Here is a 262361-nt window from a genome sequence, read left to right on the forward strand (position 1 = left end):
CTGGGGGGAAAAATTGAATGACAAAGTATTCCCTGCTGTTGGAATTTGCCTTGTCCCACACTTATAATTGCAATGCAGTATTTTGTTCCGTACACAAATGTTGACAACTTTGTTTTTCTCTAATCTGAATAATTTCATATTGAACTGAAGCAGTAATATCCTCACGGGAATTGGCTTAAAGCAATGAAGGGAGCTTTTACCAAATGTTCTCCAAGAAAAGCTGATGTTTTGAATAGAACTGGGAGACAGGCACAGCACTGAACCAGATATTCTGGGTTCCACGTGGTGCAGTCCACAGAGACAAACCAGATGTTTAGCACTACTGCTGATACACTTGTGTCCATGGGGAATTTTGCCATTTATTTAGAAAACATTTTATTAAAAAAGTCAAAAACCCCAGCACATCAGCAGCATGTGGTTTGTTATAGCAAATGTACAACCCAAGGTGTTGGAGAATATCAGATTTCTCTTTTAAAAAGAAGGGCTTAAAAAGCATTCAAACAGTTCAGCTTTAAAAAGCACAGTCTTTGTTATCTCAAATAGGCCAGGCTGCTGCAGCCCAACTATTTCTGAATAAAAGCAGGTCACTGGTAAAAAGAGGAGATTTGTAACATTGCAAAAGAGATTGTCAGATACAAGCAGCCATGGGAATAATGTGTGGGGTCTTGCAATAGCTCCCACAGGATAAGATGAGGAATATGGGGTTGGACTTTTTATGCTTTTATGCTTTTTGTTCTGTGTGAAGACAACAGCTCTGAATTTTGAAAGAATGAACTTTTTTTCAGCAGGCTAAAGATACCTACAGTTTTCAAAAGTCACTGGAATTGGGTGTTCCTGGGTCTTCAGCCATCTTTTAAACAGACCAAAGCAAATCACTGGCACTGCAAATGGGTCTCAGTGCCACCAGAACAGAAGGACAAAAGCAGAGGCTCTGGCACTGGCTGCCACCACCCAGCAGTGACACTGGCTCCACTGCCACCAGCCAAAGCCATGCTCTGTTACTCACCTCCCACCTGCTGCCTTTCTCTCCTTGCTCTGGAAGCTCACTGCTGTTTGCCAAAATCCCTCAGCCCAACCCACTCCATGGAGCACCAGGCTGGGAGGGAAGCTCCAAGAATTGCCCCTGTGGAAGAGAGGAGGAACAAGGACTTTGCTGCTGGTCCCTGCTGTGCTGCTCTGAGCCCAAACTGAGCTACCCTGGGTACCTGTGGTGCCTCTCAGCCCCTGACAGCCTGAGCAGCCCTGGGTGCTGTGGCTGGCACCTGTCTCTGCATGGGCTGGACACCACTGCACTGCTTTAACCACGGTACGCTGGAAAATGGAGCAGGGATCTCAAGGGCCTTCAGCTGCTAACCTCAGGAAGCAGCTTGAAAAATATTATTATTGCAGCTGTTAATAGCTTCCAAAAGGATCACTCCCAGGGCTGCAAGGGCTCATTGACTTCACACAGGCACATCCTTCTCCGAGGTTAAATAGGAATGGTTTGTGACCACACAGTTGAGAGCAGAATTACCTAATGAAGTGCACTTGCCTGAGCACAGCCAGCTCACACAAAGCTTTCATGCAAAGGTAAAAAGGTGCTTTTAATGTGAAAACCTGCTTTTGTTCCCAGCTTGGGAATGTTGATGGGAAATTGTGCTTCTAGGCTCCGGCACACGTGTATGCATAAATACACAGAGCTTTGCTAGCATTTGCACCATTGTGGTCTCAAAGGGGAAGAGGTCTGAAAAACAAACTTGGTTTTGCAAAAGGACAGAAATGAAATTACCCAAGTTTGAGCACGTTAGTAACAGTGACAGCCAGACTTACCACGTTAAATCCACTCTGTTGAGAGGCTCCCCATGAAACAAGGCACAAAAGCCAGAAGGAGACACCTCCAAGGCAATACTGCAGAGCTGGGCATTGAACCTCTCCACCCTAGGGATGAGAAAAGAGGGCATTAGGCTCCAGCATTTCAGGGGGAGCTGGAGGGAAAAGGTGATGATGAAGTGATGGACAGCACGTCCATGGTAGCTAACATGATGATAAACTCATTTATTCTCACACCATAATTCCACATCATATGGAGACATTAAAAAATAATTACTCTGAAAATCTCAACTGAAATTCCAGGCGTGATTCTTTTGACTTTGCCAGCAATTTCTCAAACCAGCTCTAAGAGCAAGGCAGACAATATTTTTATACTTTCATTAGATCTGTGGAGTATCTTTCTGTGCATAGTGCAAGCTCCCTTTACTCTCTTCCTTTCTCTTCTTCTCACAGGTGATACTTCACTGGAATATCAGTCATGGATAGAAGTTACTTTCCTTCCTAAGAAACACTGGTGGCTCAATGTGCTCACCTTGTACACAAAAGAGCTCCCAAGTGTATAGAAGAGAAAACTGAAGAGAGACAATCACAGCTGCCCTGGAGAATAAGATTCATGGTCTGCAACAGAGCTTTCACATGATGCTCAACTGCACATTATGAGAAGAAAGAATAAAAAAAAGACAAATATTTATGTGCTTCTCACCCTCTGGGAGCCTGACTCCCAGTCTGACTGACAAATCCCCAAAAATTCATCTCAAGAGCTTAGTGAACCCCTAAGACCTGCTCTCCTGCCTTCCTCCATGACATGAGCCATGGAATTTCACCCAGGCATTGCTGTCTCCATACAGAACGTGGTCTGACTAACAAAATCCAGCATTTCTGACTGGATAACTGCCAGCCCCCACCTTGACAGTGTAATCAGATTGGATTGCCTACCAACAGCCAGAACATTAGCCAGGAAAGATCCTGCTAAGCAATGCTTACCATTTTAGATTTGTATTTCTGGAGTTTTTTCATCTCTTATTGAGCTCTTGAGAACAAGTAAGACATGAGCATTATCTTCTGCATCTTTTCCCACTATGCAACAAGAAAAAAAAGTACTAGCAACACTCTAATGAACTGGTACAAAACAGAAGATTCACACGATTGTCTATGCTCAAAACACTAAGCAATGAAATACAAAGACAAAAGAGACATCAAGTCAGTATTATCATTGGATTAAAAAAAAAACAAGCAAACCCTTCAAACCTGTTTGTTAAGCAATGCTGCTTGGGAATACTCTCCTTGCTGTTCTAATTGCTTCCCCACTGGGAGGAAGGTGGAATGCATGTGTTGATTAGACTACAATTTCCTTCTAGAAGGGCTGTTTGACTTCCAAGTAACACTGAAACACAAAAACCTCTCTTGATTTACATACAAACTACTCTGATGAGCAAACGTCTTTCCCTGGCAATAGCTGAACAAGGCAGGCTGTGACTGAAGCTCCTCAGCTTCCTGCTCCTTCCCCTGCTCACACACTTCACATTCTGCAGGGAATGTGGGAATGGCTACTCACCATCCAGTTGGGCAGAAAATTCAGTAACTTTTAAGTCTTCAAATGTCCAGTCTCAGCTTCTTAACATTTTGCTTCAGCAAAGTACTTCAGTGTTGATGACAGTGAGGGGAACTGGCAGTGTTTGTTATCTGCCTTCTTTTAGTTATTCTGTGAAGTTAAAAAAGGAAAAATGCTTATTGGTTCATAGTCAGTTTCCACCTAACAGCTGAATGTGATTGAATTTTGGTTTTACTTGGAATAGATCTCTGACAGAAAATGCATCGTTGTTTTTAATTAATCCATTCAGGGACCCTAACTCTGCACAGAAGCTCACACTTTTAATGTAATTACTTCTAAAGGCTTTTTTCAGCACAGCATGGCTGTCTCTTCAGATTACTTATTATGTTTCTTTTCCTCTTTAGTCTTTGTTGGTGGAACGTCAGCTTTAAGTAGTGAATTCCACAGGCATGGGAATCCCCTCTGCAGAGGGAACTCAGCAGCTTCCCTCTCTCCTCAGAGTGGATCTGTCCAGCCCAGAAAGGGCTGCCAGCTCGGGGCACAGGCACAGAGCCTCTCCATCCCTCGTCCTATTGCTGAAGCTCTGTGTTTGCAGCCACCAGAGGCAAAGATGTGTCAAGAGCATTCTCTCAACACTACAAGTGTAAAAAGAAAAAGCACAACTCTCTGGTGCATCATCTGTGACACTCACCCAGGAACCATTCTGTTCAATATTTAATCCTGAGCTTCCTTTAGCAGCTTGCTCAACTGTGGGATGAAAGAAAGAGAAAAAAAGGGAAGGGGAATAAAAGAGATACAATTAGCCCAGAGTTCCCATCACCACCCTTGAGAAATCAAAGCTCTTTATTCTCTCCCACTCATTCCACTCATGTTTAAGCACTCCTATGTCAAATACAGCAGATTGAAAAGGAGTTACTGAGAAATACTTTTCCTCAAGTAGCCCAACAATTCGAGTGCTGTTGTGAATGGAAGGAGCTCTCTTGGCCTTAGCTAAGCTACACACAAGAACTAAAGCAACACACTCAGCGAGGCAGGAAAAAAGCCTCCCTCATTCCCTGCAGATGGTGACAAAAAGGGTACAAGGAAAGGGCTCAGCTCCACACTCCAGGAAAGGCTGCTGGTGTCACGAAGGGGACAGGACATGTCTGTGCTGCTCTCAGGAGACAGTGGCATTGCCAGCCTTTCCCTTTCTGCAGGGAAGGCTCTTGCACAGGTCAGTGACTCAGGTGTTAGGGGTGAGTGGTGCCACCGAGCTGTTTGTCACCCACAGGCTGGATCAGCCTGGAGCTGGGAATGGAGCACCTGGGCAGGGACACACAGGCACAGCTCCCTCTGAGCGCCGTGCAAAGGAGCAGCTCCATGGCTCAGTGCCCATCACCCGCTGGGCAGACACAGGAACCACTGCCAGGGTGAATCCCTCTCTGCCTGCTGAACATGCTCCTTCAGCAGCTTCTGCTGCTCATCTCCATCTTTTGCCACAGAAGCTGTGGCTGCCAGAGTGAATGGGCTCAGGTTAGTGCAGATCACATCCCACAACCCTTCCCAGCTCCTTCTGGGCTGCCACACCCTATTAGTCTCCCAGTGTCACAGAAAGGGATTTAAACCAACACTGAAGAGAGCAGGGATGAACAGGCAGGGAAGCACACGGCTACCAGAGCAGCCACTGCCATCATGGCACACATACCCACTGTGTGTCTCCACTGGGCCTCCCCTAACAGTGGCTGGGAGTTGCACAGACTCCATCCCATTTGGGATGGGAGCTGGAGATGCCAACTGAGCCTGCCCTGCCCACTGTGGACAGCCTTGAAGCCACTGACACCCACAGGACCTTGAGGCCTCAGCTCCAAGGCCACCAGTGCAGCCTCTGCTCCACCAGGCTCAGATGGAATTGCTCATGCTGGGACAAACCAGCCTCAAAGCTCCTCCATTCCCTGGCCACTCTTTGTACCTCTGCCATGTCCTCCTTGGCCCTGGATGCCCTCTCAGGGATGTCTGTGCCTTCTTCCTGATCCTGCTGGGGCTGCTTCAACTCTGGCTCAACAGGAAAGCCCCACGGCCACAGCAACTCTGCAGTTCAGGCCCTGCCTGCCCACCTCTCCTCCCTCCAACCCAGCAGCGCTGCCCCAGCTCAGCCTCCGCAGCTGAGCCCACGTGGCTCTGGGCTCTCCCTCCATGGGTGGGAGCCCTGGAGTCTGCAGGGGCAGCTGCTGGTTCCAGGCTGTTCCTGCTGGATCAGGACTGCTTCCCTGTGTGCTTCCCTGCTGTGCTGGCACTTCTGCTGTCACACAGCTCTGCTGCTCTGCCTCGCTCCCCACAAATCCCCACTGCTGGCTACACCATCAGCTTAGCCCAGGGCTTTCTTCCAGCTTTACAATATTTAGAAAAAAGCTTTCCCAAAGAACACAAAAACGTAAAGCAATGTTACAAATGCAGGCTTGTAGCAATATTTACAGATTTACAGAGTTCAAGGCTGCTGTGCCTCTGGGTTAAAATGCTGTGTTCCCACTGACCCATCCAAACCCTGCCAGCAGGGATAGAAGGGAACAGCCCAAGGGGTGGTAAAAGCTCATTGCAGTGGGTGAAGGGGCAGCTGCTGGGCACCTCCCACCACCATCCTGCCCCAGCCAAAGCAGGAGCACTCCCATTTGATCTCCAGGCACCAGGCTTGCAGCTGTTAACTGCTGCCACAAACTGAATAGACACGGAGCAGCTCCAGAAGTACCAGTCTGGGGTGACAATTTTCTGTCCATATGAAACCTGACATCTTGGGGAATAAATGGTGCCTGGACACATGCAGGCATTTCATAGCTTTTGGATATTATCACCAACAATTATTTCTGCTTCACTTGCACTTTTTGCAGGTTTTAAATATTTAGAGGTCAGCTTGTTCAACAATTATTTTACTTGATTTTTGATATTTGCTTTTTAACTGTCATACCTTCTTTGTCACTGCTTCAGCAGTCTGAGACCTCACATTTCTAACTTACTAAGAATCCATAAAGGGGTTTGGTGCTGGTTCTGATACACAGATTCACTCACCACACAGTCATTTTCTCACCTTCAAGTCCCATTGACATGCCCTGGCTACAGTGCTCTCCTCAACAACTGCTCAGGTATCCTGACTCTGGTTTTCTAGAATAAAACCCCAAACAAGCCACACCTAAAACCTAATTATTTTTGCACATTTTTTCACACCAAAGGGACTTTGGGTGTACAGAATTGGTGGCACACGGCTCCTGAGCTCCCTTTCCATTTTAGGCATGCTGCATTTCTGCTTATTTCCTAGTAAAGCATGCACTAGTAGCAGATTTCCTGGCTGCAACCCAACAATTGCACTGATCTGTGTGCTATACTGCAGTCTGAGAGAAGTCAGCATTTCAGCCCCACCCCTCTTACACCCTCCTGGTACTGAAATATGGAGGGGAGAGGCTCCAGCCTCAAGGGCTGGCTGCTCTCCTGCAGGTGCATAAATCAGCTCCCAGCCCTGAGGCTCTGTGCCAGCAGGGCCCTGGGATTTAGGGGCTGCAGACACGGCTCAGGTGCAGGGCCAGTCTGAGAGCAGAGACAGCTGTGCCCAGACACAGCAGTGCTGCAGAATGGAGCTGTGCCCAGACACAGCAGTGCTGCAGGATGGAGCTGTGCCCAGACACAGCAGTGCTGCAGGATGGAGCTGTGCACAGACACAGCAGTGCTGCAGGATGGAGCTGTCACAGACACAGCAGTGCTGCAGGATGGAGCTGTGCCCAGACACAGCAGTGCTGCAGGATGGAGCTGTGCACAGACACAGCAGTGCTGCAGGATGGAGCTGTCACAGACACAGCAGTGCTGCAGGATGGAGCTGTGCACAGACACAGCAGTGCTGCAGGATGGAGCTGTGCCCAGACACAGCAGTGCTGCAGGATGGAGCTGTGCCCAGACACAGCACTGCTGCAGGATGGAGCTGTGCCCAGACACAGCACTGCTGCAGGATGGAGCTGTGCCCAGACACAGCACTGCTGCAGGATGGAGCTGTGCCCAGACACAGCAGTGCTGCAGGATGGAGCTGTGCACAGACACAGCAGTGCTGCAGGATGGAGCTGTCACAGACACAGCACTGCTGCAGGATGGAGCTGTGCCCAGACACAGCAGTGCTGCAGGATGGAGCTGTCACAGACACAGCAGTGCTGCAGGATGGAGCTGTGCACAGACACAGCAGTGCTGCAGGATGGAGCTGTGCCCAGACACAGCAGTGCTGCAGGATGGAGCTGTCACAGACACAGCAGTGCTGCAGGATGGAGCTGTGCACAGACACAGCAGTGCTGCAGGATGGAGCTGTCACAGACACAGCAGTGCTGCAGGATGGAGCTGTCACAGACACAGCAGTGCTGCAGGATGGAGCTGCTGCAGAGGCCCTGGGCACTCAGGGACTGCAGCCCAGCTTTTAGTCAGGTGCCAGAGCACTGACTGAGAGCTGCTCACTTTGGCCAGTGCTTTGTTGCAGCTCCTTGGCCACCACCACCACCCACACAGCAGCTGCCCCTCACACACCTCCCCAAATTGCTGCTGGGCTCTAAAGCAGCAAAGGGCAGAGGGCTCTCACAAACAGCTTTTGATTAAAATAGAAAATAACATCAACTTACATGAAAATATATTTCAGTGCTTGTTTGAAATTTTGTTTTTACTCTAATAAAAAGGCAATCATAATCTCTCACAGATTGTTGCTCCCCCCAAAAAAAGCATATCACAATATGCACTGACTGCAAATGCCACATTTAAATATTCAACACAGCCATACTTGTGGAGAGCTGAGAGAAAATTCTCCTGCTTTCTCTTCCTCCTCATTCAGCAAATCAGGCAGAGGATTTTGAACATAAATTCAGAAAGTATTTCCATAAACAGATATTTCAGCAGTTAAGACTGAGGTTTTAAGCAGTTCTGTCTCTCCATAAATGAAAATCTTAAGATGCTGCAATAATCTCTAAGAGACAAAACAGATGGAAAAAATAAAGGAATAAAGTATCTTATGACTAAGATTTTGGCAACACAAACCCAATGCTTCTGTTCTTTACCTAAATGTTTAGACTTGCAGCAGGCAAAACCAAAATAATTTTGTTTTAAATATGTGGCATGTTTTATGTAGAGCACACTTTTCATATAAAGAAAAAAAAATTACATGGGAAAAGTGACTCAAATAAAAGAAAATACTTCAATATTATTCACTGGGTTTTGCCAAGAACCCCCAGAAAGAAAGCAGGGCTTACATACCCGTGCAGACATGGCAGTGCCCCAGGGCCTGCAGCCACAGAGCCCCAGCCTCACCCAGAGGGTCCTGAAGGGCACCTGGGGGAGGGCTGTCCCCAAGGACTGCCACCATGGGCTGTCCCCAAGGACTGCCACCATAGCCAGGAACAGCACCAGTTTTTATTCCTTTTGCTACCTTGTGTCCCCATTACACAGCTTACCTGTGTTCTCTTGCCCAGTGGCCCTGGTTTTGCCATCCTGATTCCCCCTTTTTGGTATTGGACATTTTCTCCATCACCCGCCACAGCAGCTGCCTGAGCCCTCATTTTTTTATTTACAAGATTTCTCCACTTCTCACACTGTTATTTTGTTATTGCAGCCACAAGTGAGCGTTGGCCTGGACAGCTTGGGCATGACTTGCTCTTTGATTTCTGGGTGGTTCCTGCAGCTCCCTGTGTCTCCACTCTGTTTGTGCCACTTGGTGGCCACGTGCCTGGCACTGTTTGGGTCTCAGCAGCCTCTCCCACTGCTGTCCCCAAGCTCACAGCCAGGGCAGGTCGGGCATGTGCCTCTAATGGGTACCAGGAAATTGCACTGAGATGGATCCACTTGCTGAAGGAAATAAGACTAAAAAATAGCAAAGCACCTACCCAAGGATCCCTGTGTGACCTCAGACCTACAGACTGAAATTCCTGCAGGATGTTTAAAGAGATGCAGCCAATACCTTGAAATAAATGCATTTTAGGGAACCTGTTTTGACTAAGAAGTGGGGAAAAAAAATTAGCATTAGGGCCATGAAAGCCCATACTGATATATAAGTAAAAATGTGTACATGTTTGCATGTAAAATCATGCAGCTTAAAAGCACACACACCTTTGGGGATCTTTGGTTACTGGTTTTAATCTGTTTCAAGTTATGATCCTCAAATTGCGTTTTCCACAATTGGTTTTAGCTGAGCTATGATGCATTGAATTTAGAAACCTTAAATCTTCTTCATCTTATGTTATTTTTTGGAGATGAATATTATAATACATTTCATTTCACACTGGTAACAAGTGTAAGACTTGAGCTAAATATTTACTGTTAGAAAAATGTAATGCTTTTATTTTTGAAGCAGAGCAGCTACAAGGTGGTCTGTAAATGTTTGTCCTTTCTACTTCAGTGTTAATAACCACGATTGTATGACCTCATCCAAGAAACCCACAAGAAGCTGGCTGTTCTTTTTCTATCGTGTTTGTGCCCTTTACATCATTTCCTACCTCTAATAACTAATGATGATAGGTAATTACTTAACAGATGGCAAAAGCTCTTGAACTGCTTTTAAGGACTACTGAGCTCTGCTGCATTTTGGGAGCATTAACTTCTGTCACTTTCCATCTTCCTCGGGTCATTCCAGGTTTGTTCAGCCATCACTAAGTATTCAAGGGCTTGAGAGTTTTGTGGTTTTTAAAATCAGAACTGGGGGTTAGTAACGTGCTCCTTCACACTATTGTTATTTCAAATTCTTCTCTTTTGTGAGGCCAATCTTAACCCTGAGAAACCAGGAGCCCTCTCTTCCCCCCGTGGGATGAGCACAGCAGCCCAGGCAGCCCAGGGCACCCGACCTTCAGCTCCCACAGATGCAGATTCTCTCTCCTGCAGCCAAAACTGTCACATCATTAACAGGAGGCTGGGGAAAAGTCAAACCTTAAAACTTAGAGGGGTTGGTCTTATTCATGTCCTTAGGCTGCATTTACATTTTGTCCCGAGTTTCACAGGCAGGAGAAATTCTACATCAGAGAGGGCAGAAGTGAGGGATGAAGTTCACAGCTGAACACACACAAGAGTCAGTGACTCCCTCCACACTTCCCCTGCACTTTGAGTAAGTTGCACTTTAACCACAATAAGTGATGGCCTAATAACTCAAGCTCCACTGTACAGCACCAGCAACTCTGCTGCTGCTTTTCCAGTTCGAGCAGCTGTTTGTCTGGCTCTGGTAGAAATGCTTATGAGGAGCTGTAGCTGAAGACACAAAATTAACTCAAAAAAATTTACTGCGGCACAAATTAGCAAACACTATGTCTAGAAACAAATAAGTCATTTTTATGAGTGCTGCTAAAATAAACTCTTGCATTTTGCATGAGACTGTTAAGTTGGAAATAATACACAAATAAAGTCAGTGTGATTTCTTCAGCTTTAGGATCAAACAGCCCTCCTGGTATACGGCTGTAGTTACGAGTGATTAGGTTGTACATTTCTCATCTGATGCAAAGAGCTGCACATAGATCACTGGACACACCACAGATGAGCTCTGGTTGAGTGTGCCCAGAAGTGTGATTCACTGCTAAAAATAAATGTTCATAACTGATTTGGTACTTAAAATGAAATGGATAGGTAATATAACGAATGGGTTCCAAAGCAGAGGTTGTGAAACCTCTGTTTGAAGTGAATATTGTAAATGCCCCTCTGTTTCTCACCCTCCAGTGTCAGTGTGAGCTCACCCTGCTGCACTGCCCATCCCTGAGTGGCACTCAGTGGCACTGCCACCTCCTGGGTGCTGGTCAGTGATCACTGCTGAACAAACAGCTCTGAGCTCAAGTGACACACTTGTTCCACAGCTCAGAGAAGCACATCAGGACTTGCTGATTTTCCTTGGCACAGCTCTGCAGTGCCTGAGCACAGGCATCAGCCTCCCATTGGTGTGCCCTGAACCCCAGTGCCTCCTGCAATTCTGCAGTTTTAGTTGGGATTGAGAGGAAAATGATCCTGATTTGCCCAGTGAGAACCCAAACATGCCCTCAACTTGTACTTGGTTCAATAATCTCCAGCACATGTAGCAAACTACTGTTTGGAGGAGATTATGTTCACACACAGAGTGATACCTATAATCATCACCATACAAAAATGGACCCCCTAGGTATTCATTCTTGATGTACTAAACACTTCCTTTGCAATTCCATTGGCATCTGACATCACTGTTCCATAAATTTAGAGTGTTGCTGAGTTGTTTTGTACCATGGTTCCTTATGGTTTAGCAAGTCTAGGTGGATACAGCTGATTGTATGAGCCATTTGCATTTTCTGCTTTTCTACAAGATAACAGATACTGCCTAAAAACTTTTAAAACAACACTATCTTTGCACAGCTTAAGAAATTGTTATGAATAAGCAAAATCCTTGGTTATGTTACACTCTAAATTAGCCTGGGCTTTACAAGAGTTTGCAACAGATAAGGGAAAAGAATGAACAAAATTCACAACAAACCAAACACAAGTCTGGGAAGATTCCATGTGAGGGGAAGCTCCAGAAGTGTCCATGCCTGAAATACAAGGGAGAGAACTTGTGCTCCAAAAATTCTTCCAAGATGCATTTTTTTACAAAAAATCTCAGAAATAATTATTTTTATATTTTATATATGGTAGTGAATCAGGCAAAATCATGAAACTGCATAAACAGTAGTTAGATGTAATGTACATTATTCACTCCTGCAGTCTGAGAAAAGAATTGTAGTCTCTCTTACATATCAGATTTTTAAAACAGAAGACAGATCCTTTCCCTGCCTGAAAAAATGTACAAGGCGTGTTGTGTGGAAACAGAATTCTCCTCGTGCTCCTTGAGCCCTCCAAAGTGCACTAAAAGCCAGCACTTTGCAGAAGGCTCCCTGAAGCTGACAGGACCAAACCCAGGAATGGTCAATCACCTCAGTTCCAGGTTGTGATTCCCAGTCCCAGCAGGAGCCCTGAGCTCATTCCCAGCAAAGCCCTGCTTCCCATCAGCCCCAGAGGGCCAGGCCACAGCACAGCCCTGCAGCATTCCAGCCTTGCCATCCTGGAGAAAAGCCAAACATAGGGAGGAGGGGAAACAAAGAAGCACCTCTGGTTTAATTAAGGGCTGAAAAGCCACAGGTTTCTGCTGATATTTGAACTAATCACAGTGTAAAATTATCATTTGGTAGGATTTTTTAGATTTGCTGCAGTGTCATGGCTCTAGCAGAAAGCATGTACAGGAATGTGTTCTCAAGGTTCTTGGCTAATGGGTTTCTCCCTGTCTTTACCTTATTTATTTGGATTGAAACAATAATATTAGAATTGCTTCCACAGCCTCTGGGAACTCCAGCACACAACTTGCACTACAGCAAAACTCTCTTACTACTAAAACAGGACCTCTGGCAATTTGTAGTTATAAAATTGTATTTTCAAAAGGCAAAATAAGTGAGTTGGTGTTACCAAACATGACAGCAGGTCATTCAGGGGACAGGGCAAAAACACTGAGCTGGAGAAAGCATTAGTAAACAATCCATATTCCCATCACCTGTGCTGCTAAAATTGGTTAAAGCACTGATGGAATTCACCTCTGAGCCAGAGGTTTAATTTATTCTAGAGAAGCTAAGGGAGACACCAACACCTGACTGGCAGAGCCCCCACCACGTGTTCCAGGACCCTCTCCCCACACCAGGCGTGAAGCAGACATGGATTTGCTGTCTCCTTTCCAAGGACTCCTGGGAAGGGAGAGCAGAGGAGATCTCACCTTACAAAGAGCTGGCTGCACTCCACATCTCTGAGCTCAGGGGCCTCTGGAGTTTGCTGGTGTAGAAGTACCCAGGGAGAGCTGGGACAGGTCCTGGGGGCCATTTCATCCTGAGAAGGGAGGTGGAGATCAAGTCAGGATTTAACAGAAATGAGAGTACAAGGATGGCTCTTTTTCATCCTCTGGTTGGAGCCAAATAATGCAGCAAGTGGATCAGGCCAAACTCAATAGACCCTGTTAAGGTTTTTGTCCTAATGACCACTCACAAGTGAGTCTAAGGAAATACTTAAATAGTGCTGCTGTGGAAAGGCATCTGAGAAAAATATCAAGCACTGCACCCAAAGTACAGTGAAAGTCTGCAAATCTAAATGAGTTTGATAGAAAACTGCAAGACTGAAATAAACTTTACAGCATTTATTCTTCATCCCAATAATCTTCACCAAACAGAGGTTGTCAATCTTCTGCAGATTGGGAGATTAAGGAGAATAATAAAATGTTGGTAGTAATAATATCTGTTTCTTATATATTTTTATACTCTTTTAAATTATTTTTTTAAACTTGACTCCACTCTAGTGGAAGGAAAAATAATTAGGAAAAGGAAAAAATCAGCTTAGGTAAAATGAAGCCTTGCTGGTTAGGCAGCAGCTGGGATTCTGATGGTCTGGTGCACAAACCTACACGGTGCCTTCAGGAGCTCCACAGAGGAGCCAACCATCTGTAGCTGTGGAGATCAGGGAATAGCAGGATGGGAAATAAAGGATGGGAAGCAAAGAGAACTCATGGTATTAGGAGTTTACCCCCTTTCCTTTCTCTGTTTAATTTTCTAGGAAAAAAAATGAAAAAAAAAAAAAGATAGGTATAGATTGTCATTTTTCTGGATGGGATTTTTCACAGCTAAAAGGAAATGTTTATAAAAGGTACATTATTGTTGCTGTGTCTGCACCAGCACCACAGTCATCTCACTGAACTGCCAACAAGTGCATTTACATTTAAAGAAGCCATCTTTCTTATCCTGCTGGTGTGAAATAACAAGCATTTTGGAATAAAATGGCAGTGTTTTATTTCTGAGCACCTGCATGTAACATTACATCCTTAACTCTTAGTCTGTACAGTTAATACTGTCCATCTGATGAAAAGGAAACTCTGATTTTACTGGCAGTAACGAAGAAATTTAGACCAGGATAGTACAATATGCATCTTTGAGAAAGGTCCCAACTATGGATGAGAATTTCTTACTATAGGAAAAGGTTTCTAAAACCTGTTACTGAAAAGAAGTTATCTTGGAAAAAAGGATCAGACAATTTTCTTTAAAGCTCAGCCATTATGAAGTTTTTTAATCCTCAGAAATCCACAGTCTCCTCTAGCAGCTTGGAGCTTTCCTCTCTTCATATTAAGTAAGGACAGATTTTCTTACTTACATAAAAAGCCCGTGGAAAGAAAAATCCTGCTTAATTCTTCACAGCAGATCTCTGAGCACAGAGCAACCCTACATTGCTCTTAAAAACAGGAATGGAGTTCTGGGCACAGCTTACAGACTTGGGCTCTGCTCTAGAGAGATACCTTAAGCAGATGAAGATGAATTTTATTAAGCTAAATCCTTTGACTTCTGCCCTTGGACTTTGGAGCAGGTTGAATGTGATTTCAGGAAAGATCATATCCGAGCTTTGGACTTTCAAAGAACTGAGAAAAACACACGTGCCCACTTCAAACCTCTCATTTTGACCTGGGAATACAAACCATGGCCTGTGCCACCTTGTGAGCAGAGGAGGGGCACAGGGACACACCTCTGGAAACAGCTGGAGAATTTTCAGACTTTTGTGCTGCTGAAAATAGCAATACTATTTGCCCAGTGGGTGCTTCATTTTCCTTGGGCAATGCTGTTGTTCTTTAGCTGTCTCTAGCATCTGATTCAGGAACAGGAACTGCTGTGTGGCTGACAGGTGTTTGAGGGAAATCATGGATGGTGATTTGGGGAAAACGATGGATAACATTCTTCACCCATCTACTTAAGGTGGTTTTTCCTCATTAAACATCTATCTCAGGCAAACTGAGTGCTCCTGCTTCCAGAGCCTGAATGAGTAACACCAACACGTTTTTAGCTGACCATTGGAGGAGGACACAGCAGCAAGGCAGCCATTCCACAACAGCACACAGAAATAATGACCCTGCCACGTTTCTAGCCAGGGAAAGTGCACTTGAAATCTCATGGGAAAATGGGCTCTCTGGGGCTGCAACACCCTTTTGCTAATTCAAGGCTCACAGGACTTTGATCATACTGAGTGAGAGCTTCCAGCATTTGCCATCCTCTGAACTCAGCCAGAGAAGTGACAATACTGGCTTGCCCATTAGCAGGCAGGGCATTTCCCCTGACTGCTCACAGACCTCCGCCACAAAAATAGATCAGTTCTGTTTCTCACTGGAGCATCACATAAACACTTGCAGAAAGGGAGAAGCAGGAAAACTTCGAATTATAAAGAAAAGAATTTGAATAATCACAATCAACATTTTAAAAACTGTGCTTGCAAATAAGCACAAAGTATTTCCATAGACCTAGGAATTCAGATGATAAAGTGCTCAGAAATGTTCTGCCAGAGGGCTCTGTTTTCCCTTCAAGAAGTTTTGATACATCAGCAGCCACATGCCTTAATTTACTGGCTTATGCTAATTTCAGTGACATTTTGCTTCCGATGAGAAAAATCTAAGTGATCTAAAAATCTATGTGATGTTTCAAAATGAGTTTTCACTTCAAATGTATAATACATGCACACAAACAGATTTTGGTTTTGTCAAAACATCTCCAGCAATACAATAACAACAGGAAAATAAGAAGGAGCCATTAAAGGAGAAAAATAAATTGCCACTAAAGGAGGCTGGGGCTTGGGGCCATGGAAAACCTTCCCTGTTGTTAGATACTGACCTTCTCCACTGGCCAGGCAGCATCATTGCTTTTGGTCAGCATGTGGGGATCAGATATGCACTTCTTGATTCTGCCTCACTGAAAGGAAACTGAAGGATTAAATGATCCCTTAAATAGCTTCCAATTACAAATTTCTTCATTTTAACACTTTCTAGAGGAAATAACCAAATTCTTGAGTTTCTGATTTCATGGACCAGCTCTTTGAACCTACTGCATTCAAACAATGGTGATTACAGAGTATTCTGAAATTTTGTTTCCATATGAGCTGGAGATATTAAAATAGACATGATCAAATTAAATTAGATTGTATTTACAAGACTGCAGTAAAATATTATTACTGGCATTAGGAAAACTTCTTGGGAAACCCCCGGCCAAGCAGGGATGCAGGACTCCCTGACTCTAAATTATAGTGCAGATTTTGATAGTCTGTTTGTAGGTGAGTATCACTGTCAGGTCATCAGGAGCAAGTCTCCAACCAGGTTCCAATGAAAGATTCATAAGCTTGAACTGATCCTGGCTTCTGATCCCAGTTTTGAACCATGGAGTCTTTCAATGTATGGCTTCAAGCAAACTTGGTGCTGCTCTAAGCAACTTTGGATATCAATACTTTTCAGAATGAAAAAGGGAAATTGTCCTTTGACCCTGATTTATGAAATAACTTGCACTCTTTTTAACCCATAAAGAGGGCATTCATTTTTGTCTTTTGGAAAAAGCCAATTATGACATTTTTCCAGGGATGCTCTTTCCAAGGAGATTCAGCTACTGCCATCTATTGATACACACTGTGAAGGGTTCACTGTCAAAGTGCACATCTTCCCTGCACCTTTTCTAAGAGAACTGTAGAATATCAGGGGTGAGAAAAGGACACTGAAAGAATGCTTCTCCTTCCCAGCAGGGAAAAGCAGGGATTTGTAATAGGAAGAAAATACCAGGAGGAGTTTGAGGGTGGGGTAAAGGCACACACAGGTTTTATTTTACAGGTAAAGTCTCCAACAAGAAGGTCAATATCCACATGTATGGGGTGATCTGTCACTGACTTCTCTGAAAACCAGTCTGAGATGTGCAGCTGTGTTTTCCTCATTAGCTCATATTTAGATGAGTTGGTCAACATTCAGCTCTTTAACATCAGCCCAACCTCACTGGACATGCAAATCATCCCAGCCTTTGGACAAGAACTGATTTCCAACCATCTGTGGAAGGAAGGCACTGACCTGAACTAATTAATTGAAATGAAGCCAGTTTTTAAGGGATGAGACCAAAGCAGGAGAGGCATTGACTCGGAATAAGAAGTGAGCTGTGACCTCCAGCAAAGCCCTGCCTACGTGCCAGGGAGCAAACTGTGGGCTGAGGAAAGCAGCTTGGGCAGAGGGAGTCCATGGGAGTGGAGGAGAAAACAGGGAAGCAGCCAAGGTGGAATTTAGTCATTTCCTGTTGTGTATCCCAGCAAAATACTGCCATCCCTCAATCCTTCTTTTGCTTTTCCTTGTGCTAAGCAGCAGCCTTTATCTCCTCCAGTCTGAGTCCCAGGGTCTGACAGCTGTATAACAGACCTAAGGGCTTTTCCAATGCTATGGCTTTCCCCTTCTCAAATAACAACTTTCATGAACATTTCTTCCTCACTGCCTCTTTTACATTTGATCTTTCAAAAATAAGAATTTCTCCCTTCTGAAAATGAACTTATATTGCCTAAACAGAAATCTGCTTTATTAATTTGTTTTCAGCTGAAATACAAAAATTTCCACTGCACACTTCCTGCACTATGTCAGCATCTTGCTAATGACTTAAACAACACAGTTTTTGTTTTGTTTTTTTTTTTTTTAATGATGCATACTGGGGAGAGGCAGAGTCTATCTTCAGTTACTAATTTCATTTATTCAAATTACCAATACTTTCTAACCCAATACTACAAAAAATGTGCTCAGGGAAATTTGGAAGTCTGTTGTGTTAGGATCCCCTAAACAAAATGCCATTAGAGCCATGCCAGGACTGAATAACACTTGAGAAGCAATTGTTCCACAACAAAGTGAATTTCCACCTCACAACAACTATTTCTCAGCTTTTTGTGTGCTGGTGCTAAGAAGATTAGAGAGAGCAAGTAAGCATTTATAATCATGGAGGGAAACCAGAGCACTCTCACTCCTGTCTGAGGTGCTGGCTGGGATGTCGGGGCTGGAAGGTGACGGAGGCCTGAGGGCTCCCTGTGTCCCTGGACCGGCTCCTCAGAGCTCCTTGGTCCCCTTGGCCATGGCCAGGCTCTCCTGGGTGAGAAGACCACTGCAATGCAGGGAGGCACAGCCATGATGGACACTGAGAAAATGAAGGGAATTAGCACTGACAAGCCAGTCAGCTGCTCTGTTAGAGAGTGCTGGAGTCATGGACATCCCACCTGATGTCAAGATGTTCCTCAGGGAATTACAACCACCTATTGCCTACTAGAAATACACAAGTCATAGGCATTGTTACCCAGCTTTTTACCCTGGTTTTTATTTCTACTATTGCAGTGCTTTGACCTTGAGTCAACACCTGAATCAAAGCTCCCCAAGCTCCTGGGTTTCCTTGTGTGAAATACATAAATAAAAAGAAATAGTTCTTTGTTGCTGGTTGCATCTTCACTAAAATGCATGCAGGAACAATAGGTCTTTTCCACTTGAAAACAGAGCTCCACACTTCTGGGGTGCCATTTCCTTTCCAAAGACTGCAGGCTCACCACAGGCCCCTTCCTCCTCTCATTCCTACCCTGTTTCCTTCCAAACATAAATTACACTCCTTACTATTGTAACAGCCTGCACACGATCTGCTGAGAATAAATACCCATGTAATGAGCTGAAATGATGTGGTAATTTCTTAATTCAAAATAATTACATGGCTATTTGGGCCCTCCAAAGTAAGGTATTACTTATTCAGCCCAAACAAATTGCTGTTTGCCCAGGCTTTGAACTCTGGTAAACAGCAGTGCAGCAGCCATCTGCATACTGAATCCTGAGACTATTTTGTGTTCAATGTTTACATACACAGAATTGGAAACAAATATTTGTCAAGGCAACAAGCAGCTTTTAGCACAACCAAGGGGAAAAAATCAAACCAGAAAGCCCTTGGAAACAGGAGTGAAAACACGGCCAAGTCAGAGTGCTGCAAGGGCACCAGCTGGCTCCAAGTCACCAAATGCCCTCTAAAACATCCCACAAGTTTGAAAATGTCAGATAAGGGCATGGGAATTGTTTAGTTTATCTTGGCTTGTCATTTGTGTCTGAGTTGAGTGCCAATCTCCTTGTGTCACCTGGAGACACAGATGGGAAAGCCACCACAAAAATGAAGATGGAAGGAAGAAAGGAAAGAAGAGTGAGTGAGGGTAGACAGACCTTCAAGCCCTTGATTTCAGCCAGCTCTCCCCGAGTCAATAAAACATCTTCCACTGCCTTTGGTGAGGGCTGAGCAGGCCTGGATTTCAGAGCAGCAATGAAAGATTTAAAAATCACCTTGTGAGCACCAGCAGAAGGCTCTCCATGAATGTGAATAAGGCAAGCTGGAGTCATGACTCTTGGCTTCTCAGAGGTAATTCCCTGCTCCCTGACACTGCCAAAAGCACTGATAACCAAGGACTTGGAACTGGACTGGTGCTGCTTGGTGGAGGAAGGCAGAGCCCTTCAACAGCCAGGGTGGGATTGAGTACCTCACAGACCCCACTGAGGGAAGCACCAATGGACTGCATTGAGGGGCTCCTTTGCTTCTGAGACGATTAAATATTTGGGCCTGGAATGGAAATTAAATCCACACTTGACTTTCTACTCCTCTATTACACACCTACACTTCAAACACACAACATTGAGTTTCATACCTGTATTTCTATTTCTAGAGTTGCTGATTTAAAGAAGTGGACCTAGATGAAAGATCTGCATGCCATTTCCTACTTCCAGAGGGAAAAAATAATGAAATAAACTGAAACATGGTTTTTTCTGGTTAAGTACAACTTGGGCGAGAAATAAAACTCAGCAGCCAATGTTTCCACTTAAAAAAACAGGCAGACTAGAAAAGCAAGATAATTCAGAGGCTCTCAGATTACAACAAAATAATACATACCCTGTTTTAACAAGGATTTGCAACTTACAAGAGAGTGGTCCAAAGGGCATGAACAGAACCACTGTTTGGCTTCTAGAAGCATTTCACATCTGCTAGGAGTCATCTGATGTTCTAAACCTTCAAGAAAGCAGAAAACACAGAATTTTCTAACATATATGCAAAGATACTAAAGCTTCATATGACTTCAGTGGTAGCGTTCATTCTTATGCATACTTTGAAATTTTTGTTTCAGCATCAAGTATCTCTTAATCTATTTATATATTATAGATGGACTATTCCAGTACTTTCACTTAGCATTCTTGCTGCTGAAGAATCAGCATTATACTCTCTGCTTCATTTGCTGATGCTGTTCAAGGAGTAATTTGGAACACTTGACCTTACCAGAAATGGCAGTTCTCTATGGCATCAGTAAAGTTACCATTAAAATCCCCCAACACTGCTTTGCATTGTTTGGAAACAAGCTGCATGTAAGAGTACCACACAACACTGTGTGCTCTGCTATTTATGCAATTGTTTTCCCAGAAACCACTTTTTTTTCTCTCATTATTTGCATTTCCCATGGCTCAGGAAGCAGGTGGGTGCAGTGCAAGGCTGCCTCCCTGGAAGCAGTTTTCTGCTTGCTTGCTCTGAGGCTGTGGCAGAGGCTGCAGAGTCCTGCAGCCCTTCCCATGAGCGAGAGCCCCCAGGCTGCTTTCTGCTCTTTGGGCCAGCCAGCTCCATCCAGCCTTGCTTTGGGCTGGGGCTACCCTGCCCTTCTGACACCAGCTCTGTTGGAGCTGCTCCTGACACTAAATCAGCTGCACATTTTCGGGAGAACACTGTGAAGCTCTCCACAGCTCTCTCTATGGATTATTTAAAGCACCACAAGAGGAGAGACACCCCAGCACAGGGTCCAACATCCAAAATTCTGGTACAAGCAGCAGGGCATGCAGGTGCTGTTGTCCATTTGGAGCAATGATCTCCAGATGATTTTAAACACATCAGCTAAAACGCTGGTTTTTATTCTAATGTGTCATTAGATCCACTTGGATAAATTCATTTATCCATCTCAATGCTATTGCTTGTTTCAGCTTGCTTGGATTTAATTCAGGCCTGAGCTCTCTGCAATCATTTGTTCAAGTTTATGACATTGCACATTGTTGACTAATAGCTTCATTTTGCTGAATCTCCATTTATTACTGTCACTATTACAGCAGGATTTAAATTTTTGTAACTTGACTATCCTAGCATGAATGTGACTTCATTGATGTTTGACACTGATCCTGAAGACTCCTCTTTGACTGTTTGTCACCTAAGGACCAAATACTTCTGCTGCTGACTTTTAAAATCAATTATAATCTTGCAGGATTTGGCTCAGAGGATAACCCAAAGTGAAAGGCAGGGAGTCTTAAGAGAGAGAGTTTCCCAGTGCATTACATGAGACTGATTTTCCATGTGCAGAAAAAAGAGGTCTGCTAAAGGGAAAAAAGCCAAACAAATCCAAACTCCCCAACCAAACGAAAAATCTTCAACTCAGAGTCAAGTCTTTTCTACGATACTTAAAAAATATGTGTAGATCTGTTTTTCAGCCACTAAAATTTTAGAACCTGGTGTAAAAAATTAAATACCCATCAATAAATCCCTTTATTTGATACTATGAAAACATATAAAATATTTAAACTAGAATTTATCATTTTTAAAAGTAATATTCCTCTCTCTGCTTTCCAAAATACATAGTTTCATGAACTGAATCTCCAAGCTCAATAAAAACATTGAGGCAAAATGAAGTGCTGTGCTGGGTGATTTTCCATCAATAAATAACCAGATAAAAGCTTTCACTTTCAGAGTCATTCCCTGTCTGTATAAATGACAAATGCAGATCAATGGAATCCTCAGACAAAGAACAATACAGTATCTTAATGGAATGAGCAAATTTTTCCCTGAAAATATCCTTTCACACTATGAACCATAATTGTTCTTTAAATTCCCAGCAAGAGCATCCATTGGCCTCACACTCTGAATTAGGCAGAAAAACATGAATTTGAAAACTGTTGGGGGAATTATTGACATGTGGGTAAGCAGGAGGGTCTCTCAAGCAGATTAAAAGTAAATCTATTCTGAAGGCAGACTTTACCAGCATCCCGAGTGATCCCATAAAACAGCCCTGCCCTGCAGGATCGGGCAGGATCTCGTGAGCTGCTGCCTGAGCCATCCCTGGAGGCTGTGCCAAGGCAGGGCAGGACAGAACCTGAGGCCCTGGGGCTGGGCAGGGGAGCAGCTGCACACACAGAACTGCCCAGGGACGGCGAGGCCAGCGGGGCTGGCAGAGAGGCCAGGTACAGAACTGCTCACCTGGGATCAGCTGTGGGAGCCAGGCTCCAGGGCTGCCCTCTCCTTGTCTTTCCTGCTGCACAGAGCTCCAGGTGTCCTCTCCTCAGCCCTTCTGCTCTTCAGCCTCTCCTGCCCACGCTGGGAACCCCTGCTGATGAGAACAGAGCCATGGCAGGAGCCAGCCAGCCTTCCTGGGGGACAGGGGTGACCTTGCCAGGTGCATGTACTGACAGGAATTCCATCTCTGAGCTATTAACACACAGGTTCACCTAAAACTGGCATCTCAAAGCATCTTCCTAATGCCAAAGTTTTCTTCAGAAAACAGTAGTGGGGTCTGCTTTAACCACAATGGAACCATTTATTACATTAAACAGGATAATATATTTTGTTTTAAAAACAATGATTGCCAATCGCATTTTCTTTGAATATTTCCATCTGGGAATTCAGATGTTTTTAGCACAAGAACTTCAACTTGCTGCAGAGCTGAGCATGCCTTTACCTAGTTACACACATCCCAGTTATTCATCATGGGAGAGGTGTTTCCCAGCCCCACAAAGAAAATTGGAGGCCAGGCAATACTAATGATAGGAAAAGAAGGAACCAGTTCCCCCTTGCAGGAGTGCAGTGCTTAAGTGCAATCAAAATGTCATAACAAAATATGTCAAAATATGTTTCCATATCAATGTTCTTGGAAATCTCCATTTGCCAAAGGCAGATGCTAAAATTTTTGTCTCTCTGGAAATAAAAACAAGCATTGAAATATCCAAGGGGAGGAAAATGTGCAATTTTCTCTCATCTGCTTCTGTCTACTCCCCATTTTAGAACACAGCCAAAGTAATGGAAGCCCTTTATCAGTGAGGCTAAGGGTAAAATGGTTAAAAACTCATAATTTGAGCTCCACAGGAAAAGTTAGCGTGACAGACCTCAATCTGGAGAACCCTATCAGTGCAATGGAAGTTTTACCTGGGGTAGAAGCTTTGTAATTGAAATCTAAATACAGATAAACAGATGTATAATGTAACTGTTCATGCACATACCAGACACTAAAAGCCCAATCACAAAGATGCTCTGTTGTCAGAGCTCAGCATTCATTTACTTTCCAATTCCAGCCAATTTGTTGTCACAAAGGCTCTCAATTAAAATGTTTTATTTGATACAGGGGGAGTTAAAACAATCTTTTTATTCTGATTATAGAGATGCACTTAGCAGAATATAAAATAGTGATTTAATGGTCACTTAGTGGTCTGAAGCTTTAAATGAACAAACCATAAATTAAGGGTTTGTAGCCTTTCATGCTTTCCCATTTGGATCCTAAAACCACAATTTGCATTCATCATGTAGGTCCGATACAGAACACCTTGCTCCCCAGTGACATTCAGCTGCATTCCAGTGTTTGTCACAAGGGTGAGCTTGGCACTGCTGCCTTTGGAAGAGCTTCTGGTTTCAGGTGTGGGACACAGCCCCTCCTTGGACAGAACGAGCTCACACTTCTCCAGGTGACTGAGTCTGCCTCAACAGCCAGACTGCATCACACTGAATCCATTTCTGCAGCTCACTGCCTCATTTCAGAGCAGGAAGGGGGGATGAAACCCCCTAGGAAAACTGAGCACAAAGCCTGGGTAAGTAAATGAATGGTAAGATTGCAGTGAGGCTGTATGAAATAAATTCCTTCCCAAAAGTATGGCAAACACTTGAGTCAGACCCATGAGTCAATCTCCCTTTCTTCCTGAGTCACTGTTGATTACAACATATCAGTAATTTACCAGTTAGAGAAAAAAACATTAAAAATAACACACACTCATACATATATTTATGCATTTAAAGATTCATCTTGGGTTAAAAATATAATTTTTTGATTAAAGTATTTTGAGTGGAAAAAAAATCTGAAAAATAAATAGTCAAAGATAAGAAAAGAGAAAATTCCTACGTGTTTCCTCTCTGAATATAGTCTGAACTTCTAAAACAGAATTTCTTGTATTTTTCTTTCAAGATACGTAATTCAGTGCATTATACAAGCAGAAAGTTTTAAAATACTGTTGCCAAAAGGAAAAATGACTGTTCTAACAGTTTGATCCCGTTCCCTGGGGCTTTTCCCCCTCTTTGGGCATTCTGTGCCCATCCCTCTCCCTTGAGGAACCTGCCAGGAGGGCGTGTCCAGCCCCAGCGGTGCCCAGCGGGCTCTGCCTGGCTGTGATCCCATCCCTCGGGGCTCTGCAGTGCCCTGGGCTGCATGGGCAGGGCTCCCCCTGCTCTCCCAGGCTCTGGCACCTCCAGGGCTCCCATCCAGCTCTGCCTCCTGTGCACTTCACTCCCATCAGGGAGCTGCCTTTGCAATCATTCTCCCCTGACCAATTACTCTGGGAGCACCGCTGTGCCTTTCCTCTTGTTCCCACCACTCTCAGATCCATTTTCAGCTTTTTCCATGTCTAAAGCCTACCAGGATTACATAATGACAATGTTAGCATCTCAGATGGCACCTGAGAGCTTACAGCCTCCTATTTCAAAACCCCATTATATTTTAAAAAATAATAAATAGCCCCAGTTTAATGTCACAGAAATTTGTATGTGAATCCTCTGTCACAAAAACCTGGTTCAGCTGCCTCTGGAACTGTCAGCACAGCAAATTGATGGCATCAACAAAATAAGTTCCACCAAACAACATAATTCTCCACTTTTCCCTTTTTTTTTTCCAGGGGGAAAAAAAGCTGCAGCAGCAGCATCTCCTGCAGTCTGATTTTTGATTAAAGAATCAAAACAAACCAGTGAAAAACAACAAAACTTATTATTAGGCCTTCAGAAATCCATCTGCTTACACTCTTCACATCTCTGTCACCTGTTAGGTACTCCGATATTTTAAATGAATTGGTCTATGGTAGCCCACATAAAAAGAAATTTCCATAAAAATCAAGTGCTATTAAATGTTCTGACAAGCATTCACTCACTTTTGCTGAATTCACAGACCACAAATTGTGGAACAGACTAAATTAGAGCTGTGACAGCTGAACTCCTGTTGGGGTGTTAATGCACACAGCCCTGTAAATGAGCTTTCTGGAGAGCTTAAAGCTTAACTAACTTTTTACACCCAGAAAGGCCAAATGCACATTTTGTGACTTCCAGATCACCTCCATGGGCTGTGCTTTAGGCATGCAATCTTTGCTTCTCCCAGTGATCTAGCCAAGCAAATGGTGTATCCAGACACTGAATGTATCCTCAGACAGCTACTCCATTTACTACTGAGTAAAAGCAAGTACAATATTTCTAAATTAAAGTAATGGCACCCTAGCACACAAGATTTCTTCCAGTCAGGAGGAAATTTCATATAATGATACTCTGTAGATACGATACAATATAGACTGTATTATAAATGTTCCATGAGAATTCAAAATTACAGGGCTCCTCACCATTAAGCATCTTAGGAGAATTGTGTTCTCAAAACACAGAGAGTTAACCCTAAAAGACCCCAAAGTTCTCTCTAGCAAGTTGTGCTTTAACAGGGAGTTTCTCCCAGAGCTGCTGCTTTCTTTGTGACTTTCTTCTTCTCATTTCCATCTACCTACTCTGCCCCAATCCCTTCTACCTTCATCACTCTCCTTCCTCTGGGTTATCCCAGAATCCACATTCTACAGAGACTTGTGAAGCACTGGGATGTGTCAGAGGGTTCAGATATTCTCACATGTGGGTTTTCTGCATGGAAGTGCTGCAGTGACCACAGGAACTGATCCCTCACGGGACAGTGACTGAGGAGAGCCAAAGTGCAGCCCTGCAAACAGTTCCTTTACTGATTTACCCCAAAGTGACTGGGATTCTTCCTGCACACTGAATGTCACTGTGCTTTGCAGAGTTTAAAGGACCATGGCTACCTCCCAGGTTGCTCACGAGCCAACACAAAAGACCATTTGAGCAGGTCCTACCTTAGCTTCAGACCAGGTTTTTTTTTCATTCCAGTTTCAGGGGAACATGACTTCCCCACCTTGATGTTGTTCCAGCATGGAGTCAGACCATGCCTGGGAACTCCTGCCTGCTTCCACAGGGCAAACACAAGCTGCAAAATTCTGGCCCCAGCAGCAGCTTGGCAGGAAATTCTAGAAATCAAGAGAGCTTTGTAAAAGCAAGCTTTTCCACCTCAATTTTCAATATTGCTATTTAATTTGCAAATTCTCTGCCAAACACTCTTTCATGCAAATCCATTTGCATTTCTCTGCTAAAGACTGACTCAACAGAGGAATAAGAATATTCTAAGAAGTCACCAGACACAAGAATGGTAGAAAGCCAATGAATAGTTTCACAACTGCCAAGGAGTGATATAAACATAAGGAAGAAACAACAAAGTGCTCCAGTGAAAAGTTCTTTCAACCATGAGGTGGATTTGCAAGGAGATGTTGAACAGCCAGGAATACTAAAGGCATTTCAGCTCCTATCCAGCTGCACAGAAAGTGTTTGCTCACTTTTTAATCCTTAATCTTTTCAATATTTCCTATTTCTGAAATATGGATGTTTGTAACAGAGAGCACCAAGATGTTATTTTGATAAGGGAACATGAAGTCTCCACTAATCAGTGAAAAAATGAACCATCAGTGATAAAGATACTCATTCCTTGAGGTACTGAGGCAATCACTGAGAACAGATTACAGCATCAGCGTGAAAACATTTTACTAGCACACATTTCTACAATACCAGGCAAATTTATGAACAAGATAATTTTTACAGGCTGTATTTAGCATTTATTTTGCCAGTGATATTGTACAATGTGGTTATTTCACTAAATGTAAAGCAAAAACTGTGGGCACAGACTATACGAGTATAAATACAGATGTACCTAAATCCTTATCAGTGTTTTAGAGTTTTATATTGTCAATTTTAAGACTTTTATATTATCCATGTTTTACAATAACTGCACAAGGGAGAACCATTCTAGCAGCTCTACATCAAAAGCTTTAAATTGGTTAAAACCATTCTGGTTTAGCTTGTGTTTTATGATTAATATTAACATTACTGTTTTCCAAGGGATAACATCTGGGCAAACAATCAGTAGTTCACAAAAAGTAGATGAAAGTCACCAGTTTTCCAGTTTTCACAAATGTCAGCATATAAATTACCAGCCACTTAAAGCAAAAAGCTACTGATACAACAAAAGAAACCATAGCACTATCTAAAATATTCTGTGAGCAGTTGCAAATGATTGCTGCCAAAAAAGGGATCAGTGCAAATATTCTTCACACACACACACAGAAAAGACAACACATAAGATTACCCTTCACAGTCCTGTACGTGTTTCAGCTGGTGAAACGCGTACAACACCAAAAGTTTTGCTATAAAAATTATTTTTAAAAAATAGAAACTGACATACATACTGGAAATTCTTATGAAGGATGCAGGATTTTGACTGACACAGCTTTTGACACTGATTTTAGGATTAATATCAATATTAATGGCTTCTTACTCTGAATCAAGTACATAGAAATTGAAGCATCTTTAAAAACATATTATATGGTCCATCATAATCCATTATTTAATTGGAGGCTGTTAGGCTGCTTTATTGCACAACCCACTAAATAAGACAAGACTCTAAGTAAAAAAACTAGTTCCAAAAAATCTTTGTTTACATTAACTTAACTGGAATGTCAATTTTGAGAGTGCTCAAGTTGAATAACTCAGGACATGACAGAAAAAGCTGAAATTGTAGATAACGGGAAAGAATATTTCACAAACATGTCCATATCCCTCTTGAGATATTTAAATAAACAAGGCATTATCCACTTTTAAAAACTATTATTATTTGCTTGAGAGAGTTCTGAGTTTGTATCAAGGACTTAGGTCAAAAGTTTAAAGATTAGTCAGAAAAAAATGGGCGTTTTTTATCCAATATAAATGTTTGCAAGAATTTTGTAAGGCAAATAGATGGGTTTCTGTCCCTGAATTCCTTTAAGTATTGATTCTAATCCACCTCCACAAAGCCCTGCATTACTCAAGGCATAACATACTTATCACAAACACAGTTTTTAGACTTGAGAAATACACATTTTCAAATTGATCTTCCATGATCAAATAACAATCTAAAAAAAGCTTTCCAAATTGATTTCTGCTGTTCTAACCTTTTGCAAATCAGTTGTTTGGTACCTTTTGGTTTCACCTCAGAATATCTGCCAGGCTTGGAGAGACAGCGCACAACTGCATCATCAGGATACAGCTGGTCACTCTGAGGCCTCAGTCCTGAGCCATTAACAGCAGTGAAAGGTTTTTATTGATTGCAGTGGATGGCAGAACAAGCTGTACCCACGACATGTAGCAAATTGCACTTGATGTGTTCTGGCTTTTTCCCTTTAGATACCTGTGTGATCATAGTGAAAGACAGCTCAGCTTAATTTCTAATTGATTTTTAGAAGAGGGGCTTTTTTCCCAAACAATTGCTCAAATTGAGTTTCTTCTGATAGCCAGTTGGTTCCAAGAATGAACATTTTCTCTAATTCAGTTTCTTTTGCAGTTCATCAGCTCTCTCTCTCTCGGGGCCTTGCACATTGATGCTCAGGAGAGCCTGGAGAGACTCTGAAGATGCTGCCCTGCTGAGGGTGAAGGTGAGGTCAGTGAGGGAATGCACTCCTGACCTTTCTTGTTCCAATTCCCAAGCAATAAGCTGCTTGCAGGAAATGACTTTGCAGCTTCCCCGCTGAATCAGGGAATTGCCTTCCCACAGTAACAATTAATGGGGTGTGTGAGGGAGTGGTGGTCCTGCTGCTGCCACACAGACGTGGTGCCATCCCTCGGGACACAGCTAACAGCACATTTACACGGTGCTGTCAAGGCTTTGCAGTGACAGCAACTCCACATTCTGCCCACTTTCCACTTGAGTCAGTGCCACTTCCAGGGCTATAAACAGGCATCTGTGCCCAGAGGGAGTCCTGCCTGCTTGGATCTGCCAGATGAGAGGCAGAGTCTTTACTGCTTTCCTCACTGGGACACTGAGATCCTGAGGAGGTGCTTTTCTCACTCGTGCCTCACCACAAGTGTTCTCAAGTTCAACTCAGTGAGGCTTTACTGGCCTGAAAATACTATCACTGAAGATGCCAAAATGAATTTCTCATGTCCAGATTCTCAAAGACATAAAAGGTGAGAGACACACATGAACAGACAACACACTTCTTGGGTTAGTCTACAGAGGACTGGCTTGCAATTTCCCACACTTTCATTCAAATAAAAAGAAGAGTTTATGACTGGTATAATGTTGCTTTCCTTTCTCTTCACCTGGAAGTTTTGGGAAGGGATGGTCAAGCTTACTTTGTAAACTTTCCTCTGGATTTCCCAGTCCTGTTCTTCTCTTGTTTGAATTTCCCTGTTCTGGGTTTTAATTTCAGGATATGATGCCTGAAAGGTCTCCTCCTGCAGTACTGAACACTCCTGCAGGGACAGAGCCATGCCCAGACATTTTGGGCCAAAGCCAGAAATTAACAGCATGTCCTCATGGGGGTCGTGCCCCCTCCTCCCATCTCCACCTCTGGGTTTTTGCTGATTTTTCTGATTTGCTCACCCAAGCATTTTCTTCACCTTAAGTGGAGCTGCTCTGCAACTTCATTGTCGTTCCTATTTGCAGCTATCATTACAGCACTCTATTTGCTAATTCAGGACAAATTCCTCAATCCTTTCTGTTTTGAAAAACTTTCCAAAGCAGAGGTAAAAACTGGAATGCTGTGGCTGTTGCTTGCAATTCTGCTCTGCGATGCCAAACCCACCAAAAACCTGAGCTGCAGCTCTCAGCCTGCATTTCCACCTTCCATCCTTCTTCCACCTGACTCTCAAGTGTCCCCCCTCAGACCTGGGCTCTTCTCAGGCACCAAACTAGAGCACTTTTACTTCTGCTGCCCAGCTTTAATATCCACTGAACACACACCAGTGACCCGAAGCTCTCACCTCAAGAGCAACAGCAATACCAGCTGGTTCCTGCAAAACTCTGGGAAGTTTTCCATTTCATTTATTAAACTGTTTTGTTTGGTAGAACATTTCAGTCAGATCAAAACCAGTAACATGCTAGATTGTAAAAGAATTTTAGGGAAGGTTTGTGTTTTAATTTAGTGAAACAAAAACCAAAGAAAACCAGGAAAAAAGTAATAAGCTTTATCTTCCTTCATTGTAACTGAAAATAATATCTAAAACAACTCTCTCTCAGTCATCCTCAATTAAAATACCTTAAGTTTTTAATTCAGCAGCCACAGAGAAATCACTTCTGAGGAGCACTGAACAGCAGCAAAAGAAATGTTATGTTACCCTTAATTCTCCAATGACAACCATCCTGATTATTTTCTTTTTGTATTTCCTTTAAAATTCAAGTAGAGAAATTCTGTTTAAAAAAACCCCATTGTATATATATATATATATTTAAATCATACCTGGTGAGCTGTAAGAACACACAAATAAAGTGCAAATTTTGAGAAGCAGAGTATTTTGGCATATCTCTTCATTCCATCTTTTACATTTTGCCTGACATAAACATAATGACTGTTGCTTTCACGGGTAAAACCTGTAGGCATATGTGACTCCAAACACACAGAGCTGGGATTTTCTGTTTTCAAGGTCTATACAAAACAGATAAAGACATTTGCCAAAGGCTAAATATTTCTTATTGGCTTCAACCTCTGTTATTGATCCAGAGATTTATGGCTAAAACTGAGTAAATGATGTGACCTTGCTGTAACTTTACTCAGCCCCATTTTATATTTTATTTCATTAGACATGTATTTTGATTTCTTACCACATGACTGTGTTGTGAGGGAGAGGGTAAAAGGGACACGTTAGGATTAAAGCTGAAAACTCGCAGCACTTGGTGTCATCCAGGTCGAGGTGGGCCCCAGACATTCTGGCCTGATTTTTCCTTTAATGCTTTCACAATTCCACAGAGATCCATCCCTGCATCCACTTAGGGTATTCAAAGGCTCTTACACCATGCAGTGGGAGTCTGACAACTCTGCTGACGTGTTTACTCCATAAAGTGGTGAGCCACTCTAAGAAACCTCAGTGGCCCATGGCTGCATTTTTAAGGAGATGCATTGCTCTGACTGAAGATGGTTCAGTTTTAGCACAGCAACAGCTACAAAATGCTGAGGTGCCATGCAAGTCCCTTTGCACCCAGCCAAGTGTGCAGGAGGCACAGCTGCGTGTGAGGGGAGAGACCAGGAAATGTCAGGTTTGCTCCCACTGCCCTGGAGTCACAGCTCTTCCCAGCTGAGGCAGCCACGGCTTCAGCACAGCTGGGATCAAGGGGAAAGCTCTGCTTGGCCCCTGGAGCCACCCAATCCTCCCGCCCAGGGCTGCTCTGGAACAAGGGAACATGCCATTACAACTCCTGTGCAAATGGAACGTGCTTGCCTGGAAAACTAACTATGTGTGATGCTGCACTCTCCACAAGAGCTGGAAATAAAGTGTTGCAATAATGAAATATTAATAATTAAAGTAGAGAAGTTCAGCCTCAGAACACAATATATCACAATGCAGTTTAGTAACCAGCAAGAACTGCTCTGCACTGGTGAACTAAATGTGCTGATGTAAAGAAGGGAAACAGGTAAGGACTCTATTTTTACTTCCACATATCTAAAATAAAATTAATTTTAATTAAAGTTTGATTTGTCTGTGACAATGGCTGTTGCTTTAATGGCTACTGCTCACTTTGAGTGCAAAATCTGCTTATTGTTGAAACCAAGCTCAGTCAGACTCAGAGAAACTTCCAAAATTAAGTTAAGAAAGGACAGAAGGAGGCCTGGATGCTTCAGGAAGATATCCAGGTGCTGTTGTATTTATCCTGCCATTCCTGGGATTTCAAGGGATACCCTGTCAGTGCACCCATCCCCTCTCAGCTCAGGATACCCTGGTCCCCGTGGCACAGCCCCGGCAGCAGCAGCAGCCCCAGAGCTCCGGTTCCAGCAGTGCAGCCAGAGGCGTTTCCCGGCTTTGCTGGGCACAGCCGCTGCCTCTGCTCCTGCAGGGAGAGGAATGAGCCCAGCACAGCCTCAGCAGTAGCACCAAGGCTTGCTTTGCACACGGGGAAGGATTATTATTATTATCATCATCATCAATTTAAACAATTTTCTGTGTCAGGCTTATCTCAGCAGCAGGACTCCTCACAAGTTGCCACCTCTCAGCACCAGGGAATGATGAGATCAGCCAAGGGCAACTGTTGTGGCCACCCAAAAAATGGGTGACTAAAATCCAGGAGGGGGATGGCAAGCAGGGTAACTGAGGGAAGGAGAGGTTCTGGCTCCAACTTCTTGCCTAACGTGAACTGAGTGGGTAAGAAGAAACAGCCTCCTGCTACCTCTGTAGTGCAGCCACCAGATGTGACAACAATCACACAGAAACTTCCCAGGAAGCTGAGATGAGAGCAACTGGAGCCTGGTGTGGCCCCCAGTAACAGCTCAGGATCAGACACACCCAACACTGCTGCTGAGTCAGCAGGTTTAGCTGTTCTCCTCTGGGCTTCCAGGGACTTTGTGTGCCACAGGAGATTAAAATCGCAGCACTGAGGGAGCCACGCCTACAGAGACAGAAAGGGGTAGAAGTGATAAAGCTAAAGCAGGACAGCAACAGGATCAGACAAAAGACCAGGATTAACTCTGGAGTGAGAGGCAGATACAGCTGGACTCAGCACACCAGTGACAAAATCATCACCATCACCGTAGAAGAAGTTTCTGGATTTAAGAAACACAATCAAGAAATGTCAGCAACAGGCCCTCTGAAAAACAGAGAAAATCAGGAAGGGGAACATGGAGAACGCTGAATGCAGCCTTTGGAAGGCAATAGCTGTTGTTAGAGCTGTCAGCTATAAACCACTCACAAGGCAGATGCACTTGAAATGTCTTGTCCAATACAGATCCCAACTGTCACTCAAAATGATCAGACTGTTTATTACAGGCTGCAATGGGAACATGAAAGAAGACATGGGATGACAGAGCAGAGACAGATGGACTCTTTGCTACATGTCATTTAATATCAATCAGTGACAAGAATTTATTAACACAGTTGCTGCTTTAATGCATTGAACAGGCTTAAAAACATTCAAGGCACTGGATGGTAAGTGATCATTAAAATGCACGTCACAAGGCTTCAAAAGCTCTAATAGTCCCTGAAAATATCCAGTATCATTTATCAAAATAACCCCAAAACGTTAAGGACATACCTCACTTGGTTTTTGAAGAATGAAGGTTGCTTCTCTACCAGTAGTCTCTGGAAGATGAGCTGAACATCTCCATTAAACTGGTGATACTGGTTTCTACTTTGCCTTCACCTCACTCTTCTTGCTCCCTTTTAAGCTTGACCCTTGCAAGGACCTAATGGAAGCAGGACAGAATGACAACCAACAGAACAGACTGAGCAGAGCTCTTAGGGAGCCAACACCAAGCTGCTGATATTCCGAATATACATGTTTTCCCAAGCACAAACACCTTTCCCCTCATGTACCCTCATTTCTCAAAGCAGTTCTAACCCATCAGCACCGTGCATTATCCCATATTGCTTCCAGGAGAAATTCACCCAACAACAAATACTTCTTATACTGAAAAAGACTGCAGACCTTTTCTCATCCTGGCCACTGACAGAGTTCTTCCCCCAGTTTAGAGCTGCCAGGTCTGGGGAGCTCTTCTTTTTGGCATTTCCAAACAGCTGTAAGCCAAGCTCTTGCTGTAAAAGTATTTTCTAGGGAAAAAAAAATATGAAAAACATTAAAAAAAAAAGAATACAAGGACCTCACTGTATACATTTAATTTCTAAACTGTTCTAAAATACAGGAATCTAAACAGCAATTTCCATTTTTATCATAAATTATGAATAAAAGTATATTAATAAATTATATACTTTTGTAATGGTTTAAATTATTTTATATAATTATGAAAATCCTAAATTTCTCTGAAACAATCATCTTTTTCTGGAAGTCCAATAGCAGAAATTCTATCTATTCAGTAGTGATCCCAAATATACTTTGGTGTCAAAAGAATATTTCCAGAAAAAAAGAAACCAGAAAAAGAGGAAAAGAGCCCTTTTCCCACCCTGCTCCTTCTCCCAGAAGAATTCACACCCTTCTAATGAAGCCTTTCAGCAATGTTTATACACTAAGACACTTAAAAATGAAAAGGTAAAAATCTCAAACACTTATTCCAGTGGGATGCTTGAGATGGAAAATTTAAACCCCTTGCAATTTCCACAAGGAGATATTTTTGTTATCGTACTGGCACTGACAGAAGATTTGATGTTTGTCATCTCTGTAAAAACCTTTAATCAGCTGAATTCTCTGTACACAACACCAAATCTGCCTGAGGACACCACCCTGACCCCAGCTATGAAGAACGGGGGAGATCTTATATTCAAACACACGCCCAGAAATACAGGAACTGAGGCTCTGGCCTTTTTGGCCAAACCCAGTTGCTTGGCAACTCATGGAGGCTTTTTAAAGAACATTTTTGGAAAACAAGGCCCTGTTGTTTAACAACAGAGTTTTGAGGTTGGAAATTGTGGAGTGTTGAATAGCCGAGAGTCAGTAACGTCATTCTTGAGGAGAAAATCACTCTCCCGCTGACAACGCTTCCCTCACTTCAGAAGGCCCCGGTTGCTGCCTTTCCCGTTCCTTTTGTTATGTGTAGTAAATAAAATTCCTGTCATTCCTTGTATGAAATATGTAATATTGGATACTTGTCAGATTATGCCCGTTTGTATTAGTCCCCCCCGCCCCTTTGCAGGCGAGACTGGGTGTTTATTGGAAATTGATTTACAAGTAGAAGGATGTGGCTCGGCCAGGAGATGGGCTATGTCTGGACTCCCATTGGGACTCCAGGTGTTGATCATCACATAAACCGTCCAAGATGGATAGCATGGAAATCCTCAGACAGATCCATGTGAATGCAGCCTTCCCATAAATCTCATCAGGGATTCACCTACTCCAGACATCAAATTATTTCTCCTCATCACCAAAAAAAAAAAAAAAAAACCCACAAAAAAAAAAAAAAACAAAAACAAAAAAAAAAAAAAAAAAAAACCAAAAAAAAACCAAAAAAACCCCAAAAACTTATTAACCTATGGACTCTGAATAGAAGAAAAGACTGATTGCCGAAATCTTGGCCTCAGGCGGAATTTTCCCTATAAAACCCGCTTGTGCCAGGATGGAGGTGTGTGGGCCTCTGCTGAGGCTGACTCCTTGTGGCACACCCAGGGCCGATTCCCGGGCTCGGCAGTCTTTTTCCGTGGCTGGCTAGATAGAATTTGACCGCTAATAATTTTTTTGTCATTTGTAATCTGTCTGAATAAATTCTCATTTACAACGCTTTTCATTTCAAAGCCAGTAGTGACCGTGGTCTCCCGGCGTTTGGCCGCTCCTGCCGAGCCGGGCAGGCTCGGCCGCGCTCCGCCCGCCGCAGCCCGGAGCGGCGCGGCTCGCTGCCCTGCTGCACAAGCGGCTCTCCGTGCGCTGGCTCCCAGCACAATTCCAGCCGAGCTCGGCTCCCGGCCCCCGAAAGGCTCTGCCAGCTCCAGCCAGCGCCCGGGAGCGGCAGGGGCGGGCCTTCGCCTGGCTGAAACGCGGAGCTCCATTGGCAAACCCCACAAACAGACGCAGCCATCCGTTAGAGGAGGCTCGGAGAGCCATTCTGCAGCGTACCGGGTTAATTGTGGGCCAGGAGCTCGGCGATGTGCCGACTCTGTGTGTTCGTTCACACAGCACAGTGTGCCTTGCCTTGGGGTTGATTTCCTCCTGTGAGCAATGAGAGGCAAAACGCGAGCAGAGGTTGTTGTTGCACGCGAAAAGGCTTGTGCCCAAGCGCGTACAAAATTGCAATTCAAAAGCCAGGAGAGAAAGCAGGCTGAGATGTACATCATTTGCTGCTTGATTAAAACACTTATAGAAGTCTTGAACCGTTAAGAATAATAAGTAGTTCTCAGTGCATGATTTCTAATCCAATTATTTTTAAGAACTGCTAGAAATATGGCTAAGCATTATCACCTTTGCCCCAGAATCATGGCAGCAACACAGCAAATGAATAATTCAGGCGACCAGTAGTAGAAATTAGTTTATAACTATTCCATGAGACTGTACTGTAATGTATCACACAATAAACAGAAATAAAAAGCCAAGTCTCACAGCTGTCTCACCAGGGATGCAGTTTTAGATGGAAGGGATAAATATGCTAATATAAGACTTGAGTATTTGAAACTTGGTGGAGAGAAAATTTATTATGTCTTCTAAACAATATTTCTGCTGTGCCGTCGGAAAGAACATTTCATAAATTTCGATGTTTCTGTAAACATTAAAAAATTTTAGCCTCCATCTGTTAGATTTCATTCCTGATGCCTAATGAGTCTTGTGTTTCACCTTTACGATTCCTGTTTTAGAGCAGGGCCAGGCTGGATCTGATACAAAGCATCCCAGCAGATCCCTCACCCACATATTTGGGTTAATTTAAGTACCTTTAGCTCAAGGAAATGCTTTGGTTTAAATTATGTGACGATATTTCTCAATATTCTGTATTGAATGACATACCCTCAATTTGGCTACACATTTTCACCAAAAAGAATGGAGAAAAGGAATGAAAAGCAGAGTCCAATGTTCTGAGCAAAACTGATATTCTCAGGGCTATATGAGGTTTCATCATTTGCATCCAGTGGAACATGGAACAGTTAAGCAACACCAAGGTCACCTGTGCCCAAAGGCCACACCAGTGAAAGGAGTCACAGATCAATTGAAAATCCTACCTGTGCTGGCAATGCCAGGGCCTCCAGGCCCTTAGGAACAGAGGCATCAGAGCAAGGACGTCAGAGATTAAAAATGCAAAGTAATCTTCAACAGAATTAAAAGCTGTAATTAAATGAAGTTGCTCAGTAGTGTAAATGCTGCCCCTCAGTGATCTTTTGGGAATGTGCTGAGTTATGGTTCCATTTTTCATTCAGAAACAATGTCAGACACTCACTCAGCTGGCACCAGTTAAAAGCTAAATGCAGTGAGTTACAGCATCCAGCGGCTGTGGTTCCAAACCCCTGGCTGCTTCTAGAATTCTGCCAGAAACTCGTGTGATAGTGTGCAGAGATCTGAGGCACAGAAATCAGGGGATGCCTGTGTCCAGCTGGCACTGAAGCCATCCTTTAGACATCCCTCATTCCACATGTTATTCATGTCTCAGCCTTAGCCTCTGTCCTGCCAACTTTCAGAAACCAATTGCACAAAAAAAGGCTTCATTTACTTCTTACCAAAGGGTTGGAGACTCACCCTGGAGGGAAATAAAACCCCTCAATGACATTTCCACATTTTGACAATTGTGTCTACCCAGGGTTAGCAGTTGGACCTCCAGAAATCACACTGGAGGTCCATACAATCCTTACAATTGTGAGGAAAAGCTGCATCATCCTCCCTGTTTTAGGCACAGATCAACCAAGAGGCAATAGGAGCACAGCAAGACCACAGAAATATTTACAAATTGCTAATACATATTCCCATTTTAAACCATAATTTCTTGGGAAGATGGCCTGTGTCACACAGATGAAGCCTACATGGATACTTTAAATCCACTTAACCCTGATGATGTTTAACAAGTGAAAACTAGAATGCCAAGCAAGCTGAATAAATGCTGTTTGCATTAGTTCTTTCAGATATTTTATATGAATACACAGACAAAATTTACACATGACCCAAATTTTTTCAGGTAGCTCAAGAGTGGAGAAAATTTGAAATAAATCCATAGTAATCTAACCAGGCAGAAAAAAACAATCAATCAAACAATATGAATATTGCATATGAGCCACTGCTTATGAACAATCAATAAGCAATTATTAAACTGAACCCATTTAAGAAGGAAATAAAAATATCAACTCCAAAAAAATTAAAAATACTTCAAAGCCAAGTCTTATTTTACATGTAAAAAAGATTGCCCATTCTCTGTAGAGGAGAAAACAACTGTACCCTGAAATTGTTTCATAAACCAGTGCATCTCCCATTTAGCTATTTTATTCACTTCTCAATTCCCTATTATTTATGTCAACATTTAGCTGTGCAACTTGGAGATTGTGCTGGCTGATCATCAGCAATTTCAAATATCTGATTCCAGGCAAGGATTAATTCTATAATCGTGGCAGTTCTTTCAATACCAGTTCATGTCTAGACTTTTTTTAGGGAGCAAATCTAGAATCAAATTAATGGCTGTTTAAACTTACTCATTCTGCTCCCTGGCTCCATTTTCTTATTAAAGATGCCAGCTACTATTTCAGCATTGTCTGAGCAATGGCCTCTCTTGGGAACTCTATGGAAGTCTCTGTGTGTCTCAGGCTGCCGAGGTGCCAGCAAGGCAACAAGCTGTAGGAGAACTTCACCATTCCCAGACTTCTGATTCTTCATCAAATATGACAGTAAAAAAAGTTAAATATCAGCATAATTCCAAAGGATCAGAAAATACCTACAACTTAAAAAGGAAGAAAGGATTTTACAGTCTTCTCCTGAGATGTCAAGATTGGAAGCTCTATTTCCAGTGCTGCTGCAGGAGCTCTTCAGATGACATTGTGCCCACACTGCCATGTGCTCACCAAAAATCAAATCAATATGCTTTGGCACATGGCAAACACTTAATGCAAAAATAGGCTGAACAGTTTTTAAATTTACAAAAAAACTATACTCCTCAGTTTAATGCCCACTCTAAAGAAATCTGTCTTTGTTTGGGGTTTTGTTTTGTTTGTTTTCCATTTACCTTGGAATCTGTATACAGATCAATGGTTCACAGAACAATTTCCTGGGCAAGGACAGTTCTCAGCATCAGCAGATTTATGTCAAAGGCTGCCAACAGATGAAGTCATGGAAGGAACAAATTTATATTTATCAGAAAATGAAACAATCTTGCAAACCTCTTTCCATTTAATCACACAAGTCCTGCTCTCCTGCCTATGATCCAAGCACCCACGGGGATTAAGAGCATTACAAGAAGAAACACTTTGCCCAAACAAATTATTCTGTTACAAGCACAGAAGAACACCAGATGTTCAAAAAGAATTTGGTGCAGGTTTAAGAATCAAAAAGGATGATGAATATGGACCATGAAATAGAGCATTAAGCAATGTGATAAGCATCTGTTGAGTAATAAACCCAGTCTTTGTGCAGTTCTTTCTTCAAAGTGAATTTAATGGGAAAGTTTTTCAGTCATAAAACATTGGCCCTTTAAAGAATGCTATTTTATGTGTTAATAATCACCCACCACCAAATAAAACACTATTTATCTATGAAATAGAAGCCTTGCACTTTTATCAATTGATAAATAAAGGACTGCTTTTAAGGATACAAAATTCAGATGGGAAGCCACAAGTGACCCACCTTGTGAGAAAACACAAGCAGAGACAGAATCCTTGGAAAACATGTGCACAGTGCATTTTCATCTTTCACCTTCTCACCTTTGGATGTTCATGCATTATTTAATTTCCCACTTTCTTACTTATTTTCATCTGTGTTCTGCAGGTGACTAGAGCAGCTTTGTTCATCTCTCAGCGAACTGCAGATCAGCAGCTGCTGCACTGCTGTAACAGATCAGTAAAATAATTTTTCATTATTTCTCAGCTTTTGGAAAAAACCCATGTCACATGAATGCCTCAGTGTCTAGACATAAAAACCATCATCTCCACAAACACAGAATTAAGCTGCAGAATTGTTCCAGGTCAGGCCTCTCATTTTTTTTGTATCAATTGGCAACACAGACCCATGTGCCTGCTACACCACAGCACAAGGGTTCCCTCTTCCAGCCCATCCAGGGGAAAGATCCAGCCTGCCCTGGGCAGCAGCAGGAGAGGTGTCCCAGGCCCTGCAGGTATAACAGCATTTAAAAATCACCTCCTGCAACCCACCCTCATCAGGCTTGGGGGGATTCTGCACAGGCCTGAAAGAGGGAACTGAGCAATGAAACCACACTTGGGTACAACCATTCTCTGCCATGACAGTGTAACAGGACACACCATTTTAAACAGAGGTAGGACTGATTTTCACTCCTCTCATTCCTCAGAAATCCCAACTCAGACTCTCCCTTTCTCCATCTTTCCTTCACAAGCTGCATCCAGCTCAGTCATGGTAACAAGAGCAGAAGTGTTTCTGGCAGACACAAACATTTAAACTTGCATCCTTCTAGGAATGTTAGAGCTCAGTTACAGGCCTGCTGGCACCAATTACCAACTTGCCAGTCTCAGAGAATTCTCACACGTAAACAGGGTACTGCAAAAAATGGCACTGCCTCCTCCAATAATCAATTATCTAAATAAACAGATCAAAATACATTTTACTCTAAAAATACCTTATTATTCTATATGTAGCCACAATATTATACAGCATTTCTCAGGGGGGTGGAATTAATCCATAACAAAGCAGAAAATCATCCAAGATACTGTGCACAGTGAGGAGGACATGTACTTGTTTGAACTTGAAGCCATGATCTCCAGAGGCTCAGGAACAGTTGTTCAGTGCTGTGACAGTCACACTTACCCCAGTGACAACTTCCTGCCTTTATTCCTACTCCAGAGTCACTGAGGGAGTGATTGCAAAGCCTTTGGTGTCAATTTGCTGTGATACAATTAGCAAAGAGAGTAAGTGAATTCCCTTTGTTCATCCCACTGCAACAATGAAGTCTAAAGAACAGAAATTGGTCTAAAGCATGACTTACCTGAATGATTACAGAAAATAAAAATGCTCAGCCAAATGCTGAAATGCAGCAGCACATGGAGACAGGTGGAAATCCAGCAGAATCTCACTTTTCTGTAGAACTCTTGTACAACCAAGCACAACCAAGTGGATCCCTCTTGAAGGACAATGTGCAATTTTGAACTAAAAGCTGCTCTTGGAGAATGGCACAGAGAACACAAAACTGCAGTGAACATTTAGATTTGAGTGCAAACTCTCTCAGCTACCTTTTCCCTTTCCTTATGAGAACCATTTCAAATCCAGCTTCAGATACCTTCATGCCTTTTGAGGGCACTTTGAAGCAAAATAAAAATAACTGATTTTAATTTTTTTACAAAGTACATTACAAGTGAAGGGAGGAAAACGCTGGTCAATGAATACTTGATCTCTTCACATTTCCAGGAAACACTGAATTAAGTCTCAAAAAGCTAATGAAATCTTGCTTGAGGGATTTGCCTTTTATAAGGGTCACATGAGTGCCCCATCTTTTTCTGGTATTTATGAAGGTGATTTGAACAGAATTAATTAATTTTAAAAAACTATTAAGAGTGCACAAGCACCACATTTTTTGCTTTTGTATTTCCTGTAATTCCTGCTAGATGCCAAGGTGTAAATCTCACACAGAAATGGCAAATGGTTTGTGTGGGCAGAGGCTGGGTCCAGCTTCAGTGTCCAGCCCCCCATGGGAGCTGAGGCTGTCTCAGATTTAGGAATTCTGTGTGTCACAAGGGAGCCCCTGAAGGGCTGAAATGTGGGAGACAGATTTATTTATTTAATGATTTGCTCCTGTTAATGCAGCCTGCATGAAAAGATAAAGGTTGGTTCATTCTGATCTTTTAGAGGAAAAGGCTTTTTACATTATTTTGATAGTGAAATTGGATTCTGTTCACACAGGAACCTAAAAGCTGTGCTTCTATTTATGTATCTTAGCATAATTAGACCATTTCAAATGTCAGGTGCTGTAAATGTTAATTCTCAAATCACACATGCAGACACACAGTGGAGTTCTCCAAGTGCAGCTCAGGGCAGGCATGGCCCACACTCATTAATGCTTTTCTCCCTTAAATGAGAGTTCTACCACAATTCTGTTGTTGAGATTTTGTATAAATTAAATGCAGGAAAGCAAGAGTCTTTGTTGACAAGAACACAGCTACAGAAATAACTTCTGGTAACTGTTAGGGCTGGAGCTCTGAATGTTCATTTATAGTATTCATGAACCAAAGAATAACTTTATTAGATATTAATATTCATAAGAATGGAGCTAAACATCAAATTCTCCCTACTGACTACTGCCTTCATCTAAAAGATGAATTAAATTAGGTGCTATAAGGGCAGTGATTTTTGTTTCAGAAGCCATTTGTACAGGAATGGTCTCGTTATCCCAATGTTCTCTTGGGCAATAAATTCAGCAGCGTCACTGCAGGCGACACTGCTCACATTCAATTAATGCACTGCAGAGGCTGATGCTTCCTAATGAGCCCAATGCACAGGGAAATGATTAACTCAAGAGTTTTGTTTAACATTAAAATATGCTGATTTCTCCTGCAAAAAGAAGAGGGTAACCTCCATGAACTAGAAAAAATTATAGGTTCCCTGCACCATGTTCCACAATGAGAAAAAGGCTGATAAGTAATGTTTCATAGAAAAAATACAATTTTTTTAAATTAGATACTTCATCATGATTTGAGCAAGTTCCTGGGCAGGACTCAAATGCCCTCAGGCTGATGGAGGAATTAAGCCCAAGTTTCCTATTCTTAAGCAAGTTGGCCTTAAAGCTAACAACAGTGCAGGGGCACTGCCATCCTATTTGAGTTTGTTAAGCAACAACCTAACTTATCTGAGTTAAAGAATGAGTGGTTTTAACCATGCAGCAAATATCTTGGAACTCTTTTTTTTTTTTTTTTTTTACTTCATTTGTGCATTTGCTTCATTCTACTTCATTTTCATCCAAAACATGTTTAAAACACTTTCTCAAATTAATATTTTCCATAGTTTTTCTTTAGTTGAAATGAGACTTTTTGCATTTTCCTCCTAAATGCTGATCCAGTCCTTGCTCCCCTCCTCTCCTCTAGTTACTTGTTTATCCCTGCTCAGGACAGGGCAACTGTCAGGGTCCAGGAACCAAACTTAGGTCAATTCAGTGCCCAAATTATCAGGGCATAAACTTCAGAAAAGCTTCATTTCATCCTCAGACAAGTTGAGAAACTTTTAATGCCTCCAAAAATGAATATTACCTGGGAAAATAATTCCTTGTCCTCTTTTCTATTTATGCAGAGATGAAATCTTCCTGTCAAGTGAGGAAATCACCTACACACAGCGAGGCTGACACATGTAAATGCCTCCCAAATGTTGCTTCTCTGTCACCTGGAATTCCTGCAGCTGCACTTTTATTCCTCCTCCCTGCAAAGGCCAAACAAGTTGATGTGCCTGGGCCTTAGAAGAGACTCATGTAGCATTTAATCCCTGTTAGCACACAAGGAAGCACAATCCATAACATGCTCCATTCCAGATTAAACAGTTTGCCAAGTCTTTAAGCAACCCAGACACACAGGTCTGGACCCAGTAAGTGCCTCCAACCCATGGTCCTGTTCCATGCACACCCAAGGAACATGGAATGGTTTTTCCTCACACCACAACTCCATCTCAGCAAGAATCTAGGCCAGCAGGCAAAGGGCTGAATGTAAAAGGACTCTTTTTTTAATACAAAAAACATTCCCAAGTTAGGTCCAGCTATGACTGTTCTCAACGGCTACTCTTCTAAAATTTTCCCAATGCTAATTCCATCTGGAATTTTTTTGGTGTGCAATGAGATAAAAAACCCCAAATTAAAAACAGTGCTAAAACATATACATAGATGTATCAGCAATTACTTCTATTTAAAAAGCAGCTTCCACTATTTATCATTCTCCCAGGCAGAACTGATTTTTCAGCACTGTGTACAAATCAACCTTTCTTAATGCCTTTCTTAATCGTGCTGGTATCAAAGATTACAAATATGAAACTACTTTCTTTGAGGCATTACATTTTCATTTTGGTTAGTGGGGAGAGAGATGGAGAGCTAAAGCTGAAATCCTACTTAATTCTTGGAAATGTCAGCATTTGTGTTCATTTCTCTGACATGATGATATACCATTTGTAGTTGAAATAAATTATTTTTTCAAATTGTTATCTCTGTGCTCACAGAACAGCCTATTGAAAATATACACTGGTTGTATTTTGTTTCCTAATGTATCCTAACATATGTCTACCTAATTAAAATAAAGCTTTATGTATCTAACCATGAAGATATTGGAAACATTTATAAAATCTCAACATCTGCCTATACAGGGAAAAGATATTCCACTTTTCTTTCATATTCTCCCATTCCCCTGGTGTGACTTCAATGCTCAGACTTCAGATGAACTGAATTCCAGGCTTAAGTGTCCCTTTAAAATCAAATTGACACAGCTAAATTAACTGATATAAATATATCATATTTTTCCTGGGAGAATTTCTGTCAGACTAATGTTGTGTTCTATTATGGATAATTAAAGTGGCTTTAAAATATCATGTATATGAAGGGAAAAGTTAATTTACTGTGAATTTTTAACTAAGGGTCGCTCTCAATATTACTTTTATAAATATGCTAATGGCCTGAAAACTAATTTCTGTTAAAAAAATTAGGAAAACATATATTCATCTTATTAAAATTCAAAGTCTAATTAAAAAAACTACAAACCCAAGACAATAAGCCAAGATAGAAGATTCCTTGTGGAACTGTGAAATTTGACAGCTGGAATGTTTTGATGTATTGGCTTTTAAACATTACTTTTACTTTCTTTTTTTTTTTTTTTTAGGATTTCCATTTCAGAATTTCTAATCTTCTCAGTATTAACAAAATCTAGGTGCTGACTGTTCAGAATCAGCCTTGGCAGACTGCACAATGGCATTTAGCAATAACCTGACCAAATCTCAACATCATCACTTCCCAAAATAGCTGTAACATTCCCATGGGTTTTGGATCCTGGAAGAAGCCACCTGAAGCTTCCCTCATCTCACAGACATTCTCCTTGGTGAGCAAAGAGAGGCTCTAGGATGATTTCCAGGATTTAACAGTTTAACAGCTTTCCAGAGAAAGTCACGTGGATATGACAGATCTGCCATGGCTCCTCTGTTCATCCATCTTAGTGAAAAGGGAGAGAGGTTCCTCAAGTGATGGATGCTAAATTAGGTTGTTCTGCATTTTTCTGAACCTTCTAACTTGGGATTTGATGCCGAGGTTGAGTCATTTATAAACCTAAATCGAATCACTCAATTTACACCTGCCACAAACCTTGACACCTGAACTGCTTTTCCCAACAAGCAAATATTTGTGAGCCAGGGCAATCCCATCTTTCTTCTGAAGTTCATGAAAATAGAATGGCAGAAAAACACTTACAAAAGGTTGTGCTCAGCTGCTTTCTATTGGTTTGGGAAAGTGTAAAACAGAATTACACTCGTGTGCAAGCTCAGAGCAAGAAGCAGGAAATAAACTCCATTCCTGTCTGCTGCTCTGGGCTTGTTTCACAGCACAGGGCAATTACAGAAATGGACTGGCTGCCTTCAGTAAGAGGCTTTAGAGTTCTCTTACAAACACACAGATATTGCCACATCCTCTTCCAAGAGAGAATTCTGTGTTTCTTCATGCTATATCTGCATGTACTTCTCCAGTCCTGACTAAAACCATATGTTGTATTTTCCAGAGTCCATGGTGATACATATTAAGGAGTTTTTGCATAGCTGAAATGAATAGAAGATGTGAAGGCAAATTAATGTCACATCTCACCAAAACAACGAGAAACAAAACTATAAAGTGAGCAGCAGGAACTCTGCTGTAAATGGGTAATGATAAATCACATTAAAAACAAGTGTAAATTGCTAAGATAACATTTTCAACATTTCCTCGAGATCTCAGCAGACAAAATCAGAACTGAAAAACAAAATTAATTTTCCTGTCACCTTCACTAGCATCCATAGGTCTCTTTAACCCTTCCCTAATTGCTGGTTTCTGATCCCATCCCCTGCAGTGGCAGTGCAACAGAGAGAGGCTGATACCTGTGGAGAGCAGAGATAAATGTGATAGATTTGAGTGAATCTCACAGGGTGACAGGCCAGACAAAATGACAGAGTGCCAAATGCACTGAACACTTCTTTCCAGATCAAGCAAAAAGAGAGAGAAGCCCATAACTGTACCCTCAGCAGCACCATCAGCCTTTCCATCTTGATGCCACAAGTGCACCAAGAATTATTCAGGATGAGCAAAGATGGTAAAAATTAACAAGATTTTATGCACATGCTGCTTTGCAGAAAAAAATAATTAATTTTAATTAATTCTTCAAAAGGAAATATTAACTTCAGTTCAGATTTTGGTTTAAATAAAGTATTTCTTCTGCAAAGAAACCTGAAAAAGTACTCATTCTATTTGGGTCTTCCAAATGTCTTGGCTTTTTAGAAGGACAGAAGCCTAAAATTAAAAACCTCAAATCTTAGAAAATTTCCTGACTAAATCATAACATCAAGTAAATAGAAAATGCCGGATGTACATGGCTGTGTCCAAGCAAAAACAGAACATTTAGGAAATGCTTAAACATAGGCAAAAGAACAAAATTTGGTGTTCTAATTCTGGCAATTAAGTTTGGCTTATTTTCATTTTGCTTTAAAGACTGATGGATCTTCAGGGCATCTGCAGGATTTATTAAGTAATTAAGTGCAAAACATAATTTATATACTTTTTAAACCAGTGGCTTCATTTCTGAGTTGTCTCTGGTTCCTCAGTGAGATCCTGTTCCTGATGCTCTGACTTCTCTTTCCCTCTCTGTTGCACACACTTGAATTCATGCACTGCTAAAAGAGACACTGCACTTCAGTGAGTTGGGAAGAGCTGGAGTCTGCCTCTGACAGGCAGCAGAGCTTATTGGAAACCTGGCAAACAAACTGGAGCTCAGCAGTGCAGGAGAAATATTTCACATAGAAACTGCCACTAACCAGCAGGAATTTTGTCTGTTTTGGCAGAAAGAGGAGAAAAAGACAGTCTGGATATAAGCTGAAGGTGCTGGGTTTGGTTGTTTTCCTTATTTATATTCAAACTGCTGAAAACAATTCTGCTGCTGATGAACATATTCTGTTATTAAAGGAAGGGTTTCATGTATGGAAATCTGACTGTCATGGCAAGACTTTGTTTCAAAGGCAGTGAAGAAAAGAAGGAAAACCAAAAAGCAGAGGGGGTGATGATAAGTTATTCACAAACTTTGGGAGCTGTGCCCTGCCCAGATCACCCCTGATGCGAGTCCTGCAGCCTGGGCTGCTGCCAGGGCAATGCTCAATCTGCTCCTTGGCCCCTGCTCTGGGACTGATCTCACACTGACCTGAGCAGGCAGCAAGCCCCTGGCTGCACAGAGTCCTTCTGAAAGGCCTTTCTGGCAACCCCAGCAATTATAAACAGCTCTTGTGCAATTACAGCCAGCACTTAGGGGTCCTTGCACCTCAGGGACATCTGGGAGCATTTCCCACTCCTGCCTGTACCAGAGCAGGCTAATCACTGCAGCAGGAATGGCTCCAGCACATCCATGTTCCCTTCATTCAGTTCCTGCCATGGCAGATGTGCACAGGGGTGGGAATGGAGGCTCTGGGTTCTGCTCACCTTCAGCCCAGTTTAGGGGACAGCCATGAGCCTCCCTGCTGGCTATGGTTCAGGATTACATTCCCAGACCAGCACTGCTGGAGCATTGCTGCTGTTAGGGCAGGGATAATTGTCAGGCTACAGCTCCTTAGCAGAACACATCTGACTTGGAACATGACCCTGCCACAGAAACATGCTGTGGAAAGTGGGGACAATTAAAGCACAGTTGCTGTCAGCCTAAGATATGTCTCCTCAGACAATATCATACCTCTCTTATCAGTATTTCACACTCCAGTCTGGGCAGGTGCTTCAGCATTTCCACAACTGGAAGCACTGCAGCAATGCTGTGGAAGCCAGTGATAGTCCTGTATTTAAAATGAAGCTTGTGCTGAAGTACCTTGGTGATGGGCCTGAAAGACACCCAGAAACACCACAAGTACCACATTAACAGAATGTGACATGTTGAACTTTATCTAGCAGACCAGACCCACTTCCCAAGAGATTAAATATGCCTGGAGCTGGGCTTTCTCCTAATGGCACAAAACTGCAGCTGTCCTTACTTCTCCCTACACTGGGCTTTGTGGCAGCCAGAATGGTTATTTGCATGGAAAGGTGACTCTAGCCCTGTTTCTGCATCTGAAGGATACTAAAACCACTCCAGCAGGGTGTTTTGTGCAGACAGCAGGGCTGTGCACATGCAAGGGGAGTTTTATCTCCAGACAGTCCCTGGCTCAGATTCCACTCCAATGTCTCTCCAGCCCCGTGGCCACGGGCACTGGCTGTGGTTATTGTGCATTTCTGGAGGTCTAGAAATGTTCCCTCTGCTCCAGGGCCCCTGCAGACATTCCTGCCTGAAAAAGGTCCCCAGGCTAAAGGAGCCACCAGCATCAGAGACAAGACACACTTCCCCCATACCACACCAGCTTTCTCCACCTTCCTGGGGAACACTGGGCTGGAATTCCTGCTGGAGCAAGGACACAACAGCAGATGAACTGCTGGGTTTTAATGGAACTGTGATGGCTATACTCACAGTTATGAAATGGTAGGGAGAAGGGAAAGCAATGCATGGGTTTCTTTGGGTGTTTGCTTGCTTACTTTTCTTAATTTCCATTATTGAATCACAGCAGGAGCCCCTCATGCCAAACAAGGGCTCCAGCACCACACAGCAGGTCTGGCTTTGTGGGCTTCCTAAACCTCACAAGCCCAGGGACTTCTGGCAGTCCAGCTGCACCAAGAGCCAAAATTTTCCAAGTCTCAGACTTTGCCTGGGTTGGCTGAATGCCAGGCTTGCTCTCCAGCAAGGAGGTTGGAATTACTGGGAGAATCTGAACCTTTGGAAACACAAGGATGTCATGTTTTGACATGCCTGTAATCTAAGGCACAGTTTCAGTTCCATTGTGACTTTTCAGATTGGAGGACCTAATGAATTGTTTTGCAAACGTATTTATTTTTTTTAAAAATAATTAAAATAATTATGGTTTTGAGGAAACATGGAAAAATGGTGCCTTGTAGCCTGGCCAGATCCAACACAAATGTTGGTTTTGTGAGAAATGTATTTAAAGCTAAGATCTTTCAGCTCTGGAGTCCCTGGAAATGTGTAGCTTATATGCAAGATGCCCCAAAGACTTTCCACCTAATCCTTAAAAAAAGCTTTTTCATCTTAGGAAAATGGAGTGCCTCATCTTTTAGGTTATTCGGAGTCAGTTCTAACCCTAGAGAATAATGAAGAACAAAAAGCCCCAAACCACAACCATACCAAAAACCACTCAAACATTCACTTACATAAAAGTACAACGCTTCCAGTAATTTGGAAGGATCTTGCTTAATGGCTCCAGCACCTCAGAGAGTATAAAAATGGTGAGTTACCTTTTCCCAGCAGCTGGCAGCTCTCAGAGCCACATCTCCCTTGCTGTCTCTGTCAGGAAGACGAGGACTGCCAGGAGCAGCTGCTTGGGGCTCTCTCCTCAGCCTGAGGTGAAAGGAGCCAGCAGAGCCCAGCATCACCACACACACACTGGAGAGGAATAACATGAACAGACAATTACATTCTTTTCTCCCCTGCTCCTGTCAAAGCTGCTGCATTTCTAACATCTTTCTGGGGTTTCACCTCCGCACCGCTCCCCTCACTTAACAAGACACAGAAGTCACCTTTCTGGGTTACATTGCAGATGTTAACTGCAGCCTTGTTCTCTTCACTCCTCTCTTTTTCTTCCTTGAGCATCACACCAAGGGGAGGCGCAGCACAGAAGATGGTGCTGTTGAGAATGAAGTGTCTACACCAAGAAATTCTCCTGCTATTTTCAGGAAGACAAATTTTTTGCCAAATACCTTGGCAACATTTTCTCCCTTGTTTCTCTGTTCTGCCACATCAGTTCATCTCAGCACAAGTGGTGGAGTTCACCACAGTGTGAAGCTGGGGCTGCAGAGCCTCACTATTTTCTGATCAGGTGAAAAGGTTGACAGCCCCTTGCAAAACCTCATTAGCACAGCCATTTATTGCCAGGCAAATTTGCACTGGCACCAGGGAATGTTTTATGGGGTTCTGGCTGCAGGCCACCCCAAGGTTTTACATCACTGGAGGCATTTCACACACATTATTCCTTAATAAGCTTGTGCTGCTCTTTAGAATGAGTGCCTAGCCAGGATGCTCCATTGATTTATTCTCCAGCTGGCACTTCAGCAGAGAAGAAGGAAGTTTATCCTCTTGCTGCACCTCCATTTCTCCTCCAGAAATGTCATGGGACTTGGCTGCCTCACCTGGGAGCACCAGAGCTGCCCAAGGCAGTGCTGTGTCACCTCCCTCTCCTGGTCCTGCCAGCTCTGAGGGAAATGTTACTTCCCTGGCAGCTCTCTGCTCACTGCCAGCTTTCAGTGACTGCAGGAATTTCCATCCTCAATTTTCCTCCTCAGCAGGCCTTGCTCCTGGTGTGCTGCTACAGATGTTTGAGGAGATTGATCAGAGTCCTGTGCCAGAAGCCAAACTTCTCTTGAGCATTTTCCAGCTGGCCCCAATAGCAAGTCATGGGGGCCCTTCTCTAAAGCTCCTGAGAACGAAGAGAGCCCAAACCAAGCTGAATTAAACTGCTGAGCTTCTCTTCACATCACTGCCTGCAACTGCAGGATAACGCTCCTGGGTTGCTGCTTTTTCCCCCTCCATATTTTTCTTTTTATAAACACAGTGCCATGGGGTTGTTTCTTGTTTTGTTTACAGATGCACTGATGTGAAGCAAAGGCTTAGTCTGATCAGAAATTGCTTCTGGTTATGCAGAGCTCAGTGCTTGTGTTCCACTGCTTGTCTCCTTTCTCTGGCTGATGACTCCCCTATGATGAGTGGAGGAAGGGCTGTGGTTCTGTCACTATTTTGTTGTTGTTGTTCTTTGTCTATCTCTTGTCACCATCATGTAATTTATGACAAAAGAGGACATCAACAACTAAAGCCCCTGAAACCCTGAAAGCTCAGGAACAAACACACACACACATTACACTGCTTGGTGTCTGACAAGTAAAGAAAACTTGGCAAGGTGGCTGTTGTTTAGATAATATTTCAAGCAATCAATTCCTCAAATGAATTCCTTGTGAGGTCTCAAAAAAAGTTCTGGACATGCCAAAACAACAGCAAACTATAACAGCTTCTATTACTCATGTTTAAGGAAGACATTTTCTCCACAAAAAGGATTTGCTCCAGAACTGAGAGCATGAGTTGTAAATGCAGCTTATCTTCCTGCTGGAGACACAGCAGGAGATCCCATGGGAAGTTCCCTACCCCCAGGCACCATCCCTGAAGCACCGATATAAAGTATTTATAAAACTACACTTGTAATAGCCCCAGACCCTGCAAGGAGGTGTGAAATCCAGCTGTGCAATAAACTCACTCCATATCCAAAAACTGCTCCATCCAAGCTTCACGCTCATTAAAACCTCGAGGAAGACTTTGATTCTTTCAGGATGAGATGGATGATTTCTGCCTCTTCCTTGATTTGTCACTCTGCTACCAGCAGGCAGCATTTTCACTTGGTACAAGACAACCAGCACTGTCAATGCACTGTTAAAAGGACAATAAGCAACGAAGTAATTATGGCAGAGATCCTCTGCCTTCGGGAATTAATTCCTTTCTCCCCTTCAATCTCTGATCTCACAGGTCAGTGTCTAGAAATCCTTTCCAAAGCATTTCCCAGTCACCAACCTAGCACAAGTGTAGATCTGTGCCATTTGGTGGCTCCTCAGAGGCAGCACTAAATGTATTTTTCTCCCCAGTCCCTGCAAACACCCCAGAGAATTCCCCAGCTTGGCAGTGTCTCAGTGCACAAGGCAAGTGGCAGGAGGCTCAGAGCAGAGCTCCTGCCCCTGGGAGCACAGCAAGGCAGGGCCAGGCTCCTGCCCCACAGCAGGAACAGCCTGGAGGGGCAGAGAGCCTTTAAGGAACCTGCAGCTCCAGCAGCCAAGCTGAGTGCCAGGACTTCATCCCAAACTCCATCTCTGCTCCTCGTGCTCCAGGTTATTGCACTGAAGTGAGACCTGGCAAATCCTCCTCTCTCACCCTGACACCCAGAGCTCAGTGAAACAACAGTGGTTTGTGTTTCTGCAAACCTGCAGGGAGAGCACACACGTGTAAATTCTCCTGTGTGTTATTAAAAAAGTTTAACTCCAGGAAGAATTCAGGACTGCAACCTTTAAACTTTCTTCTCTGACACAAAAATTCAGTAATACACAGCATGGGGATATTTGGCATGAAAGGAAAATGGCCACAGATTTAATTAAAATGTAAGTTATTGTTAGCAAGAAAGGTCATGCTATGAAAATGTAATTTCAGGAGTATATTAGCAACAACACTCCACTGTTATTTGCATGTGAAATATAGATTTTGTACTTGACATTTAGAAAGGAAATTGGAACTCTTTCTAATGGATGCTTGAACACTTCTGTGTTCTTGTGCTGCTTTTGTTCACATTTTTGTCTAATTGGCTGGATCTTACATACAACAGGAGTTACATTTTAGTCTCTATGCCTGAATGCTTAACTGATCTGGGAATTAGCTCACAAAAGCTGATATAAATTGGAATAGAAAGCAAAGTGCAGCATAAGAATCTTTATATGGCTACAGCTTTAGAGGAGCTCAGACCTTCACAAGAATTCCTCATTTTGGGGTAGTTCATCACCCACCTTCCAGGAGTATTTGGGGCTTTTTAACATCCCTCAGGCAGAGTGATTTCAATGTGACCAAGAGCCCATTTTGTTTCCAGGGCACTGAAGGACCTGTGGAGAGGAGGCAAAGCTTTTCCTGGGAGAGAGTGCTTGTTTTATGATCTGCTAAAGCCAGTGATAGTGACATGTGTCACACAAATCACTCTGACTCCGGGAAAGTGGGAGGTGAAGGCAGAAGGCACTGGCTTAACTGAAAGCATTTGTTTAAAATCCATCACTGCAGTGGGCTGGGACTTGAAAGAACACCCTAAATACAGCCACGCTCTGCTGCTGACTACAGAGAGGTGTCTGCTCACTCACAAGAGGCTTTTGCTGATTTCTGCACCCCTAGTCCTGCAGAAGCAACATCAGAGTGAATGAATCTGTACAAATGCACCTTCTGCTTTATCCACACCCTCCCGTGCACTGCAGATGTGCCCAGGTGTGCTGAGAGCACAGGAAGCACTGCAAGCACTTGCTGAGATGCCATTCTGGCCTCCAGAACACGCACAGCTAGTAGAGGGCCTCACAAAGCTTTATCAAGCCCAGCACTGAACACTGGCTGGAAATGACTGACCTTGCTTTGGGGCATTTTCAGCTTCAGCTCTACACAGCAGAAATGACTTCATTCCAGGGAGCTAAAACTTCAGGAACAGTAGGATGGCAACCCAAACCACCTGAGGAAGAAAGGCTCTAAGAAAGGCTGATGAGACTAAAAATAATGCTGCACATGAGCTTTTATACTTTCTACCACCACAAAACAGAGGGAGAGGACACTGTGGGAAGCACAGACACATTCTGTCCTCAACACCTTGTAAGGAACAAAAAGCAGCCTGTGGTTTGAAGCAAGCCCTCCAGTGCCCAAGGGAAAGGGCAAACAGGAAAATGGATGCAGAGACTCCCAGCACCAACTGGGGCCTGTGGTACAGAAAGATTTGCCCTCCAGGCTCAGATTTACCCCTTGGAAGCCAGCTGTGGCCATCTCTGCAGCCTGTTCCCAGATCCCTGCCTCTGCAGGAGAGGCTGAGCCTCAGGCAGCCCAGGCAGGCTGGAAGCAGAGTCTCACTGCAGCTGCAGCCTCTGGATTAGGGGGATTTTTGTGTTCAGAGCCTCAGAACACGACACAAATGCTCTGCATGAGAGCATCAGAGTGGGCTGGACCATCTGCTGGGTGAGAGCAGCTCCACATACTGCTGGCTCTCAGTCTGCACAGGGCTTTTCTGCAGAGCCCCTGCACGCCTGTCAGCAGCAGCTTTGATTTCAAATACTGCAAGGAGCTTGTCCAGTGCCAGCCAAGTGGTTTTGTACAAACAGGAGCAATGTGTGGGATGGAAACACAAAAGAACAGTGTTGGCTTCCTCAGCATAGGAGGATTAATAAATCAAAGTGTGAGTTTTAAAACTGATGGGAATAAACCAGAGCACAACATTCCCAACAGCAGGGCTGAAGAGCACCTTTACCTGCACCCTGTGCAGTGGAGTGCAGCTGTGAAGTCAGAAGAACAAGCAAAGAGCAGGGTTAACAGACCCAGGAAGTCAGGATTATGTGTTTTCTGACTGTGCACTTCAAAACAAAGTTCCAGAACTGCCCATCTGTCCATGGTCTGATACAATCATTAGCACACAGGCAAAATAATAAATCAGAATGTTTTGCAACTGCACTTGTAGAGATTAATCTTTTGTGCATTACTGCATTCTTAGTAGATATGTGAATTAAGCCCTAAAACTCAGTCTTTGAAGAGAAAGGAGTTCTCAAAAGCAATAGAAGCAAAGGTGTCACCCAGTCAGTGCCTTCCAAAGCAGTCACAAACACAAGAACCTCTGCCAGGACATCCTGGATAGATCTCCTCCAAACTGCAGAAATTCCCCACTGTTAATGAAATGCCCCTGTAATTGGTGATGGGATCCTTCAGACTTGCTTTTAATCAACTCCACGTGTAACTTGGCTCTGTGCTATTTGCAAAGGATGCAGGGTGACACCAGTTCAAAGACCCAACAGACATCTGAACACATTGCACAGTCACCAGCTGCATTCCTGATGCACAAAAACATCCAGTTCCTTGGACAGCCTGCAAATTTTGTTCTTTATACTGAATTTAATTTCACTGATCGCTTCTCTTACAGGCACAGTGGAAGCATGGTGGGTTTTTCCCAAGTAACTTGTTTTGGGCTACCATAAATAACCCCCTTATCCTAAAGGCATTTAATCTTGGGCAAAGGGTGAAAGAAAAGGCTGGGATATGCTCATACTGCTGGGCTTCAGTGTCAGATCAAGCCTGCTTTCAGAACATCCAGGAATATTCCACAGCTAAGAAGAAAAAAAGATAAATACAGGGCACAAGTACTTATTTCTGGATATCATGAGGGGAAATGTTACTTTCAATATACACTTTTACAAAGCAGCAAAGTATGCAAATATCACTATGATAATTATAAAAAGTAAAGAATGGTATTATCAACAGCAAAATCACCCTTAATAAAGTATTCTAACCTTTAGGGAGAAAAGCAATACACACTGAATATTCACTGTGAGGTGAGTCCATCTAGAAAAAGCAAAATGTTCTGAGGACCAAATGATGCTGGCTGTATACAACAGGGACTTAGGGGAAATGGCACAGCCACACTCCATTTATTATCAAATAGTAAATTAGCAGTGAAATACAAGATTCTGTACGGAGGGGAAGTGAGACCTTTGAATGCTGCCCTGAATGTGCATTGCTGCAGGGGGATTGCTGCCTGCCAGCCCCAGAGCCTGGCACAGACTGACCCCTGGACAAAGGCAGAGGGGTGTGGGAATCCTGTCAGCCCCTGGACATGGACAGTATTCCCTGCTTTGCTGTACACACACAAATACAGCATTTTAACTTCTTTTAAAGGGAAAAAAGGCTCAGCAGACCCACTGCAGTCTATTTATGCTGCTTGCCAAAGGGGTCTGTGCTGCAGGTGCAGAATTGCCCAAAGCCATCACTCCCAAACTAAAGCAGGCACTTGTACTATTTGCTTCCTTTACCTCAGCAGAAACCTTGCATTTACTTTTTCCTAAAGGGAGGAAAACTGCTGGCAGCAACTCCCATGGGACTGAGCTGATGAACTGATCAGCATCCTAAAGGAGAAGGTTAGACATGGACTTTTCTATTATGGAGCCATTTTCATTGGAAAGTAATCTTGTTTATTAACTGCCTTTTTATTTTCTCTGGAGGCTTCCTGACACGAGATAATGAAATTTGCTCACTCTTTAGTGTTTAAAACCATAATCATATCCAGAAAAGCAAGCATTTACTGTGTCATTAAACCAAGGTAGGGAGGACTGACTTGAGGAGTTCTTGATGCCCTACAGAGCTTTTTATCATTTCAATTAACATTGCCAAATATTCTGGCTTATACTGCAGGCATAAATGAAGTTTTACAGGCTTTCTAGGTGTGTTTATGTCCTAATTAATTTTAGCTACTGAGATCAGTTGCAGGAGTGAAACTGCACACAGAAAACCCAGGAATAGCTGATAAAGGGCAGGGCCATGAAAAGCAATTTACCCAGGGAAAGGTGCCCAAAGGCACCTGCAATACAGGGCCTGCACAAGGTGTTTGCCTGCTAACTTCAGCACTCCTAAATGCCAGTTTAAAAGTTCTGCTGCCTTTTAAAACAGGGCAGCTGCAGTGGTCTGCTTTTAAAAGGTTTATAAAGGTGAGGATCTCACAGCAAAGGCCCCAGGTGCTGGGGCACTGCTGGATGCCAAAGCTCTGCTCACAGGGACCTCCTGCAATGGAGCACTAATTTATCTTTACAAATCAAATATTCATGTTTTTCTGCAAATTCTTTTTCTACTCAGGATCACTAACTTTTCACACAGAAAGAGTTCATGTTTGTTTCTGTTGGAGAAAAAGTTTTATAGATATTGTGCTCCCTTTCAATGCATAACAGCACAATAGAAAAATTTTAAAAAGAAAAAGAGCAAAATTTAAAATTTAAGTGAAAGCTAAAATTCCAAAATCATTCCTGTTAAGACAATAAGAGCCTTTTCATTCATTAAAAGCTAAACTTGTTTCTTACAATTACAACTTCAACAACAGAGAGTTAGGCTTAAAACACCCTTGGAAAAATTCTGAACATTTTGAAAATTTTAAAATACTCACTTGAACTGCATTGAGAAGTTAATATCAAATTTTCTTCCACATATCAACATGGGTTAACAGTTTGTCATTCTTAGAATGAGCATTTCCTTTTAACAATGCCTCATTTATAGCTCTTATGAGCAGCTAAGATGCAATAACTCATTCCACAGTCTATTCCAGAGCAGTGGCACTGCACAGCTTTACCTGGGCCCCACCACAAAAGCTCTCAGGGCAGATGATGGCACAAGCTCTGCTCTCCCCATTTGCTGTGCTGGAATGGAAATAACGCAGCAAATGCAGCCAAGAGCAAACATCTGCACAGGCCTGGGGCTCTGTGCACCCAGCAATGCAGCAGCCTGACCCACGGACCCTGCAGCAGCAGAATCTGCTGTTCCCTGCTCCTGCCTCCCAGCTGGGAAATCATCCTGTGCCTGCCTGGGGCAGGGCTGATGCATGCTGGGCTCCCTCTTGCTGAAATAACAAATGACAAGTTGGCATTAAAGGCTGTAGCTGGGGTGCTCTGCCACCAAAGACCAGATCTTTGATGGGCCAAGTTTTCCAGAAGAGTTCTTTTTATATTTACTCTCTTTTGTAGGTAATTGAAAGCACATTTACACAGCAATGCCCCTAAAAACTCCTTCAGTAAGAGATCCAGGTCAGCCCTCATTGAGAGGGTCGTTTTGCTGTATTGACAGAGATTTTTTCTCTACATCTTTCCAATATGCACATAAATATCATCACCACTGATTAACCAGACAGAGAATATCTGAAATGTGAATACAGCATGTGGCTGTACAACAGAATAATGCAAGAGTTAGCACAGGTAATAAAAGAGTTATTCCTTCTTATTTCTTGTGGTTACATGAAAGAACATAAAGCTCCATCAAGAAATAACCAGAATAAGCCACTCTGAATGAGAGAGCCAATTGTTGCTCATTTACAAGATTCTCTAAGTTACTGGTGTTGTAGGGACTGCAGATACTACATGTCAGAATTAGATTTATTAAGACAAGATGTCTGTGCTCCTTTCCAGAGAATTCAATCAAGAAATTTCAGTATAAATCAACACAGAAAATGTTATCTTAATTATTAAAGCCACCTTGCATATAAATCTTCTGTTTCTGACATGTTATTTGTCATCTGCTTCAACTCTGGAAATGGATAAATGGGCTGAGAAGCAGCTGCAGGCTGGGGAAGGGGCTCCCTCTGGCACACCTGGCAGGATTTATTTGGGGCAAGGAAAACAAGGTGTTTGCACTGGGCCTGAATTAGGAATGAACCACAGCACAGAAGATCCTGATATTTATTATCTAACCCTTTGGGGAGCTTTCTTTTAAGGACACACAAATATCCTGAGGTCTCTCAGACAGACCCTGTAACACATCAAAGCAGATGTGGAGCTTGGCTGTTGCCTCATTGCGCAAAGCATTGACCATCCCACAAAGGTTCCTTCTCCTAACCCTTAAACAAACTTTGGGGAACCAGCAAGAGCTGAAAGTGAATTGAGACATTTATCCCAAGCCAATAAGGCTGGGAAAGGAGAGATTTATTGTAATTTGTCAATAAAACAAACCAAGTACCCACAGGCTGGCTCTGACAACTTCACAGGAACTATGCAGATACCTGAATGTGTGTATTTAGCTGTGTCATGACTGACAAGGAAAAAACATTATTTACCCATACTTTTAAACATTTGGGCTTTAATCAGGGGAAATTAGTTCTAAGAAGAGATTTCCTTTTGCTAAGTGAACTGAGTATCTGGTAAATGATGGAGGACCTTCATGGGGAAAGCAAGATATAATCAACACCTTTTTTTTGAAACCATGTTAGGAAAAAAGTTCAGACACCCAAAAAATAATCCTTACTAGGGGGAAAAAAGGCAAGAAAATTAATGTGAAAGAAAATTAATAGCAAGAATAATAGAAATAGAAAATAATAGAAAATTAGAATGACAACAGTGATGCAGTTATTGTTTCACGCTCCTAATGCCTTTGGAAATTTTTCAGTTGAAAGTCTCTTTTTTTTATACACCTTTTTATTCTGGAAACCTACTGACCTCTCCATAGTTCTCTGAATGTTGTTTTTGCCTGCTAAGCTACAGGTAATTCATTTCACTTTGCAAATTCAGCCCTGTCTCCCCCTGAATAAAAGGAAAGCCTTCATTCCATGTGCACAATGCCTCTCACAGGTCTAAAACATTTGCAGGAGCTGTGTGATTTCACATGTTAATGGACAGAGAATGGTGGATAGGTAAATATTCATTCTGCCTTTCTCCCATATATTCTGCAGTTGCACAATTAACCCTCCTGTATCAAACACATCTGCAGGGAATGTTTTCTTTCTCTGCTTGTACAAGAATCAGCAGTTAAGCTGCCTGTGGCTTTTTCCAGGTTGGAGCATTTCACTGTACTTTCCCTCAATATGTACTTTGGGGTTTTGTTGTTGTTTTGTTTTTTTTTTTTATGGTAATGCAATGACACTTGATTAAAAACAAACAAAACTGATCAGCCAAAAGCTCCTCTGAAATCCCAGATGCACTTCTCACCAGTTTGTTATGCTGATAGCAAGACTGGCCCTTGGTATCTGCCATCTGCTTTCAGAAAAACCTGCCCTCCTGATTTCCTCATGCCTGGCACTGCTCTTGGCTGTGCTTTCCTCATGAGGAAAAGCTGGGATATTTGAAAGCCTCTAATTGGATTAGGAATTTGCTATTTAGAGCTACAAGGTTTCTTGCTGCCTGCCCAGCAGCAGTTTTGACACTGAAGTTGTAAGAGCTGCAGGGGATTACAAGGACAGCCACTCTGCACAGCAGCACAAACCCACAGGTTGTGTTTAATTCTGCCACCCAAAGCAAGCCAGGCTTCACTGCCATGAACTCCAGGAATTCCCTAAAGGTCAGCATCCCTCTCTGTGCAGTGGGCTCCTCTGCTGTGTCACAGTGGCTCCACTACTGAGGGAATAATTCCCTTCTCTCCTCTCTCCAGCTCAGAAGAGCAGGTGAATTCTAAGGCATGACCTGTCAATGGAAAGCAGAGTCCTGCAGGATGCTGCTGCTGCCGTTCCCATGGGCAGGCTCTGCCCAGCCCCAGCAGCTGCCCAGAGCCTGGGGGAAGGTGCCAGGATCCACACAAAGCCCCTCTGAAACTGAGGCTCCACAGTGGCTGCATCTCAGCAGCAGATTGTTCCCATTTTCCTCTCTTCCCTGTGCAACCAGAACAGCTCCATTCACTGCAGAGAGGCCACAAATGAACTGATCTCTCCAAGAGCCCATTCCCATCCAGAGCAAGCTGCCAGCCCAGCCCTGGGAGCCAGTGCAGGGAGGCACAGGCAGTGCTGTGCCACTGCTGGGCTCCCTAAGGACAGTGGGAATGCCCTGGGAGCCTGGGAAAGGGACAGCAAATCCAGCTGAGTGACATCTCTGGCACGAGGGGACAAAGAAATGGCTCCTTTACCTCGAAGTCAAAACTTGCCAGGTAAACTCAGGCTCAGAGAGAGGAAAGTGAAGGGCAAAAGCCAGGGGGGAAATGCCAGCTGTGCCTCTCTTCTGCCAGCCTGGACTGAATGTCTTACTCAGGGGGTTGCACTACAAGTCCTGCTGGAAGTTGTCTTCCAATTCCTATTGTGGGAACTTAGCCTACCCAGCTGAACACTGGCTGTGCAGCATCTAGGAATTAATATTTAAGCAAAGTAAAAACCACACACACCAAAATCAATTTCTGAATCAAATACTGACGACTGAAATCCTACTAAGATGAAAGCCATTGTGTGTTGACATTTGTCTCGATGAACTGCCTTCAAACCCATGGAATGCTATGGCCAGGGCTCTCATTTCTTGGGGAAATGTTTGACTCCTCCACCCAGGATCCAAAGCACAAAATAAGATCAGTTTTCCTCTCATTTGCTACAGTTTGCACTGCAACAGTTGGAACTGCCACATCTACATTCATTACAGATCTTACTGTCAAAAGACAACTTTTCCCTTATTTCCCTTTCCCCTTCCTCTCATGTGACTGATAAAGCAAAATGAGAAATCCAAGCCAAAACAACAGCCAAAAATTTAAGGAAGAAAACAGCCAGTTCAAATGCCTTTGGCAATCACAAACACTTGTCCATTTTTCTTTACAAACCTTAAATCAAGAGCTCTTTAATCTTGCCACTTCCTACATAGATACTCCTCATGCAGTGACTGCCAGCTTTGCTCCTAAGTAAACTAGGAAGATTTGTGAAGGCAGGCTCAGGAAAATTCATTTCCACATGCTTATTAACTTCTTTAATCTAAAATCAAATGTGCCCCATTTTTGTATCTGAAATACACCTCTACCATCACAAAGCTGCTTTAGGAGCTTTTTCCCAGCCACCACAATCTGGCATCCAATGATCTTTGCAAGTTGCACATCTAATTAGTCTGAGAATCTCATTAAGGTACCTGGAAAATGAAGATGACAGCATAGTTCTAAGCAGCCCAGTGCACAGTCTAACAGGGCAGATGGCACAGGCTGCTGACACCTGGGCTGCTTTGCCATCCTGCTGACAGACACAAACAGTCAGCAGTGCAACTGTGAGATACAGAATCATAAAAAAGGGGCTCAGAATAAAATACCCATCAGAGCTCCTGCTTCCTGGATGCCTGGTGGGTCATCGAGAGGCATTTTGTGTTCAGTCACTGGTTTGAAACAGGAGATGCCCAGGCTGAGGCTCTGCTGTTGTTTCTCTAAATGCCACTCAGGATTTTGTGCCCCTCCGGCGAGGAGCCGAGTGCCCTCGGCTCCCGTGGCAGCGCCAGCACCGCGCTCTGGGCTCAGGAGGAGCTTTATTCCTCCTCCCCTCCATGCTCAGGTGCCACATTCCCTTGGGCTCCTCACCAGCCCAGGCTCAGAGAGCATTCCCAGCACCCTGGGGATCCGATGGGGAATGGACCAACTTTAGGTTGCTGCAGCCTGCGACTGCTTTTACCTGCACTGCTCCCACCGCTGTGCTGGGAGCTCCTTCTCCTGCCCAGCAAACTGCAGGGTGTTTGTAGGGTTTGGAGAGATGGGCATGGCCCAGAGAGCCCAAAGGTCATCAGCACAGCTTCAGGCACAGGGTGTGCCCAAAATCATACCGGGGGGGATAAATGGCACTGAAGGTGTTTTGTTTTTGAATGGAGTTTTGTTTGCACGCCTGGGTAGCAATGGTAGCCACCAGCACAGCATCAATGCCAGGAGAGGCAGAGGAGAGCGAGTGCATTTGTGTCACAACAAGTTTCTAAACACAATCTCTGCCATTAAACATCTCTCCAATACCTAAACCCTCTACAGCCAAAATAAAAAACATTTCCTTCTTAGGATTTCCAAGAGATCCCAGTTCCATTGGATTTGCTGTCAGGTGAAGGAACAGAAAAATAATTCAGGACTGCTTCAGCTGCCAGGCCCAGGTCAGATCTCACACCCTGGTTTGGTGCAGGACCTGATGAAGTGCCTTTCCAAAGAGGGAGGAAAAATGGTCTCAGATTCCTGGGATATATTTCCTATCATCCAGGTTGCTACTGCAGAGATGAAATGGAGCATTATTCTCACAGAGAACTAGTGCAGTAAAATGTTTCTCCCCTGCACCACTACTCTTATCTAGTGAAATGATGATTTGTAGTTGAACTTTTAAAACCTATTCACATAATTCCGCATGAAATTGTTCCAGAAGCTGGGATTGCTGCAGGCAGTGTTGTCAGAAAGTGAACTAGGGTTGTTTTTCATTAGTGAAATCAGCCTGGACGCCTTCCACTGATCAATGCAGGAAATTAATTTCTTGTATTTCCTGCCATAAATGTGTCTCATCAGCACTGACTCTTTGTACACAGCCCCAGAAGGGCAAGGCATGCCAGCCCATGCATGGTGAGAGATTTGCAGGGACTGGCAGGCAATAGAAACCTGTTTGAGAAAGCTGCATTTTCACAAAACTCTCAGTGTATATGTGTGTGTGTGCAGATCTATTTGTTTATTTACCTCTCTGTGCTGGCATCACCTCTCGTGGTGTTAATGGCACTTGTTCCACTTCCTCAGCTGCACCTTTCACCCTCAGGTCAGAGGTTGGGCTCCCCAGACCCCAGCTTCTCTGCTATGAAGTTCCTTCCCACCAAGCACACCTTCCTTGCCCTCTGTGCCAACACTGGCCTGCAGGGAGGAAAGCCCTTACACAGGACACTGATGGCACTTGGGAGAAAAATAATGCTGTGGTTTTCCTCCCTGAGAAGAAATTAAACAGCTCACAGCACAGCACAACAGTTTCTAAGCTTAAAACAAAGTGCTTTAAAAAATCCCACTGCTCTCATTTTTAACCTCCTGTTACTGCAGTTCCCATTTATTAAGAGCTCACAGAGCCGCCCCACTCAGTTAATTTAATGACACACAGGCAATGCTAACCTGGTGTGACACACTGATAGTGAAACACAAGTATCCATACCCCATGGGAAGATGTTTTAAACACATAGGAATTAAGTAGAATTTTTAATCCCCACATACACAATTAGCATAGAGCCTAACATGTTTCCTCAGTTCCAAATAGATCTTTGGAAATACAATGAAAAAATTAAGTGAGTTGGAGGCTGAGACTAAATCCCTTAATCAAGCCAAAAGAAATCAAATGGCCAGATGCTTGAAAACTGTCCCCTCTCTCCTATTCGATTTCTGAGGCTGCCCCACAGCCCCTCCCACGACAAGGCTCACTGCCCCTTGGCTGGACAAGCTTTCCTCATCAACTCCTCCCACCAAAAAGCCTTGTTTATTTAGATCAGAGGCACAGAGGCAAAGAGAGAGGACAGCTGCCAAGAACCTGAGTGCAAGCAGGAAACCCTGAGCTCTCCCAGACATAGGTTCCTGTTCATCTTTCTGCACAGGGGGAAAGGAGAGAGCTTCAAGGGCTGCACAGGAGCAGTGTATGAAGAAAAGGAACAGCCTGTTTCCTCCCCAGAGCCCAAATAAAGGAATTCACAATTCCCAATGCTCTTCTGCACAGTGTCAATACATATGCTCCAGTCAGGTTAGGCTGTTTCTTAGCACAAACTGGTGCTGCTTTCCTTGGTACAACCAAACACAGCTGGGATTTGTTCTCTGCCAGGATGGATTTTCCAGCTGCAATGCAAACACAGATATCCTCAGAGAGCCACGTCCCTCTCATGGCACAGGTGGAAAACACAGACTGGGGAGGAGAAGTGGGCTTGAGAAAAGTTCTTCTAAAACAAACCTGGCTCTAAAGCCACTGCTTGGATCAGAGTTTCTCTGCTGTAGACACACACATTGCAGAAAAATCAGTGGTGAACGAAGAGACTTGAGGGAAGGCACAGAAAAACCTGCCCTGCAAGAAGCAAAAAGCTAGAGGATTTCAGCTTTGATAAACCCCAGATAATTCACCCTAGCCCTAGCTATACATCCCCCATCCATAAGACATGCAGCCACGCCTATTTTCACATATACATTCCATCCTGAATCAGGACTATTCTGTAAGGCTTCCATTTAAAAGCTGCATATTCTTTTAAGAGGAATTTCAAGGAGAATTTCCAACTCAAAATGACTTTATTCTGGGGTACCATTTGCTCTGAAAGAGGTAAATTGTTAAAAATAATACATTCTAAGTGAGTACCATGGTAATGTGGAATTCTCCTTGTGAGAGCTGCTATAATTACAGCTGTCCTTCCAAGAGAGCTGATTGCAGAGATGATGTTGGACACATGCCTGAGGTGAGGGCAAACCCCAGCAGGATGCCATTAGCTCCCTCCTCTGCCACATCACTTCCACGCATATATTTCCATTTAAAACTGCATTTTTATTCCAGGGTGGTGCAGTGGACAATCAGGCCCCAGGCATTTGGACAGGATCTCAGTTTGACAGCAGGACCCACATTGATATCAGCTTTCAGAGTGGGAATGCTCTCTGGATAGCCAATTCCACTCTCAGCACTCCAGCAGGAGACTCAGGAAAAGAAGATTATTATTTGAGCTGAGCCTAGCAGGAAGCCTCCAGCACTGTATTTTGGACTTCTCTCCTGGTCCTCCCAATCTTTTGTCACCTGTATGGGGACATGACTCTGCTGATTACTGAAATCTCTTGGTGGCAGTTAGAAGTGTCACAAATTTTGCACTTTAAGAACAGCACAAATGGCAAACATAATTTCCTTTTCCAGGGTAATTATGGGCTTGCAGGCAAACTGTCTTTTTCAGCCCCGCTTTTAAAACTACCAGAGCCTGAAGTAGAACTTTTCATATATTACACCCTCAAGGTTACCACCAGTAGTGCTCCAGGCATCATCAATGTTCATCACTTGATACTTTGATTTTCTGATTAGGGAAGCATTGACAGGGCAATAAGACAGCTAAATACCAGGGAAATCATTAATCAGGGATCACAAGTATTGTCAGGTCTGGCTTCTGCCTTACATTATTACATTCATGGCCTGCTCCTCTCCCAGTCTCCTGCCTCAGAAAAAGGCATTTCCCATCACTGCTGGAACCACACACCCCGTACAGCTGAGCAGGGCTTCTCTCTTTTGAGGCAACACATCTGAGCCACAGTGAATTACACACTTCATTTACTGTTTATTTACTTGTTAAGTGACTCAGTCCAATCCTTCCACCTTTTCATTTCCACCAGTGATGCAGTGTCTAGCTATTCTGTACCTTCAGAGTTTCTGTTGAGTCCCAGAATCAGTGCTGAGTTTTCCTGTGGGATTCACCCCCATGCTGCCCATGCCCAGACCTGGATTGTCACCCAATTACCACGTGCTTACCAAATTATGAGATTGCTGCCAGGAGCCAAGGGGGAAGAAGCCTGGAAACAGCCCCACATTAAAGTGCTCAAGGTACAAACTCATTTCCTGGGTGACTTCAGTCAGCCCAAACCAGAGTTTGTCTGAGTGAAATGTGCTGTGCTGTTACTGACTGAGGGCATCACTCATTCCTTTCCCAGTTTGCTCAGATTTAAGGACTCAGTTGTTACATCAACCGTTTTTTTTTGTTTCTGCTTTATTCTTAGATGCAGAACAGTATTATCTCATTAACAAGCTGTAAACATCCACTGTGACAAAACAAAGTAATTTATATATGGATAGAGCACACAGTGGGCTGTAGCCAGATTTTGGGGAGGTGTGGGAAGGTGGGTGAGAGCTTTTCCCAGCCTGCAGAGAACAGATGAGTCTGTGCTGGATGTGAAGTCCAATTGCAAATCTTAGTGAGGTTTATTATTAGCAAAAGGACCAGATTTATTTTTTGACAAATCATGGTGGGGAGAAAAGGCAAGAGAACTAAGGGATACAGACTGAGATTCAGAAACTGTAATTTATTAAAGAACTGCCTGGATGTGAAAGCCAAACTCAGATTTCTTCCAGGGCAAGCATAACAATCTTTCACAGCCAGCCAGAGACACATGTGACAGAGCCCAAACCCAGGACAGCTTCTCATGGCTTCCTCAGCCAGCTTTCCACCCAAAAAATGCCTTAAAAATCTGGGCCTGTCTCTGTGCACCACAGAAACACATTCAAACTGCCAAAAAGGATTCAGACTTGAATGTCATGGAAGAGAACAGAGTGGGGACTAGAGCAACACTGGTTAGGGACAAAACAGAACCCACCCTGCAATTACACCCCATTTCTAAGAGGCTGTTGAGGCAATGCAGACATAGCAAAGGGGGAAGAATACTCCTATTTCATTATTACTTTTGACAAGCAGCTTAAAACTCTCCCCTGTGTAATTTCTTCATTGTGCAGTCACCCTTTCCCTGTTCAAATAAGGTAAAAAACAAAGACAAAAAGCCTGCTTGTTAAGGTTTACTTGCCATGGCTGAGGATGCCTCCAGAAGTGAAATAAGACCTAAGTAAATGCAGCAACAACAGCAAAAGCTCTGCTACTCCTCACATCCTTCACTGGTTCTTGGGAGAAAAGAGCTGCCCCAGCATCTTAAGCTTCTAAACCTGTGCTGGGAGAGACTGGAAGGGAACAATCCCTGCTGGCTGTGTACAAATGCTCACAAGTGCAGCAGTGCTCAAAGCCTGCAGCTCCCTGCCCTGGTGAACTTCTCCTCTTGAGCCTCTCTGAACACTCAGATAAAAAGGAAACTGTAAAAGGCACAGCCTCAGATTTGGAGAGTAGCCTTTATCTGCCCACATGTGCCTGATCTGACTGGGCTGACAACTGATGAGCGAGGTGCTGCTTCACAGAGAACAGCTCATCTCCATAGGGAGCCCTCCTGCCCCAGTGAAACCCCCCAAAATAAAAAAGGGAAACCTTTTCTTCACGGGGCAGGGAGCCCTTGCTGTGGAAAAGGACACAGAGAAACGAGAGATGGCATCAGAGAGCAGACAGCCTGGGGATTTAAGTAACCCTTGGAGATATGGGAGAGGGATCTCAGCTGCTTCTTTCTCCTGAGCCACAGCAGGGCACCCTGGCCAGGACCTGAACCAGCAGCATCTTCTCTGTCTCCCCTTCACTCATTTTACACAGCCCTGGCAGAAGGTTAAATAGTTTCACCACTGCAACTTCTGCCTTCTTTTGCAAACCACTACTGCAGTGTCTTTCTCTGAAGCTTTAGAAGGATTTAGAAACCCTGTTGTTTTCCTTTTTAATTTATTGGGTAAAATTTCCTTCCCTGCTAAAATCCACAGCTGTCAAGAGAAGTGAGGACAGATGTGTGGAAGGACCATTTTGTGTTGTCTGCTAGCAAGACAACACAACTCTTCTACAACTGCCTGTTCTGGTTCAATCAAAAACTCTCTAATGGTTTGGAATTTTCTTTATTTTAAAGGATGCTTATCCTTAAGCAGAAATCCATTATTTATGTATGAACCCTTAGAAGAACAGCACTAAGTCAATCCACATTACTTAACCCCATCACGTGCAGTTTGAACACTTCAATATTCACACTGGCTATTAAAAACTCTCAGTATTTCTACCACTTCACACTGCCACAGCAGCCAAGATGCTTTAACACTCTGTTTTGTCTGGTAATCTTCTGGCTTCAGAATCAGAGCGAAAATTACATCCCCAGTAAAAGGTGTAAAATGACACGTTGATGTTTTAGTTTTATTGAGGCCTATTTCCCATGGAGCTGAATATTCTATTTTTCCATGTTTCACAGCTATCCAGAAAAACATTTGCTGTGAGCACTGTGGTGTAGGAGCTGCCATAATATCCCTGCTTGTTCCCCTGTTCACACCTCAGCCTTTTCCTGCACTTAGTCACACCATGATTTGCAGATTGCAGGATGCTCCATGGCACACAGCAATTTTACACGGCCCAGCTCCTGACTTTTTCCTGCTCTGACTGTTCCCTCAGCATTCTCAGGGACAGGGAGAGTCTGTTCTCATTGAGCTGCATCACACACACAGAGTAAAGTCCTGTTAATAGCAAGCAGGGAACCAACACAAACACTGCTTGAATTTCAGCTAAAAACCCTGCAGAAATGGCATTTAGTCCCAAAAGGTTATTTCTCCTGCAATAAAGCTAACAGGGTTGATGACTGGTTTTTCCCTATTTACTGCTCAGCAGCTGGAAACTCCTTGTTTCTTTCTGCACAAATCTCAGCAATGCAGGACACCTTCATCTGTCTGTGGGTAACCTGTGCTTGTGCACAGCTGGCAGTCCTTTCAGCTTCTTCAGCAGGCACAAGAGTTCAGTCCTTTGCTGCCTAAAGCATTTGCCACATTCAAACTACACATAGCAGGGGGTGGAGGGGAAAAAGCCAACTACCAAAAGCTACAGGAGGGCAGCAAAGTTGAGAGCTGTGACTCAGAAGCCTCCTCCCCACTGCTCTGGCCAGCAGGAGCAGCAGGTACCTGGCACTGAGCAGTGCAGCTGTGCTGGGCACCAGTGCTGGGCACAGGCAGCTGCTGGGGCTGCAGGGCAGCAGGGCACGTCCCACAGCAGCTGCCTCCAGCTCCTGTCCCTCAGACCCTGCCCTGCTCTGGGTGGGGACCATCCCCTTCTGCTGGGGGGGACACTGGGGGCTCCCTGGCTCTGTGCAGCTCCAAGGTTGCCCCTTCTGCTCTCGGGATCAGCTCCTCAGGCATCACAGAGGCAGAGGGGCTTTGGTGCCAGGAGTCATGGCAGGAGGACAGCTAAAGCCACTTCCTAAACAGCCAGCAAAACACATCTCATCAGAGGGAAAAGATCTCAGAGTTCAAGAGATTTAGCAGAACTCAAACCAAGTCCATAGGACAGATAAGGAAGCAGCTAGGAGACATGAAATAAATTTAGATAATTCCCTTTCACCAGCCACGGGGAAGAAAACTATAAGAAGAAAACACTGCATAGCTCTAAAAGGCATTGTTAGGGTAGATAATGGGTGACCATCAACCACTTTCACATCTTATCCTCCACAAAGCACACAATCCTTTTCCACAGTTGCTGGCCCTTGATAACCACACTCTTGTGTATACATTGCAGTGTCTGCAGACCCATCTCCCTTGGGCTGCACTCAGAGCTGTTTGCTCACTCAGATCCAGAGTCCAAACACCTTCATCTTCCAGGTATTCTGTTCAGCATCAATTACTGAAAATACACTATCTGCTTCTGGTCTGCAGTGCTGAGTTGCTCACTGTTAAACCACATGGAGGGCCCCAAACACCAAAGCTGGTCTCCAGCCTTGCCAGCTTTCCCAAGCCAGGATTTCATCTGCACCCACAGATTTCCCATTGCAGGTTCAGAAAACAATGCCTGCAGCTACACCACACTTGTATCACCACACAACAACCCTCTCCCAGTAACAGCAGTGTCCCATAAGCCACCCCCATGTAAATCACATCTAGGCACTCAGAATTGTTCTGCCACAAAGGCCACGCGTTCTACAGGTTGGGTTCCCAAATACAGGAGGTCAAACTGCACACCCAGCCCTCCAGCCTTGCTCAGTTTCTGCTCGGGAACAAAGAGGGTTTTTCCCTAATTTTACTCTGAAGTGTGGGGTCACAAAAGCTGTGATTGCCTGGCTGTGAAAACACACTCTGGGCCTGGGGCACTGACCCACCCTGAGTGTGGGATCAGCTTCCCTTCTGCAATTGCTCATTTGTGCTTTGACTGCTCCCAGAGCAGGGCCCAGCAGCAGCTATAACTGCTCCCGTTCAGGATTTCTTCCTTGGTGGCACTTGTATAACTCTTGCTGTCATCATGGCAGCAAAGAGAAAACATCCTTTACCTTCCTTTCCAGGGAAACATCCTTCTGTGGGACTGGAAACCACTGACACGTGAACCCAGTGAACAGCCCTGACTGGGAAAAAGGAACCAGTGACACAAGTGCTCTGTCACACAGGTGCCAGTAGCTGAAGCTCATTTCAGTAGAACATTTAGGGAGAAGCAGGCAAGGAATACAGAAAAGTCTTTTTGGATACCTAAACCACAGAACAACAAAGTGGCTTCTACATTTTCCTTACTGCTGTAGGTAAAACAATACAGATTAAAGCTCCTCACCAGAGGAAGGCATTTAAAAACCCTGGGCTAAAACCACAAATGAATATTAAGAGTTGGCCTGGACAGAACTCTGAGGGTGACAGAGAACAAGTTACCAAAAAAAACTAAGATAAAGAAGTAACAAAATGTCCCAGTGAAGTCAAAATCCAGGAGATTTGTTTCCAGGGAATAAACAACTCCTTGAAACAGCTTAGGGAAAAGAAAAGAATCAGTTCTAGAAAGGACAGATCAGGTACCAGAGCAGCATTAGGCAGCCTCCAAGAGTTTGATCCTTACAGAGAGAGCCCAAGGAGCAGCAAGATATTTTATACAGGAACTGTAAACCAGATATTATAAGCACAGCGAGAGTCACCCTACACTAGCTGGAGAAAACTGAGTATCAGAAGCATCCTTGAGAGGCCATGCACTCAAATATTACAGGGAAACCCAGCCATGCCTGAGCTTCAAGGGAGGTGCTTTAAAAGCAGTTTGGAGAACCAAAATTAATAGTCAAACTCCAAAATTAATATTCAAAATTCTGCATGACTTTTAAATGTTGAGGGTTGTGCACAGGCTCACAATTTCATATCAGAGCCACTGACCGGTAGATTTTCCCCCCACATGCTCCTGTCAACATCTCAGCTGCAGAAAATCATCTGGTTTAGGACTCAAACAAGACAAAACCAAAAACCACTTTGGAGCTGATGGCTCCCACAGAGGATGGATAAAGGCCAGAAAGAATGAGAATAATGAAGCTGCTCAGGTGGGCTGGAACCACGTAAAGAGAAGAACAAGACCAAGTGCCAAGGGAAACAAGGGCTGTGTGCCACAGCAATGACCTGACAGCAGCCCAAAGAAAAATGTAAGCACAAGATCAGGAGAAACTGCACAGAAGGGTTTCACAGGGGAAAATGTGAAAGTTCTGTCACTTTCCAAGGGCCTGAAGACAGCACATCCAGCTGGAAGAACACCAGTGGCACAGATGGACACAGAGCACGTGGCTGATGCAGCCCTGGCCATGCAGGGTCCTCAGGCAACACAAAAACCAGCACAGCAGAGAAATGGGAATTGCCCAGCCTGGACTTCCTTTTTTTTGGTCAAGTTTGAGGTGCTCCTTAACAGAATAATAGCAGGAGAGAAGAGTAAAGCTCAGCTCAGCAATGATAGAGCTCCTGCAGCTTCAGATAAAATTAAACATAAATATAGAAATCTTCCTTATAATTTTGTAAATGGAATCTCAATTTTGGGATTAAGACATACTAAGCTCTTCCCCAATTTTCTGCTCAAGGAGATCTTTCCAAGTTCAGGCATGTCAAAATGGAGCTATCTGCCTCCATCACAAACTCATTTGAGCCAGCATTTTCAGCTCTGTCTAGCACAGAGATTAGATAGCCCAGGCAATTTTTTATAGCAGGTCCCAAGCTGGAGTGGTCCAATTGCTCCTGGGGAGATTTATGGAAAGCCATTTCTGATTGGTATTACTGATTGACACTGATTAGTACTCCTGCAAAGATAAGTCTTATTTACACTACATGGTCCCAGAATATCAATTACAGGCAGGGAATGGGTGGGTTTACACATTTTCTTTCTCATTTCTAGGTGCAGGAAGGAAGCCATCATTCACCACCAGCATCCTGAAAAGCTGAAAGGAACAATTTGTGGAACTTCATTGCTTCCACCAAATAGCTGCATTTCACTTTTCTTCTTTGTCAGTCTCACACATCTTCACAGGCAAGTGAAGCTGTTAGAGGAGTTAAATGCACCAGGCTGTAGCTTCTGTCCTGGTTATAACTGTTATTATAACTATTATAAGTACCCTGAGGGCTCAGGCAGGCTGCACATCTGTCAAACAGGGAATTACACACCTTGGTGTAGGAAACAATCCTGGCTGTAGGCACTGACTGGCTCAGCTGGCCAGCCCCAGCATTTCCTCACTCTGCAATAATGCCATGAGAGCTTTAATACCATTTCTCCACTGCCTCCTTGCTGCTGCTCCCCTGAGCACAGCTCCACGTGCTCTGTGTGACACCTGCAGGGCTGGGATGTGCCACAAGAGCAGCTCATGGAGCAGCTGAACAGGAACCACGGAGCTCTGGATCTCAGGCCAGCTACAGAAACTACTTCAAATCCAAATGGTCCTCAGCAGCCCCCAGGAGCATAACTAGTTATCTGCAGTCTTAATTAGCAAAAACCCCCAAGTGTTTAAGTGCATTAAGCAGGTCTGAGATACCAGCAACAACTTTTCTGAGAGGTTCTGAATTTTTAATATGTTCATCACTTATGGCCTTCGTGGAAAAACAAAACATGTTCTTTAAAACAAACTGAATGAACATTTGCAGCTAAATTATTTACTTGTTGTTTTGGACAGGAAAACAAGCAGACTAAATGTGATTTAGTAACAAGTCATTCACATTCTGCTTCCAAAAGGCAGAGCAGCATCTCTGTATGTAAAGAGAAAAGGCTGAACTCTGCTCTTCCTTGGAATAGAACAAAAACTTATTGCCTCATCCATGAACTTCTCAAAATGTGGATCTAAACCTTTCTTCTAGACATTGAACTTGCCAAAATGCTCTTCCAAGCACTGACAAAATGAATACAATCTATTTACATGAGGGGAGGTAAAATGTGACTTTGCAAGATAAAATGAATTGCAAATTCTTTATTTATTCATCCTCTCAGGGCAAAGCCATCAGCCCGTAGCTCACACACTCTGCTTCACCTTGCACATCGACGGGAGTTTAAAAAGTGCAATGTTGGCGAAAAGAAATCTCATCAGGGCTTGTTCTGCATTGATTTTCTTTTCTGTCAGGTCAGATGCCAGGTTTTGTGAGCACAATTCTCAGCATGTCATGCAGGTACACCCTGCTCTGGGCCTCCAAGAGAACTGCAGTGCAAGAACACCACAAAGACAGCTGGGACTCCTTGCTGCCTTCCACAAAGGAGGTTTTTATTCCAAAGAGAAAATCTTGACTCAAACACATCCACATTACCCAGTTACACATTTGCCCATTTCTAATAACTTGCTCTGAACCCCACAACTGGCCTTTCCAACTTCAAGTGCCTTCATGAGCTCCTTGCACTTCCTTAGCAGAGGCTGTTTATCCCTTTCTCTTCACTGTAGAGCCAGAATCCACCCCCACATCACTGCATCTTACACACAACACAACATACAGATGGTCAGGTTCCACTGCAAGAAAGACTGCAGGTGGAAGCCCCTAAAAAGAACAAGACTATGGCAACGAACATGTGTTTTTCTGCATTTAAAGCCATGTATGTGGAGATAGGTGCCAGCATCTAATACACTGGTATCACCTCCAGCTCTGGAAAACATGAGCACTTTCTCCAGTGCCAGCCCAGCAATGTACATTGCTGCCCCTGAGCTGAGGAATTCCAAGATTTCCTTCTGGTGTGCTCATCATTTTCTGCAATGAACAGTTTGTTAGGATCTTTACACTGCTGGACATGGAATATGGGCCCTTTTGAAGGGCTGCTGGAAACATCCCAGGTTCAGCTCGAGTTCACAGTCTGTGCTTCACTAAACTCATGTGAGAGAGAAAATCCCAGACTCCTCAGGGTGGTTTGGTTTGATGGAAACCTTTGCTGCTTGCCCGGGCACCCCTCAGCATTACGTAGCTGCACCTTTTGTGCAGAGTTGTGGCTGGGATTTAGCTCTTCTCACAAATGCACCTGGAAAATGCCACATTCCCAGCAAACCCCCCGCATTATGGTAGCAGAGAAGCTGCAGCCTCCAAAGGCTCCCAAGCTGCTCATGCCATTGAATCCATGCCTGTCCCTCAGGGCAGAGCTGAGCTCCAGCCAGTGGGAGCCAAATCCCTGTGCCGGGGATGGCAGCAAGCGCTGGCACTTTCCAGAGCGGCTCTCGGCACCCCTGCCCTGCTCCAGCAGCCCCCCAAATCCTGCTTGCCAGCTCCTGGGCTGCAAAGGGCCTTCTCACCCCCAGACTGCAAATCAATGGCAAGGAACAGAAGCTTTAGAAGCAAGCTTGCTTTATATAAGATGTGCTTTTTAAGCTGTATTGAAATACTGCAGCCTGAGCCAGAATTTCCAAATCCTCTTTGTCATAATTATCTCCATCATTTGTCACCCTAATGCACAGTGTGTTCACAGAGTAAAACCCCACAGACTGCCTGCAGCTGATCTGAATATTAGATCTATTCACCCCCACACCACAAAATTCCTGAGAGCATTCCATTACAAAACTCCACCATAGATCCTGACTAGGATGCCACTGCCATCTCAAGAGATCAAGTAATTTGCTGTGCCTGTGAAAAGACAAGAGCCTTTGTGTTAAGGCCTCACCCCTGGACTCCTAAAAGGTTCTAAAGGCCCAGTAATTTATTTTTAAATTTATTTCCAGTGTGTAGAAACAAGTGTTTCCCTCCTGCTCCCAGGTCATGGGAGAAAGCTGAGGTTACCACCAACAGATTCTAGCACTGACTGCTGAAATGAGAACTCATTGCTCCTGTATGCCCCTTCCTTAGGGATGGAAAACACCAACACACCAGTCAGGGAGGTTAAAAAAAACTGAATAATGTCTGCTAAATGCCTTTCAATGTACAAAAAATGTTTACACCTGCTTAATACTTTGCACCAACAAATATCACCATTGCTGAATATGACAGACAGTCAATTTTGTGACTTGCCTGGCTGTGACACCCAGGTACTCAGCACACCTGCTTCTTCCTCTGTTAGAAAAATGATACTTTGAGCTGATGAAATTCAGCTCACAGAAATAAAAACCTAACCTGTAATACATTTAGATCACTTCTTTATTATTATTCCCAGCTGATGACATACTGGGGATGAGTCAGTGAAGCTCTTTGCAAACAACTTCCAGACTGCAAGCATATGGGATGTCTTGGAGGAAATGGTGCCAGCTACAGCCACGTGTTGTGCTGCCACAGCAAATCCATCCTGTGCTCAGAGGAGCCGTGCTGGAGGACTGGGACATGATGGGATTTCCTGCCAGCAGCAGAGCAGGAGGCACTTCTGGCCCTGCCTGTGTGAGTGGTGCCTCAGCACACCCAGAACAGCTCCAGCCCTGAGGCACTGACTGCAGGGCGCCCTGCACCACACGTCCTCAGTGCTTTTATGAGATCTCCCTCAGCACTGATGGTGCTTGAGAGCACAAACAGCTCATTTCCTCAGCCAGTCCTTCCCTACTTCATCTCCAAACAGTCTGCAGGTGTCTGCATGTCACAACCAGCACATGAGACCACTGAACAATCTGCTCTGCTTCCAGCATGTTGGATTCTCACCCCACACTCTACATCTCCAGAAATGATGTCACCCCTGGCACCACACCACCCCTGACTGATCAGATGGCTCCATCTCCATAATGCTCTGTCACAGGGGCAGTGACACATCTCTTTCCTGGCTGATCAGGGCATCTCCAGTGCCATCAAGGCTTTACCCAGGGCTATGGGAGACATGCACCTGAGCAGGAAACAGATCTCCTGTGACTCCCACTGTGCTGTGAGCTTCTATTGGAATCAGGTTTTGCCTTCCCAGCCAGGCTCCGCTCCATTTCCCTATCCAGGAATAGGACATTTATTTAAAGGATAACCCAACACTCTCAGGCTCTCATCACTGCCACAGAGCACATCCACAGACCAAAAGCACAGGCTCCTGAAATCTGCTGGCATTCCCAGGTCCTGCCAAGTCATCACCCCTCATTCCCACCAGGCCCTAGATGCTCTTTGCCATCCCCTTCTGGGCAGCCTTTGCTCCCTCAGCTCTACTGGCACTGCCATGCTCTGAACCAGGCTGCTCCTTTCCAGCTCCTTCCCATGGGGACAGTGACAAAAGGCCGTTGAACTCTGCACACAAACACTTTGGAGGCCAGAAATCACATTTTCAGAGCCCCAGATTAGCAACAAGAGAACCAGAAGGAAGTTTCTACTCTTATTTATTTCTGGATTACTTTTCCTTTAAAACCTGAGTGAGGGATGCTCTAGGTAACAATGAAGTAATTGTTTTCTCTTGACATGCACAGCCATTCAAAATAAAAATTGAACTGTAAATGCCTTTCTAGCAGGAACATTAGGTGTGAAACAATAATTCCTCTGGATTATTCATTAAATTGGCAGGCTAGGAACCTGCATCCCAAAGCTAAGTTATATCTAATTCTCAAAAACCCATGGATCTTTGACAACTGCCTTCTAGACATTGCAGGCAATCCTTCACTTCATTTCACTGATGTTTCAGTTATGCTGCAACAGCCAAACAAAATTTGAACACATCCCAAGGAAAATACCCCACACTACCTGTAAATAAACCATCCCAGCCCACAGACTGCAATTCACAGGGCTCTCTGTGAGCAGCACTAATTACTGTCAGGTAATTCAATAATTTATTATTCCTTTTGCACCTGTACTGATGCGGACCTGAACACTGAGTGCACACATAAGCAGAAAGATCTCTCTTATGCTGGCTTGCTGGCCTGAAATGTTTTAGGAAGGATAAAGGCAGTAAGTCCTTGCCTTTCAAAGCAATAGAGCAAAAAAGAAAAAGCACACGGTGGAAATTAAAAAGAGAAAGTTTCTAAACCAGTCAGTTCTGTTTTTAAATTGGACTGTTTATCTTTTACTATCCACTGGTGAAAGTTTCCCTCAGGAGTTGATCAGACAAACCTTGTTCACCCCAAGCAGATTGATGAAATCAGTGGGGATGTTTTGGAATTGTTTGTGCAAACATCACCTTCCTGATTATGCTTATTGAAGCAAATTTTTAGCTGCTGTCTTTCTTCCAAGCACATTAATGCAGCACCCTGGCAAGGCCTTTTTGGTGTCTGTTTACTCACAGCCCTTTGTACACTTTACACAACTTGGAGCTGCTCTAGGTAAAGCAGATTTTGTTTTTCCCAATTGTTTACATTAGCACAAATGTTAATGAAAACAGTATAACAGTTTCTCCGTAGACATACAAAACAAAAGCAGTTATGTGGGGGGCAAAGCTACTTACTACTTTCCATCTTAAAGGAGGACAAAAACCAGGCCTAGAGACACAAATTCATAAATTGTTCCTGTGTGGTGCAGAGCTCTATGACACAGCTCTGTTTACACCAACATATTCCCATACTAAATACTAAAATATTAAAATCCCCCACGTTTAAAGGTATGCCTGCTGCATTTTTCAGTGTGATGGTTAAGATGGAGCCTTTACTTTCTAAAACTACCTTAAGCTCTTATACAAACCAGAAATTTTATAAGCTAATACCATTATCACCAGCATTTCAAAATTACTTAAATTTCAGAGTATGAAATGCTACAGATTGTAACAAATTGCATATTTCTTTTAATGAACGCATTTCATTTAGTGAACAGAGATTTTCAGTAGAATATGCCTACCTGGTTCAAATAAGCCATTAAGTTCAACTACATGGAATTTCCTGCCTGAAGTGCTTCATAATTAGCAGCAGTAATAAAAATGAAGAACAAGTGAATCAAGGGAATTGACTTCCTTACTAGGGATTTGTTTCTGTTTGCTGGCATCACATCCTAGGATCTGAAGGTGTGTTCCAAGGAATGACCAATTTTAGGACAGAAAGCCCAGGATCCATGACCATGAAGCAAAGAGCCACCCCTGGGTCTGAGCTGCCTGCTCCCAGCCTTGGAGGGTGCCCTGAGCACTGCACCCACAGGGATGGAGCAGTCAGGAGTTACATGATCCCAGTAATTAACAGGAGTTAATGAAGCAGAACAAACTCCATTTGGTGACAGCAATTTTGTCTTTGGATACAACAAGGAGTAGGTTAAAACAACAGACAGACACATATGGCCAGGTATTAGCTACAGCCACTGCCGGTGACCTCACAGACAGCATAATTCAATTTGGAAGGTATTAATGGTTAAACTAATTCACCAAAATTGCAGTCTGGAAATCATTTGCTCTTCTAACATTAAGTCACATCTGTTTTTTCAACAACAACCATTAATCATTGAGATAATGCAAGAAGAGATCCTGTTTCATTAAGAGTCATATAAACACAGTTGAAATAGAAAGATTAATTCAGGAATCATGATGTAGGAACAAGATAAATCTTGTTTTTCCTATTTGCCACACAATGGGTGACAAAGGACAAAGAAAAACAGAGACATGACATCAGAAAGTTTATTTGTTCAGCCAGACAAGGTCACTCCCAAGAAATCCCAACCCCACTGCAAGTGCTCCACAAGACGAAAGAACTCAGAGAACTTCTGGCTACGTGTGAGGAAGCCATGCTCCTCTGCAAAACATCAGAAGATGAATTTTGGGAAGCAGGAGCCAAAGAACTTTGCAATCACCTCCTAACCATCCTTCTTGTTACCGAGAGGTCCTGAGGAAAAGCAGAGAAACCATTGGCTTCCATGCCAGAGAATGCCTGTGCATGCTGCTCCAACACATCAATGCTCCCTGTCCTGCTCCCAGGGCGCTCTAAAACCCAGGTGCAGAGTCTGTGCCTCCTCACAGCCCTCTCCGTGCCCACCTGAGAGGGGCAGAACAAGGGACAGCTGCCACTCACTCATTTCATGTGCCCTGTGAGACTCACCTTTGACCCAGCACTGGATGTTTCCAACACCATAATATTGGAACATTTGCTTTCCACTCTTCGTGACAAACTCAGAATCAGTTACTAAAGCACCTGACCACCAAAACATCCATTTATGCTTCACATTCAAGCCAACCCCTGAAAAATAAGCAAATCATTTGCTGTAGAGGAGTAAGGTAGGGTGACAGATACACACCTGAAATTTACATTCCATTTCTTTTTTCCCCAAAAAGCTTGCTCTGCACAAGTATTTGCTGAGGTTCATACTTAAAGTCCTACTGGTAAAGAACTGATTTCTTCAGAGACCCCTGCTCCCTGCTCCTCTGGCTTGGCACAGGTATGAATTATGAAAACTTTAATGCCTGAAAAGAATCAGCCTAATACCAGCAGGAAGTAAAATCCTGACTCAAAGTCTGGCCTAATCCTAGGTAGCATTTTCTGTGGGTATAAATTAATTCACGTTTCAGTGACAGTTCCTCATGTTCATCGGCCTCTGAGCCCTCCTGCTGTCTTGCCTTAACTCACAAAGTGTGCTGCACCTTTGGAGGGAGTTCAAGGCTCCCTGTCCAACAAAACCAGGTGCAGAAACTGCAGCCTGGTGCTCCAGGCAGTGCTGGAGAGGGGAAGCAAGGCAGGGGAGGCCCTTCTGTGCCCTGGGAAGGAACCGGGGCTGTGCTCGGGGCCGCACCTGCGCTGGCCCAGCAGAGCCTGGAGAGCCCTGGCTGGGCTGGCCAAGCCTCCATCCCCTCTGCTGCCAGGGCATGGATCAGCCAAGCCTCCATCCCCTCTGCTGCCAGGGCACGGATCAGCCAAGCCTCCATCCCCTCTGCTGCCAGGGCACGGATCAGCCAAGCCTCCATCCCCTCTGCTGCCAGGGCATGGATCTGCCAAGCCTCCATCCCCTCTGCTGCCAGGGCATGGATCAGCCAAGCCTCCATCCCCTCTGCTGCCCGGGCATGGATCTGCCAAGCCTCCATACCCCTCTGCTGCCAGGGCATGGATCTGCCAAGCCTCCATACCCCTCTGCTGCCAGGGCATGGATCTGCCAAGCCTCCATCCCCTCTGCTGCCGTGGCATGGATCAGCCCCTCTGGGGCATCTGCTGCTGCCTGGCACCTTCCCATTCCATTGCTCACCACAACACACAGGGCAGGAAAGGAGAATTCCTGCCTGTGCAAAAGCTGCGCTAAAGCAGCAAACAGCACCCTACCCAAGGCAATGGCAGCTTGCTGATTACCTCAGTGGATGCAGATTTCATCTCAGAACATCTTACTTGTGTCTGGAAAGGTTAAAAAAAAACCAACCCAATAACAAAAACCCCAAATAAACCCACAAAAATACCCCTCAAACCTACTGAGGAACAAACTGGCTTTTGGAATGGGCAGGATTGTTATATTGGCGTTTAGGGATCAAACAGACAAACTGCTGAAATAAAAAGGGATTCCTGCATTATGTACTTCCAAGCAAGATACAGAAAAGCTATAAAAAGTCACTGGAAAATCCCAGTCAATAGTATCTGGTATAATTTTATTGCTGTTCCTGTGGTTTTGGCTGCAGCTCCAAGAGGACCCTTTCCTCTCTAAGAGCTATCAAAGCCTGTTGGGTTCATTTCATTTTGGCAATCATTTACTGAGTCAGGACCTGATCTCCTTCACCCCGGAGCTGCTGTGCCTGGGAATGCTGCAGGCACACTCGGGCACATCCCTTGGCATCCCCCTTCCCCAGCCTGTGCCCAGCAAGGAGCCAGCACCAGGAGGTGGCAGCAAGGACTCAGCTGAGACTCATGGAGAGAGGGCAAGACCAGCGAGGATCCTCATCTGCACACCTTTGTGCCTCACTGGGAGTAAATAAAAACATAGCTGTGACCCTGCCCATCCACTCCTAAAGTGCTCTCCAAAAGCTGAGTGGCTCTGACTGTGGAAATCAAAACCTGACCATCTAAAATTGTATTTAAGGTTACACTAAAGCTGTCGGGTGAATAAAGGTTCCAGTAAGGTTAACAAGGGAGATGAAAATTAAGCATTCCAAGTTTAAAAAGTCATCAGCTTAAATAACTGGGAATCAGGAGGTTTTGCTCAACGAGAATATACAAGACTCATGCAACTCTTGTACGTGGTAGATTTCTGTGCAATAATTTCTCAGTATTTCAGGAAAGAATTGAAATAAACTAAAGGCTGTTAAGGAATAGAAGCCCAATCCTGAAATATGTTACATTTACAATTCCTAGAATCTAATTCACTATCAGCCAACACACTTGAATAATTTCAAGTTTACAGAGGGGTTTAGCTGATAGAAGGCAGCAGACGAGAGGATATCTCCCTTTTCCCCTCCCAAACCCAGTAAAAATGAAACCTGACTACATCGCATTACTTGTTAAATATCATCTCAAGAACCACTGAACCTTTTTACTTAGGGTATGAACCTCAAAGATGACAACTCCATTAAAGCCTCTGAGAAATTAAGCCAATTTATCAAGTTCTCTGAAAAAGAGAACAGGCAGTGGCTTAGAATGGCAGATGGAATTCTGTGGTACTGTGGAACCACCAATTCCATTTCAGGCACCACAGAATTCCCACAACATGCACCACCACCAGTACCCACAGTAACAGATTAATATGCTGCTGCTAGTCACAAGCAGCTGTAGGAATAATGGTACTGAAGATCCCACAAACCCTGGTTTCACTTGGAATTTTCCTCACATTTATTCCTGTTTGTGCTGCAGTAAATCTGAACTAAATGGAATTTGTTGCTTTCAGTGTTCCTGAACACTAGCCTTAGCAAATTTGGCTTTCACCCACCTGGGTGGCAATTCTGTTTCCAGCTGTCATCTACACCAAATTTGGATGCTGTCCACAACCATCATGAAAAAGACCAATAAGAAACATTGGCTATTTTTCTTCCTATTATTAAAAAAAATGCTTCTTGTAGTCATTCAGATATTTTAGCAAATTATTTTGGAGTTACAATAGCAGAAAAAAAAGAACATTGCCATCTAAAGCCAGTTCAGAAAGCCATTAAAAACCCAGGAAGAAAGTACAAAACTTAATTCAAAGATGCTTCTGGTTTTCCAGATAATTATAGGTGCCAATTTTAATTTCTTCTAGCTCAAAAGCATTCAGAGTCAAAAAAATTCCCAAAACAACTCTGAAAATAATGGATGCTTTGCTAAAATTTGCATATTTTGGTTCAATTAAAAATTAATTCCATTTTCAACTGATTTTTCACATAGTGCATTTCTTTGTGGACATTTGTTCTCTCTTGCAAGGAACAAAAAATTCCAAAATGAATCGACTGATTGACTTTTGCTGCAAAATCCATCCATCAAGATGCCCTCTCCTGTCAGGGAACCCAGTCCAGTCTTTTATCACTGTAATATAAAAAACTGCCCTGCTGAGGAAGAACTAACAAAAACAGCATTCACAGAGGTACTCAGATACCCCCACCACAAGATTCCCCACAACATGATATGACATTTTATAGAAAAATGGAGAGGTCACAAGTGAAAAGAGATTTTCAGTGTCTGAGCTGTGCCCGAGCAGTGACTACAAAGAGGCCACAACCCAAATTTGGATGTGAACCAGGCTGAAATGAAAAGCTGTTGAAAGTTGGAGCTGTTCAAGTGTGGGTGTGCAGAGCTTTATCCACAGCTTCACCCCACCACATCCCCCAAAATTCCATCAGCTGCAGTAGACCTGTGCTCCAACATAATAGCAAATTTTATCAGCAGTGGTGTCAGATGGATGATGATAAATTTATGAATTGTGAAAGGCTTTGCCTGTTTTGACAAGCTGTAATTACCAAGGCACAAAGCTGAACTGGAAAGTTGTGTAAGAATGATTCCCAAGGGCCTTTTCACATTTAATATTATGCAAAACAAAGTAAATGGACTCACTGTGCTCTAGCCATTGTTATCACCCACTTTGTTCCATTTTCCCTGTCTCCTTGCACTGAGAACAAAAAGCTGGCCCTTTGATGTGCTCAGCAGCAGAGTCCCCGACAAGGTGCTGTCATTCCCAGCAGCAGCAGCATTTCCTGCACCCTCTCTGCTGCAGTCAGCAACCCCAGCCCTGCTCATTGTGGCCAGAGGTGACAGGGAAGGCTGAGAGAGCAGAACTGCAGCACCACTCCAATGCAGCTGCACAAAGCACTCGGTGTCCCCTACCTGTGCACATTTTGGCAGCCTTGGAGGGCAGCAGGGCCCAGCAGTGAGGGGCCCTGGCTCCAAATGTGAAAGAACTGAGTCACAAGGCCTGGCTGGCACTGCTGTGCTCCTGTTCTGTGCCCATCACTTATCCTCTTCCTCTGCCACCCCTGGCCTTTCAGACCCCAAGTGCTTTGCATCACTCTCTCACTATTGACAGAGTCTGAGTTCCATGGAATTCCATGGAAAACACCTTACATGGACTCCAGCAGGATCACATCCTTCACACCGTGCTGATGCAGTGCTGAGCACCCAAAAAATCTTCACCTCACCTGGGGTTACAGAAAACCCGGCTGCTGCAGGAAAAAAGCACTGCATTTGAGAAGAAAAGTCTTACAGGAAGTCTGGAAACCACAACTGAGAGCACTCAAGCTGTAACTGCAGCTGAAGCACCCCTGCCTCATTCAGACTGGTGACTGCACCGAGGAAATAAAGCTGCCAGGCTTTGGCCAGCTTGGAAACATTCCAAGTTAGGAGTTCCCCGTGGTGCTGTGGCCAGAGCTGCTTTTCTGGATGTGAACTGCATCCCCACAGTTTTAGCATAACAGACTTTTTGTTTGAGGGGGAATACCAGGGAGCTGCATGGTGGGAACGATGGCAAACTACACCCAGTGGCCACAAGGTAAATCATGTCAGTTTTGACTTGGGACATTTGCAAGCTCAGCATCTTTAAATCAGCCTCCATCCTTGGTTCTGACAGTGGAGCTCATGGTTAAGGTCAGTTCCTTTCAATGCATTAACACCTGAATCAACCAGGACAATTTACCATAGGTTAATTCTTTCTGATGCTGCAATAAATCCCAAATTTATTATAAACCAACACTCCAGTACAGGGCATGCATGGAAAGAAAAGGCTCATCTGAGCCCTGCTGATTTGTACTCTCATTTCAAGAGATGTTGAAAAAACTTGACTCTGAAGTTATTCCTAACCAAAAAATTCTATCAGTCCTCTGAATTGCTGAATTAAAACAATTAAAACAGATTGAATAGAAGTAATGTATATATATGGGGATTTTTTTCATTTCAAAGTGGATATTTCTGAGAGAAAACATCTTCATTAAATGTTCCAGTTTTGATAACATTTGCATCTCCCAAAAGAACATGCCTGTCAAAATTTTCTAATCCCCTCTATTTCAGAATTTTGGGTAAATTCTATGTATAGATCAGCAATTTATTTTCACTAAAACCTTCTTCCTTGATTAGAGAGGCAGAATCAAAATACAACAACATTGTCAGAAATTAGTATAATGCAATCAGCTGAGCACCAAGCTGATCTCTGTGGCATGTGCTCTGTAGTGAGATCTCTGTACAGAGAGACACAGGCCAGAGCAGAAAGGAGGAGGAGGTTCTGTAAAATTCAAGTTATTTTTGTTAATCCAGAACATCTAGAGGGGCCTGATGCTGATATGTGTGAAGGTCAGATTGTAAAGTGACACCCAAAGGAGCAAACAATGAAAAGAAAGCAGCCACAACAGAAATAAGGCTTCTTGGAGACATCTGTTCCTAATACAGGGAATTTGCCTTCTTTTTGTGGTCCTTTGAAAAATATTTGCTGAAGACCCATACCAGACAGACAGCTAAATAGATAAGCAAATGCATTTTAAAATTAAGAAAAAAAAAAAAAAATGAAGCCTTGGTTCTGTCCATTCCACTCCACAGTTTAAAATTTTGTTCTATGAAATACCCAAAGCACAAATTTCATGCTCAGCTGTCAGGTAAAGAAGGAGGAAAGTTCATTTGCTATATAAAACTACTGAAATAAATTCTCATCCCTGTTTTCCAATGACACCCAACACTAAGAACAGTTACACCAGGCTGACTTTGAACTCATCCTTTCCCTGATGTTAGCACCGTGTCCTACCAAAAACTGAAACACATCCACTCCAGGATTCCTCATTCCATTCCTTGCCTGGTGCTTTGCCTGTTCCTTGGCAGCCTGGACTTGCTCTTTTTCTCAGGTGATCCTGCCCTGAGCCCTTGATCCTCTCTCCTGGGGGATGTGCAGCTGCCCTGCTCCCTGCACTGCTTTTACTCTGCAGTAGCAGTACCAACACAAAGGGCCCTGCAGGGACAGGAGGAGATCTCTGAACCTGACTGCAAAAATGAACAATATCACTCAGCAGTTCAAACTGTTCCAGTTCTTCTTTCTCTTTCAGGATGAAACCAGAGAGGAAGAATCAAAGACTCTCAATACAAAAACTATTAAACATATGGTGGGAACAAGTTATTTACATAGGAAAATGTTTCGAGATGAACCAAATACTGAAAAAAGTCTGTAAATACTCACAAGTTTTATGGGGAAACAAAAATCAAAACAATATTTATTGTCAGAATACAAACTCTGCACTGAAATGGCACTTTATCTGAAATACTCTTAAAGAAAACTATTCAACACTACAGAATTTATTATGACCAAAAGCAGGGAGATGAAAACGTACAGTTCCCTTCCATATTTCAGAATGCAACTTGAATTTGTATTTTCAAATTCTAATGGCAGAAAATTTTTCAGCTGTAAAATTCTTGCTTTCAAATTTCACTTGTTTAAAAAACCATTCTTCTGTACATGGTTCTCTAGAGTTTACTTGGGTTTCTCCTATCCTTGGAAATCTTCACTAGTCAAGAATTCATAGTGAGGGGAGTTTGTTTAAATTTTTTTAGAGTATAGACCACACTCAAGACAACAGTACAGTCTAATAACTGGAACAGTTTCATCCCATTTGACCTATAGTTTCTATGTTGGACAAATTATTCCTGCTCTTGCATTTGAATCTGCTTCCATTTGCAGCAAATGAAAACTGTGTTCTTATGTTCAGTGCAAAACAAAAGAGAAAGCAAAAGAAGGTCAGACCAAGCAGGATTTACCTAGAAAGGCTGGCAAAGCCATTGGCAGCAGTGAGTTCACAACCTGAGCTCCGACTCAGATCCAATTGAATGTGACTCTGGAGGGGTGAAATTGCTGTCTGATCCTTTCCACAGGGGGAGAAGGAAAGATCAGAGGATGCTCCAGACTTGGTGATTTTCCAAGCAGAAGTGAACCTGGCACACACTCACCTCCTGCAGAGTGAGACATCCTCACCCTGTCAGACAGTGAGGGGGAGCCTGTGCTGAGAATATCTGACTTCCTCAGCAGTGGCCATTTGTAAAAGGTGAGTACAATATTTACTGTGATTGATGTTTTTCTGCCCTTGGTTTGGCCTGAGGAAGAGATTTAGACATGATAAGAAATGCACACAGCACCCTGAGCCCAGCCATTTGGCACTAATTTAAGGCACAGGCATCACAGGAGTTTGATTAAAGCCTCTCCTGCCTCACTTGCCAGTCAATGAGCTGCAGCACACAGAAGCAAAGGCAGAAGGATTCAAGGGCTCCTGCAATGCCCACAGGAGTGGATTTCTGGTCAATGTGAGAAGTTATAGATCCTTTTCCCATGTACTGGCCAAACTAACACATGGTTAGCACTTCCCTTCTCCTTGCCTCTGGTCCTTGCCTCCTAAAGGAAAAGAAGACCAGAGGAGGTAGAGGTGGCTTCCTCCAACCCGTCTCAAGAGTTGTTCTGTGCAAGAGAAGTGCAATGGAATGGCTCCATGTGAAAATGGGATTAACAGGCCTGAGGAGAACTGAAGCTGGCCATGGCTCAGCTCAGTGTTAACCCCTTGGTTTGATCCCACACATCAGAGAAGCCCAGGAGTGCAGCAGTTATGAGATGAAGCACCGATACTCTGAGCCATTCCCACCTGTGAAACTCAGAGGCTGTGCCTCAGGCTGGGGATCAGCAGGATCATGAACTGCACACGTGCTGGCTGAGGAAGTTTAAATATTTACTGTGCCTTGGCTGCAGATGCCATTAACATCTTAAGCCAATGCTTTTTGTGTGTTTCTTCATTACTTAAGTATGAACACTCTGCTCTCCTTACAGTAAATTTCTACTTCATTTGGTTTTTCTCTGTTTGCTCTCAATGATATGGTGAATGGAAAAAAACCTTTTTAAAACCCATCCATTTGATATTACAGTATTAAAACATCACTGGGTCATAATTTTACAGTTATGTTGTATGCACAGCTTAAGCTTGTCACCAAAAGCTCAGAATTGCAAACCATTATAATTGCAAATCAAGCACAGAATTGCAAATGAGCAAAGAGTTTCAAAATAGAATGGTTGAAATTCTAATCATGTTGATCCACTCAGTGTCATTCAAATAAATTCTTCAGAAAATTCTGTCCAGTTTCCAAAAGGAAAACTTTTTCCTTCCACGTGCATCATTTGGCCTTTTCACTAAGCTGAACAATCAGGATTTTCTGTAGAAAGCCAAAGCGCATCCAGGTTTGTATGATATTTCTGGCATGGCAAACATTTTGGCTTGAGATTTAAGCAGAAACCTGGAATTAGGAGAAATGTAAGGCTTGTGACCCTGTGCTGCTGCTGGTTTTTGTGACAGGATGGCTCAGCTGTTTGGCTGGCAAACAGCAGCACTGGGCTGTGCTGAGCACATCCAGTGCAGCAGCATGGACAGAATCCCTGGGCATTACATCAGGGCATTCCCTGGGCTTTGCTGGGAATTTGGGAAGCTCTGAGGCAGGGAAGGGTGAGGATGGCTGAGGAAATGTCTGAACCAGGCACATTTGTCAGGCCCACTCAGACACTCGGCTCTTGTGTATTTCCAACAAACCTAACTAGAAATGTCTAAGCACCTGGCACACAAAGACTACAAAATAAGGACAAATTGTTTCCTTTTGGACAAAAATTATGCCTTGACCTGAGCAAGCAGCAGGTGCTGTCCTCAGCCTTCTGGCAGAAGAGTATTCCCCTCACATGACACTTCCACATCCTGGACAAAGAGAACAGTGCAGAATAAAGAATGGGTACATTCCAACTCCTTAGCTCAGGAGGCAAGTATCACAACCGGGCAAGCTATGCCAGTGTTTTCTCCCTTTTTTCCAGTAGATCAAGCAGTGTCCATACCTAAATACATGTGAAATTAATCTGCAGGTGACAGAGTGCAATAACCACTTCAGGCACTTGCAGAGCTGGCAGCATTTTTGGATTATTTGCTGTCTGGCCTCCTACAGATCACAGCATCTTAAATAGCACAAGAAAGTTTAATTAAGTCAAATACCTCCTATTAAAATAATTAATGCCTCAGAAAGGAACCCAAGACTTGTCAAGATAGCAAAGGCAGAACACTTCTGCTCTATCAGGAAGTTTTTCTTCCCCCTCCCAATTTCAGGCATTAAGCACCAGTCTTAACAAACTGTGTTTCTCCATCTGGAGCAGGTGTGCTCCAAGTCCCAAATATTGATTCTTGAGTAGTATCAGCTAAAGAGTTACCTGCTACCTGCCTTTATTTCTCCTTGACACTCCGAGGCAGCCAACCCCCATTCACTAATTTTGCAGCTAAGGAGATCAGACTGCTGGGCCTGAGGCCTTTCCTCCTGCTCTGTCTCTGGGATTTCAGGAGACCCTTTTGAAGTGGCCTCCTGCAGCAGGAGCAGAGCAGGGCCACAGGAACATCAGCACTCACAGGGACAGTGACAAAGGCCCCCCTTTCCCCAGCTTGGGGCTGCCATTCCCAGGGGCTGTTCCAGATCTCCTCCAGAACCAGAGCCTTCCCAGACACCTCCCTGTGCTCTGCAGCTCTGCCCTCCAGCCCTTGATGCCATCTGAGATCACACAATGGACCTGGAGATGGAGGATGGGATGCTGAGCAGCACCAGGCATCATCCCTCCCCCTCTGGAACTCAGGAATGCTGTACCACTGACTTGCACTTCATCAAGTCTGACAAACTGTTTATTCTTCATTTATCTAACATCAGCTTTAGTTATTTTGTACTTTTTTACTAGTGAAAAGCCATCTGATCCTGAAAGTATCTTTATGGAATTTAATTCTATTATTTCATGCAGGGAACTTTATTAAGCAAGTACAGAATCATTTCAGAGATTTCCTGTTATTGATTACACTGCTATCCTAAGGTCTTTTTATATGCTGCTCCTCATGAGGCTTTTTACTCTTCTGTTAAGGATAAATGCAGCATAACCAGTCTATAAGCAGCTGGTTCTGTTCTACTTACTCTTATTTCTGGAGTTTCTAAGCTTTTACTTTGTTACAGCTCACATTAAAATTTAATGCCCGCTGATGGAGACTTCCCTCAGCTTCTTAGAAACCCGAGATGAATTCCATTAAATTTAAAAATGTGAAACACAGCTCCTTTGGGGTGGGAAGTTGAGCAGCACCTTGATGAAATGCAAGAACCTGCTGCTACTTTTTGAATGCATCTGCACATAACCCTTGGGATACCTCTGTCCTCCCTTTTTTATTGACCTGTTTCCTCTCCATGCAGCAGCCTGGGCAGGCTGGCAAAGAGCCCTTGGTGACACCACTGTGCTGGCAGGCACTGAACAGCAGTGAGTGCACTGGTGTCACACCAGAACTGTCACCTTCCCCCCCCAAGTGCTGTTCCTGGCACCCTCACTGCCAAACACCGGCTGGGCGAGGCTGTTCTAGGGGACAGGTGTGACTTTCCCTGACTCAGCACAATTTCGGAAGATCCAAGCTGGTGGATGAGATTATTCTGGTAAAATCTGTTATTATACTCTCACTTTCACTGGGTCAGAACATTTCAGAGTTAAGAACTTGAATTAGAAATGGAAAACTTACTACATGCCCACCCTTAAAATAATTTTCCTTCATTCATGTTGAATGAAAAGAAAGAACTGAGAATGTCCAACCCCTGAGGAGCAGCAGCCATGCACTGCAGCCCTGCTTTAGAGCATTTCTAATGCTAACTGTGCAGTCAGCACCCCTGAAATATTATCATTCTGGAGCCAAGCAATATGTTGCCATTGAAATCCCTCATTCACTGGTTTGAAGTTGTTTCACTGACTCATTCCAGTGCCATCTGAGCCATTCCAGTATCAATGGCAGCATGTCCCAGTCCTGATGTCAGGGTAATTGCAGCCTCAGATGTTCCCATTTTTTAATTCTAATTTTGGTTGCTCCCCACAGCCCCTCTGCTGATGTGAACTGCACTGGCTCAGACAGTTTGACTGACACAGCACCATTCCAGGGATATATAAATAACTGCAGGTTATTGGCAGTACCAGGACTCAGGCCTGCCATTTACATCAAAATTAATTCAAGATCGTGTTAGGTGTATGAAGAAAAAATTAATTAGATTGAGAATAACTCCACTCTAAAGCATTTGGATTCCAAGTCTATGGTAAAGGAGGAGGGGAAATCACAGTCCAGATCTTCAGCTACAGCACAATAAAAAAAAAAAAGAAAAAAAAAATTTTCTAGCGTTCTCTAAGTTTTGTCAAATATTTAATTAGAAAGACTTCCTTAGGATTGCAATTACATGGATTAAATATTTTTTTCATATTTCCTGCCTTTTTGCTGTATGAAAAACCTGAATGTTCTCCTGCTTTTCAAAACATTTAAAGCAAAGCTTAGCCCAAGCACCTCACCTCACCTTCTCCTGCCCTGGAGCCTCCCCCACCTTCTCCTCCTGCATCTCACACACCTCCAGGAAGGAAGCAGCCACGTGTGCAGCACAGAGAGGAGAAAAATCCTGCTTTTCCTCCCCAGAGCTACAGAACCTTCACAATCCAAAACCCAGCTCCTGCTTTCAGAACCACACCCAAACCCATCCATCTGTGCCATCAGTGGCCACTCGGGAGCAGAGAGGGGAAAACCAGAATTCTGTGCAGTGAGGGAAGTACAGAACCAGAACTCTGGAGCTGCCCTGCCTCACCTGGCTCCAACTCTTGGTGCTCTTTCCCATCCCAGCCATCAATACTTAGATCAGTATTGATCAGTAAAATGAGGGTCAAATGTTCATTATGACAACAATAATCAATAATCACATTATTGACCTGGAAATACAATTTTTAAAACCTAAATGCAAGAAACTCTTGGTGAATCACTCTTTTTCATTAAAGTGCTTACTGCCATGCTCCTCCAATACCATTTATCTGAATTGTCAGCTATTCTTACAAAATTAGAGAAAAAAATATCACCCATTTGTAGGTTTATCTGGAGTTTGAAGACATTTCTGTTGGTAGCAAAGAAATAACTGAAGTTAAAAACCAAAAAGCAGCTACATGAAAGCTCTCTAATATCCCAACAGATTGTTTTATAATTTTTCTGAAAGTTTACAATCAACCTTTTTTTGCCTTGGCCTCTGTAAGTGGAGAAAACTCTAATAAAGAAAAGATTAGACATGAAATAGAGGAAATTATTTGCAGCAACTATGATGGCTATCTCAGTGTGACAGGCACCTTCTTATGACTTTTTTCCTCTTCTATTCTAGCCTCATTTGCTAATTTTCTGCTAAATCCAGCAGCTTAAATGTGCTTTATCACATATGTCTCCAAGTAAGAGTAAAGCACATGAGGGTCACTGTGCTGGTTTTCACAGGCTTGACTTAATGCAGGATTTTACTCCACTGGAGAAGCCTGATGCCAGCACATCCCAGCCATGGAGCAGCGCAGAGGTACCAAAAGGGGCCAGAGAGAACCAGGTGGGAGTCACAAAGTGACAGAGTGAGAGCTGTGAAGTGCAGCAGCCAAACAGCCCAGCTCTGCAAGAGGCCCAAAGCAGCCACAGACCATTCAGGACATAAAAGATGGAAGAGGCTCACAATTATCTAAATTGGAAATTGTTTTCATAAGAAACCCAGCCCAGAGAGAGCTCCTGAATATCAGCATGGCCAGGTTACTACTACATGGCTTTATATACTCAGTGCACTGGCAGTTATTCCAATTCATCACTTCATTGTTTGCATGCTTCTCTCTTTGAATGCAGACACCCAAAGTCTATTTAAGAAATATGGGAGAAAAATCTGTTTCAAGAGTGAAAACTGGCCTGTACTGCAGACAACCATACAATTCTCTTTTTCCTGTTACCATGTCCTTTTCCAGCAAGGCCAGGACAATTGCATCCTCCAGGTTTTTGGGCTGCAGCACTCTCTGGAGGCTATCTGGAAATGGACACCTCTTTCCATTACACTCCTTGCACAGGATTTGACCCACCTTGCTGCTTTCCATGCCCTCATCATTCCCTCACCCCAGGAGCAGGACAGGGCTCCCAGCACTGCAGATGGACCAAGCTGCTGGAAACCAGGGAGCTCTGCCTGCGCAGAAAGGGCTCTGGGAGAGCTGCACTCCCACTGTGAGCTGCACACAGCCCTGCTCCTCTGTCCCTTGGAAGTGGATCCCTGGCATCCAGCAGCTTCCTCAGCCTCCCTCCCTGAATGGGCTGCCTGTTCTCAGGGGCAGCAGTCCCCTCCCTGCACCAGCCTGAAATGAGTTTTCTTCAATAGCTCTGAGTACTTGCAGTGGCTGAACCAATTTGTCCCTGGCTAAATTTGGCTAATGGAGCAGTTTAGGGGTTCAGCAAATTCAGTACATACTCAGCCAATCTGAATAGGAGCAAATTCAGACTTCCCCCCTTCTCTCTTGGCAGTCACAAAGTTATTTATCCCTTTCTGACTAAACAACTACAATTTTTTCCTCCCCACTAATAAAGCTACTTTTCTGGCAGTTCCCTGCAATGGAGGACTTCTGATCAATTGCTGTTAATTTGATAAATATAATCAAATAAATCAAGTATTAATAAAGAAAAAAACCAAGAGAAAATGTCTCACTCTAAGTGCAGGACCTCAAAAGCTCATTTGGTCTGGGCACTGTGCCCACCACTGAGCTGCTGGAAGGGGAATCAATTCCAGGCACCTTAGGGATGATCTTGTCTCTAAAAAAAGCCCTTTCTGTGAGATCAGATGTTTTGCAATAGTTGCAGCTCCATTCCAAATGATGAAATTAGGTGTTGTTTTCTCAAGGGCTGGTAGCTCTGCATTATCTGTGTTTTCATAAAAAGGGAAGTACCACAGGAAAAGCTGTGAGAAACAGGTACCAAGAAAACTACTTTATGTAATCCACTCAAATCTCAACAATGTCTTGGGAAAATACTTGACAGTCTGAATTTCAGTACAAAACTGAAAGAATGCTCTCCTTTCTAAAATTCTACCTGAAACCCAGGAAAGATATGAACATCTTTGTCTAGCCAAAATTATTCACCAGGAACGAAGAAACCAGTATTCTGGGGGAAATCCTAATCTCAGGCTATAAAGACACAACCTGGAATAGGCACAAAGCTTTGATACCAAATTGTTTCAGGCAGAAGTGAACAAGAGATGTCTTTGTTCTCCTATTTTGCTAACCAGTCCATCAAAATGCTTTCTAAGTGTTAAAAAATTCAAATATCACTCCATTAATACCAGACTACCTCTAGGCATCAATGGATTTGTAGAGATCCTGTAATTGTCTTCAGCTGATCTGCAGGATGCTTGCTTTTTGAAATGAAGCAGATGATACAGCTGAACAATCTAAATATGAGAAGTAACATTCAGCGCTGAAAAAGGATCAGCAACATGGAATGCTTAGCAGTGCCAACTCCTGCCTATGTTCACTCAAGATTTTGTCCTTCCTTGAGAGGATCAATAATAGACATGAAAAAAGCAGCAGATGGGGGAAACCTCCACAGGCCCTGTTTAACAAAACTGTTTTGGGTGGTCCCAAGGCAACGGAGGAAAGGAAACCAACACAAGCATAAATTAAACACAAATACAAACTCTGCTTTGTCAGAGCTGTGCCCTCAATTCAGTCAGAGCAGCCCTGGGGGAATCAGCTTTCTGCCCATCCATGCTGGACAGTTTGGGAACTCCATTTGATCAGGGAGAAGCTGAAATCACCACCTGCCCTTCCCAGAGCCAGGGAGGCTCAGTTACCCACTGGAGATGCTCCCAAGGGTCCAGGTCTCCAGCAGCACCTGCTCAAGAGTGCATTTAGTAAATAAACAGGAGATCAGCTGGATGGAGGGCACTGCAGAGAACCAGATTCATGCCTGGCTTTGCAGGTCCTGCACAGCCAGAAAAAGCTTGAACAAAACTGGAAGAGAAGCTTTCCAAGCAGTGTCGTGCTGGTTTGGATTTCCAGATGCTTACTTGGGAGACTCCTTATGTGAACAGCATCCCTCCACCACCTCCCAGAGTGACAAACTGGGCTTCCTCAGCTAAGCCTCCCATAGCAGAAACAGTCTGAACAAGCAGGTGCCAGCAATTCCTTCTCATTTCACCTCTGCCAAGGTTTCAAACAGCTGCACCTGCTGACCAAATTTGATCTGTATTACAGACACTGTTCTGCTTCTTTCACAGAAAAGTATAGAGTATGCATGCAGCTTCATTGCAGTTCTCCCCCCAGGCTTCCCCATCAAGTGTAGTTCTCATCTATTTAGAAATACTCAAAATTACCAAACCCACCATCTCTTTCCCAGCCCCACTATGTTTGGCAAGCATTTGACAAAGGCCTGAGCAGCAGCACTAATTCTGAGCTAAGCCTGCAGAGATTCCAGGACCTTAGGACAATTCTCTATTCCCAACCACTCCGATGCAAAACAAGGAGAGAGGAAAATTTTAAGAGCACATTTAGGAAGATAAGTCTCAGCTACATTAATTCAAAGTTTGCTCAATTTTAATTACAACATTTGAAATGAGATAACACAACACCATAGAGAGGAACTCCAGCAATGTGCCAAATGTTTTTATAATTCACCACAATATCCTTACATCCTGCTGTTCAGCTTACAGTGACTTCTCCTCTGCCAGCCAGTAATGCCACTCTAATCACCTCCTATACTTGCATTTTCCCCCTAAGAACTATCTATTTGATATTATTGGCACTCCTGTACAAAACTGCAATGATAGCCCCATTTTCTTAATTTAATTTTCTAGCTAGGAAAAGGGTACTTGAATGTGCAAAACCCTGCAATAAATTCTGAGAATTGGGAGTTCAGAATGAAAACCCCCACCACAGAGAATTATTTGCTCAGTCAGTGAATTATTTGCATATTTCTGTGGGGCCTGACAGCCAGCAGGACACCACCTGTGATCTATCAGGGTGACCTACACCACCATGAGACAAAGGGTAAGAGAAAAACATGTACAAAAAGGAGAAAAAAATGCAAAAATAAAGCAAAAGAAAGGCATGTTCCCTCTCAGTTTCCAATTTGCTCAGAGGAGAGTTAGGAATCAGGGCCTTGGGGAGACTTCTGCCCAAATTCCGTTCTGGTTTCCAAGTTAGCATAACTTCCCAGGATCACTGATCATTCCCAGCCTGAGCAGTGTCTGTTGAATTTATAGAGCCTTGAGGAATGATGGAGCTCATCTTTTCACAAGTATTGCCATGACGAGGAGCCACAAAAGTTGTGCTTAATCTGCAAAAATATCACAATTGTTTCACTGATTTGGGATTTTTTGAAATGCTGCACTGTAAAAAGGCTGTACTCACAAATGAAGTAAAAGAATACATTTGTACAGTTCTTGATCAAAAATAATGTTTGACAAATCTGATGAGATATAAATCTGGACAAAAATACGAATGTATGGTATTTTTGTCTTTCTAATGGTGTGGTCCTAGTACTGCCCACTTGACATTACAGTCTACTTTGAAGTCCTGCAGCTCAAACACAGATTTTATAACTTTACCACTTAGGGCCCAAGCTGCTGAATTCACTTCCAGCTAAAAGCTCTGTGGGATGCTTTATCAGTCAGAGCCACTGCTTGGAAATGTTATGTGACCCATGAAGCACTGCACAGGGCTTCTGAAATAGGAGCCATCTCTGAGGTTCCTTGCAATATTTTCTCTCTTTTTCTTAATAGCTGAAGCAGTTTGCCTGAGATTTCTGAGACTCCTGCCTCAGCCCTGAAACAGAAAATACTGCTCTTTGTTCCTAAACTGGCAGTGTTTCTCTAACCTTCTAAACCCAGGGTAAAGACTCAGCTTAAAGGGATGTTGTGTTAATTCCTGACACTGGCTGAGCTCACGACTGATACATCAAGCAGTGAAAGGCTTAGACCTTGCTTCTTCTGGTTTTCCTTTATTCATTATTCTTGTTTATTACACAGGTTTCCATGCAGCCTGAAGTACAGCCAGGACAGACACTCTCTATCTGGTAAGCCTTTCTTATCATCTTCAGCCTTAAGTCACCTCCACTGATGTCAGTGAAAGACTCACTTCACTTCAAGCACTGGATTTGTTCCCTAATTGTCAAAGGCCTTCAGTTCAGCTCCATCATTTCACTTCAAAGACTCTGTTCACTACACATGTGCTGCCAAATCCAGCTGGCTCCAGCCCTTCAAAATAAAGGCTATTTGTTGGAAATGCACCTTCTCCAATTTTTACTACTCAAGGCACTTGAGAACAGGCTAAATATTTATTTATTTTTAATAACAAGAATTCTCAGTCCTATTAAAATACTCTTGAGAAGTTATTCAAAGAATCATTTCACCCAAAAAGAAAAATTGAAAATGTGTTTCTGCCATAATATAGCAAGGACACATTTCGAGACTATCAGTACCAAAGGTACATTTAGCTACAGCACCTGAAATTCATTAGGACACACACTGAACAACATTTGCAGCTTGAACAAGTAGCTTCCTGCATATGCTGAGGTTTTTTAAATACTTGAGCACCTTTCTGCTACACTGACACAGCTCTCAGCTGGCTGCCCTCCTCAGGATGAAATGTAGAGTATTTCTCATTACACTGATGAAGGCAGTGCTTCAGGACCTTTGAAGGGCTGCCAAAGTGCCAGTGCAGGACACAAAATCATCTGTCAATGGCCCAAGCCAAGGGCACGGCTGATATCAGCAGTGATAAATGGCACAAAGCCCTTGAGCTCTGTCCAAACCCTGATCCAGACTGACTCCACCAACACCTCATGCTCCTCTCCTCCAAGCCCCACCAGGGTTCTGGTGTTTGATTCGCAACTTGGGGTTTAGAAATAGAAACTTTTGGGCAGAGCCAACTGAGAAGCACAGCCTAATACTTCTACCTGCACTTTCATTGGGATTATTTGGCAACCTATGATTACTTTCTGGAAATGTTCCAGTGATTACCCCAAGCAAAGGCCAGCAGTGAACAGGAGTTAGGACAATTTGCTGCTGCCAGATTTGATTTTCTACAGGCAAAACAGCAAATAACTCCTAAACTCAGAACTGCAGTGAAACATTGGGGGGTTCTTTAAATTGCAAACCATTCTGTACTTCTGGGTTTGTCAAGGAGTGCTTTTAGGATCTTGAAGCGAGCAAAACTCCACAGTATCTTAGGATAAATATGGAATTTCTTATTAATGATAATAAAAATGGGTACCACCAAATACCATTTACTACCATAAAATGCAGAACTCCATTTCATTTCCTGCCAGCACTGAATAAGGCAGCCCTCACCCTTTTTCGTACGCCAGATGTCATTTCAGCCCTGGCCGAGTCTGAAATGTTCCATTTGCCACTTACACAATAAATATTCCCTATGGCAGATCAGCAGATGATTGCTGGAAATACTTGGGTTTTTTTCTCTTTCCTGCAACAGTAGATCAACTTCGGAAAGAGGAGGAGAAGGAGGAAGAGAAGAGTTACCTAAAAGGGATTTATCAACTACAGTGATTATGAGAGTACTCAGGCACATAATTTGAGCCCCAAATACATTTACAAGGAAAATGAAAAATGATAAACACAGGTATTAGATACCCAAAATTTTGTGTATCATTTAATTCCTCTATCTTGTAATAAATCAAAACATTGAGATATCACTTAGAAAGTTTATTCCAAAACAACAGTTCCTGTTTGGATTGAATTATATCAGCTTCAGCTCCCCTTGAATATATTTCACCCAGGCTTAACAGAAATTGAATAGAGTTTACAAGGCTCCATCTTGAAGAAGTAATCTAATAACAAATAGCTGTGGCACAGTAAAATTTCTGCTACTCTAATCATGAGTGGCCTCCCAGCTTTTGTACAAAGCCATGGTACCACAGGAGAAACAAAACCTCACCTGAAATAATTTAAAGGCCAATTCATTTTTGACTTCAAAGTCCCAAGTTGGAGAGAGACACTGGCCTCAAGAACAACCCAAGCTAACAATGGAAATACACAGATTTACACAAAGCATTACAAAACCATTCACCTGCTCTATAAAACACCCTCAGCACAAACATCTCTTGTTTGGTAGGAGGCTGTTATTAAACTGATTGGCATTGACAGTTCTCTCTGTGGAGAGTCATTACAGGTGAATTACAGTGACAGTTTTTGCTGGGATTTACTGTCACTATAAAGTGTCTTTATTGGGTTGATTAAAACTCCCCAAATCTCCCACTCCATCACATTTTTCCCTGTTGTTCTCAGTCTCAGCTTACATATTTTGAAATAATTTAAGCAACTTATCCCCAACAGAAAAAAATTAGCTTTTCGCATTTTTTTTTAAAGAGTCAGCACAAGAATGAAGTTCTGGGCTGCTTTCAACTTGTTTTTAAAAAGAGAGAGACATGGACATGACACCTCCTTCCCCAGGCTTCTCTGCCACTGAATTCCCATTTGTAAGGGCCTGCAGAGACATACAGAACTGTGTCACACAGAAAATGACAGAGGTGGCAGCAAACTGGGAAAGTCCTTGTCAGCTGTACTTGCAAGTCCTACCAGTCCCCCCTAAAATTTGCATTAACACCTTGTCAGAAACGTATTATTGAAAGATCTTTTTTACAAACCCAACCTTCCTGCATGAAATACCCTGTCTTCTTGCATCATTTACAGACTTTAAAAGACATTATTAGACAAGAACAAATCAAGGAGTGGCAATTTCATTCCTTTTAAAATTTGTTTACTATTCTTTACTCACTTCCTCCCAACCTCCCTGCACTTGGATCTAGGATTCAGTGCAACCCCATAAAAAATATGCAATTTCGCATGGAGGAGCTAGGCTTGTACCAAACTGTGCAGCTGGAATTCCTTTAAAATGTGCATCCCAGAAGATGTGAATGAAGGACAAGTATCCGATATTAGTCATGTTACAGGACAGGTACCATGCAGCCAGCAGGTCCTGAGCCTCACTTGGGCCTCACTCAGACTCTCATAAAGGTCTAAAAAACAGCATTTCTCTACTTTGAGAGTTGATAACAAAGTGTTCCACATGTAGAAGCATATTATGAAACAGTAAAATTAGAAGTTTTTAACTTAATTATTTCAATGTGCTTTGCTAGAATAAGGAATCATCTCCCCACCCAAGATCTGCACTGGCTTCTTTCAGCAGACACTTCCTGAGGAGTGCAGGTGATGGAACTGGGAGCAGCCCTCCCCTGCTCATCTGGCAAATGACCTGCAGCTTCCTCTCCCCTGGCTGCAGGCAGGAAAACAGAAAACTTGGAATTAAATCACAAGTACCAGCACCCAGACTTTTTGCATTTGCCTTTGCTCCTTTTCAGCTCTCCCAGGAAAGGCTTCCCACTGAGCTGCAGAGCTGAGCTCTCCACAGGTCACCCCTGAGTAAGGAGTGCTGCACATTCCCAGCAATGGAAATTCAGATCACTCAGTGGGGTTTCAGTTCCAGGCAGAAATCTGCCAGTTGTCCAAAGCTGTTCCTGCACATCCCTGGGTGTTCACACAAGTGGCACCCTCAGGTACAGAGCTGTGTTTGCAGGACAAAGGGAGCAGATTCAGCCTCTTCAAGCACCTTTTGTTAAGTGGAAGGAGCCCCCAGTTCTCTCCCCACTGCACAGATCCTCTGTGGATCAGCACAACAAACAATGACCTTTGGGGGGATTCAGACCTTTGGATCAGTAACAAAAGTGGGCTGTACCACCTAAGGACATGAGTTCACAATCATCTTCCATAAGGGAGATCCTGCAATGTTTGTTTGCAGAGTGATGGATGAAGATTTATGGATCTGGATGCTGGTGTCCTGAAAATGGCTCATTTTAAAAACCCAATTATTAAAAAAGGCAAAAAAAGCCCCACATCCACAAAGACACTGTGTTCATTCAGAGGTTAATTATTAAGAGCAGATACATCACTGAACTTCAGTGAGAACTAACAGTGGTTTCACATAAGGATTTTTGGTAACATCCTCAGATATTCCTTTGCCTCGAAGGTAAGTTTAAAATGATGACCTGTCTCACCTCATGTTGGCTTTCTCCCACCTTCTCCCATGGAAAAGTGGGAAATCTGTATTTTCCTTGTCACGTTCATGAACAGTCTAGTCACAGGCACCAGATAAACAGAGAGATGAGGCTATCATCAATTACTTTCCCACCAGCAGGTACCTCCTGACTACTCAGAAATAAGTTACTTTCAATAAAGCACATACTAAGCATTTACTGAGGATTCTGATATGCATGGATACTCTTGGCAATTCAACTCTGTCTCACAAATACTGCCTGAGGGAGAGGTTATAGCTGTAATATTTAAAAAAATATTAGGTGGTTTGTCATGTAGAGACTGCCCAGGTCCATGCCCTTCCCTATCCAAACATCTCCACAAACAGCAATGAAAGGAACAAATGAGAGCCTGCAGCACACATTGTCAGCATTTGATGGATGCCCACAGGCCTCAGTGCAACGGATGGGTGGGCTCAGGACATTTCCAGCTGCCACAACCCAAGCTGTAAAGAGCCATGACCACAACAAGCACTAAGTAGCTTTTGCCAAGAGGCAAAGGCTAAGGAGGCTGTGGCAGGTCCCAGGCAGTCAGGAGAACATGCTCCTTGGCTGCTAAATGCACCATTTAATTACTCTAATAAACCCAGGAGGTTTTATTTTTATGGTTCCAAACTTAATTTCCCCTGCTGTTTTCAGAGCTGCACGTTGCAGGTGCTTCCCTTCCCATAAAGCTCACGCTGGATTTCCAGGATTCCCCAGCAAAGCAGCCCTGCCAGAGCTGGTTTCTAAAACTGGTGAGGCTACAATGAACATTAAAGAAACCCCCCGAGGAGCTCAGTGCTCAGGAACAGGGATGTCAGCAGAGGGAAGTGAGGATGAGAGGGCAGATGTAACCCCAGGCTGGGAATCAGAGCTGGAACAGTTTCACACATGGCGTCACAGAGCCCCTCTGGAGCAGGAGGCTGATTCAACTACACAGAGAAGGACAGAACAAAAAGCAGAAAAAGGCAAATGAAATGCCTGACTGCTGTGCAGGAGATGACTTTATGGACCTGGAGCTGCTGTACAGGGAGTTTTGGAAGCAGAGAAGTGAGACAGATGTTTTGACAAGGACAACAGAAATGTTTGCAGCTTGACACAGAACAGGTATTATCTAACCACTGCAGGTGCAGAGAGAACATTGCAGGTACCTATCCTGATTACTGGCCAGTTAAGACACGCTCATTTGAATGCTTAACACATGTTTCTTAAGAAAAAAAACACTAAGGTTACTCTTAACAGCCCTGGTCCTTTCCATGATCAAAAGGCAGTTTGGTCCCAAGGCCCATTTGCTATTAGTAACTCTATTTTTGTCATTTAATTAGCACTTCATGAGTGACAATTCTAGTTTGCAAACACAACTCTCTTACACAGCACATCATCCTAGATATAGATGGAATGAAAATAAGATGCAACTGATGCATTATTTGTCACTAAGTATTCTTTGCTGTGCTGGTGGTACTCAACGCTCCTCCTGTGGTGATGAAAAGAAGTTTCGTCCATTCCCTTCTAATAACAGGATACCCACAGCATAACAACAAAGAAACAGAGAAGAAAAGATCAAAAAGAGGAGAAAAGATCTGCTTGGTCTTGGTCACTCTGTCCCAAATGGAAAGTTCAGTTAAGCTGCAGATTATTTGAGCAGCTCACACAGGAAAAACAAAAAGAAGCACACAAACACCCCAGGTTTTCATTGGATGTGCTCTTCCTCCCTTTTCCAGGCAGGCTGCACTCCAGCCAGGACAGCCCCAGGACCAGTGGCAATGCAGAGGGAAGTGTCCGGGTGGGGGCAAGGCTGCCTCTGGCAGTGGCTGAGCCCTGCAGGGCCCACCCCGACCTCAGGAGGGGCCCTGGGGCAGCCAGGGGCTGAGAGGGGGTCTGCTGAGGGGCTGGGGGGCAAGGATGCCAATTTTGGGAGTATTCTTTAACCATGGCCTCCCTGAACAAACCCAGAGCTGTTGGCCAGCCCACACACTGCAACACACCTTATTCTCTCCCCCAAACACAAGCAGCTGCATTGGTTTTGCAGCAAGGGCTGTCATTGAAACAGAGGCTTGAGAAGGGATCCATCAGCTTTTCCAGCCAGGAAAGGAGATGGAGGCTACTGCAAAGGGGGTCAGTTTATCTGGCAGAGCACAACATACATACATAACATACCACATATACATATTTTAACATTATTTATCAAATTGTAACCTGCTGTTTTATCACCTCTACCAGCTGGTTGAGTCTGTCACAGCATCCTCTGTGTTGGACCAAAAGAAAAGAAAGGTGCAGGAATTCTTTCTATTAACTGTGACCTCAGCAGACCTGACTGCTGCTGATGTATTAAAGAAGAGAACAGAGCTGGAGCAGCAATCAGAGGAAAACAAGAAACAAAATTAAAATCTCTAAGATGCGAACACTGATGAAAAGGCTTTCAATGTACATTTCCGAATTGATTGGTATCAAAATCTGCACAAAGATAATCCTGTCTGCTGACATAAATCAGAATGCAATATTCACCCATGCTCCTGGAAACAATTTCAATGCTACTTCTCAATATATTCCACAGCTTTTTTTTTTTTTTTAATTTCTTAAATAACTCCAATTTACTTGAATTTATAACATATTAATATTCTGATTTTGAAGATATAGAAGTTAGGTTCCCATGCTTAGTCCTCATATGATCAGAGCACCCAGGAACATTTTTTAAAAAGCACTAACTCTCCTGGCCCAAGTAAATTTGAAGAGTTTTGCTTCAGGCCACTCAGGGATTCTCAGACTTCAGGCACACAGGCCCCAGCTTCCAATCCATTAGTATTCATATTCCAAACTGACTTGTAGTAAGCCACTTGATGGGTAGCCCTGCTATAACAACTTCCTAATATTCTACCATTCAGCAATTTATTTTAGTTACTTTGATTTTAGCCAGTGCCTATCTGTCACCAGAAGGGAAGCATTCCTGCCCATGGCAGCAGAACACTCAGCAAGGGCCAGCAGCAGAGCTCAGCAGCTGGCCCTGAACTTCAAGTGGCATTTCTGGAGCTCACAATCAGTGGCACAGATCGGGGGTGGCATTGGGGACAATTCCTGTCACTGCTCCAGGACAGATGTCTCCCAGTGGCCAGCTGCCAAGGGCACAGCACAGCTGAGGATCCTCTGCTCCCACTTATGCCATGGGACAATCAGCATCCCCTGGGAGGAGGTGGAGCATGGATGGAGGGGGCAGGGCTGCCACAGACACCTGGGAGCCCCGAGAATCACCTCTGGGATCTCAGGGTGTCTTCTCCTGCCAGAGAGGGCAGATGTTGTCTTTGATCAAGTTATTTACCCCCAGTCACCACCAAGATCTCCATGGAAGAAAGGCTGATGGAAGTTCTATGGGAGCATGTGGGAATTGTCAGCTAAGGCTGGGGAGTCTCAAGACAGAAAGGCAGCAGGAGGCAAAGCTCTGGCAGGCACAGTCCCTTCCCTCCTTTATCCCTTTGCTGGGGAACTGCAAAATGTTCCTGTTAGGGTGAGATGACCTTGTCAAAGTGATGTATTTATTACCAAAGAGCTCATCCATAAGGAGAGCACACAGATGAGGCCCCATGGTCAGTGGCAGCAAAGGAATAATGATTGGTTTCTATTTTTCTACAAGCTGTAGTGGCAGGTAGAGCTGTTATACAGCTCAAACCTCTCACCAGCCTACATACACCTACTCCAAAAGAACACCATATTTCTTTTCTGTTAAAAAAAAAAAAAAAGAGAAAGTAGGCAAATTATTAAGAACATTTAGCAGAAAATGTTGCTGATTGATTTACATGGAAGCAGAGAGGAAAAAGGGAGAGCTTTGGGGAGGACATAACGAGCATGGAGAGATAAAAGCATAAGGGAGGGAAAGAAGGCTGGACTATAAACCATCTCCTGTACATTGGAGGAGAGGAAAAAAACCCTTCATTTGGTGTTTGGCTGTCAGTGAAAGCATAAAAACTCAGAGAGCTATATAATCTGTAATAAGGTAGTTCATCTTTTCTTTTATGGCTCTGCTGACAGGTATAGCAGATTCAAATCTTTCCTTACAACAAACTGGGAATAATTTCACAGCCATGCCCTCCTCTCTGCCTCCCTTTACCCTGACACCCTTTGTTCAGTCAATGAACACTGACAGTGACTCCCTTGTCTGCCCAGCATCTCTTCAGCCATGGAAGAGGAGGGGCCAGAATCCCTCTCCCTGCGGAGCTCCAGCCCTCCTACATCAGCCCCCAGCCTCCCCTCTGCCAAGAGACCCCAGGCTTGAACTTCCCATCACCTTTTGTTACTGCCTAGCAATCCATGTCTAACACAGAAAACATTCCCTCCGTGCTTTTCTGGCATGCCAAAATAACATCAAACAGTCACAACCAGAAATAACAGGCTGCTGACCCGTTATTTTATTTAGTGCCTCTACTCACACCCCTCCCAGCACTCAGGAATCGGGGTGCAGTGAGTGCCTGGTTGCCAAAGGCTGCCCCGTGAGGCTGGAGTTGCTTTGTCCCCCTCTCCTTCAGGAGCAAGGCAGGCAGAACAAGGGCAGACACATTCTGGGCTGAACTGAGCAAGGACCTGACTCCAGACCACTTTTTAGGATTTCAGGCTATGTTGTGATGCTGATAAGAGAATTGCTTTGCACTTCCAAGGAGGGCTGCACTGCAGGGAGTGCAAGAACAGGAGCTGTCACACACGTGAGCCACACCAGGACACACTTTGATCACTCTGCACCCTCAGCAGGACAGGGCAAAGGAGTGCTTTTAGGAAAGATGACTACAGGGAATCTGATACTGGAGCAAGGAAAGATGGCACTTACTGATAAAACTTCTCACCACTACTAAACACGTACCTCACAAACACACACAGCCAGGAAAACATTTCATTAAGTGCTTTGGAAAACAGGGATTTAGAGTCACTTTTTCTCAGGCTGCATCCCAAGGCCACAGCTGGCCAGCAGAAGAGAAAAACTGTCTCCAGTATTTCAATACCATTAAAGCAAAGTGAGAACCATATTACAAACCACATACACAGAACATGAGGTTTTCAAAATCTTTAGGAGAATGCTCATTATATTCTGGTGCAAATCACTGCACAAGTGGAAGTTAAGTAGAGGGCAGTTTAACCACTAAATAGAAAGGTACCATTTCATTTCTTACTTCCTAAGTTCTCTCTTACTGCAAACTGCCAGAATCCAAGGAATGGAACAGAAAGATTTTTTTATGCCATCAGTTTAATAAAAACCATTCTATACTGCTACTTCCTATGTTAGAGAGTGTCATGAACTTTATTTTGGCTGATACAGACAGGGATTACACATTTGTTCCTGACAAATAACAACTGGTGATGTAAATTAGGGTGTTGTTAGTGAAAGCAGCTGGGAATGGTGACAGGGAAAGGGAGAGAAAGAAGAGGGTGGTGGAATACTTTCATCCAAATGCTACTCAGATCAACATGACCAGGATTGAACAAGGTGTGTACAGGGCTGCCTAGGAGACCAACATCATGCCTTTGCTTCCAAGAGAGTCAGGAGAGGTGATGTTGAAAAGGAGAATTAGAAAAGCCTGGAAACAGTTAATCTATCAAAGTGCTTCAGACAGGAGCAACACCACTGAAGAGAGCTGGAAAGGTACATGTGGAACAAAGAGGCAGAGTGAACAGAAAAAAATGCTGGCATTTCAAGACGGAACAGTCATTACATGTCACTACAGTGAGAACACTCTAAATATTTTTATGTGGAAACCTTACATTAAATACCTTAGAAAACAATATCTAACACATCGAGCTGAAAGATTCCCAGTCAGCTTGATCTTTACTGCATCAGTCATTATTCACTCTTTGATACTGTTTTAGACAAGCAAAGCCATTGACAATAAATTCTAAACTGATAAAAGTGTCAGTTACTCGAAAAAGAACTAACTGTAACTGCATATGTAAAAATTAACAACTACAAACACAAGATACACAAGATGGAGCACACATTAAAATGGGGTTACTGACAAAAATGAAAGAGTTCTCCACACCTGCAGCAAAAGTTTTTCTATTTGTTAGGTGACATTGTGGCCTTCACACGGTGTAAACTAGGCAGTACCTAATTACCACCTGTGCTCACTTCTGTTAGAACACAGACTGTGGAGAGCACTACTTGCAAAATTATTCACACACCTCCAGAGCCCAGCCTGAAGAAAGCCCTAATTAATCTCACCATCACTTGGAAAACAAGTGCAAGGGATGCAGAACAGTCATGAAGGCATCAAAAAAAGCTACAGAAAACTCAAAGCCTGACCTCTTCCTACAGAAGACATATAAGGTAGAAGGCAGGCTGAATACATCTTCTCCTCTATTTTTTATTTCCAGGAGTAAATAGTTTCTCCCTAGAGACACATGTGGTAACACTTGGGAAGAGGAGATAAATCCTGTGTCTTCAGGGAAGTTGACAGGATGAGGATTTGATTTTCGTAGGACTCTGCTGGTTTGGGTTCTTTATCTACCATGGCAATTCCTAGGCTAAAGACCAATTCCTTCCCCACAGCTGAAAGGTGTTCTGCAAGTAACACATATCCAGGTATGTGCAGCAGCACATGTCACACTTGAGACAGCCACAACACACAAGGTATACCCATACAATTTCAGAAGGCTTCAAGCATTCCCCCAAACAGAATAACACCACACCTCACCTCACCAGAAGGCTTCAGGCACCTGCCCATACACAGCAACATCGGGTCACCTCAGAAGGCTGCAAGCATCTGCTCCTCTTGCTCCTCAGCCCAGCCTTTCACACCTCCTGTTCATGCAGAGCACCTGTGTGCCCTCTGTTCCCTTTGTGCCTGGTCAGTCACACCTGGGCACTCCCTGCCTCGTTCCCTTCAATGCTGCTCACCTGCTTGGCACAGCTGTAGCCCGTTGGGGATGAGGCTCCAGCCCCACTCCCAATTCCCACAGACTGTGCACCTACACAGCTGTGCATGTGCTATGAGGAAACTAAAGGAATACTTTCAGAAATATTTGAGACAATACTCAGCAAGTGCACAAACTGCCATGAGCACCCTCAGTGTAAGAGGGAAGCAGTAACTGGAAGCAAAGAGCTCAGTCACAGTGACTGACTTGAGCACACGCAGTAGAGGAGTGAGCCAAGGAGCTGCCCATGGGCACAGTTTCCCTGTCACCCAGAACACGGTGCCAGGAGGTGTAAAACTATTGCTGAGTGCAGCCTGGGCTCCATGAGCTGGCAATCCCAGTGGCAAAGTGACTTCTGACTTCAGCCAAGGGTTCTTCAGCTACCGCCACAATTAGCAATTGAAAACTCGGTTTAACACCCCTAAATGAGGCACAGGCCACTGCACGAGCAGTGCATTGCTATGACTGACACATGCCAAATGTAGACATTTACCAGCACGACAGGTCAGGGCAGTCACAGCTTTTTCTGATGTGCGTTTGTTATCAGAGAAGCCCAATCACCCAAACATGACTTTAACTCCTGTGTAAAACACAAGTCATACCCCTACCTGACAAAGATAAGTCATAAATATAATATTGGCCCGCTCTAGATGGCCCCTTAGGAGCAAAGACCTCGTTGCAGCAAACACTGAGCCCTTTTCCCAGACAGCTGAAAGAACAGAGGGTCCCTGAGGAAAGCTGATGCTGCACAGGGCTGGTGGAGCTGCCCAGAGGAGCAGCTGTACCACAGCAGCAGCTCAGCCTGCCTGCAGAGGCAGCCGGGGCACAGAGCCCCGGGCGAAGCCCCAGGCAGGACGGGCACTCACACCCTGCCAGAGCGGCCTCTCCACCCAAACTCCTCTCACCAGAGCCCCCAGGGACAGGAACAAGCTGCCAACAACCAGCACTCGGGGCAATGGAAAGCCTGGGACATTTATCCTGAGCTGCCTGCAGCAATAACAGAACCCCTGTGCCATTATTCAGCTCTAAACCAGACTCCATCACTGCTGTGACATTTGATGTCCCACGTCCCTTCTGCGAGGGCTTAATGGCCGTGCAATAGAAGCCACTATCCAAGCGCAGAATTCCTGCTCTGTTATTCAAATGTTATGTTGTTACAAGTTGTTGCAATGCTAGTTCACCTGGCAATAACTAGGTAAAAAAATCAGCAATGCAATTGAATTAAATCAATCACTGGAGGATTGCTTTGGGGATTTTTATTGGTTTGAAAGAAGATGGGGGGGAAAAAAGCCCAGATGCTAAAGAAAATAACTCAGAGAAAGAAATCACAAAGGCCATTACACAGTGATGCAGACTGTGAATCTCTGCCTTTAAATTGTTAGAAGACTTATTCAATTATCAAAGTGTTCAGAGTGAAGCTAAGAATAGCTGTAGAAAGATAATTACATTCTCATGGTTTAGTGCTGCCATTTGATTATTTCAAATGTCCTTTAGACTTTCAAAACTGAAGCAATATAAGAACAAAAACACTTATCTTGTGCTCAAGTCAAAAGTGCTTTTCAAACATTACATGCTGTGTAGTTTAGCATTTATGTAACAGTTAAAGATCTTATTGAGCTGGAAAATAAAGAGACTTTTCCAATTTGTTCTTCAGTTATTTTTCAGTTGAGTAACATAATCCTACTTTAAAAGTTCTAGTCAATAAAAAGCAGTTGACTGTTCACAAGTTTTCAGCTGGACAAATTGACAATTATATTTGATAAAATGTGGGCCTCTGAAAGAAAGTTGTTTTGACAATTTTAAAAATGTAAATTACTAACTTCATGCATTTTATTGTAGTATTTTCCTGTAACTGCCTTTTATGTCACAAACCAGTATGTTTATAGATTTACATGTGTTTGTGTACTCGTAAAAATGGTATTGGTTTAAGTGGAGAAAGAAATAGCATGCACACAAAAATAAAAAAAGTCCACATGTTAAAACAATTCCACACATAAAGGAAATTTGTGACTTAATTTTCATTCACTTAATTGTAAATAAGCACAAAGCCTACACTGTGTGTCACTGATGTAGTCAGCACCATCTGTGGTAAAAGGATTACTATATCATAAATAGTTTTAAATGTTATCCACTGTATTCATTATGGATAAACAGACACAGCAAAACACATCTCCAGGCAGTGAAAGATCCACCTTTGCTGAAAGGTTTTGTTTCAAAAGCAGAACCCTCAGAAATGCATCAGTTTTGACAAAGCTTCCAACGTGGAGCTGTCCAAGGTGAACATTCCTGGTTACTCCTCACTGAGAGACTCAAATTGAAAACTTGACCTTTCAGACTGCTAACAGACATTTCAACAGCTCCATTTCACAAAAATATATCAATTCTTTTGTTTCATTCTCACCAGGAATGCTCACCAAGGACAGCTGATGCTCTCTCAACGTCAGCAGCAAGTCATTTTAACAAGGATCGTGTCATATTCTTTACTTTTAACTTTCCAAAAAAGCTAACAAATGCTAAGATGATGTTATTTGGGCTTGGGGCTTTCTTTGGGAGGGAGGCAGGTTTTTAGTGTGAAGTTTTCCTGCTTGTTTGTTTTAATAAAAAAATCTGTAAAATTCTACACTGTCATTTTATCAGGTTCATTTTAAATAAATACTTTCCTATACATTGTGGAGACATGCAGTCCTATAATCAGAAGAAACATAATCTCTCACCAGCTATACAGGCAATTAAAAAGGGGGGAAAACATATATATAAAATTTAAAATGTGAGCTGTTCTTCTCATTTTCAGTAGGAATTTAACCTAACCACATCACCTTCCCAGAGAGCCAAATGCAGATTGCTGCAATGTGAGAACTCGTGGCACCCTGGCACTAGGAAAAGACCATTTAAAGTGTTCTGGGCTTTGTCTGCCCACCCAGTTCCTCAGCCATTCCCAGCTGAAATGTTCATTCTCCATTAGGTTAATGCAATACATTTTGGTGTCTATTCCTGGACCCATTCACACCCAGTCAGATCCATGGGATTGGGGGTGCTGCACTCCTCCCCAGGCAGGGAGCAGCTGGCAGATATTCTTCATGGCATTTCCACCACTGCAGCTAGAAAGGGCAAAGCCTCACACCCAAGTCTGGCACAAGCCAGACTTTCATGTCAAAAAAATGAAAACCTCTTCCCAACACCAGTAAGAAGCTTCTGGAACAGTAAGGGCCTGTTAAGTAACCCACACCTGAGCTGTGCAGCATCCCATGAACTCTCCTACCTCGATCAATTCCCAAGTCCTCCGCCCTGGCAATGACAGCAATTCCTCATCACAGAGTCAGTCCTCCTGGGGGGAAAACAGACTCCCAAATAGACTTCTGTGCCACAACCTCCCCTGTGTAACTTCCCCTGGTTTCTCCTTTCCCTGTCCCCTCACTGCATTGGTATCCCTGGTGGCTGCCCCCTTCCCCTAAGTAACCCAGACCTGAGCTGTGCTGTGAAGCTTCCATGGAACAGCTACTCAAGAAAAAACAACCTGAACTTGGAAGCTGACAAAGCCTTCATCAGTTTCCAAGGGAACTTCCAGTATGAAGAAAACATTAATGCACTTTTTAAAATCTAGAAAGATGAGCCATACATGATATAAGATCATAAGCAATCTAAACATTCTAGTGCAGCTTCTTTTCTTTAGCTGAAAGAAAAATGTGATGTCCCAAGGCAAAATCTCAGAACAGGATTCAGGCAAGAGAGATGTGCAAATATTTAGGGAGAAGAAGAGCAGGCTGCCAGAACAGGTGAACCAAATGTTTACCCAGAATGGCTAAAAGAGTTTGCAATTGCTGTCATTGCATTGGGGTTTTTTTGTCATGGGCCTCCATTGTCTTCTTTTAGGCCAATCAAGTTTCTATGGGTGTCTGTTACCAAACTTGAGATCAGTTTCAATTTGTTGGATACATCCCTGCACAAATGTAAGGTGAGACAGTTTTGAAAGAAGATATTTAATTGTAAATGGGATCCAAGCCACAGATCTCCCCCTAGCCATGATACAAATATATAGATACATGTGTATATTTATATGTTACATATGCACAAATGCACATATATGTTTGCATATATGCATAACATATTTCTAATATATTATTACACATAGACACTATTATGAAGTTATAAGCAGAAAGATTTCACTGGCTCAATAGCTATAAGAAATTATTATCACAAGAGTTGAGAAAAAAGAGTGAGAAAACAGCACTAGCAGCCACTTCCTGAATAATTCCCACAATTCAAAGGACATTCTTTGAAAGCAAACTCGGAGTGCCCTGCACTGAATTCACCTGAAATGAACACAAACCCCTGAGGGGAGAGGCCACAGCTGATCAGGAACCCACCCCCAGGCTCTGCTGCTACTGCTCAAATGTCACACTGTGAGCGAGCCCAGGCTCACCAACAAGCCTGTTTTCCTCCTCTATGAAACAATTAAATATGATCCTATTAGCAGCATCAATTAAGGCAGATAAAGTAATAGTCCAATTGAATGCTCCAGGAGGCCAATGGCTCTGCTTTCACTGGATAATGGATTGCACTCCCTGCTCCTGTGCTACAAAGCCAGACTTGGGATCAATACTTCCTTCTGCCTAGAAAGCCTGCTTGCCTGGGGCATAACAGATATCTCATTTAAGATCCCTTGCTCAGGCTTTCTTCTCTTAATCAAGGAATAATACATCATTTCTTAAAAAGCACTTTTTTTTAGAGGTGCAATTTCCCCATCATTGCATTTTAAGGAAGTTTTAAGTAACTTCCTCAGCTTTAATTCCATGGAAGCAAAAGGTCCATTTATCTTAGGACACATTCCAATGCTCCCTTGGTAAAGGAGACTCTGCTGACCAGCTCAGCTGCAGGAATGTGTCCCTGTCTGCAGCCTCACTCTCAGAAGGGCTCTTGAGGGACTGCAGAATGCAGAGTTTGCATGTTTACAATTAAATAAATTGTGGGGGAATATCCATTTGGATTATTTCATTGTTTTTCTTGTTCAAGGAACCATATGGGTTTTTTCTTCCTTCACTTTTCTAAAGTGAACAAATTTTGTAGTGTTCCAACCCTGAATCAATGCAAAGGAGAACTCTCAGTCCCAAAATGTATCAGGAGACTGAATGCATCCCAGAAAAATGCAGCTACATTGATATAATTTAGAGCTCACATTTTCAAGGACAATAAATACATATTTGCTATTGATTGCTGGAGAAGTTTGTCATGAGCAACACAGAAAAACCTTTCAGGTTATTGAGGCGTGGGACTTCTCAAGGAAATGAGTCGTGTAGAAAGGAACAGTGACCTTTGCTACATTTAACTGAAAAGATGCTTCTATTAACAGAGGGTAACCAAACAGACTAAATGGCTGGAAATGAGGTTTCAAAACAATAAACAACTAATGGCATAATAAGATCTCCATTTAGCAATGAAATCAGTGAGTAGCTTTAGCAAAGAACAGCTTTCTTAAGCTGCTGATTCTGCATTTAGCACAAAAATCAGAGCAACCACGCTCACAGGAGTCAAGATGTGAAATTTGTTAAGGATAAGACAAATCCAGGGGATTTTAGGATTCTGTCCATTCCTCAGTGACAATATCGTGGATCTCTGGTGCCAGTACCTGGTGGTGCCCAGCAGGGGATGGATCACACTCAGTGAGAGCTGGAAGCAGAAGGAGGAGCAGCAAAGAGCTGCTGCTGCTGCCAGGTGGGAAGCTCCAGGATGTGCTAAGGAGGGCTCCCAGAGAACAGGACAGAACAGGAATCCCAGAACACACCCTCCTGAGCAAAGACAAGCAACACCTGCAAGGAGCCACTGCCAGGGAGAGGGAGGCTGAGCAGTTTGGGGGACTGAAAGCAGTCACTGACTTCAGGCAGTGCTTTTAGATATCCCAAATGGGGTTACACAGTATCATTTGGCCACTGGCATCATGGCAAAGTGGGATGGAAAATGCCTTTGAGAGTGACATTACATCATCCAGAGACAGCTGGAACCAATACTGAATGAAGCAGATCAGGCACCTGGTCCCAGAGTGCTTTCTAAAGACTCTTCAACCCTGTGCCTTTTACAGGTGTACAATGCAATAAACATTACAAATATCTGTTATTTAAAGCAGCCCCTTCAAATTACTCCCTTTGCTACTCTGAATTGCTAAGTCTGCATTATCAGTCACTCTCCTGAGGAATTCCCAAGCCCCTTCCACCACTGACTTGGGTGTGAAAAAGCTCCACTTCAGTGCTATCTGTATTAAATCAACAGATTTAGCTCACAACTTGAATTATAGGAAATGCATATAAATAACTTCTAACACAGTAAGAAGTAAATGAATCCAGAAACTTCACTGTGAAGGTTTTCTCATATATAAAAATTCTGCTTTTATTGCATTACCTAGACAAATTCATGAAGAAAATAAGGGTTAAGAAAAAGGTTCTAAGTGTCAATACAGAGCAGGCTGGCAACACTTTCTCAAATATAAATGAGTATTGATATATATGTCTAATAACAACATAATAATCCCAGTAAATGCACACTGCTTCTACTGTTTCTTTTTACTCATGGGCAACCCAAGAATTCCTTTAAAAATCCTCTTAAACTGGAAAACGAGGTGCCTGTTATTGGCAGGAAAATGCAGACAAAGAAGACAGATATAAAACCTGGCCTGGTGAGCTCAGACATCGCATTTATGGTCTGCACATGCTGAGAATGGATGCTTGCAATGCTGTATTCCATTTCTAAGAATGCTACAAATGCTCTCATGTCAGTGCAGAGAACTCTCTGGAATTAGAATGAGAGACAATGTATTGCCATGTAGCTCTTCCCAGAGGTGCCCAAGTTCAAAAATTAGACCTTCAAGGCTTGTCTCTCCCCAGGCAGTTTCTTGAAGTTCTTCAGCACATCAGGGTTTTTCAGTGAGCTCCCAAGGTTTACTGAGACCTCTCTGGTTTCTGCAGTCATGCTCTAAATCCAGGATTATTTTGCTTTCGCACTCCCTCTCTGCCTGTCCATGGCCCCCAGACATGTTTGTTAAACCATTATAAATCAAAAGTGAGGGAGGTTTTGTTTTTCCTCTGCCACCATTCCCATTCCTCTGCACCCAGTCCAACAGCACACGGGAAAACCATCCATCCTACCCAAGTGTGCCTTTGTGCTGCTCTTCCTTGAGGGAATTTCAGCTCCCTGCTCACTCTCTGCACACACAGCACGAGAGGAGGCTGGGCTGCTCCTGCTCTCAGCTGCCCTCTCAAACTGGAACCGGTTCCTATGGACTGTCTGATCCCAGAGCAAGGCACTCAGGACTGCCCGGGTGAGAGGGGAGGTGCTCACTGGGAAGGAGGTAGGGACAAATTCCTGATGTGCCCGAGTGAGGTGTCCAAGTGACAAACTGAGGTAAAATGAGAACCAACACCACTATCAGAGCTTACTCCATGAATATTTCTTCATAAAGACATTGCAGAAAGCCTGGCTAAACACATCCTTGGCCTACTTTGAACTTAGCATTCTCAAGACATCAGCTGCATGTCATCTATGAAGCATCTTGTAATTCTAAAATTTCATTTGTTAATCATTCCTGTCTCCTCTATTAACTCTAATGAGGCAGGCTCATTCATTTTCCAACAGGTACTGCTTATTTCATCAAGCTGATCTGTCAAAGCACAGCAGTGTGAGCAGGGTATTCCCTCCTTCTCCAGGTCTGAAGAAATCTGCTCTGAAAGGCAACATGCCCACACTGGACTCAGTCCAGGGTCACACTTGGTAAAGTCTTACAGAGTTATCACTGCAGAACTGGAGACAGCAGCACTCCTGTGACACCTACAAGGGCACAAAGGCAGTGCTGTTATCCCTCTCACCCCTGACAGATGCAGGAGCACTCCACAGGAAAAATGAAGTCACTTCTGATGTCTTAGTACAAGACACATTTAAATGCTTAGGAGAAGACACCAGCTAGCTCTTTATCTCTTGGTAGTTAAAAACACACATAAATTCTGTCCTTTCATCTCAGGTAATAAAACTGCCATGCACTAGTCACCCAAATCACAGCAACGGGAACAGTGGCAAAAACTGAAGGGCACCAAAATCTCAACTACTGGCAACACCACTGACAGGAGAGGCTGAATTTCCAGCAAACCATGGACTGTGGCTGTGTGCTGAAACAACAGACATCTGTAAACCCCTGCAAACCAGAAGCTGCCAACAGCTTCAGAGGTTTTTATAGCAAGAAAAACCCCATGCTAACTGGAGGTTTAAGCATATGAAATGGGGACTCTGAGAGCAGCATTCTGGAATTGGAAAGGCAAAAAAATCATCATGTTTCCTATAACTAGTTATGATTTCTCATTATACAAATGTGCCTTGAAGAGTCACATTACCACAGGGTTATTACACCCAGTCACTGCTGACCCCTAGGTCACAAATTAAAATCAACCAGATCTACAGCTCTATTTAAATTATAATACACTTCTCATTTCATGGAGGAATCTCATCATGAAGATCATAATTGCAAATTGCCCACCAGGCACATTAGGCAGAAGTTGGATTTATTTTAAATTAAAAAGTAGCATTTCTTATACCCCACCAGCATACTGTAAGGGTCATTAAAATATTTTGGAAAGCTCCAGTTTTAGCTTGCCTTCAACTTTTCTGCAGTACAAAAGTTACTTATTTGAATTTACATTCTTGATACAGGATGGTAACTCTTTTCTGGCTTATCTTTCCTTGGGTTATCAGAAACAGTTAAATTTATCCTTCTACCACAGAACATCAGCAACTGTTAAACACAGATTTCAAAAAATATCTTTTGATCAGGTCAGGCTTTGTTAAAGTTGATGCTGCAAGGAAAGGAACATCTGCATCCCAACAGGCCATAAAAAAGATATTAATGGCACTGACCAAAGGCAAACTGTTTGATCATCTGAAATGTGTCAAGACAGGTAGAACTTGTCCACAAGACTCGTCAATAATACAAAATATTTCAGAGAAGAAAATATTTCAGTTGGAAGGGACCCACAACAATCATCTAGTCCAACTGCTGTATGTATCACCTGCAATTTTTATCCCAGAAGAGCTTAAAATGTTTGTCTGACTTCATGCACAAGAATCACTTAATCCTCTGAAATACAGCAGCTAAATTAATTAGGGCTGGAATTGAAGAATAGGGATAAAAATTTGAGAGAACATTGTCATTGTTTACAGTCTATAACATTTGTTAAAGGACACAAAAACCAACTATGGAAGAGCACTTTAAAAAACAAAACAGGAAAATAGGCACTAAAAATTAGATATGATACTGGAGCAATATACTCTGGAATTCAGTTTCAAAGCACTGGAAGTGAATCAGTGCTTAACATCATCTGTGGATTATATGTTTAATTTTTAGCAATCCACTGAGACATTTTTCTAAGAATGCCCATAAAAAGAGCAGAGCAAAAATTTTATTTTTAACATTTAAATTTTCAGGAAACATTTTTCCATCTCTGTTTGGCCAAAATGGAAAAACATCTCTGTGACACGGTAGTTTGACCCCTCAGAGTGTGCAGGGTATGATCAATTTGTCTAATGCCATATTAGCAATTTTTCTTTTACGTTAGTGCTAGAAGTGTCAAGAAACATCAAATCCTTGTCTAAGCTCTCATGGTGTAAAATGAGATGAGGTACAAAAAATAGAACATAAATCACAAATACTGAAACATCAGGCAAGTTCAACTATATGGGCAAAATCGTGTTCTCAAAGCACCAAATAATCCCAAACATAGCTCATGGAAAATGAACCACCACGAGCTGTTAGCTCAATGCCATCCTGGACAGGGATATTTTTGTGAATTGTGCTGCCTGGGACAAAGGTAGAGAAGAGATTTCTCACTTTGAGCAGTCAGCCTTTAAAGTGAAGGGCTCCCAGCAGGAACAGAATCCAAACCCCTTTCCACACAGCCCACAGCCCTGCCCAGAATGTCACTGCAGCAGCCCTGGGCCAGCCAAGCTCAGGTTCCAGACTCACTGCAGAGCAGCCAGCAGGGAAAAGCAGAACAGACAGAGCTGATCCACAGGGACAAGCTGGAGTGGCAGTGGGAATACAGAGGGACACGGATCACCATGGTGCACAGCTGCCACGTACGCAGGACAGTCACTGTCAGGATTAGCAGAGTTTAAAAAAGGTGATGAAAGGATGAAGCACAGATGTTTCTAGAAACTTTGTCACATATAATGTGGGGACAAGATGCTTAAAAAGCACACAGAGGTGTATTTGAGGGAAATGGACCCAGGCAGAATCCAACCTATGGGTAAATGACAGTGAGGGAACAGGAAGGGGAAGCAAGGTCCTCTGAAGGTCGGGTTAAAATGTTTGATGCAAAGGAAAATTGGGAGCCTGCAGAGGAATAAAATGCCAATTTAAAAATCATCAGAACCACCAGCAGTACACAATCTTTTGGCAGTATTCTCCAATAATATGTGAATTTCTTACAAATTTAGGACATTAAACTTTGAAAGTCTGTTCAAGGAACAACAGAGCAAAGCAACATCTTAAAATTGCTTCAGAGAAGGAACCTGTAATGGTTGAAGGCACCTGAAAAGACTGAGGTAAAGCAACCCAAGAACACCTGGTAATGGAATTCAGAGAGAAGGAAATCTGTGCCAGTGTCTCTCAGAGGAAGGGGCAGAGACACAGCAACCTGTCCTACTCATCCTGAGCTGGATCTAATGGCAGAGGGATTAAAAGGCAGTGGGGTAGGCAGATGGCGATGTGAGCTCAGAGAGCTCAGAGAGAACACAAAGAGAGCTGTATCCAAGGGGTGCTCACATGAAGGAAATTGTGTGCACATGCTCACAGCAAGGTTTTCCCAGAGCTGTGATTCCAACTTCACTCACAGGCAGCAGCACCTGCCTTCCAAAGAGCTTACTCTGAGACACTGAAATGATCTGAGTTCTGCATGTGCTTTTCAGATGGCTCACCCACCTCATCCACCTCTGCTACAACAGCACCAAGCAAGGAAGGGCATGGACATACAATTCCTAGGCCCTCTGCATTACATACACTCCCCAGAGCTACAGCCCACAATGGCACCAGGTCTTCTTCTTGTTCAAATTCGGTGAATACCAAGCACCCTGCAGAGGGCAGCAGTTTCACCTGAAAGTTGAAATTTTGCACAAGTTTTGCAAGGTTTCTGTTGACTTCAGAAGCTGTGTTTCCACATGAATGCCAAACCAGCACAAATACCCTTCACTCAGCAAGTTCAAGAGTCTCAAGGATGCATTTTCAAGAGCTCAAGCCATCCTGATAACCACAGTGTTGATTATGGTGATCTGGTTTGTTCTTTAATTTCCTGTACTCTGAAACCATTGCACAAACCTCACCTGTAAATCAGAACTTTCCTGGGTTTTAACCGTGAAGATCTGTGATGATTTTAGGCAAAGCTTGAAGCCAAGAGAATGCTCTGCTCAAGCCCATTTCCAAATATCTAAAAGACACTTACATCACTGCTTTACAGAAGCACCAGAAACCCACATATCCTCCTTCTACCAAGGCATGACACCACACAGGTACAAACTACTCAAGTCACAGGAATAATATTCCCTTTGAGTATTTCCCAGTGTCAAAGTTTAAAAAAACCACAAAGCACATCACAATGTTTAGCCTGTTTTTTCCCTGAGAACACCCATAAATTCTTTCTCACCAGATTTTGTTCCCATCTCAGCTGGAAGCATCCTTTCCCCTTTTTATTTTCTTCCAGTTTTATCACTGGATGGCAGCAGGATTACAGCAGGCTCTGATCTCTGCTCAAGCACCAGGCAGACAAGTACTCAAAATCTGCAGGTGAAATATTATTCCTACAGTGCTTGGGCTTGGGTTGATGGTTGGTTTTTTCCCCTTTGAGGGACTGCTGGGTTTTGGTGTGGGTTTTTAAAATTGTTTCAGATTTGCTTTTCTTTTTAAATCCACTTCTTCACATTCACATGTCTGAGGCAGTGATTTTTAGGAAATTTCAAAGAGTTGTCTGTATTTTTCCAAAGTGAGTTAGTTAGGTAAGTGAGCACTCAAATGCAGCTTTCAGCAAGGTAAATGCTTCAGCTGAGCACGCAGACAAGATTATCTAAGCATGTTTCCTGTGCAAATACTCAACACAAGGAAGCCCACACAGACCAAGTTGCTTTCTGTGCCAGGCTTTATCCACATGGAATGACTGAACTGTGGATAACATAGGTGGGCCTTCAGGAGTACAAGAAAATACCCAGAATTATTCTCTTTTGCTCTGTATTTCCTTTTCATACTTTCCACTGCTGAACCAGCCAGACTGCTAACCTAGACATTCCTCGTTTGGCTGGATACACCCAAATATTTGGATTTCTGCTTTTATGCAGCAATGTTCTCCAGTTTACAACCAACACAGCAGGCAGGGGACAGGAGAGGCTCAATTAGTACGAATGTTCTGGCCAAGGATTTTCAATAAAGCCAATGCTGCAGAGTTCTGCAGAATTCTTTAGTCTGTATCAATATTCACTGTGCAACACAAAGTTCACACCAAGAAAAACGAAGGAAACTCAGATATTCGGTATTTTGCTGTTTATAACATAGTCTAATGATTTAAATGGAACTTTAACTGTTTTCATGATGAAATGTCTTGTCAGTAACAACCAGGGCATCAAATTCAGTTTTATTTTCTCTAGAGGAGTGGCAGTGAGCTGTTTCAATTATAGTGAAATTGTTTTGTCAGCACACTGTTTAAAAGAGCAATAGGGCTGTGCTGTACAAAAATACAGATGCTGCTTACTGTGACTTACTGAAAAAGAGAAACTGCATAACCCACTCATCTCTTCAGAGTGCTCAGTGCTAGAAATATGTCCAAAATATCTTCAGAGTGCTCAGTGCTAGAAATATGTCCAAACTCCTGAAATCTCTATATTCAAGTATTTGAGAAGGTAGAATGTGAGTAGAAGACATTCACTTGAAGACACTACCACAAAGAGTCTTTGGAGCTACTTTTTACAATGTCATTCATGAAAAGCTAACAGAGATTTTTACTTTCCTTGATTACTAGGTCATTACATTTAATAAATGCAACTGTGTTTAACCCTATTGCAAATGAAATGTACTCTTCCAATGGCCTGAGTCATCTTTTGCCTTCAGCCTCTTCTTCAAAACACCACTTGCTTTGCACTGACCACTGAGTTGTGATTTCATCTATAAATAATTGAGGGGAAAAGCTCTATTCCTAGTCAAAAAAAGAGCAAGTTTTTACACTGAAGAAACCACAAACCTGTCCTGTAATGCTCTCTAATCTATAAATAATTAGCTCTCAAGTGCTTTCTAAAGGTCAGTGATATTATCTTTTCCCTCCTGAGAGGCAAACCAAGGATGTAGCAGAGCAATGTGGCTTCTCCAGAGCCACCCAGTCAGTGGCACACAAAAACAAAATCAGATCTCCAGAGGTCCCATGGGCTGCTCCACTTGCAATCCTTTCCATACACCAGATGTTCCTCAGGTGTGTCTGTGGCTTTAAAGGAGTCAGCTATGACTCATGTAACTTTCAGATTAAATGGAGCATGTGAATTAAATGGAATACCTAAAACATTTCCAACATGCAATATGAAGCAGTGATTTTAACCTCCTAGAGGTGGAAAAATGGCAGGTGAATTTTTGTGCTCACAGTTAGGCACAGACTCAGCTGAAGAAATTAAGTTTGTAATTGAACAAGGCACAATGATGCATACCCTTAAACATCTCTTGAAAACATTTGATTTCATTTAAACCAATACTCTTTATTCCTCCAGTTTTCTGCTTGTTTTGGCTATTCAGAAGCACACCACCTTTCCAGTTCCCTGTGCTTACCTTGACCCTCTCAAATGTGACTGGAAATGTCACTCCAGGCACAGGCAGGCTGAGTCCTCAGAGCATGCAGTTTTCACTGCTGCTTGAATTTAACACCAGCCTTCTCATTTGCAAATTTTTAATTAGATTAGCACTTTTTTTCCTTTGGACACAGAACTCTTAATGAATTAGCCTGGTTACAGCCTCCTCTATCAATTTAACCACTACATCAGGGTGGTTGGAACTGGATGATCTTTAGGGTTTCAATACTCATCAAGTCCATTTCCCATCGTGTTGCCCTTTCTCTCCCCCAGTTGCCACCTCAAGTGACACAAGGGGTCTAAAATAGATTTACCTGTGGCTCAGAGACCATGGAACTCCTGAGACAGTTTAAAAGAAGCAAGCCCCAGAGAAAATATGGATCACCTAAGGAAAATAAGGTCTGAAATCCATTGCCAAACAATATGACAGAATCCCAGCAGAAATCTGTGTATTTCAAATATTTCATAAAGTTGCAAATCCCAGCAGGTCATCTGCAGAAAATGTTGTTATATTAGTACCAGAATGTGCTGATTGAAACGAATTCTTTTTTTTTTTAAACAGAGGAAAACTCAAAATAAAGGACTCAGACTGTTTTTATCTCATCTTAAGCTTTCCTTTTTCTCATTTGAAATTCCCTTGTTCCATTTATCTTTAATCCTCCTGTATGCATTAATATGAATTATTCAATTCCAGTGAAAAAGAATGTTTTCCAAAGTTCATTCGAATATTTCAGCCTTTCCTTGAAATATTTTGAGACTTTGATTTTTCACTATATTTCAGAATGAAACCACTAAATTGCTTGATAATTCTCCTGTTATTTTTCCAGCTCATGAAATAAGAAAATTATCATGGGGAAAAAGGAAGAATATTCCCTTAACGTGCTAAAAATCAAAGAAACAGTGTAGAAACAATTTCAAACTAAACCCTACAGGGTTTTCTAGCATGATGAAAGCACCAGACTAGGAAGGTATAGCTCTCCTATGAGGTCATGGTGCCTGGGGTTAAAATAAAAGCCAATAACATTTTGTGTCCCTGTGTGATCTCCAGTACCCAATGGCCCTCACCTTGTGTCAGGTGAGGAGGTTCACCCAAACAGCAGCACTTGATAAAATCCTGTGAGGAGCTCTGCTAGAGGGCAGATCTCACACAGCTTAAGGGCAGGTGCCAGGGAAGCACTGTCACCACCTGAGGAGAAATTTCACCTCATTTCCTTAACAAACCAACCTGATTTACATCTTTTTTTTTCCCTGGAGCTGTGTAAGAATGTCAGGACCTGACCTACTCTGAACCTGCTTCCTGAGGGACAGAGTGCCATTTTTTCTTACGGCAGCTTTCATCTCTGAGGTGAGCAAACAACCACCAGGGATGTCAGTTTTATGGTGTGTCCTGGAATGATTTGAGACAGGAAGCTCCTTTTCTGAGATGGAAAGGCAGTTTTCTACTGAGTGTCCAAGGCGAGCTACTGGAAAAGGGTTCTTAGCACAATAAAAATCACCAATGGTTCACAACAATATTCCAAAGCCTGAAACAGCATCAGGATTTATGGGCTGTAAATGTTCTGAGTCAAAGGAAACCCAGCATCCTTTGGCTCTGTCCCTATCACTCCTGCAATAAAAATAAAATGCACTAATGGGTATGGAAAGGCTGGAGCTGCCCTTTCTTTTCATGCAGGGTTTGCAGCTGGGTATCACAGACAATTGTCCTCTTTAATTATTATTATAAGCCAGTACAATATTCTGCCACCACATTCTGGCAATTCCTCACACCCCAAAGTCCATCCATTCACCCCGAGGAAAGTTCTTGACAGGAACCCAGCTCATGCTAAGAAAAGTGGCACATGCAGGTCCCCTCCCTGGAAGTTCAGCTCAAGATGGAGCTGATCCACCTGGATATCCTGTCAGACCCCTCACTGATGGGAATTGCCAATGAAGCTCTTCTCAATTGTCACCGGTGCCTTATTTCATCTGCAGCCTTGATTGCCCCTTCAACTGCACCAGGGAAGCACTTGCTGTGCACATCAAGCAGGAAGAGGGAAGAGTGCAAAACACAGATCTAGGGTGATTATCCAAAAATCAGACTGCTGAGAAATGCAGCATAATATCAGCTCAAGTGTCACTAAAACAGAATTGTGAGTACAGTCAGGTAAAACACTTGATAATTGCTTATAATTTTCAGTGTTTGAAAAGCAATTTCCTGACCAGATGTTTTCACGCTGTATCAGACCTGTCCCTCCCTGTCAAGTGTTGTGCATTTTCCCCAGTTTATCATTCAAGGTGTTCATCATATCCAGTCTTTCAAGATGATTACCTAGTAGCATTAACATACAAATGTACAGTGATTATCTCTGCTTTTCAGAATTCTTTGCATTTTGCACAAGGAAAACAAATAATAAAAGAAATAAATCAGTCTCCTTCAACTTGCATGAAGCCTATTACAAAATGAAATTACTATGAATTCACAGGCTATGAAAATGAGGTATTAATCAACTTCAAAGTACAGAAAACTTTCACCTGAGCTTGAAAGTAGAAACACAGAGTTAGAGTCTTGCAATAGGCTGGAGGTGACAGACATCACCATCCCATAAATCAAACACATTCCTTACCTCCAGGAATCATCCAGTGCTTTCATATCCTATTGATCAGACTTACCAAGTGCTGAGTATCTGCATCCATTTCTGAGGAATAAACACCAATTTACAGTACAGAATCATACAAAATTATGACACTATTTTAGAGTGAGAGGAAAATACTAACAAATCTCCAGGCTTCTATCATGAAACAGTAAAATCAATGTAGTTAAATTGGGTCATGTTCAACACCACCAGAAACTAAAAAAACAGGTTATTTACAAAGGAATTTGGTAAAGGCAGTATGGTGGGAACACATCTCCAGTTTCCACTGATTTCACATGAAGTATCTAAATTTGTTCCTAGTGCATTAATACAGTCATTTTTCTGTGCCTGAATTCATTATGTGCTGCTGCTTAAAGCAAACAGGGAGCATCACAGCAACAATTCTGTGTGGAGTCATTGCTAGACACATTTATGCAAGATTTGCATGTTGAACCCTTGTCTTGTTAGATCTCTGAATGATTTCATAAAATAAACTTTAATGTCCACAGCACAGAATCCTGTAACTATGAGAGATCCAAATGCTCATGGCAGGTGTTCAGAGGGACAGAGCTCAAGTCTCCTCCTCCAGCAGACATCAGTGGTGAATCCAAGGGACCACAGCCTGGGCAGGAGCACCAAATCCAGATTTACACAGACCCCCCTCTAACGTGGCCCAATGCCTTGGCTAATTCCTGCTGCTGTGCTCTGCACATTGCTCTTGCTCCTGTTTTTCTGTTGGGCCTTTCATGTTACAGCATCAGGGTTGAGTGGTTTAAAATGAAATAAATCCGATTACTCTTTCAATCACTCTGGTTCATTTTTATTTCTTTATCCTTTGCTCTCCTGGCTGATACTCCCCCAGTCCTTTTGACCCCTCCACAGCTCACAGCTCTGGTACTGGAAGATATTACTTTCAAAGAAAATGGGAGAAAAAGCCAGAGGGAAACATCAATGCATCCACACTTCCCTTTGTTTTTCCTCACTAAACTCATACATATTGGTCCTGCAGACTAACAAACAGCTTCTCTTATCAGACAGGAGCCAGGATCACCTATTCCAGAGTTTTTTCCCTATTATCTAAAGACCTGGACTCAAACACAGAACTGATAAACCATCAAAAGCAGCAAATGAAGGGAAATGTTTCTCTAGGTTCATAAGAGAAAACATAAATGGCCAAGTTTGTATCAAATCAATCACAAATGAGTTGCAGCAGTCTGCCAGTAATTTATTAGCCCTGATTGCACTATGATGACTGCATCTGCTCCTACTCATGCCTAGGGCTGATACACAGTTTGCTTCTTCCCCCTGAGTGGCCTGTTTTCTTGCAGGCAATGCCAGCTTGGCTGCCGAGCCAGACTTGTAGCTCCAGTGGCATGGATGACTCCAGGGTTTTTGGGGTGAGGTGCCACCAGTGTCACCCATAAGTCCCAGAAACCCAAACCTGTGCCTAAACCACTCTCCTGTTCTCGTGTTCCAGGCTGGTTCTCAGAAGTTAAGGTAAATTCCTGGTACTTTTGGCCCTTTGCTAGCAATCTGCATGAAAACAGGATGTCACTTTAAATTTTGCACCTCAGAGCCTCATTAAACATAGAATATGCTACTGAAAGAAATGCCATAAAGGCAGCAAGAGCCAAAGGAATGAATCCTGCCTTTTATTCAAGCCACAGGCAAAAGGATTACAAACTTCATGATGTGAAATGATGTCTGCACAGAGAAGGAATGACAATTAAGAGCTGGCCAAGGGATTTATATCCAACAGGCACAGTGATGACTGCCTAATGTGTTCAAGCCTACATTCTTAATACATTTCTCCATTTAATATTAATTTACTTTTCTCTGTATCAATTCCAAAATTTATCTATACACATCTGATTTTCTTTTTTTCCAATTTTTCAAGTGTAGCTAAAAAATTCAGCCTATGCAGAAACTGAACCAAGCTTTGCCCCCAGTGACTCACCAAAATCCCTGAACTGTTTAGGAAAAACCTGTTCAAAGCTTATCAGCCCACAGCATGTTCTCTCCTTGACATGTGGGCTTTTACACTTCTTCTGGTGCACACCAGTGTGCTCTGCTACCACCTTAAAGGCTGTGTCTCCAGTGAAGGAGACCAGCTTTGGCTTGGTTATGAGGCTTGCTGATTGACAAGGGGAAAAAAACCCACAGTGCTTTAAGGGCACAAGCCCCCATCCCTGCCTTTCTTACACCTTGTTTACTCTTCCTGTGAGAGTTCCTAGAGGGAAATCAGCATCCAAGGAAAAGATGGAAGGAGTTTTTTATAAACGTATCTCAAAAGAGGAACCAGTGGCCCAGCACGTATTCCTCATTCTCCACCTCGTGTTCTGAATTATGCATCTTTAACTCCATATGACTTTGCTTTAGTTCTAAGAGCGGTATCATGTAATAAAATTGGAGGCAAACAATCTCCAACAAGCTCCATTTTAAAGGAATAATTATTTCAGCACAGAATTTGACTTAGAATTTCAAGCACATTAATCTATACTGACACATGTTGTTACTCAAGATATTTTTCTGTTAAAACTTCACTGATTATTTAGAAACAAGGAGGCAAACTGAGTGTTATTTCTGGAAAATTAACCATCTTTCAACACCAGCTAAGAGAAAGTCCCAACAAATGTAACTGTTTGAGGGGTAATTAATGCACTTGATGTCTATTTTTATTGCAGGACTACATGATTAATGAGCTGTCATGTTCTCAAGGCATTCCCTGGCACGTTCCTGTGAGCTTGTTCAGATAATGAGCCTTAAGAGATGAATGAAGCATGTCCTGCCAGATCTGCTGGGATGATTTCCTTGAACCACAACAGGGGACATGAACTATCCCAGCTACTCCTGAAACAAATCTGTCTGCTCATTAATCACCTCCTGTCTCACTCTGTGTGAGAGCCATGACAAAGAAGAGAAGCACATGACAATAATGCACACACAACCTCAGACAACCTGGGCTCCTCAGCTGTGTGGCTTCCCCAGCTGAAGGAAAGGTGCACACAGGATGTTGGCAGCCCTGAGAGCTCTGCCCCACAGGGCTCAGTGTGCAATGACCATCCCACCACAGATCACCTTAGAGAAAGCCAGCAAAACTCACCTGAGCCTGATCAGCCATTTTCCAGGATCCTGGGAGCAGGACTTCAGTGGGGACACAACACAGCCCTCAGCCATTGTCCTTTCCTGTGGGCTTCCCTCAGAAGGAGCAGGTGCACACAGGACATTGTGGCATCACTGCTCAAGGAGGAAGTTCTGCTCTGGAAAGCAGCATCAGGGTTGCCAGCTGGGCACTCCTGGCAGGTCTTCCTGCAGAGACTAAGTCAAGAGGTCATGAGAAAGCATTTTTAAACAGAGGAATTCTACAACAAACACCGTGTACATTTGAAGCCTCACTGTCTAATTTCTGGGTGGTGGTGTAGTGTTTTGGCTGCTTTTTTTTGTTTGTCTTTCTTCAAACCCTAATCTGAGCTGTGACTTCCCCGACTCAGATATTGTACCTAAAGCCACGTGGACAGAAGGCACTGCCCAATAGCCTTTGCTTAAGTTATTTGGCAAACTCCTGAAATGCACCTGCAGGAAACTATTTGGATGGCTTTAAACAAAACCCCAATGGTCCCTCTGTACCTACTGACTGAAGGAGAAAGTGCAGCAGAAAAGCCACCCCAGCATCCACAATAGCAGCTCTGGGCTATTCATCACTAACACCAGCAACAGATGCAAAATCACCAATTAGAAGTGAAGCCCTATCACCTCCTGGGTTTCCTTTCCCAGCTGTCAAGAGCAGAGCTTTAGACTGTCTGAACAAAAAGGAGAGCTTGTGATACAAGCTGTAAAATTTCACATCACTGTCACATCCGATGAATTTAGAGAGAAGCATCCCTGGACTGGAGGGTACTGCAAGAAAGTTGCCAGGAAACAAATGATTCCTCCTTTTTTCTCTTCTGTTTCTCTAACCTGGTTTTCCTTTCCCTGTTCCTATTCATCAGATGCAATGGCTTGTCCATCTTATTTTGTACCATAATATTTTGACAGGCTACAGGTTTTTGATAATCACATGGTAACTAGGTTTACTAGTTTTCAATTGCAAAAGGAAATAAATCCCAGAACAGTCAGCATTTCTTATAACTTTTCTCTTTTTGTTCTATTTTTTTATTTGACAAACATAAAACAAAGACCAAAACTAGATTAAGATAATTTTCACCCTTTGTTCCAGCACAGCAACAGCAATTTATGATGCTTTCTCTCAGTTCCTAAATACCCAGAAGACAGGATTTAGTTTTTATGATTTGTTGTTCAGGGTTTTTTTTTAAACAAGAATTAAAATCTGAAGGATTCATTTGAACAAAGAGGTTTCCAAAACAGAAACTGTTATTGTAAGGTTAGCTGCAGAGAATCCTGATAAAGATCAGGGAAATTGGATGCAATGATTACAGCTCACCTCTTGACTGAAGTTAGGCTAGAAACAGAGAACTGCAATTTCTAATTAGACTGCTACTGTTGCAACAAAACCATCCTACACTGGTGCTTATTAAACAGCAAAGTCTGCCCACACCAAGTGACTGAAATAAATTTCTAATACCTGAGGAAATAAATAGAGGACAGGGGAAATCTCTTCCTGTTCATTTCTCAGCTAATTGGGGGGATAAACTTTGCTAGAAACATTTTTGCAGTAACAGGTGTGGCTTAGTACATGATTTATTATGATGCAAGGGAATGCACGTCTAAGTTTACACCAAGAATTAAGTCCAATATTATTGGGTAATTAATGTGACATTGACAGAGCAGCCTGCTGTATGCATACATTACTTAGCAAGCCTGAAATACATTTGTCCTTTTCTGATAAGCAGCTGTGCAATAAATCACAGAAGATGTTTGTATAATTCTGCAAACTACAACTTCAGGACTGACAGCATTAAATCAGTAACTCCTAGCTCCCAGGATCCAGGCAGTTTTCCTGATCTGGGCATGGCCCCAGTGCAATTTAACCATGGCAGGCACCTAGGCCTGGACACAGCAAACCATGCCACCATACAGGCTGCCACAAGGAACATTCCCTCTGTCCAGCCCAAACCAGCACAACTCCCCACACACATGGTGGCAACACCTCTTAAACAAGGTTGTTTCAGCTCTGAAACCTCAATAGCTGAGGTCTCCCACAGCAAGAGACAGGCTCAAGGAAACCAACCTCTCCTGTACTCAAATGACAGAAATGTGACAAAAAATACGTGGAAACATCGCTTTCTTTTTGGAATTTACAGATGACTTTTCAGTAGGCTGTCTTTGAGCATCAAATTCTTAGACTGAAAAAGTACTGAGGTGCTGGAGTCTTAGCAAGTTTTTCAAAAAATAAAACCAACAAAACAAACCAAAACATTAGCTAGAAAATAATTCAAGCTGCATCAGTTCTAGAGGGTAAAATAAGACATCTGTCTGGGGTGGACACTGTGAGAACACGGTCTGTCACTCCTTCGAGCAGGGTTAATCACGATTTGTCACCAGAATCACTTCTCAATCAGTACTAATGGTGCCACGTGCAACTCCCACCATTAGAGGAGAACAAACAAACACATCAGAGAGCTGCTGTGCCAGGCTGCCTGGAAGGCTCCTGTCCTGTTCTGCTCTGAGCAAGATCTCAAAGTCTGCTCCTAAGCAAACAGAAGTTTGGGTGTGCTGTGCTCCGCTGGGTTCAGCCCTGCCTCACACACACACGCGCAGTGCCGAAGGTAAAACTGAGTTTATGGCACCTTGTACCTCCCTGAGCACCCAAAAAAACCACTGCCCCCGTGGGGTTTGCTCCTGGCGCCGTGTGCCCGAGCACGGGCAGCCCAGGCTGGCCCGAGCAGGCAGGGGGCCCTGCAGCAGCTCGGAGCCGAGCCGCGGGATCCGGGAGCCGCAGGAACCGGGAACGCTGCCCCGGTCTTTTGTCAACTCCAGCGCTGGGCTATTGCCAGCGGGAGCTGATTGTGGCCCAGAGGGGGACACCGTGCCGGTTTCACCTGCTGGTATCGAAGGCAAGAGGTTTGTAAGAGTTAATGCAACACAGCAGCAAAGGGCCGGCAGAGGGTCTCCATCCCAGCAGCAGCACTCGGAGGCGTCTGGCTGTTCCACAGGGCACCAAAGGGCACCAGCCTTTCCAGGCTGTGATGCCGTGGAAAATACTGAACGTTTTCACTGAACTGCTGTTTTTCCATCATTTGACTAACTGCTAGAGCTGTTAATTTTCCTGTAATTTTGTATATTAATTCATGCACAGCAAGCTTATAGAACAGACACTGAAATGAAGTCAAAAGCCCAATGCTATTAAATATTTTCATGCCTTAAGAGACTCCCAAGCTACAATAGTCGCACTTCAAAATCTGCAGTTAAAGATGTGTCCTGCACCAGCCTGTTGTTAGGGAGATGGTCTTTAGCTAATGAACAAGTCACATGTGGACTCTGACTACAAAAAGTGCAAATCATTTCCAAAAAACTTTCTGACAGCTGAAACTTTAATCCTATATGAGGTACAGAAAGTCATATAATCCTAGTGTAAGATGAAAAGCTATGTGACAGAAAAAAAAAAATTAACATTACTTTAGAGTCATCACCAAAGGACTTAACACCTGTTTACAAGGCTTGGTTGTGTGGGTTTAAAATAAATCTCACTAATACTTTGGGGAAAATCATGATGCTATTTGCTTTCTGGGATATAAAAAGAGATTAAAGTGTCAGGAAAAGCATCAGGTTTTCTAAGATGCACTATTTACTGATAATGGCTAAATAACTTTCTCTCATTACAAAGGAAAATGATTGTGTAGCAAAATATCCATGGATATCCAGTGTGAGGAGCTCTATCTCTAAAGCAGCAATGCTTTTCCACTAGAATAACTTAAGGAGAAGAATTGCTCACACTTTTCTCTTTTAAGTGAAACAAAGGCAAAAAGGTTGACCTTGAATGTCACTTTTATTACAGCAGCTCCTTCAGCTTTGCCATAAATCCCCACGGTCACCAGGGCTCTGGAAGCCAATTCCACTGCACATCAGCACCCACTGCTCTGGCTGCTGAACATTTCCTGAGCTGGGTAGGAACATCAGCAGGGCTCCAAAAGAGTTTCCCAGTGCCTTGCCTATCAAACCTCCAAGCCCGTCTCCCGTGGTGTCAGAGCTGCTGCCTGCACAGCTGAGCAGTGTCCCAGGGAAGATCCTGCCCTAAACTGCCCAGCACTGAACCCCTTTTTCTTCACCTGAACTCTCTCTCATAAATCTTCACACTCTGCCCCTCCTACAAGTTCCCCAGCAGAGCTCCTGCTGGACACCACCTAAGCCCCTTTCCATCCCCTGCAGCTGATTTCCTGGGGAAGCTGAATGCTGCAGTAATTCCTGTTCTGATTTTGATAATCTCAGCCAGAGAGGCAAATGAACAAACAGAAAAAAAACAGTGAAAATGCATGGGCAGGTGTACAGGAGGCCAAAGGGAGCACAGAAGAATAACTGCTCCTAAGAACCAGGAGAGGTGAGAGGAAGGGAGGGGAAGGAAGGGCCTGAGCAGCACCTCAGGTAGAGCTTTCCTGTTGCTTCAATTTCTGCTATGAGCAAAGCTTCTCTCAGTAGTTTTTCAAACTGCTGCAGAATAAAGCAGCAAACAGTTCACATAACCCCCTGAACTTCTCATTCTCCCCTGGGTGAGCTTTAATTCCACTGCAGCCAAGAGCTGCTGTACAGCACCCTCCAGTCAGAACCCCTTATTCATATATAAAAACATACAAACATACACATATAAATATATATGTGTATATATTTGTATATATGTGTATATAAACAAACCATACAAACATACATATATGTGTATATATGTGCATACGTATATACTTATATATATGGATATAAATATATATACACATATGAAAACATACAAACACCTTCACATTTCTTTACAGCTCCCTTCAGGTTTCCTTCAGCATTAACAGCAGCTGGATCTCAAGCATTGTGGGTTTTAACTTGAATGCTCCTGCCTGTCTGAGTAGGCACACTCTTACCTGGGAAAAATGGAGGCTGCTCCTCCCCTGATAACATCAGGCCCTAAGCCAGGATGAAAACTTCCTTTGCAAAGACACTGCAAGGCAAACAAACTTTATTTATTCACAAGACTTGCAGAAAGTTAACAGTGCATTCAGAGGGAAGAGAAGTGATTTTTTTTCTACTGGAAACTGATGTAGGAACAAATAAAACTTGAACATAACTTCGAAGTTCTTTGATGTTCTATGAAGTATTTTCTTTCACCCTTTTGCTCTGTTGCAGATTCATGTAGTACACATCAGCTACTCTTTGCTCTGTGGAAATGTAATCCTATTCCCTCCAAGTAAAACAGATATTTTCCCAAGAATAAACAGGATTGCACCCTTGCAATTACATCCCCAAGAGTTACCAATGTACATTAAGAGCTCTCATTAAGTCAGAAGTACTTTTATCAGTCTGTCATTTCATAAAGACAGACTGTGCTATATAAAGTGCTATATAAATCCCTGAAAGTGACTGTGCCAAGCATTTGAATACTCTCTATACTCCATTTTCACTGCACTGAAGAATGCTCTGTGCATATCTGCCCACAGTGCTCTGCCTGAAGATGCTCACTAGTTCTGCGCTGGTGGAGAAACATGCTCAGGTTTCTGAAATAAAGGTTTCTCCTTAAACTTTAAAGCATTTTCTTCTTCATTCTTCTTCATTCTTTGATACATCATTTCTATAAAATACCTGCTTTTATGCTGCTCTCTAATCTTGTTCAAGCACTTGAAAAAGTTGATTTGGAAGGAAGTTTAGGGTTTGTTTGGTTTGGCTTTTTTGTTTCTTTCCGTGATCAGTTTGTGGAATTTTTTTAGAAAATTTGTTTAGTTGGTTTGGGGTTTTTTTAGTGTGTTTTTCTTTGTTTATTTGATTTTCCTTCTACTATCCCAGATTTGAATTATTTATTCCAAATTATCTAGGTTCTCTTTTCTCACATTTCCCCCTTTTTTCTATTCATGGAACCAGACTGTCTTCACGTTTTCCAAATGCCACCAGAGAAGCTCTGAAATAGTAGGAGACTCCCATGGAAGCTTTTGTACCATTGTGCAGAATTGTGTTTGCCCTGAAGAATACTTCGTTAAAAATTCTGAAGGTTACAATGTGCTCAAAGATGATGTGATGTTCAGGGTTTTTTTATGCTAAGCCAAGCACAAAAACATTGAAATGCTTTTCAGATTATTGAGAAAATTGATAATCTTCAACAAGCAAGACTCACCTTTCAGAACTTCACAGTGAAAAAAAGCTCCACAGGATTCCCACCTGTTTAACTTTGTTTCAGAAGCAGGAAAACCAAGGTTCTATAGCAGGATCACAGCTTTTCTGTCCTTCTAAAAATGACACAGGAAAACATGATATGCACACAAACTTGAATACATGTCATCAGGCAGACACTACACACTGAACCAGCCGTGCACAAGGGATAAAGTTAGTCCCATGTTCCTCAGTTAATCTCATTCCAAACACTATGCTGATGTGGAACTGTGGACATCAACAGGAAAACCAGAAGAAACCTCACAGCAAAGACAGCAAAATAGGTAATAAAAAAAAACAATAATAAAAAAGTTTTTATTTAATGGCCCCAGCCTTTAGGGCTGCCAGGCAGTGTGTCCGTTCCCACCCTGCCCTGTGCCTGGAGGAGCTCTTTCAGGGCAATGTTTGTGTGCCAGCCCTGCAGAGCAGGATGAAGTGCAGGGTTTCAGCTGCAGCACTCACTGCTCCCCTGGCAGTGCTGACTGACACTGCCCAGGGTTGCTGGTGACACTTCTGCAAAGCCAAAGGGGTTGGAGTGTCACAGTCCTTGCTCGGCAAGTGCCTTGGGCCAGGACTGCAGCTGGGAGTTCCTGCTAGAGCAGCCTGTCATCTTCAAGCCTGTCATTCTCAAGAAACATTCTATTTTCCTCTTCACCTTCTTTGCCTTCTCCCCACCCTGGAAGACTTTGTTTCACCCATGCTGAAACATGGCTTTTTTTATTGAGCTGTCATCAGATTTCCATACCAATGCTCAAGGCACTGGGGTTTGATGGTGCATGCTAAAGGTCATCCAGCTGCACATTCAGCTCATTTTTATGGCTATAAGCATCCACCTCTGTACAGAAAAGCCAAGTGATTTTTTTTTTTTGCTTGATTCGAAGTTTTAAGTCTACTGTCACTGATTTCACAAAGCAGTAAGTGTCTTTTAAAAATTCCCATGCATTTAACATACAACACCTTGAGGTTAATCAATCATTACTTGCACTTGAGTCTCCCAGGAAATGAGGGAGGGTCTTGCAGAAAAAACTTCTGCATGACCAACAGAATCAAGCAGAGCTGCACTTACAATGCACAGGTAACACATCAGCACACAGCTCCCACCCAGATCTGTGTCAGTGTTTCAGGTCAACACCTGTGACTTGGTGAGTCCTGGAAAAACTCAGCCCTGGCTGCAGCCCGTGCAATGCTGCAGAGCAGTGGGTGCTCACTGTTTGTTTCTATTTTCTGTCCTTTCCTTCTTCTCTCTCCCCCTGCCCGCCCTCACAGCCCTGCTCATCTCACCCTCCCACGCTGTATCCAAGTCCAGGAGCAGACACACCTTATCGTTCTGCACTGGGAACGGGGTGACTCCATACAGCCTTAGTGTCTCTCTGCCCATTTATGGAGGAACTTCAGGATCCCTGAAGGTGAAGAAGTTGAGAGCCAAGTCAAAAAGCAAATGGCCAGCAACACTGTTTTCCTGTAGGATTGCTGTTCAGCCTGTGCAGAAGTTCCCTCACTGCACTGGGTTTTGCTTCTTCCACACCCACTGTCTGAAGCAGACACTGCCCTTGTGAAAGAAGGCTTTTCTGCATAAATTAGGAGAACGATTGCAGGTTTTTATTATGTTTTCTCAGAGAACCAAATGAAAAGTACCTGAAGAATTTCATTAAAACCTTGCCACAAGCAAAAAAGACAAACTGACACTTGGTATTCCACCAAAAAATGTGCTGGATTTCTCCTTTGTGGCATGCAAAGAGAAACCACAGAAAGGTTTGGGTTGGAAGGGACCCTAAAGACCACCTAGTGCACCCCTCTGCCAGGGGCAGGGACACCTTCTGCTAGCCCAGGCTGCTCCAAGCTCCATCCAGCCTGGCCTCAAACACATCCAGGGATGGGGCAGCCACAGTTCCTTGGAGCAGCAAACTGGGAACAGCAACAGAGCTGCACAGGAGTCCCCACAGCAACAGAACTGCACAGGAGCCCTCACACACTTGCAGCAAAGTCATGAAGAAAACTCTCCCCCTTTAGACCTTCCATTAAGTGCTACTGCTGGGTTAACTGAAAGCCAGTCTTCCACACTAAAATGGACATTAAACTTTCAGCTCCTGTAGCTTTTGGACTCCTTGTCACAGGAGGGAACTCTCATGACAGTCCTTCTGCGTGGCCTTGTGCGCATTCCTTTTTTACATCCAGGCACTGACAAACAGCAGTGTAAGAGTTTCTGAAGTGGATGTCCCTGCACAACAGAAACCATTGTCATTTTGGCAATTAAGAAAAGCCCTTAGCTTCAGCCTTGTTTAGGATGGGAAATGCTCAGAATTACATGCCAGGCCTTTCTCAGTTATGGGCACTGTTCAGGGAGTGTGGTCACAGAACTGTCAGTTCCCACAGGAGTATTTCTGCTGCTCTCTGCTTGGACCACCTCCTTTCACCAGGAGAGAGAGGGGAAAGGGTCAAAAGCACACACAGGTTTCTTCTAGCAGCTTTCCCAGGCAGGGATTTGGAGCATTTTGTCATCACCCAAGACTGGCTGGGTTCAGTCACTACTTTGTGCTCTGGCTCTCTAAACTGTACCCAAAAGTGAGAAATGTGCTCTCTTTAGATAAAGTTCCATTTGCTGTGTCAGACTGAGGCCTCATCCCTGCTGTGCACAGATCTGAGACTCAGCACAGAGGGGTTTGTCCCAGATCTGAGCAGGGAAGCCAGGCTGCTTCCACAGGGACCTCAGATCTGGGAGCCTGGGAGCCCGAGCAGCCAAACTCTTACAGGCTTGCTCTCCCCAGCATCCTCTGAACTGCTTTACAAGTCTGACTTGCCAAGTCCCCAGCATGCATTTACACAGCCAGTCATAAGCCTTTATGGGATGTGAAATGGCGCCACAAAACCCAGGGCCCAAATATTTCAAGGGCCCAAGACAGAGGCTGGCTGGCATAAAATAAAATTTCTGGTACAAAAAGCTTTAAAGGCTTTCAAAGGTTGCAGTAAATTTCTGCATTCATTTCTTTCCCTCCCTTGCACACTCCAGTGACTCAGCCCCCTGCAGTTACCCTGTGCTTTAACTACTGCATCAACAGCTTGTTTCAGAAAGAGACACGGTTTCACAGCCACCCCAGAAAACACTGTGTCTTCTGCTGCCAACACCCAAGTTTTGGCTGTGCTTACACCTTCCATTTCCTTTTCTCCTCCTTTTTTGTGGTTACAGCACAGGACCTAATCCTTATCCCTTCTACTTGAGGCAACACTAAAATTGAGGTATTTCTAAGCAGATGTTTGCCAGGTTGCAGAAAACACAGAACCCCCCAAAGACCTTAAAGTTATTTGCTTCCATTAGAGATAGGTCTGTACCTCTGAGTAAGGACTAGGCAAAAATGTAACTCAGATAAGATACATGCAATTTGGTAAATTTGTGCTGAAAAAAACAAACATGGATTTTACACAGAGTAACCATGAAGTCAACTGAAAAACTAACAGCCCAAAGCTGCTTCAGAATTACTAAAAGTGTGGTATGAGCTCAAAAGCAATACAGCTAAAATGTCATTATTTATTTTACATAGTAAGCCTCTCTCAAAAACATTTTAGTTTTTACTTTGGGAACTAAAGGCTCTCTAAGAGAAGATGTCAATACAACGGTGCAAGTTTACCTGATAAGAACCAAGACAATGGTAATAAAGAAGCCAGGAAAAAGGAATTCCTAATTATCCCTGTGCCCTTACAGCTGGAATGGCAGCCTGGGTGAAGACATGGGCCTGGTTTTATCTTAGGTTCACCTGAAACAGCCAGCTGGCACTCGAAGGCATTTCATCTCTGGCCTTCACAGCAGCCCAAGCTGAAGCTGAATATTGAAGCTGAAGACACCCAACTTGGACATATGTACCAGAATTTACATAGTACTGCAAACTTCAAATAAATCATAAAAAATGCTTTCTGTCACTGTCTTCAAATATACTTAACACATACAGTGACACATAACACATGCAGTTCAGGGAGCACAGATAACATGTAGTTCAGGGAGCACAGATATTTTGGAATAGGAGATGTCAGGTTGCCCCATGGCTGCAAGACACACCAGTGCCTGTGTTAAATGGGAACTGGAAGGAGAACAACCGGGCTGTTCAAACACGTGAATTAATGGCATCCTCACAATACATTTTACATCTCATACGCACACAGCCACATTTCTGACACAGCTATTTTGCTGTTAAGACGTGTTAAAGTGGGAATAGGGAACCCAAATTTCGGTACAAAGCCAAAAAGCTCCCTTTAGCCCCCAGGAAGGGGAGAGAAGCCATATCAGCCCAGAGGCCCCAGGAGCACCGAGGTGCTGTCCCCGCCCGCGGCAGCACCGAGCCCTGAGCCCTGCGGTACCGCGGGCTCTGCCCGGGGAGCGGCTCCGAGCCCTCAGCACCGAGCCCTGAGCCCTGCGGTACCGCGGGGCTCTGCCGAGCCCTGAGCCCTGCGGCACCGCGGGCTCTGCCCGGGGAGCGGCTCCGAGCCCTCAGTGCCGAGCCCTGAGCCCTGCGGCACCGCGGGCTCTACCGAGCCCTGAGCCCTGCGGTACCGCGGGGCTCTGCCCGGGGAGCGGCTCCGAGCCCTCGGCACCGAGCCCTGAGCCCTGAGGCACCGCGGGCTCTGCCCGGGGAGCGGCTCCGAGCCCCCGGCACCGAGCCCTGAGCCCTGCGGCACCGCGGGCTCTGCCCGGGGAGCGGCTCCGAGCCCCCGGCACCGAGCCCTGAGCCCTGCGGTACCGCGGGGCTCTGCCCGGGGAGCGGCTCCGAGCCCTCGGCGCCGAGCCCTGAGCCCTGAGGCACCGCGGGCTCTGCCCGGGGAGCGGCTCCGAGCCCTCAGCACCGAGCCCTGCGGTACCGCGGGCTCTGCCCGGGGAGCGGCTCCGAGCCCTCGGCACCGAGTCCGCACGGCCTCCCCGGCAGCTCCTGCCCTCAGCACCGACAGGACAGAACCGCCCACCGGCGGCTCCAACACAGCCGCCCCCAGCCCCGCAGAACGTGCCGTCCGTCCGTGTCTCGCTGCCTCCGCTCCCGGCCCCGCTCGGAGAGCCCCGTCCCGCGGCGGCGCCGCCCCGAGGGCTCCGCCCCGCCGCCTGAGGGGCCGGGGCTGGCCGGGGCCCGGCGGAGCGCACCGGGGCAGCTCAGCACTGCGTGCCCCGAGCCGCCCGTGCCCAGCCGTTCCCTCGGGGCTCTCACAAGTCAGGAATTGGAATTGACGCCGCCGCTTCCCTCCCTCAGGGCCCTCGGGCGCCGCTGCCGGGGCTCCCCTCAGCCGCGGCCCCGCGGCCGGCCCGGCTCTGCTCCCGCAGGGCAGCGCCGCGGGCCGGGCGGAGGAGCCGTGCGGGAGCGATGGCGGAGCGGAGATGGAGCTCGGGGCCGGGCCCCGCTGCGGCTGTGCCGAGCTGCTCCTGACGGGCCGTGCCTGTGAGGAGCCGCGCAGCCCCGCAGCGCTGGGTCAGCGCTTGCCAGGAGCTGTCCCCGGCACCGACCGCGGCTGCCACGGGGCTGCGAGATCCCAACTGTACATCGCAGGAAATGCCCCCAAACTGCTTTATTAAACCCCAGCTAGATGTTTAAAACCGTATTTCCTAGGCTGTTCTACCATGTGGCAATTAGTAATAACAGTAATCTGAATCTCAGTACCTGTGACCTCACCCATGTAACCTGGAAGTGTCAGCAATCTCTAATTCAAGTCTGCCAAGTGGCAGCTGATTGCAAAAGAATTGATAACCCACTAAAATCCGAAAGGTCTCCATGCAGCAAAAGGGCTCATAGCAGAGAAAGTCTGGGGAATGTGGAAGGGTTTTTGCACCGGTGCTAAACCTGGTACATTTTGTACTCTGTATTTTGCAGCGCTTTGCACATTGAAGAAGAGCAAAACTTCTTCTACCAGTTTCCAGAACTTCCATCTAGGAAATCAGTGGTGGAAAAACTAAACAGGATTATGTAGGTCAAAATAAACCTGAGAGAAATGTGTTTTGTGAAGATTAGAAAAATTAGGCCCAGTTTTGAAGGAAAGCTTTACCAAACCCAACATGGATGCTTTTCATGGCAATTACCAGCAGAGTTTTTGCGAACATCTTGAAGATCAGCTTCCCTCACAAGGCCCATCCCATTTCTTTGGTGATAAAGTTGATGGGATTAAGAATAAATCCATTACTGTGAATAATGCATCATATGAGAGTTACACTGGCTGAGTCTGAGTACCCTCTCTGTCAGAGGTAAATTTAGCACAGGAAAAGCTGCCTACCCACTCTGCAGAACCCAGTTCAGTCACACTGAGCTTAATGTGTTACAGCAGAAGACATCAGGCCCAGTTTTTCCAGCAAAACACCGTCCAGGAGGCTGCAGGTCAGGGATGTTTCACACAAGTGCAGTTAATTGCAGCAGTGCAATCAGCTTTTTGTTGGTACCAGGTACCACGGGCAGACTCAGCCTGTGCTGCCCTGGCTGTTGAGAGGTGCAAGGAAACATTCCATCAGTCAGCTCCCAGGAGGCCTCTGCCTTGTCCCTGTGTTAAACAATTTCTAACAGCCTCTTTCTAAGCACAGCTTTCTGCCAGCCTTCAGAGCAATCCAAATTTGCACCCAAAGCAGGACTTGAGGGGTTAACAGTAATTGGAGGAGAAGGTTCACCCCCTGTAGTTGTTAAATGTAGATTTGTTTCACTTTAATCACCCATTAGTGTTGAAACATTATTTGTGTGCCTCTATATAATTTATAATCTATAGCTCTGTACTTAATGCCTATACTTAGAAGTGTATAAAGTATATGCATTTATAATTCATACTACATAATGATATAAGCAAGTTTTAGCTTCTGAAACAAACAGTGCATTTACATTTTTACCAGGTACCTACCTGAAATTTGGGAATGCCTTAGAATAGCCTGATCCACTCTGACTCAGCTTATTATGGAATGAGTAGATGGCAGCCTGTACCCCCTGTGATGTGGATTGCAAGGAAGGTTCAGAGTGATTTTGTTTAATTCACCCAGGTCCATGGCTCTCAGGAATTGGTTTAAGGCTTTCTTCATCCAATTTTGTGTAGCTTCTTCCCCCTGTATGGTGTTACTGTGCTCAAGGGGCCACAGCTCAGGGAAAAGAGGTTCTGTTCTGCTCCTGGCATTTCAGGCTTAAGGCCAAATGGAGCTGCACAGGGGTAAATAAAGAGCAGATCTGGCTCCCAGTGTCCCTCATGCAGCACTTGAAGCCTGACTCGTAAGAGAAAGGAAAAAGTGGATTGAGTTCCTGCCTTATTTGATTCCCACAATAACTGCTCCATTCTTTAATTACATTCATGTAATTGCAGAACCCAGGAAAATACTTACATTTAGTCCCTGTGACTAGAGTTTTGGCTTTTAAATTTGGATCACTGGCTCATTAAAGACATCCTGCAGTTGTATGGCCAGGAACCGACTTGGTGTTCATCTGTTTGATGTTCTAATCACTCCTGTCACTGAGTTTGCAGCTTCTCCTTTGAGCAGGGCCCTTCAGAGCAGTCCCTGCTCAGAGACCTTCCTGCCAGGCAGGGCTGCAGCTCAGCAGCTCTGCAGCATTGCTGGTGCAGGAACAGCAATTCAGGGCTGGTAGCACAGGTGCTGCAAGCCCTGACTGCCTCCAGCAGCACAGGCACACCGAGGTGTGTGTGCTGCCCACACCTGATGATCCTTGTTCGTGGATGGGCAGAGTAGCAAATGTCCATTTATTTTTCCCAAATGGAAAAAGGGTCTCAGGAGAAACAGGCTTTTTCAGCTTTTGCCTCCCAACTATGTTTGACTTTTCAGTTTCAGAGAACTGATCCTGTTTTTACTGAGGAAAGGAAGCTTAAGAGCAATCATTCCACGCCTCCGTGCAACTGATCCTTGTGCCAGGTTTTGGTTCCACTAAAGAAGGAAAATATCCTTGTATTTTAGAATTTGCTCATTAACCAGAATTATGAGATAGCAGTCTCTGAACTTGAGCTGTAAAGGAAGCAGAAATGGCTTTGACAACACCCACTGCAGCAATTTTGCTCTGTGGGTATTAATTGGACAAGGTGAAAAAATGCTGAAAAGTTCAGGGCTGAACTTCTTTTGCCCAAAGAAGGAATTTAACTGTGGGAGCAATTCCTCACATTTCCAAAACCGGCTCCTGGTCGCTACAGGAGTGGAAAAACACCATCCATGTGTTCTCTAGCCAAAAGGACGTGGTCTGATTTTCTAAATGAAAACTCCTCCAGTCCCTATGGAGCAGGTACCTGGACTGCCTGGCACGAGAGCATGGGAACTGGCTGTCATGCCAGACATCTTCATCCTCATGCTAACTGCTTATATTTCATTTAAGCGTGCCCCGTGAGCAAATACATGAGTGCATTAATTCCTTTGCAGTCTCCTGATGCACACAGCAGCTCTGTGATTTGATTGGAATTGATTTTGCTGCTAACTCTGGTGACCTCCAGTAAGAAATTGTTGCATTTGCCACAAAGTGATTTATGGTAGCAGAACTCTCTATTATATAAATACTTTCCAATGCATTAGTCAGATATCCACTATCTTACTTCATTAAACCAACAAATGCAATCAATTCTTATCTGATTTACCACTTTTATGTATGGAAAATGATTTTACCTTTATGCCAAATGGAGATGAAATGTAGATCACACAAGAAGAAATGTCTCTGCCTCAGTGTGTCAGTGCCACTAATCAAGATCAGAGCCCGCAGTTCAGGACTGAAGCTCTGATCACTCCCTGGCTGGCACATTACAGGAATTAAATGCACGTTTTGACAAACAGTGCTGAGCATTAGCACCCTACCTTTTTGGAGCTAAACACCCACCTCGTTCTAATCACAATGGGAAATGAAAGGCATGGCTGGAGTACCAGCAGGGAACAAATGACATGGGGAGACAAAGTGTTTATCAGCAATACATTGGTTACTGCCTCTCCTCTCAAACATCCCCAAGCACTTGAACAGCTGTCCTGTGCAGGCTGACATGTGTCTCTTAAAACTATCTTACACAGGAACCACTTCAGTCAGACTTGAAATGCAGAGCCAGGACTTGCTTGCTGTACGTGTGTAAGCAGAATAACACATTTTCAGAAGTAATGCATCTCCTAATTTAAAAGGATGGATGTACTTCTAAATCTACAGGTCCTTATTAGAACACAGAGTCCATAAAAAGAGCTCTGACCCAACTGCCCTGCAGTCCATCGACAATTCTGCCAGAACCACTAAACACTACATTGCCCATGGAGTCCCTCTGTCCCAGTTATGTGCATCATAATTTTGAAGTAAAACTAGCTGGGGCCAGGTATTGGGTCATTTTTCCCCCACTGACCCTAGCCCCTTGTGCTTAGAGTGTGGGGAACAAGGAAGGTTTCAAAAGCCTAAAGCAGAAAATGAAAATAATTGAACATTTTCTGTGCGCGAGTGATTTAGTTCCTGAGCTATGGCAGATCTGAGGGCAGAGGCAGAGTTCTGTGACGTGTCCCCTTCCTTTGGCAGATGCTTTGCCAAGAGCTGGTGAAGCCACCTCAGCCCTCTGGAGAGGGGCTCCAGGCTCAGCCAAGGGAAGGTGGCACTTGGCTGAGGAGTGAGCTCAGCTCTGCTGTGCCTCTGCCAGCCCTGGGGATGTGCACTGGCCAGCCTGATTCCAGGGCTTCTACCCATGCTGGACTCCTCCAGCAGCAGCCCCGGGCAGCCTGGGCTCTGCTGCATCACCTGGCACAGGTGATGCCTGGCACCTGGCCCGGGCACAGCTCCGCTGTCACCGCCTGGGACACAGCCCGGGCACAGCTCCGAGATGTCACCTCGCCCGTCTGAAAGCCGGGACACCCGCGTGGCTCCCAGCGCTGATCCAGGGCCACTGCCCAGCGCCAGGCACGCTGCAGCTGAGCCCTGTGTGAGGTTCTCTGCACAGAGCAGTGGCCAGCACAAAGCCAGCCATGCTCCAGGCCCTGCCATGCACAGCCCTCCCCTCTCCCCTGCTGAGGGAGCCAAGGGCCCTGCCCGTGGCTGCTGTTGCATTTCTGTGACAGCAGCTGCACCTCTGCAGGGACACGCTGCAGCTGCCTGAAGGAACAGCTCACACAGCAATGCATTGCCAGCATTCCTGTTCTCGGTAGGCACGGGTCAGACACCAGTGGGGGATTGCTATCAGCACACTCAGCATTACCTCATTCACTAGACAAGTTCTTTTTGAGTGTTTAGGACCCAACACTTGCACTTCCACAGTAGGCTTCTTTCTGCAAGGAATGGCAGGATCCTGTGCAGACACCTGGAATGTCATGGGACACAGAGGAGTGAATCTCTTTCTGAGCCCCTCAAGCTAGAGCAGTAACTCTGCTAGCTGTCAGGAAATAACAGCCCCCTCTCTCTCTGGAGCAAAACATCTGATCTTGAACATAAAGTCTGTGCTCTACGCTACTAATAGAAAAAAAATTTAAATCCTGGAAACAATTGATAGCTGGGAAGGAACAGAACCACAACACTTTGTGGCATCTAAGAATAGTTTCTGTTCTCTCTATGATGCAAGAACAAGAGGGAAAGGATAAAAACCACTGGTATCCAAGGATTTTTCTTGTCAGAAAGGGAGCATTATTGTCCTTACTAAAGGAATTCAAAGTGGATTTGACATCTAGTTCAATGATATCTGTCATACCTATGGACTTTTTCCAGCTAATACTTTTTTTTTTCAGCGGGTAAAATGTTGGTATGTCTTCCAGGAGTTCCTAAACACTCAAGTGCAGCTTCTGGAATCAGAGATCCTTTTATATGTGATACAAGAGGTTGGATTTCCTCTAGTTCTGAGAAACCTGCCCAGTTACACTGCAATATACTATGAAAGCATCTTTGTAAAGATGGAATTAAAAATTATATCAGATGAATACATCTGACTTCCAGAATCAAAGTCCATTTAAGAAGATATTCTCCTAGGCAAGAAGATTGCTTAGCCTGATGCACTGTCAGAGCATTTTCCTGTAAGACCCCATTATTTTTATGTTAATTTGATGCACAACTGAGTGCATAATTCATAGGTCAAAACTGTTTCTTTCACATTTTCTCATATGCTCCTCTTTCCCTTTGCCCCCTGTTACACCGTGGCACTGCAGATTCTGTATGTGCAGTGTCACACGGGGGGTGCTGGGCTGGGACAGAGACCAGTGACACCCTCCTGGTTACAGGGTACCTCAGAGTGGGCCAGGTGTGAGTGAAGCTTTTTAAGGGCTGACATTTGGAGAAAGGTCAAAACAGAAACTTACTTCTGATTTGCCATCTCCAATTTTGCAACTGAGCCCTCTTGCTGAATGGTGAGAATGAAAAGCAGAGACTTAAATGGCCCCCAAGGCTCTTTAGGCTGAGGCTGACCAGCTGCTGCAAACACAGCTGCTGACAGGCAGAGGGCAATGAGGAAAAGGAGTTTTACAAGTGCCACAAAAAAGTCTTGCTGCTTGTTCATCTGACTTTACTTCTCACTGGTGGAAATCTGCTTGGGAGTAACAAGTAGTGCCTGAGCCAAGAACCTGACACCTGCCTGTGGAATGGCACTGGTGGAGGGGAATGACCTCATTAATAAATTAATAAATTAATAAACCCCATCTGGACAGAGTGCTTTTCTGGCTGTGCATGTGCTCCAGAGTAGAACTTGGAATAAAGAGATGTTTGGAAGATCTTCTTGGTTATGAAAAAAATGAGAGTTTGTGTGTGTTTTCACTAAGATGAAGGCTTATTTCCTTCCCATCTCCCCACTGAGAGCCCAGCTGTAGGTGGGGATATCTGCCCCTGCCTAATCTTTCCAGACTGGGGAAGCCACTCAGTTTGTATACTTAAAACATCATAGCAAAATATTGCAAAAGAAGAGGTATGAAATAAGTTTGATGTGAGTTGCAGAACCCCAAATATTCATTCTGTGACCAGGTGAGAAGCTTTCATTAGCAGGTGCAGTGCTCTTACAGAGAAAAATGGCATTTTGAAATCAAAGCCCACGTGCTTTCTTCAAAGCAAACAGCCAAGGGCACAAAGAAAACTCCTCAGTGAATAATGAACTCCTGTCAGTGCACTGTGCCTTGTGTTTAGAGGTTTGGCTAAAAGGGTGAAAACAATCACCTCCTTTGGTGGAGCTGTCTTAGCACAGTGCCAGAAAAGTCACACAGAAGAAACTTCTTGGTAGCCTAATAGCAGGCAAGCCTTGCTTAAATGATATTTTGCCATGTGAAACTTGTGGTTTTAGCTATGACCTGTAGATATTTCTTTCAAAGGTGCTTTCTCTAGAAAGGATTTTGCCCTCAGAATGATGTGAGACCATCTACCCACAAGTTTCAGACCTATCACATAAAATTAAGCACCAGAATTCTCAGTAATTAGAGACCTCACCCTGGAACAATGATAATGACAGAGTCCTTGAAATCAATGAAGGTTAAAGCTGCCTGTTTGTAACAACACCTCTATAAACCCAAGATAAGATGTTGATTAGGATCTTTTATCAGCCACATAACAATTAATAATGCTGTAAGGAGAGTTTATTTTGAGCACTGCATGACCTCACAGATTGATCCAGAAAATAACCACCCTATTTTGCAAAGACACAAATGTTGTGCTTTGTTCAAACTTGTCCCATGTCCATACACTCCTCACTTCATTTAGGGAATCATTTAGGGACATAAAGTACATGTGAGGGGTCCCTGAAATGTCTGCAGAAAATCAACAAGTCCAATGTTTTTTTCCCAGTAGAATTGTGTAAATGAGCCATATGTCAGCCAAAGCTCAAGCAAAAGTTCCCAACAAAACAGCTACAAGTTGTACTTAGATCAGCTTGGGACCTACTGATTGTTGGAACAAATAGATGTGCTCTCCTCTTGCCCTGCCTGCCTGAGAGGCTTCCTGGCAAGGGGCAGATGTCCCAGCCTGGAGACATTCCAGGCCAGGCAGAGTTCTGAGCACCTGATCCAGCTGCAATGTCCCTGCTAAGCGCAGGGAGCTGTTCTAGGTGCTCTTCAATGTTCCCTTCCAACCCAAACCATTCTGTGGTTCTGTGACCTTCCCAAGGGACTTACATGGGTAAACAGAAACTATTCCATGACCTTTTTCTCATGAATTCTCATAATTAAATAATTACAGCTGTTTGGAAATATCTTGGTTTAAGTTATGCTTTTAACAGAAGTCTTATAAATATTTTATGATTTTGCTTTCATACCAGAATTTTAATCTCATAGGCAATAAGGTTCTCCAAAATGATCTCTACAACCTCATATTTACCCCTGAGCAAGAAGTCTCACACAGGCAGTGCCTAATGCAAGGTAAGCCCACACTCCTGAATTTTCTGTGTTCCTGCAGTTAAACCTTGAATGTGCCCTTAAAATGTTAGGAAAGATCAGACTTCCTGGAAATTTGATGCATGCTGTTCATAATGAGTTAAAGATTTCAGGGGTGGTGGAGTTGTTTTAGTACTCCTGAGGACTTACAGGCATTTGGGTATTTGCAACAAGATGTGTTTTGTTTTCCTGGTCAAGAGCTGAAAAATAAGATTATGAGGGAGGAGAAAAGAATATCTGACCTTCTCTAAACACTGCAATTTTTGTCCCCTGAAATGAGCTCTACCTTCCATTACATCCACACAGCACTGTCAGCATGTACATGACTGGAAAGATGAGCTCTAAATCCTTCTGAAAAGTTAAAAGTCCACAGGTTTGCAATAGATCTTTCTTTGTGTTCTTTTGTCTTTAAATTTGCTCTCACAAGGAATCCATGAACTACAGAATTTGATTTATTATTTCTCACTCCTGGCTGCATTCAGCTTTTGGAGTCCAGGCCCTGATCTAATTTTAGTGATTGTGAATTGTTTCTTTGACTGGAATAGAAACCACCAGAGAATTTCTGTGTGTTGCCCAATCTCCCCATGAACAAAGACAGTGCTGCTCTAGAAAGCTCCAGATTTCAAAGGACAAGGTTTTGAGTTTTAATAGTCCATGTTGGCCAGCCAGAGACTTCTGGCTGTGTCAATAACCTTAAATGCTGCAGATCTCTAAACTGTGGAACCTGTTGCCTGAGAACTGGCTATAGACTGACTGTGATGCCAAGTGCTGGGTGATGACACTTCCCAGCTCAGCCTAACTCTGATTTTAAGCCTTGCTTGTTTAAGCCTTGTTTAAGGCTCATCTGGGATTCTAAAGTGAATGGAACTCGACACTTGCAGCTGGACAAGAGGGTGTCTGCACTGTGCCTTGTTGCTATGCCAGAGCTTAAATACCCAAGGATTTCTTTCTCAAACATCCATGTGGAAGGTTCTGTTGTTTAAATAAGAGCTTTAGACCAGACAGATAAAATAAGACACATCTGTTATTTTTTCCTCTTAGCCTTAATATCTGGGTAATAATACGAGTCATTTCTTCCACTGAGTCAAAGCAGCAGGTTTGTTTCTTGTGATTTTTCTGCTTTTGCTGGAAGGTAAGTTAGCAGCATCAATTGTATTAGTGTTTCTGTCAACACCCACATTAAATATGTTTCTGTATAGGAGACATCACATTCCAGCCTACTCTGGACTTCTAAATTTATCCATCTTTCATCACATCCATATTGAAATCCAGCTACCACCTGGATTCCTGTAGGGTTTACTTAGTGAAATGCTCAGAATATTTCTGTTCCAAATATCAAATTAAAAATTAACTTAAGTTTATATTTAGGCAGGACAGCCAGTAAACCACAGACACTTTTACTCCTATCTTTCTGCTTTTTTGTAGTGTCAGAGCAAATTCCCACAATCCAAATCAGAATTTGGTGCATACTGTGCTTTTTTGGTATTCCTTTAAGCTGCATTCATTTTCCCTCATTTTACAAGTTTAGAATGCCTTAGTGGTACTGCCACTAAGCCCTTGGTACTCTTTTCCATGTCCTGTGAAATTTAGACATGGATATGTGAGTTTCAGCAGGGTTTTCTGGGATTTTCCTGTTGTATTGACTGGAGAGCTTAGGACAACAATTTCAGCTGAGGGCTCAATTCCCTGATGTCTGTGCAGTCTCTGCTCTGCCTTACAGCCTATTTAGGGAAAGATACTCTGGGTTTGTGAGCTTCTAGGTGAGACTGAACTCAACACAAACAGAAACACAGATTTTTTTTCTCTCCAAGTTATTAATCACATGCTTCAGAGTGATTCTTATTTCTAATTTTACTCAGAAGGTCTCACAGGTTGCATTTTTCTCATCTTCCATTATTACAACTACAGCAAAAACATCACAGCACTTATTTCAAGGGGTATTTTCATATGGGCAGGGCACTTTCTTCTGGCAAACAGTCCCAGTTTGTACTGAAACAACCTCACCTCATCACTGACAAATGCTCTGTGCCTTCCTTTGGAGTACAGCCTTGTTTATGGATCTACAGGCAACAGGAACCTTCAAACAAAATTGCATTAACCCCTGCAAAACACGTTCATTTGGCACAGAGATCAACAGCTTCAATCAAGTGTCCCTTGGCAAAAATAATCAGACATAGGAACTAGTGTGGGAGTTACTTCATCATTCTCCAATGTTGGGCCACCATCCATAATAAACCTTATATTCTAAGAGCAGCCTTCAAAAATCTCTCATCTCCATTCATCCAAGCTGTCCTGGAGCACAGTTTTCCCACACTCCAAGTGAGAAAATAAAATAGATATCTCTAACTTGGAGTCTTAAAAGTGTATTTGCATTTGACTTTTGTGAACTCCAGATTTTAGCCATAGTTCTTGCTTTGGCTTTGTGTCCTTTTTTGAAGAACACAGTGGGATCAGATTTCTTCTTTTCCTACAGGCACCCAGTTATGTTCAGACCCTGCTGTGAGGACATCAGGGAGCCAATATGTACCACACAGCCCCTGCAGCCTTCTGGGTCTGTTCTTGCATTTCACCAGAGGCTGTCACTGCTTCTGCTCCATTTCATGGCAGCTGCCATTTACTCTTCTTCTGGAACCAAGTTCTCTCACTCATCTGACACAGCCACAATTGTTATCCACCATTATGTACAGACTCCAAAACCAGCTCCAAAAGTGAGACATGGCTGTACATTGTTCTGTTTGCTGATTCCTTCAGTTTTTGTAAGACAAGACACTCTGATCCAGGGCAGAGAAAGCCATGATGGGCTGGAAATGAAGGTGGAACTTCTGTAAGCCTATTAAAGTCCCATCTGAATGCAAAACTTAGCACATGCTTAGCTGTAAACATTTAAGTAGACTTGCTTTGCTGAACTGAGGTTTAAAGCTCCCTACTTATAATGGACAACATAATTTAACTTTAAACTCAGGATCACTGTGAATGAGCTAATGCAGAAATCAATGGTAAAACCTAATGGAAAGTGAGAAGATTTGAAGTTTCACTTTTTCTTTTCTTTCCTTGGAAAAGAACTATGCCCTTTCAGCGCTGTTTTTCCCTCAGTCCTCCCCACCTACCGTGGCACACCTATAAATGCACATTTAAGAATGCTAATTAAGAACATAATTAAAGCAAGAGTGGTAGAAGGATGGACAAAGAACAAGGGCTCAAGCACCAAAGAGCAAATTGATAGCCATAAAGAAGAAACAAAGACACTGAGAGAAAATGAAAAGGAGAGAAGAGAGTTTGCTCTGTGCCAGTAAATAAGCTGAAAATTACATTCCCAGATGGATACCAATAGCCTTTTCTGTCAGCAGAACACCAGGATTACTGCCACATGATTGAACAATATATATATTTCTTGAAGTTTACAGGACTCTATGTAAGCATCTAGCAAAATAATTAAGGAGCCACTCCAAGCCTCCCCCATAAAAGTGCTGTGGTGTCTGGTTTTGCAGAATAATAGGGTATTAAAGCATCCATGGAAATGCCCATTTACCTGCTAAATGGATGTGTGCAGCCCTAAGTGTGGATACAAATTCTCCAGGAGCAGCTTTGCAGCTGTCATTTCGGGTGATGTTTTCTAACAGCACACTGTGGCTGGGCAGAAGCACAGTTGCCTTGAGAAGGCTGAACAGATGTGGGACACTGACTACAATTTTCCTTTTGTTAAGGTCAAGGACCAAAATTTCTGGTGTAAAAAATTATTGCAGGTAGCCAGAACATCTCAGTCATTGTAAACAAGACAGCCACTGTTCAGAAATTATGAAAACAAGTATTCTTTCAATTATCTTTGAACACTTGCTCTGAAGCTTTGTTCATGCATACAGGTATTTGTATTCACAGGTATTTGATTTGATTTGCTACCATGGGATGAGACTGCTGGGTCATGTGGTTATCAGCATTTGGTTCATGGAAATAGAAAAGTGTGGTGGGAAGAAAGCACAACCCCATCTGATCCTATTTGATGTCAACACTTTTTTGAACAAGCTGCCCAAAAGCAGGACATGCTGTATTTTAGCCACCCCTGTAATCCAAGGGATTTCATCTCAGTCTTTGTTTCACATGAGATCTGGAGGTGGGAAGTGACATTTTGTTATGAGAGCCTGGCAAAACACCTACCAGCAAAGGATAATAGCCAGCGTAGAGAGACTCCTTGCTTTTGCTCACCAAAGCCAGGAAGGGGTGCTTTAAAAACATTATTGGCACCTGAAATGCCTTTGCAGTCTCCAAAACCATTTCATAACAACCATCAAAAATTTATTAGCTAGAACAAGAGGAAAAGGAAGGTTAAAATTGAGTGGATTCCCTATAACAGATTATGAATATGACCAAGGCAATTTTTATGCACTTTTAGGGACCTGTTCAGAAGAGGCTAATTATGACAGGCACTGCCACCAGAAAATGCATGAACAGAAGAACAGGCTGCTGTAACAGGTTTCAAATGAAAACACTGAAGGTTTGGATTAACATTTGCTAATTTGTGAGCTGTCAGGAGCCCCTCCCACCCAGCTCTCTGTGCCTCAAGTTGTTTAAAATACTGGTCCAGCCAAAATAACAGCATTGGCTGAGTTGAAGCTGTGTCCTCAGCTGGAATTAAAGCTGGAGCTCCTCCTACACCAGAGGAGTTTTACTTTAGTCCCTGTTTCTCTGGGAAAAATGGATGAGTAAATTACCTTTAGGGCAAGGACACCTACAGGCTGAGCAGAGCAACAGACCTTTCTGCATCCCACTGCAGCCAACTGGCCCGGGAACAAGCTTCCTCAGGAATGCCAAGGCCAACACAGAGACCCTGCCAGTGAAAGTACAGCCCTCCTTACTGACACTCAGCATTTCCCACTGCTGTGACGTGCTCCAGCTCATGTCACAGGAATTGGCACTGTCTGCAGCAAGGGATGGCTTCGAGCCCCACAAGTATTGATGCTGTGGAAGCCTTTCCCAAGTGCTGAGTGCTCATCCCTTGAAAACCAGCTACTTGGAAAATGCTCCAAGTTGAGGAGCCAAAACCACAACTGTCTTAAAACGTCAGGTTTGTCATGGTGAATGCCAAACACAAAGCTTTTCCAGTCTTTACAAGGATTTTTTCCCCTGTTATATTGTATAAAACCTGGCTTTGGAGAGCCTGTAGAACACAGAAACTAGCTAAAAACCAAACCCTGCTTTACTCCATGTGTAAGTTGTGCTAAGTCACACTCTGAGAAAACACAGCACCTCTAGTATTTCCAGGCTCCTTGCAGGAAATACCAAGCAGCTCAGTTTAAAGTTAGATGTTTAATATTCTGCCTTATTTGTTGGATAAAACTTTTAATTTCTTGGCTTCATTATTCATAAGCAACCAACATTCAACATGCAGAACATTTTGATAGAACATTTGGTGCTCTCAATATAGGTTGCTTCTTGATTGTATGCAAGTCCTTAGAAAATCAGAGCCATGATTTGCATTCACAATTCCAAATTTAATTGCTCTAACTGTTCTGCAATTGTTGCTTTAAAGGCTCTGGTTTGGCTAATGCTCATCATCCCACAAGATGAACTAACACAGCTCCAATACAGAAGAACTTGGTGATGGAGGATGAGGGACAAAGAGCTCTCTCCATCAATTTTCATGACAGGCTTCTACAACCAAAGCCCAAGGGTCACATGTACCAGGGCTGGCACAGGAATTCCCATCCCACAGCTCCAAGGACAGGCTCACCTCACCTGCAGCGCACTCCCTGCACTTTCTTCTCACTCTGTGTTCCACATGTGAGCACCTTTTGCTCAGACAGGGAAGGTGCCCAACTCATCTGTCCTTCTGCACTGGAAGCTGCTCTGTCTCATGGCTGGGACAGCAGCAGCTTCTCTGCTTAACAGTTTTTAAACCCTGTTCCCACCATGTTTCCATCTTCCTTCTCTCCATTTTAAGAATTCCAGTACAAACAGGACTCCTGTTGGCTACTGGAAAAGTGAAATATCATTAAATAATTTTGCTGGATAGCAATCAACCACACTTCTCCCACCCATCACTCTTCAAACATGCAAGTAAAGCAGAAGTATTTGGAATAGAGAGCCTTAGTTTTTATTTTCTTTTTCCCCCCTCTCTCTTCATTGTGCTTTATTGATAGGTGAAAGGCTAATTTAGTCTCAAGAGTGTTCTGTGTCCACCCCAACTATTTCACTTCAATAAATAACCTTGCTGTGAATACATTTTAATTAGTGATTTCATAGTTGGAATTGTGCAATTGTAATACAGTAGGCATGAGGACCTATTGAAATAGTATAAAAGACATAATTATTTTCAAAAGCACTGCTGGAATAACACAGGTAAAAAATCCCCTGCTGGCACCTGTTTTCTGTGTCCAATCTATCATTAGCACTTCACATTCTCTCTGTGTTTATCAAAAGGTTGTGCAGGATGCTCCCACAGTGCTGGAGATTTTTCCTTCTTTGTTTGCTGCTCCTTGCTGAGGTCATTATAATGAAGACAAGATTTTTACTTCATTTGGCAATTTTGTTCTAATTGACTGAAAGGTATTACAATGAAAAGTAGGAACAAAGCCCAGAGATGCAGAAAGATTTTCCTGACTCTCTGGGCTTGGCCTGGGATTTTTTTCACACAAGGTGGAATAAGTGAAGTAGGGCCTAAGAATAAAAAATCATACCCTTGTCACACGTGTTACTGCTGCAGGCAGGCTGGCAAGGGCTTTGAGGAGTGAGCAGCAGAAATGTCTTGAAAGAAGCATCAGCCCATTTCAGATCTGAATTCAAACTTGCAAGCAAGATGCTAGGCTAGGGGAACTTGGTATGAAATGAAGAGTCCTGACAACGTCTGGGATGGATTAAATCAGGCACAGGTTACCTTTACTGGGATGCAGCTCACTTAATTTGGCCATTGCTCTCAGGACAGACCCTGTGGCACAGAAGAACAAGAGTGATAGAGGGCAGCTGGATTTTTCAAACAGGCTGGCACACCCCGTGGCTTCCCTCTTTGCAGAGGCACCGAGGCTCTGAGCCCCTGCATTTGATTTACACACTCCCTTGATGGCCCTTTTGTCTTTTATGCAAAACTGTCATGTTTAAGAAAACTATCAGAACTTCACTACCATGTCAGTGAAAACAAGAAAGTCGTCCTTAAAATGTAGGCAAGTCACACCTACTTAGAGTGACTACAGCTAAGGAACACGTAGGAATGAGCTGTCACTTCTGCTCCCTTCAGCTCCCTGGAGGTGTGGCTGGGACATCCTGGCACAGCCGGAGGGAGGGGGATGCCCTCATCTGCCCTGAGCCAGCCCTGCCAGAGCAGCCCTGCAGCAGGGGCTCGGTGCCTCTGCAAAGAGGGGAGCCACGGGCTGTGCCAGGCTGCTCCTCACTCCTGGGACAGCTCCCATGCTGGTTATTCCCACCTACCTCTGTGTGCCCAGCTCCCTGTGCCTTTGGGCTGTAAATCTCGGGATTAAGAGAGGAAGCAGCTGCAGAGCTTGGATACAGCCCCTGTCCAAGCTCAGCCCTGTCCCTGACACAGCCCCCAGAGGCTCAGTGGGCTCCTGGGCACGGTGCATTTCCAAGAGGGAAATGTGCTGCCCCTGCAGCCCGAGTGCCCTTGCAGAGGGAGCCTGGCAGTGCCGAGCTCTGCTCTCCCCTGGCCTGGACTCAGAACCAAATTCATAGGAAAAGCCATGGAATGGGAGTGTTGATACTCCATTTGAAACTTTACTAATTCAGAAAACGAGACTTTTCAAAACTTGTAAAATTAACAGATTACAAAAGCAATTCAGTGAACCTGCCATGCCTTTGAATGTGCACCTCACTGCAAAGGCTGACAGTGTCTCTGCTTCTCCTCTTGCAATCCAGACCTGGCCTCTGCCTTATTCATCCCTCACTGGGGTTCAGTTATTTCACCATTTCTCCTGAGCAGCTCTTACATTTCTCAAACCTTAAACATCAGCTGACAGGAGCAGGACTGACAGAGAAGGAGCTCGCTTGTGAGTGACCTCCTCAGCTCAGCACAGCAGCATCCCTCCCTGGCAGCAGCCTGCTGCTAAATTCATCACTTGGGCATGGCCCGAGGCAGGAAGGTGCTGTCATCAGGAGCACCAAACACCCAGGAGTCCTGTTTCCAGAGAAACCTCGGGGTGAATTATGTACAGGTGTCGTGGCATCCCCACCTGAATCCATCTAAGGGCCTTGGAAGAGGAGGAGGAGGTTGAAAGATGGGGACTAGGAGTTCAGAAGGCAGTCAGGTCACCTGAAATGCAGCAGCCCTAAAACCTGGGGTCAAAAGCAGGGGAAAAAGCCAAAAATTAAGAAATAGTCCCAAATATAGTCAGTGATGCAAGAAATTAAGACTGAGGTGGATTTGCCTGTGCTTTTCTACAGAATGCTTGGGAAGAAGTCTGAGCAACCTGCATAGGCTTGAAAGGAACACGGAGTAAAGCAATTCATCAGTAGAGAGTTTGAAAACTAGAGAGGGGTGGATGAAGAGTTAAGATATAAAAGTCACCGTGCAAGGACCTTGCAAACTCTGTATTGTGTGCTTTCTTGACTACCTGAGTTCTAAAGGGGAAAAGAAGCACACTGAAGTTGCAAAGTGGGATAGATTCTGGTCTGTTTTGTACAGCTAAAGCTCCCAAAATGTTGTTTATCACTGAGGAAATCAACACACAATCAAAGTTCTTCTGGGAAAAATAAAGACTGAAATCAAGAAACAAACAGAAAAAAAAATTATCCCCACCTGCTGCCTAGCAGTTGGTGGAAATTGAACATCTTGGATGCATCTGTCTGCACTGGACAAATAATTGCTGTTTGCCATCCTAGGGGAAAGCCAGGAAAGCAGGGGAGATCATAATCCTCAGAGCATACCTCTCCTTTTCATGAAGTGTACTCAGCAAAGCTGTGATCACTTAGAACACCTGGTGAGATCCCTCCCCTGGTGACCAAAGCTCAGTTTTCCCCAGATACGTCAATCTTAAAAAGAGGAGAGCCAGGAAATTGTCCACTCCATTTATATTGCTGAAATCTGAGTGAGAGCAGGAACTTCCAGCTGTTCAGGAAAAGGCAGAGGGATGCACCACGTGTTCTCCACCTCCCTCCCTGCTGCACTGGGCTCTCTGTGCACATGGGTGAGAAAAGAGGCTGAGTTCTATTCCTCCTTGATGTTCCAGAGAGGAGCAAGGACCCAGGACTGCACACCAGCCTCACAGGGAGTGCACTCTGGTCCTACAGAACAGCCCCCCCTTCTCCCTGTACTGTATCAATGGAAGAATGAGATGTTGGTGCTGGGTGGCTGAACAGAGGGAAAACAATGCTGAGACACGATATTAGCACTACACTTTTTGGGTCTCCAAATTAGGATGCAAAAGAAGAATGCAGTCCCTGCCTCAGCCAATGCAAGGGGAACATTTTTGCATATTTTTGATATGTGATCTTATCAACAAACAGCTTTTTATTTTCAGTAAAATAAATCCTTGTAATTCCACAGTACAGAAATCTGACAGGAGAGAAAGGAATCTTTACGACGGCTGAAAGTCTTTGCACAGCACATATTGCAGCTTAGGATAATTATTTATTGCTGGTGTTACCATTGCTGAGCCTTTAATGCACCTGTGGCCAGTGGACAGAAAATGAGCAATCCCCAATGACAACAGCAAAAATGCACTTCTTCCCATGGCAAGTAACTTTTTAAAGTTCCTGTCAGGCTGCAATATTGCTCCCCTCCATGCAAGGGTATTAAAATGAAAACTTTGGATATATAAATCAGAGTAGGGTGAGTTCACTCCTGTGCCAAGAGGGAGCTGAATGAATCCTGGGGATGTTAAAGCTGAGAGAGGCCTCCTAGATCATCCTGTTGTGCCTCCCTTCCCCTGGCCATGAACAGCTGCTGCTGTCACTGGAGCAGAATCCTAAACTGCACAGGGATGGGGAAGGAATGCTGAGCTCTTCCTTCCAGCTGCTCATTAGTGCATTACCATTTTCTACAAGCTATTTACTACAACAAACTACTTACTATTTACTTTTCTATACCTCTCTGTTTTCTCATGTACATTATCAACTACTCACATCATCGCCTCTACAGTCACGGTGAACTTTCTCTAAGTTTTTGTCAGACTGACCTTCCCTCAAGAAGGCCTTTTTCTCCCAAAGCATAAAGAGAAGTTGCTTTATTCTGGTTTCCATCCATTACATCTTTCAAATGCCCAATAACTCCTTAGCATTTTTACAGGCACTACAGTTAAGGTATTTAGAGACAAACACATCCCTCCCTTTCTGCTCCAGTGTGGAGGCACAGAAGTGACAGCCATGTGACAAACAGCCAGAGGAACCACATGGGAGCCTTTTGGAGCCACAATGAGGAATTCTCAATCCCCAGTGCAAGCATGTGTGTACACACAGGTGTGCCAAGGCAGAGGCAGAGAGAGGAATTTGCTGCATGACTAATATTCCTCCTCCAGGAATGGTTCTCCTAAGGTGCTTTCAGAGCAGTCAGATGGATCTCTTGGTATGCAATTTTATCCATTTCCACTCAATAGAAACAATCACTCTGGAGGTGAAATAAGTCCCATGAGGTGATCCCATCCATCTCTTTGCCATTAGGCCCTGCAGAATAATGCCTCACGTTTCCTGCATTTGGCTGCCCAAGCCTTAAACAACAGGCTCCCCTTGCTTGCCTGCATTAGCACCTGAGGTTCAGCCGTGCCCTGCTTCCTCAGTGCTGCAGCAGGACCAGAGACCTGCCAGTGCTCAGCAGCAGCTTCAGCCCCTTTCCTTCAAGGTCTTCTCCAGCTGCAGCACCCAAGTTATCCACACCATTTCCCTTAGGTGGAGTTCATCACCCACACGTGGCCCTCCTTCCTCCTGGCTCAATGGTACCTGCGTTTTCCCTAAAAGGGCTTTGCAGATGGGATCTTGAAAGAAATCTATCACAACGTTTTACACTCACAGCTGACTGCATTTCCTGGTTTTCCAAAGGGAAAACTCTCTTTGCCATGTTTCTTCTCTCACCCATTTGCTTATTACAGCTTTTGAATATCTTCAGACCATTTACTTGGTATTACCTTTCTGCCCCCTGAACACCAGAGTGCTCACCTAGCATCTTCTGATGGATCACGTGGATGCAGGCTACTTTTTCCCATTGTGCAAATATATTTTTAACTGAGAGTTTGATCCATTTCCATGTACATTAAAGAGTGTAACAGCTATTGCTGGTATCAGTAGTTGCATCTTACACATATCCTGAAACAAACCGTGTTAATGCTGGTAGTATAAGCTTAGTAAAAGACAAAACATAGTAAAAAGTGCTGGAAAAACAAAAAAAGTCCAGTAGGCTCAGAACAAAAAGCTACCTGAATCCTCAGAGTAACCAACTTAAATATTGCTCAATATAAAGTTTTATCCACTGTAGAAACTTTACATGGTCTCACGTTGGATTTCAGTTTAGTTCAGGTCTGTCATTTTCAAAGACTTCTTTTGCTATAGTTCAAAGCTCCATAAAGTAGGTGCAGAGATGGTAGCATAGCAACCACCACAAAGTGAGTTTAAACACTGGGAAAATGAGCTTTTAGCTTTCTAATAGCAGAGCTTTCATATTCATATCTTCTTGCTGGGTTTGAAACACCTGTTTCTATCTCACCTGATTTTGCTTCATTCTATCGGGACAGAAAGCTGCATGGCATTACTGAACTGCAATTAAATGAACCTGGATTCTGTGAATATTCTTTGGTCATGGACAAACAGAAAACTGCACTGTGAATGGTGAGGAATTAATTTACTCTTTAAATTGAATTAGCATTTCCTTGAAACAAAAGAAGGGTTTTTTTGGGGTTTTTTTTGGGTTTTTTTTGTATGAAGCAGAATTGGTTCCCAGAGTGGGCACAAGAAAATCAAATAAATCCAAACATTCACTGCTGTGATTTTAAAAATCAGTTTTGAGGTTATATATGTGCCCTGTCTGCACAATAACATGAACTCTGTCAGCACAGCTGAGGGACCAAGAGTTCTGTGTTTTGGCACCTTGGTGACTTTTTCTGTTCACCTGAACTGAGTTTAAAACTATGATTGGTCTTGGATTTGCATCTTTGTTTGAAAAGATCTCGATGCCTGGAGAAGTGGATGTGACATGCTGATTTAAATAGCATCTCCAGCTGGTAACATCTGCATGCCCATGCAGGCACATAGCCAGAAAAGCAGTGGGTAATAATCAATGAACACTTAAAGTCTCATTTTGCATCTTTGTTAGTCTTGAAGCCTTTTGCCTTCTCCCTTATTTTTTTTTTTTTTTTTAATGAGGGTGATTATTCCTGCTGATGCATTAACTGCAAGGCACACAGAAGATCTCATGGGAGGGATCTCACACCCTCCAGCTGGGATTTATCCAGAAATGGAATTATTTTACCCCACTGCAATCTCACTGTCCCCACACTGCAGCTAATGACAGGGGATCTTTGGTCAGTGCATTTTCACCTGGTCTCCCTCCTGGGCAGTCAGCTCACCGACACACAGGAGGACTCTAAACCTCTAGCAGCCAAAATTGGCTCCAAACAGCCAGAGCACATCCCGCAGCTGGGTGTGACCCTCGTTAAGGCGGGATGCCAGAGGCGGCGGAGACGCTCCGGGGAGCCGGATCCCTGTGAGTCAGGGGCGGTGCCTGGGAAAGGAGGGGTGGGATGGAAGGGCAGGAGAAGGCTGAGCAGAGCCGGCTGCTCGCACGCTGGCTCTGCTGGGAGTCCTGCAGGGCTGCCGGGCCCGGCTGTGGGACACGGAGGCTGCAGGGGTGGAGCTCTGCCCTGGCTGTGGGACAGGGAGGCTGCAGGGATGGAATCGCTGCTCTGCCCGGGCTGTGGGACAGGGAGGATGCAGGGATGGAATCGCTGCCCTGCCCGGGCTGTGGGACAGGGAGGCTGCAGGGATGGAATCGCTGCTCTGCCCGGGCTGTGGGACAGGGAGGATGCAGGGATGGAATCGCTGCCCTGCCCGGGCTGTGGGACAGGGAGGCTGCAGGGATGGAGCTCTGCCCTGCCCGGGCTGTGGGACAGGGAGGCTGCGGGGATGGAGCTCTGCCCTGCCCGGGCTGTGGGACAGGGAGGATGCAGGGATGGAGCTCTGCCCTGCCCGGGCTGTGGGACAGGGAGGATGCAGGGATGGAATCGCTGCTCTGTCCGGCTGTGGGACAGGGAGGCTGCGGGGATGGAATCGCTGCTCTGTCCGGCTGTGGGACAGGGAGGCTGCGGGGATGGAATCGCTGCTCTGTCCGGCTGTGGGACAGGGAGGCTGCGGGGATGGAGCTCTGCCCTGCCCGGGCTGTGGGACAGGGAGGCTGCAGGGATGGAGCTCTGCTCTGTCCGGCTGTGGGACAGGGAGGCTGCGGGGATGGAGCTCTGCCCTGGGCCCAGCTGGGGCCGGGGGCACTCACGCAGCCACAGCCCCGGGCCAGCAGCGCCCCAGCGCTCGAGGCTCTCCCGTGGCAGGGATGCGGAGCTCCTGGATGCCCTCAAACCAGCTGCCACCTCCATGCTTGTGCACGATGAAAATCATTCCCTGCTCTTACACCCTGCACGCAAATACTGATTTCCTCTCCCGCTTGTTCCACACCCAGTTTTCCACAAAAAGTCGAAGTGAGAAGTTCTTGAAGGGAGCCCCACCACTGAGAAGCAGCAAGCTGCTACCACTTAGACATAAAACCTCCAAACATAATTATAACTCTACTCAGTCTTTTCCATGACTAAACTTCTAGGACACACTTGACTACGGAGTTTTCCTTTTCTAACCCAAACGTTAAGTTTCCCGCTTCCAACAATAATTCTGTTGGCAGCATTTCAATAGTTCTAGAAGTGGTATTGTAATTCTCCTCACCAACGCGTGCAAAGCCTCTCAAATTACAGAGATTTACAACAACCCCAAAATTCTTACACCCAGGTTACAGGGGATTATCCAAACCCCCGAGGTTATGCAAATTTGCCGTAGTTATGCAGAGCAGAGCTCTGAAGAACACACTCCTGTCCTTACTCCACACCTCATTCCTGCTGGATGGGAGACAGATCCACTGCCATAATCAGCACTCCTATTTATGACTGACATCAGCTTTCAATATGTGCTGCTGACTCATCTCCATTTTCCATAAGCATTCTGCATTGGAATGTCATTGCCAATGACTTATTAGCAGCAAAATAACAGCAACACAAAAAACAGCTGTGTTGGATAGTTATTGATCATTGAAAAATGTGTTATTAAAGATGTCAAGTGTTCATGTCATTGTAGAAAGCCTCAAATAAATTTATCAGAGCTCCTTTTTAACTGTTCTGTTGGGTCTAATGTATGCACTCTTGTTTTTACTATTACAGGGGTGTGTTGGGAAGTGTTTATTTTCCCTGCTGTGCTTATAGAAGCTGGAAATGTTTACGTTTTTAACCATTGTTAAACAATATGTCTGTTCAGAACATACAAATACTGAAATCCAAGAAATGGTTTTGGAGAAACACTCCAGAGTGCTCCATGTTAAATCAGGATCATACAGATTGATGGCTACAAATGCAATCAGGTGTCATTAACTCACTTTTAAATAACCCTTGAATGTGCAAATTAATGAGGTGTAAACTCCACAGAAGTGCAGAGAAACCCACTCTGCCAAATACCACATGAGTTAAGAGCTGCCAATTGTCACTTACAGAGCACAGACCCCTCCAGTAACTGGGAGTTTCCTGTAATTCTTCTCTTTCATGGCATCTACCTGTTTTGGGACCCTGGCTAGTGCAGCCAGCCACAACCTGCTCTTCCCCACTCTTTCCAGATTCCTGAAGTGGCAGAGAGCAGAAAATGAGACATATGGCTCCAGAGACGAGGCCCTGGCTGCCAGCACAGACTGCCACATCAGCAACAGGAGAGCCCCCAGGGATGCATCTGGACTCCCAGGAGGAGACCTGGCTTCAGGTACAAGACCTGGATGGAAAATTTAATTTACAGTGTAAAAAAACCCCCAAACTCACTCATACACCCAACTACTTGATAGCCCATATTCACATCCTGGACACAGGGGTTCTTTCCTGCTCCTTTTTGTATCTCTGGTTTCTGTTCCTGTTGGTTGCTTCTCTTTCCTATTCTGTGAAGAATTCCAAGATGCCAGCAGCAAGAAGCTGCTGTGAGGCTCCCTGGGTCACTTCTGTTGAGAAACAATCAGTGAAACAAGGAGTGCCATGGATTTCAGCCTCACTGACTGAGCACAGCATTTACAGTGGGGCTGGTCCTTAGTGCCACTACTGGAATAGAGATGTAATAAAAACAAGTTAACCATGTCTGTATTTCCACAGCTTAGGCAGGATAATGTAGGAGAGATATCAGGCAGTTAAAAAGTATAGGAGAGAAATTTAGGATATGAACTTGTTTTAAATGGGCAAGGATCTTTCAGTGCTCCAACTACCCAGGGGTTTGAGATAGATGGAAGTCAGAGCTTTGTGCTGACAACACAAAAAAAAAAAAAAAACAGAAAAGCACAAAAGGAAAGGAAAGCATGATGATAACTGTGTCCATGTGTCCCCCAGGAAAGAAACACAGGATACAATCAGAAATGCAGAAGATTTCATGCACCCCAGACTTATCTCTACAACCCCTGTGTCCAGCACAGACACCACAAACCTGGGTCCTTTTTCTCACAGGTTTGTTCAAACCCCTGTATTAAAGGAGGGCTCACACTTGCTCTGATCTGGTTACTGAACAGAACTCTGTAAGCTAAAAAGACTTTCCCCCCTACAACCTACAATTAGGTAATCTACAAAATTAATTTCCTTCACGTCTAACAAGGCTCTGTTATGTGGTTTGGAGTGCATTATTGTGTGTATTAGTCAGAGCCTGACTGAAGGGAAATGCACCATCAAATTTACTGTAAGAGCAATTTTCCTTAAGGCACATCAGCACAGAGGAATTGGCAGACCCCGAGCACAGGGCTTGAAGCCATCAGCTGTACAACATTGCCATCTATGGGAGCCCAGGGTGAAACAGATTTACAACAGAAACACGCTGCTGCTCCTTGGTCCTAGCAATTGTTTTAGCACAGGATCGACTTTCCTAAAACTCTTCTCTTCAATATAAAAGCTTTATGCCACCGGGAGAAATCAACTCACTATCCTCTCATCATTTCATTTATTTCTTTCAAGCCTACCCTTCCAATTGTAACAGAGATCTCCATTACTGGTATTCAGCTTTTATGTGATCATTTCAGTTCACAGAAGCCCTGCTCCAAGTGTGTCAGCATTTCTGTCACACTTAAAAGCAAAAAATAAACAAAACTTAAACCCAAGTGCACACAAGGCAGCAGCCACATCACTGGTATGAATAGGCAAACAACATTTGGAATATTATTTCTAAACTGCCCCAAAGTCTTCAGAGAGCAAAGATGCATCTCCAAAACATCATTACAAATATATTCAAACATAGCCTGCTGAACATTAGTGCCACAAGTAAAGCAGGAATGAGCATGACAAAGAAGTACAATGGTTAAGTATCAAGTTGTTATTCACTTGGAGTGCTCTCTGGATTATTCCATCCATATTTTTCTTTGTTCATTTTAATTACATCACCTTTGTTTCCTTTCCATGAGAAAAATATAGTTTAAAAAGAAACCTCAGTCAAAAGATGGTTGCAGAGCAATGATCACTGGGCATTGTTCACACTGAACTGTAGTGCAAATTCAAACCAAAAATCCCAACCATTCCTTCTGCCATCATCCTGATATTTTAGGGTTAGTGATCAAAGTCCATAAGCAATTCCTACCTCAAGCAAAGGGAATCAATAGCAGTGAGACATCACAAGCATTTCTTTAGCTTATTAACTCTGTTCTAGCAGATGTTGCAGAAAGATTTCACATCTCCAAAGAGGGCCACTTCAAAGTAAATGTAACATCATGACCTTGATTTCCCTTGTCAGACTAGAGCATTTCCAAGTCTTTAGCCTCCCAGGTCTGTGTGGGTTTTTTTTAAATTTTATTTTGAAGCACAGCCTAGTCACACCAGTCTAAAAATAGACCTTAGGGCATACTTCCAATTCCCATTTCAGGATTTCCCACCCTACTGGAGCATTAGCATGAGGCCTCCTTCTATAACACCAGATAAAGGAAAACAAATTATAATAGGATGACTTAAAATTTTCTAAAAATTTCTAGGAGGTGAAATAAAACACTGCACAACAGGATCCATTTCTTACAGCAGTGCCAGAACACCAGTTTGGGAACATATTAGTAATGGATTTCTCACTTTGGGGGTTTTTTACCTTTTAAATTATGTATGTTGCTTGTGTGAGCTAACCCAGAAAAAAGTCATCCTTAGAATGCAATGGAAGCTTGATACCTAGATGGCAAGGACAGAAGAGCAAAAAGAGTAAAAAAATGCTCTTTGTAGTTCCTCCTTTGAAACTACCATTCCTGGTTTCACCTTTAATTCAGAGGTGCATTAGAGTATGAACAGAGTCTCTGTAGACATGTTAAAGGGGACTCCCACTGGAGCTCTGGTCTAATTAAGCTACCTTATGAATCATTCCAGTTTGACTAACTCAACATTTCTTTACAAAATAATCGCTTAATACATCAAACTGAGAGTTCAAGCCCCTTTGTTTTTAATAATCAAAGACAAAATGCTTGGGTTTGAGATTTGTAAGCTATCACTTCATTTACAGACTGTACTCTTCATGAGAATTGCTTTGCCAGCAGCTGGCCTGCATTGCTCTCTCTCAGCAGCCCCCTTTTCCCTGCCCACCACAGCTCAGACAGGGCAGCAGAATGCTGCTGTCACACAGAGAGAATTGTCCCAACCCATGGAAATCATCAGGCAGCACTTTGGGGCTGGCTCGCCTGGGGATCAGCAGGAGCTGGAATGGCTCTGCTGCAGCTCCTGCAGGGAACAGCAGAGCCCTGCCCAGCCCCGTCAGGAGCCCTTGCAGGTGCTGTGAGCAGGGCTGTACAAAATGTGTTAGCACCCAGAGCAGCCTTGGCCCAGCCTCAGCTGGGGCTGGGAGAGGTGCACAAGGGGCTGAGCCCACTCCTGTCTGCAGCACTGGGCACCAGAGAAACCCTGCAGTGGTCTCTGCTGAAGCACAACCTCAAACACAGCACACAGCAAATGATCCCTTGTGCCTTCACAGAAAGGGGAAATGGGGGCACTGCCAAAGTTCCTAGATCTGGTTTTGTGCCACTTGGCACTGCAGGGGGGCAGCAGCAGCTTTTCTGGGTGAGGCAGTCGGGTGAACGGCACCTGCACCTGATCTTAGTCTTGTTTTTGCAAGGATTTACAAAACTAGACTGACTTACTCAGCAGCAGGGAGGTCACAAGAAGAGCCATCATGAGAACAGAGCAAAGGGGACACAGACCTTACACAGTCTCACATGTGACAGCACAAACAAACCCAAGGGGGCTGAGCAGAGCTCCAGCCTGCTCGCTGCTTTAGTCTCTCCTGCTACATTGAGGTGTGGCCTGGGAAAAGCTCTTCTCTCCCTAAGCCCCAGTCCTGCCCCCTTGTACTTCCCAGGAGCTGTCTGCTGCTTCAGGCCAAAGCAGAACCTGGGAAGGACTCTGTCAGGAAACTGTGGGGCAGAGCCTAGAAGGCTGCATGGATACACAAAGACATCCATGGATACACAAAGACATCCATCTCTCTCACCAACCCTTGGCTCAATGTCATGTGGGAAGTGGTGACAAAGATCAGGCTGTGGATTAAGCACAAATTCATTTTTTGCTTTGATGTTATCTCAATAAGAATACTTAAAACACTGCAGTTTATCTTCTCATGGCTGAGTAAGCATCTAAGACATAAAACAGCAATGTAATTAGAGATATGTGGAGCAGCTCTAATGCCAGATGTAAATGAATGTAAGTTGGTTTAACAGATATTTCCACATCGGTTTCTACCAGCACATTCTCTGAAACTGATACATCCAAAGCCATACAGGAACAAAGCCACACCAGGATATCAAAGTTATCTTACAGAGGAATAAAAGCATAAGATAAAGGTCATTACAGAACTGGTATGCACTGATTGGCCTTTATCATCTGTACAAGTGTGTCCAGACATAAAGAGGGGATAATAGAAGCTGGAAAAGAGACTGTATAGCTGGGGAAAGCCAGCAGTCAGGGAATACAGCTGTGTCTTACATTTTTTAGTTTTACTTGAGGACTGAGCAGCATTTTTGCTGTCCATGTTGTTGCAAATCAGCACTTCAGGCTTAAGTGGACCACGAGCAGCCTGCTCTCCCCTGACATCTGGGAAACAAGAATAACCCAGGACAAGGCAGGCACTGCCAGTAGAAGACATGAGTGCCTTCACTGAGGTCTAATGCATGAAACTCAGCTCCAAGTGTATCCACATTTCATCCCTACATTTCTGATTCCGTAAAACCTCTAACACATTTTGAGCCAGAGCCAAAATATTCAGATGAAAAGCCCTGACCATTTATTGAGACATCAAGACAACAAAATAGACTGTTCTTAATGAAATATATGAATACTCAAAGAAACCCAAAGAAACAATCTGTTGTGCCTTTATGTTTCTTGCACTTTTGATGTGAGTGTAATTAAGTTCTGCAAACCTCAAACTGCTGCTGGAGAATTAAAACTAATCTATAACTCTTATAAGTTGTCATAGTTCCTCTGAAATTAAGGGAGGTTTTGACAATTTATACCATCTGAGGAACTGCTCTGTGTGTCTAATAAGACACGCTGCTGTTCCTTACAGGCAGGTTCAGAAGGAATCTCCACAGCTCAAGAAAAAGCTGGTTCTGCCAGGCAGAGTAATTTTTTTGTTCTCTTAAACTCATAATGAGCTTCAGTGTCAAAAGCCATCTTTCTTTCAGTAAAGGCCATGAATGTGCCTTTAGCTGAAAGAAAAGGTTCTGTGTACTGCAGTCATCTTTGAAGCGTGGCCTTGGTGCTGCGAGGGGGTTTTTGACAGGAGAAGTTGGGAGTGCCTATTCCAGTGTCCTCAGAGCACTGGAATAACAGGTGGGGAGACTGGGAGCAGCCAGACCACAGAAACTCACCATAGGAGCAACAGAACATCAATCCACATATTCCTGTGAAAGTTTTCAGACAGTCTGGAAGAGTGAACCAGAGAGATACCATGTGTTTACACACTCATTTCTGAGAGGATTTGCTCTGCACCATATTTAGGAACATGATTTAGTGGTAGCCTTGGCAGTGCTGGGTTAATAGTGGACTCCATCATCTTAAAAATGATGGTTCTAGCATTCAACAGCTCAGAAACCAGTCACATTTTTCAGCAAGTTTTGGACAAAGCTGTGGTAGGTTCCATCTCTAGGTTTTGTGATACCAAAATAAGCAGAATAAGCTGTTGTGGTTGCCTGCCTGTACAGACAGGAAATAAACCACATGAGGATAGCAGGTACAGAATAATGTACAGCACCCAATGCAAAATCTGTGCTGCAGGTTAAGAGCCAGGAAAACTTATACCCTGAGGCAAGGATCTCAGCATAAGTGTGCTGCCTCATTAATACAGTATTTTATTACTAGGATTTATCTTATTTTCTTGCTTCTCTCCATCCACACTTCATTTCTGTTTCTTGCTGTCCTGTATTCTTTCTTCTCTCTTTTCCCCCTCAAGCAGAGCTTGAGAATTATGTCATGACCAGAAGGACATTCTATGTAACTCAAGTGCATTTGTGACCGAGCTGAAAGAGTTCAATTCTCTCCACTACCCAAAGGGGAGGGAAGTGAAAATTCCAACTGTACTCTTGTCTCCCAAGGGTTGCTGTGCTCTTTCTGGCACAGAGAGTTGGAGCAATTCTGCCAACAAATTCCCACGTGTTTCTCATGAGGGCAGACCCTGGCACAGTCATTCTCCTGGTCCTGCACTTGAAATGAACCACCAGCAGAGCAAACAGCTCCGGGGGCAGCATGACTCCACAGCCCTGCTCCTTCCTGTTGAATTCACCCAGCACAGCAGGGCTCAAGCCAAGGATCTCAGTTTGAAGAGTGACTTGAGCATCTGAATGAAAACACACTCTCAACATTGGTGCAACCACTTGGCTGCTGCCCACCCGGGAACATCCATGGCTGTGGCTTCCAGGGGCCAGAGCGCCGCTCCCGCCACATCTGGAGCAGCACAGCTGTCCCTCAGCCAAACCCTCCCGCTCACAGCACCTCTGCAGTGCTCCAAGGGCAGCCAGGGGCCAAGCACAGCAGTACCAAGAGCAACAAACGCCTGGACTTTTCCTTTCACACCATCAGATCAGCAGTGGAAGCTCTGGCATGTTTTGGACAAACTGTACAAGAAGATTTCCTTGTGTTGGGAAGAGACTCTTCCCAACTTGTAACTCAATTTGGCTGTTTTAGTTTATAGCCTGACCAAAGCTCGGATTTGCACAGAGGATGCAAGGAGGCACCTGCTCACCACCCAGCTGCAGGGGAAGCCCCAAGCCCAGCATTCCCAACAGTCTTTGGAAAACAAATCCCAAATCCAGAGCCAGGCCATAAGTGCAAGGTGTTTTTAAAAGCTCTCCCAGCAAGTGCTTTGTAATTAGAAATTGCAGGAAATTACTCAGAAGTAGTTTGAATCTTAATTTTCCTTCCGTTTCTCATTTAGCCAGAGGGAATCAATTAGTCCCCAGTTTGGAATCTCTACCATCTTTGAAACTCAGATATTCACAGAGAGCAAACAGCTCTTCACATAGAAGGTCCCAGCTGAAGGATGTAAATGAGGAACTGCAGGGAACACCATTTATTTACACTGCTTTGGAAACACAAAAGGTTGAGCTGACCCTCCTATGATTCAAATCTGAGTTTACAGCATCATTCATCATCTCAGAATGGGTTTGTTCCAGTCTCCTTGAACAAAACTATTTTCTCCTCACATTTGCTGCACGGAATTGGCTGAATTTCAATTCCAAGGTGTACTGCACAAAGAACAGTTTTGGAGTGAAAGATGTCAAGCTGGCAAAAATTGAAAATTAGATTGAAATAAAATCTAATTCTTTTAATATAGCAAGTGTTTAGTTTTGCCTTTGTAATACGATTTGAAGTCGCATAGCAATCATGTTTCTTGGCTGTGGAGGTAGGTTTCGTCTCCAGCTGGATGAAATAAAGGATTTTAACAAGAAATTATGCAACAAATAGGTGGAACTTGTGTCACATACAGCAAGAAAATACTTGTCACCTCCGGGCACCGAATATTTGTTGGTGCCAGGGAGATCATTTGTAACCAACTTGCTGGGTGACCCCTGCTTGATTTTGGTCATGTGCTAAAACCCACCTTTCATTGTACCAGGTGATCTCATCAGCGACCTAACAAGAGTAGGAACCAAAAATCTTCCAGTGCTGGGATTTTGTTACGCCTCTTTTTTTATCATCTGGAGACGGTGAGGGGTGACGGGGAGCGCTGGGGGCACAAGCATCCTCCTGCCAGAAACACGATTCTGCCAACTTCTCCTTTCCGCTGGGCTTCCCGCCGCAGGCTCCAGGTGTAGGAGCGGGAGCTGGAAGAGGCGCGTCCCTCCCGCGTTTCGGGCGGCGGGAGGGGAGGCGCTCCGGCCGCGCGGTGACAGATGATGCAAATCCCCGCGGAGCGCGGAACCGAGCGGGGCGGCGGGAGAGGAGCGCGGCTCATCCCGAACCAGCCTCCGCCGCGGCTCCTCAGCATCCCCCCCCCGGCCGGAATGACATCAGAGCGGCTCCGAGCCCTCGCAAGTCCGCGGGCCGATTAGCAGCGGCAGGAATCGGCGCCGCTGCCGAGCGCAGCCCCGCGGAGCCGCCCCGGGATCCGCGGGAGGCGGAGGCTGACTCCTGACACGGCGAGCGGCGGCTCCTGGGGCGTTCCGGAGCTCCGCAGCCTTTCCGCCGGAGCCTGGCGGCTCCCCGCAGTCAACCCCGGCTCCGAGAAGGAAGCTGCGCTTGGAACGGCGTGCTCAGCAGAGGTTTGCATCGCTCCAGCTGGCTGCTCGCTCCGCAAGGACAGGCTGGGTACAAATGGGATGTGACTGTGCCGGCGGAATTCAGTGAGCAGAGGAGCCTTCCTGGGATGCCGCTGACAGCTGCAAACTCTGCCTGGTTTACCTGGAGCCCGTGAAGAGCTTTGAATAGCAGGTGTCTCTTTGCTGCACGCCAGGAAGAGAAATTCTTCTCTAGGTAAGACATTGCTCAGCTTCTCAACCTCTTCTTCTGGGTATACAAACATAGAAAAGCGCACAGTGCCTATACTCAGAGCAGGTACAAATACCCCGAGTGTGTCCAGTGATCTGCCTGGAACCTCAGCACAGTAAGTGCTTCCAAAAGCTGCCTGGAGCCTGGCATTCCAAGGATTATTTGGAAGTTTGAGACAGTCTTTGCCACGTTTGCGTGCAAGTGTCCCTGGATGCAAAGGGATGTTGTTTCCGAGGGAAACAGCTGTCTGCCTAAATATACGAAAGAGCACGGAAGGGAAAGCGAGGGAACTTATCTGAGGGGGGGAGAGAGGATACTTTGCTTCTTTAGTCTTCTCCACATCCTTTGCTTTTATTTGCTACCATCTAGCAAAGTTCAGCAGAACTATTGTACTAAAAGGACATGGTAGAAGCTTTCAATGGAGACACATTAAATATGCACCAAAGCAAGAGTAATTGTACTGTGAAGAAGCCAAACCCTGCAGATCTGCTCCCTTCCAGCAGTTTGATAGCGAACTACATCTGTCAGCAACATTTCTTTTTTAAACACCATGATCGCTTATGGAGTGGAAGCAAGGATTCTTAGTGGTAGTGAGAGGTAAACTGAGGAAATCACTGTGGGCTTCTTGAGATGCTCCAGAGCCCAGACCAGCAGCAGTCCAGGGTTTTATCCCACAGCTGGCACAGGGGCTCCAAGTCACTGATGCTGGGAATGAGCACCCACAGGAAAATGCTTAGAGGCGAACAAATCTCTTCCCACAAGCACTGCACTGTTGTAATCACACATAGCTACAAAACCCCACACTCATGGAGCTCTCTTTTCCCCAGAGAATTTACCAGGTCGTTTTTAACTAACTCCTGCCACTCTCATTCACATGGCTTGAAGCCTCCCTCCTTCCCTCCATGTAATAAATGCTGCAGAACCTGGCCCACCCCCTGTAGCAGGTTACTCCACCTCTCCCAGCTTTGAATGCTCTCAGAGAACAAGATAAAAAGAGAAGTAACTCATTTTCACCCCATTTCTTCAGCACTTTGAATCATGGTCCTCCTGCCATGAATGTTCAGCCTGTGGAAGGATAGCAGGATCTCCTTGTTCATAAAGTTTCCATAGCTGGCAACGTTTCCAGGTGCTCCCTGTCCTGCCCCATCCTGTCTGTGCACTTTCCCCATGCGCCTTTTCCCCTCCACCACGCTGCACTGCCTGCCTTGCTTTTGGAAATGCTGCTCTAAAGGAGGGGCTGGGGGTGGGCTGTGAACTGCTAAGTCTCATTTAACTAAGAAAATTCTTGGCTTTGAGTTCTCTCCTGAATCTTATCAATCAGATCCAGTGATCTGCTCATTTGGGTTAGATGTTCCTCATGCCACTGCTCTGTGCACAAGTTCATGTCTGTCTGTTAGGTTTTGTGCCATTTCCTCAGAACATGCCCATTGTTTTTGATTCATAATAGATGCCTAATGTCTGAAAGCCTCAGAATTGAAAGCAGGGGTATCTTGATGTCTTGTTGACACCATTCTCTTCTGCAAGTCTGGGGAAATGCTCCTCAATCTTGCCTTTTATCACAGTAAATCAAATTCAAAGGGTTACATTTCAGCAGAGAGCAGGATGCTTCAGTGACTGACCACTTGTGCACACACACACCCCTACATATAAATCCTGTTCAGCCTGAATCCTGTTCAGCCTGAACACCCTATTAACTCACACTATCAAGTGCTGGAAGTCCTATTAAAACTTTATGGCTGTTTTGGAGGCTGTGATATCTGCTGCATCACTCTCTGTAATGGCCATGATCAGACTTAGCACCGTGCAGGAATCATGAGCTGCTCTATAGTTCAACTACCTTATTCACTATGAGCAGGATCAAAATATGCTAACAGTAAAGATGGGATTTTTAGGGTTGCAGTACAGGAATTATCCCAGCAGTATCATGAGATACTTTAAGGAAAATGTGGCTATATATCGCAAACGCCCAGCAATACAGAGCATAGAAAATGCTGATGAGTTACTATTAGTTCTGACTATGAGTTTTCAGTTAGATGAACAAAAATTGCATTTAACTCTATGTCCCCAGAAAAAGATTCATCATTTCTCTACAAGCAGTAAAGGAACGCATATAATGAACTTCTAAAAAAAAAAAAAAGTATCATTTCTGTTCCAAATGTTTACTTTGATTACCTCTATGACCATAGGGCTGGCTGAGCTTCAGCTGCATGAACACTCTGCTGTTTGTTTCCATCAAGTGTTTGCCTTGCAAAGATTTCATCACCACAGAATCTAAGAATGGGTTGGGTTGGGAGGGACTTGAAAGAATATCTAATCCCAACCCTATTTCTGCAGCTCCATAGGTGCAGAAGAAACTGTTTTCCATACCCACAAAATTGGCTTTTCTGAACGAGGCAACCCCTGGGCTGAGAGCAGCAAGGCACTGCAAGCTGGGGCCTGGGTGGCTGAAGGAAAGGTTACCTTGGAATTGTGCAGAAAGCTGCACTTGGCCCAGCCTGGGGAGTCATTTCAGGAGCAGGGCATTGAGCTTGGGTGAACCAAGGGCTCTCCACACTTTCCAAGGGGAGGGAAGCCTGGCTTGAAGCCATTTGCAAGTGTTAAGGAGTGCAGTGGCAGGTAGCAGTTTATCAGCTCCCTTGTCCTCAGGCCTGGGATGCAGCTGAGGACCATTAGAGCAGGTGGAAGGGCTGGACTCCTAGGGAGAAGGAGGATCTCTGCTGGAAATTGGGTGTGATGTCAAAGAGTCCTGTCTCCCATTTTGAGGCTGAAGAAGGCACAGCTCCCAGCAACAAGTCTCTCTCTCCTATTGAGATGTTAAAGCAATGCCCCTCACCAAGGTAAGCCACCCAGAAGAGTGCCAGATGGAAATCCAGAATCAATTCTCCACCTGTGTCAACATTCAAATTAGAAAAATTGAGCCATTAAAAGCTCAGGTGCTGGAAGAAAATGAAAATCATGCATGTCAACCCCAAACATTTATTAAAACTACTTCAGGAATAATTACAATGGAATAGGGAATTCCTACTGAAACTAGCCATAGAAAAATAATAATATTTTATCTAAACAGCAATGCCACCAGAATTACATGGCAACAGCACACCAGTGTAGAAGCCATGTCAGTATTTGATAAGGAGAACACACTGGCACCAGAAGTGCCATCATGGATGGCCATTTGACCTCAATTCTGAAAAGAACAGAGACACATTTAAACCCATTTCCTTCCCTCTGGCTACAGAAGGGGTCACAACTGCTCTCCCTAAGTGGAGGAAAAGGGAGCAAATTCATCCTCCCTCCTCTGCTGCAGGGATGGGTTTTACAGAGCCAGAGCAAGCACAGAAGGAGAAGCCTGGACAGGAAGGTATTCCCTCTTCTGCCTTGGATGCTGGTGGCATAAGAACTGTCCTTGGCTTACTAAACGTGGCCAAGGGAGATCAGGCTGATGCCCCCACAGCTACAGACTCTTGCTAATGGCTGGGTTTCCATCTTCCACATGTAAATATCAGCACCGGGCACAAACAGCAGAGAGAATCTTGTGGACAGGCTCTCCACTGAGCAGAGCTCTGCACGAAACCTCCCCTCCTGAAGGACTATCCACAGCTACTTATTCCAGCCTACATTCTGCCAGGCTCCACTGAAAGGATTGCATTTAGCTTTTAGTGTATAAATAAGTGTTCTGATAAATAATTAATAGTAGCTTCTGGCCATAAAAGAGGTGGCTGTTTGGAAAGTTAAAGCAGTCTGTCATGAAATATGCACCCACCTCCTCTGTGTTCTACTTCCAGGGGCTGTTTTAGCCAACATCTTGTCCCTTTCCCTGGGACCATATTGTGCAAGGAGGAGGAGGCCAGTGCTCAAGTTCTAGACCCTCAGGGTATTCTTGAATTTAATCTCTCTCACTGGGGTATAGATCACCTCCTAAACCACCAGAAGGGAGGGCAGGTGGTCAGTGATTCACAGAGAAATGTTTGGAAATGAGAGGAAAGTGCACTCTTCTAGGCTTCTAGGTAAGATGCAGAAATTAGACTTATTGATCACATTTGATTTTAAAGCCCTCATGGCATCTCAGGGTTTTTTAATTTAAACCAAAAAAAGCAGGGGCCTCTGCCTTGATAATTTTTCCAGACTGCCTGCACTCTACCCCCCTAAATAGCTGGTATAACTATAGGACATTTTATTCATTACTACTCTGTAAACCATATTTGGGGTGCAATTTTAAATGGCTTCACCACTCCACCCCCATAGAGTCCTGCTCTTTAGAGTGGAACTGTGCATCAGAATCCTGGTGAATTCATCACCTGCAGAAGGGCATGGTACCATTATTCGTACCTCAAAAATCACAGTTCAAGATAAAGAGAATTCTGCAGTGTCCACACAGCAAGCAAAGTGAGCCATGCATGCCTCGAAACACCAGACAGGCTCCCATCAGACTAACTCTCCATCAGCCTTGGTGCAAACTCCACATAGCCTGCATCAGCCACAGGCAATCACTCTGCACACTCAGAGTTTTAACTGCAGGACCTCCTAAAAGGGCTTTGTGTTTAGGCACAAAATAAAGTCTTTATGTATATGTTACCTAAAACTGAGCTTTGTGGATCACAAGATATTATGGCAAATGATGAGACATAATTTTGTCAGTCCCTTCCAGAACCCAGAAAGCCAAGCTGGATTTCCTTATCCATGATACATCCTGGAGATTGTTATTGAAAACAAAGTGGAGTTATGCACTCAGCCCCCAGGAGAGGACAGGAACATAAAGACAATCCCAGCCTCATTCAGGGGCAGTATGGCCAGAAAGACTGACAACCATTTGGATTTTTTTTCATTATTCCACACTCTCCCCCTTCAACAAGCAGTTCATGCCTCAGTAGTTCAATAAACAGAGATTTTTCACGAAAGCAAGAGGTTAATCAAAACCTCTCTACTCCATCACAGAGCTCTAATGGTATTAGTTCTAGTTCCAGTCTCTGAGCTCAGCGTGACTCAACAAAAAAATCCCTTGAATTCCCAAGCAGGACCCCTATCCTACTAGTGGCATTTCCAAATTAAACTTTACCTAGAGAGAACAAAGACTGGATCTTTCAAAAATAAACATTTGTTTATATTTTGAATCAAGAGCAAAACAGTATCTATAGGTCACAGATGACACACCAGAAATCTCTGAAGAGATCTTTCATTTGGCTGACAAAGTGGCTTCTCTCAGAGAAACCCCATAAAGCAGTGGCAGGAATAAACACAAAGGAATTTAACCAGGGTACAACAAAAAAGAAATAGGAAGCAAGCACAGGAAACACATTTGCCTGCACATGAAAGTATTAATTTTGCACTGGCTTTCCCAAAAGCACACTTTGCGATATGCATGCAATAAACATCTGAACCAAACCTGAATTATCTTAGAGCATTTTTCAGCTAATGCCCATGTAAAGGTAGAAAAGACTCCTTCAACAAAGACAGGGAAAATGAAATACTGAAAAAAAATCAGTGGCCTCTAGAGGGCAAAACACAATAGTGGCAGAGACAGAAATCAAAGGTTCTACTCCCTACCTTATCTTTTCACCACAAAGCACTTTTCCTCTTGATAGGCAAACAGTACCCCTCCAGTCATTTCAAGGTAAGACTTGAATTTGTGCTAATCATCTTGCATCAAACTTCCTCTGTCTTGTCTGCAACACTTAAGTACATTAAAAGCAAAGTCTCTTGAATATTGTAGTATTTTTGTTACACGACCAAATTTCTCTGTCTAGATGAGTTTTACTGACAACAGTCATATGTGCAGCCTTAAGTGGTCCCTACAAAAAACTCATCTTGCCTGTAAAAAACTGATACTAAGACTCAAAATTTTCTTGGAGGACTGCCTAGAAGCAAGACTAGGAAGAGACAAGAGAGATATTATAAACTTCACTTGCTGCTTCCCAACTGCCATGCAATAAAAGCAGTGATAAATGCAAGTATTTATGAGCAAGGTGGAAAGGACTGAATTTTCCCTTTTAGAAGCTGTTTGGAAGTCCAAGAAGCACACACACAAAAGAGGAGGCACACGTGGAGGGTCATTCTGGCTTCATTTCCTCCCTGTGCTTCATTTTGCTTGAAAGCCACTGTTTGCCAAGCCCTGCCAGGTTGTCACCAGGACTGGTGGCTTGGATGATGCTCCAGTCCTTGCACCAGCTCTGATCAGAGACTGCTGGGACCAAACTCTGTGGCTTGTCCCTCTTTTTCTACCAAATCCTCTCAGCAACAACAACACCCTTCAGCCAGAGAGCACAAAGATAGGGATAGGGGATTCCAGCAGAAATTACTCAAAGAATAAATAAAGGGAAGCTGTTATAATAAGAATTAATGTATACAGAGGTTGGAAACTGTGTCTGGCTGGCTGGAGCCAGGCTTGAGCAAACTCAGAATAAAGCTCTGTTTAAATTTCGTGTGGCAAACGTGCTGCATGAAAGATTTAAGTACAAAGTCTTTGTTATCTGGGTTTAAATATACTTCCTCTGCAGTAGCAATAGATCACTACTATGTGACAGCAGTAGTCCCTCTGAAATAAGTTAGTGGCCTCCTTTTAATTCCTAGCACAGATGTGACCACATCTGACTTGCTCACAAATAGTCCCTGTGACAGGATACAGACACCACAAAACATGTTATTCAGTGAAATACATTGGCATTGGTATAAGAGTGGACACGTTTTAATTATCTCACATGGTGGCAAACATTTTTAGATCCCAGAAAAGCAATAGGACAACAGAAAGTGTGGGAAACAATTAACCACTAAAATCATAAAGACCAAATATTTTAGCTTCTAAGAGGCTGTTCCAGAGCCTGGGATTTATTATCTTTTTTTTTTTTTTTTTTTTTTTTTATTATTTTATTTTATTTTTAGTTTTGTTTTTTGGGTTTTTTTGTGCAAGAAACCTCCAAAAAGTAAAGTTTTAGTAGTCACCCACAGATCTGAAATCCTTGGTAAATTTTCAAAATCAATACAGATGATCTGCAGTTACTTGGTTTGTAATAGAACTATAAAAAAGGATTTTGGCAATTTTTTTTAAAATGGCTTAGCTTGTCTAACCAATCAAACAACACGCACAGAGTTTGGCTACTGCATTGATTGACTTTTAGGAGTCCTAGTTAGGCAGCCTTTCTACTGCACAAATGCTGTGTCTCAGCTGAGTTCACAGCACAAATCATTCTGTTGGAACTGGATCACTAATTGACAGCCTTATGAAAGTGGAAAACAGTACCAGAATAGATGGACCGTAATAAAACATCTGATACAGCATCTCACAGAAGTTTTATTTGAAGACTTAAATGAATTCAAATTGGCTTCCATTGGAGCATTAAACTATGAATTGAAAAGTGATGAAGAGCCATTAACCAAGCGAGAGCAGGAGATTTGTTGCATCAAGTCAGGGGATGTTTTGTGGGCTGCCTCAGAACACCGTGCAAAGCCTGCATTTATTCCCACCTCCATTCCCCTGGGCTGGGGCACTGACAGCATGGTGATTCCACCTGCACTTTCCATTAATCCCACCAGGAAAGCAAAGCAAGGACCCAGTCCTGCAGGGCACACCCATCTCTGTGTGCCATCACAAGCCCAGCTCCCTGCCCTGACATTTTGGCTCTGTCATCGTGCCTTTGGCAGTAAGCTGCTGACCTTCAGATCATCTCTCAACACCACCTTCTCAGCCTTTTGCTTTCCTACATGTTGAAACTCAAAATATCTCTCAGACATTTTTAGAAGTTCTAGGCCTTAGTTAGAAGCATTTTAGACTCTAGCAAGCAACTAAAAAACAGCTGTAATTTTGAGTTTGAGCCATAGAATGAGTTACTAACTTTAAAGGTAGAATAAACAGTCACAAAAAGTTAGAAAATATAGTAGAAGTAGTTACAAAGTAGAGGGGAAAGTTTTTTAGTATTATACAGGGAGGTTTTAGCACCTGTACAGAGGGGTTTTTACTTTGTACATGGGGGTCAGAAGTTGTAAGATGGAGGAAAGTGGGCTGATCCTGTTCTTCCTCCTTCTTCTTCCTTGCCTCCATGTTCTTGGTGATGTTGGCACTTATAGATTGGTTTAGAGTAGAAAAGCACCTTATAACATAGGTAGTAAGTATTAGGAGAAAACTATAAGCACGTAATACGTAATATATCATATAAAAGATAGCAACAGCCCTGAGCAGGGAAAAAGAAGAAGAAGACAGCAGACAGAGAGGATGTCAGGGTGTGTGTGTGTCTCTGCTTAGGCTGCTGATCAAACAGCTGCAGCCCGAGAATACAATCTTTTAGATAACTAACAATGAACTGCCTTAAGACCAAACAACAAGAAGCTGCAGAGTTTTTCTTTAGAAGCACAAGTTAAAAGAGAGTCTTTACCACCACATGAGACCCCAAACCAAGCCCAGAGTTCTCACACCTACACACATCATGAGGGTTGGAAACAGCTGCTGAAGGGCCTTATGCAAGGGCAAGGGGCTGCTGCTTCCAGCTCAGTCACAGCTGTCTGAGGGACCTTGGGAAAGCCAGGCTTGTACCCTTTAATGCTGTTTAGCTTTTTGAATTTTTGGTGAGTTACTGGTGAGAAGTAGTAGATCTTGATACCATCATTCATGCTAGGGAGACACATTTATTAGAAACTGCATTGAGAAGGCACATTTAAAGTCATCATTAAATTGTTTTAAGTCTGGCCTCAGAGTTAAGATATTTTTCCTGTGACATCAAAATACTATGTGTATTGTGATCATTTCGGTACCACCACACAACATCTGGAGCTTCTCAGAGGGTGAGCGTGGTCACTAACACTTATCTGTTGTTATGATCACTAGAGCCACTCTGTCAAGAAACAAGAAATACATAGATAGGTTCTCTCCATGGCTCTCCTCAGACTACACCTAAATTACTGATTTCTAGGAGCTTCCACTCCTGACGTTCCAGAGAAAGCACAAGTCAGAAATTTCTGAGGAAATATTGCAACTATTCTTTAAGTTCAGAAGTACCAACGCGTTAGAGACCCATAAATTGTGCCATTTGGAGGAAGCCTCACTGAAACATCCCAGATGGGATATTTATGGGGTTTTCTGGGTGGTCCAAATGACTGTGGGACTGTTGGAAGTTAATGGGTCAGAAGAAGGAAGCAGTGAGGTCGAGCATCAGGCAACACTCACGAGAAGGGTGGTCTGGCTAAGTCTTAAAACACATTTCTGCAAGGAGCTAAGCCACATGAAATGTCACATTTGGGCTGGGGAACCAAAGGATGTGCATGTGCATAGGTGTGCACACGTGCGAGAAGATCCCTATGGGCAAAACTCATCTCCAAGTCACCCTCCAGCCACTGCTCCACCAGAGAGCCTTTTCACCACTCTCTGAAATCATCTGGAAAAGTTTAAAGCCAAAGAGAAATAGAAGTCAGAAGGTTCAAATAAGCTCCCTTCCAATTGTTTCACACTGAAATCACACCAGCTTTCATCAAGTGCACAAGTTGATGTCAAACACTTTGCTTTATATAAATTGATTATTGACTTCACCCTCTGGCATCATTTAGCTTTCTGAAATCACAGACAATTACATGTGCAATACAGACTTGATCAAATGGCTGAAAATACTGAAAAATTGGGGGTTTAACGTACACATGATTATGCATTGAAAAGAAATAAAAGAGGTAAAAGTACTGAGCAGCCTCTCCACTCAGAAATGATAAAATACAAGTCAGGAGGTCTGTAACAGCCCTTATCAGCTGAGAGGCTGGTCTTATCCTAGGTAAAAAGAGCTTTCTAATACCTTGTGATGAGCTATGAGAAGCTGATACCAACACCCCTCTCAAGCAAAGCCACATTTACAAACACAAAACACCTTGCAGCTTCATTACATTAAAAAAAAAAGAAAAGTTACTTTCAAGGAGGATTTAAGTTTTGTGAGCTCAGCCAAAAAATCTCCTGGAAACTTTTCTGAGAGAAAGAAAAGAAAAATGCTCTTTTTTCCTTCTGCAGTGAACAGAAGCCCTGAATATTTTGCAAATGGTCACCAGGAGTCATTTATCACTCAAATCAGGTTGCTTGTTTCTGTAATGAATGAGGAGTCCCATGCAAGGAGCAGCAAGGCAGCAATCATGATTCATTGGGCTGCTAGTAAATGACAGGAGTCATACAAGCTTAGAAAGGAAAGAAAAGAGGAAAGGCTTTACATTCGTTTTTTAGCCTAAAGGGAAGTTTTATATATAGACAATAAAGACATTCTGACTTCTGATTTATACTGGAATAAGGAAGGGAAAGTTCTGGCCTGCCTCCAGGTGAATTGCTCCCTGCAGTGCACTCTGGTGCAGACAGGAGGTTGGGAATGGCCACGCTGCCGTGGAACAACGAGGGTCCTGCTCCTCTGCTGGGCACTGTCAGCACTGACACGCTCTGAACCTGCTGCAGATATCCAGTCCCTTAGCTCCATCCTCAGGGTGAGCCAACACAGCTGATGGCTTAATATCAATATTTCTACTTCCCACAAGCTCAAGTGGCTCAGAGATTCTCTGCCTCCCCATGATCAGAGGTAAGAGGAGCTCCCCCAGCCCACACACCAAGGCTGCTGGCTCAGGCACCAAGCCCTGGGGAAAGCTGTTCCCGTGGGAGCTGGCCCAGGAGGAGTCAGCTTTAATTCCTGCTGCTCAGTTAACACATGGCATTAACAAGGGGCTGTTTCTCTTCGCTGTCGTGCTATCAGTTTTAAATAGTCAAGTCCTAATCTCCCAATCAATCATCTTCAAAATCAGCAAGCTTTAGTCATCCATCAAACGCATTTTCGCGGGCAAGCAGGAAGTGTTATTTAGCAAAGAGGCAGCAATTTTTAAACCTCCATTTTTCTTCAGCTGCCTGAATTAAAGAAAAATTAGACTCCCCGCAGATGTCTGTGGTATCACAGCAGAGTTGTACTGCAGCGTTCTGCTCTTGCTGGGCAAAGGCCCCACATTGAGGAAATCAACTGAATGGACAAGATCCACTGAAGGACCAACTCTGCATCAACGCAGCCTTGGTTCCTCGACCTGAAGAGGAGGTATGAGGAATGCTCATCGGTGACCACAGGACCTCAAACACCAGTTACCAAAATGAAACTCCATTAGTAACACTAATTATGAAATATGGCCCATTTTCATGTTTTTCAAATTAATCTAGCACAGGAACTCTCCAAAGATAGTTGAATTCTGGAGTGAAGGTAAAGCTGTTGAACTTTAAGGGAGAGAATTTCAAAGGGTGCAAATGGCACTTAACTTCCAATTATGCCTTGGAGAAAGTTCCACTAATGGCTAATTTAGCTGATTTATTTTCATAACCTTTAATTACTTCACACCATTCTTTTTTTTTACTAAACAGTATAATCGGTTCAACAGAGCCGTTCAAAAACAAAGTGCAGACTAAAAAAGGTGTGCTCCAATGCCAGGTTTCCTTATGCAAGTTTAAACTCTTTATCAATTTTATGTAATGATACATCTCAATAAGTGGGAATACTTGCACTTAATTATAACATCTACATACAACACATAGTAGCTAACATGTAATCTGATTATTAGTATTTTATCTCAATGAGATTTTACCGGTGTCATTGGAAGGAAATAGGGATGAAGACCATAGTTTTGTTTCAATTAGTATGAAGTCAGGGGCTTCTCCAGGTTTAGCAACACAAGCTGCAAAATTCGTGAAGTTTATTGTTTAGACAGCTTCCAGCAGAGAGCCAAGCACTGCAGGAAACCCGTGCCAGTTTAGCTCACCTCACAAGCCATTCCCTCGTGCCGCAGGCGGAGGCTGAAACATCGGCGCGGCATCCAGGGGGATCCGGCGGCGCATTTCTTAGAGCAGAACTCCCGGCTTTTATTTCGTTTTAAACGCCGGAGTTTTAACGGAGGTGCTCGGGGCGCCCTGGGGATTTCCGAAGCCTCCTCGGGAGCACAAGCGAGAAGCGATTGCCCTCTAAAGCCCGGAGCAAGCCGAGGGGACGCGGCCCGAGCGACCCGCCTGCTGCCCGGACAGGCTTTGGTGGCTTTTTGGGGGGACATCACCCAGACCCGGAGGCTGCCCCTCCCACGGACAGCAAGAGGTCTGAGCTGATAAACCCTCCGAGTCGGGCTGTCCTAGTTTAGGGCAAATTTGGGGAAAACCCTCTGGGAGGAGCCCCCCCAGAAAACAAACCCCCCACGGCCCCTCCCCACCCACCTGGTTCGGGAAAAAAAAGTTTCTCTGAGAGAAGTGGAAAAGAACGTGTTTAGTTAACAAACAAAGCACTCCCCAGCACCAAAATAAATTAACACCACCAGATGACAACAAAACTCTTTCACCACTCTGAAGAGATGAACAAATCCAGAAAGTCTTTCCTGGGAGTGGTCGCCCGGGTCTGGGCGCTGGGGATTGCTCTGGGCACTGGGGATGGCTGCTGCAGATCACAGACAACAGGCTCTGGGTGTTCCTCGGTGTTTCCCAGTCCCAGTCCAGAGCAGGCTGGATGGTATTCAGGAAGAGGAAAGGAAAAGAAACAGTCCAGGGAAAGAGTTGGACTGCTTGGCTAAACTAACTAGGAAGCAAAGGCAAAAGCAAAGCAAGCCAGACAGCACCAGCCTCTTCTAGACAGCAGATCATGGGGGAGGTGAACCGACTGATAACAAGACAAAACAAACCTTCACTTTCAGAGTCAGTTCTGAAAGCACAGAACATAATATCAAACATGCACAGAACACACGATTGGAGATACAAACCCCATAACGTCACCCTCGGACACCAGCTGAGTCCCCAATGTCACCCAAACTCCAACACCGTCTTGCAGAGGATGCTTTGCTTGATCCAGTGTTATCTTTTGAAGAAATCTTAATTGTAGGTTTAATAAGAAGTGAAATCCCAGCAAGCAGACAATTGTAAAACAAGGGAAGCACCAAAGCAGGGCAAATACTCTTAAGATTATCAGGATTATTTCAATTTCCTAAAGGTAGCTGTGATTTCTCTTACATTTGTTCTCTCACACAAAAGAAAGGAATAAATGCAGAAGAGGTTTCTTATTTCTGTCCCTGCCTCACTCCCCTCTTGGCCAGTTGTGTGACACAGTAGGGTCACTGCTGGAATAGCCCACAATCCAGGGGTACCAATATCTCCTTGCAAGATTCCAACTGAGGAAGGTAAATCAGATAAGAGCTTGAACCTGCCAAAGTCACAAATGGTCTCAGAAAACAACTCCTCCTTTCTAAACGCTTCTCACAAGCATTTTCCACTTTTAGGTGCAAACCTTAAGATGAATGAAGAGTTTTCAGAACACAAGTCGAAAGTGTAATCTGAGTTAATGGAGGAGAACTTGTCAACTGGGAAGTATCTGCATGGAAAAAGCATTTCTCCCCTGCAGTTCCAAAATAATTCATTGTTTTTTGTCTCACATTGTTCCACTAGACAAACAATATAAATAATTCACAAGGATGTTAATTCCTACTTAAATCCATAGAGCAGCACGGGCTATTTATTTAGCTAGCTTTAACTGCCTCTGAATCATAGGGTTTACTGTTACAAATGGTAATTTCTCATGAATTTAGGCAGAACTGCCAGGAATTGCACAAGGGCTTCAGAGCAATGAGGTTTAAGCACCTTGTACTTCATCCGTACAGGGGCAGCCCAGAGGCCGAGGGCTTCAGCCAGAGTTGTCATGGACCAGCACACACACCACCTATTTGCCCACCTAGAACTACAATAGCCCCTTTGAGGTACTTCTGCTACACAGCACCTCCCACTGATCCCTGGTGGAGGCAGAGCCATGCACAGCTGCACCCTGCAGTAGTAGCAGCCTGCCCATTCACTTGGAAAATCCCCACAGAATCTTGAACTTGCTCCAAGTGCAGAACAGAAACTGGAAAGAAAGCCCTACAAATCTCTCCTCAAACTCCTGTCATGTCTTTCACTTGGGTCATATTAGTTGTCCAATCCAACACAGAATTTATCCCTTATGAAATTTGAATTTGACATAGAACATGGTCCCAGATTTAGCAAAGATTCACTTTGTCCTAATTTTGCGCCTATAATCTTTCATTGTTTCCATCTGCAATAGCAACAATGCATTTTAGATAAGAAAAGCGGATAAGCAGATGCACATCCTCAACAAGTTATGTCCAGAGTTCATTTCTGTATCCTAAGAACACAAGGGGAGCTGTTTAATGCAGCTTATCTTAATGCACCAAGAAAGCAAGTGACACTGAGTGCTCCTTGAACTACTCAGAAACTTCCCTCTCTACTCACATTACCACTATCAATCAGCCTTATTAATGTGTGTTTTTAATTGCTTTATGGATTTTGTTTTACTTACTCTTCTTTTACTTCTTGTTGCAGATAATGTTAAGAGCCCTCTTCATTGATTATTGGCAGCTGCTGCTTTCTGAGAAAACCTCTTTCAGTTTGTCTTTGCGGATCCTTTGACTTCCCTCTCCGACAGCCTTACAGCCTCCCCGAACGCTTCATAAATGCACTGCAATGGTCACATGAACATCTTGGAAGGGGAACCTTCACAACTCCTCGTTCCCATGGCACTTTAGGAAGAGCACCCGGCAAAGCGGCAAGTCCAGCAGGAGCTGGAAGCCCCGTGAAAGATGAATCTCGTCGGGAAGCTCCGCAGAAGCTTCCGAACGCTGATCGTTCTCCTGGCCACCTTCTGCTTGGCCAGTATTGTCATCTCTGCCTATTTCCTCTACACTGGCTACAAGCAGGAAATGGCCCTCGTGGAAACGACTGGGCGAGCGGAGTGCGAGGACCTCAAACTTCTGCCCTACAGGTCCGTGGAGCTGAGGACACCTAAGCCAATTGATCCCTCCAGGACCGACCCCACCGTGCTCCTGTTCGTGGAAAGCCAGTACTCCCAGCTGGGGCAAGACATCATAGCCATCCTCGAGTCCAGCAAGTTTCAGTACCACATGGTCATCGCACCAGCCAAGGGGGACATTCCCCCTCTCACAGACAACGGGAGAGGGAAGTACACGATTGTTATATACGAGAATATTTTAAAGTACGTGTCCATGGACTCGTGGAATAGAGAGCTTCTGGAAAAATACTGTGTGGAATACAGTGTTAGCATAATTGGTTTTCATAAAGCCAACGAGAACAGCTCCCCGAGCACCAGACTGAAAGGGCTGCCTCTGCAGCTCTACAACAACGTGGCCCTCAGAGACTGCGTGGTGAACCCTCGGTCGCCCCTGCTGCGCATCACCAAAGCGCCCAGGGTGGAGCAGGGCCCCCTGCCCGGCGAGGACTGGACGGTGTTCCAGTTCAACCATTCCACCTACCAGCCCGTGCTCCTGAGCCAGCTGCAGCCCGCCAGGCCCACCCCGGCCACGCTGCCCAGGGCTGCGCTCCACGCGACCGTCATCCAGGACCTGGGCCTGCACGACGGCATCCAGAGAGTCCTCTTTGGGAACAACCTGACCTTCTGGCTCCACAAGCTCATCTTCCTCGACGCCATCTCCTTCCTGTCGGGAAAGAAGCTCACACTCTCCTTGGAGAGGTACATTCTGGTTGACATCGACGACATCTTTGTCGGGAAGGAGGGGACGAGGATGAACATCAACGACGTGAAGGTAAGGCCAGGAACTGGGGGATGCCATCCCAGGCACATGTGTGCTAGTGGGTGTTTAAATGGAGAAGCTCTTTTTCCTGCTAAGGATTCAAAGTGCGCAGGTGCAGCCAGCAGATACATAAACCACAACCTGAGATTAAAAGCGATTTTTCCCACATACATACAGAGATGCACTTCTGGTTGTGCATATGTAGGGGCATACACATGTATGTTGCAAATACAGAATATCTTCTAGAGCCCTCTTCGTATTATTTCTCTCACTATTGCTGTAAAGTAGCCAGAACAATACAAGATGCTTGCCTTTTTGAACCTCACCATCACTGAATTTAAAAAGAACAAAAAGAGCAAAAGGGGGAAAAAAAGACCCTCATGGTGTTACAGCCCCAGCATGACTTCTAAGAGTTAGCAGGATAATTTTCATTACCAGACTAGCAGGTAAGCATTTAAAGTTACCAGTTTCAGGGTGGAAGCACAGCATGCACTTGAGCAAGTGACATAAGCATCTGATAGAGTGAAAGGCCCAGACTACTCGCCGGGGTCTCTTCTACTCTTATTTTCCTGATCTGTTCTATCCAGAGACACCATTAAATTTATTCAGAGCAGTTTTCAAAGATGTGTGCAACTTGGAAAGAATAGATGGAGCTCAACAGCATGACAGTTATTTCTTGTCATTTTCCACATGTGGGAATCATAGTCAGAGACTAATTGAATCCCTAAGCATGCAATATCACATTCTCCAGACTTTATTCTCGAGGGTTTTTCCTGTAAATACCCAATGCTTTCAGGAACAATAAGCAAGCCTTTTGTTTTTAAAAGCAGATTTCTATTTCATTTCTAAGTCCTTATTTCTGTTTCTACAACTCCTATATTCCTCTGCCTCCTCCCCAGACCATTGGGGTATCCAAATACCCAGCAAGAGCAGTAGTTCTCGCATACAGTTAAACAATTTTGCACATCAGAACACTTGGGGTGATGCTATTAGCCAAACCAGGCGTATAAATGCTCATCAGGGCTGATTCTGAGCACCAAGCACTTGGAGTGCTGGTGCCTTTGAGATGTGAGCACTGCACACAAGCCCAGCCATCAAGTGCTCTCTCTCTGGAAACACGTGGGGAAATGCTCTGAGCAAGGGCTCCTACACAACAGGAAATTCACTCTAAAGGCAATTGTGAAACAAGTTTTTCAGCAATAGCTTCCCGCCTGTGCCTTTTTGAGAGCGTCTTTCTGCCATGGTTTGCTGCACTAAGGAAATCTGTTACTGTTCCACAGAGGTTCAAGAGCCCCCACTGCCAGCAGAGCAGTGTCCACACAGAGACACTCAGGGATTCAGAGCTGAGTTCTCACTGGAATCATCTCCTTATGCAGGAAAAAACCCATTACTATCCAGCAGTCAACACCATTGCTAGGCAAACCTCTCCAGTTGTGCTTGGCACAGCAGCCATGCTTTTGTGCTCATTATAGGAGACACAGCAGAAAAGTCCACATCCAGGGGCTGCAGTAAGAGCTGGATGCTGTTAGAGGCACCTTTGTCCATCTGAAAACCAACCAGTCCACACTGCTGAATATCTAGAGAATAAGAAGGAAAACGAATGCTAGGATTCAGACCTTTTTATATTTTTTTTTTTCAAGCAATGCATGGGGAGCCTTCTTTCATTCATTTTGTTCGAGTCAGGGTACAAAGGGAAGCTTTCATTCTTCCCACATTTCTCCAGCGCCAAATTAGCAGCCCACTTTCCTCACAAAAACACCAAAAGTGCTACTCACAGAATAAATCCCCTCCTCACCTCACACAAGTAATCATGCCACAATCACAAACCACAGGGAGAAATCTTCTGCAGACAGAGGCTCAGAACCAGCCTTCCCCCCAAACTCTTTCAGGGACAATAAAAAGTTTATCTCCCCTCTTTAGGTGAATGTTTCACACATAAATCCACCCTGCAACTTGAGCACCCATGGATACTCTGTCCTCAACAGTAGGGATTTCATTTTGAATCAGTTACCTGGCAGAGATTTGTTCCTCAGGGCATTTCACAAACACTTGCTACACGAATCAGTCTGTTCCTACAGCCTGGACATTCCCAGCATACATTAACCCACAGAACAGAATCCTGTTAATGAACATAACACGGAAAGCAGAGTGCACTTTGGTTAGTTTACAGAAAAGGGCAATTACAGCCAGTTAGAGAACAATCTCCCAAGTCACTGGGGAAGGAGGCAATTAAGAACCAGCAGACCTGCCTTCAGCCCATCCAGCACAGCAGCTTTTCTTGAGAGGCAGAAATAACCACTCCTTCGGAGGCTGATGTTTGATGGCAAAGCCTTGCCCTGCCTTTGGGAGGAGTGGCTGTGGCTGCTCACAGACAGCAGAGATTTGGGGACTCTCTGCTAGGCTCTCCAAAGGTGCCATGCCCACCCAAGTCCCTCGGGAATGCTTTAATACACAGTCAGTCTCCCGATAACAATATTGGCATGTAAGAGTAATCAAACAAGTCAACCTGTGCCTGTGTAATCACTTCCTCCCATCCAAATGTTCTCATTCCCTCACAAAGTCATTTCTCAATTAGGTGCCTCAGGGAGATATGTATATAAACACACAACACTTTTCTAAAGGGTGGCATCAGCTACAGAAAAAGAGATTAGAGAACAGGGTTATTATGGGCTCTCTTTACCACAGAAAATCTCCTAGTCCCTGGTATTGAACAAGTTGTGCAAGATCATGTCTGGCTAAGTAATTAACAGGAACTCAGCAGAGCCACAGAAAGCTGTTTTTCCAAGCTTTGTGGAGTTCTATCTTGAGCCTAGTGAGCCTCTGCAAATGAATTTCTCCCTTTCCTGCCTGCCAACGTATTATCTCAGTGCTTGATTTTCAAAGGCAAAAGAATTCTTCAGTTAATTTGCAGAAAACACTGAATTTGTGTACTTGTAAATGATACCGGTTCCCAGCCACACGAGTCCAGGATCACTGGCATCAGTGATTTGGCAAAAGACTCCTGGGAATGTCTTGTTATGCTGTCTCTGGGAGAGCCACACAGAATAAATGCAAAGCTTTCACTTTTGAAGTTTCCTTTTAACTGAGCACAAAGATGGCTGCATTGCCCAAACAAGGAGTAAGAACTTGCTGAAATATTTCTATGTTTTTTGTTCACATAGTGTGAGCTAGTACAGCATTTACTCACCCAGGAAGAGCTCAATGCAGCCACCAGGGCTTTTCCAACACCTTTCACAAATACACATCCCATTGTTAACTCCATTCCCTGCAAGAGCACAGTGCTAGCTAAGGCATTTACCCTGTAATAAATTAAACAAATTAAAAACCACTTCAAATGAAGCAAAAGGCTTGTCACTTTGTACCCTCCTCTCAGCTATAGAATTTAGACTGCAATGCACCTTCTTCTGGGTGAATTCAGGAACCACCTGTTCCCCTTCTCTTCTCCCACTCTCCCAGCTGGAGCTGATAAGATTTTCAAGGAGAAATTGCCTTTCCCAGCACCACCATACACCACAGCCCCCTTCTCTAAAACCTCTATTGCCCCTTTCTGAAATCCCTCTCATTGTCCCTATAGGGATGGGAGGATCCTTGGACTTTCTGACCTACAATAAAATGCTGGAGCCATGCCTGGGAATGTCCTTTGTGCTAGTGCTGACTGCAGCCTCCCTTCTCCTTGCAGCCTTGTCTGCCTCCCCCTCTGAGCTCCAGTCCACTTCCTTCAGTGGAAATCCGAATTTGTCTCTGACACGCCCTCACTGCCACAGTCTGCACTTTGTCTTTGACCTTCATCATCATTTAAACATTTAAAGCCTCTGATTTCTGGCTCATTTTAGTGTTTTAAAGACAAGGATTCACTTTGGACTTGCATCTTTCCTGGCAATTCCAAATTGAAAAATACCAGCACAGCAGGGAGCTGAGCCCAACCACTCAATCCCTCCAGCATATGATTATCCCTGATTTTTGTGCAAGGACAGCTGCTTTCAGGTGGAACTACTGGATATGTCTGGGCCACATCACCAGGCATGGCAGAATGCTCAGTCCTGAGATAAAACAATCACCTTGATACCCTTTTAATCATAATTAGCCCCTTCCAGTAAAGTACCCATAGCCATGGCCAGCCCAGGAGATGTGTGAGCTGGGTGGCACTTCTGCCACCTTTTGAAGCACTTGAGAGTGACAGTGAAGAACACAGTGGAGTTCTGCAGCTCCCACTTTTGGATGGGCTTAAAGTCTTTAAAAATGAATTTAAAAAGCAGCTGCGAGTCATTACATAAAAACTTTAATAGTCTTTTTTGAAAATGGGAGTGCCTGCTCCATCAGAGATGACAGTTAATTCAATATTTTCCTTGTTCAGGTCTCTTGAATCACCCAATTCTTTCTGTAATAATTTGAGTGTTGAATACTGCTCAAGTGCCTTGTCAAGACACATCAGACAGAATGTCTCATACTTCTTTTATTTCAATAGGGCCTGTTCTTTCATTCAGAACTTCAGTAGCAATGTAGTTAAAAACCACAATTCCCTTGCCACCAGCAGAACCTGTATTCTCCTCCTTGGCAGCCTGATGGATTGACTGTCCCTCCAAGCACCCTCCCTGAATTCTAATAATTTGGGGTTCTCTCATTTGCCAGGCTCTCACTCCAGATTAGGTGCTCTTGACAGTGTTCTGTAGAATCTTGCCAGAATTCTCGTGGCTCAAATTTTCTACCTCTTGAATTTATTGAAAAATTATCTCCTAGCAAGTTTTTTTTGTTTGAAAACAATGTTTGAATGTTTGAAACTTCTCTCGGTATTCTTCTGTCCCAGTGAATACACTGGTTTTTGGTCTGTATGGTTACAATGACTCCAAGGAGTTCAATTTGGTATTGTTTGTACAAGCAATTAATCTCAGAATAATCTCTGTTCATCACAGAATTAATCTCAGATGTTTGAAGTTTTTTTTTTCCCCAAGGAAAAAAGTATAATATGCCACAAAACAACAAATTAATTATTTTTAAAAATCATCCTTCATTCTGGCTATAAGAACTGAAGAGAACATAATTTTGAAAAATATTTCAAAATCTGATGTTTTAAAAAAATGTCACAATACATTTTGTAATATAGAAATGGCAGTTTTTCCAGATCAAATTCAGAGATTTCTAGTGCTCATGTCCTGTGACTTGTGGAACATTCCTCTTCTACACCTGCACTGATTTCCTGGATTTGTACAGATTTCTTGAATCCTTTCTCCAAAATAATTCTGAAGTCATAGGTTATATCAAACTGGATATATTTCCAGGATTCATGTGGTACTCTATTTAATTTAGCCTCACTTAGGGAATCCATAGGAGCCAAAAACCACATCTGTTTAATATCAACCCCTCAAGAGACCTGCATTAACCTGAGCTTTAAAACAACACATATTAGTTAAAAAGGAGCCCTTAACAGTTGCTTCCTGCACAGAAAATAGCACTCTGAAGTGATGGAATAGCCTTGTAGAAGGGCCAGGCAGTGCAGACTGCAAGAGCAGTCATAATTATTTCCTTAAAAGCACTTGAAGCAGCAATAAACACATTACCAGGAGCCCATCTATAACACAGCTCCTCCAGGAGCAGCATTACTTAAGTGACTTTAAATATGCTTTTGTCATCCAAATGGGAGCAGGAGGAAGGCTTAGGGCAAAAGCTCCATTTAGCACTCTTGGTATTATTCAAATGATGTGCAAGTGGCAGTGCCCAGGAAAAGGGTGGGTACAGGGAGGGATGGACAAACAGGTGAGGAACTAAGAAAATCTCCAAGAGAAGAGGAGAAATGTGAGACTTCAATTATTTAGCAATAATTAACCAGGCATTTTCTGTCAACCTCTGCGTCACAATGAAGTATAAAGCCAAATATTTGACTAAGTCTGGCTTCAAATTCTTAGACATAGCCATCTATCCATCCACCCCTCTAGCTGTACATACATATCACAGAAATTACATCTTATGGTCTTTGTGTTTTCTATGAATGTGGCCAAAAATACCTTCAATTACTGCTTTTACTTCCAATGCTCTACACCTTCACCTGTCTTCTTTCCATCCAGGCAGAAAAAAAAAAAGAGCAAAGTACTAAAGAGTTTTTCATCTCATGGGAAATTCTAACATAAGACTATTAAGCAATTTAATTTTGTCATTTTGTGTCAACAAAATTTCTAATGTTAAATATGGTAACTTACAAAATAGTCACACCCATTTCATAGATAATAACTTAAGATATTAAATTAAGTTAGTGAAGAATTTCTCTCCAGGAATTTCAGGGAGAAAACAAAACTATTTTTATTTATTTCCACTAAGAATTGAATTTTCAAAATTTACCAGAATATTAAAGGATAAGCTAATAAGAATATCCTGCAAACCAGTGTATCAGTTAAAACACTTCACAGCCTTCTTTAGGAAATAAAGTATTTTTTTGCCATTCAGAAGTACCAATTATCAATGTTTTTTACCAAGCCATGGAAATGTCTCTGTTTGTAAGCCTTACTCTTTTCTGTGTTTCTATTCTTTCTGTTAATTATCAGCACTCTCATCGTCTACTGTCCACATTTTTCATCCAGGCAGCACCTGAACACAAGTGGCACCTCTGCTGTGGTACAACTCAGCTCCTCTAGCACATCACATCCCTGCTATTTTTAACACTTCTGATTGGAAAAGGCTGAATCCCTTACCTCAGAGCTTCATTTTTTTAATTGATGTCATCGTTTAAATGACATTTTAGCATTCAGTTTAAAAAAACCCACTAACTAAATCTATTAATACTAATACCACCTTCCCAATACTTTATGACCAAGGCATGGAAAAATTCCAAGAGCTAGAGGTTAGGATTTTAATTTTCCTTTCAGCCTACTCGTTCAGTCATTTATCCTTATACTAAATGGGTGGAAAATCCTTCCAAAATGGCAAAGTGACAAGGCAGAGGAAAATTAAGTTTATATTCCTGTTACTTGATCAACCTGATTGCTCCAGTGAAACAGCTTCCTGTGGCAAAAGGTTGATTTATGAAAGGCAGAATGTTTCACTGGAATATGATTCAAACAAAATTGTGTTCTGCCAGCTCATCTGCTCTGGCAGACTAAAGGAAAAGGGGGCAGTTCATAGAATATTAAAAAAAAAAAAAAATTCCAAAGATCATAATTAAATGTACCTTTGGAATTGCTGATCTTCCAGAAATTAAAAAATGTAAGTAATTCACACTTTGCTGAGACATTTCTTTAATACAAGAAATGGATATTTCAGGTTTTTGCTGCCTCTTCATTTCATGTAAAAGCCAGAATTATTAATGTAGCTTTTACATTACATATTAAATCTAAAATACCAACACTGAAGCAATTCCTAAAAGTTGTCTCAATATTCCACTTGAAATGCCTGGATTGAATCAGACTCAATTAAAGCCACGGGCTTCAGGACCTGTGTGTTTTTCACCCCAAAACATCAGCCCTTCAAGTAAAAAAATGTCATAAAAAATGATGGAATTCACATTTTTGACAGGAGACTGTATTTGCCTGCCTGGTCCAAACCTCATGAAATACTGGCTCTTAAAGCTGTCAGGGATTGTTGATAGCACAAGTGCTTTTTTGGTGGAGACCCAATGGTTTTAAGAGGGCAAATCACATGGGCAGCAAGGTTGTACCTGGAGAAAAGCAGCCTGCTGAAGAGCTGGGTAAGGGAGAGAGGCTCAGGGGATGAGGATCAAAGTGCTTGGTCCATTTTCCAGCAATATTTAATCCCTCAGGGCTACAAGACTGAAGACCTCCTTTGTAATAATATTTACTGTAGGTTTTTGAACAAATTAGCACCAATTTTGGGGAATTAGTTTAATATACATGTATAAATAAGCATTAATCTATATGAATCTGTAATTAATAGAGATTAAATACTCTATAATTGTATTAATTTAGGAGTTCCAGGGACAATGGGAACTGCTGAGGCTATGCTCTGCATGGTCAATAGTAACAATAATAATAATAACAATAATGCGTTACATTTAGAAAATAGGTTCAGCCGCAGCATGTGAATTCTTTAATAAAAAAGCTCTGCATGTCTCTTCCTAGTAATATATCCCAAGATTTATGTGCATCATAAACAAATACGTCTGTGGTACTATAAAATGTAGTTCCACTGTATTTGTTATTAGGAAAGGGAATACAGTTTCCCATATGCTTTCCCTCTTATTTCTGCTGTAACTGGGCACAGGCTGCCAGTACATTATCAGGAAACTAAACCCACCCATCCCTGCTGTAAATATTCCAAGGTGAGTGTTAAATAGAGGGAATTTTGGGCAGGAAACCTGTGCCTGGAAAGAGCCCGCTGTAGGATGGTTAAAACCACCCTTCTGCTCTTCAAATGCACCAAACCAGCTGAGGTTCCACCTACAGAAATATTCTGGATTATTCATTTCACTGGTGACCTAACCCGTGGGGTGTGCTGAACCCCAGCAGAGGAGAGAGGGGGCAAACAAAGGGGAATGCACAGCTCAAAGGAGAGCTGGAGGAATAAAGAACAGTTTTCCACAATGGAAAATAGCACCCATCTTTTAGCTCTTTATCATCTTACAGCTGCAAATTATTTCCAGGATTTGGATATACACCTTTTCAAACAGTCCTGTTTGGCTAGCAGAGATTACCCAAGCAAAGCCTGTCACAGCAATTCAGTATTTGTGATTTTCAACCAGCTATTCCCATATAAAATAAAATTATGGCGTTACCCTTCAGCTGTGAGAGTAATAGAATCTCTCACTTCAGAAATGAGTAGAAATTTAGTGTAACAACTATAATTAAAAGCTTGATAGTTTGCTGAACATATTTTTCCCAGTTTAATGATCCTGTGTTACATGAATTCATACTTTACACTGCAAGTAGCTACAGTTTTCAATGGGAATATTTAGAGGGAAAAGTGCTGCCTTTAATGATTAAGATCAAAAGCAACTAGATTTAAAAGTTAACTGCCTCAGTAATGCCACTTTCTGGCTGCCACCAAAATGCATATGAATGGCTCTTAAATAGGAATCTGTTTTAAGCAAAAACCAACTCTTTCCCCCCGAAATTTTCTGCGCTGCTTCTGGTTTTTAAGACAATGCCATGCAAGCATCCAATGTGCTGGTGAGATCAGCTCTCTTCCCTAGCCCCAAGGGCTGGAGACCTATTCACCACAAGGGCTTGATTTATTAAAAAAATATGGATATTGATCTAGTAGCGATATCCAACTGTGAGGGACAAAAACTCTCTAACAGTTTAAAGTTAGAAAGTGTGTGTTTATTGTGTGTGGGATCGCTCCCAAATCCACACCACACCTTCCAGGTTATTACAGAGTCTTTTTATCCATACAAGTATTGAATACCCAAAATACAAATCCATATTCATCATTTTGGTACATCCCATTCCCCGCTTCCTATGCTAATCACTCCAAAATCTATTCAGCATGTGTGGTTTGTCCCTTTAAATGGGTCGGTGTCCCTTTCATGGGGAGGGGTCCCAAATGAAGAAGTAAATGAAGTCTTCCTCCTTCTGACCTTTCTACCTTTTCAATGCCAATATGACAAATGAACTCTTGGTAGAACTCCCATTCCTTGTCTTCAATTGGTTCCAGAACAGAGGAGGCCGAAATTGTCTTATGTTCCTAAAAGCTATTTGTCAGTTTGTGTATTCTTCATTATAAACCCAGCTAACTCAACATTGTGCTGACAAGCAATCAATTATTAGTTAACTACTAACTCCTAACTTCATCAAGGCCTACTCATTTATTATTATTTTAATTAACTCTAGTAAGGCTTATTTCTAACTAAAATCATAGCTCCTGTCAAATCTCTAAATTCCTTGAAGTTTATGCTTCAGGCTCACAACCAGAGTGCTCCTGCATGTGAGAACAGAGAAAAGCCAAGAGTTGCAACTGTTATGAGACTTAGGAAAGGATCACAAACACTGATTTTTCACTGGATTATTATTGCTACCAGCCATTATTACTCTTGGAAGACATCCTGCTCCTCTAGGGTCTGCTCAGAGATCAGCTGGCTGCTGTGGGCACTGCCACAAGGCTAAGCTGGAAAAGCCAATGTAGAAGGGCTTCCTGTTAGCAGAAGTTTCCTTCCTAGGAAGTTACTGGAAGGACTGAAATATTTCATCACTTTTCCTCAATTGCATTGGACCACTTGAATTTCTCAAGGGTGCAGGTTTGAGTTTTTTTGCCAGTCTTTATTCCAGAGTGATCTGAGGAAGAGCAGTAATTCAGTTTTACTCTGAGTGTAATATTTCCACTTATAGGAAAGGTGTGGTGCTACTTTTGAACCCGAAACATTTCCTTTGACTGTTAAAGAGATTTGTTCTCAACTTTACCTGAAATTACCTACTTTTATGAAAAAATAACCTACTGGAACTTCTGAAATCGGTGATTTCAAATGTGCCAGCCTCAGTTGCTAGCCTGGATTCATTTTGTTGGACAACACACTGGCCTTTCATGCTTCTATTGAAGAGAACTGTGTAGAAATCTAAGATGGGCATTGCCATTTTAATTTGGATCTTCCAGCCTCCTCCTCCTCTGGACAGCTCACTATGCTGTCTTCATGCTGGGAAGGATAATAAAGCAGTGGCAAACAAGGAGGATTTTCCAGGATGGAGGGATTTTAAACCTGTCCTGGAGGACAATAAAGGTTTTAGCTGCCTCTGCTCTGAACCTGAAAGAGCAGGGGGTGGCAGAAGCACTCTGATCTCTGGTGAAAGAGATGCAGTGTAAGGCAAGAACATTTGCCTTGAAATTCCCTTTTCATTCCACAGAAACATCCAATTCTAGTTATCAAAACACTGAAGCCAGCTCCCTGGATAATGGAAGACAGCATCACAAAGAAGGAAGATAGATCAGAGAAGTTAAGCTCTGCCAGACAAGTATCAAACATTTCAAAAATATTAAAAAGCAACACTCAATCCTAGTGGTTTTTAAAGCACACCCTTACTCATCAAAATTCTGCAAACTGAAAGTTTCACAATAACCAAAGAAAACATTTCTCCAGACTTCCCTGGTTTCTGAATTTTATGGAGAGGCTGGGCAAAGGGCAGAGGGAAAAAACCCCAAAGATATGGAGGCACATAGGGAAAAAAACCCAAAGATATGGAGGAGCTCTTTTAAAGCCACAAAACAGATCCATCATTGTGCCAACACACCCACTCTGAGCCCTGAAGGACACACCTGAGTTCGGGGCATATCACCTGCTCCAATCTCTCCTTTATGATTGAATGTGCAGTGGAAAAAAAAACCAAACTTAATTCCCCACCACAAAGCATATACAGCAGTTAGCTTTTAAGCAGTAAATTTAAGGCAGGAATTTGACATTGCTGGTAGGTGCTCAGAATTTTGAGATAAATGTACATGATGAGAACTTGAAGGAAGTTTTATTTTTGTGACAAGTTATCTGAGTGAATGATTTCCAAGGGCAGTGAAGGAACAGAAAATCACTCTGATTAAACCTTAGTAGATTCAAGTCCATAAATTAAAGAAGATAAATAAGGTAGCCTCCATTAGTCTAGCCTTTAAATAATTTATAGCAACTGCATACCCACCTGTAACATGCTGTAGAGTTTTTTTAATTTCTTTTTCTTTTTTTGCTAAAGAAAGCAAGTCTGAAGCAAGAAGACACAAGAAAAAATATACAACTCAACCAAAATGCAGTTGTTGGCATTATCTGTCTCTTACCTATATTTGTATTGTGCCAAAGAGAAAGAGACACTTTAATCCTTATTTTTGGCATGGCCTAAACATGACCTGAGCTAACTAATGTCCAGTCTGGGTTTTATATTGGTGACACACAGCACAGTGACTGACACCTGCAACAGCACCACTATGGCTCAACATACATTTTTTTATTAACATACTACTTTAGACCTCAATATTGTCACCGTAAAGCCTTGAGGTGGTTTTGCTGTTCAATACTTATTTTAGGGTATCATTTTGTGATTGCTTCTGGCTGACATGAGGGTTCTGTCCCTGCCTTTTGGGCCTCTTCCTTGGTAGCTCTACAGTGGAATTAGAGGGAGACAAACCCCACCTGCCTCGTGCAGATGAGGAGCTGGGGAAATAGAACATCTCTTCTTGATTTCATGGGGCTGTTGTGCTGACCAGGCTGAACTGCAGCCATAGGGAGCAGAGCCACTGAAATTAAAACAAGCACTCGTCATCAGGTCATTTCAAAAACGGGACCAATAATCCTTCATCTCCCACTGGCAGATTGCCTTCCCCTGATTCCCCTGCCTGAAGAGCCTTTCTTCAAGAGATTTCTTTTGCTGAAAATGCTTCCGCTTCTGAAAAGTCAGAAGTGATAAGAAATAATCTCTAAGCCCCTTCACTGCTCAGCTCCAAGTGCCACCAGCTCCTGTCCCTGCAGGGAGGGATCCTGCTCAGTCCCAGCAGGCTCCCCACAGCCCAGGGAATTGCCACCTGCTCTCAGCCTGGGCACAGGCTGCCTTTTCCCCTTCCAGGATTTGTCAGCACATTTGGTCAGCATTCCTAGAAAATCCTTCTGAATCAGCAGCAATTGATCCTGGAGACCCTCAGTGCCCTCCCAAGCAGGCTGTACATCTTCCAGCACAGAGCAGCAATCACTGCTGGCAGGAGAGCACTGCAGCTTCTCCCTGCTCCTGCAGCTCCAGCTCCTGTGCATGCTCCCAGCCAGACCCAATGCCTTGGATCCTGCCCAGAATGGGGGGCAATTGCCTTAACTCCCCTCTGTGGCCCTGGTTAAAATAAACCCTCCTTTTTATTCACACTCTTTCTCTTTGATTCATCCTTTCTGCCCTGTTACACTGTCCCCTTGCTCCTCATTTGAGCTTTTGGCTGCTAGATGCTCTACCAAGGCCAGGAATTCCTTTTCCCAAGAAGAGACACTGGATAAGTGCCATGGGTATTTTTATGTATCTTGTGCAGCTGGTCAAGGTGCTCTCACTGCCAGGGTATCTGTGTCACACTCAGCATCATCTCTCTTCTAATACTAAATGAAAAGCCATCTCCTGAGTTCTCAGGGAAGGTATTCACCACTTAGTCATGAGGGAGTAGTAAATTTGGTGCACTACCACCCCATTCATCTCCTTCAGCTGAAACTGGCTGAACCTCTGCTGGGACAGATGCACTCCTCTGGGTCAAATTAATGCAGGTAGTCTCCTGGCAGCTTTCTGACTTTAGGACAGAGTTACAACACAGCAGCAACAGATCTGATAAACTGAGTGCTCCATTCAAGAGAGAAAAATCTTTTATTTTTTCTGTTTCCAATAAACATACCACACAAATACGTGTGGATCATCACCTTTTGTCTTGCTTCAGAGAAACCCACCTATCCTGTCAGACCTCACACAAAGGCAGCCAGCTCCAGGGAAATGCTGAACAGGCTCAAGTAATAGCTCTATAATAAAAAATAGATCTGCAGCCAGAGCTGGCTGTGTCCAGCCCCAGCTGAGAACTTCCTGTTAATTATTTATATGGCACTGTGAATTCAAGTTATCCTGTGATAAAATTATTTATATGGCACTGTGGATTCGAGTTGTCCCGTGATAAGGGTGCTTCACAGGAATAAAAGCACGAGGAAATGCAGTCCCACCCCTCAAGAAGGCAGGGCCAGAGCCCTGGCTGTGCCCAGTGCTCTGCAGCCAGCACTGGGAGTGGCACCATTTGTAGGCAAACTGGGTGAGGAGTGTCTCCAGGTCTATGAGATTTGGCAGTTTCCCTCTCATCCAGACCCTGCTATTCCAGTCAGGTTTGGCACAGGGTATAGGGCAAGTGATTTCAAAATCCCATTAGAGATTTTACTAATTCCAATCCTTAAACTGCCTTCAAACTCTAGCCACTAAGTCAATAATGTGGATTCTTCCTAATTCCTGCACTCTGGTATTATCTGCTATAAGCATAGGAAGTGGGCTTAAATCCTCACCACACAGAAATCATCAACTCGGCTTCTCTGGGCTTATAAATTCCTTACCAAGCTGAGTTTTAACAAGTGCAGATACAGCTGAGTTGATTGTCCCCCTTATGACAGAAATTTATGCTCCAATCTGAAAGCTGAAAATAAGGAACTTGGAATCCCCGTCTTGCAGTGACCCCATCAGGAATGTCAGGCTAGACATCACTTTTTACTGACAGCTTTCCTGACAGAAAATAGCAGTGGCTAGTTATTTCACACCTTCCTTACAGTCATCACTATGATTTTACCTGCTTTGTAGTATTCCTATCAATTCCAGTTCCGCCAGCTTTGAAAATTGCCAAGACCACAGCAGGCTTAGTCAGATTTTTTTATCCTAGCATAGATTTCAGGGAGGGAGCAAGAGCTGGAAGAGGCAATCAAAAAAATCACATCCTGACAGCAGCTGCTTGCAGTGCAAAGAAACATTGCTGAAAGTACTCTTTGCTTTTTCTTTTTTTCGTCTAAAAAATTTCAGCTGGAAATTTAGAGTAAAAACTATTATTTTATAGTCCTCCAACTTTGTACAGACCACCAGCAAATTGCTGCACAGAACAGCTCAGGAATGTACCTCAGGGCTTCGGAGCTGCACAAGCATTAAGGACAGATGTTAGGGACAAAAAATGAATAAATGCATTAAAAGACTTCTTGGTATTAATGACAAGTATGTGCCATAAAAACATGAGAAAACTGTCTGAAAGTGAAAAACAATTTTGGTTGGAAAGAATTCCTGGTGATGATCTAATCCAAGCCCCAGCTCAAAGCAGAGGTAATGCTAAAGTTATCTATGTGCAAATATTTCCACGTATTTTCTGCCCACAGTATATATAAATAACAAGTATTGTGTTTACAGTGAGCATATCCATATTTTATACACACATACACACAAAAGAGCAGAAACCTGCAGCAGTGCAATCACTATCCAGCACTAGGATCTGTTCCCAAATGAATAATGACTTTGAGTAATGGCAAACGAGCCCATTTTTGACAAGACTCTCAGTCATATCCCTCCGAAGGTGATGGGACAGTGGAACCTTGGCCAGGCACCCCTGGGAAGCCGGGCACTGGCACATCCTCCCATGCCAGAAACACTTCCTCAACCAGCCTGTGCAAGTGAAAGAACTCAAGATGACAGCAAATTGCAGACACACAGCAAAGCAGGGATATCAAACTTGCCCTCCTTCCCCTGATCTCCTTCCAGAGCAAGTGAAGAACTCCCCCACCTGCCCCACCCACTGTGCATCCTCACCAGCAGGCTCGGTGGGAAATTGGGATGGTGTCTCCTTGGGCAGCTCTCCCTTGTGGAATGCCCCAGAGCACCATGACCCCACAGATCTTGCCAAAGGCACGGGCACCTCCAAGATCTGGAGGTTTTGCTGCTTCCCAAAATTCACGTTCACAGCATTGCCTCTGGAAGGGCACATGCATGAGCAGGAGCCCTCATGAAATGCCAGGCTGTCTGCCCCACACTGGGGAAATGTCAAGTCCAGCAAATCTTGTGTCCTTCCATGCTTTTCCTGATGCTCTCAATTTCTGAGAATGTTCCTGAGACACCTGAGTGTCAAGAGATTGGTTCTGTTTTGCAGAAATAATGATTAGAGGTGCCATAAAGATATTCTGATGGCTGCAGTTTTCAAGCTAAACAATGTCTACATCTAAGAGACTTCTAGGATTTTTCCTCCAAAAGTAAGACTAAGTTTTCACCATCTGATCTCACAGACACTGATCCTTTCTTTGCCAAGGGCCCTTCTTGTCTCTAATGCTGTTACCTGTGGTGGGAACAGACTGAAAGGCACATGAAACAATACTGGTTAAGAGGATACTAGAAAAAGGACAAGGACCTGTGCAGCAATTCCCATAAGGAATCCTTTTTTGGTTTAACTGAAGTTTCAGGGATCACTTGCACACACACAAGCCCACAGCTGCATGTACATCTGTCTCCCTACAAACAGCCCCAATATTGATCCCCAGTGTGAGGTATGAGATGGTGCTGGCTCAATCCACGTGGCAGCTGCCCTCCTCACCCCAAACACGACTGCCCATGCTTTAGCAGCTCTATTGATCCACTCAGACCTTTGGGGTGGGAGGAAAGCCTCTTTAATTACTTGGGCTGACCTCCAGGTTCTGTTTTGCCCTAGCAATGTCTTCAGAAATCCAGTACTGCGTTTTAGCATTGTTATCACTTAACTTAGATTTGGAGTTTTGCTCCCCAGAGAGGCACCTTCTTCCTCAGCCTGGCCAGCCCATGCCCAGCATCAAAATCAGGCAAAGTCATTTATTTGCCTTCTCTAAGGATTTGAAAACCTCTACACTTCCCTCAGCCAGAGGTGTTTTGACCTTTAATTAAAAGGAAAATTTGTTGTCTTCCACTCAGAAGGCAGCAAATAATGAACTCATTAAAATGAGGTTACTGTTCAGGCCTTCGAGCAGTAAGAGCCAAAGTCTCATTAGCAGCTAACAATCCAGAACATAGCACATAAATATACCTAATATGGCAGAGCAAAATGCCTTGGTGCATTAAATTTGAACAGAATCAAATGTTTACAGTCAGTGATGTCTGGGGCATGAAGTTTTAATGTACTTAATGAAGGAAAGCAAATTGCTTCCTATTAGGCATGAAATGTTCCTGCAGAAATTGCCCCAAAAAGTTTATTATGTAAATGAAGGATAGAGTTATAATTAACAAGGACATAGCAAGGAAATATCAGCTTCTTCCTAATAGATGCACCAATTATGAAGAATAAAGACATGGCAACTTCAAATCTACAAAAGGTAATTATATGGATTAATGTAAAAAGCTACTGAATGCAATATAATGAAGAAACTGTATCTTATGAGTGTCAGAGAAAAGCTTCACTGACAAAGCAAAGAATCAATTAATAAAGTGAAATCCGTGAGTTTTGAGAGATTCCAGGCAATTAAGGGCTTGTATTTGAAAGAAAAGCTTCGATTACCTTAAAAAGCAAGCCCCTGTCTTTGCTTAAGCACAGAGATGTGCCTGTTTGTCTGTGCACAGTGTGCTCCGTGGTTCTTTCCTTGGCAAGGATAATTATTAAGCATGATCTATTCAATTGCCCAAAAATAACCACCTGTGGGCTCAACAGGGAATGCTGCTTGTGCTCCCACAGGCATGCCATGGATGGGGATGGGGTGGGGGAAGGGGGGATGCCTGTGAAGCCAGGGACAGCAGGCAGAGTGAGAATAGCTGTGTGGCACCTGGCCTTGGAAAGAGAACAGCTTTCCAGCTGTTAAAATTCAAGAGCTCTTCTCCACGCTGCAGAACCTTCAGAATCAAATAAAATAAATACCTTCTGCCTCCCATGGAGCCTGTGCAAATCCCAGGAAGGTTTCTGGCCCTGGGTGCCAGGGATATGCAGCCTCTCCACTCTTTCATTAAAGATAGGGAAGGCAGACCTTAATCACCTAAGAAGTTTTTCTATGTTAAGGGTGGGAATGACATCAGTGCCCTCCCTCCAAACAGACAAGCAGTGACAAAATAAGTTTGGACTTTCTTAGCTGACAATATCTCCTAAGCAGTAAAGAGGGGAGGTCACGACAACAAAATAGAGCTCCATATTATATAAATTAATATGCATATATGGAAATTGAAATGGCAAAAATAAAAAGCCTTTAGGACCAAGCCAAATTCAGTTTGAGTGACAGATTTGCCCTTTAGACAGAGGAAAAGGCTTGACACACTGCAGGTTCCAGGATTTACATCTTAATCCTCACTCTGTGTTTTTAATGAGGCCTCACTGGGCTGGAAGGCTCCTGCCTATCCTGCAGCTCTGTCATCTTACTGAGATGTGAGACGAGCAGGAGAGGAGCCCAGGTGATGAAATGATGTTTGTTCCGTGCCCCTTCTCATACTATATGTTAAGTGATGATAATTTCTCAAGATGTTCTTCCCTCAAAGGAAAATTAAATTGATTTTGCTCAGCCCATCAGTCTTTCTCAACATATCTAAACTGCTCTAGATAGCTTGGAAAATTATATTCTAAAATATAATGACTTAGATTCTATGCTTCTGACTTTAATGGTGTCAATTTAGTGGCAGTTTTTACCAGCTGGGGATTTTCCTCAATGTCTCAGCTAACAGTGGTGCTCATCTCTGAGATTTTTGCATTTTAGTGAACATTTACTCGTTATATATTACGTAAATATAGTCCCACATTTGGAATTGTCACAGGATTGAAATAATCAACTTACTAAATGTCTGGCAAGATAGGCTGGAAACCATACAGCTACCTTAATATTTAATGCTAAAGCACAAGATTTACTGTCAGAAGATTACTTTATTTCCTTCAGCAAGGAGAGGAATTTGCTTGGTGACTGTTGCAGCTGATAAACACTATCTCAATTTTACATCTTCCTTGCCACCCTAAATACATTTCTATTTTAAAAAAAATCCAGGCAGATGCACACTGCCTGGAAGTCTCTTGTATTACACTCACACCTCCGCTGCTTAATTCCTGGTTTCATTGTTTATCCTGCACTGGAGATACTTCTGGTTTCTAGCCCCATGTAAGGGTGCTGGTCCTTGCTTAAAATAGACCAAAAAACTATTTTCTTGCAAAGTTCAGGGAAATTATGACTGTAGGGAATGTATTTTTTTCAAATGAAGGACAACATTAGCTGGGCTAGGGGTGTGTTTAAACCACTGCAATCATTTTATCTTTGAACTCTGCAAGAACATGAAGGTCCAATCAATAGAAATGTTATTAATAGATAATAGGAAAAGTTCTCAAGGGCCACATAATGGAGACACAGAAAATTGATGAAAAACAGAGTTTATAACCTATTCAGCATTGGCAAGGCCAATAGGGAGAGAAATGCACTCCCCATCTCACATGCAGCACACCCAAATTCCAGAGGCTGGGGATCCAGAGCAGATCTGTGCACAAGGACCAGCTCCAGGAGCAGTGCAGAGCTAACAACCAGCAGTAAACATCCAGTAAAGCTCACACAGGCTTATCCATCTTCTCTCTTTCCCTAGTAGCTTTGGAAATATGTCCAAAACAAAAACTGGACAAGTGGCCAAGACTATCTATTTCTTCTATAAGCAACATCCTTTCCTTCCATTTCATTTACAGTGGGCTTATCTTAGCTTGGAGGAGGGAATAAAAATAAACATTAATTAAGTTAAAAATTAATTTATGACACGGACACAGCCTCTACCAGAGATCAAACCTGAAGCTTTGCTCATTCACATGCTTAAGCCTGAATTTGCTATTCAGACACAGCCCAAAATGGTCCTGCAGGTAAGTAAATCCCAATGCCTTCATGCCTAGATGACAAGTAGTACTCCTAATTTTATTTTGGGGTTTGAGCACATTTTATCAAGCTTCACTAATAACCCAGAGCATGGGTGACCCAGTGTACTTCTGCCTCTGAGTGGCTGGACTCAAGTCCTGCCATAGATCACTGCCCCAGTGGATAATGTCCTGGGCCAAGCCACAGAACCAGCACCTCCTTGGATAGTCAGGCACTCTACCTTTTCCAGCCATCAAAATCTCATGGAACAAATTAAGCTCTCTATAATAGTCCTATTAAAAAAAAAAAAAAAGAGCCTAAAATAATACTAATTTTCTAAATCCATGTTAATTTCTTATTTATTTCAGGCTTTACTAGAGACTCAAAATTTACTGCGCACTCAGGTTGCAAATTTTACCTTCAACCTTGGATTTTCAGGAAAATTTTACCACACAGGTAAGAAGAAACTTCATGCAGTTAAATAGGTGACAGAATTTTAAATCTAGCTTTAAACATTCCCGTTCTAAATAATCACTGACTCACTGGGAAATATATATTCCATCATTTCAGTGTCCAAAGGGGTAAAAACACACTATGGATGAGCTGCTCAGGTACACAAGGATGCCATTGGTGTTTTCCTGAAAGATGTGTGATGGTAAATCTTAGTGTTATAAAGGAGGCAAAGTAGTTGCAGAGATCTCTCTAATTCCTCAGGAGACAGGCCAGCACAGAAGAGAGAGAAATGTTTTTCAGGTGTGATAGGTATGATGAATTTATAAAAGATTGGAAAAATCATGTCTCAGAACCTCTGAGGAGGCAGCAGTGTTTCAATGGGATGCATCAGATTTTGTTATGCCTGTGAAGGAAATCAGCCTCAGTGATCTGCAAATCAGGAGGGATAATAAAGGAAAAGATGATGAAAAGGAATTTGTATTGAAACCTGTGCTTCTGTGCAAGAGGAGGCACTTCCACACCTCCTCATCCTTGCGACTCCTTTCTCCTTTTTGCTCCATTTCTTCACAGCACAATACCCACTTCCTAAATTTTTTTTTCCCCCTCCTCTTTTGCCTTCCGCTTTGCTGCACCTCCACTCTGACTTCCCCCTGGTGCCACTGAGCTGTGCTGCTCCCTCGTGCTGCTGAGGCAAGAAGAGACTCCCTGCAAGGGAGAACCTCCTGTGCTCCTTTCCCAGCACCATAACCCTTCCCAGCTCTGGAGACCAGCTCCAAAAGCCTCAGCTGTCAGCCCACTCAGCCACACTCCTGGAGTGAGACCAGGGAAACTTATCTGGAGCCTGGGAGAAGGCAGCAAGAGGATGGGAGGGTGAGTTTAAAAACTAGGAATGAGCCAGTCTGTAGGGAGTGCTGTGCTCCAGGATGGTTCAGGTGAATGGAGACAAGAGATCGCTGAAGGTTGCTCTTGGGATATCAGGTTTATTAGGGATGGAGAAAGGTCTTGCTTGGAGCTGCCAGACACAGCACGTGGTGAGGCTTGAGGGGATGGGAGAGGGGAGAGACAAGAGGATGCTCTATGAGAAGGTGGAGGTCCTATGAGGGGGGAAGATCCAAGAGGGCATCTGGCCCCTCGGAGCCCCTTATCAGGGGGCTTCAAGGTGGGCTGGAACAAGACTTGGGCCAATGGGGTTACAGGCACTTGAAGTTTTAGGATACAGGTGTGGGGTGAACCACACATTTTGGGGGGTGAGATGGAACAGTCCACTTGACCCCTGGACCCATCCGTAGGCAAGGGCATTGTCCAGCTAGCAGAGAGGACTGTTCCATCCTGGCTGTATTATTTATGGATAATTATATTTATCCATCCTTCCCAACACCAGTCCCTGCCTTCCTAGACCGTGAGGCAGCCAGATGAGCAGAGAGAAGGCAAAATGTTGTGTTTGTATCACTGTCACTAAGTCCAGGCTGTTCTCCCCTTGTGCAAGCACTTAACGCCAAGCAACTGCTGCCCAGGAAACCTCATGGACTAAAGACACAGGCTGGAGAGAGAAAGGAGGAGGATATGCACGTGTGCCCATCCTCCTAAAGCTCCTCAAAACAGCACAGAACTACTTCCCAAGCTGAAGCATGTCCTCGGCTCCATGAAGAGGCCTGGATGCAGCTGGGTTTTGAACAGAGCACTTCATTGACAGGGTGGGGATGGCCTTTTGTCATCTCAGCTTACTGGAAAGCTTGCAGCATATTCTCCATGCAATATACTCTTTATTGACTCATTATAAATACAGCCTGTAATTACTCTACACGTGGCTTGCTGACCCACAGAGGCTTTTATGAGCAGCTACTCAACTTCCCTAGAGTGGCATTGTGCTGTCCTTTCCAAAACTTGGACATTTTTAAAACTATGGGAGGGAGATGAGTGTGGGGATGTGTTGGCAGACTAGGCTGTCACACATTTTCATGGAAAGATGCTGCTGACAACTCAGATATTGCAATATATCAGGCCACATCAGCTGGTAACCTCTGCACTGCATTAACACCATTAACAAAAAGAATGAGCAGACCTTGTTAGTTCTGCAGCTTTAACAAACATTTTCCACTTGTTCATGCTGCAGCAGCTGAAATTACCACATTCTCAGGATTTTCACTGTAGATGTACAAGATTATTGGTAGCAGCTTTCACCTGTGTAACTATGATTATAGTTTTAAAATATGGGGTTAAATATTATGCACCAACAAACTTGGAATTATTACCTGTGTAAAGTGCACTCAAAGCAGACACATGCTCACCCTGTTCATAGGTTTCATGCATTTTTCAGATTTCACATTTAAATGAAGTTACAGAAAGGATGTTGATTGTACAAGAAATTAAAACCTCAAGATCCCTTGTTTAGCCTCCAATATTCTGAATAAGGAGTTGGGCAGAAATATTTAAACAATATAAGCATCCATCAAATTCTCCATTCAAACTTTGCATGAGATTTTTTTGGAAATAACACTACTTAAGAATTCATAAAATCAAACAATGCTCTGTTCTAAAGTTTGTGAGAAAAACTAACCTCATAAGCAATGTCACTACCCAAGGTTAAACCTCCAACATTTCTGCCTCACCTCTAGCATTACAGGATAGGGTTATTCTTCTTTAAAATGGAAAACATCGTGCTTCATCTTGTTTGTTTTTTGTTAAAGTAAAAGAAGTGCAAGGTTTTATTAGGTGTATATCTAAATTTACAAAGAAATTAATGGGAAAAAGTAGGATTAATTTCAAGAACCACGCTCTACTTCAAAAGTTAAGGCACTAAATTATACTTTGTCCTAAATCTACAATCTCTGATTGTAGTTCTTAATGTATTTCAAAGACCCACTTGTTTCCTCCTCACCCCTAACTCTGGCTTATCAAAGAGATCCTCAGTTGCCTCATAAACTCCATTTTCTCCCTGCTCTGTCCCATTTTGAAAGCCTGTGTTAAGTTTCTTCCCTTGCCCGTTCCCGAGTGACTGCAAGTGAAGCACACAGCCCAAAACCAGACAGCAGTCACTCCCAAAATGCAGGGCACAGAGGGAGCAGCCATCAGGCCTTTTTTTCAGTATGGAATTCTCTAGAAAACATGGTTGTTTTCTTTTGCCAGCAGCATTCCCATCAGCGGGAGGGCAGCTGCCTTAGAACTTGCAGAGCGCTGCAAAGAGGGGAGCAAAGGGGTTCAGTGGCTCTGGGAGAAAGTTTCAAAGTCCTGCTCTCCTTGTGTAGTGGCATTCTTCAAAAGCCACCGCAGAAATGGAAAATAAAAGCCAAGAGCTGAAGTGCAGGCACTGAACAGGCATCTCTGAATGTTCCTGCCAAGTAAACAGTGACATCCGCGGAGCATTTGTGCTTCCAATGAGTTTTGCAAAACATTAAAGGGCCTGTAAGAAGACAGGATTTCTATGTTTGCATCAGGAGACCGATTTTGGCAATTAGTTCTTAGACTGAAGCAACATAAAAGCATTCAAATGGCAAAGAACACGAAGGAAATGTGCTATAAACCAAATATTGTTGGGTAGCTTGAAGGTGAAGCTACTGGAATGTCACTTTGCCTTTCCAGGCTGGAAAGGCAGGCCAGACGTGTCTGCAGATGGCAGGAACAGCGTTGTGTCCTTTCTCAAATGGGAGATTTTCTTTGTTACAGCCACATGTCCTCACTTCTGCCTGAAGCAGATACCCTTCACTAACACAGAAGGTTTTATTGGGTTTACTTCAAGATTAAATCTGGCCAAAAGTGAATACTGAACTCTAAGAAATATTTGGAAGCCTTCTGCCATTACAGCTTCGTGCTTTCCACCTAATTGTATTTTAAAACTTGTTTCGCGCTTTACCAGAAATTATCAGATTTCAATTAACCAAGGCTAATAAAGTGGTAGTTACAAGAATAGAGGAGAAGCATTGGTAAGATTTCATTTTTATCCATATGTTGCCTTTATGGAGAGTATTTTGTACTTAACAGTGACATTATTATCAGGACAAAATGGAGAATAACCGATACCTTTTCTTTAATACTGAACATCCTCATTTGTCCAGCTTTCAGAAGACCTGGACAACAGCATTAATATTCCTGGCACTGGCACTGTTTTGTCACATAACTCCAAGATGCCAGGTTATGGGGATGAAAAGATAGTGTGGCATTAAAATAAAACAAAGAGAGAAAATGGGGAGGGGGTGGCTTTTAAGATAATATATGTTTAGAAAAAGTCCTACTCTTTATATTCAACATTCCCATAGTTCATAAATGTAACAGGAACACAGTGAAACAAGCCAAGGACACCAGGGTTTTTGGCAGACTCTTCTGTGCTTAAAAAGAAACTGTGGGCCTTTCTTGCTTTCTAGTATCTTTGTTGTCCCTTTCTTCCCTCTGCAGGGACTGAGGAGGAGGATGAGGGTGATGACCTGCTGCTGAGATCTGTGGATGAGTTCTGGTGGTTTCCCCACATGTGGAGTCACATGCAGCCACACCTCTTCCACAATGAGTCCTCGCTGGTGGAGCAGATGATCCTCAACAAAGAGTTTGCAATGGTGAGTAAGAGCTCCCGAGAGATTTACTGGGATGCCTTCACTACCGTGGCCATACCTTCCCCACTTGTCTTATACAATACCTGTATATTTACTCAGGCATGCAAACAGAGGCAGTGAGATTAGAAACTCATCCCAAACCCAGCCTGTTTGTGACTCAAACTGGATTCTGTCTTGGCCTTGCCCATTGACACCAGCTCTCTGCAGAGGGAGCAGCCCTGCCTCAAGCATCCTGGCAGGACCATAGGGATGAGAACAGTGAAAACACAGCAGATAGCAGCTGGCCTTCTAAGCTTTAGGCAGCTGTTTGCACACAGGTTATCAGCTTAGTAACCTCTGCTGCAAACACCCTCAGTAAGGCAGTGAACCCTAAGCCCTGGTGAATGGTTTGGGAGAAATCTCGATGCTGACAGAGCCAACAAATGAAGCTGCTGGGTTTCACTGCGCCTTTTGAAATGACCTGCTTGAAAAATGCTCTTTATATAGCTAACCTCCTGCCAATATTGACAGATAATGGTGCTTCCCTTTTCCTCATTTGTGCTCTGAACTTCCACGAGCCACCTGCACCCTTTGCCCAGACCTCACAGTGCTTGTAGTATTTACAGCCTTTTCAGGATAATTCTGCTGGCTTATTGCACACAACAAAGGGAACCTGAAATCTTTAAATGCTGGCTTTGGGAAAGACACTGTGTGGTCTTTGGTGAGGCACAGAAATACCAAGCAACCACAGCTGCTCACAGGAGCTGAGGGACACAGTGGGGCTTTCTCAGCTGCTTTGAGAACAGCAATTCCCCAGCCCTTCCCAGCTCCAAAATGCCAAGCCCCTTCCTCCCATCCCTCACATGAGCCGAGGCAGAGGCAAATGCCTGAACAAGTAGTTGGAAGCAATTTATTCCCTTGTTTATGGAAATGTTTCCCTACAAACCTTTAAAGAAAATTAATTAAAAATGGCTTAACTGTTTACTCGTTATGCCAGATTTCCTGTCTTCCCATTGACTGCTTGGCAGGATGACTTCTTGTCCTTTCTACAGTTCTGCTTCCCTGTCAGCCTCATTCCTGGCACAGTCTGTTCATGCCTTTTGTGTAGCCTGGCCCAGAGACCCAAACAGAGCTGAGCTTTTAAATGCAAGAGTAATTTTTTTTCAACAATCCATATCTCAAAAATACACAGTCCCTCAATCTTTAAACCTATGGGGAAATTCTCCTAGTATTTTCAGGAAGCATAAAGTCACCCAGGTCGAGCCACCTTTGGGAGTAAAATCTATAGCATAGCCTGAAAACAGAGCTGCTAATGGAATCTGCTTGTAACTTCAACTCCAGAAAGATAAAGCCTGTGTCCTGAAGGGTAGAGACTCCTTAGGGTGCCTATAAATAAGGAGCTGATGTCAGTGAAAAGCTGCTGTTATTACACTTTTATTTCCTGCTAACATTTCAACAGGGGTTGTATCAACCCCTTGACCTTGAATCTATATGAGCTGTACGATTTACTTATGAGAACATTTCTTTTCCAAAGGCTTCCTCTGAAATTCTCTCTTGTGGGAGAAATCCATCTTCCTGCTATGACAGCCTCCCTGATAGCCATCAGAGAGGTCCCAGCCTTGACTTCAGAGCGGGTTTCATTCCTCCCTGCCTTTCTCATCCTCACCATCGTGTCTTATTCGACAAACAGACTCCCTGTTCTGCAGCTGCACTTCTCTAAGCCCTCCAAGTTAAAGCAAACCTCTTTCCATTATTCTTTGATGTCACAAGGTGGATCCAAATTTAAATTAGAATAGATAGAAAATTTGCTTGATGTTACACGTGTTTTGTTTGTTGTCCTCTATCTTTATTTAATATTACACTCAGGAGAACACAGCTTGATGCTGGTGCCATTTTCTCTTGCATTTCTCATTTATTGACCATATCTCCCTACCTCCTGCTTTGGCTCCACATAGAGGTGACACTTTGTGTCAGCTTCTGCAAGGAAAGCTGCAGTAATTATTTGGAAGTGTGATCACATTAATTCTTCACCTAATGTGCTATTTCTTTGTTCACTTTTTTTAAACACGGCTAAGGAGGTAACAGGGTTTCCAGGAAAGGAAAACACACCATTATATCCAAGAACAATACTCAAGGTTGCTGCAGATCCTAAATAACACACAAAAGTTCTGTTTATTAAGACCTTTTGGCTCCTCTGGCTGGGAGATAAAAGCCTTGGCTCTTGTTTCACAGGGCTTTATCCACACCTCCTAACAAGGCTCTATAAAATGGGAGCTTACAATTGCAGCCTGCCTCAAACAGCTCTGTCACAGCACACAGATAGAAATCAGGTCTCTAAACAGTTCTGTACACACAGAACTAATTGCTAATTAGGTGTCTAATTGCCTTGATTTCAGTGCAGATATGGACACCTCTGTACATCTGCCTTCAAGGATTCTCTTCCACCTACACTGCTTGTGAACCAGGAGACTGCCTTTACCCAGAGCCCTCCAAATTGTTCCATCCATCCCTGAGATATTTCTCACTTCCACTGCCTAAATGGTGAGAGGAACAAACTTCCTCACATCCTGCAATAAATGTCATTGTCCCATTGCCCTGGATCTGGCAGGCAAGCAGGAGAAGTTTTGTCTGGCCAAATCCTTGTCCATGTGTACCTGAGTGATGGGCCCCAGAGCTGCACCATCCATAGCCCCATGGCCAAAGTCCTCACTGCCAGATCTCCCATCAAGCACAAGATCCTCAGCCCCAGAGGAACAAGAGACAGAGATTTTACCTGTGGTAAACTAAGTCACAGGCTACCCAAAGCTCTGCTATCCCTATGTCATCCTATTTTTGGAAATACGGATGGTGTGTTCCAGAGCCTGCCTAAGGAAAGGCGAAATCAGAATTATTTTAATTATCAGTTGGGCTTGAGTTAATCGTGTTTTGTGGTTTGAGTTTTTTCTCTATCAGAGAATCCCAAAACCCTTCAAAGACACTAATGAACAAAATCTCAGATAAAATTTTGCAAACTGATAATTCCTCAAGTATTATTCTCCTTGTTTATAGGCAACACAATGGTACACAGAGAGGCAAAAAAAATTGCTCAAGGGGAAGTCTCTGCTAGCATATATTCCAAAAATAAAGCAAACCAAGCTTTCCCTGCCATCAATAACAAGATATTCCTTCTCCCCCTTCGTACATCCTTATCTGACAAAAACAAGTAGAATGCATCTAATCTGAAGCCTGTAGCTCTTTATTCCACCCCTTGGATTGTTTGCTCGGTGATTATCTTCTGTGCTCATTTGTGAGTACAGAGCCCAGAGCACGGCAGAGACGGGGCAAAAACTGTCACTGGCTGCACAAGGCAGCTGTGAGCTGACGGGAAGAAGAAACAAAGATGTAAAACTAAACAAATCAATTGAGAACCTGTCTAGCAGCACTCCTTGGCTCCCACCTCCTGCTTCCAACCAACTGCAGATGCACATCAGCGCTTCCCCTGCCTGCGCCCCTTGAGCTGCTCAAACCACAAGTACACCAGGAGCTTTTAATACTCCAATTAAATCCCAACAATGTGAGGGCCCAGTGACCACATAGCCAAGGCAAAGCACCTACATGTGATGAAAAAGAGCCTAATTTGTCCCATTATTAATATCTGTGCTTAATGTGAGGAAGGAGAGATGCCCACTGGAGATTGCCTCTAAAAATGGGCTGTGAATGTAGGATAACATCATCCTGTGCAGCAGGATGAGATTTATTCTGCCTCACCTTTATTTTCTTCTGAAATGCTCATTTGCTGCATCACCTGCTATCAGACAGAGCCAAAAGGTTGGGCAAACTTAGCTGAGGCTGTATTTAGCTTTTTCATCTAATAAAAGCCTTCACACCTGCACCTTGACTGACTGCATGAAAAGACCTACAGCAGACATAAAATTTATTACATTAAAATTTGTGTTCTTATTTTCTCTGACAATGGCAAATCATACCTACATTCCAAACTAAACCAACAAGCACAGATTTTGAAATGAAGAAACCCAATGTACATTGTGAATGTAAAAATCAGGAAATTGTTCTTTAGAATACACAAGATAAAATGCTCAGTACAGGTATTTCTCACATCTTGACACACCGGTATACTCCTTTAACACATGAGTTTTCACTCCCAAAGTAAGTTTAATAACAAAATGAGAGGTAAAGGAGAAAAGTGCAACAGAAAATCACTAAAAGGGGTCACGCAGCATTTATTCTTCCCAGATAAACTGCAAATAAAACTGCCCAAAGAAAAGACAATTATTTGATAGTTGTTTCTTCTTAACTCCACACTGGCTATCTGGGTACCTGATGTATTTCTGTGATGAACTATGTAGTGAGCAGGTTTTATTCAGAGGCTAACTTGTGTTTTATGTTGAGAACTCCTGAAAAACTGCTTGATTTTATTTGTGAATGACACATCACCATTTCAGCATTCTGTTGCTATGGCAATTCCAGCATCAAAGAGTAAGGAGATAAACAGGATCTTACACATGTTCATCCAGATCCCTGCTTTGGGATATGTCATCCAGAGCAGTGTTCATTGTCAACCCCAGGACACATTTGCCTTACATCTATGTTTCTGTGTACTCCCTACCCCACATTTGAAGGTTTGCACATAAAAGCTGAGACAGGATACAGCTGTTTGACAGTCTGAGCATCGCAGACCTCTTGGGCATGGCAATAAATTTCTACCTTTAAAGAACTTTTCTGATACAGCTTTTTCCTTTTTACATGTCCATAGCAAAAAAAAAAAAAAGAAAAAAAAAGAGGACAGGGTGATTTACCATCTGTCATTATAGAGCTATGCCCCATTCCACCCTTAAACTGACTCATGCCTCTCAAGTAGGTAACAGCATTAATAAACTGAAATTACATTTTGTTCTCAGTAAATTACCAAATAGAGAGTTTGGGTTTCTCTTTTACAGGATCAATCAGTAACCTGAGGTCTTTTCTAGAAGGAGCGGATCATTTAAAATGGTTGCATTGTGTGATGTAGGAATGAGTGTTCCCTACAGATTTAACTTAATTTTTGCCAATGAATCAAAACCTTTTCTTTGTTAAGTACTTGAGGATGCCCAGCAGAACCTGCTGTTCCTGGAATTAAAGTAATCAATGGATAATATGAGCAAGAGGAAGGATAAAAAACCCATAAAATAATCATCTCATATTTTAGCCATTTCCCTCTGCACATTAGTTTAAAAGGAGTAGAAAAGAGCTGACGTGTCCAGTAGTACTGGGAACAAGATGAATTTGTGTCTTTGGAAGAGATATGCAAGATAACCTATAGATTATATGATGAAGATGCACATATTTCCATATGGAAATGGAGCTAAATATAAATATTTATAAAACATTCAAGTAGTCCAAGCTATTTTTTGCTACCACCTTACTACCATGGAGAAAAATAAGGAGGTTCAGAAGACACGCAGGATATTTATTTAGTAAACTCCTATGCCAGAACTAGGAAACAAAATCCCATGCATGTCACTGCAACATTTTTTTTTTCCATCTGTTTACTAGCTTAGTAAATAAGTTAGTAAAGCTTATTTAAAGGCAGTCTAGTGAACCACCTGATTTACTAGCTAAGTAAATAAGGTGGTTCACTAGACCGCCTGTAAAAAGAAGCAGACAGGTAGGAGGCATATCAAAATACGTGCAATATGTAACGGAACGGGAGCAAATCTGTTCCATGCAACAGCAGTGGAACACAATCCAGGAGGATTACTGGATAATTCCAGCTCCCTCCACCTGCCCTCATTTCCAGCTCGTGCCACGGTAGGTACAACTCTGGGGACGGCAGCGTCTCCACCACCGCCGTGTGCAGCTTGGAGCGGTGCCACGGGGGGGTTTTCCGTGTGTCCCTAACCGTGTCCATCCCTGTGGCGCCTGCAGGAGCACGGCATCCCCACGGGCATGGGCTACGCGGTGGCTCCGCACCACTCCGGGGTGTACCCGGTGCACGTGCAGCTCTACGAGGCCTGGAAGAAGGTGTGGCACATCCGCGTCACCAGCACCGAAGAGTACCCGCACCTGAAGCCCGCACGGTACAGACGGGGCTTCATCCACAATGGCATCATGGTACACTGCATTTCCATGTTCATAGAATTCTGCTGCACGGGCCCCCACGGGGCGCTGCTTTGACCGGAGGCCTCGGCTTTGCCGGCATCCTTAACATTCACCGGGATCCAGCGGCTTCCGGCCTGCCCGAAAAGCGCATTTGTCAGTGGTGTGAGGGAGGGGGGAAAGCAAGGCACAGACTCGGGCAACTGCAGAAATATTCCTCAGAAACAGAATGTGTTCGTGGCCCCGTCAAAATGGGCCACTCTGTGAAATCATTAAAGCGCCTAAGACCTCTGTTCCCAGCTCTGCTTCATCTTTATGCATGAAGGGATTAGAAATCCATCACCTGGGAAGGTGAACAGGTGGAAGTAATCTCCTTCAGCACTTCTGCAAGGCTGAACTTTCAGCTCTGTTCCTGAAATTCCCAGAGGCAGGACTGGGCCACCTGCCTGTCTCTTACCCCCTGTGCACGTGTGCCAGGGGAGAGAAAGCTCCTCTCATGCACTTAAAAGTGCACAGGAAAACTTAGCAAGCCCCTTGGCCTGTCCTACTAGCCAGCTGCAAACCTCTAGGCTGGGTGTGCTAATGTGAACTGACAAATATTCCAAGGGATGGTTTAAAGTCCCAAAAGCTAATCTGAATATTGCTTGTTCATACCAAGTCCAAATTGTGATCCCCTAAACAAGGCAGAGGGAGTGTCTCAAAACCAAATTCCTGCAGAGTCCAATGGCTGCTGGAACAGACTCAAAATCAGCAGTGTTTTTACACGTGTACTCAAATGCTCTACTAAACGCAGGTTTTGGTTGTTGTTTTAGCTGAGTAAAAAATATAAAATATTGAATTGAATCAATGGAAACAAAAGTCCTTCCCCAGGTTGGTTATGGCACTGCAATACCTGTAAGCTGCTGTTCCTCTGTTCCCAGGTGCTCCCTCGACAGACCTGTGGCCTTTTCACTCACACTATTTTTTACAAGGAATATCCTGGTGGTCCTCAGGAGCTGGACAAAAGTATCCGAGGAGGTGAACTGTTCCTCACCATTCTCCTGAACCCCGTAGGTACCTTCTTTTGCTGCTTTTTTGGATGTGCTGATTCACAGGATGGAGGGAGGGAGGGAGGGAGGGAAGGAGATCAGGTTGGGAAATCAAAACCAGGACCCTTTGTTCAGAGGTAACAAGCAGTTCAAGAAGAAAGGAGAAAAATGTCTTCTGCCAATTTCCAGCTACAACTATATGTGCAACAATTTCCTGGGAATTGCATTAATCCCAGCTCCTTATTCCAGCCTGAAGCCAGGTCCCCCTGAGAGACACGTCTGAAGTTGAAACTAACCCATGAGGGTAGAAAAACCTCCTCTTGTTCCTTTTTCCCCTTTTTGCCATGAGCTTGGCTCCTCAGGCACTCTTCATACAGCTCAATGGAAACCCCAGGCCTCAGACCTGATATCATTCCTCCACCACCAGCTCCTAAAAATGGTTTTGAGCTGCTAAAAAACTGCCTGGTACCATTTAAGACAGGAGCCTAGAGGTGCAAGGGAAAGAGCCAAAACTCCCCATAAAAAATTATTTTTTCTTGACATTGTCCTCCCTCCTTCCATTTCCACCCAAACAAGCAGCACAAGGCACAAGACGAATGTCCCTTGTCTCGCCAGGTGGCCTCATTTGCAGTGAATTTAAACTGCAGCACTCATTGAGTCCTCTGCAGAGCTAAAGAACCTTCAGGTGGAGCTGACTCTCAAATCCAGGTCACTTTTATTTAGAGACCTCAATATAGATTTTTGGTGGTGTTATACAGTTAGATGCTTGTGAGTGAACATTTTGGCTTGGTAAGTAAGTCGGCGTCCGAGTCTGATTCAATGGTCTTAGAGACATGGAACATTTCTATCAGGAATTTTTCTATACCATAGACATGATACCTGATTTGAGAATAAAACAGATCCCTCTTCTTGATCCTGTCTCCCCATTACTTGCAATTCTCTCAAGCTGGCTTTTCTTCCCATACTTTCCTGAAGTGTAGCTTGGAATTCACACTGAGCTTTATCCCACTTGGATGAATAGCTGTGCATTTCTCACTCATGGGAAGATTTCCTCAGATTTGGGCACTGCAGCAGCCTGCAGCAGAGCATGTAGAGCTCCTAACCCCACAAGCAATGCTTAGAACAGTCCGAATTTCTCAGCCAATCTGTGCTCCAGTAACTTGAGAATGCCCTAGATATTGGTGGTGGTATTTGAAAAAAACTGCAATGATCAACTTTTGATTAAACAGGTTTTCAAGAGGTTTATATAAACTCTGTCCCTTCCTCAAGTCATGGTTAGCAATTTCAGCAAATGTATTACTAACACATATTAAGCTCAAATACCAAAAATGTTTGTGCTTCCATGAAGCAATACCTCACAGACAGTTAAATTAGAAAGTGCCCAAGGGACGCTGCATTGGAATAAAATTTGCAGAGAGATTGTCAAGGGGATCATCTGATGGAATTTTTTTTTAAATGGCTTCTACTGAATACTCTGTGGCTCAGAGAGATATTTTCACTGTCTAATTTATGAACCCTAAAGATGAGTCATGTCTGGCAGAGATGATTTAGTAGTAGGCAGAGGAGGGATAAATTCCACCAAGACAGACAGAAATCAAACCAACTTCCTTGGAGTTTTAATGAGGGTTACAAGAATCCCAGGCAGACCTTTCCAGAATGCAGCTAAGGCAGCAGGCTGCTCAAGTCTGCAGTTTGGGGTGCTTACTCTCTTTGCATAAACTCTTCAAAGCAAAGCTCATTAAAGTTAGTGGGGAAGGCTCAGCAAACAGACTGGGCTTAAAATAAACCCAGACAGTCAAACTCTTTCAAAGGTATCAATCCAGCTCCCCTCTGAAGGGTTTCCTTCATTTGGAGGCTTAGAGCAATAACAAGGAGCTGCAGATGTACATATAAATGGGAAATACAAATACAGTTTGGGGCAAAAAATCAAATATTATCTTCTTGGACTTTTGCTTTACTATTTGATACAACTAAGAAAAAATTCAGTTTAAAGTTTCTTATCTCCCATGCCAGACCAAAGCTGGATATTCAGAGTTAAGTTATAATCATCTTTGATGTTATTTACTATGTGGTTTGACAAACATCAAAACCCAGTTAGACACTAAATCTTAATTAGGACAGACCTCCCAAAAGCTGTAGCATCAGCACTTGCACAGCAGCAGTGAAAAGAGAGCAGCAGAACCACCACACTCACTAGAAAGGAGAGGAAAAAAATGACACCTAAAACTTCAACCAGCCAAAATGTAAAAAAGCTTCATGAAACTGGTTTTGTGCCCAGTCTAATTTTGACAGCAAAATAAAACTTGTCCTAGTATTATGATTCCTGGGACAGCATAACTATCTCTATTAAGTGTAGTTAGATCTTAAGCCAAGAAAACACATTAATACTCAAATAAGTACATTGCTGCTCATGGTGTATCTTCAAAGACAGGAGTGGAATACCAAAGAGCATCAGACAAGAAAATCATCATGTCCTTAACGTATGTATGTAAATATGTTAGAAAATTCTCTGGTTCTGATCAGTGTTGTGAAAAAATATTTAGGTTTTCTGCAGGTGTGCAGCATTCCACAGCTCCAGCAACAGAAGGAAAGTCAGACTGAAACTCGTAGAAATTTATTTTCTGTTTAAAACCATTTTCAACAGCATCATGTCATTTTTTCTCTTCCTAAATCTTCCCAATTCTTTACAACTTTTTGCAGTGCTTTGAGGTGCTTTCAAAGACTTTTTTTTTTTAACATTTGCTTCATTGGGTTATATAAGATGAAAAAAAACTTATGGCATTTCAAATTCAACATTTCAGTTATTTTCAGCCTTTTTAAAATTCTACCTCTCATTATTTGCTTAGCTTAATTGTGCTTTAGAATCAATTTTTCTTCTCACAGAATATGTTCTTAAAATCTCCCTTCCTCATTGCTTATTTCACCAGTCTCTGCCACATTGTTTTCCTTTTAAACCTCTTCCCATCAAATCTCCAACTATGGAGAGTAGCAAAACCAGAAGTTTTGCTACTCTCCATAGAGAAAGACAAGGTAACCAGCAGTAAAACCAGCCTGCTTTAGGGTGCCTGTTTTGTTTGGTTTTATTTTTTTTTTTTTTGGAAGGTGAGTTTGGTGTGGAAGCTTTGGTATTTTCCAAGGCTCCCATCATCTGCTATCACAAGCAAACATGGAGGTGGAGAGAGCAAATGGGATGAACACAGCCAATCCCTGCTTTGCTTCCAAATGTAACCCATGAAAATTCAGAATTAAAGGCAAACTGTAACAAAGTCCCCAAAACTTAAATGCTTTCAGCAGCACCAAAAAAAAAAAAAAAAAAAAAAAAAAGAACGGATTTCTCATTGGAAAAGTTAGAGTCCCATTGGTGTTGAAGTTTTTGGGGGGATTTTCCACATCCAAATGTCAGGCTCAAAACCCAGTGGATTCTCTGACTACTGCCCTTCATTCAGTCTCCCGGGAAGAGCCTGACATGTTTAATGCTTTTACAAACTGTTCTATTTATCACCTCTTGAGCATCCACAAGGTCTCCCACTATCTGTTTGATAGCTCCTCTCCTTTCCTCCCCTGCTCCACAGGCTATAAACAACAGCCATAAACATTTAACAGCCAAGATAAGCTAATAAATACAGCCCTAAATATTATTGCCTCTACAAACAACAGCGAGAGAGTCATTTCTCCTTAAAAAAACCACCTCTTTAAACAAGAGAGCTTTTTATTAAGCCAGCAAGCGACAGCACAAAAGGCACCTCAGTCGAGCACTAAAGCAAAAATCAGTGCATGGGGCTTTGAGGAGAAGCAGCAACACCCACAGGCCTGGTTGAGCAGTCAGTGACTTGGATATTTCATTTATTTGTCAATGAGATACATCTTTTCCCATTACCTGTTAACCCTGAAAAGCTTTTGGATAACCCAGAATCCTGGCACCCCTTTCCTTTCTCTCCTTGTTACACAGGAATTCGCCTGGGCTGACTCTTCCTTTCCCCTTCCTCTCACAGGGTGCTTTTACTCCATCTCCCACTGACTCCTTTCCATAGTTCCACCATAAAAATGGGCACAAGTCTTTTTTTCTCCTATTTTTATATATCTATAAGCCTCCCTACTCTAGATTTACACCTGCCTCTCCACGTAGGATCTAGAGTCAGGCATACCCTGCACAACATCCATCCCACAAACCCACCAAAGCATCACGTATTTGCAACTGACAGATCAGGTTAAAAATGGAAAAAGCAGCAGAAAAAGGGACAAGTTAAACACTTCTTCAGCCTTCTCTTCCCACTTCAATCAAACACCCCTAAGAAGCTTTAACCAGAGGTGAAACGTGGCAGATGAATTTCAGGAAGATTAGCTTTTTTTTTTTTTGCACAAATTTGGTTGTCAAGAGCGAAACACGCCCTGTGATTGAAAGGTAACTTTGAACTCCCCTAAGCAGAAGCTACAGGCAGCCCATAATAATGTACATTATTATTCTAACTCCCTGGGAAGTGGCATGGGACGCTTTTAATTCTGAGGGCCACTTAAAGGCATTTCCATTTTTAAACTAAAGGGCTCTTGCTCATTTCCATCCTGTTAGATCTGCATTCTCCACGTCCTGCATGTGCCACACTTGGAAGATTTTGTTCTCGTTCCCTGCTCTCTCTCATCACAGAGACAGAGGAGAATCACACGTTATTGCTTTGCAATATCAAAAGTAAATGCAGAGAGGGGTTAATTTATACCTTCCACAAGAGATTTGGGAATGTTATTATGGAACATCTTGAGTGTTGGTAATGTTTTTCTTTTTATTTGCTTTGTTTCTCTGAGCATAGTTAGAGAAAGAATAAAAAATAACCTTGGGCATTGTAGGAGATGTGCTGCAATCCTAAAGTAATTCACAGTGCAGTTCTGCTGAGGGCCCTGTGAGCTGAGCATCTCAGCACATTTTGGGGACATGAAAAAGCAGGCAGGCAACCTCCCAGTAAAAAATGTCAATATTTGTGGAGCTGCAATTACCAGGGTGCAGCCCACAGGGTCAAACGTGTCCCTCTACAACCTGACAAGAGGGAAAGGTCCATTCCACCAAATTAAAAGGGAGTTTTTTTAACGAGTTATATCAGAATTTATCTGAATGGTCATAAACACACCAAACCAACCCTGACCTTCCTCGCGTTTCTAAATCTTTTTTCCCCCTTGGTAAATCATTATTTTTCCCCCTCATCCCACATGGCTGCACAGAGCTACTACAGGGAAATATTATCCCATGGAAACTCAAGCCTTCAGCAGCATATTTAGAAACTAATTAGCTTGAAACCCAGAGCATGAGGAAAACATTTCAAGGGTAGCACATCTCCTTTCCTTCTTTCATGACATTTTCCTGCTTTATGAAAGCTGCTGCTCCACTCCACAGGTTTTGATATTTTACCAGCATTCCTCCCCAGTTGGGTGATGGCAGAAATCACAGTAAATGACTGTGTGTCAACAAGGGGGTACCGGGAAAGGAGGGAAAGAATTTGTTACCTTCATGCACACACCATGCAATAATTTATTCAAGTGTCAGGAGCAAGCCTTTCAGGTGAAAACAAGCTGACTCAGAACTCCCTGATTATTGAAAATGAATCCCTAATAGAAGTAAATGGCCAAGAACTAAATTTCCTCACTGTGTTCGCCATTCAAAATTAATTGGAAAGTGGCTGATTTGAGAATACTATATCCTCTAGTGAGCTGAAAATGCTGCCTTTTTTTTTTTTGCTCTGAAACCAAGAGTGGAGAATTAAATTAACTCTGAGGTTTGTTTGCTCAGAGTAGGCCACCAAACTGGATTAATTAATCATCATTTATGAACACTCTATAACCCAGAGCAGTCAGAAAACTGCTAAGATAGCAACATGACAGTAGAACTGTTATAAAAACAAATGATAAATTTCCTGCATCTCCAACCTATAGCAACTTGCCAGGCATTTAAGTTAAAAAGAAAATATCCTGGTGAACACTCTTACTTAGTGTTTATAGGAGTGCTCAAAATAAATAGAATTATTTACTTGTTCTGTAACTTGGTGTGCTGTGCAGGGTTCTGGGCATCCCCAGTTCCATAGGGAATGCCAGGACTGTGTTTTCTTCCTCCACCTGGAGATTACAGTGTCATGTCAAGGATAAAAGACATAATTCTAACTGTGCTTGGAATGATGGGATGAAGCAGATCTTAATTTACCACATCTCTAAGGAGAAATGGCAGAGAAACTGTAATTTCTGGGCACTTACCCAAACTCACCATCATTTGGGCTTTTGCCTGCATGCCCCTTGACCTCTGCAGCTCTGCTTCATGTTCAGTTTGACCTAAACCAACAGCACCCAACACCACTGCAGTCTGCTTGATTTCCTTAATTTGAACTTGGGTTTGTTCTTAAGTCTGAATTCAATAGCTTTATTCCTTTTTTTAAGAGAGGGTTTATAGTCTGAGGAAGTCTTTTCAATGAGAAAACACAGATGGCAAAGAAGCAAATTCCTGTATCATGTATTTCACTAGAAAATGGAAATAACAAGAGAATTGAATTGCTGTAGACTTCTGCAAAGGCTTCCTGGGGCCCACAGATGTGAGTGGCAGCAGTGCATTTGGGCAGAATTCATTCAGCTTTGGCCACAATTAGCTGTGCTGCTGATCACTTACACAAGTGTGACAAATGAACAGCCATAAAACACCCATTCAGATTTTCCACCCTCATGCAGCTACGCACCAATTGCACAATTTCATCAGAACCAGCAATTAATTTTCTTCGCAGCCTCTGAATGCATGTGCTGAGAGAAAAAAGAAACCTAAAAAACCCCAATATTTTCTACTTGCAGGCTTTGAAAAAAACCAATAGAGATATTTAACTATATTTAACTATATATTTAACTAATATTTAACTAATGGATTAGAACCTCCCAGCCTATTTTCTTCATCCAGGGCCCATGCACCTTGGGGTGTCAAAAACCTGGGGAGCAGAGGCAGTATTGGAATGTGCTCAGGATTTAGCCTTTATTTTAGAAGCAAAATTTGGAGAAATAACAGAAAAAAAATTAAATATCAAACCTAGCAACTGTATTCTCAGAAGAAAAGGAACAAGGCACAGGATTGTTCTGTCAATTCTAAGGAATTCATTTGATCCTGCCAACTAAACAATAGAAAAGCAGAAAGCGTTCCTGGGTAAACGAGAAACAATTTTGCTCTTCCAATAGGGAATTTTAAAACAACATGGAGGCTCTACAGCATTTGTACAGCTGTCCCAAGGCCACTTCCCACCACTGATGGACAGCAGCTTCCACTCCCATCCTGGGAGCACTCGAGGTGGAGAGCAGACACAATAATAAATATGGGCACAGGAAATAAAATGCCATTCAATGGTTTTATTGAATGGTTTTATTTCCCCTTCAATCAAAGACAAAAATGCTTCTGTCCAAACACTGACGCTGTTGCTTTCTTTACAGATATTATATTTGGAAAATATTTGATTATCCTGTCAAGAACATTAAAGTATAAACAGATGTGCAGAGTGGAAAGAGAGCAAAAGTTTATAAAAAAAGAAAGCGCGATTTTCAGGCATAGAAATGATTTTGCTTCAGCAGCAGAAGGGTCATGAATATGAATAGTGCTGAATTCTAGAGAAGCCATTTGTCACTATTAAAATTAGTGCTTTGTCAACACAAAAATCTCCCCCCCAGCCGCACAAAGAGCCGCATTACGGGATTCAGTACCCAGGAACGGGGTCGGGGCTGTAAATCCACAGGGACAGGCATCAGCCACCCCGCAGCGACAGCCTGGCACGGGGATGGGCACATGAAAACCCAGCAGCTCTGGGCTCCTCTGCCCTGCCATCCCATCGACACCGCCAGAAATCCCAGGGGCTCCGGGACTCGCATTCTGTGAGTGCCATGGAAAAGCGCGGAGGAGCAGAATTCATTTCGGTGGGAGAGGAGCCAAACAGTAAACACCCAACCCATGGCCAACGCTCCAACCCAACACCCAACCCATGGCCAACGCCCCAACCCAACACCCAACCCATGGCCAACGCCCCAACCCATGGCCAATGCCCCAACCCAACACCCAACCCATGGCCAACGCCCCAACCCAACACCCAACCCATGGCCAACGCCCCAACCACATCCCTGCGAGAACACCACAGATTACCCCACAGCTCTGCTATGCACAAGGCCAAGCTACACCCCTTGCATTAATTCCTCCCTCCTGGCAAATGTTGTTTTAAAAAGCCGCTAAAGGCGGTCAACATCCATTTTCCTCTCAGAACAGCGGAATTCCCACACCCAGCTCCCACTCCTGGGTTTTCCAGCAATGGGCCAAGCAGCAGGAGGAAAGGACCTAAAGGGAGCATTGATCCTATTTAATTATGGAATGGCTGCTAATACCTAAGTCTGCTAATGGATTTTTTCATTCCAAGTGCTTGATCAATGGATAGGGAGAGTTGCAGATATCAAGAGAAAGAAAACAGCCAATATTTAATGCCCAACACGGGATTGCCATCCTTGAGATTGTGTGGCACTTCTGCTGTGCCCTCCAGAGCCAGGTGGCTAATCTTGTCTAAAGACAAGTGCTTTTAGCTAAAGCTGTGCTAAGTTTGGCAGTTACAGAAGGAAAAAAGCTCTTTATTCTGCATTAATAGGGCTGTGCAGCCAGAGCAAGCACACAAACTGAGTACAGAATGCAGTTTCAAGGCACTGGTTTATATTCAAATCATTCTTTTAAAATACCCTTTGTTTCTTCTCTACTAGCTACTGTAGCTTTCACTTTCAATATACCACAAGCTTGCATATACAAATATGCCATACAGAGAAAACACTCTATATCTAAATTCTAGATGTGATGTGAAATAGCCCTAGAAACAAAACCACATAGTGAAATGGTGTGATGGTCCTGCCATTAGTTTGCAGACAATCTGATATCATCCATGCTCTAAACACAAACAGTTAAAACCCATCACCTTTCATCCTCAGTGATGTGGAGGTAGATGGGAAAGAATTAAATCCCATTTTACTCCATGAATAATGCATCACATCTGGGCCTTTTTTCACTTCCAAAGGACCAACAGAGCAACAGAAGTCAAAAAAGATGTCCAAGATCTTTTGACGCCATGAAAAGTGATTAACTGGATCTTTTAAATTGGTTTGCAGCATAATGAAACTCTTAGAATAAGCTAATACTCATCTCCTACAAGTACATTTTAACATTAAAAACAATCTCGTCCATTTTCAAGTGTAAACAAAACACAAAGAGCACAGAGACTTGCTTGCATACTTCCTTTGGTGCACTAACATTAAATGTCATTGGCAGACCCTTTAGCACTCATCAGACAAACACTCCAGAGACAAGGTGATATTCTCCAGCAACATTTCCTACTAGTGATTTTCTTTTCATCACTTTAAAACAGTTTGCAGGAAGAACTTTTCACATTTGCAGGAGTTGAACTAGCAAGGATCTGTTTGTGTTGGCTAGGGTTTATTTTGTGAGGAGGGGATGATTTATTACTTGTCTTGTAGTTTCTGGGGTAGTACATAGAGACATGCACCAAGTCCAGGGTAATTTTAAGAATCACTCTGTTTACCTCAAATACTTGGGGTCATAAAACACACAGGCACTGGAATCTACCAAATCAATCCACAGAAAAAACCAACTTGCACAGTTTCCAATCTCTGCTTAGCTGAGGCCAGAGCAGAAGAGAAGGAAAGAATAAATTACCTTTTGTGGCACCGAGTGTGCAGAATGCAAGCCCACTGCAGAAGGGCCACGAGGGACACTTCCTCCTAAGCTCCATCTGTCTCCCCTTAGGAGGAGTACTAAAAGCCTTGTTAATTATTTAACAGACTAATGGACACATTTTCAAGCGCTGGGGGCTGGTGGGTAAAGAGGCACCACCTTGGCACAGCAAAAGGGTGAGAATGGGAAGCTGGTGGCTTCTTACCCCTGATGTGCTAGGGACAAGCCTGGGACAACAGAGCAGGAACCTAGCAGAGGGAATGCTTTCTCCTCGGGTGGATCACTGCTAAAAACCTTCCTGAGACACACACAGAGGTATTTTAGGGCATATCTGACCCCACACCTCAGGCCCCAAAGGAGTGCTGTGTAAACACTGTCCCCCACACCTGGGTTGTGCAAGGCGACACTGAAACCACATCCAGCAGCCCTCCAGCACATCAATTCAATTCATTTTGAATTAAAAAACCTCAAAATTCACTGACCTGAATGTGACTCCTGCAGCAGCTTTCAAAGGAGGAAGATGCAGGTGTTCTCCTACCACCACTTCACTACTTGCTTGCACATGACTTTATAAACTCCTCCCAATTCCTAATCAGCCAAATCAAGGCTCACCTGAACACAATTATCTCTCTGCAAAGCAAACCTTTTACCTGGGAACCAGGTGTCCTCACTGTTGATAGCTAATTTCTTCAGTCCCCCAAATCTGCCTGCAGCTGTAATCAAATTTCACTGTCAATCCATCCCATCTCAGGCCACTGCACTGACTAAAACAGCCAAGTGAAAACATTCAGTTTGGTGCCATCTTCATAAAGTAAATAATGGCAATCTACAGGTAAAACAGCCACAAAACTGAGTTCAATCACCTCGTGGAAAGAAAATGCTGGGAAAAACATTTGTCACATTGTTCTTATAAACTCTCTTTATCCCTCTGAAATAAATAATGAGATCTACAAGGCAGTGGCCATGTAAAGGCTGATAAAAAGAAAGACAGAAGTTATACCAGCTTTAAGGAGAAAATAAAGACAGAGATACTTAGCTGAGATACCATCCTTCACAAAGCCTGGGAGCGTTTCTGTGTCAGAATTTATTCCCCTACTTATACTCGTGCTATTCTAGGCACCGGGGGGGAGACAGCATATTGGATTTTTGGTGTGCCAAGCCTGAAAGGCTCCTCTTGCCCCCAGATCAGCATTTTCATGACCCACCTGTCCAACTACGGGAACGACCGCCTGGGTCTGTACACCTTTGCCAACCTTGCCAGCTTTATCAAGAGCTCCACAAACCTGCGGCTGCAGACGCTGCCCCCCATGCAGCTGGCTCAGAAGTACTTCCAGCTCTTCCCCGAGCAGACAGACCCCCTCTGGCAGGTAAAGTCACCTCTTCTTCCTCCTCCAGCTGCAATCTGCTCGGTGCAACAAGCATCTTTTCCTCTGCAAAGCCTTCTTCAAGCATGGGAATGTGAGCTTAACACTAATTTAATGGTTACACATACCTGCCTCTTCTCTTCTGTGAGCCACACCGAGCTTTTGGCTATGCAGGCATAAATCCAGGGGGGCACCAAGGAAACTTGTGCAGTTATTTAGGTCTTACACTGGCAAAAAGGTGCAGAAAATTTGCCCTATTATTTTTGGCCCAGCTACAAAGGAAGTATAAATCTATAATATTTCCACTGGGCTGCAGTAATTCCCTTCAGCTGATGATTTTCTCCATCATATTTTGTTACTTTTATTCACCAGCAAAGTGTATCCTCTGTTACCTATGCAAAAACAGTATCTGTATGATAACTGCTTTGAAGAGCAGCCAGCCCCAACCTCTTCTGCAGGGCCTTTTGTTCACAGGTTTTTATTTTGCATTCAGAGGTAGTAGAAAGATAAGGAGATGAATAATATCCCACATTTCTATTTTGTCCTTCCCTTTTGCATTCTCACGTAAATTAAAATTGGCACTAAGCCCCATGCATCCGAAACCATTCTGACAGCTCAAAAAGTAATGCCTCAAAGATATTCAGAGGTTTCCATTTGAACCTCAAATGGAAACATGATTAAATCAATGTTTCAATGTTTTTTTTTCTCCCTCTTTTTCTTTTCTGCTAATGATTGAACCATGTCCTCAGTCATTCAAAATCATTGTACACACACTGTGGGATTTTGCTACTCAGTGTAGGGCTCTGGCATTAGTGCATAACACTGAGACCCTGCCAAGATTTGGGATCCCCCAGTGGGATGGCCACAACCACCTTTTGTCCTACAGAACCCGTGTGACGACAAGCGACACAGGGATATTTGGTCCAGAGACAAAACTTGTGACCACCTGCCCAAATTCCTGGTGATAGGACCCCAGAAAACAGGTAAGAAGCACAAGGAGAGCTTTTAAAAAGTTTATACAAAGTCAAAGGTGCCTTTTTTACTTTTTAATATTTCCTACTGGCATCTCTTTTTGTTGTCATAGGAACAACAGCCCTTTATTTATTCCTTCTGATGCATCCTTCCATTATCAGCAATCTCCCCAGTCCAAAAACTTTTGAGGAAGTTCAATTCTTCAATGGCAACAACTACCACAAGGGAATTGACTGGTAAGAAGAATGACGAAAATGAGGTGCTCATTCTTAATACATGGAAAATCACAGTGGAACAATTCCAGGAGTGGGTGTGACACTGCCTTAATCACTGGATGAATTTGTTATGCTTGGAATGATCAGATAGAAAGAGAATCTAATTGGTAATGATGGGACATTTAATCAAGCCCCTAATGTTGTTTAGATATTATGGTAAGAATTTTCTGAGTTTTCACACAAATGCACGCAAGAGGCAGTTCTGCCATGAGTTCTGTCTTCATGCTGAATGACATCTCTGTCTTGTCATAGCTGTAGCTGCACTGACTTACACTCTGTTCCTTCCAAAGTGGCTTTTCACGAAGTACGGTCCCATTTATCTCTTCACGAGAATCCATCCAATCAATTTGAAATGGAAAAGACCAGTCAAAGCCAAAATTCAAATCTTGCATTCTGAAAGCATCCAAAAGCAAAGATATGTCAGTTCCAAAATGAAGTACTTCAACAATGTTAAAATTAAACAGTTTGACATTTAAATGTTGACATTAAATGTTGACATTTTGAAGCTTTTCTCATGTTTTTTCTGCAGCTAAAACTGAACTCACTCCAAATTGGTGAAAGATATCCCTTTGACACTGAAGTCATTAGCAAAAATCCCATCCATCACAGGAAAAACTTAATTACCAGACTTCATGAGGTCTTTAGCTATTACCAGCACCACCTAAGAGCCAAGATGCATTCCCATTACTCCAGTCTGGGCTGAGCTGAAAAATTCAATTTTGCTTCTTGAGAATGATGTCTGAAAATTCACCTTCTCACCCACCATGAAATGGGAAGCACGGGGCCATGACCCTTTTGTGCTGCTGCTAATTCTGACAAGTCTCTTCCCCTCCAAGGTACATGGAATTCTTCCCCACTCCTTCCAACGTCACCACCGACCTCCTGTTTGAGAAAAGTGCCAACTATTTCCATTCTGAGGAAGCTCCCAGGAGAGCTGCTTCCCTCATCCCCAAGGCCAAGATCATCACCATCCTCATCGACCCGTCCGACCGCGCGTACTCCTGGTACCAGGTAGGGAATTCTTCGCCCCAAGGAATGCACGGTGGAGCCGGTGGCAGGGGATGAGGGCTGGCATCACTGGGAATCCATGTCCTTGAGCAAGGAATGGGAGGTATGGCACAGCCTTGGCACCCCATGGGGGCAGGAGGGTGCTGGATGCCAGCTCTTGCAGCTGGCACCTGCGACACCGGTGTCAGGAATGATGAAACTTCCCAGCACAGAGCTGCCACCGGCTGGAAGCAAACAGTTTAATCTCAATTACAGCTGACAGGGCAGAGAGCGAGAGCAGTGCTGCGAGCCCAGGGAGATGCACAGGGAATAGGAGCATGGCCCAGCCAGGGAATCTGAGCTCTTGATGCTGAGGGTCTGGCCCCACTTCCCTTCCCCCAGTGTGTAAGCTCAGCAATGTGTGGTGGTGCAGTGTCTCCTGAAGTTTCCAAGGAGGTAAAAAGAGCTGTGACCGGAGACAGTGGCTTTTTTCTCTCCTTAGAAACAACAAAAAAAAGCCTGTTGTTTTCCCCAGGAAACTCCAGGATGCTCTTCCTTGCCTTTTACTGAGCCCTCATCCTTCCATAACAAAATCTGCACTATTTAGAAATTCTATTTTTAGGGAAATTTACAATGAAAAGAAAACGCACGCTTGTGAAAAACGGCATAGGCAAACACATAAAGGAAACACTAAATGCAGTGTTAAAACAGACTCAGATTAATAATGCTGGAACAGGGAGAACTACATCATTTCTGATCCTGCCAGGAAGCTCTGCAAGGAACAAAGCGTGGCCAGGGGCTGCAGTTTGCACCCGGCTAATATCTCATTGGCACCTTCCCAGCCGCCAAGGCAAAGCGATAAAACCGAGACTCCTCACTGCCCAGGGGAACCTGGGCTGAATGCTGTCCCCACCCCGCACCCTTGGCCCTCCATCCCTCTCCTACCTGGCAGAGGTGGGGGACCTCCCGCAAGATTCGAGGCTTCGTCGCCTCTCCAGCATCCTTGCGCCAGCTATTCCCGTCTCTCCCCGCAGCACCAGCGCTCCCACGAGGACCCCGCTGCGCTCAGGTTCAACTTCTACCAAGTGATCACCTGCGGCCCCTGGGCACCGCCGCAGATCCGGGCGCTGCAGAGGCGCTGCCTGGCGCCCGGCTGGTACGCGCTGCACATCCACAGGTGGCTCTCGCACTTCCCGGCCTCGCAGGTAAGGGCCCTGCAGCCTCGCACCTTGCGGGAAACGCTTTTCCGGAAGGACTTTCTAAATTCGTGTAGAAAATGCCAGGGCTTTTCCGAAAAAGAAATGTCGTCCTGCTCCCTGCTCTGTCCCCATCATGGAAAGCTTCACGGGTCTTTGATCCTCAGATGGAATTGGCCTTTCTCAGGGCTGCAGCATAGATTCCTTCTTTCGGCCCCTCTTCCTTCAGACATTTTATTAAATTGTCTTTCATAGCCTTTGCCATGAAATATTTACCCATATGTATAGATCTGAAGAATATTTCCATTGCTGAAGAAATAATAATAACAGAATTTTCCTGAAAGGAGGCAAAGCTGAGCATTGCCTGCTTCGTCAGGAAAAATAACAACAAAAAGAATTAGAAGCTCTGCCTTCTTGCAGAGATTTTTCTTTTTATACAGCCTCAGCTGTACGACAGAGAGGAGAACAGGTCAATCCCATTTGAAGGAGAAGGGAGAAAATGTCAGTTTGTCATTTACTTCCTTCTTTCCTCTCTGGCCTTCCTATTCTTTCATAAATGGGGAGGGAGTCCTGTCCAGAGATGCTGAGGTGGCAGCAAGGGCAGTATTGCCCTGGGAGCAAACAGGCCACATCTCCTCCTCGCCCACCTCATCCCAAATTATTCCTCCAAACTTATTCCTCCTGGCAAATTCTGAGCATGCAGAGGGTGCTGAGCATCCCATGCCCTGTTCCCTGGGCTCCTCCTCTACCCTCACCTGGAGCTGCTGCCTTCTCTCCTTGAGATTTCCCACAGACACATCATAAACCTCAACAATATTTTACTCCTTTCTTATCTCTTCTTCTCAGAATTGTCCGAGTGCCAGGTTTGGCTTGGGAAGTTTAACTCCTGCGTTTGAGCAAGGTGCTCACACAGAGTTACAAGGTGCCCACCTATGCAAATCTAACTCAATAAAGTAAAAATCAAACCTAAAAAGGAGCTCATCCTCATGAATGTTTCTAGCACTGTACAAAGTCATGTGCTAATTTAAATCCAGGTTGTCACAGAAGTGAAATAATGCCGTTTTTTGATTAACCATAGTCCTGTTTCTAAATCGGTGCCATATTTACCACTGCAGTTGCTCATTATTGATGGACAGCAGCTGAGAAGTGACCCTGCTACTGTGATGGATGAAGTGCAGAAGTTTCTGGGAGTCTCTCCTCACTACAATTACTCTGAAGCCCTAACGTGAGTGTATTCCTTTTCTTATCTGCCCTGTGGGATTCCAGGGTACATCCCCTCCCACCAGGATCCCTTCATTATTAATTACATACAACACATCAGGAGAACAATAACTTCGAGAAGCTTGGAGCTCTCTTCCATCAGTCTCCAGGAGCTGAAGCCTGGAGTGTCACTGTGGAAAGTTTGGATTTATCATTGCAAAGGAGCCTGATGGCAGAGACTGGGTTAGAAGCACTCGTTCCCTAATTCCATTTTCCCCTCTGGATTTCCACGTACCACTGAGACTCCTGCAGGGGTGGGAGTGGGCTGAATTCCCCTCTCCCCTCTTAGTCCAGCAGAAAACTGTAAGAAGCTTTTGGTCTGAGCCTCCCTGTGTGAGGAGCATCATCTCCTTACAGCCCCAGCCCTGGGATATCCATAAAATAGGAAGCCCCTGAGCCAGCACATGGAGTGGGAAGCAGCAAAGTTTCTGCTTCACCTTCCCTGCAGGCTGGTCCTGAGGGAAACACAACCACAGATTTTGCAGCTGCCCCACGCTGCTCCTCTTTGCTTGCAATTACCATTTAATGTTTCCTCTCCTGGCAGGGTTCAGCTTATTTATATCCAAGGTTCAAAGTAAGACTTCAGTGCTTAAGGAAGTTGCTCTGCCAAAAGCTTTTTCTAGAGGAAGAATTTTGGGTTTCAGAACGCAATTTTTTAAGGCAATGGTTTCCAAAGAGGATGGAGGGGAGGAGAAGTCTGATCACAGAGCTGAGCTATTGATGTTTGAACAACTCACAACTGCACATCTGCAGTGCCTTCTGCTGGGTTTTTAAAATCCACACCCACAGACATACATCTTCCATGCTGGAACTAAATTAAAGTCAGTGGAGTCGCACAGCAGAAAGAAATTTGGCCTTTCATACTGGTTTGGACAGGAAAAATGGATTGTAAACAGATCCATAAAATTATGCACTCCCTGTTTAGAGGCAATGCAGGAATGCAAATGTGCTGTGGAAGCACACACTTCTGCACAGATTTGGGATGGAAGGGGAAAATGCATTAAAGTGTGTAGCTGCTTTCTGGAAGGGCTTGTCAAAGGGGAAAAGATTGCATAGTCCCTAGTCATTACTGCCTAACAACTGCACGCCACACATTTTTAAAGGTGTCAGGAAGCAGCCTAAGGACCCAGACCTGTGAACAGCACTGAGCAACAAGTCCATCACCCTGAGTGAAATTGTGTGAAAGTCTTGCAGGAGAGTAAAATCAACCCAGGCAGACGGGAGCCATGGGAGGGGAGCAGAGGGGACACAGAGGCAGGGCCTGAGAACGACACAAGATGAGAGTGTGCTTAGGAAAATGTTCTCCCTTGGAGGGCTGCTACATTCTGTCAGAGGATGAAAGAAAGATCCTCATGGTGGCATTGCTTGGCTCTGCCCTCGCAGGCATTCCCTGCCTCCGGCATCAGGCACCGCCTTCCCAAAACCCTGCCTCTCCTCCAGGCTTACTCTGCAGGGAAGGGAAGATAACCAGGCCTCCAAAGATTTCTGCTGACAGCTCTAAAATGCTCCCCTGTAGCTTTAGCCTTAGGGCTATCACTATTTTTAAATACTTCCACTGTGCCCAATTACGTTTACAGAAGCCCTGAGAGTTCTGTGATTTCTGAACGCAGAGAGTTGAATTCAGCCCGAACTGTCTCACCCTCTCTTCCCCTTCCCAAATCTGCACATCCTTTTCATAATGTTCAATAAGCTCCTTCTGAGGCAGAAAGATTGTTTGGGGCATAGTTTTGCAGATTCCCTTTTACCCAGCACATGATACTGCTGCTCCTCTTGGGAAATTAATGCAGGGCAGCTAAAGCACTTCATCATGCAAGGAGCAGATGGGAAAGGCCAAAGCAGAAATGAATCTATCATCAATATACCCATTTAATCAATGATTTATTTGTTTTTAATTGACACAGCTACAGAGACAATTTAGGAAACAAAGGTCAGGCTGCATTAATAGGCTGGGCAAGAAAAAGCCCATGAAGAAGGTTCACCCTTCCACTGAAATCCACCCGCTTCTGTACGGCAGCAAATTGCAGGTAGCATCCGTGTCGCAGGGACAGAGCAGGGGCAGAAAGGTGGTGTGTAACTAATTAACTCTGTGTCCCAGCCAATTATCCTTCATCCTTCTCAAACATCTGCTGAGCAGCAGGAATGTGCAGCCTTTGGATGTTTTATGCCTGCTGCAAGTCCCACAGCAGTAAATTCCAAACCCAGCGCCGCGTGCCGTTCGTTCCTCAGCGAGTGCGAGTTTCCAAGCCTCAGTCTAAACCTCTTCTATCTCTGCATTTCAGATATCACAATCAAACTGCATGTTTCAGATAAGGCTGCTAAGACAGTGTTTATGCCACAATGCCATCCTAAGAACGAAAATGGCATTTAGATGCAGTGATAGGGAGCAGCCAGCTTCTTCTTTAGGAGGGTTAAATCATCAGCACCCAGCCAGCGCTTCCTTAGGAGACCTGCACATCACCCTGTGTGCTGGACAAGGACAGCAAAAATTAGCCAGTGCACATAGAGCACAGTGGGGAAAAAATCCTGCCTTTAAGCACTTCCAAGGCAGATTTGTGGGGGAAAATGAATCCCCAGAGTTTACACAGGAGAGGAAAGCTCTTTCCCACTCTGGCCTCAGAATTCCAGTCATCTAGAGAGATGTGTGCAGCACTAATTGTGGGCTAACACTGGTGTCTCAGTAGCCAGGAGACGTTTCTGTAGCAAGGTCTTTTAAAAGATATGGTCCTCTACAGGTTTGACCCTCAGAAAGGCTTCTGGTGCCAGTTACTGGAAGGAGGGAAAACAAAGTGCCTGGGGAAAAGCAAAGGTCGGAAATACCCACCAATGGACCAAGAGGTAAGGGCTTTTTAGAAATTTATGGGAGCAGTTTTAATATTGACCCGAAATAAACGCGCTGATTTTTTAATTTTTTTTTTTCCTTTGCTGCATTTTCACTGGATTGATGTTTTTAAAAAAAATCAGAACCTCGAGCTTTGAAAGAGAGGGCACGGAGCTCCCCCGGTGGGAGCCCTCTGTGGCAGCAGAGCACATTCGCCTGTGGGATCGGTTTCCTTTAACGGGATCTTGGTTTGTTTTTTCCCCTTCCCCGCTCAGTCCCGAGCGTTCCTGTCGAGCTACTACCGAGAGCACAACGTGGAGCTGTCCAAGCTGCTGCACAGGCTGGGCCAGCCTCTGCCCTCCTGGCTGCGGCAGGAGCTGCAGAAGGTCCGGTAGCACCGGCGGCACCCGGCCAGGCGCGTTCCTGCCCGCTCAGACCGCCCCGCTCCTCCGGCTCACTCGGCATCGTCAGGACAGGACCGCACGGACCCCGCTCTTCCCAGCGAAACCAGGCAAAGAGAACAAATAAAGAAGCCCCCAAACCCAAAGGCGACAGCTGTCGGTGGGCTGGTGCTGCCCGCGGAGCGGCCGAGCCCTTCGCCAGCTCCCAGGAAAGCGCCCCCGGCACCTCCCGCATCCCGGCCGGGGCCGCGTCCCTCCCTTGGCCGGGAAGTGCCAGAAGCTCTGTGCAGGACGGACGGACCCCGGATCGACAAATTGCAGTCTGGCAGGACACGGGCAAAGGATGGGAACGTCTCTCGCTGGATTGGGAGGTTGGTCATGCGCTGGGCTTTCCCCACTTTTGTTGTCAAATCCTTTCCGATTCCATGCAGCAGTGCGCTGCTAATAGCCTAATCCTGACAGCTTGGTTTCTGTCTGCAAGGCAGTGCTGTGGCTCTGAAGCCTTCAGACACTGGGTGATCATTTAGGGTCCCAGTCTGCAAGACGATGCAGAAAAATAACTTTAATCAACTTTTAAAACGTTCTGGACACAAAACAGTCTGCTGAAACACAGACTCTTCCTGTAGACTTTTATGGAGGTGAAAGGACAAACACAGTTATTGTATATCACATATACATGTATAACATACATATCTTCATTCCTGAATATCTACCTAGTGTATCTCTAGATCAGATACACTCGGTTTTAAATATCTCCTTTTTTGTGCCCACAAGGAAATGAAAGGGTGGTTTACCAAAAATAGGACACGAACTGTGTTTGGTTGTCAGAGCTGTGGGGGCAAAGCCAGCCAGGCTGAGCAGAAACTCCTTACTTGTCCTGTATGGAGGTCATTCCTCAGACCTGGAAGTGGTGAACACGTGTATTTGTGTTTGTAACATACAGACTCACACTCCCTTATCTTAGAGCACTGGCAACACCACAGATGACTGGAGTAATGAGAGCTTTGGATAAGTAAGGCTTGGTCAGACAAGAGTATCTAAATGGAGCATTTGATAGAATTATAGCTGTTAAAATGCATTAAAATTGGCTCAGCTTTAATTAAAAGAGGACTGCCTAACTCTTGATTAAAAGCTGAATAAACATGACATTGGTTTCAGCAGCTTTTCAAGGAGACGAGACAAACACTAGAGAATCCAGAAAAATGTTTCTTATTCTTAGCTTTTTATTTAGAAAGAGGTTTGTGTTTCCAACTCTCAGCTCTGTAATGGCACCAAGTCCTGAATATCCACTGGATATTTTCATACCTCAGTGTTATTTTTTAAGTCTGAATGGGCCTCACATTTCCAAGAGATCTCGTGTTCCGTTGAGAACTGACATTTGAATTGACTTTTTATGTGTCACAAAGATGAAATAACAGTATTTCCAAGTTTCATTCCATTCACTTGTAACAGGACCCATCAGCACAGAATTTCTCTGGACCACCGTGTGACAGAGGAGCCTTTGTGAACTGTCTGGAAATGATCTCCTTTGCTTTTTATGCCTTTTTCTATCACTGACCACATCATTGTTGGGATTCTGACAGACCAGCACAACAAAGGCAGCAAAAATGAAACAATTATTGATGGCAAGAGGGCTGTGGCTGGGAAAGATCGTGCTGGTCCTTCTTTCTTGTTTGTAAGCCAAGGGATTCTCATCCTGCAGTTTGCTGCCATTCCCCTGGAAATGAGGATTCCAGGATGTGACCCTGTGGGCCAGGCACAGGAGTCAGGGTTTGGCAGCAGAGGTGATGATGAAAGCAGGGCTTTGGCCCTCAGAAAGCTGAGCTCATATAATTGAGGCTGTCTTTGAGCAAGAGGCAATCAGAACAGAATCCAAACCCCTCTAAATTATGCATTGACCTCTCAAGGTCTAAAATAAAGTTGCAGGATTAACTGCTCTGAGATGTTGCCTAATAAACCAAATTTCCTCTCTGATAGGGGAGCAGGCTGCCAAGACTCCCCAAAACAAATTAAAATGGCAGAATTAGAAATTCTTGGGGGAGGAAATGGTTGTGTAATGAAAGCACGGATGGGTCCAGGCCCTCTGATGTGATAATAAGGCAGTGGGGATGTGCCCTGAATACAGAATCAAGAGCTGAGTGTTTTCTCCTCTTCCTTCCCCTGCTCCCCATTTTGAGCCAGGGAGATGGGGGATCTTTCATCCCCTGAACTATTGGGGTACGGGGTGCTCATTTCCTCTCTGCTGGGCCACCCAAAACGGAGACATCAAGCACTCATTTAGTTCCCATCAGTAACAAATTATGTTTATCATGGGCTTAAAATTGATGTTTCTAACAGGAGCATCAGTGTGTGACATCTGTGTCAAACAGGTACAGCACAGGGACATGAATCAGCAGTGACCACATGGCTGATTCTATTGTACTTAAATAATTCTGTGTTTGGGGTTTCTTTTACATAACTCTGTGTTTATGGGACAGGAATTCCCCCATCAGACAACATTTCTTATATTGTCTTTATTTCTCTTTTTGTGCTTTCAGTTCATCCTTTTAGTGTGACTGCAAAGGTGTGGACCTGCCCATGGACTCGATTCCTCCATCACTCTCCTATCTAGAAAAGCTGCCAAAAAGAAACAAGGAATTGCAAGCGACACAGATTCTGAATTGTTCAGTGCTCCAGTGACTGGATAACTTTTATAAGACTTACTATGATTTCTGTAGTATTTCAGAACAAAGGACATCCTGTTGATAGAGCTGAGGAAAAACTTCACCGTCTTGCCCAAGCTCTTTTTTTTTTAATTTTTCTTTCCTCTCCTATGTGACGACAGCAAATCCAGTTGAACAAACACTTAGTGTTGAAGCAGAAGGAATTAAAATAAATTTTGATCACTCAAAGTATTTTTGTTGGGGGGGTGAGGGTGATGAGGGAGGTCAAGGGCTGTATTTGCTGGAATTGTTTTAAATAATTGATGTGCACACACCTGATGATCGGTTCTTCTCACTGCCGCAGAATAAACATTTCTGATGGTGCATTACAGAGAGAGCTTTGCTTCTTTCCTTAAACCCTCCTTCCCATTTCCTGAGCCAAAATCTGCACTGCAACAGCCTCTGCCATGGATTTCAAACCGTGCACCTTCCCAACTCCTCCTGCCTCAGTGTCTCCCCGGGGCTTCCACCTGCCCTCAGCACAGCAGTGCCACTGGCCTCCTCCTCCTCTTCTTCCTCCCAGGCAGGGCACGTGGATCCAGGCACGTCTGACCCTTCAGTATTTGTTACATACAATTCCTGGGCCTGCCCTCCCAAAGTTTGGTCTCCCCGAACCCCACAGAAGAGGGACACGCAGCCCCAAGTAAGCTCTTGCCCTAATTAAAAATAATTTCCTTCTGCTCTGTTTGAGGAACCTTAGAAGGCCCTGATTCTAGCTATTGCAAATTTCTCAAACTGCATACTCAGAAGTATGAGAACACTGTTTTCCCTCTGCAGAATCTCATAATACTTCTATTTTTATTATAAAATATTCATTTGTTTTACTGATCTTTGTCAGAATGAGGTTAAATCATATTAGAATCGAGGATTCCTTCTACAAACCCCCCAGAATAGTAAATTCTTTTTCCCAAGCGCTTCTATAATTGAGCAAAGTAGAAATGACATTACAGATATCTCACCACAAGTTTTACCTTTTTTTCACAGGTCTGCCTGGTGCTTGTAGACAAATTTTCAAAGGTAGCTAAATTTTCCAAAATTTTTAGGAGTCTAAGTCTGTTGTAGAAAAACCAAAAAAAGCCCAAATTTGTAGGCCCCTATACTTGTAAGCCCTAAAAAATCTGCTGGCTTTCCATCAGGCTTTCCAGGCCCATGCAAATTTCCCACCTCAATCTTATTTAATAAAACAATAGCAGAATTCTTCCAAAAGTTTACTACTTCCACAAAATTCATTACTCAAACTATTCCCTCCTGGAACCTGGAAACACCAAACAAACTTGTGAGGTGATCTGTTTGTGTAAAGAGCTTTTCCTGTGGGGAGGGGAGGGGAGGGGAGGGGAGGGGAGGGGAGGGGAGAGGAGAGGAGAGGAGAGGAGAGGAGAGGAGAGGAGAGGAGAGGAGAGGAGAGGAGAGGAGAGGAGAGGAGAGGAGAGGAGAGGAGAGGAGAGGAGAGGAGAGGAGAGGAGAGGAGAGGAGAGGAGAGGAGAGGAGAGGAGAGGAGAGGAGAGGAGAGGAGAGGAGAGGAGAGGAGAGGAGAGGAGAGGAGAGGAGAGGAGAGGAGAGGAGAGGAGAGGAGAGGAGAGGAGAGGAGAGGAGAGGAGAGGAGAGGAGAGGAGAGGAGAGGAGAGGAGAGGAGAGGAGAGGAGAGGAGAGGAGAGGAGAGGAGAGGAGAGGAGAGGAGAGGAGAGGAGAGGAGAGGAGAGGGGCTCTTTGTCAGGCCTGTAAATATCCAAATCTAGTCAGCAACTGATTTATAGAACAGCAGAAATGAATCCTGCATATAATTTATACTCCTATTTCCGCTCATAAGGAATTAGAGACTTCCTAGGAAGCCAGATTGATATTTGCATTTCAGTCAGCTGCAGCTGCTGGATGGGGAGAAAAACATTTAAAACATCTCAATAAACCCATATCTGCCACTTTGGGTTTGCAGAGCTGTTTGTCCTGCTGCAGATCTCTCTAACCAGACCCAGGCCACTTTTATAGTGCTCCTATTTCTTTGGGAATGGGAATGTGACACGTTAATACACAAATCTGCCTCCATTGCAGAAGGTCAGGGGGGTTTATGGGCTGGTAGTTGGAGTCTTCCTGGGATTTTCTCAGAGGTTATTTTCTGCCAGGGGGAAGGTCAGCAGCAGGTGGAGTGGGATTTCTCAATCTAAGTTGCAATTCCAGAAAATACTGTGGGGGCTGAAAAGCATGGTTTATAATTTGGGAGATAATTGCATGCCATTCAATTGACTTTGTACTTGCCATTTCTTAGAGTCTGGTAATGCTCTTCTGTCTTGCAAAACTTATCTGTAACACACATCCCCTGTTGGGTAATTTAGCTTCTCTTCAGAGGAGGAGCTGAGCTACAAGGAAAAGCTGGATGTTCGAGGGGATGAGTTTTTACAGGACTTGCTCTGAGGCAGATATTTACAGTTTTTCTTTAACTCTGTGTGTGTGTGTTTCTGTGTGCTTGCCTTAGCTGGGGAATCATCTCCATATTAAATCTGCACGCCCTCCAAAGGCACACAATTCCCATCAGCATCGGTGACAATTAAATATTCTGGTGAAGGAGAGAATAAACCCACCAACAGAAAATGTTATTTAATGACATTGTAGCTGCAGCACATCTTCCTGCAGAGCTTTGTGTAACCACACCAAGCAAAGAGAAATTGTTCTGCAACGTGAAGCATTTAAAATTTCATAAGCAATCTGATAAGAAAAAAAAAAAAAAAGATACAAAAGCACCTTTTGAGTACCTTTGTATTTTAGGAGAAAGTTTTATGTCTCAGATTTTGGGTTTTTTGTCTTCCTACAAGGAAGTACTGCATCCTGCTTCCCCTTCGTGCTTTCCTACTCACCCACATTCCTTGGGGCTGTTTCTCATCATCAACATCTATTCATTCACCTGCAAATTTCAATCCCAACTGAATTTCTCCCTTGGCTAATTTCTGCTCCCTGCTTCCAGAGAGCAAAACTGCAGATCTCCCAGGGAGGCATCACCTTTTCTAGACCATACAGGCTTCATTTACTTTTAAGTTACCCCAGTTAATTAAGACAACACCTTCTAGGAGTGTGCTGAGGATCTCTTTGATGTAGTTTTCCTGCATCATTCCCACAGTTTTCCCACTGTTCCAATGCAGGGAAGCTCCTTGGTCATAAAGTACAGCAGAGCTGGATGGCACCGCGTGTAAATCTGCCATCATTAGGCTGGGAGCTGCAGTTAAATTATAAATTGTCATCCTAAGTAGGAAGAACATTTTTATGGATCCTGGCTCACCCTCTGCAGACTCTAGCTATTTCCAGTAACTGCCACACAGAGCACACTACAATTTGTCAGCTGCTTGGAAAAGGAGAGTTGAGCCTGGAGACTTAATTCCTTTCAATCTTCTTACAAGATATGATCCAATACCTCGGGGTGAAAGCTTAGGAGGGTACAGGGAAGCAATCCAAAGCACCCAGGACAATCAGAACGGACAAGAACCTCAGTACAACACTAAAACTCATTTCTCCAAAGGTCAGATGCACACCCAAGAAGCCTTTTTTATTTCCCTCCACGTTAGAGAAGTGGCAGAATAAGAAACGTTTGGAGGCTTGCCTGGATTGCTGTGGGAAGGTGTCGTGTCAGGGCTTTAACACAGACCACGTTGTCACATCCTTTCTAAAGCCCATCTCATGACAAGCAATCTTTTTCCCCCCTCCCACATGGGACAAGCCAAGACATAAAATTCTGACAGACATGTTTGCTATTGGTGGCATCCTGACAGTCTTTTGGCTCTGGTGTGCAAAACAGCTGCAGAACAGAGGATTTTTATTACCACGGGAGCCTGCTCAGCAGCTGAAGGTTTTAGTGTGGATCCTAAATCACCGTTCCTGTGGTGCTGCAGATCCTTTTTTCCAAAATAGCTCCATATTTTCATAAACCCCGAGTGCTTTTACTTAAGGCTTGGCATGCTCACGGAACGGAGCCAACCTCTAATCAGGCAACGAGGTGAATTGTGCAGGGTGAGCCGATGAACAGAGGCAGGAATCAGGAAAATACTGTAAATCAGGATGCTTGTTTATAGGGAAATCCCAAAGGAAGAGAACTGTGAGTCCTCTTGGAAATCTCAGCTGCATTTAGAAAATTTACACAAAGACTTCACTGCTTTTACAGCTCTGACAATCTGACAACTCCAGCTCTCAGAAATTGTCAGGAAGGCACAGGCTGGGCAATTCCTCACCCTCCCCTCCACAGGCAGGTGCTGACACACCTGCACGTGGACCTGTCCAGGCTGCTTCCAGCCTTTGGAAATGAGAAACTCTTTTTTGCCTCCCTTCACAAAGACCACCCTGGGGAATTGAGCTCTGAGGGAAGGGAAGTGAAGCACTTAGCAGCAGCCCACTCAGTGTGGGTTTTTTTTTCATAAAACATGATTTGACAAAATACTGAGTGCTAAAGTAGAAATATCCCTCACAGACTTGACTTTGCCATGGACCTATTTAATACTGGCACATTAAACACATTTTTACTTTACACATTGAAGAATATTAATTCTGCAAACTTAACAGCGACACAGTGAAGACATTATAAAATTTGGTAATGTGCAATAAAACCACTTTCATAAGTGCCCAACCATAAGGACATCCATTTTCTGGTTTCCTTCCAGCATTAAGCTTTGCACTCTTGCACCTTCAATTACAGAGCTTAGTGCCCATTTAAAATTACTCTATTTTGCCCACAGATAATTCCCTTTCATTTTGGCTGCCTTTTCCATTTGCCACCTGTTGAGTAATGGCCTCAATAATTTATTCCTTTGCAGCTTTGTTGTTTTTCCAGGGGAAGAGCTGAATTGTGGGGCAGGCACCCACCCTCCTGTGTGATAAAGGGGCAGAGGAAAACTCTGCAGCTCCTTGTGTCAGGATTACAGAGGGCTTTGCCATAAAGCAGGGGCTGGGCACTGCAGGGAAGTGTCTGCTGGCACCTGAGGGGAAAGCTTGGAGATCCAGCTTGCTGCACTGCTGAGAACCATCACTGCACTCAGAAATGTGTGGATGGAGACTGTAAAGCCAGGGAGAAATCATTCAGAGCAGGGAATAGGAAATGAGTAACACATCCCTGAAGGAGAAAGCACTTATTTGGAGGCAGAACTTTGCCTATGGAAAAGAAAATTGGAGTTTCTAGCAAACCATCTCAGGAAAACCAAACCCATGAGATGCTTTTTAGGGTCTCTTCCAAGCCAAACCCATCCCTGATCCTATGAATTGCCATGCAGAATCCAGATGACCGACCTGACACCTCTGGCATTTCCCAAAAGAAGAAGCATATTCCAGTGTCTCCTCACAGCACACAGGTTTCATGAACTCTGTCAGAGGGTTAAACTTGTGTCTAATTTAAGAGGTGACTGCAATGTATTATTTTAGCAAGTGAGAGTAGGAGAAAATTGGCAGTGGCGCAAAGAGTGAGTCCTCATCCAAGGGAATTCAGTGGCACAGGGATTGGACATCCTACCTCAAGAGGTGCTTCTGCAGTGCTTGGAGCACAGGAGCAACTACCAGGTTTAAATACTCAGTGGAACTAAATGTTGGAGGAGTGCTGGAGGTGCTTTCAGGCACGAGCCAGCTGCTGGAAGCCAAACCTGCCTGGCACAGCTTCATCAGGAATTCCCACCACTGTGGGAGCTCCTGGGGTCCACCACAGCATCACCCACAGACAGGGACAATCCTGGAGGTGCTGACCCACCTGACAGCTCACAGAGGGGATTTCTTTTGGCTCCAGACTCCCTGGGAAAAGGGGAAAGCCAACACTCTCCCCTTCCAGGCGTGGGGCCTACACCGTGTGCACCTCATCACAATTAGCGCAACAAATGGCACCCTTGCTCCCCAAGCTTCCCAAAAAAATCAAAAGCTGTGGGAATCCAAATCTGATCTCAAAATGCTGCTCTGGAGCTGGAATCATTGAGGGCTTAAAAGCATAATCCTATTATGGTAACAGAGTTTAAACACTTTCCCTTATCCGCTGGAGCAAAGATGACAAGCCAGCACCATGACCAGATCTCCAGACCGGCCTGAAAACGCTCAGCAGGAGCCTCTGGAAAACCTGGGAGGAGCCTCTGGAAAATCAAGCCCCATGGCTGTACAGCCAGGGCAGAGGAGGTTCATGGCCACATCTGCACTTCTAGCACCACAGGAAGGAGAAAAATAGGGATTGAAGGAGAAAACAGGGATCAAAGGAAAAAACTGTGTTAATCTCAAAAATCCCAAATCGCTTCTTCAGGAATAAGAAGCATAATGCCCTAAAACCCTTTGGCTGATCCCAAGAAACCAGGATGACTCAAAGGTCCTGAGTCATAGACCACGCAGTAAAACCTGCTCTGCTGAAAGGAGCTGCACGGAGCAGAGCTGAAATAAGGCCATTAGGGCTGGAAATAAGAGCAGGTGCTTGAAAAATTCCAACAAATTTTCTCAACTGCTGGAGCTGAAAGCTACCAGAAAAGTTAGAGATGAATAACACAGACCTCAGAGTCAGGCATTGTGCCTCAAAGCAGCTGCCAACTCAAAATTTAATAATCATATATATATATATATATAGTGCCAAAAGCTTTTTTGCTTTTGCTTTGCTTTGTCTCCTCGCCGCATTTCCTGTCGGTGGTAAAAATCCCAAACTCATTGCTATGATAAAATCATGGAATCAGAGAATCCTTAAGGTTGGAAGAGATCTTTAAGATCATCAAGCCCAAACACTGCTATTAAAAGAAAAAGGGGAGGTGGGGAAAGCTCTGCCAAGAAATTAGCTAAGGTTTAGCCAAATTTAGCTAGAAATTAGCACGGTATTTAACTTCTCCTTTCCTCACACCTCTGAATATCTTGCAAATGTTTAACAGTGAATTCACAAAATAACCTTTCATTTTCTTGGACTTGAGATGAGTATTTCTTTAGGCAAGGGGAGAATGAAGAGTGGGATACATATAGGTCTATAGGTGCAGAGTATGACAGGTTAAAAATAAGATCCCTCCAGTGCAAAGTTCCCCCGTGTGTCAGCCTTCATTTCCCTACCAGACCAGCAGTGAAGGAGGCACTTTTAATTAAGTGCAAGATAAGTATGGAAAACTGAGTTGGAGAAACAAGGAGGAATAGGATTATTCTAATCCAATGTGACATAATTAAATGCAGGAATCAAAGGCTCTTAGTGGCACAGAACTTGTTAGAGTCTTGAAGTGGGTATTTGCACTTCATTCTGACATGCTACAGCCTCTTTGCAAAAACAAAGCTTTTTCAGAAGGGACCAAAGGGTAACAGAGATGTCTGTAAATCACTTGGAAAAAAGAAAATAAGAAAAAAAAAAAAACCTTAAAGCAATGTTACAGCAAAAGACTGTTCCTCAGAAACAGCCAGCAAAACAAAAGAAAAAAACCCCTGGCAGCACTGATGATGACATTATTTTGAGACATTTTTTCCCAATTGTGCCATAACAATAATAATAATAATAATAATAATAATAATAATAATAATAATAATAATCTTCAAAGCTACCAGTATCAGGTACCAGAAGGAAATCTGCCCTCTGCAAAGATGATTCCAGGGAATGCCTGGGGAACACAGAATTTAAGGCAGAAATGAACTCAAGAACTAGCACGTGTATTTTGTGTCTGAGCTCCAGTTTCTGCCTGGTTAGTTTTGGTGGGTTTGGAAGATGAGGGTGTGGAATGATTTTACATCATCCAGCATGACTGGTGTGGTTTGCTGCAGCTCAGGGATCTGCACTGCCCAGGGGATGATGCCCTGGAGCTCACTAACTTCTCACAGGCAGTTACTTATTTCCAGCACCACACCTCCCCACACTGGCCACAATAACTACATTTAATTCCAGGTATCAAGCTGAAATATTCCACTTGTTTCACTCGCATCCTTGCCTTCTCACGGAGCTTCCCCAAACCACAAGAGGTGCCAGCTGATGGAGACAATTTCAGCTTCTGCAGGAGCTCAGGAGATAAACAGAGAGGGTTGTCCTTGAGGTGCAACCTTCCTGCTCAGAAGGAATTCTTCTGATTCCAGAATATGCTGAGCACACCTGGAATTTTGAGTGGGAAAAGCTGTGCCAAGGCAAGGTCTCGAGTATTTGCAGGAATAAGGTTAAATCGTCCTCCGTGGAACACAGCTCCCACTTCTCATACCAATGAAAAGTAATCCAATTCATTTTTCCAGTAATTCAATACTAAACCAAATTCTGATTAGATTAATAGAAGGATGTCAGGAGCTGTCTTTTCAGGGTTGGGGTTTTTCTTCCTGTTTTGGCATTCTTTCCCTTTTAGCTGTCATCCTTGTTTTCTCTGCTCCCAAGAAGGGAAAAGAGGACAAAAGGTCAAAAAAAGAAAGATATTAGATTTCCCTACTATCCAAAAGAATAAAAGAAGACCCATCATCCCCAAGCTCTTGCCATGTTGTTTTGGGTTTTCTTTCACCTTCTCAGAAGAGAGAAATAGGGAAGAAAACCAGGCCATTTATTTCCTTTAACAGGCTCGGAGATGGAGTGGGAACACACAAAAATTTATCCTCATCCCTTTCTGGGTAATCAATACACCTGAAGAAGTGTTTGCTATCGATCTCCCAGCTCCTGTATCCTTGTGCTGGCGTCAACACCACATCCAAGGATCCTGGGTGGTGCATAAACAGCAAATAAAAGGCAACATGTCTGTTGTGATATATTGATTACCTAGCTGTAAAACCACCGGGAAGAGTTATCTGTGGGTGCCTGTCTTTTATTGCTGTCAGACGGACCATGCTTTGGTTGGAAGCCTCTTTGATACTCTCAGGGATCCAATATTTAGGGCAGACAGAGCTCTGGGAATAAATACTATGGCTCGTTTTAGCTGCCTGAGTATCAAACAGATTTTTCCTGGCAGGCTTTGTTTGGAGCGTGAGGAATCGTCTGTCTCCTGCTGTGGAAAATCTCCTCTCCCCACACAGAACAGTGACAGGATGGCTGAGGCACTTGGAAGATGTGTGACTATGGATGGGCACAGGGTGGCTATCCAGTCTGACAATCCCTCAGCACTGGGCAGGAAGCCCCTCTCCCACAGCATTCCCCCTAAAACAAATGTGTAAGTGACTCCAAGGTTGCCTGGACACGTGGATGTGGGCAAAGAAGGACCACACCCAAATTCACTTATTTAAATCTGCCCTCCCTCCTCTGAGCTAGTCCCAGACATGGGACACCAGCAGGAATGTGCCCATGACTATTAGAAAAAAAAGAGGGCAAAAGTGTTCAAAAGAGGACTTTGCATCCCCTCCCCTCTCCTGGGCTCCTCTCCCAGTAAAGCCAGTTCAGCTCCGGGAAGGCTGATGCAAAAGGGCCATAACTCTTGTCTGCCACCTTGCAGAGCTTAAGTGCTCTCAGTAGCCAGGAACTGTGTCTTTCCCCCTAACTGAATTTACTCAGGTTCAAATGCATTTCCTTCCTTTTTTTTAATGAACTGAGTGTTTTAACTCCATCTCATGTAAGATGAGAGAGGCAACAGCAAGCAAAGCAGAGAGGCAGAGGCAAAGAGCCCCGTGCACCTTCTCCCCTCCCTGGCACCACCAGGCTCCCAGGGTGAGCAGACCCACAGTGCCACCTTGCTCAGGCAGGGCAGAGCTGGATCATTTCCCTCCTGGCTCATACACACCACTCCCCACAACATGTAAACACATTTAAAAAACCACCAAAACAAGAAAACACACCCACCCCGCTCCCCTCAAAAGGCACTTTTCCACCATCCAGCCCTGGTGCAGACAAACTTCCCCATCCCAGCCTAGGGAATTGGCTTCCTGGGCAGTGTTCCCAGGTCTATAAAACTCCCCAGTGCTGCCATCCACCAGCTTTCCCCCTGCTGACCCGTGAGAGGAGAGGGCTAAAAGTACCCAGGGGACTCTCAGAGAGCTCCTGGGAGCAGCATTTCTACACTCCTAAAACAAATCAATGTTCTAGGGCAGCAGGGCAGAGCTGCCACGGGCAGTTTATGCCCTAAAATCTTACCAGGAGCAGGTTCTGTGCCTTTTCCAGGTGTAAATGCACTGCTTTATGGACTTCCAGCTCCCTCCAGCCTCAGACACCTCCTGCCACCCTGCCCAAAAAAGCCACCACCACACAGCTACAGGTGGCACCCCTGGGGACAAAGCTCACAGCAATCACTGAAACGCTGCTCACAGAAATGTTGGCAGCCCAGGACAGGCTGAGGTTACCTGCAACAATCTGTTCCTGCTCCAGGACCCTGCGGATGCGCTCAGCAAAACCAACCTGAAGGGCACAAAAGATGTGCCCAAATGTTTCCTGCTGAAAGATTGCTCCTGGTGGCAAGGCCAGTTCTCCAGGGCAGTGCTAGAGAAGAGAGAGAACTTTTTAATGCCCTTTAAAAAAAAAATTCCACAAGCAGGAAAGCCATAAAATCCTGAAACTTGCTTAAAAAAAGACTGTTCCTGGATCATACAGCATTAAACTGGTGAACTTTAGGATGGTTAAAGAATATTAATATACAATCTGAGGACCACAAAATGTATCTATGCACTCCTTACCTGCCCACAAATAAAGCAGCAAAGATTGGGAAAAAAAACTTTGGAAGAAATCCAGAGAAATAGTGTGGCTATGAGCTGCAATCCAAAGAAGATTTTTGGATAATGAATTACTTAGAATTAAATTACTGAATTTAGGTTTTTAATTTTTTTTTTAATTCCTTAAGCTCAAAGCTGTCATAAAGCCTATGACACCGCAATGCCTGGAATACTTATAAGCTGCCAAAGAGAGAACCTGCCTTTATTTTTTATGGATTAATTACGTGGTGCCGGGTAGGAGGCTTTGCTCTTGTAGGGCCACCTGATAATCTCATTATAAAATGTCTTGTGCCAAGTGAGAAACTGTGACAAACCAGCCAGTGATGCTGCACAGGTACAGAGAGTGTTTGCAGAGCTGGTGTCAGGCGTGGTGAACCTCGTTCTGCTCTCTTTCCTCACCTTCTGACAGGCAGTGATGGGCACTTGCTCAATGTGAGGAAAGCAGGGCAACCACAGAGCCCCCCCAAAAGCCTGTTCACACCCACAGATATCCACAGAGCTACATTTTTTATTGGGACCCTGCAAAGCCTTGTGACATCGGCGCTGGGGCGGTGCCGGGATCTGCCCTGCCCTGCTCTGGAGAGAGGTTTGCCCGAACCCTCATCAATGCCAGGGGCCTGGAGCAGCACAGCTGGAATTAACCCAACCTCTGAGCCACCCTGCCTGCCTCAGCTCCTGGCTCCTGCAGGCTGAGCAGACCCAGAACCTGCTATTAAATCTGCCCTTTCATCGTCCAGCAGTTAGCCAGAACCAAAACCAGCATTCACCACACCCCCTCCTGGCCCAGCGAGAACTTCCTCGGGTTTTATTTGCTCTCTGATCCAGCAGAAATTGAAGAGGGGCTCTGAAAACAAAGCTACCTTTGTGGCAGCTGTCAGCAGAGTTTTATTATTGTTTCCATCCTGATGGCTGTCGAGATAAAAGGAGGAGCTCTTTCAGATCACAGAATGGATGCAATTTAATAAGTGATCAACGCAGTGGTGGTGAGCAAAGAACTGGTACTGTTCTTTCTCCTCCCTTCCCTCTGCGGTCCAGCCATTTGTCTCTCATCCCTCACAGTTCCCAATGTTAATTCTTGCCTGGCCGGGAGCAAACAGGAGCTGCTGGGCAGAGCCATGTCGCTCACTGTTGCCACAGTGTATGGTTTAATTCCTACCTGAACCAGGAGCTCTTCTGGGAAACAAAGATGATTTTCTGGAAAAAAGAATTGAGGTTGGCACACTTACTTTCCTTCTAATTAGTTATTAAATCCCCTCCTTTATATATCTCTTCCATAAGAAACAGCAGTATCTGGCCTCCCCCTGTGAGAAGGATGTCACAACCTGGATTTTTAGCATCATCTGAGACCCTTCACCCTCAGAAAGAACAATAAACCCCATTTTAGCCTCCTTACAGAAGGAAGCCAAGTGTTGACAGTTCAGTTGTGCCTGTGAATTATAGGAACAATCAGATGGAGACAAGCAGCAGATTTACAGCTGGAACAGCAGCATCCAGGCTCCCCTTCTCCACCCCCATCCAAACACCATCTGCCTTTGCCAGAGCTGGGAGAGCAGGGTGGGATCAGAGCTGGGAGAGCAGGGTGGGATCAGACGTGTTCCTCTGTATCCTGCCACCTCCTCGTAAAACATGCCTGAAGAATAGCTCCCTGCATTTCCTACTGAGTTTCCTCATTTTGGGGGTTTCACAGCCCAAATTTACCTTATCCAAAGGTGCTTTTGTCCCCAAGGCCTCCATTAACAGATGCAGCAGCAGCAGGAAAGCGCTGCCAACATTCCAAAGTAACACTTGAGCAGCGAGCAAGTTACAAAGGTCCAAAGGTGACTGATGCATTCCCCAGCAAACCAGGGATGGCACCAAAAAGCTGAACTCCAGAGAAGCTGCAAAGGGACAGAGCAGCTGAACACCACCATTCCAAGGCAACAGGGAAGAGCCTCCCATCCCTGCAGGACAGCTGCTGGACGTGCCAATATTGTGAGAGGTGGGTGAATTGTTCCCTGAATAAAACCAGCTACTTTGGCTCCTGGGGAGGTCCCCTCGCACCCCACAGCCACTGGGCTTTCAGGTGGAAGCTGCTGCCAAACCAAAGAATCCTGGAATGGTTTGAGTTAGAAGGGACCTTAAACATCACCCAGTCCCAACCCCCTGCCACGGGCAGGGACACTACCCACTACTGCAGGATGCTCCAAGGCCTGTCCAACCTGGGACACTTCCAGGGACCCAGGGGCAACCACAGCTCTGGGCACCCTGTGCCAGGGCCTCCCCATCCTCACAGGAAGGAAGGAAACGATGCAGCTCAGGATAGGGCTGGATCTTTGACTTTGCTTTTTTTCCCTCCTGCAGGGCCAGGCACATCCAGGCTTCCTACACACTGTCTGGTGGCTCCTAAGTGATCCCCTCGGGCTGCAAATTACTCCCATTCATGGCAATTTGCAGCAGGGCCAACTTTGGAATCATTTTGGGCACTGTAACACTTTGTTCTGTAAATGTTTACCCGGCACACATCAGCCTGCTCACTCCCAGCACGCCGGGAGAGCAATCTGCATGGGAATGAAAGGGAAATGGAGACAGGCTCTGCTGTACAGATGCTCACAGAATTGCCAGAACTTTGGATCCAGACACTCGGAAGATATCACATCGTTCCCCTGATTTATCTTGTGTTGTTCCAGCCAGAGAAAATAAAACCTTAAATAATTCCATCATTTTTGATGTCCAGCCTTTTATGAATTCCAAGGGACATTTTTGTGGGAACGCTTCCCACTCAGCTTCTAATTTGATGAAGGTTATTTGAAACATGCTGAATATTTTTTCTCCCTTTACAGATAAAACAGCCCCTCCAGGAGGACATGGAAATAAATAGCAAGTGAGGGAGAGAAACGGGAACCCTTCCCTCAGAAAGTAAAGACAGGATGTTTTGCATGCTATCAATTTTTTTTCCCTATGGAATGCAGGTCTAAATGCATGAGGTGTTTGAATCCCTCTGTTAATTGAAGACTCAGAGTCAAGATTTAACCTACCAGGAACCTCATGGAATCTCACAGGGAGAATCTCAATACTGCACATATCCATGGGATTTATAATTAAGCTGCTTCAGACAATACACCAACAAGGTTACTCATCCTTTCCACCAAAGTTCAACAATTTGATCAAAATGTGTGGTTCCAGGCACATTTTCTGTAGCACAGCCTTCAGCATACTCAGTAGGACACTTCCTTGGGCTTGAATTCAAATGTAAAGATTGATTCTGGTTTAATCTTCAGGGCACACAGGAAAAGGGGAAAATCAGTAACCTATGTTAAGCCCTCATTATCCCTACATTTGACTAAGTTATTAACATATTTAGAGAGCAATGGAGGAACATTTTAACAGATTTTTTTTTCCATCTGCTCTACTGGGAAGCAACAGCAATTAATTTTGAAAATATTTATAAATTTTTCTTTCCAATTACTCTGTGATTTGGAATTATTTGTAACCTATTCATTTCTGTAAATATTTATTCTTAAAGATGGTGATTTGGCTATCCATTAGGAAAAAGTAATTACTTTTCCTCATTTGTTCAGCCACTCTTAAAAAATCTTTTCAGAGAGGGAATCCCAGGATGGTTTGTGTTGGAAGGTACCTTCAAGACCATCCAGCTTCCAGCCCCTGCCATGGGCAGGGACATCTTCCACTTATCCCAGACTGCTCCAAGCTCCATTCAACCTGGCCTTGGACCCTTCCAGAGATGGGCCATAGAGGGAATAACAGAGGCAGCTGCTTCCCTGTTTTTGCCCTGGGTCTCATCCCTGGTGCTGGTCAGGCCCTGTCCTGTTTGCTCAGCTCAGGACCCCCAGCTCACAGGTTCACCACATTGTTCAGAGACAGGGAAGGAGGAAAAGCCTAACTCAGAACTATTTGTCCTGTTCTGGTACCTCCAGAAAAGACATCCAGAATTCAGACAGTGATCTGATGGAGAATACCCTCGCTGAGTTCACACAGAATTCCCCAGATTAACCAGGATAACATACTGGGGAGCAGAGGGATTTTGTTTACCCTAAGCCAACACCACTGCTTCACCCTAGGATATGCAGCCCTGCGGGTGCTGCGTGTTCCATAATCCACTCTGGGCACTGCTGGAAGTATCCAGCAGGCTTTTGCCACAGGCACTGATGTTTGCCATCAGGGCAGTCCTGCTCATTCCAGAGGGATGCTCAGCCAGGGTCTCACTGCACCCCTGACAAGCAAACGGGCTCTGAAGGGAGAGCAGTGGGAAGCATCCCACAGCCCGGGCCGCTGGCTCTCTCTGCAGTTCCCGTTTCCAGGCGCTCTGAGCCCCTGGCAATAAGGCAGACTGTCATCTTCCTGTCACTGCTCTCTCTGTCAGCTGCCCCCGGGGAATGGGAATCAGATGGAAAGCACAGCTCTCACCAGGGGGCACCGGCACCGCCCTCCTCCTGCCTGACAGCAAATCCCCAGCTCTTCCATGCTGCTTGATTATCCCTATCAGAGGCGTCTCTGTCGTGCAGGCAGTGATCCAGGGAGCAGGGGGGATGTGGTGACACTCCAGAGGATGGTGGCAGGCTGGGGAATGAGCTGTGGGTCAGTGCACGGGGCACATTTGTCCTCACTTGTACACAAGCTTTGACTTTCTCTGCAAATAAAGGCACTGACTGAGGGCACTCTCCAGGTGTCAGTCCCGACTGTCCAACAGCTACTCCACAGTAACAATCCCAGAAGTGACCAGTGCTACGGGCTTCAAGGACAGGCTGGATGAGGCTTGAAGCCTAGTGGAAGGTGTCCTTGACCATGGCAGGGGTTGGAACAAAACAAGCTTTAAAATCCCTTTTAACCCAAACCATTCCAGGATTTTAGGATCCTACCTAAAGAAAAAGCTTTAGACCCTATTCCAGAAAGAACTGCAAATAGGAGTTCAGGGATGTAAATATTCCCCACAAAGGCACATACATCCTAACGTTTTCAGCCATCCTCTCCAAAACCATCAGGTACTTTGTCCCATACTGTGAGGTCACCAGACCCCCCTTGGAGCACATGGAGTGGCTGTGGAATGTGCTAAAGTAGCAGGAAAATAGCTGCAATATCTGAAATTCTGGTCATCTTAGGAGACCTGCCAAAACAGTCTGGCTCAGAGCTCCTGCCTCATCCATCATGAAGGCCTTGTCTACATGGCAGCACCTGTGGCAGAGAAAAATCCCTGTCGGTGTTTTCCCTTCCAGAACAACATCCATCCTGAGCAAATGAACCTTTTTCTTACAATCCATCTGCTCCGGCCCCGGGATGTGGCAGAACACTTTGTCAATGGGGACGTGACCAAAACCATCTCCCACAGCCAAACTCCCCCATTCCCTCAGCCACCAACACCTCCAGGCTCCCCCTCCTGGAGCAGCACGAGATCTGTGAATTTATTTATGTTCCAACTGCCCTTCTGGGTACACCTTGTGTGGGAGGAAGAGCGATTGGAATGACTGCTGTAATTGAGCAGCACAGTCCATTCTACTTCTTTGCTATAATCGGGAATTCTGACGAATCACTTCTCCCCAAGCTTCTGACTGGTAAAATGATTTAGGACATCAGGATTTCAGTCAAGCAGGGTAAGAAAGGCTTTTTTTCCCCAGCCCAGAGCAATGGCCAGCACAGCCCCTCTGCATTGCTGTTTATTACACCTCATTTACTCTGATCTACAGCTAATACTGAACCCAAGTTCAAAATCTGTGAAAGTCACATTTCCCTACACAGGCAGGGCAAATTCGGCTTGGCAGAAGCACGTCCTTCATCCCCCTATCCAGCATCATTCCATCTGGGCTATTCTTGCCTCCCTTCGCTTAAAACTTGGGGTCTTATACTTTCTCTTTTCCAGCCTACACACCACAAGACTTGGAGCAGGGTATTTCATGGGTTTATTCTTCCCAAAGATGAAAAAATGGCACCATTCCCTCTGCCACTGGGGTAACACCTGGGTTTCTCCAAGGCTCTTCTCCAGCCACACCAGCTCCCACACTCTTCAACCTCCTCCCTGTAACTTTTCCAAGATATTCATCTGTGCCACAGGGGATTTCTTACCTCTTTATGCACCTCCATAAACTGGATGTGTCTGCAGCAGTGGAACACCAGGAAACACAAGGCAAAATGACAAGGCTGCTTAATTTCACAGTCCAGTTCCCCGACATGGAGGACAGCCCCGTCTCCCTCGTGCATCCTCCAGCCTGGCAGGCCTACGGTGCTCAGCAATTTGTATTCATCAACCAACTGACACACATTTTTTAATGGATTACACTTCCAGCCTGGAGCCTATTAAAACATCAACAGACAATGCAGAAGTTATTAAAAACCCTAAACTCCGCCTCTGTCACTGCAGGTAACCAACATCCTCTAGCAGTGGTTTAACACACACACAGAGTACCCGCACCCAAAATATTTGGGATTCGCTTCAGAAGGGTGAGGATTTGGGGAATACCTCCACTGGAAGCAGCTGCAGCAAGAGAATCTGGTCCCCTGTGTTTCCTCTACTTTTTCTATTCTCCCTCAGATGCCACCACAGACCTACAGTTTTGCAGCTCCTGCCTTTGCAAGGCAGTTTTTCTAACAAGCTAAATGCTGCTGTGAGTGGAAGCCAGTCCCTGGAGCTTCAGGATATCCCCAGGATATCAAATAGCACAGGTAAATACAGGCAAATATCCTACTATATTAAGGAAGCCTGAAGCAACAAGCATTGCTGGAACAAAGCCATGTATTTACAAACAGAATAAGGAGGAAATGGGTCCTGGGGGAATCACAGGAATCACCCCACAGTACACTGCACTGATATGGCACCATGGATTGGTACATGGCTTACATGGAGATAGAAGTTGGAATTCAGCTCCTTCACTTCTCTGAGGGGCTGATTCATCTCTGCTGATGGAAAAAGACCTGAGGTGCTCAAGCTATAAAACCTGGAATGCCTTTCCCCTGATTTGTGGATTGGAAATGCATCTGAAATCTCAGAAGAATCATTCCCATGAGCAGCAAGGTCAAGCCAAGCAGAATTCCTTGTCAACCTCTCAAGAACTAACTTGCTTTTTAATTTCTTTTTCAAGTTACTGCAGAATCCATTTGGGTTGAAGATGGATGTCAGAGCAAAGCCATTAAACAATGCCAAGGATGCTCTGAACAACCTCCAAAGTCGCCTTGAGGAGGTCAGGGTGTTAATTCATCAGGAACAACATTATTTGTGATATCCCCTGATTTCCACTGTGATTCACTCCCACCTTTCCTGAGTTAGGGATGCACTGAGGAAAGGAATACACTGAAATCTTAAACTAGCAACTATTCTCCTGTACTTAGTAGCTGATTATGAAATTTACTCCATACAATCTTATGTGAATCTTGAAAGGGAAAATGTGTTCAGAAAATGTGTTCATTTCCCACTCAGGAAGGTGAGAAATCTCTTCATTAAAAATGCAGGGGTTTAAAAACATTCCAAATTCTCAAATTAATCCTTGAGAAGGAGGATGCAGCAGAATCAAGAGCTGAGACATGACCTTGCAGACCTTAAAATTATCCCTGCCTAAGGTCGCCCTAGTTTGGCAAGGCTGAAATGAGACAAACCTGTGCCTTGGGGTTATGTGTGCATACATGGGTGTTACTCCCACATCCAAAACAAATCCCTGCCTGTCCATTCTGTGTAATTTTATCTCACATTTCCCTGCCATCACTGACTCCTTTGACAGCTGCACTTACATCTGAATTTTCTTTCTCTCAGATTTAAACCTGTGGAGCAGCAGCAGATTAGGGAAACAAGGACCATCCTTGGCATGGTGCAGGACCTGCAATTTCATCCTGGGATGGGCTGCTCCACTTGAATCCTGCCTTTGTGCTAGGGGCACCAAGGGGAAGCTCTCCCCAGTCCCTCAATCACCCCCTTGTATTCAGTCACAAACTGGACTCAGCACTACCCAGCCTCTTGCAAATCCACATCTCTCTCCAAAGGCACTGGGAAGGAAAGCCAGGGCAGGGCTGGAGCGGGATCCACCCAGAGCTGCAGGAAGTGTGACCGAGTCACCCAACCTCCACTTGGGCAGTGGTGACACCCTTCAAGCCTGCAATTATTATTTTTCAGGGAGATTCCCTGTAAAATAGAGTGATTTCCTGTTCTCCTAAGGAAAAAGAAACATTACCCTTCTCTTTCCCCAGCCTTCAATCCTGGCATATTCATGGCTGTTAGTTTTGCTTCTGATGCCTGGTTCTGTCCTCAGAGCATTGCACAACCCAGGAGATACAAATACGGGAAATGAATGGGAAAACACATCTCCTAAACCACGGGGACACTTTGGCACAAGGGTAACACGTGGAAGACTCCACTTGATTTGTTACAGAGATCAAGGAACAGGGATAAGAAAAAGGATACTGCAGAAGGGCTCAAATCCCAACCGCATCATCTAATAAAAACATTTAATAAAGAACACATAACATCCAATAAAACCCCTCCCCAGTGAGGCAGCTGCAGCTCTCTGGGAGATGACGAAAATGCTGCTTTGCTTCCCTCCTTTAGTTTTTTTTTGAGGGGGGGGGTTTGTGGTTTGGTTTTTTTTTGTGTGTGGCGGGGGCACGCGATATTTGTTTGTTGATGAGGGTATTCTGCAGGCCGCACAGCCCCAAGAAGCAGCAGAACCCCACTTTTCCCAAGAAGCAGGATGTGCATTCCCGGCTTGCCGGGATCGCGACGCCAGATGGCAGCACAGCCCCACCTATGGACGGCAGCGGGAAGAAGCGGGGGGGATTGGAAAACGAGGGGAAAAAAATGAAAAGGGGAAAAAGCGGTGGATGTCGAACAGGCTGCCTGCAAGGGACACAGCTCTGCTAAGGGAATACCTCCATTAGGATGCTCCAGCTTCCAGCCCTGGGAAAATGGATCCCAAGATGCCAAAGAGCTGGCACAGTGGACAGGATACATGGATACAGATGTAGGATGCTGATACATGAACAGGGATGCGGACACTTGTTAATCCTCCTCAACCCCTCAAAAAACCAAAAATCATCTTAAAAAACCAGAAAAACACATTACTGTAAATTTCAAATACTGTCATAAACTGAGATTTGGAATCCCAAATTTTTTAACTTCAGGCTGAGTAGTAGATTTTGGTTTGGTCTAGGCCTTTTCAAGTGCCTTTTAAAAAGAAAAATAACACACTTGCTGAGGAAAGCCATCCTTTGAAACAGACAGTGAGAAGCCAAAGTGATGCTGGAAAACACAGAGATATTTCCCAGCCTAGAAATGCCCTGAAGTGAAGTGGAAAGGGTTTTCCAGTTCACATGTGAACCATGAGGGGCTGGCTGCAAGTTTATCAAGCTCCAGGGTGAAACTAAGAAGCACTTTCTTCCTGTGATACAATCAGAAAGCCACTAGCCAAAATCACATAATCAATCATGGAATTACTGAATGGTTTGGGCAGGAAGAGCCCATAAAGCCCATCTGATTCCAACCCCTGCCATGGGCAGGAACACCTTCCACTACACTAAGTTGCCCCAAGCCCCATCCAGCCTGGCCTTGGACACCTCTAACTTTACCTTTCTGGTTGTGCCTCACAGAATAGTTATTTGGCTAAACTCCCTTCCCAGGCTCTTTCCCCAACTCTTTGCTGTGTAACCTCAGCTCCTCTCAGCCTTTGTCTGTCAGAGCAACTGAACAAGCTGGGAATCAGCTTTTCTTTCCTGGAATCTAGTGCCAGCAAACCCAGGGGTTCAGGGATGCTGAGAGAAAAGAGCAGAACTCCAACGACTGAGTGCTCGTGCAGCCTGTCCAAAGAAGGGCTGGGGAGACTCCTTCCCTGGGGATATTCAAAACCATCTGGACATGATGCCCTGGGGAGGGCAACTCCTGTCGAGCAGGGATTTTTCTGGGAGGTGGTTGTGTCTTCGTATTTCTCACAGAGTGAGGCAAAGCATCAGGAGAAAAATGCAAATAAAGGCAGTGAGGAGACTGACGGGGCAGCAATGCTTCAACAGTTATGGGAATATTGGTGTTCAGCTCAACTGAACTTCCCCAAAAATGTCAATAAGAACTGTTCTGGCTCGCATGACTGGTCCCTTGCCATGGATAATAATCTCTCACACCACACCTGACATACCTTTCCAAGGCCCAGCACTGGGCAGGGACTGCTCGGGGCTCCCACCCAGCCCCAGCCCTGAGAACCAATTGTTCTCTACCGGGAAGTTTCTGAACCGTGCAGACTCGACAGTCTGAAGGAATGCTCCCTTGGCATCCAGACTGTCCCTGGACACTGAATGGGGGGGCTACAACCTAGCCTCCATTTTACATAGATCATAGTGGCTCAGGTAATTCAGCCTCTAATACAGTTCAAACTGAGTTTGTGGGCTAAAGGCTGGGGAAATCAGCCTTTAAAGACTGACCAGAATTATGCATTGTTTAAATCCCTCCAGCCTGAACACTGATATTTTAACTTGGCCTGAACAGCTGCCCCCTGGTTGCCACCCACACAGCTCCTTTATTCCCCACTCCTGTAACTGGGGATGTAGACCATGTTCCCAGTCATGGTGTGAGAAAAGGGATGGCTCATCCCAGCATCTCCACCTTGAGGGCTCCTGCATGGCCCAGGGCACCTGCCTTCTCCTGCATCCCAGCCAGGAGCGCAGAGAACAGGAGATGAGGAGCCCCTACACAGGACACCATCCAAAATCAACCAGCAAATGAATAGTCCTTCCTGTCCTGGAGCAGAATGGGGAAAACTCAGAGCACTGAAGACAACCATTAAATAGCCTGGCCAGAGGAAAGCCACAGGGGTCACCTTTTGGGCAAGGCAATGACCTGAAAAAGGCACAAGGACACAGCAGAAGGCAGAACAGACACCCAGTACCACGGGGGGACAGCCCCAACAAGAGCTCCTGAGACATTCCACAAACAAATTCCTCATGCCATAGGATGGACAAATAAAGGAGAAGACCACACTCCTGCCCTTCCTCCCTCACCCCTCCAGAATTCCCTCTGTGTTTTCTCTCTGCCAACACACCGAGGTGTGCCCTCACCTGGGAAGCCACCCAGGTGGACATGTGGTGACTCCTATGACACAAGGAAGAGTGTCCAGCTTTCCCAACCTTTCCTCCCACACCCAGGAACAGCAGGACTGCCCAGAAACCGTCCACAACAACACATCTGGTGAAATGGTTAAGTGGTTTGGGTCTGTGGGACATTTCCTGAAGATGAAGAAATTACTAAGAAAGTAGCAACAAGAAAGTTGGTCACAGATTTGGGAATGATAACTTGCCCTGAAGTCGCTCTTACAGTATTTGATCAGTGATGGCAATTTGTTGCTTCTAAAAAGTTGTTCTACCTGTAATGTCACTTTAACCCTCTTAACTAGAAGTCTTTTCTATACCACCCCCTCTTAATTTGATACAGCAATCCCATCAGGCTCCCATGGATAGACTGGAATGTTTCCTATTGTTACCTTGAGATGCTCTTCTCTTCACCTCCACTAAATGCACACTTAAAACACAAAAAAAACAAAGAAACATAAAATTAAAGAAGCTGATGAATCTTTCAGGAATCCCAAATGTCATGTACAGGTAAGGATTCATTTGCCTTTTTGGGAAAAGCATGGAGTCACACAGTCCCACCCCTCCTTACATGTCATTCCTCACCCCCTGGTTTCTTCATTGCTCCGTCTGCTGTCGTTAGGCTGCTCTGAAAGAGACAAACAAACAGGGAATGACCTCGGGTTTACTCCCATGGGGTTATTTTTAACCTGGATCTTCTCACCGGGTTCGTTTGTGGTGCAGCTCCACACGAAGGAGATGTGTCTGCAAAAACGAGGAGCCACTTGCAGTGCACAGCAGGAGGGATGGCCAGTGGGAAGGAGTCCTTAAAAAAGAATGGATGAAGCTCTTTTACCTGAGTAACACAAGCAATGGGATCCAGGGAATACACTATTCCCCTTGCTGTATCCAACCATCAATCACACTCCAAGTTCTTAGAATTTCATCTAAAAAAAACAAACTCCAGCATTTTTTTCCAGTAAAAGTAGCACAGATCTTAATTCATGCATCTCCTTGTCATGCTTTTCTTGGCACCACCAAAAGACCCAGCACTGCACCATTTCCCAGACCAGAGGCTGCAGAGCCAAAAACAACGAAAAAGAAAAGCTAAATAAACATTTCTTTCATCAAGAATCTCATGGGTGAGGCCTGAAGCATTGAAAGGTCTTATCTACAGTGAAATCCAATGTCCAAACTTAAATCTTGGCTTGGAAATGCTCCCTGGGGCGAGGCTGCCTCCACCCAAGAGCCAACAGAGCCCAGGGAGGACATACAGGATACACAGGAGCTTTCCAGACCAGCAGAACTGGGATGGAGCTACTGGAACAGCTTCTGGCAGAGTTATGGTGTCCCCAGGTGAGTTATCCTGGAAAGCAGAACCAGGAAGGCAGGGAAATGCCAAGGGGGCTTTGGGAAAGTGGCAAATCAACACCTGGCAAGCTCAGAAACTAACACACAGTAAAAATGCTGCTGAGAAAGGCTGATGTACCAAAAAGGGAAGATATAGAAACATTCAGATGAAGATCATAAAAGCATAAAAAAGCAAGGCACAACAGAGGAGAACCTCTTACAAATACAGGCAAATGTGTTAATTCCTTAGAGAACTCTATTTTCTCAACATACATACTTGCTGTCTCTAGGTTTCCCTCAGTGGGCATCTCCTGGAGCTGAGAACTCTTATCCTTGCTGTAAATCTCACAGGAGCAGAAAATGAGAATTTATTCAATGCCTCTATCTGAGATTATCGCATATCTGCTGCTTCATTTCAAGAAGCAAAAAGCTGTTTGTGTTTAGAATGAGAACAATTTCTTCCCATCAGGCTGTCACAGGAGTTCAGTGCATCTTTTTGCAGCGAGCTTGGACAATTACCAGGTGAGACTTGAGGAGCACAGACAACACAGAGACATTCCAGAGGGTGATGAACATCTCTATGCCCACTGCAGCTCATCTCCAACCAGCCCCTTAAGTCCAAGCATCCTCCTAACCTTTGCCCCGTCTAGTTTTGAACACCTGCTCTAATTCTGCATTTTTTTGTAGCACCAGCACACACAAACACACAAAATGCTGCTTATATCTCTCCCAAGCTAATCATTACACTGCAAAGCCCAGCCTATGCAACACGGTGTCAGGAGGAGAGAGACAAGGAATTCTTCCTGACATGGAAAGAAATATCTCATGGTCACCTACAGCTCTCTGGGATTTCCCAATCCCAGCTTCACCCAGTTGTTTTCCAAAACCCAAGATTTTCTATAAAAGAGAACACTGTCCATATTTATGCCTATGTGTATTCAGCTACACTCTTTAAAAGCAACCACCCCATTTTATGATATCTAGCAAGGCATTTTTCCCCCTAACAAATTAAACTCATAGACACTAAATTAAAATTTTGTCTGTTAACTTGTCCTAAATAAATCTTAAGTATGAAGGAATGTAGTAAAACATCTATAATACTATAAAGCTCTGGTAAAATATGATTCCCCGGACAAAAAAATCACAAGGGAAACAAGATGAACAGATGCACACAAAGTAACTCTGTGTCCATTACTATCAATACAGAAATGTACAAACTGAGATTATTTCAGTCTCTTAATCTGGAATAAAAGTGTCTGTAGGTATTCCCTGCATTAAGAGTATTTGGATGACAAAAATCTTGGTAGTCACCTGCAAAAGTCAAAGTCTAGGTTGTTTCTTCCCTTAGTAACTATTCCCCACCAGTTCTTACTCCCAGAGATGCCATTATTTCATTAAAATATAATTATACTGACATTTAACAATTAATGCTCCATGCAGCGCAATTCTGCTAAATCAGTGCTTCTGTCTTCCACAGACCAGCACCCTAAACCTATGGAAGGCTGGTGTTTGTGCCTCAAAAACCCACCTGACACACTTGAATCCTTCAATCTTAGTCCACGCTGTTCTTTTAAGGAGCAAATCCTGAATTGGCTCAGTAATAACCCAAGGAAGGTTTGGCATTCCTGATCTGTTTATTTCCTTAACTACTGCTTAATACCTAAGTAATATAAGACTCATGTACCTAAACAATTGGATGACTCTGTCCCTTACTCCAATAGAAAATTCCAGAACATGAATTTCCA

General features: G+C 43.9%; 1 protein-coding gene and 4 long non-coding RNA genes across 9 annotated transcripts in view; 1 reads left to right on the forward strand and 4 right to left on the reverse strand.

Annotated features, from left to right (window-relative positions):
* LOC144246139 (uncharacterized) overlaps positions 1–1041 on the reverse strand; it is a 10669-nt gene extending 9628 nt beyond the window's left edge. The window contains exon 1 of the long non-coding RNA XR_013339822.1: positions 1007–1041. This is a non-coding gene — a long non-coding RNA (uncharacterized LOC144246139). The remainder of the gene's footprint in view (positions 1–1006) is intronic.
* Positions 1039–2412, reverse strand: LOC110484354 (uncharacterized). The gene is made up of 3 exons (XR_002467732.3): positions 2342–2412; positions 1810–1917; positions 1039–1123 (listed from the first exon to the last, which is right to left on the reverse strand). It is a non-coding gene; the product is annotated as an uncharacterized LOC110484354 (long non-coding RNA).
* Positions 2413–13105: 10693 nt separating this feature from the next.
* LOC110484350 (uncharacterized) lies at positions 13106–126632 on the reverse strand. Of its 4 annotated transcripts, none has more exons than XR_004148229.2 (6): positions 126588–126632; positions 33941–34062; positions 33548–33698; positions 22411–22537; positions 20108–20196; positions 13106–13195 (listed from the first exon to the last, which is right to left on the reverse strand). It is a non-coding gene; the product is annotated as an uncharacterized LOC110484350 (long non-coding RNA). The 4 variants fall into 4 exon arrangements; XR_004148230.2 differs by lacking the exon at positions 126588–126632 and adding an exon at positions 49551–49577; XR_004148228.2 differs by lacking the exon at positions 126588–126632 and adding an exon at positions 47953–48089.
* Positions 126633–126782: 150 nt separating this feature from the next.
* On the reverse strand, positions 126783–132830 carry LOC110471210 (uncharacterized). Its single transcript, XR_002465548.3, has 3 exons — positions 132744–132830; positions 131503–131579; positions 126783–126802 (listed from the first exon to the last, which is right to left on the reverse strand). It is a non-coding gene; the product is annotated as an uncharacterized LOC110471210 (long non-coding RNA).
* A 25517-nt stretch (positions 132831–158347) lies between these two features.
* On the forward strand, positions 158348–238024 carry NDST4 (N-deacetylase and N-sulfotransferase 4). 2 transcript variants are annotated; one of them, XM_021531490.3, is made up of 16 exons: positions 158348–158685; positions 160843–160982; positions 183504–184741; positions 204293–204380; positions 208767–208921; positions 214802–214987; positions 215893–216021; positions 226903–227085; positions 227969–228065; positions 228167–228290; positions 229166–229340; positions 230351–230521; positions 231628–231737; positions 234505–234607; positions 234866–235362; positions 237529–238024. In XM_021531490.3, exons 3-15 carry the CDS (start codon positions 183761–183763, stop codon positions 234983–234985), a joined length of 2622 nt encoding a protein of 873 aa, XP_021387165.2. In that variant the 5' UTR covers positions 158348–158685; positions 160843–160982; positions 183504–183760; the 3' UTR covers positions 234986–235362; positions 237529–238024. The 2 variants fall into 2 exon arrangements, with proteins under 2 accessions (XP_021387165.2, XP_021387164.2); XM_021531489.3 differs by lacking the exons at positions 158348–158685; positions 160843–160982 and adding an exon at positions 168639–169171.
* Positions 238025–262361: the final 24337 nt, after the last annotated feature.

The sequence above is a fragment of the Lonchura striata genome, chromosome 4, assembly GCF_046129695.1.
Source record: "Lonchura striata isolate bLonStr1 chromosome 4, bLonStr1.mat, whole genome shotgun sequence".
Classification (NCBI taxonomy): domain Eukaryota; kingdom Metazoa; phylum Chordata; class Aves; order Passeriformes; family Estrildidae; genus Lonchura; species Lonchura striata.

What these genes read in the sequence shown, in the direction of transcription:
- NDST4 (XM_021531490.3), top strand. Translation starts at nt 183,761, where the DNA reads ATGAATCTCGTCGGGAAGCTCCGCAGAAGCTTCCGAACGCTGATCGTT. An exon ending in AGGAAAATTTTACCACACAG is followed by an intron (nt 204,381 to 208,766) that starts GTAAGAAGAAAC and finishes TTCCCTCTGCAG; the next exon opens with GGACTGAGGAGGAGGATGAG. An exon ending in TCACCATTCTCCTGAACCCC is followed by an intron (nt 216,022 to 226,902) that starts GTAGGTACCTTC and finishes TCTTGCCCCCAG; the next exon opens with ATCAGCATTTTCATGACCCA.